The 243812-nt window shown below is 33.5% G+C and overlaps 1 pseudogene; it reads right to left on the bottom strand.

Moving 5' to 3' along the window:
- Positions 1–3806: 3806 nt before the first annotated feature.
- On the bottom strand, positions 3807–133107 carry LOC123644392 (annotated as a pseudogene).
- Between the last annotated feature and the right edge of the window lie 110705 nt (positions 133108–243812).

Genomic DNA, 243812 nt, shown 5'->3' with positions numbered 1-243812 from the left:
TGCTCTCCTCTGTGAAATCTCTGGTATGCTTAAGGATGCGGAGGCCAACCTTATGACACTTACGGTGAAAAGCGCTAAGGAAATATACCAAATAGTTCTCCACCTAGCGGTTATTTCAAAAGTTGTGCAACACACATCTTGGAAACATCGAGTTACTTTGGCCTAGCCTTCGATTGGTCTGGAGAAGGAGTCGCCATTCCTAGCTGATGAATCAAATGATTCTGAAAGGAACGGTGAAAAGTGCGGATCCTGTTTCAGTCTTTAGACTGAAACAGGATCCGCTCTATTCACCTCTCACACAAAGGCGCACTTCTCATGTCTGGTGCTAGTCCAACAAACCCAGGACTGACAGAGGCCCTGCACTTGCCAGCCCAGAAAAGTATCTCATCTCCAAGGAAGGATTCTTACGCTAACGGTTGAAAAAGGCTCCCGTTCTTGAAACAGTGGTGAAAGGATGGTGAAATAATACTGAAAACAATCCTGTCTTCCAAGGCTCCGGTGCCAGGTACTGGAAAGACCAAGTGACCTGGGCCTCAGCAGAGTTTTCTCTGTGAAAATATCATAGGCTTCAGGATGCAGAGACCGACCTCATGACTATTATGGTGCAAAACGCTATGGAAATCGCAAATAATTACCAACATACTGGTGATTGCAAAAGTGTCACCATGTAATCTGAAGCACGATTCACACTTTTCCCATCTCACGCAAGTATGCACTTCCCAACTCTGGAGGTAAACAAATCAAACACAGGGCTGACAGAAGCCCTGCACTTACACCCCACCCAGAAATCTCAACTAGGAGGAAGGATTCTTATGCTAATGGGTGAAACCTGCTCAGGTTTTGAAAATAGTGGTGAAAACACAGGGCAATAATACTTAAAAGAACACTTTCTTTCTAGTCTCTATTACCAACTACTGGAAATGCCAAGTTTCCTGGGCCTCAGCATGCTCTCGTCTGTGAAATCTCTGGTATGCTTAAGGATGCCGAGGCCAACCTTATGACACTTACGGTGAAAAGCGCTACGGAAAAATACCAAATATTTCTCCACCCAGTGGTTATTTCAAAAGTTGTGCCACACACCTCTTGGAAACATCGAGTGACTTTGGCCTAGCCTTCGATTGGTCTGGACAAGGAATCGCCATTCCTAGCTGATGAATCCAATGATTCTGAAAGGAAAGGCGCAAAGTGCGGATCCTGTTTCAGTCTTTGTACTGAAACAGGATCTGCACTCTTCACCTCTCACACAAAGGCGCACTTCTCATGTCTGGTGCTAGCCCAACAAACCCAGGACTGACAGAGGCCCTGCACCTGCAACTCCAGAAAACTATCTCAACTCCTAAGAAGGATTCTTACGCTAATGGTTGAAAAGTGCTCCCGTTCTTGAGACAGTGGTTAAAGGAGGGTGACATAATACTGAAAACAATCGTATCTTCAAAGGGTCTGGTGCCAGGTGTGGGAAATAGCAAGTTACCTGGTTCTCAGTAGAGTTTTCTCTGCGAAAAGCATCATAGGCTTCAGGATGCAGAGACCAACCTTATCACTATGACGGAGCAAACCCTATAGAAATGGCAAATAATTACCTACATACTGGTGATTTCAAAAGTGTCAATATGAAATCTGAAGCACAATCCACACTTTTCCCTTGTCGCGCAAATATACACTTATAAACTCTGGAGGTAAAGAAATCCAACACAAGGCTGAAAAAAGCCCTGCCCTTACACCCCACACAGAAATCTCAACTATGAGGAAGGATTCTTATGCTAATGTGTGAAACCTGCTGAGGTTCTGAAAATAATGGTAAAACCACAGTGGCATAATACTTAAAGGAACACTTTCTTTATAGTCTCCAGTAACAACTATTGGAAATGCCAAGTTTACTGGGCCTCAGCATGCTTTAGTCTTTAAAAGTATCGTATGATTTAGCATGCAGAGACCAACCTTATGACAATCATGGTGAAAAATTGTAAGGAAAAATACCAAATAGTTCTCAACCTAGCGGTTATTTCAAAAGTTGTGGCACAAACGTCTTGGAAAGATCCAGTTACTTTGGCCTAGGCTTCCACTGGTCTGGAGAAGAAATCGCCATTACTAGCTGATGAATCAAATGATTCTGAAAGGAAGGGTGAAAAGTGCGGATCCAGTTTCAATCTTTAGACTGAAATAGGATCCGCACTATTCACCTCTCACACAAAGGCGCACTTCTCATGTCTGGTGCTAGTCCAACAAACCCAGGACTGACAGAGGCCCTGCACTTGCCAGCCCAGAAAAATATCTCATCTCCATAGAAGGATTCTTACGCTAACGGTTGAAAAGTGCTCCCGTTCTTGAGACAGTGGTGAAAGGATGGTGAAATAATACTGAAAACTATTGTACCTTCAAAGTCTCTGGTGCCAGCTATGGGAAATACCAAGTTACCTGGGCTTCAGTAGAGTTTTCTGTGAGGAAAGCGTCATAGGCTTAAGGATGCAGAGACCGAACTTATCACTATGACGGTGAAAAACGCTATGAAAATGGCAAATAATTACCAACATACTGGTTATTTCAAAAATGTGCGGATGAAATCTGAAGCAGGATCCACACTGTTCCCATCTCAGGCAAATATGCACTTCCCAACTCTGGAGGTAATCAAATCAAACACTGGGCTGACAGAAGCCCAGCACTTACACCCCACACAGAAATCTCAACTACCAGGTGGGATTCTTATGCTAATGCGTGAAACCTGCTCTGGTTCTGAAAATAATGGTGAGACCACAGTGGAATAATACTTAAAAGAACACTGTCTTTATAGTCTCTAGTACCAACTATTGGAAATGCCAAGTTTACTGGGCCGCAGCATATTTTTGTCTGTGAAAACTGTAGTATGCTGAAGGATGCAGAGACCAACCTTATGACAATTATGGTGAAAAGTGATTCAGAAAAAATACCAAATAGTTCTCAACCTAGCGGTTATTTCAAAAGTTGTGCCACTCACCTCTTGGAAAGATCGAGTTACTTTGGCCTAGCCTTCCATTGGTCTGGAGAAGGAATCGCCATTCCTAGCTGATGAATCAAATGATTCTGAAAGGATCGGTGAAAAGTGCGGATCCTGTTTCAGTCTTTTTTTTTTTTTTTTTTTATTCCTGGGCCGCCTAGAGTCATGATGAAGAAGGACTTGCATCCTGATGCCCCATGAGGCCCTGTGACTGCTGTCGGCCTGGTGGGCGTTCCCAGCAGAGCACAGGGCTCGAGTGGCACTCCTTCCCCTTGCCAAGTTCTCTCAGTGGCCCAGCCAGCCTGAAGTTTCCCAGGGAACCAGCGGCATCTACCCTTTGGCACGGCTGATTCATATGCTCGGCGAATCTCGCTTGCTCGCAGGCAAATGTATTTGACCCCTCAGATCCTCTTGTGAAGTCAACTTGTACCTCAGTTATATTAGCAGAGAAAACTGAGAGCTCTGTGCAGACCCTAATTAAGGTGTAAGTTTTCCTGCTCGCTCCTTTGAGCTGTGTTTCCCAAAGTGTGCTCTGTGATAGCCTAGTTCTGCGGGAGATTAATAGGACCCAGGTGGAAATAGTATTGGCGGCTGAAACTAGTTCAGGAGACACCAGGTGAGGTGAATGTGAATTGTTTCTTGGCTGCAGGACTTCTCAGTGCCTTTATGCTGTTGTGCATTGGGAATCTCCAAGGCAGGAAGGGCGATGAACTGCAGTTTCTCCAAACTAACCTTATCTTAAAGCCATTCCTCAGTGGGAGGTCTGGGGGCATTACTACTCTGCTGAACACAGTTAGGGAAATGCTGGTCTAGAATTGTAGAAACCACAGTGCTCTCAGGTCTCTGCACACGGGGCCATACCATGTAATGTCAAGAGGCTTTGGGGAGTCAGGGAGGTAAGGCCCAAGGTCTCCCTTGCAGTTGTGGGGCTCTGCTCACCCTCCTGGCCAGTGTATTCACTGTCGATGATCCTGGCCAAACCGAAGTCAGCGATTTTGCAACACAAGGTCTCAGACACCAAGATGTTGGCTGCCCGTAGGTCGCGGTGGATAGAATTCATGTGCTCGATGCACCCCATCCCTTCGGCGATCTGGACTGACATGTCGATCAGTCACGGGAGGGACACTCTGCCACCGTCGTCTGTCTTCAGGAAGTCCAGCAGGCACCCTCTGGCCATGTACTCGGTGACAATATAGATGGGCTCCTTGGTGACCACGGCGTAGAGCCGGACAAGCCTCTCGTGCTGCAGAGTCTCATCAGGCTGGCCTCGCCCAGGAAAGCTTCCGGAGACATCGTTCCTGCCTTCAAGGTCTTGATGGCCACCTTCACATTGTTTCTGTAGTAGCCCATCCAGAATTCGCCAAACTGCCCCGATCTGAGTTTCCTGACCAGCCTGAGAGACTGCCGGGGGATCTCCCACTCGTCCTGGGCCCAGGGGTTTTGAGGAGCAAGCCTCAGGCAGGGCACGGTCAGCCTCTGGAACAAACCATCACCTTTCTTGCAGTAGTGCTGCACCAGGGCCTGGAGCGAGGGGAAGGTGAAACGAGGGGAGACGTAGTAGCCCCCTTCCTCCAGGGAGCGGATCTTATAGTGCTTGACTATTTCACCCTGGGCGGTGACATCCTTCACAAACGGGGAGAAGGCACCTTTGCTGGTTTCACTCTCTCTGATGAGACAGGAGCCAGCCTCTCACACAAAGGCGTGCTTCCCATGTCTGGCGCTAGTCCAACAAACCCAGGACTGACAGAGGCCCTGCACTTGCCAGCCCAGAAAAATATCTCATCTCCAAAGAAGGATTCTTATGCTAACGCTTGAAAAGTGCTCCCATTCTTGAAACAGTGGTGAAAGGATGGTGAAATAATACTGAAAACAATCGTATCTTCAAAGGCTCTGTTGCTAGGTATGGGAAATACCAAGTTACCTGGGCCTCAGTAGAGTTTTCTGTGCAAAAAGCATCATAGGCTTAAGGATGCAGAGACCAACCTTATCACTATTACGGTGAAAAACGCTATGGAAATGGCAAATAATTACTCACATACTGGATATTTCAAAAGTGTCAGAATGAAATCTGAAGCACGATCCATACTGTTCCCATCTCACGCAAATATGCACTTCCCAACTCTGGAGGTAAACAAATCAAACACAGGGCTGACAGAAGCCCTGCACTTACACCCCACCCAGAAATCTCAACTACCAGGAAGGATTCTTACACTAATGAGTGAAACCTGCTCAGGTTCTGAAAATAATGGTGAAACCACAGTGGAATAATACTTAAAAGAACACTGTCTTTATAGTCTCTAGTACCAAATATTGGAAATGCCAAGTTTACTGGGCCGCAGCATACTTTTGTCTGTTAAAACTATTGTATGCTTAAGGATGCAGAGACCAACCTTATGACAATTATGGTGAAAAGTGCTACGAAAAAATACCAAATATTTCTCCACCTAGCGGTTATTTCAAAAGTTGAGCCACACACCTCTTGGAAAGATCCAGTTACTTTGGCCTAGCCTTTGATTGGTCTGGAGAAGGAATCGCCATTCCTAGCTGATCAATCAAATGATTCTGAAAAGAACTGTGAAAAGTGGGGATCCTGTTTCAGTCTTTCAGTCAGACTGAAACAGGATCCGCACTATTCACCTCTCACACAAAGGCGCACTTCTCATGTCTGGCGCTAGTCCAACAAACCCAGGACTGACAGAGGCCCTGCACTTGCCACCCCGGAAAAATATCTCATCTCCAAAGAAGGATTCTTATGCTGATGGTTGAAAAGTGCTCCCGTTCTTGAAACAGTGGTGAAAGGATGGTGAAATAATACTGAATACAATCGTATCTTCAAAGGCTGAGGTGCCAGGTATGGGAGAAACCAAGTTACCTGGGCCTCAGTAGAGTTTTCTGTGCAAAAAGCATCATAGGCTTAAGGATGCAGAGACCAACCTTATCACTATGACGGTGAAAAGCGCTATGGAAATGGCAAATAATTACCCATACACTGGTTATTTCAAAAGTGTCAGGATGAAATCTGAAGCACGATCCACACTTTTCCCATCTCACGCACATATGCACTTACCAACTCTGGAGGTAAGCAAATCAAACACAGGGCTGACAGAAGCCCCACACTTATACCCCACACAGAAATCTCAACTAGGAGGAAGGATACTTATGCCAATGCGTGAAACCTGCTCTGCTTCTGAAACTAATGGTGAAACCACAGTGGAATAATACTTAAAAGAACACTGTCTTTATAGTCTCTAGTACCAACTATTGGAAATGCCAAGTTTATTGGGCCTCAGCATACTTTTGTCTGTGAAAACTATCATATGCCTAAGGATGCAGAGACCAACCTTATGAACATTATGGTGAAAAGTGCTACGAAAAAATACCAAATAGTTCTCAACCTAGCAGTTATTTCAAAAGTTGTGCCACACACCTCTTGGAAAGATCGAGTTACTTTGGCCTAGCCTTCCATTGCTCTGGGGAAGGAATCGCCATTCCTAGCTGATGAATCAAATGATTCCGAAAAGAATGGTGAAAAGTGCAGATCCTGTTTCAGTCTTCCTTCCTTCATGTAAGGAAGATATATTACAGAGAATTATCCTGGATTGCAAATGAGTGCAAGCAGAATTTTGAGAATAGGTAGAGAAATCTAATTACATTCATCTTTGAGTCAAAACATCTGTAGCTGTATCTCCTACTGAATATTTTCCATGTGTCTCAAATGCAAAATGTCCAAACTGAGCTAATTAATTTCACCCCTAAGTATGCCCTTCATGTTGTATCCTTTGTGAATTGCATCATCACCTAACTGGCTGTCCAAGTCAAAATCTTTTTTTAATGTTTTTTTTACGCATATTTATCTTTTTTTTTAATTTCAGCATATTATGGGGATACAAATTTTAGGTTACTTATATTGCCCTTGCCCACCCCCGAATCAGAGCTTCAAGAATGCCCATCCCCCAGACTAAGTGTTGTAGTCAAAGTGTCCTAAAATTTCTTTCATACAAAACCCTTCTTTTCTAAATCTATTGCCATTATCAGACTTTTATTAAATATGAAAAATTACAAATCTCTTCCACCCAATCTTCTTTTTTTTCTTTTTTTCTTTTTTTGAGACAGAGTCTCACTCTGTTGCCCAGGCTAGAGTGAGTACGGAGTGCCATGGCATCAGCCTAGCTCACAGCAACCTCAAACTCCTGGGCGATCCTACTGCCTCAGCCTCCTGAGTAACTGGGGCTATAGGCACGTGCCACCATGCCCAGCTAATTTTTTCTATATATATTTTTAGTTGGCCAGATAATTTCTTTCTATTTTTAGTAGAGATGGGGTCTCGCTCTTGCTCAGGCTGGTCTCGAACTCCTGACCTAGAGCTATCCGCCCGCCTGGGCCTCCCAGAGTGCTGGGATTACAGGCGTGAGCCACCGTGCCCAGCCAAATCGTCTTATCCCTCTATTATTCACCATTCAGCCTACTGCCAAAATCTGCTTAAAATCTAAATCTGTTTAGGTTATTCTATTATCAATAGATTGACCATATTAAATATCAAATATTTATTATTGTATACAACACAATTCTGTAAATAATTTTAAAATAATACAAACAATTGAATCATTAAATCATAACAACACAAATAAGAGATCATAGTATTAATTTTTGCTAGTGTCTTACCAACACAAAAATCCAAGGATTTCCCAGAAATGTCCGTCCAGTAGAGGAAGAAAACAGATTAATGTCTAACTGCTGAGTCTTTTCCTTCTCAGTTTTCAAGAACCTTTCTAGCCTCAACTCATCACAATATCCTCACAAATATTTACACTCCAGCCTGTACTTTATACCATACCCACAACATGCCATGTCCTTTTTTTATGAATTACTAAATTGGGCCTCCTTCAATTTGAGATATTCTTTTTGCTTCCCTACCACATTCTTAAATTTAATACCAAATTCAAAGACCATCTCCTTTTCTAAAGGTGTCTCAATGGTTTTTGGTAATGAACTATTCTCTCTTATTTCACCTTTATCATCATACTTGAGTGGATTAATGAAATGTGGTATATGTATACCATGGAGTACTATTCAGCTACAAGAAATAGTGACAATATAGCACCTCTTGTATCATCCTGAATAGAACTGGAACCCATTCTATTAAGTCAAGTATCCCATGAATGGAAAAATAAGCACCACATATACTCACCATCAAATTGGTTTTAACTGATCAACACCTAAGTGCACATACAGGAATAACATTCATAAGGTGTTGGGCAGATGGGAGAGGGGAGAAGGGGATGGGTATATACACACATAATGAGTGCAATGAGCACCGTCTGGGGGATGGACACGCTTGAAACTCTGACTGGGGGTGGGGGCAAGGGCAATATATATTACCTAAACTTTTGTACCCCCATAATATGCTGAAATAAAAGAAAGAAATTAGAATAATAAGTTTGCATTAGGTGTTATGCTATACTTGAGTTCTAGGTTAATGTTCTACTGCTCTTAAGGCTCATTCCTTTGTTTTTGACTTAATAGTTATCTTTGTTAGAATTTTCTTTAAAAGTCAAGAAATATGATTTAGACAAACTCATACATTTCCTATTTCTATGACTGGTAAGCTTTCAAAATATAAATCTCAGCGTAAATAGGTATTTATCAGTTCTAACAATATATGACATTATTTCATCTATTCTGGACCAGATACCAGCACCTACAGTTTTTTAAAATTCTATGGAAAGTGGTCCACACCTGAAGTTTTAACTACTATTTTGTCTTTATCATAATTATTAAAATTAATTGGCATTGGCTCTGTTGGCCTTTAAGTTCTTTCTGCAGGAAAAAAGGAAATTATTCTGTCTCTAATGTCTAAGGTATTTCTGTCTTATTATCATAGAAAAATGATTGTTTTTCTTTATAAAATGCCAAAGAAACCTTACATCATATGAAAACCAGTCATAGATTTTAACACATTGCTGCTAATATTCCCTCAAACAAAAGATGTGTATGATAGATAAAAAATATTTCCCTATTCCATAATAATTTCAAATGATGGTATCATATGAGGGTGATCTTCCAGTTCACTGAACAGTTTAATACTTTTTAAATATTGTTTTCCTAAAGAATAGTATTGTTATTATTTTATATATTATTATATCAAGGACATTTTATCAAAATTATATGTAGCTCATATAAAAATGCATGTGAGGGCTGAGTCTGTAGATTTCTCACATGACTTAAATAATGTATGTATAATTTGTTTATATCTACTGTGTTGTTTTTCAAAGTATAATATCAACAAAATAACAAAATAATTTAAATTACATACCTCATATGTGTTGTAGTTGGGATGAGGTTAGCTAATAACAGAAAAAAAATTATCATTGCATTTATTTTAAAATTGATTAACTTTTAATTTTTTTATAAGTAAGAACTATTTTTGAATAGTTTTAGCTCTTCTTTTATATCTAAGAATTTTCAAGGAAATTGTAAGAAAAAAATCACTTAAGATTGACAGATGATTTGTTGGAGTGAGGCAAAATATTTTGGCAGGTACAAGAATGAAAAGAAGTATATTAAAAGAAAACAAATTTACATATTTAATATGTAAATTTAAATACTAATTTACAATTCAAATGTTCTTTGGAGAATTAACTGTAGCATATATTTTCTATAAATAAGTAAAACCCTTAGATAAAAGACAAACCAATAAAAAATAACTTATTAAATAAGATGACCTTTGCTGCTATTTTATGTGAATGACAAATGTGTTATAGCAATTCTTTTAATATACACTTTTAACAATCATTAGCCCATGAAAACTCAATTTGTCTAAATTATTGTTATTAGTTTCATCCTTCCACTCATTAATTCTTCCTTCTACTACTCTCTTTATCCTAGCACTGGATCACAGCCACGGGCAAATACAAACATCAAGTTTGAGAACTATAATCAGAATTTTCTCTAGAACATACAGTCTCCAAATAACCTTTCATTCTGCCAAAATTTTACTTGCACTGTTCACATGAAATAAAATTTGTCTCTATTTTTTAGGTAGCTGTTGCTTTTAAATAGGAAATCAGAGGCAAATCAATATTGAGTTTGGTTCTAAAAATAAATCATGCCTGATCCAAAAAATATGTAAACAGGAGGGATGGAAAATTTGCTAAAATCACACCATTAAAGGAGAAAATATGCTCAGCCAGAATTGAACAAATATTGGGTCACTAAATATAAAATGTCTAATTGCAAATCAAGTGTTTAGTTTATTGTATCTCAATCAAGAAGCAGTACAGTTAATCAAAGTATGCTCCTAGGCTATTGACACACTTTTGCCATCTTAATAGTAGCTTGTTTATGACAGCAGTGAAGAAGCCTGGAGAGAGAGTGGTGATGAAATTGCAAAAGGCCTTTTCCACAGCTTGTTGAGAATTGCATATTTTTTCTTACAAGAAGTGGTCCAAAGCCCGGAAGAAGTGGTAGACAATTGTCGCTAGGTCTGGTGAATATAGTGGATGACAGAGAATTTCCAAGTCCAGCCTCTGTAGTTTGAGCAGCGTTGTTTGTGTGACATGTGGTCCAGTGTTGTCTGGAAAAAGGATTGGCCCGTCTCTATTGACCAATCTTGGCTGCCTAATCACAAGCATCCTCATCATTTCATCCAATTGGTTGCAGTAGACATCTGTAATAAATTGACCAGGTTCCATGAAGCTGTAGTGGATATTAACAGCACTGGACCAACACAGACCATTAGCTCTTACTGATGAATATTCGGTTTTGGACTGTGTTTCAGCACTTCATCTTTATCCAGCCATTTTGTCAGATGCTTGAAATTGTCAAAAAGAAACCATTTTTCATCACATGTAACAACACAGAATAGAAATGGTTTGACTTTATGTTGTGATAGCAAGGAAGGGCAACCTTCAAGATGATTTCTTTTCCAACACTAGTTTAATTCATGCGGCTCCCATCTATCCAGCTTATTTAACTTGCTCATTTGTTTCAAATGATCCAATATTGTTGGAATAGTAACATCAAACCGTGCTGCTAATTCACACATACGTTAAGATGGATTCTCTGCCACTACAGTTGTCAGCTCATCATTATCCACCTTGGTCTAAGGTCTCCCACATAGTTCATTTTCAAGATTAAAATCACCAGAACTGAACTTCTCAAACCATCAAATACTGTGCCTTCATCAGCCATATCCTTCCCAAACACTTCATTGATATTTGAGCCGTCTGTCCTGAGTTAGTCCCATGAAGTAACTCATATTCAAAAATAACAAGAATTTTTGACTTGTCCTCTGTTTCACAAAAATTACTCTTAAAAAAAACAAATTTGAAAGATAACCACAAGACACAATGTGAGTTTGAAAGACTGAGGATGTACCATCACAATAAAAATAAAACAACAAGTGTCAAGGTGAAATGTCAGAGATATCAAACTGTCAAATGTAGAACTTAAGGAAATCAGACATTTCATACTTAATAAACTAATAGCATACGGGTGCCCTGTAGCAATATAAAATTACAAGGCAAAGTGAGAAATAAAGCAGCATGTACAAGGGAAAGAGAGTCAGGAGAATGATTTTAAGTTTCTTTATATAGAGAGATACTTAATGATTATAGATGGAAAGTGATACCAAATGAATTGTGCATAAATATAGGTGCCTGTATCTTAGTGGTGCCTTGATGAGTATTTTGCTGACTGTGTCTCAACATTTACACTTTTTTTATCTTCCTGAGTTATAGAAAAGAGAGAGTCCTATATATTTAGAGTCCTTGCCTAGAAGCAATGCACAATCTTATGCGTAAGAAAACTTTCGAAATACAGAAACACAGAAATACTCAAGAGAGAACATGATCAAATTCTAAATTGTATAGCTCTTATTATAAATATTGTTTGAGCTTAGAGAAGAGCGACTTCCATATGGGAATTTGAGAGAGGCTCTGAACAGTTCCTGCAGTTTGAATGTTGGAAGGAAATGAAAAAAGATATCATAAAGAATTTGAGAGAATTGTCTTTGTTTTCTGTATTGAGTAACTTGTCATGTTTCTTTACATTAGTTTTCTATTGTTGCTATAACAAATTACCACATATTTAGCAGCTTAGAACAGAACATAATGACTTACTACTCACCCAGAAGTCTGGGTGAGCTCACCCACTTACTCTGCTTCATGTCTCTCAAGGCCAAAATTATGGCTCTGACCAGCCTAGGGTCTTCTCTGGAATCTGTAAGAGAGAATCCTTTTCAAATTTTTTCAGGGTTGGCTAAATACAGTTACTGCGGTTATAGAGCTGCTGTTTCTGTGACTTGTTCACTGTTGTCCAGGAGCCTCTCTCAAAACCTGAATGTCTCTTCTCACACTTGAATCTCTCTTACCTCCCATCCTGGCCTTAGCCTGAGAACACTCTGTACTTTTAAAGGGTGCATGTGATTATATGGGACCCAACTAAACAATCCAGGATATTCTCTCTATTTTAATTTGCATAACCTTGATTATACCTGCAAGGTCCCCTTTGCCATGTAACCTAAACTATTCATAGGCTGCAAGGATTAGGGCATGGATATCTTTAAAGGAACTTCACTATCATTTGAGAATGTGCTGATAGAATTATCAGTAACTTCATTGATTTGCTTGAGGAAATTTTCTCCCTGCCAGAATCTGTCAATCTAGTGTCATGTGGCCAAAAAGTGCCAGGAAATAAACACTGCAGAGAAGCAGCCCTCAAAAATGACTAAAGGAGTTGGTATACAAAAATCAAGTTTCCATATACTTCAGGCTGATACTTCTGACACATGTTTTTATATCATTTCCCAGAGTTATCCAGCAAGAGTAAAATCCAATTTCAACAGAAGTAACTTGTTTGAAGGTGTGTCCTTTTCTTTTCTTTTTTTTTTTTTTATTTCAGCTCTTCATGGGGGTACAAAAGCTCAGGTTATATACATTGACCATGTCCCGCCCATCCCCCTGAGTCAGAGCCTCAAGCGTGTCCATTCTCCAGACAGTGCTCCTGGCACTCACCATGTAGTCATACCTCCATCCCCTCCTCCCCCACCTCCCCGAGTCAGCACCTTCAAGCATGACCATTCCCCAGAGGGTGTGCAACGCACTCATCATGTAGGCATACACTCATCCCTTCCCCCCCCATCCCAGTCTGATATCCAATTGGTATCCTTCCCCGATGTGCGTTTAGGTGATGATCAGGGAAACCAATTTTCTGGTGAGTACATGTGATGCCTGTTTTTCCATTCTTGGGATACTTCACTTAATATAATGGGTTCCAATTCTCTCCAGGAGAACCAAAGAGATGTCGTATCATCATTATTTCTTATAGCTGAGTAATACTCCATGGTATACATATACCACAGTTTACTAATCCATTCGTGGATTGATGGGCACTTGGGTTGTTTCCACATCCTTGCCATTGTGAATTGTGCTGCTATAAACATTTGGATACAGGTGTCTGTTATAGAATGACTTTTGTTCTTCTGGGTAGATGCCCAGTAAAGGGATTGCTGGATCGAATGGTAGGTCTACTTGAATCTGTTTAAGGTATCTCCATAATGCTTTCCACAGGGGTTGCACTAGTTTGCAGTCCCACCAGCAGTGTATGAGTGTTCCTGTCTCTCCGCATCCATGCCAACATGTGTTGTTTTGGGACTTTTTGATAAAGGCCATTCTCACTGGAGTTAAGTGATATCTCATTGTGGTTTTGATTTGCATTTCCCTGATGATTAGGGATGTTGAGCATTTTTTCATATGTTTGTTGGCCATTCTTATATCTTCTTTTGAAAAATTTCTATTCATGTCGTTTGCCCACTTTTTGATAGGGTTGTTTGATTTTTTTCTTGCTGATTTTCGTGAGTTCTAAATAGATTCTTGTTATCGGGACCTTTATCTGATGTGTAGTATGCAAAAATTTTTCCCATTCTGTAGGCTGTCTGTTTATTTTCGTGACTGTTTCTTTGGCTGTGCAGAAGCTTTTTAATTTAATCAGGTCCCATTCATTTATTTTCGTTGTTGCTATGACTGCCTTAGGGGTTTTCTTCATAAATTCTTTGCCTAGACCAATGTCTGTAAGAGTCTTTCCTACATTTTCTTCTAGAATTCTAATCATTTCCCATTTAAGGTTTAAATCTGTGTCCTTTTCTTAACCTTCTTTTTTTCTTTTATTTCCCTCTTCTCTACCAGTGTTTCTTGGGAAACATTGTTTTATATTTTTTGTTCAGAATATCCTTTATCATTTGAAACAGTAACTCACAATAGAAACACATTTTAATAATTTGGAAAAAATCTCTTCACACTCATTTCTTTATGTAATACTTTTAACAACTTTGTGAGTTGGGAATTTTCTATAGGCCATTTTAAAGATGAATAAATTAAAATTACAGAGTTTAGGTAACTGAAGAAAATCATAGATTATAAGTGATATGTGAGAAACCTAACTCAGATTCACTGCCATCAACTCTGGTGCATTTTCTCTTATGCCATATACATAGAGGTATGCATGATAAATATCTTCAATTTTACCATATTGCATGCATGAAAATTTATTTACAGAGGGCTTATATAATTTTTCTAAGGTTACAAGGCTAGAAAGGAGTATAATAAGGACTAGAATTTGTGTTTTCTTATTCCAGATCATGTCCTTGTTAATATATTGCAAGACAATGATTTTTAAGCAAGCTGAAGCCAATTTATTGAAGGCCTTGAGTATTAGCCAAGAGGATTTAGAAATAATCTTATCTATTAATCCTTCTATTCCATAGGAGGTTTTTCAAAAGTATAATAATGAAAATGTTATTTTATATCAAGGCTTACTTTATTGCTTTTGGCTAAAGTTCTGGCAAATAGTGTTTTAAGAAAATTAATCTGCCTAAGGTATGCAAAATGATTTGGAGGATTATGAGATTGATGGCAGAAAATCTAAAGGACAGGTCATTTTAGCAGGTGATAAGGAATTTAAATACAGTAGCAGCAAAGAAGCTACAAAGGGATAAAATATCAAGGTCAGTTAGTAAAGAATTGATAGAAGGAAGAGAATGATTACATGAAAGATATGATATGATGTTATCATAGTAGTATATCTGTATTTTTCCTCTTTAAAATATGGAAAACTACTATGTTTTCCTATGATATGTATGTGTGTGTATTTCTATGATAGAAAGTGATAATGAAATCTTACTCAAAGTTTTTGAGTAATATAAGTTTCTACTACTCCATACTCACTGATTCTACTTCTGCACATGTAGTATACTAAATGAATCCCTAGTCCACTTTATCATATCCCTTTCTCTTTTTTGTACTCCATTCTCAATTAATAGCAGTAAAAAATGTAAAATTATCTGGACTCACTTCACATTATTTTTTCCATTTAAAACACTCTAATGGCTTCCCTTTACAATTTCGATAAAATCCCAATTCCGCATCATGGTGAAGAAATTCCCTTCATACTGTAATGTGTGCCCAAATATCTGACTATGTCTACTGTTCCTCCTGTCATCACATTTTAGCTTCATTGGCATTTTTTTCTTTCCCTTAAAGCTTGTTTCACCAATTATCATTACTTTTTTAAACCTTATATTACTTTGAATTGGAAAATTGTATTACATCTATGGAGTATAATGTAATGTGCCTGAAACAATCTTCCCAAAAAACTTTATGTGGCTTCTTCTACTAATAATTCAGATCTAAAATCCACTATTACCCCCTCAGTGAGGCCATCCCTGACCACTCAATTTGGAATAGCCCTTGGATTGCACTTATATCTATGAAAGTTAATTTTTGTTTGTTAATTGTTATTGCATACTTCTCACTGCTAGAACATGAGCTCCACCATATACAGTGGTCATTATGTTGTTAAGTACATAGTAAACACTCACTAAATAATTGTTAAATTAGTTGACTGCTTAATAGTAGGCACTAAACAATAAATGATAATATATTTTTAATATTTATCTCACAATAAAACTTTAGGTAGATATTTTAATACCTGAAGAACTTAGGTATAGTTTTTGTCTGATTTGTATGTAATCTTTGATGGAAGCTGGTATTCTGAAACCTAGGGAATAGTTCCTTCAATATCAAATTCTCTATTTTAAATATAATCATTATATTATAGACCTTGTCTAAAATTTTGTGATTTCCTAATATTTCATATTTAAATTGATATTAATAAAATATAGATATGAAAAAATACGTTTTCATTGAAATATGTTGATATTTATAATGTGTGATATATTTCTCCAATGATTCTAAATTGTGATAAGTAAAACAATGAAAGGAAATAAAAAGAAAAGGAAGAGGGAGATGGGAGAAAAGCAAGAAGAGAAAGAGGTGGAGGGAGAGGAGAAGGGAGGAGAGAAAGACAGAGGAGGGCAAGTAGGAGCACCAGATGTGGTAAAACAGGACTATTTCTAACATGGCATTCTCACTTTTAAATGAAAGAGCCATTGATTTAAAGACATCATTAATCAGTATAGTTTATATATTTTTAATATTTATCTCACAATAAAACTTTAGGTAGATATTTTAATACCTGAAGAACTTAGGTATAGTTTTTGTCTAATTTGTATGTAATCTTTGATGAAGGCTGATATTCTGAAACCTAGGGAATAGTTCCCTCAATATCAAATTCTATCAGAATTTTAGCAGAAATTTATTCTGAAAAGCACGTGTAAGTACAGTTCAAACTATTATAAAGATAAATGTGAAATAAACAACAAAGTGGCTCTTGTTTTATTGGAACTAAGGAGCTGAAATTAATTGTGATAGTAGTCACTTAGGTCATAGTGGCATATGAGTAGCACTGTGGAAAGGTCAGCTCGATAGTCTCCCTAATTAGCAGCATGACTTGCTAGCTTGTCTAGATCTGGTTTTGGTCATAGCTATTTTTTTTTAAAATACAGGATCTACTTATATTATAGTTTCACTTGACAAGATTCATCTACACATCTGCACACACCTTGAAAACACATGTCGCACATAGCCTTGTGAACTTATAACACATTGTTTTAGAGGTTCTAAAATGTATATTAATATTTATGTGTGCATTTATAAGTATGATGCCAAAGCAAAGGTCAGAGTAAAGAGTAGGAGCACCGACTACCTGATGGATTTGACAATACCGGTAATACCAGTGGCCTAATATTCTAGATAATTTTTAAGATGTAATAGCTTATTAGCTGATGGTACAATAAAATTACAACCAAGATCAAAATGTATATTGTTTATGTTGACTGTGTTCTTCATTGACTCTCAAATTAAAGGATAGAATTTTTGTGAATGAATATTTAAAAAGTATACTGTTGATATTTTTATTTAAATTTCATTTTTTCTGAAAACTGTTTTTCAGAAAATTAATTAAGGCTTATGTTTCTTATTTATGGTTTATGATTGAAGTTTCTCTCCATTTTTGTTTCAGTTTTATCTGAAAAAACTTATTTGAAAATATGAAGTCATGAAAAGCATCTGGACATTTCAAGTTTTATTAGTTTTTATTAAATATCTTGTTTCTGAAACGTTTGATATGAGTACCAAGCAGGTGGGCTCCAAATGCCCTCACACAGTAATTAATTCATTAATATAATAATTTAGCAAATATATTTTAGAACACTTGTCTGTATAGTGCATTGTGTGAGGTACTAGTGACAACATGGTGAAAAAGATGGATTGAGATTATGCTATCATGATATCAAAATGTCCATTTGCAAGCTGAGGGATTTTTTTTTTGGAAAATAATAAAGAATACAAAGAAATTACACACATAATCTGTGGCATGAGGACTTGATAACACAGTGCTGGATAGATTAAAACATCTGGTAATGAACAAAAACTAGTGATTTAACTGGGATTAGGTGTGTAAAATTCTGGCAATTTTGCTATTTTGTAGGTTCACATATGAATTAGTCTTAAAGGAAAATGTTCTCAGGCAAGCAATCTATTTATTTTTGTATTAGTTTCCTAAGGCTACCATAACAAAGTAGTACAAACTGGGTGGCTTAAAATTTAAAGTTTATTTTTTCACAGTTCTTGAGGCTGGAAATCAGAAATCAAGGTGCTAGCAGAGTTCCCCCCCCCCCAGAGGCTCTAAAGGAGCAATTGTCTATGCTTCTGACAATTGTAGGCAGTCCTTAGTATCCTGTTACTTAAATAACCTGCTATAGCTTAACTATTGTTAATAGATTTTATTTAGTTGATAAAGAGATAAGAGAGGAAAGAAAACAAAGACATTTTTATAAATCTATATAATTTTATATTTGCATAAAAATAGGCAAACAATACTCATAGCAATTAGAATCTACGTTTCTGTAACTGGTCATGTGGTCCTAGCCGGTATTTGAAACTACCCTCCTCTGCCCTCCATATTCTCTTTGTTTTCAGCAAGCGCCTCAGTTTGTCATGGTTTTTTCCCTGCTGAATTGACCTATACCTTCAGTCCTGAAGGTTCTGGGCCATTTAGAGTCCTGCCTGAATAGGGTTGTTGTAGTTCTCCATTGACTTTAATCACAGGGTATAGTAGTAATAAGAGATATTTTGAGGAATTTCTGTTATTCCAGACCTACTCCATTTTATCTCCATTGTGCAGTAATAGTTCAATTTTCCCTTGGTCATCTATCACCCCAGCTAGTATACAAACTCCTTTATTTGTCTCTTGATTCAGGAGTATGGGGATGCCAATGTGGCCGGTGGCAGTCTCAAATTCCAGCTCAATGGAATTATTATCGTGTCTCCTGGTGGAAGCAATTTTCTTTTCAAAACTAAAACCCATAGACCAACATAGCTCAAGGTCACAGGGGCAGAAAACAATTATTTTCTTAGGTGATTACTAGGGGTAATAAAAATTGGTGGTACTCCTGTTTCCACCCTTTAAGTCATGGGCCTGTGAATGTTGGCAATGGCAGAATTATCACTATGCATTAAATGCTGATTTAGAGCACATACAGCTTTGTGGAGAATAATGCCTCAGCATTGCAAGGTATTGCATTGCAATCTAGGTGACACTGTAACTGTGTCTCCAAAAGACTATTCCATTGTTTTATCAAGGTAGCTACTTCAGCATGATAGAGAACGTGGTGCAACTAGTGAAATTCATTAGTATGGGCCCCTGCCACACTTTATTTGCTGTGAAATGAATTCTGCAAACAGCAGCATTGGTGCACAAGACATTTCATAAGGACATAGATGGTAATTTTTCCAGTAGCATTGCATGCAGGAGGTAAATCCATATCCACAGTAAGTGTTTCTTCCAGTAAGAACAAAGTATTGCTCCTTCTCTGACAGAAATGGTCCAATGTAGTCTACCTGTCCCTAGATAGCTGGCTGATCACTCAGGGTAATGATGTCATAGCAGAAACTCTGTGTTGTTTTCTGTTGCTGTCAGATTGGACACTCTGTAGTGGCTGTACCCAAGTCAGCCATGCCATAATGTCCATGTTGCTGAGCCCATGCATAATTACCAACCCTCCTGTCATCGCTACTTCATGAGACCACTGGGCAATGGCAGGAGATGCTAGGGAAGGAGGCTAACTGATATCAACAGAAAAGGCCCATCTTGTGTTATCTTCAGAAGGCAAGCTATTTGTGGTTAGAGTTTTGTCTATTTTCTTTTTTCTATGCTTTTTCTTCACTCTCCCTCTCCTTTTTCCTTTTCCTCTCTCTTTCTTCTCTCTTTCTCTCCCTCCCTCTCTTCCTTCCTTCCATTTCCTTCCTCTTTCTGTCTTTCTTTCTGTCTTTTCTTTTTCTTCACTGTTCTACTCCCAGTATCTAGAACATTGTTTGTAACCTGGTCCTTAACTAATATTGGTTAAGTAAATAGACTAGATTATTCACTGAACTTTTTATTAATTTTTAATAGAAATATACTAATACAATTAGAGGTCATCAGTACAGCAGCGAGTAGCTGGTATCTTTTGTGGTTTGAGCTCTGATACATTGTGAAGATTCCCAGTAAAGCCTGAGTTCTGTGTTACAATAGATGCTAAGGCAATGAGCATATTGTATTCCATTATTACAAGGTGGAAAGGTTGTTCATTGAAGACTGAAGTTTATGTACTCCTTATTATACTGCATTCAGTGCTAGAAAACATTTTTTCATAGTCTGTTGTAGTATTTGAACATGGTTTCAAAGTATGCCCAATAACATGCCATTATTTGCTATATCTGACAAACAAAAAAAATCAGGTGTTAGGTAATATTCAAACTTTCACCATTGAAGTGTTCACTGTAATCTTCATAAACTATTTTAAATTAAACATCCAGGATATTTTGACCATGAAGTGAGAGGTTCAATTTATTCACAATTCTGAGGATGACATTTAGACATAGAATATAAAAACAAAAACAAAACCACTTTCATTAAAAGCCTACTTTGCCATTATCGGTGTCATAACTGAATGCTTTGAATTTATATTTTCAGAAACTTATGGGAGCTGTGCTCTACTTAGCAATTAATACATATCATTTTGTCAAAGCAAGATATTTTACTCAGTTCTCATTTCTTTATAAAATACACTGAAAAGTCTCAGTGAAAAAATCATAATTGTGAAGTGATCATATTTATTTTCATTATTATTATATTATTTTTAATTGAATGAATAACAATATAACATTGTTGCCAACAGACTATTTTCCTATGGCTAAAGAAAACATATACTAATATTTTAGGACAACCCATCCCTTGTATGCATAGAGATTGTACTCGGTAAAGACTAAACCTTTTTATGGTTTAAATCATGAGGCACAAAATAACTATTAAGTAAATTAAAATCCTTTCATCTGACTATCATTGAATAGAAAAAAAAGCAAAAGAAAATCTAAGCACATTTCATCTTAATATGAACTACTCATATACCAAGGGTTAATTTATAGTCTCTAAATTCATGCTTTTATCCAAATGCAAATTAAACAATCTTCTAGCATGCATATATAATAATAATAGCTTTTCCATATTAGATGCATTAATATTATATGAAGTCTAACTGTCATTTGATGGAGGAATTTTGCCGACAGCTTATTCTGCTTTCTCTGTTGGAATAATATTTTCATTAATATTATATCTGGCTTTACTAACTCTTCAGAAGTAGTTTGATTTGGATGTGTTTTTGCTACAAGTGGGAGAACTTTGAATGTTGTTTCTGTTCTGGGGCATTCTCTTGCCTTTAGCAACAAAATTAATCAATTTTGTATGGGTGAGCATTATTTTGTTTTTGCTCTGGAAAATACAGTATTTGTTTCCTGAAGTATTCTCTTTGCAGTATATGGAAAAAATTCATATCTTTGATGCTTCATGATGCTATTTGAAGATTAATGAAAGGTAACCTACTGGGTAATAGAATAAGTCCAATAAATTTTGTATTTCAGATTTTTATCTTCACACTTTCAGTATTTACTTTTTTGTTTGGTTCTGATTGCTGTTTCAAAACCATCACATTGAGAGATTCACTTTTATCACCACTCAAGATAAAAAGTTCTATGTTAAAACTTGGTTTACTCTTTAATTATTATTATCTTGTATTGTATTTACATTTATCATTATTTCATTCTTTCATAAACAATTTAAAAAATATTGACTTAACTTTTTGTAGCTCAGAAGTGTATATAAAAACTAAAATTTTAACAAACCTAGAAAAAAAAAGAAGTGATCTAAAGTAGAAAAAAACATGCAAACTAAATAGTAGAGGCAAACTTATGATTTTTATCCACATCACACGTGAATAAGTTTACATTAATGTTTAGTCAGGAAATTTTGGCATTTCAGTAAAAGTCATAATTCAAAATATGTTTTAAATTTGTGAAATATTTATTAATTTTTTTTTATTGCTTTTGTCTTTTGAAACTACCATATAGCCTGAGAACCATTCAATAGATGGAGTAACCACAAGTAATCTTAGACTAAATTTTTCAATGGCTGCCCTAGTTATGAACATTTTTATTTTAATACATCAAAGCTAGTACAATTTAATCATCTAAAAGTATTTATTGAAACACATTTGCACTAGGCATTGCACCAGGATCTTGCAATGCAAAGATAAGTGTCTTTCAGGCAGATGTGGTGAGTTGAACACTTACATTTATCTCCATGACCTTTTAAAATCACATCAAATTGGTCATAAAAAGGGCATATATTCATAATAAAAGACATTAGGGAGAGGAGGTAACACCAATTACAGTTTTCATGCTAGAAAATAGATGGGATAGAAGAAATGAATTAGGGGGCTTCTGAAAGCTCAAATAAAAACTAACAGGGAAATCAAGAAATCATCTGATTTATTCCATAGAAGTAAAAGAAGTCTTGTGAAGGAGACAAAAAAAGTACATTTGAATATGGCATTTGAAACCAAAAAAACAAAATTGGTTAAAAATCTGTATTGAAAGTAATTAGACCATAAAATGTCCTTCTTGTTCCTGCACAGATAACATCCCATTAATCTCTCCAACAGAGGAAAGATTCTCAAATCTCTAAAGGATTTGAGAATTTGGATTTGGACACACCAATTATGACTGTGGACAGGAGCACTGTATTGAATAATGATATACTCCACCCATCCGTCTTCTTCCACTAAACTAGAATATTGGCAAAAAAGTTTATACCTCAACTCTGGAGATGAGAAAATTTCTCTCTCAGAAAGTTAACTATCCTATGGGAAAAAATTAACCATAAAATCCATAAAGATCTCCACAATAAGGCAGTTGATGGATCCATTAGCATAAATTTTTACTGGTCCAGATATCCCAAATACTGAAACACTAAAACTTTAGTTAGCTTTCTACTGCCTCATTAAATATAAAAAATGTTCAATGAAGAGCAAATATTTGGAAAAAAGAATAAAAAAGGAGAAATTATATTTGAGGAAACTCAAAAATTTCAGTTTGTAGAAGAAAACTACATGGTGAGGAAAAATTAATATACTTGCTGTTTTGGTCTCACCAAACAAAGCTTAGAAAACAAGCCTTAAAAGATCAAACTATTTCCAAATAACTTAATTGTAATGCAGATTACGCTCAAGTATATTTACAGAAGTATAAAAAAATCCAGTTCTCAACAATATAAAACTCACAATGCTTAATATCCAATCAACAATTACCAGGCATACAGTGAAGCAGGCAAATATACCTAAATAATGGAAACAAAAATCAATGAACAAAATAAGATTGAGATGTGACCTAGATGATAGAATTAGTCAACAAGAACATTGAAAAGGTTATTATAACTGTAATGTAACTACATTAGTATAACTTTATTATAGTTATATTATTTTAATTCTTTTATAAAAATAAAGATTTGCATAAAAATTAGATGGAAGATATAAAAAACCCAAATTAATATTCTACAGATAAAGTGTATAATATCTGGGATGAGAAAAACACGCTGGATGAGAATACTAGCATATTAGATACTGCAGAAGAAAGAATAGTGAGCATGGACATAGCAATAGGGACTCTCAAAGCAAAACACAGGGAGAAAATGAAAGAAGTGAACAGATTATCATTAGTTAAGTGGTAACATCAATCAGTGTAATATTCATGTAACTGAAGTCTCTTAAAAAAAGGAGGTAGACTTTAAAAAAGTATTTGAAGAAATAATGGCTGAGAAATTTTCAATTTTAATTAAGACTATGTCTAAGAAGATCAGCAATTTTCACTCCAAAGAAACGTGAAGATGAATAAAAAGTGTTATTATGAAGTATTTAAAACTGATCTTAAAAGCACCCAGGGGCCAGGTGGGGAGACCTAAAGAGATACTAAGATAAGAATGACAGCAGACTTCTACTCAGAAACAATACAAAGCCAAAAGACAATGAAGCAACATCTTTAAATTACTAAAGGAAAAAAAAAAACAATCCTGCCAGTCTACAGTTAAATGTCTAGCAAAACTTTCTTCAAAAACAAAGATGAAATACAGACTTTACCAGGCTACAAAGGCTGAAAGAATAAGGATTAATCAATAGCAGACCAGCACTACAAGAAACGTTAAAGGAAGTCATCAAAGCAGAATAAAAGTTATACCAGACGGAAATATGTATCAAACAAAACAATGAAGAAAACTGGAAATTTATTTTTGTGTCAATTAAACTTCAATATGGCTGCATATGTAAAAAGTAAAGGTGTGAGAGTGTAAGTGCAACAGAAAGTGTGCATTAAACGGTGTTTAGCACCACAATTTGTTTTTTTTTTTTTTAGGTGGGTGCAAATAACTTTTATTAAGAAAGACTAAGGGGAAGGGAGAGAGGGAAGTAGGAAGAGGCTCTAGCTGCTGCTTTCTGTATTACTGTATTTATTTATTTTTATTTTTAGAATTTGTCTTAAAAACTGGAAACAGTGAAACTGTTTATTAACAGTGTAATGAGTAAGTAAACCAGGATATATTCATAAAATTAAACTACTTTTATGTAACATGTATGAATCTTAAAACACTGAACAAATGATGCTAGAAACAAAATATACATACACTTCCCTTTCATTTATATAAAGTCCAAAACTGCAAAACTTTATGGCTTTAGAAGTCAAAATAACGGTTACTTTCAAAGGTATTGATTAGAAGGGGTCACAATGGAGTTTCTGCATTGTTAAGTGTTCTACTTCATAATCCAGGTGAAGATTATAAGCTTGATTCACTGTGTGCTTATTATGTGTGCACTTAATATATTTTATTATGGTTAAATAGTTTAAAGGATTCTGTTAGAATTATCTGACTAAGATCAAGGGGGAATGAATGCATACTTTGTTGGGAATGGTAACATACTAAATCCTTATCTTCTCCAGTAGAATGTAAATAGATAACATTCTCAACTAATATATTTTTAAGAAAGCAATGATAATTTTTAGAAATATGTGTGCAAATATTTAAATAAATAGTTAAACAATTGCAATTTTTTTTACCTCTCTGAAACAGCAAAAAGGAAGGAGCATGGTGAAACATGCGACTCATATTTTTCAATATAATCTACCTAGGCCTGGCATGGTGTTTCATGCCTGTATTTCCTAGCATTTGGGGAGGCCAGGGCAGGAGGATCCCTTGAGGCCAGGAGTTTGACACCAGCCTGGACAACAAAGCAAGACCTCATCTCTAAAGAAGTAAATATAAAAATAAGCTGGGTGTGGTGGTGTGTGCCTGTAGTCCTAACTACGAAGGAGGCTGAAGCACAAGGATGGCTTGAGCCCAAGAGTTAAAGGCTGTAGTGAGCTATGATTGCACCACTGCACTCCAGCCTGGGTGACAGAGTGAGACTTTGTCTCTAAAAAAAAAAAAAAAGAAAAGAAATAAATTTAAACAAAAATAATCTAATTTCAAAAATCAGTAGTATGAGAAATTACACATTTTTAAAAATGAGTGCTTAGTTCTCAAAAACCTCAAGATGTATAGGGGAATAAATATGTTTTATATTTTTTCATAATATTCATTATATTATATATTTATTTATTAATTTTCTCCTCTCCATTGAGAACAAGCTACATTTGATCGGGAACTCTATCTTGTTCTTTTGTTTCATATAAAGAACCCAGAATGATATTTGGTGTACAGTGGCACTCTATAAATATTTGTGAAATGAATGCATAAATGATAGCTAACAGCATGTCAATTCAGGGAAAATTCATGTCACTGCAATGTAGAAGTATGGGTTATAGTAATTAAGAGGCAACAGTTAAGTTCAGAGATTTAGGTAGAGGACAACTGACGTGGGGCAATCTGAATGAACATGACCAAGGAGTCAATGATCTAACAATTATATGTGTTTTTGTTTTCTTGGGCAATCTTGACAACACTGGCCACACTGACTATGCTGGGCTTTTAGTAATCCTTTCATCTCTCTATTTATTCCATTATCTAAATACTCAATGACTCCTCAGATTTAATTTGCCCAAGAGGTTTTCAGAGACACAAAATAATTTCCAATTACATACCATTGGCACCACTAGATCACTTACAATTCACATTTCTTGATTCTTTAAATTATATCTATCATTCTACTCCCTTCACCACTTTTACATTTGCAGAACCAATGTGTGAGTCAGATATTGCTATTATGCTACAATTACCACATATTAAACTGCTGCTCTCTTTAGCAATTCAACTTTTTCGTTACTACTAAATGTGAATTATAATAACATTTGGGATTACATAATATAATTCTCAAGTGAGTAACATGACAACAGATATCCATATTCATTAATATAAGCAAAAGATAAGTGATTAAAAGTTGTTCATTAATGTTTCTTAGATGATATCTCCAAGGTCTATTAATTGTACTCGGGACTTAATTGTAGACAAAATCTGCTGTGGGGCAACTAAGGATCAGGAGAACCACTATTTTTACGTATGATATCTTCAGTACTGAACTTTGTGGGCAGTTACATTCCAAACCATATGACTGGAAATTCTAATTCCACATTTAAATTGCATTATGCCATTATAGATGAGGGAGATCAATGGAAAATATGATCATGTTTTAAAATATGCTGTGAATATAATATGCTACTCATCCTAGTATTTCCTAATTGCAGATACATTGTACTTCAGCATAATGGTTTTTTAGATATGATGAAAAATAGTTTTCTATGATTAAATGTGTCTGAAATTGAAACAATTATTACCCTCTCTCCTTGGTCAACTCCCTTTCTCTATTCTCTACCTTGCTAAGACTATCACATGTCGGTTCTTTAGGAACACAGATTAGTTCTTAATTGTTACTTCACCCACCCAGCATTGTTTTCCATAGAGGCTGTACTATTTTGCAATCCCACCAATAGTGTATAAGCATTCCTTTCTCTCTGCATCCACACCAGCATCTATTGTTTTTGGACATTTTAATAAAAGCCATTCTAACTGGGGTAAGGTGATATCTCATTGTGGTTTTAATTTGCATTTCCCTGATGATTAGTGACATTGAGCATTTTTTCATATGTTTCTTCGCCATTTGTCTATCTTCTGTTGAAAAGCTTCTGTTCATGTCTTTTGCCCACTTTTTAATGGGCTTGTTTTTTCCTTGCTGATTTGTTTGAGTTCTTTGTAGATTCTGGTTATTAGCCCTTTATCAGATGCATAGCTTGCGAATATTTTCTCCCATTCTTTAGATTGTCTATTGCTCTGTTGATAATAGCCTTAGCTGTACAGAAGCTTTCTAATTTAATCAAGTCCCATTTGTTTATTGTTGTTGCTGTGATAACCATTGGGATCTTCATCATAAATTATTTGTGTAGGCCAATATCGAGAAGATTTTTTCAAATATTTTCTTCTAGAATTCTTATGGTTTCATGCCTTGCATTTAAATATTGTATCCATCTTGAATTAATTTTTGTGAGTGGTGAGAGGTATGGCTCCTGTTTTATTCTGCATGTGACTCTCCAATTTTCTCAGCACCGTTGATTGAATAGGGCTTCTTTTTCCCAGTGTATATTGTTATCTGCTTTGTCAAAGATCAGTTGGCTGTATCTGGATGGTTTTATATCTGGGTTCTCTGTTCTGTTTCATTGGTCTACATCTCTATTTTTGTGCCAATGCCATGCTGATTTTGTTACAATAGCCTTGTTGTATATAGTTTGAGTCTGGTAATGTGATGTCTCCAGATTTGTTCTTTTTGTTTGAGATTGCTTTGGCTATTTGGCCTCTTTTCTGGTTCCAAATGAAGTATAGAATTATTTTTTCTAGATTTGTGAAATATGATGGCATATTGTTGGGGATTGCATTGAATCTGTACATCACTTTGGGTAGTACGAACATTTTAACAATGTTGATTACCAATCCATGAACATGACAGGTTTTTCCATATGTTTGTGTTGCCTGCAATTTCTTTCCTCAGTGTCTCATAGTTCCCTTTGTAGAGATCTTTCACTTTGTTGGTTAAATATATTCCTAGGTATTTTATTTTCTTTGTAGCTATTGTGAATGGCATTGAGTCTTTGATTTGACTCTCAACTCGACTGTTGATTGGTATATAGGAATGCTATTGATTTATGTATATTGAGTTTTGAAACCTGAAACTTTGCTTAATTTATTTATTAATTCCAGGAGTCTCTGGTGGACTATTTGTGGTTTTCTAGATATAAGAACATATTGTCAGCAAAAAGCAACAATTTGAACTCCTCTTTCCCGATTTGCATACCCTTTATTACTTTCTATTGCCTGTTTGGCTAGGACTTCCAGCACTATGCTGAATAGAAGTGGTGGCAATGGGCACAATCTTCTAGGTTTTTAAATGTAATTTAACTCTATTGTCATGTGATCATGCATAAATTGCATAGCAATCATTACAAGATAAAGATAATGATGAAGAAGGGTGAGAAAGAGGAGAAAGAGAAAAAAAGGGAGGAATGATGGCATAAAGAAGAGCAAGGACGGGAGGAAGAAAGGGAATGTGGAAAGAAGGAAGAGAGAGAAATACGGAAAATTAAGCAAAGAAAAAAAATTCAAATTCTGCCTTTCTGGGAGATAAAATCCAAAAAGCCCCAAACAACTCTTATTCAATTCCTTTTGGCTTTCTGTGTTATTTTCTATCTCCTGCTCCACTCTAAGCAAGAATTCCATGTATAAAAACTGCCTTTGCCAAAATGCCATTTACAATTGAATAAGTCAAGCGTACAGGATTGAGCCCAGAGCATTTTTTATTAGCATTTATTTTTTAGGATATTTGTGACTTTCACTTTCAAGGCATTTCTGGACCATGCAAGCTCTGTGTCAGCACTTTCTCTTTGTAGTATGCATAGTGCTGATTACTAACCTGAGGAAAACATTTTATTGAGGTTTCCTTATATCCAAATGATTAACTTTTTTAATACTATGAGAAATGTCACTGCCATTGACTCTCCCTCCACTTATTTTACATTGGTTAGTATGCATATAAATATGTCTCTTCTCAGTAATTCTATAATAATATTTGTAAGACTCTTGGGACAATGCATTTTGCATGTGAAAATAGTATTCATGTTTATTGCCCATCTTCTTCTATGTAGTTTTACAGTTTACGTGAAAGGTTTTTAAAGGTAATTCTTTCATAATACACTGCTCTGACTCAATAGGTATTATACTAATTGATCATTTTGTTTCAATTGCATTTCAATTGTTTTGAAACTCTATTGCTATAACAGTAGATTTATTTTTTCAGTTAAAAGTTGATACAAATGAATATTCATTTTGTAAAAATTGGTTAGAAACTGTAATCTATATAGCAGTTTTTGGAAAGATTGTTATAACAAAAATATGAATCCAAATGTTAAAATATATTTCCAATAACACTTCTCATTAACCCATTCAATTTCTCTTAATTTATGTGAAGCTATAGCTCATTTTGCATATTCCTACAAGTAGATGTCTTTAAATAACTGTTATATGCATTATGCTAAAATTGCAAACACACTATTTTATAAATTATAAAGATGTCTCTAATTATCACCCTCAACTTTCCTTCACTAGAATCACAAATACAAGAAATATTATTTTATAAATGGAGAAAGATATTTTTACTTATTAAATTACTAGAACAAATATTGATTGCAATGTTTATAGAGTATTTGAAACTTTATACAATGGTATATAAGCATTCTTGATGAAATAAGTATTTAAGTAGAAAGATATGGCATTTTGCCTAATTATATTTACCTGGTGAAATGGTGTTTATGAAACTTTAGACTTGTAATTATCTCTCTTCCGATGGATTGATGCCTATGTATCTATCCATCTGTCATCTATCTTAAAATAAAAACAGCCAGAAAATTTTAAAAGGCTCTTTTACTTTTGGTGGCTACCAAAAAATTGCATATTTTTTGAAATTCAATATTACAGGGCATATGTCAGTGGCCTTGTGCACTTTTTTGTGATTTGTGCATTTTTCTATGTGCCTATCATAACAAGATTTTTCATTAAAATGAAATGTAGCAATTTATTCCAAGAAAAGTAAAAATGTTTTCTTAACTTAAAGCTTCTTATAGGTATTCTGTATTCCATAACTATTGCTAGCATTATTCCAATATTAAGGTGTATGTATGGAAAAATAACTCATTGTGCATTGTATATGGTACAACTGAATTTACTAACAAATGTTTATTGAGAAACAGCTATGTGCTAAATACCAAGATATAAATATTGATTGAACACAATATTTACCATGAAGACAATCATGGACTAATGAGAAAAGTAAGCCAAAGAGGAAATGGTACTGCTGCATGATGCCAACTAAAATCAGAGTAACCATACATCCTAGTTTGTCAGGGACAGCTCTGATTTGGACCAATTGTCATTACTCAATCATCAACAGTTCTTCCTTTCAAACTAAAATTAGAAATTCCTATTGCACAACAATTTGTATGGTCAACTTAGCTGTAATTGAGTTTAAAATCAAAGCATTATGAAAAACTGGAAAGAGAATTAGAAATTCTGCTGCAAAGTGTATCATCTGGATGTTGCTTTTTTGTGTTGTTTATTTTGTCTTCTTTTGATTTACTGTTTGCCTTGAATTGATGTGGTGTTAGTGAGAAAAAACAACAACATTGAGTTGGGTCTTTGAGGAATACAAGGTACAAGCAAGAAAGATCAGGACAAGGTATAAAGCTGTGCCCAAGAGAGTAGAAATGAGCTGTGACATTTCTCACAACTCTTCAAGGAGTGGGTATGTTTGAAAAGTGCCAAATTCAACAGAGCTAGAACAATTAGCATGTATAGGAAGAAGTAGTGGAAAAGTGGACATCTAAGTTGAAGGCACATTGAGAGAGTAAGATACCTTCTGTGTTACTTTGAGCAATAAGAAGGCAATTAAGTTTGATATGAGCAAAATTATCATGATCCTTCATTTCTTTGTTTGTAATAATGTGTAACTCTGGCAATTATGATGTAGTTCAAAGTTGGACTGTAGGGAAAACTGACGTCCATGACCAGGCAATATAAGAGAAAAAGACTCATAAAACTTCAAGAAAGAGATAGTAATTATATGATCTCACAGTGGAAGTTATTCGGGGAAGAAAAATTTTAATGTAAAAGACATTTCTAATATAGAATTGATGGGATAAATCCTATGTCAGATGATTGTGTGTACGAAAAATTTGGAAAGTCATATAAGAGAAAAGAGATGAGAAATGGCTACTGTTTCTAGCTTGATAGTACTCCACAGTAGTGACCTGCAAGCTGGGTCATGTATGCACCAGAGATGCTCAAAATCTTTTCATAAATAATTTTAAGCCAATAAATTTCTATATCTACAAAATATATTTGCACTATATCCTAAAATGGATCTGCTTGAAAATACACTTTTGGTTCCCTTGTTCAGTTTTAGGAATAGTACATAGCTTATAGGGGAGTGAAATGATTAAATAAATTATGTGTAAAAGCATGGCGCACAGAGGCAGGCACATAATAAATAGCTTGTTACTGTTTACAAATTGGAAAACTTGCAGACAGGAAGAGATAAAAGGGATGCTGAAACTTCTACAAGTTATATCGCAACATGTGTACTGATGCATATATTAGTTAAATGGTTACTTGGTATCAAACATGCCCAATTCCAAGAAATTTCTAAACTCCTTTGCTTTAAATTCGTTGCCTTTTGTTGGAAATAGCTTGTATTTGCTAATTTTAAAATCCCAAATTGATAAAAATATCTACCAGTATTTAGTTCTTCAGTGTTTTTTTAAAGTTTATTGATTATATGCATCCCTCAAATCAGTAAACTGCAGGTATAGGCCTATTTCCTTAATAAGTATGTGTAGGTCAGTACTGCATCACTTGGTGAAAATCGAACTTGTTAGGGAAGATTATCTTGCTTTAGAATTGCTGTCCATGCTGCCTCCATGGACTGTCTATGCAGCTGCAAATCCAGTGGCATGAAAGGATAAAATATAATTATTGAGGACTACTATCTACATTGCTCAGGAAGATTAGTGTTTTAAATTAAAGGTACCGTAGTTTGTGCTTTTACAGTAATTTATGCTGCTAATGAACAACAAAAAACATGCTCTACTACTGATTGGATAATCGTTATGATCAAGATTTGGCCCCTGAAAAAATATTTTTATGTATATTTTATATATGTATATATATAACTGTATATGTATTTAAATTTTGATGATTATTGATAGTTTTATTGTTTCCATAAACATAGCTGAAACAATATTTGTTGATTTTAGTTTATTTTTAAAACTAATTTTTATTCACCTAGTCATCTCTTGAAATATAAGGTCAATGTTATGGGGCATAGAAGATGAATTTTCTTCTCATGGAACAAAGAAGACTTAACTTTCTTAAGCTTTTATATCAACAGATTTTTCTGGCACATACCAGGCAATTAAATACAGTAAAAACTCTTTTATTTGTGGGATATTTCAGTGAAAGAGTGGTAGAAAGGACTTATTGAAGTATTTGAGTTTTTGTTAGATAAATTGGGAAGTTTTAAGGGAGCAGCACTTTAACCTGGTTAGGATACTGTCAGTTAGCAGGGGTAATTTCATGATTATTTTAACAGATCTTATCTAGGAGGAGGGAAAAAGAGAATGAGGCAAAATTGTAACTGGAAAAGTGACTTTGTATAATGTTGTTCTGTAAGATTGCTTTTGTTCAATAGGAAAATCCTAAGACCTGGCTTTGAGTACCAAACCAGCTCATATCAAAATGAAGCCAGGCTAGTTTCTAGATGTCAGGGGCTGCTTGTCTCTTTTTCAAGAGAAAGCAAAACAACAAAAAATCATCATCATCATCATCATCATCATCATCATCCACTTCTTTCTGACCTAGGGGTTTGTGGGAGAGAGAGGAAGTGGGACTAAAGAGTGAAGAGGTCAGACATGTGGTTCCTAGTTTTCCCTTAGTGGGCTTGGCACATTCAGAGCAGCAGCCAGGCAGTTCTCACCTTGCTATGCTATTTGGTATTCAGAGCAGCAGCCAGGCAGTTCTCACCTTGCTATGCTATTTGGTGTCTCCAATATCTGGCTGAAAAGTTTACAAAACTGACAAGTTACTGTTACAAGAAATAGGTATCTCTGCACTGACCACTGGGTAATAGTTGTTCTGTGAGTCACAGCAGTTACAGGGGGAGATGAAGTGAGACAGGATTAGCCAGGGATTGCTAATAAATTCTGAGTTAACCTAAAATCAGATCACAAATCTCATTAGCCACAGATTCAGATTCCATCTATAGTTGTCAGCAGGGCACAAAATTCCATCTAGACAAGAAGCAGAATTCTGGAAACTAAATGAGATGCAAGATACTTCGCTCAAGAACACGATTTTTTCTTCCCTCCATGGGATCACATAAGTCTTATCACACTTACATGCATGCATGTGTGCTTGCGCGTGCGCGCGCGCGCGCGCACACACACACACACACAGACACTGAGCTTTTGGTTTACAGGGCACAAGTAACTACCTGAATGGACTACTTGTATTATCAGATTAGCCTACATTAAAAATTCAAGTCAAGATTGAATTAATTGCTACTCTTTTTACAAAAAGCTGAAGTTTAGAGGGAATGAAAAATAAGTGTAGAAAAAGTATATGTTCTGTACATCTGAGTTGTAGTGTGAGATTCCATTTTGACACAGAAAATGGACATACAATATTCAATAAATATTAGCTATTAGTATATTTATTATATATAAATTAGTTGTGAAATACGTAATTACATTGTTAGTCAATGCTTAGCTGAAAATAACTTTATCATATTAAGATTAAAAAGGAAAATCTTATTTTGGTATTTGTTTTTATATCAAATTGGTTATATAAAAAACACATTTTTATAAAATCAAATGAATTATGATTATATGGCAGAATATTACCAAGTATTTTTTAAAGTCACTGGACGTTCATCATGAATATTTCACTATATAGCCATGTGCCACATAATGACATTTCAGTCAACTTTGGACTGTATGCTCAATGGTGATCCCATAATATTATAACAGAGCCAAAAAATTCCTATTGTCTAGTGATGGCATAGCTGTCCTAAGGTCATACAGCAAAACATTACTCATGTGTTTGTGGTGATGCTGATGTAAACAAACCTACTGTGCTGCTAGGCATATAAAAGTATAGCACATCCAATTATGTATAGTATATAATACTTGATATTGTGTACTATATAAATGACTTTGTTACTGGTTTATTATTTACCAAAAATTTTTATCATTATTTTAGAGTATACTCCTACTTTTATTTTAAAAAGTGAACTGTAAAATAGCCTCGGGCAGGTCCTTCAGGAGATATTCCAGAAAAAGATATTGTTATCATAGGAGATGACAATTCTGTGCATTTTATTGCCGTTGAAGCCTTTCCAGAGGGACAAGAAGTGGAGGTGAAAGATAGTGATACTGATGATCCTGACATCCTGTAGGCATAGGCTTATGCGAATGTTTGTGTCTTAGTTTTTAGCAACAAAAAAGTTTAAACAATAAAAAAAATTAAAAATGCTTATAGGATAAGGATATAAAGAATGAAAACATTTTTGTAGAGCTGTACAATATGTTTGTGTTTTAAGCAAAGTGCTATTCTGATTCAAAATATTAAAGAAAAATTCAAAAGCAAAAAAGTTACAATAATTTAAGGTTAATTTGTTATTGAAAAAATAAAAAAAATTTAAATAAATTCAGTGGAGCCTGAGTGTACAGTGTTTATAAAGTAAACAGTAGTGTACAGCAGTGTCCTAGGCCTTTGCATTCACTTACCCCTCACTCATTGATCCACCCAAAGCAACTTCCAGTCCTGCAAGCTCTACTCATGGTAAGTGCTCCATACATATGTATCATTTTTTTTATCTTTTATACTGTATTGTATTGTACTTTTTCTATGTTCATATATATTTAGATACACAAATTGTTACCAATGTGTTGGAATTGCCAATACTATTTTGGAGAGTACCATACTATACAGGTTTGTAGCCTAGAAGCAATAGGCTATACCATATAGCCTAGTGTAGAAGGCTATACCATCTAGGCTTGTGTAAATACACTCTATGATGTTCAAACAATGAAATTGTCTAAGGATGTATTTCTCAGAACGTATCACCATCGTTAAGCAATACATGACTGTGCATATATATAAATATATATAGCATATATGTTATCATGTATTATTTTCTACTGAAATAATATATTTTACGTTATTGTAAATGTTTGAGAAAAAGTCAAAGGACTAATGTAGTGACTACATCTGAACCTACCAATTAGCTTAATAAATAAAATAAAATAAAAATATTTATACTACTGTGTGCTGTTACAAAACTCTTACACTTTACTAAATATCTATCTTTCTATCTATTTAGCCATCCATCCACCTGTCTGTTATTATTTTGGACATTTTAAAATTGTATAGATAATAGAGGTCTTGGTCTTTAATTTGTCTTTATCACTCAGCATTTTTTTTCAAAATGTATACATGTTGATTCATGAATCTCTGGATAATTATTTTTACTTGAAATAAAATATTTATTTTCATAATATTATTACTTTCTTACCCATTCTCTTGTATTTATATTGTCTCTGTGTTTTTACAGAATGGGAGAAAATATTTGCATGCTACACATCTGATAAAGGGCTGATAATTAGAATCTATATAGAACTCAGGGAAATTAACAAAAAAAATCAAACAACCCCATTAAAAAGTGGGCAAAGTACATGAACAGAAACTTTCAAAAGAAGAAAGACTAAGCGCCAAGAAACATGAAAAATTGCTCAACATCTTTAGTCATCAAGGACATGCAAATCAAAATCACAATGAGATACTACTTAACTCCAATGAGAATGGCTTTTATCGAAAAGTTCCAAGACAACAAATGTTCATGAGGATGCAGAGAGATAGGAACACTCACACACTGATGATGGGACTGCAAATTAGTATAACCTCTATGGAAAGTAATATGGAGATACCTCAAAGAACTAAAAGTAGAACTACCATTCGATCCAGCAATCCCACTACTGGGTATCAACCCAAAGGAAAAAAAGACATTCTTTAATAAAGGCATCCACACTCTAATGTTTGTAGCAGCACAATTCACAATTGCAAAGATGTGGAAACAACCCAAGCACCCATGAATACATGAGTGGATTAGTAAAATTTGGTATATGTATAAAATACCATGGAGTACTACTCAGCCATAAAAAAACATGGTTAACTAATACTTCTTTTATTATCTTGGACAGAGCCGGAGCCCATTCCTCTAAGTGAAGTACCACAAGAATGGAAAAACAAACACCACATGTACTCACCATTAAATTGGCACTAACTGGTCAACACTTACATGCACATATAGTGATAACTTTCATCGGGTGTCAGGCAGGTGGTAGGGAGAGGAAGGGATGGGTAAATTCATACCTAGTGAGTACGGTGTGCACTTTCTGGAGGATGGGCACGCTTGCAGCTCTGACTTGGGCAGTGCAATAGCAATATATGCAACCAGAGTGTTTTTACCCCTGTAATATTCTGAAATGAAATAAAAAATAATAAATAAATAAAATTTTTAAAAAATCACTGTGGTTTTCAATGATTTTATATATATTTATAACTACATTATAGATAATACATACATGTCTTCAAATTTACTAGAAATGGGTAAATTACCTTCCAAAGTGAAAGGCCTTTTATAATTTTGAATCTTGTCACTGTATTACAGTTTCTATTTCAGATGTTTAATATTAGCAAATGTTTACATTTTTTATTTTAATCTGATGATATCTTAGTGTCTTTCCTCTTAAAGACTTTACAGAAAGTTCCTTTACCGTGCCTGGAGATCAGGAAAAAAAAAAAAAACATAAAAGGATGCACTTCATCCAATTCTGTTTCATAGTTTTAAAGCAGATACTTTCATGGGCTATCTCTTTCTAGCTTTAATTCAAGCCAAACTATTTTCCCCACATTTATAAGCTCATGGCCAGTATCTGAAGCAACCTGTGTAGCTCAATACAGAATAAACAAGAACTTTGTTTTGATTTTTATTTGGGAGAAAGGTAAGATTATTTGTATTTTTGTCCCCAAAGAAATAAATATATAACAAACAAAATAGATCAAAATATTGTTGAAGCCTAAAAACGAAAGAAATACACATGCTTGAAATATTATATCCTAAGAGGAAAATGTTTCAAACACCTGTTAGCAGATTTTTACATTTCCTCATGAGTAACTACCTGTAATTCATCTTTAAAATAAGAAAAATTATGATATTAAATTTAGTTTCATTTGTTTTGCCACAATGTTTTTTAAAGAGCTTTATCAAAAATTCTTTGCGCTGAAAACAAGATAAATCATTACTGGATATGAATGAAAGCAGAATATGGTAACTAATTTTACTTAGGAAGGATGATTAAAAAGATTGTCTTCTTATGTTATTCATTTACTTCTCTTTTGATGCAAAGTTTTTGTCAAAAAGAAAAACTTAAGTTTCTCAGTGGAAGTAAACTCTGAAAATGGCATCCATAGTTCAATGATGCCTGGGTTTTGAAAAACTTTCAGGCAAACTCCCTAGATAAGCCTTTAGTGCTCTACATGATCTGACCTCTGTCTCATTCACATGTTCTTCCCTAATCATAAAATGCTCTAGTCACTTTCCATGCTCTTAAACTATTTTCCATTTTTCAACTATGCCATTATTTTCTCCAGTATAGGTCTTTTGCATATATTATAACCAACTCCTTTTTTTTTATTTGGATCTTTGGAAAAACATTACCTCCACATCAAATTTGTTCCTGCCCTCTACAGTCAAAGAAACAGACACTCTTTAACATATACCTTAGTTTATTTTGGTCATGGTATGACATGTTTCATTGATTCTACAATGATAATGATTGTACAATACACTTATTTTATGAAACACTGAGAAGGAAAACAGAAGAAAAGAAAAAAATCACTGCCAATTTATACTATAACACAATGCTATATTATCACTTAGACATTTTATTTTTGAAATAGTTTCTTTTGAATTGGTTATAGATTTTATTCACATATAATGATCCTATTCCATTCTTAGATATCAAGATGAAATTTATATTCCTTGTATACAATATCAGCAATGTAAATAGCTTAATGAAGGTGAGACAATACAAACAGCTATGACTAAGTCCATATGTGTGTGAAATGTGACAATCAAATTACAACAGCTGCCTGATAAACAGAAATTTAAAGGCAGCATCTCCTGTAAGACACACTCTGAATAAAGAGAATATGTAAATTTATTATCATATCTATTTTGTTCATTTTTTGTTTATTTTATATTGCTTTTCTCTCTCTCACATAATCCAATCAAAAGGAAGGACAGTGTCTTTTTTGTTATTTGCCTGGACTACCTAAAAATAATGGTGTAGACCATAGCAGAAAATTAATAAATATATTTAGATGAACTGATGTAAACATTCTTTCATTTCACTGAACCATGATAAAAGAACAAAAATATATGCAAACAAATCCTTGAAAATGTTTCTCATGTGCTTCTCAGGTAAATATAGTTAATCTCAGAAAGAAAACAGCATATTTAAGATAACAGTAACTGCTATAATATGTAACCCCTACACTATCCTTCGCTTAACAAAATAGAGGTTTTATTTCTCATTCACATGAACCTTAGTTGGGGGCCTCAATGTGAGTGAGTGGAGGACCCAGGTTATTGGAGGCTTTGCTAACTGCAGATGTAGCCTCCAGAGTCTCTTATCCACATACTGGAAAGGCAGAAAGAAAGACCACTCAGGATGTTGTATGGGCCATGCCCAGGAGAATTGTTGATCTGTTCTTCCCACATTCTAAATGCTAGAACTCATCACATAGCCCCATCTATAGAAAACACAGTCCCTGGCTGGGCTACACGTTCCTGGAACAACCAAAAAAAAGAGAATGCAAATATTTGGTGGTCAGCTAGCCATGTCTGTCACAAAAACATAATAGGTATCATTGAGTTTGTAAGTAAAATAATAGATATGCATAGCAAAGTGATACATATTGTTTCACATTTGATATAAATTTTACTATTTTACCTAAAACTGCTCTTTATGTGTACTCTGTTTCTATTATTATCATCAACTTTTATAAGTAAAGGTTAGGCCAATCTTTAAAAAATAATTGAATATTTTAAGATTTTGATTGCATATTTGATTTATTGATAGATCAGAGGTATTGTGATATAGATTATATTATCATATCAAAGGAGTAATTCACAGTCTGATTTTATCATAAAAAGTGACGTATTCTCTTTTTACTGTTCATGAAAGGGAAAACAAGGTGACAGAGAGCATTATGAAGAGTCAATCTTTTCAGTCAGGTGTTTTCGATTTCCTTATGTCTTACTGAGAAAGTGGGAATAGAGATGCTTTTGTTTTCCTCTAAAAACTTGTAACTGAATGCAAGACAGATCTAGCTGATTCCAATTCCCAAGGTTTTTTCATTAAAGTATGTTTCCGGAGATAGTTTCTTCCTGTTTATTCTCAAGCCATGTTTATACCTGTACTGTGGGGGGGGGGATGTGTGTGTGTAAGTGCATGTAATTCAACTGATGAAAATTTCCTCTTTTACACTGATTAGACATAACTTGAAATTATATGCGCTTATAAGTGGATATTTAATTTATTCCTTTCTTCTTTTCTTTCCCTTTCTTCTTCCCTCCCTCTCTTTCTTTCTTTCTTTCTCCTTCCCTCCTCCCTTCCTCCATCTCTCTCTCTCTTTCTCTCTCTCTGTCTCTCCCCTTTTCTCTTTCTCTTGTTCCATATTCCTTCCTTCCTTTCTCTGCCGTTCATCTTGCTCTCTAATTATTTCACTTGCTTTCAGCAATGTCAACTGATATTTATTAGATTTCAGATGTTGAATAGATTCTTCTGTGCTGAGAAAATTTAAAAAAATGTTTTGCCTGAGAAGTATACACAAAATCCAAAATCATAAGAAAAATACTATTCTATTCCAATCATCATTATTGTCATCCTGTGGTAGTTTACACTCTTCATTTTAATCTTTGATTTAGTAACTTAGCTCATTGTCTTTGTACTCACTCTGCTGTTTACTACCATCAGTGACTTCAACATTCACTTTTGCAATTTTTCTTGAGTCTCTGGCAAGATTTAAGATTCTCCTGTTAAAGTTCTTTAAGTGCCTCAATTCTAAATTCTTTTCATGGGCTATATCTCAACAACCCAATCTTTAAGACAATGTTCAGATAATTGTTACTGATCCCATTATGTGATTTTTCTATAATTTCCTAGTTCATAGGTGTTATGAGTATGTGTTATAGATTAAAAAATATGAAATCTTGAATTTTGAATACATGAACTGTTTTCCTTTTCTTACGAATATATCCTACTTTTCTACATATCTTTGATATGGCAATGAAATTGTGTGTGTGTGTTTGTTTGTTTTTTTTTTGATATGTAGCATTAGAAAATACTATGAGCAGAGTCGTAACTGTAAATGAACTGGGAGACCATGTCTATCATAGCAAGATTAGGGTTTGTGTGTATTATGGAAAAGAAGAGTGATCCAAGAGACAAAAAACTTATTATCTAGTGGAGATGGAGGACATTTACAAAAAATAAATATATTGCTAAATAGCATCTTTATATTTACTGTAGAAAATGTTAAAAAAATACATACACAACAAAGAAAGCAGATTTACATTGGGCTTTGTGTTAGAATGTTTATGTTACTATACTGGCTCTATCACCTCCAGTAGACCACATATGTTACTTGATGACATTAACACCTATCTCTTATATTTATTTGTGATGATAAATAAAAGAACACGTTCAATGCACTTAACACAGTGGCAAATAGTAAGTACTATATACATATTCGGTTTAATATATTCAATAATTTCAGATAAGCATATAAAATAATGATACATTGTATTTTTATATGTAAAATATGTTGTCATATTTTACAATAAAGGTTCAATGTGGCAGATTTTTTGTTTTTTAATATTTCTTTTAATGAAATCAATTACCCATAGCATTAATGACAAGATTACCATCTAGCGGTAACCAACAAAAATTACAGAAACCTTGTCCCTCAAAACTGGAAAGGCTATTAGAAATATAAAATTTGGTCATTGTATATACAAAGACTAGATTTGATATACATAATTTAAATATTTAAATTCAAGGTGTTTCTAAAGTGGAAACAGCAGACATTATGTGTTACCAATTCAATACAGCACAACTCTTCCATTCACAAAGCCCACACTTCATATAGGTTTGTCAAAATTACAAAATTACAAATGATTATAACAATCATTCTAGTATTTATTACGCAAATGATAATGAATACATGTGATCTTTTACATATAAGTTCTTAAAATAATGATGCAAAGAATATGATTATTTGATAAAATGAGTATGCTATTCTATAGGATTTATTATTATTTAAGATATTAAAAGATAAATGCCTACTGAAACATATTTGAAGAACTAAATAGCAGATAATCTTCTAAAAAAGTTGAATATAAAATGGAGTATGTATGTGAGCAAATATTTTAGAGTTGAGATAAGGCACACAGGCTGTGGATTTAGCCAGTTTCTTTGTAAATCGTAGTTCTAGCACCATCTTTAACTATAGGGTCTTAGGCAAGTTATTTACCTCAAGTTATTTAATTAGTTTTAAAAACTAACCCCTATATTCATGTATTTCTAAATCATAGATGTATACAAGGATAATCTGAGGTAATGCATGCACTATTTTTAGCAGCATAGAACAAGAACTCAATAATGTTACATTTCTATTATTTTTTCAGTATTATTGCCTATTCTGCAAATAATATAATTATAATAATCATTCTAGTATTTATTACACAAATGACAATGAAATGTGAGTTTTTACATACAAGCTCTTAAAATAATGATGCAAAGGATGTGATTATTTGATAAAATTAGTATGATATTATTTAGGATTTATAATTATTTAAAATATTACAAGTCATATTAAGGCCAAGCGCAGTGACTCAAGCCTGTAATCCCAGTACTTTGGGAGGCCAACACAGGATTGTTTGAAGTCTGGACTTTGAGATCGGCCTGGGAAACAGAGCAAGAATCCATCTCTAAAAACAAAATATTAGCCAGGTGCAGTGGTGTGTGCCTGTACTCCCAGCTACTTGAGAGGCTGAGGTTTGAGGGCTTCTTGAACCCCCTAGTTCAAGGCTGCAGTGAGTTAATACGGCACTACTATATTCCAACCTGGGTGACACAGGAAGCTGCTGTCTCTAAAAAAATCAAAACAAAAAAGTCGTAAGAATTACTTAAGATTTATTTATTCAATAATTTTTATTGTCAATTTTACTTTAAGATAACAATGGCAATATAAAAGGCAATACAATGTTTATTCACAGAAATCAAATGTGGTATTATATTTTAATTAAATAAAATATTCTTATAGCATAATTTTAAATCTATTAAGTAGGAACATGCTTGCATCATTAAATTTTACATTTTTATTTAAAATATTTGATTTATTCACAATTTTGGGTTATTAGAAAGGTAATTTTTTTTTAGTTTTTCTAGTTTTAAAGGAATTTTATTTTTATATTTTTAAACAGGCACTAAACTAATATAACTCAAAAAACACTAAAGGGTTTGATAAAAACATTGAAGCTACTTTTTACAAATAGAAAACTTATTCTGTAAGTAATAATGTCCATTAAATCTATTATAATTGACTATTGCACATCACTGTGAACATGTGATATGTGATGTCATATGTGATTGGCGTATGAAGATAGAATAGTCATATCTACTGAGCACAGTTCTACATTTTTTGTTTAATTATGAATATCGGATTGAAATTATGATGCTTTTTTCATCACTGAGACTTTTTTCTAAATTATATTCATTATGAACTAGTCTAAGTAAACCGTTAAGTATGCCATTACACATCTTATATTCTACCTAGATTGCTGTTTTTAAAATCCACTTCAGGTGGTAGAAACAAAAAAAAAAAAACTGTTTTGATTAAAAAAAACACAGTGAGAGAGAAAGATCTATACAACTGAGTATAATTATGGGCAAAGAAACTCAAAGTTTCAAAGAATATATACAGAATTAGAGTTAGTGGAAGCAGTAAAAAAAATCTCTCAGGTTTTCTTAAAGTGCCCATTATCCTAACAACACATTTGTCATGAGAAAACAATCTTTCACCCTAAAAACTATTTTCCAAAGCACAGTGCAAGGAGGTAGGAGACTGAGTTTTAGTTCCAGCTATAATATTAAATGATTGTTTGACTTTGGACAAATCGGTCAATTGTGATGAAATCTCTTAATCTTCCATTGCCACATATCAGATATATTCTAAATTATCTGTTAATTTTAAGATTTCTATAAATTATTACAAATAATATGTAGTTCTTTCTTTGATTTAACTAGATTCAATTAAAACAATAACATTTTATGGAGATTTTTTGTGTGTACACATTTGTAGAAAAATGCTGATGTAGATGGCAATTTTTGTGTTTAACACAGTATCCACAACTTACATTTGAAATTTCCATTAAATCAGAAACATTTGGAGCCTTTGCAACTCCCAAGGCAGAGGGACCTCAAGATTAACCCAATCAGATAAATTTCAGTTCAATCTAGTAGCCTGTGAACAAACTATCTTATTATGAATGGTCTCACACATGATTACAGAGCTAGGAAAAACTTATTTTAGCTTCAAAAAGGAAGAAATAAAATAAGAAAAGAGGAGAAAAAAAAGTCATAGCAAATAATTTCTTTTACTATAGAAAGCTTTTTACCTTCTAAGTATCTTGGGTTAGGAAAAACTTTGTCTTGGCTTCATAACACTCTGTGCACATCATGGTATTTATTCTTATTTTAGAACTTTATGCTCACAGGTTTAAGTCTTTTTACATTACTGTGGTTTGAATGTATATGTCCCTCCAAAATTTATATATTAGAACTTAAACCCAAGGGTAGTGGTATTAAGAGTTGGGGTCTTTGGGAGGTGACTAGGCCAGAAGGGCTCCACCCTCATAGATAGGATGAATGTTCTCACAGAAAGGTTTGAGAAAGCCAGGTAGCATATTTTGCCCTTTGCCATGTGAGAACACAGCAACAAGGTGCAATCTTTGAAGCAGAGAACCCTCACATAAATCAAATCTGTTGCTGACTTGATGTTGGACTGCCCAGCCTCAAGAATTAAGAGAAATAAATTCTTATTGTTTGTAAATTACCCAGTCTAAGTTATTTCTGTTACAGCATCAGGAATGAACGAAGACACATATTCACAAGATTGTGAACTCTTTTGAAAATAGATTCTTTATTCTGAGAAATCATACCAGTATCTTGGGCACAATTGAGGTTAAATGGTAAATGTTTAACTAAATACATTGACAAGGGAATGGATATATTGATTAATACTAGAGTGTTAAACTGCTATAATGCAAATCTTTATGAATTTCTTCACAGTTGCAATGCTTTTCATGGAATTGACGCATTCAGAATGATGTAAAAGAAATGTAAAACACTCAATGGTATTTATTGCCTATAAACATATATACATGTAATAAGTTACAAAAAAATACCTTTTGTGCAATGCACACAAATTTCAACATAATTCTTGGTTACATACAGTGATGAAGTAAAGAAGAGATTTGCTGCTGGGCATTAGATGATTTTGACTAGTTTTAAGAGCATGTTGACAGGAAGACATGTTTATTATTACCTGATTTACTAGTTCATAAAAAGATTTTAGGGAAAATATTTACATAGTATGTATCTATTATTAAAGTTTAGGAAATTTGAAATGGTATTCTACTTTTCTTTTGATAAACATTCTTTAGTGAACAAAGGCATTCTGAATAGGCCCATTGATCATTTTGCAAAACAGGCATTGTTTCAGCCAAATTACTAAGGATTTGGAGTTGGATAGGCAAGTCTGTACTGAATCTGCTCCTTTTGTCTTACATGTTCTCTTCTTATATATTCTGTTCATCCTTCTTATCCTGACCTCATAACAATTAAGATAAACTTAACAAGACAGATTTAACAAATTGAGGCTCAAAATATGTAAACAAAGAAAATTTGGGGAGACAATGAAAGGCTTTGCTTTATTGAATTTGAAATAAAAAAATTTTAATTGCTTAGAATGGATTATCAGTGTAGTTATCATTTATATAGTAACCATTCTCTTTATTAAAATATCTAATGGTTTAACTATAAAGAAATGATTTCTATCAAGGACTAGGATCCAAGTCCCATATTTACTTGATTTTGAAATTTAAGGATATTAAAATGGTCCTTTAATTTTCAAATAAATTCAGAAGTTTTCAGGCAAAAAATATTCCACTAAATATATTTAAAATGTATTTAAATATGTTGAATATGTTAGATACTAAACATTTAAAATATATATTTACTAAAGTGCATTTACAGGAATTCCCCATTATCTGCAGTTTTGCTGTTTGCGGTTTCAGTTACCCTAAGTCAACAGCAATTTGAAATAATATATGGAAAATTCCAAATATAAACAATTCATAAGTTTTAAATTGCACACCCTTTTGAGCAGCTTGATGAAATCTCATGCCCTCCTTCCCCTCATTCTGAGGAAGTGAATCATCCCTTTGTCCAGGATATCCACACTCTATATACCTCCTTAGTCACTTGGTACCTGTCTCTGTTATTAGATTTAAAAAAACATAGTTTATATAGGGTTCAGTACTATCCATGGTTTTAGGCATCAACTGGGGGTCTTGGAATGTATTCCTTGCAAAAAAGTGAGGACTACTGCAATGGTTTTTAATTTAATATGACTTATGTGATAGCAATGACTATTAAAATTTTAAATCATGATTGAGATAACTAGTGATTAAGGCTACTGCAAAGGAACACAATAAAAATGGTTTCATTGACTTCAGAAACTGACCTGAAAATAGGACAAAAGAAATGGTTTCACTGATCAACACCTAAGTGCACATATAGGAATATTTATTGGGCATTGGGCAGATGGGAGGGGGGAGGTGGGGATGGGGGTATACATACATAATGAGTGTGATGCGCACAGTCTGGGGGATGGACACACTTGAAGCTCTGACTCGGGGGAGAGGGGCAAGGGCAATATACGTAACCTAAACATTTGTACCCCCATAATATGCTGAAATTTAAAAAAAATTCAAAAAAAAAGAAAAAGAAAAAGAAAAAGAAATCAGCATTGAAAGCCATGAGAAATCTGCTTTCTGCCTGAGAAAGTGGTAACATGGGGTCATATTGCGCTGGGTCAGTGGCAGCATGCTGATTTATGATCATCACAGAATAAAGGGCAACATGGATGCACTTACACACACTGATTCTGACTTAGAGCTACCAGATGTTGCTGGCACTTCTTACCATGAGATTTGGTTCATTTAGTCAAAACGATTAGCACGAAAGCACATGCTAGAATGAATCTACTATCCTGTAAGCAAAGCTGAGGCAATGATGGAGCAAAATAGCTTATCCACAGCAAGTCAGCGGGAAGTTTTATTCTGTCACCTCTCTTCATTAATCTGTACACATGACTGCTTGAAGAGACAGTGAGTTGATTAGGTCTGCAGCACCATCAGCATGCAGACACTCATCACTACTTCTCATTTTCATATGACCCAGATGGTGTAGCTGCTTGACTGCAATTTTCCTTTATATGTGTTTTTAATAGGTTCCTTTTTTAGATATTGACTTTGCACACTCTTGTGGATATTTAAAGCCAAACTGAATTTACTTCTCTTTTAGTAATAACTTGAAGTAACCAGTAACCACATATTGAAAAAAAAAACTGTATATAATAAAAAAAAATGATTGTTGCTAATTTTCCTGTGCCTAAAGGAAACTCAACATGTCAAAAATTATTAGTTAACTGGTTTCTGCAATGTTTTAAGGAAATATAGTTGACATGCGATTCCCAGGATGCAGTAGATGAAATGGAAGCAACATGTCACTTCGAGGAAGAGTCAAAGAAGTAAAATTGACTCTTATACAGGATCTTAATATGATCAAATTAACCAGGTTTATAAGTGAAGACATAAAAGTGAGGAGAATTTTGTCAGTGAGGTTACACAGATAGTAAATGAAACCCTGGAGTTATGTTTCAGCTTTACTTTATTTTCCCAAATATATAATAGTATATCCTCTCCAGCATCACCCGAGAGACCCTAATCCTTAAAACACAGCTATAATCACCTTGAGTCCACTTTATGTGAAAAATTCATTACCTTCTCCATGAAGTCTGCAAATGGCCAAAGGTAAAGCCTAGAGAGTGTACCTCTCCAGGCAAATATTTTTCTGTGGGACCCTTGTTCATATAATCAAGTTAATTAAAAATATATTATAAAATTCATGGGCATGTACAAAGTATAGCTACTTATTGATGAAGATTTGGAATAATATTTAGAAAGAAATACTTTCATAATTGCTTATTGTCCATTCCGTGCATGTGAAACTTCTTCACACTGTTTAGATGCCATTTTTTTCTTATACATGTGCAGAAAATCCTTCCAGATTAACTTAATTTCTCCCATTATAAATAAAAGGGAACAATACTGTTACTATTCACAATTTCATGGCTGTCTGGAAATAATTTGTATTGAAACAAGGTAGAATATTTTTTTCACCTCTGCAGTTCCCTAATACCATTTATTTAATGGCAGTTACATCATTACTATGATGTTGTACCATTCATCATGCTGTCTGTGAATGATAACTTTCAATGACTGGCTCAAAGTTTATTACTGTGCTTCATTGAAGACAACCATAATTCAAGAAAATGTGAATAATAATTGTTTTCTGGTTATGTTACAATGCTATTCTTTTATAGCATTAACACAGAGTGACACATCTTACAACCATGAATTCTCTTCAAATCTTTGGGCTATAATTGTTATTACTGGAATTTAATCTCTTTTAATGTTGATGCTATACTAACTTTGCATATAAAATTAGGTGACAAGCTAATCTAAAAAGCAAGAAGAGCAGGTGCATTCAGTCTGTCTCTCACCCAACATGGTATATGATTGACTTAGGAGAAGACAGAATCACACATCAACTGGAGATGAGAGAGCATTGATTGGAAGGGTTCCTTATCATTGCAGAGCTCTCACAGGAAATAGATCCAGAAGCCCCTGAACTACTGCCTAAGGCATAGCATGAAGTATATAAAAGGCCTTAAGGTGACCATCCTAAGTGGTGGTCATGAGAATTTATCGTAAAAGATTTCCAACTACTTTGGGGCACCACAGTGACTACAATGGGCACCATAGTCACAATATTGACAGGCAAGGGTGTGTGCCATAGTTTAAACCCAAGGGTCAGCATTGTTAGCCTAGAGCACTGAATTTTTCTGGTATCTTACATGAGTGAAAGTCAATAAAAATAGTGGATAAACACCATTCTGGTGGCTCAATCATGAACAATGCCATGAAAGACATATCTCATTTGCAAATAACCAATTTTCCTCATCAGATTATTAGCCAGAACTAAAGTTCAAACTCCTTAATGGAAGTATGAGGAATCAAAAAATTTCAGAACATACAGAGTTTTAACAAAGGTATGGCAAAGCGGCACCCTGGACCCCCCACCCCACCCCCGCCCGAGCTATGGAGCCAAAGGTGATGGGCCCACCTGCTAATATCCTAAGACAACACTACCCAGGGGCTTAAATTTGTGCTAGCCATTGTTATATCTTGCATAAAATTTATGCTGTTGTTGAAAATTTTATCCCCATTCCTATTTTGTTTCTGGCTGTTGCTTTGATTTGCTTTAATTCCACTTTAGCATTGACCTAAATGTAAGATGTTATTTTGTTTAATACATAACTAATTATTGGGCACTTTGATACTAAGAATTTTATTTTTCTTTTACTTCTTTTTTTTTTTTTTTTTTTTTGAGACAGAGTCTTGCTCTGTCTCCCAGGCTAGAGGGCAATGTATCATCATAGCTCACTACAACCTCAAACTCCTGGGCTCAAGTGATCCTCCTGCCTCAGCCTCCCAAGTAGCTGGGACTACAGGCACATGTTACCACGTTTAGCTAGTTTTTCTACTTTTTGTGGAGATAGTGTCTTGCTCTTCTTGCTCAGGCTGGTCTCAAACTCCAGGCCTCAAACTATCTTCCTGCCTTGGCCTCCCAAAGTGCTAGGATTACAGATGTGAGCCACCATGCTTGGCCTGATACTAATAATTCTATACTCTGGGGAAACACCAAATACAAAGCAAACAAAACTCTCTCACTTTATAAAGCTTACTTTCTAGTGGGAGCAATATAAGGAGATAAAATGCATAGTGTATGCCTTAACCCGTTTTGTGTTGCTATGACAGAATACCACAGAATAGGTAATTTATAACAAAAATAAATTTATTGGCTTTCAGTTCTGAAGGCTGGGAAGTACAGGATCAAGGGTGGGTATCTGACATAAACCTTCTTGCTGAAAAATCATAAGGAAGAAGAGTGGAAGTGTTGGGAAATAAAGCTAAGAGACGTGAAAGGTTTCAGGAGTTTTGCAGGGCTTTGCCTTGAAGGAATCTGTGGGTGTGTTAGTTCACAGACTAGAAGCTGCTACCAACAAAGGGAGACATTGTCAGAATACGTTTACAAAGCAACGTTTCGAGGCTGCAAGCCATTGCCTAGAGCTTATTTGAACAGCAGAGCTCGGTTTAGACCCAAGGCTGAGAAGCTGATTGAAATGCCTGCCCAGCAGACAATGTGCAGCTGGAACTATCTTAAACTTCAAGGCCATTCCTGCTTCATTCCTGACCACATGTCTCTGTATCTAGAGAAATAGATTAGATTAGTATACAGATTCAGTGTTCCTACTTTATATATTTTTATCTTTAATTTGTATGCTCAGCTAGGTGTATTTCTAACTGAGGGCTTAACATGTTTATATTAGAAAAATTCTGTAACTGTATATTCCTGCAGACAGAATTAGATAAGGGTCCCTTGAAAACTTTAGGGAGCCTTGAAACCTCAATGAATGAGCTGTACACATAATTCTTTAACCAAGGACGACAACCATTTGCTGTAACAATGAATACTGATGTGGGATTTCACTCGGGGCCTCACAGCTCATGGGAATACTGGAGTATCCCTGACTCCCCCATCACTTTAAACTGCACTTTGTCTCTGTCTCTATTATTTCTCTGTCTCTATTATTTCCAAATCTCTTGTGATGATTCTGCCTGGGACCTGTTTTGCTAGGAGAGTAGCTAACTCCTGGCATGGAAGGGCAAAGTGACAGAGGGAGGGAGGGAGGGAAGGAGAAGAGGGAACAAGAGGCACTTGATTTTCACTTTCATAATGGCACTAATCCTGCCTACAGGGGTGAAGCCCCATGCCCTAATCACCTCTTAAATGTCCCATTTCTTAATATTATTAAAATGGCAATTAAATTTCAACATGAGTTTTGGAGGAGACAAACATTCAAGCCATGGCAACATACTAGGTACAGATGAGGCATCTTTATAAGAGAAAAATAAAAAGAATTATAAGATGGAAAGTTCTGTGGGTGAGAAAGATATAACATTAAGAAGGAAAGCTGGGAAAGATCTTTCTGAGGAGGTGACACGAGAGACTAAAGATTGGTGCACAGGCCATCAATATTGCTAAGTGTATTTCATTCAGGGAATTGCAAGAAAGCTGAGAATTAGAACAGAGTGTATGAGACAGAGAATAACAGAGGATGAAGCTTGTGAAGTAGGGACCACCTCAGAACATGCAACCTGTCCACTCATACAGAACTCCATGCTCAGAAAGGCCCTACATCTGTTTTAATTCTCTGCTTTTGCCATGTTAAAATTCTTAACAATTTGATTTTGAAGTTGCATTTTGTAAGTGAAGAGTGATGGGAAATGGAATATCCATGTGGACAGAGGAGATACATGTAACATGTGTCTACAGTTCTTTGAACCACATACACATATATCATTCACAATGCCCCATGAACTCAGATTTCCAGTGGATTTAATGAAATGTGGAAATTCAGCAAGACTAGAAGCAAATATAAGGACAGAAACATCTGTGCCTCAGTATATAGGGGACACTGATAACCCCGAGAAGACATACTTTCTGCTTACACTAGGATTTGCATCAAATGCAGATAAAAGACAATAATGTTCTAAAAAACAAAAGCAACCATAACATTCTATCATGCATTTCTTCCTTGTGATGATCATTGTATGTGTCCATGCCACAGGGTGCCCAGATATTTAGTTAAACATCACTCTTGTGTGTCTGTGAAGCTGTTTCTGGAGAAAAATAACATTTTGAATTGATAGACTGAATAAAGAAGATTTCCCTCTCTCATATCAGTGGGCCTCATCTAATTATTGGAAGGCCTCAGAAGAACAAAAAGGCCCAGTAAAAAAGAATAAAGAGAACTCACTCTCCTTGCCTGATGGTCTTGGACCTAGAATACTGGTCTTCTGTCTTCTTTCTGACTGACTTGGACTGGAACCAACCATCAGCTCTCCTTGTTCTCCAGCTCACTGAACTGCAGATGTTCAGGATTCTCAGCTTCTATAACCATGTGAACCAATTCCTGATAATGAACCTCTCTCTCTCTGGAAATATATATATGTAGCATATATATATATATATATATATATATATATATGTTTCAATTGTATTGCTGTAAATCCATATTAGTAATATATTTTATTTTATATTTTAATATCTAGTACAGTATGATTCTTCTTGTTTTTTTTTTTTTTTTTTTTTTTTTTTTAAGATTGACATGATTGTTTGGACCTTAAATTCTCAATATAAATTTTAAAGTAAATCTATGGAATCTCTCAATCTATTCTAACAAAAATGAAATACATATCTATGTACAAGCTATAAAATATCAATGATATTATTTCAGTGTCTCTACACATGATTTAATGCTCTTACTTTTGCATTAAAGTAGCAGTGAACAATATAAAGATGAATAGTAAAATGTATGCAACAATTAAAATGTTTAATTATGACTTACTTATAATGACTTACTAATTAACAAATAAAAACACGACAAGTTGAGAGACTGGCTGAGGAAGAAAAATAAAGTTTCAGATACAGGTATTTGTAATAACACAACCTTCCTGATTTTGATATAAGGTGCCTAATATTTTCATTTTACATGAGTCCACAAAATTAAACAGCTAGCCATGCTGAAAAGTAATTCTCAGGCCATGTGAACCTTTTAAGAAATTGCATTAAATTTCACTGTTATTTTGAGATCATTAGTAACATTAGAGTTTATTTTAGAAAAAAAATGGAATAATCCATTTAGTGCTTTAAGAAAACCCCCTGGTTGCTGAGAAGAGTTTTCATAGGGGCTAGAATGGAAGCAGGAGACCAATTAGGAGTCTCTTGTAGTAATTCAAGCATGGGATGATGGTGGCTGGTATTGTGTGTTCTGGGAAGTGGTCAGACATTGTCGAACCCTTGTTGATATTGTAGATAGTTCATATTATTGGCTATTCAACTGAAGTTGTCAAGAAAAAAGGGATCCAATAAAACATCAAGGATATTTTTCTTAGCAACTGAAAGCATGCAGGTGCAAAGTACTAAGAATTAGAAGCCTGCTAAAAGGGGATTTTATTTTTATATATTGTAGGGAGTGGGATGTCACCAACTCTTTTGTAAACATGTTAAGTTTATTCCTTAGACACCCAAGGGAAGATATCTAGTAAACAGGTGGAGGTTGAGACAGAATATGGGGGTAGAGGTCTAAACACGAGATACGTGTTTGTGAACAGTTAGTACTCAGATTATATTTAATGCCACTGGACTGGAGAAAATTGCCAAGAAGTCTGTATTTACAAGGAAAGAGATATAATGTCTAAGACCATATCACTTAGTGTTTAAAGGACAGACAGGTGAAAGCTAGAAGAAACAACTAGAAAGACAGAAAGGAAACCCTTATGTTGATGTCTCTGAAAATAATTGAAAAAAAAAGTGATTTATTTTTTTGTATGCTTCTTTTCACCTCAGGTGAAAACGTTTGAATTAATCACATTCATCAGTTAATGGCATATTATCATGATTGGTCCTTGCAAAGTCCTCTTGTTTAATGAATTAATTTATTTCTTTTATTTCATTACTTGTCCCCATTCCTCTGATGCAATAGTATGTCTATAAGGTATATGTTTGTGTATACACTTGCAAGGTATCTATTTATGATCTGTGTCCATGTATTTTTAACATGAACATTATGTAAATGATAAATTATATATTTCATTAAATTATTTACTTCTTTTAGTAAGCTTTGTCCTTTGAAGACATAGCCATCTTAATATTATATTTTGTCCATTGTTCTTAACTGCCTCATAATATTCTAACATTAGAGGTCAATATTATTGCAATAAAAGAAAGAGATAAACTCAATTCACCTGAAACCAAAGGTGAGGAGAGCAAGAGTTTTTAAGCCCTGGGGTGAGCTACTAGAAAAGTAAAGGAAGACATCACAGAAGAGGTTGATCAAGGCAATTAGGCTATCTGTGCCTGCTAATTGTCTCTTATGTAAGTTAGGCTCCTCCTGTCCCACAGAAACCGGAAGATCGACATCTGGTCACTATCTTCCTTGATAACTACACTTCAGAATGATCACTCCAGTTTCTTGAGAAAAAAAAAAAAATTGGGGGGGGTTGTACAACTGGTAAGAGTCTGAGAGAAGACTTATATGTTAAAATGGCATAGAAACAATTTACAATTGCAAGTTTTGAAAGTAAATAATCATAAGAAAAGCAGGGAAAGGGGACTATCATCAGGAAGAAATCTATTTAAAGTTTGGTCTAGCTAGGGGGAATATTACAGCTGTCGTGGTCAGAATCCACGACATTTTAGCTATTCATTTTTCAGAGATAAACATTCAGCTTGCTTCCAACTTTCTACTACTACAAATAATGTTGTGATAAACATACCTGATTGCTCACTCACACTCTCTGGAAGTGTGGAAGAGAATTCCTTCAACTTCACATCTCTAACACTTTCCATTATCCACGTTGCTATTTAAAAGTGACAGCTCATTATTTTTTTAATTTGTATTTACTTGATTACAAATTGCAGTTGCCATTGTGATAAATTTTCAGTTTCTTTTATCCCCTAGACTAACAGATTGGAGTTTTAGAAATAACAAATATCTTCTACATCCTGTTTTGTGTTTACGGTTTTTGTCTCTTATGTCTGTACTGCAAAAAAAATTCTTAACTAAGCTATAATGAAACACAAATACAGATAATAATATTTTCTTTGATGTGTTCCTTTCAGGCTTTTGCATGAAGCCCTTCCCCACATCTAGGTCACAAAAATGTTCTAATTTTCTTCTATTAGTTTTATAATATATCCTCTCATGTTTGGCTCTTTAATCTATCTAGATATTATTTTTGTGGTATTGTAGGAGAAACCAAATTTATTTTTCTCCGTATAGTATATCACTTATTCTATAATATTACTAAATATACCCTTTTTTCTCTTTGTTTTGTGTATTATATCAGGCTTGCAAAATTTCACAGATTTGTTGTTTAGCTCTGTAAGCTTTTACACATTTCTATTGTTTTTTCTTGATTTTCTTGATTTAAATTCATAGTTATAATACAATAATTTTTTCTGTATTTTAATATCTAGTGGGGTATGATTCCCCTTTATTCACATTTTAAGATTGACTTGGATATTTTTGGACCTTAAGTTCTGCATATACATTTTAAATTAAGTTTATAGAATCTCTCAAAAATTACACATAGAGTTATTCTCTCTGCTTGTCTTTCATGACCTTGACACTCTTCAAAAGAGTACTGATCAGTTATTTTGTAAAATATTCCTTAATTGGATTTGTCTAGTCTTTTCTTATAGCTGAAGTTAGGTTCTGCATTTTTGGCAAGAATACCAAAGAGATGGTGTTGTGTTCTCAGTGCATAATACTAAGAAGTTTATGATATTGAGATGTCTTATTACTGGTGCTATTTACCTGAATCATTTGGTTAAGCTGCTGTTTGCCAGATTTTGCCTGTGTAAATTTACTATGTTTCTCTTTGTAATTTATAAGCATCTTCTGGGAGATATTGGGAGAGTATGTAATTTTTGTTTCTCCTCAAACTTCTAGCTACTAGCTTTAGCTTCCAGTGGTAGATCTTGTCAACTACATTTATTACTGTGAAATGTTCCTAATGATGATTATTTCTTTATCTTGATAATTGTAGTATAGCCATATAATATACTATCATTAGGGAAGTGGGGGTAAAGTGTTTAAGGAAACTCTGTACAAATGTTGCACTTTAAGTCTAAAATTAGTTAAAAAATTAAAACAAATATAAAATTTAAAAACTAAGATTTTAGTCATGATTATATTGAATTCATAGGTTAATTCTTGGTTAATTTGAGAACAATTAACATCTTACATTTTAGTTTCTATCACCTTACACATTTGGTTATCTCATCCAATAGCATAATCCAACTACCTGTTATGAGTAAAGTGTTTGATGGATAAGAAATGATGAACTTTGTCAAATGCAACTTCTGTGTCAAAACAGATGGGAATTTAGATTGGAGAATTTTAGTTAATAATATGGAGCTTACTGGTGACCTTCCTAAGAGAAGTTTTAGTGGAGGAGTAGGACTAAAGCCTTATAAGAAAATGTTAAATAGAAAATGAAGTGGGGGATTAAAGGCAGCATGTATAGACAATTATTTTGAGAACATTTTGTATAAAGGAAAAGAGTTACAGGGAAGTAGCTGGAGAGATAAATGGATTTAAAGTTTTTGGTTTTGTTTTCAAATTTTTAGCAGAGAAAAAATGTAGCATGCTTGTAAACTGGTGGGGATCATCCAGCAGCGAGGGATAATTTAATAAGGAATATAAAGGAAATAAATAGTAGAGCAATATTTTTAAAAAGTCCAGAAAATACGAGAGTTCAAATTCTTGACGGTAAACACCTCGAATAATTATGATAGTTTATTGCAAAATTTAAGCTGGAAGATGAGAAGTGAGAACAAGAAAGCATTTGGGGACAGTGAAAAACTGATGAAATCAATTATGTTATAAATCCCATTAAAGTCTAAGGCATGTGGCAATAGGAGAATTAGAAAGAGGGAGATTTACATGTCTCTTAAGTTTTATTTACAGTTTTATTTCCCCAATCATATGAACTAAGCCAATGCCTAGGAATATAGAATCAAATTCAATTAGTTCTAGTTTTAAACAACTTATTTTCAAGATATAATCCTTTTACATTTCTTCTACAAAGTCAGAATTGTCAGTAGCTATATTATAGATAGAAAGAGAAAGATAGAAGATAAATAGAATTTGTAGATGATAGCTATTACATAGGAGACCACCTATAGTTAAAAGATTACAGGAAAAGTCCTACTTTTTCTTAACTTTCAATTTATTTCCTATATAGTGTTTTTTCTCTAGGTTTTCTATTGTGATAGTGAATATGCTTTATGTGGTTATAGATAATTATTACTTGACCAAGCTTTTTTCCTCTTGTATCCCAGAACAGAAAATTCAGTTTACACACACACACACACACACACACACACACACATTATAAGGTATAGTTTCTCAGATGTAAATTTCTCTGGGAGCAATTCTAAAACATGTTTTTACTGTGTGCTGGCATAATAGTATTTTCATCTCTCCAGCATTGCTATTATTGCCTTGCATTTTAATTATCTACTTAGACATCTCTTCATAGCTGTCTTACTCTTTTATGTGGCATGAATTGTACTTTAATATTTGTAATCTCAGCATTAGCCCAACGCTAAGCACATGGGAGGTATTGAGTATATATATTTGCTGGACAAATATATAAATAATATGCTTGAGTAGAAAAAGTAAACTCAAGAAATATCCTGAAGAAATACTCTGAAAATATGAAATGCGTTATACTTACAGAACATGAAAGTATGATAAACTAATGATGGTTTTTTGTCTTACTAAATTAATTAGCTGTATTAAAGCTTTGGGTAGTATCGATTTGCAATAGCCTTTATGAACTTTGCCAAGTCTTTCATAATTTAGAATCAGATGAAATTGGCAATCAGAGGTCTGTCAGGCACATAACAAATTAAAAATAATAACAACAACAAAGGAATTTTCAAAGTATGTAGTAGTGACCCATAATGTTTAAACAGTGCATCAAATCATGCTGTTATAATATAGTCATTTTGGTCTCTGCTAGTCCTTGTATTACTAAATTCCTGGTATGTCTAGTGATGTTTAAAGTTAACCTGGTTTCTCTGAAATTAGAATGTTTGTCCAAAAATAAGACAGAAAATAATTCAAAATGTCCATGAAGAAAAGAATGTGTGCCAGGGTAGGATAAAAGCTATATATAACATATATAGAGAGATAAATAGACATATATCTATATCATTGTTATTACTGCTTTAACTGTTCACTAATATATCTCCCCATGATCCTCCCATCCTTAGTGGTACAGACAGCATCTTATTATTTGTAACCACGGCATTTAGGATTATATTGGACATGTGGTAGGCACTGAATATGTACTTGATGGATGAATAAATTAATAAATAGCATACATGAATGGAAAGAGTGAACCCAAGAAATATGCAAAAATGCTAAAAATACTAAAAAGTGTGTTTTATTTGTAAAAATGGTAAGGCACGAGGAACTAATGATCTGTCTTTTGTCTACAGTTTGTTTTTATCAATGAAAGAATATAATCAACTTTATGGTTTCTTTCAGATCTTACATATGGGAATGGAAAGAAACTATAAGTCAAATTTATAGAAAGGGAAGTGGAAATTCAAGCAAAATGCTATGGGGGATATTTTAAAAATCTTTCTTTAGTATCATCTTTGAGCTTGGGAGAACCAAATTCCATGACAAGGGAAGAAATGTAGCTCACCTTATATATATATATATATATATATTTTTTTTTTTTTTGTCTTATTCACATGCTTCTATGCCAATAGGCATAGAAATCAAAGGGCCTGATAGAGCAAGGAATTGAAATAATCTCTGTGAACAAAGGATCATTTAAGAGTATGAAATTGGTACAAAAAAAAAAACCAACAGGGGATGAGTTAAGAATCCACCAGGGGAAGGAAAATAAGTTGTTTTAATAGCTAAAAGCACTTCCCTTTAAAGTGACTGCCAAGGGAAAAAGCCCATTAGTTTTGGAATTCTCTTCTTCCAACCACTCCTATGGAAACACCTGCCACATGGCTAAGGAGCAGCTGTCCACATGGGAATTGGCTGTTTGATTAGGTATCCTGTTTTAATTAAATCAATTTTTTTCCTCAGCTCTCTTTCCAAATTAACTTTTGGCAAAATAATAAAGGTTTATATTAAATGCAGGCTAAATTTCTCATTGATCTTTCTGAAAATAATGATAAACATTAGTAAATGTTTTCATTTTGTATGCTGAGAAAGACACACAGAAAGACAAAGAGAGACATGATTCTTAGAAGCAATGTATTATTTAAATTATCTCAAATTTACAATTGTGTGCATCAACAAATATTTTCACTAATGAAAATGGCAGAGCCGGCTAATGACTGTCATAAAGGAGTGGTCAATAAAGGCAGTAATAGATGCATAGATGTGTGATCAAAGTCAAAGAAAGGCATCTACTTCAGATATGGAGAATTTTGGTAGGGATAATACATCAAATCATTGACAGTATTAACACTAGACATCATTCTGAACAATACAACTGATATAGGAACCTATATAGAAAAGAATACCAGCATAGAATGATTCTCTTACTAGTTTGCCTTAATCAGAAATTTTGACTTATTTAAATAATGCTAATAACTCATATTCTGCCTGAGAATCTCAGCATTTAATACTTCATCTTTCTGGAATGCTCTTTCCCTATATATAAGCACAAAATCAATTTTTCATTGAGATATTCTGCTCAAATATCATTTGATAGAAGAGGACTTTACTAACTACTCTAAACTCCTTGCAAAAATTGTTTGTAAATTATAAATTACATATGTTTGCCTAAAAATCAATGGCAATATCCATAATTTCTATTGCTTTGGTCCTGCAATTAATATACTGGTCTGTTTTGATATGAAATTCCTTCTTTAGTCCTAGATACATAACTCAAGACATGTTTCTGTCTTTGAGTACTTTAAAATTTTTCATACATATCACTACTGTGTGCATAAATCATTTGACCATAACTATGCTAAGCTATATAATTTTTTAATTTCCATGGGTCTTTAGCACATTTCTTTCTACACTACTTTTGGCTTCCCTATTTAAGCTCACCAGCAACAGCCACTTTGAATATCGCTGTCATTTTTCTTCTTGAACTAGGCATCATTTAAGTTCAGTATATTTAACTTTGATATTAAAAACATGCTGAAATAACTAGAAATCATGATTGGAAAATATATGTGTATACTACATACAATATACTATGTTATATAAACATATTGTGTATATGTATACACATAACCTATTTTTAATGCATTTATTATATTATATATTTATGTAGCATAGTGAATATCTCTAAGTATCTATTGAATATCTCTTGAATAGTCCCCTTGGAATCTTTTGCCATCATGAATATATTTCTTTTCTTTATATTAATTAGCAATTAAGTTTTGTCCTCATATGACAATACTTCGTGACTCAGTCTTCAAGAATACTTCAGTCTTACTTTAGCCTTATAGTCTGAGTGACCTGTAAGTCACAATAACAAAATTATTAAAGTTAAATGAATTAAATAACTCAGTTCTCATTAGCTTATGCTATCATGATAAGCAATTCCCAAAGTTTGTTGACTTACACCCACAAAGTTTATTTCTCCTTGACATTATTGATACATGGTGGCTGCAGGTCTTCCCCTCTATGTGTCTTCTCAAATCTGGAAAGGAAGCAGAGTTTCCACAGTAGAGTGGAAGCAAAATTGTAAAACTATGTAAGGGCTCTTAATTTACTCAGAAGTGGCACACATGATTTTTCTTAATATTTTATTGGCCAAAGATAGTCACGTCACATGGTGAAGGCTGATATCCATAAAGCATAGAACAATCCTCTTACAGGGTTGAGTAGCCAATATACAGAAACAATAAAATCCATGACCACAAAAGTTACATCAAGTTAAAAAATAAATATAAATAATTGTCCTTCATGTGACAGATAAAAAAATTAACTCTAGTATTTCATTTATATACTAAACCAAAGCATTTTAAAAATAAACCATACTATCTTTTAAGTTATTATAAGAAAATAGTAAATATACAAGACTTAAAACTTCTTGAATTTTTCAGAATCTCATAAATTATAAAATTACTCTCAATAAAAAGATACATATAAAACCTTTTTGAAATGTACATAAAATCATATGTATGTAATATAACACATGTATTGTAGATACTTACATGTGTTAAATATAAATCTACTTGAATTAGATATTTAATTCTTTGTTTAGATACTTAAGTTTAATTACAAATGTTGAACTCTTAATATTGTTGTGCTCTAAATTCCTTAGAGAAAGAAAGTCTGAACAAAAGTCTTCTGAAAAAGAATCAAATCCATTCTTACCAAAAGGGCATTGTTCTGAATGTTTTCCATTTGTACTTTGAGATCCATTCCTCTCCACCCTACATCGATGGATTTTCTTGTCCTCTTAACTTCCAGTGGAGTTCAGCCAGTGGGAAACATTATTAAGAGATAAGAAGGTAGATATGAAGTTGGCTTATTTTATTCTGGAATCCTTTCCTATTGTGTGACCAGAGAATGCCTTCTTCCCTATCAGTCAGCAACTCCCATCAGCTTAACTTTTCCAAACAGTTTTTTTTACCTTCTATTGTAGAAGCCACTCTCCTCTTGCAAATTCTGGCATAGTGATGTCAATGCTTACTGGCCCTGGAGTCCCACATAATCTCCTGTTAGTAGTTTCCCTTCATTCTTTCCACATATTTGTATAATGATACTTTATTAAATATTCCTCAATCAGCACTTTTGACTATGCCTTCTGTTTCCTCACAGGATCCAAAATGATATATTCATTAACAATTGAATGATACATTACTTTTTTGTTTAATAGCTATACATGATTATAAAAAGAAGAAAAATAGAACCTATTATTGAAAATCTACTGTCTTCTTAATTTCCAGCTTTTACTTCAATGCCAGCAATGTTCACTAACAGATTCCATAGAGATTGTACAAAAATCTAAAAATCAGAATTGAAAAGTCCACAGTGGACTTTATATTACTCATTCTGTGGATAACATGTTCTTTCTTAGAGATGTGCTATAAAAATAAGTCACTAAAATCTCTTTGCTCATTATTGGAGGGGAAAGAAGGAGAAATCAGTGAGAAGGAAAGCAGTTTATACAGCACATAATATGTATTAGACACCGGGCTTGACACTTTTCAAATGCTGTTTTATTAGACTACACTTTTCATGGGGAAGTCTTTATTTAGTAAGTACAATCTATTTCTGAAATTGAGTGAAGATACAAAGAAAAAGGATTAATTTGTTTATTGATTTCACTTAGAGTAATAAAAAGACCTCTAAACCTTATGGGATATTCTTATTGAAGCTACACTAGAAATGGACCATCAGACACAATTATTGCTCTTATTCCTATTGACATACACCATCAAGAAGAGTAATTTAGGACACTCTCAAGGTCACTAAGAAAGTGAATGATTTCATTAAAGCTATCAAACTTATTTTAACCATTGTGTTTCCCATTATACTCTCACATACTCTTCTTTAAGAGAAATAAAACGGAAATTTGAGTTAACTCTAAATATGTTTACCAGCAGATGCTTCTCAGGAAATGTAACCAATACACAATAATTTTCCAAATATACAATAAAATGTGAAAGGCAAGTGCAAATATGAAAATGGAAAAAACTAATACAAGATATATATCATGGTTCATAGGATATTTCTCACTTTATTCATAAAATTTGAGAAAATTAAATTCAATGGCACATATTCTTATCCCATTATATGGTTTTTAACAATATTAGAGAAGGTATTAGACTAACGAAAATAGATTTCTTGACTAAACTTAAAGTCTGGATGAAACTCTAAATGAAGAGCAAAATAAATAAAAAAGTGTTCATTATTTAATGCATTTTTCACTTTCATGGACATTTGTGGGTTTTTTTTTTTTGTTGTGTTTTGTTTTGTTTTTTGAGACAGAGTCTCTCTCTGTTGCCAGGGCTAGAGTGCCGTGGCGTCAGCCTAACTCACTGCAACTTCAAACTCCTGGGCTCAAGCCATCCTCCTGCCCCAGCCTTTGTAGTAGCTGGGACCACAGGCTTGTGCCACCACGCCCTGCCATATTTTTTTTTCTATTTTTAGTAGAGATGCGGGGGCAAGGGGGGCGGCTCACTCTTGCTCAGGCTGGTCTGGAACTCCTGACACTCAAGCAAGCAATCCTCCTGCCTAGGCATCCCAGAGTGCTGGATTACAGGCATGAGCCACTGCTGGACATTTGTTTTTATTTTGCAAATTTGGCTTCTTTTATTTTTACTTCAAGTATCTTTTAAAATACAAATTTGACATTATTGAAAAATACCAAGGAAAATTTCATATACTCAGTGCTTACATTAAGAATTTCTTGGAGGGGGCCTGGCCAATTGGCTGGTATGGTTCTTTCTAGTAAGAACAGTTTTAAGACAAGAAATAGTTCCAGGATGATCTGTCTCCAGGGTTTATTTGTATTACAAAGTGGAAATTGTAAATCACAGAGATAGAATGTAACACTGGATGAGAGTGAACTTGCAGACAGGCCTCAGACCTAAGGTGACTGAATGACATTTGTGACTTATGGGTGAGTCCTTCATGACAAACTCACCTGTATGCATGTAAAGGTAACTAATGTTTAGGTATAATGTAATAAAACAAATGGAAATAAAAAAAATAATGAATTACACAAAATAAAAATATAGCTAAAGACAGACCTCAAAGTGCAGTTTAAAAATATCTTATCATCTTTGGACATGCAAACAAAAGAAATAAACCAAAATAAATATTGCCTTTGAAGTATAAAAATAAAATACAATTTTAGTTGTGGTGAAGTTATAATATTTTTAAAAATGTGTGTAAGGCTGGATGCAGTGGCTCATGCCTGTAATCCTAACACCCTGGGAGGCTGAGCCAGATGGATTTTTTGATGTCAGGAGTTCAAGATCAGCCTGAGCAAGAATGAGACCCCATCTCCACAAAAAATAGAAAAATTAGCCAATCTTGGTGGCATGTGCCTGTAATCCAAGCTACTTGGGAGGCTGAGGAGCCCAGGAGTTTGAGGTTAAGTGAGCTAGGGTGACACCACTGCACTTGAGGCAGAACAACAGAGCAAGTCTCTGTCTCAAAAAAAAAAAAAAAAAGTATGTAAACACAAATGACATATGGTAACTCATAAGAGCCAAATTGGTTTTTGCAAAGTCTTTTTCTTCCCCTTTAACTTGAGGTAAAGGGGTCACAGAGAGGGGCTGATCTTTTCTGTCACCTTGGATTCTAGAGAGGTTATGACATGAAAAAAATCCACAGGTGACCCAGTATGTACATATTGCATGGGTAAGAAAGATCCTCTTCTTTTTAAAGCCATTGCAATTCCAGGTTGTTTGTTCTACATCACAACTTAACCTAAGCTATGAAAATAATTTTCTGTCATAAAATATACCTACACTATATAGCATGGACAAAGGGGCAGTGCACTTATTGGAAAGGAAACTCTTATTTTATATTGGTAAGATGGCTATTCATAATAGAAAATATTAAAATATTTAGTAAAACTGTTCCCTGCGATAACTTGGAAGACACATAATCTCTCCAAATAATTTATAGCTTTAGATGAAGAAATGGTAAAAAATAAATGCTGGTAGCTTGAATTGTTTTCTATTGGCTTCTTTAGAAAAAAAAGTGCTGAAAGAGTTAACACAAAAAAAACTAGTGTATAATAATCAAAAATTAAAGTGACATTTAAAAATTAGAAATTCTATAACTAGTAGTTTTCAAGTTAAAACTAATTCTTGTTTTTAATCAATAGAAAATAAGAATGTCTTCAGGAGATAAGGACTTGTAACAACGTGGTCCTTAAGATACCTTTAACTTATTGATAAGGCATAGGTCAAAGATGTGATTATCAAATTATTTTTAAAAAAACCTCAGTATATTAATTTGCAAAACAATGAGTTTTCTAAAATTAGATAAAATTGCTCAAAGAGCAGGAGTGTGTCTCTCCCTTTTAATGTATGCATGCAAGTTGACCACAATTAGGCATAGAGAAAGGAGGTTTTAGGAAAAATTGTGTGGGTATGGCTATCAGTACAGGAAACAGAATGAAATTGCATAGAGAAAAAGCCAACTAAACTTTTGAGAGTTTTGTATTGATTGCTATAAAAACCTAAATCCTTTGCTAAAGATATTATTTGGAGAATGAAAAGGGGGTCTAATCAAGACTCCTCAATCCTAATGATAGGGGACCCTTGAAACATCTGCCCAGTTGCGTTTCAAAATTGCTACGAATCACTACAGTACATAATTTATATCGCCCATTATCTCCTCTCCAAATGTGAAGTTTATGGTAGTTATCCCTTTCCTGATCCTCAATTAGGGTTATTTGGCATTTAGAAGTAACCTACCTTTATAGTTCACAGGCCCCAGAGCAAAAGGAGTCACATCCAGATATAATTTAGAGATAATGAGGTCCTAGATGTAAGTTTACTGTAAAGATTTTATAGGATACTTAGCTTGCCTTTCTTCAGGAGTGGTTGAGCTTGTTTTACATGTGAAATGAAAAGAAATGAGTATCTGTGACCAGGGGAAACTGGGGTTAATTTCATTCTTGCTCAAAATATTTATTCAGCGCCACATAGTCATCAGCATTGATGTATAGTGTACCTCATTGGAGGAATCATAATACTCTTTTCATTTTAAGTAACACTTATCCATGTGACTTGCTTTGACCAATGAAGTATGAATTGAAGTAATGTTTGCCACTTACATGAAGAGATTTTAGAGCCATTATTTGATTCTTTCTTTCCATCTTTTCTTTCCCATAAGATCAGCAAAATCCTACCTGGGTTCAGTCATTTAGCTTGGATCTCTGACTCATGAAAACATGGACAGGTATTAAATTCAACCTGAGATAAATATGTAGCATGAGTTAAATCTTTTTTTGTAAGCCACTAATGTATTAAGATTATTTCTTACCACAGTATAACTTAGCTTATGCTTATTAACACAATGTGAAAAATCAATTAAATTCTTTAAAATATAAAAAAAATTAAATCCAGAAATTAAACTCAATGCAAATACCAATATTGTTTTTCTTGTCTTTAGTATTTAACTGTTAGTGCAAAATTAATTAATATGAATGACAAAGTTTTTTTTTAAATTCGTTCTAAATGAATTTTCACAAGATAATGTAAATTTTATATTTCCCAATATTTTAGCTTTTTACCATTTTTAAGTCATACTGACTTGGGCAATAAAAGAATATAGGAAGTAGCAATTCAGTGGCTTTCTAGTGTACAAATATCCAAAGAACTATTATATTATATAACTGATTTTATGGCAATAACAGCAAGACTCTGAGTAAATAATATCTATCCTCTCATTGTCTCTGGCAACAATAAAATCAATTTCAAATCTCCAAGATTTGACCCCCTAAATTTATAGCCATCATTTTCAGATTATTAGATAAATCAAGAAATTTTGTAGCTCTTAACAAGCACCATCTATTATCTTCATTGGAAACAACAGGGAATGATCCATTATGTTTTTCTAAACATAAAGAATGTTCAGTGGACATCCAGTCTGAATATCAGTAAAGACGATGTACTACCTCTTTTACTGCAATCATAAAACAAATTTATGTTCCTATGATCTGTTTAGGTTTGAACTTTCTAAAATTTTAGAAAATTTGAAAGTTTTTCATCAAACATGATTGAATACAGCTTAACATTAGTTAATAATACGTGCCATAAAATTTAACCCAGTGAAAACATTATGTGTGTGTGTGTGTGTGTGTGTGTTTACTATCGTTCTCTCACTTTTTCATTAATGTACTATAAGGCCAAATGTTCTTTACCATTGTTATTAAAATATCTGATTTTTTTCCCCAGCTGAGAAAGTAAATTTCATTTTATGTGCTCTCACCTTTTCTGAGTAGTTATACAAAAAATAAAGAAAAAAACATAGGATACCTTTAATATATTGCAAATAAAATATAAAATTCTGTATATGTTTTCTTATTCAGCACACAAATTGATAATGAAATTTCTATGGTCACAATGTATTGAAGGTCCTTAGAAATATTTTTAACATCCATGTTTTACATTGACACCTCTTCTGGGTTAAGCCCCCACAGTGTTTTCCAAAAGATGATTACACCTCTCTCATATGAATAAAGTGTTGGGGATGGCCGGTTAATCTGCTCTCCCTTTACTACACAATGATCATATCGTTAAAAAAATCTGGGTCAACCATAGAACCTATACTTCTAACTACAGTGATGGATGAAAAAATAGGCATGTGACCTGAACAAAACACTAAAAATTCACCCTGAGACCCTTGATATTTAGGCGGTCAATAAAGCATAGAAGCTTCAGTCTCTGTTGTGACTATAGAAGCCTGTAGCTAGATTTCTCACAAATTTGAGAAAGTTCAGCTAATAGAACAGAGTGAGTCCAACCCTCAGGAAGAAGAGAGATACGTAAAGAGAAGAGAGTATAACCTAATGTAAGCATCTAATTAGAGTTTGCCTAAGATGAGTACTACTTTGATTTTAAATTATTGTTATCTAAAATTGAAATAATGGATTTTGCAAATCTTTAAGACAGTATAAAAATAGTGGGAAATCTTTTATAATTTGATAAAATCTAATTATTAATATATTTTATCAAAATAATGTTATACTGAACAAGATAAAATTTTATGCTGTTTAAATCTTCTAATTGACATTTAATTGCCAAATTTAGTTGATCCATTACTCTTAGTAATATTATCATTTTTGCTTTATATATTGTGGATATGTTAAACATATCTACACTAATCTTCCTTGGGAATTTTCTTATTTTGGATTGATCCTGTCTGTATACTGGGATAAAGCCCACTTGGTCCTGGTGGATTATTTTTTATGTGCTACTGAAATTTGGCTTGCTAGAATTTTATTGAAGATTTTTGCATCTATAATCATAAGAGATATTGATCTATAGTTCTCCCTTTTTGTGTGTATGTGTCCTTTCTTGGCTTTCGTGTCAAGGTGATACCAGCTTCATAGAATGAGTTGGGGAGAATTCCTTCCTTCTCGATGTTATGAAATAATTTCTGCAGTATAGGTATCAATTCTTCTTTGTAGGTCTGATAAAATTAGGCTGTGAAACCATCTGGTCCAGGACGTTTTTTTTGGTTGGAAGATTTTTATTGCTGCTTCAATTTTTTTGCTTATAATTGGCCTATTCAGGAGTTCTATTTCTTCCTTATTGAGCCTTGGGAGGTTGCGCATTTCCAGGAATTTGTCCATTTCTTCAACGTGTTCAAGTTTATGTGCATAGAGATTTTTATAGTAATGACAGATGATATTTTGTATTTCTGTGGCTATCAGTTGTAATATCTCCTTTTTCGTTTCTGACTGAGCTTATTTGGGTCCTTTTTTTTCTATTTTTGGTTAATCTAGTGAGAGGTCTATCAATTTCGTTTATCTTTTCAAATGTCTACCTCTTCCTTTCATTAATATTCTGTATTATTTGTTTGTTTGTTTTCAATTTCATTTAGTTCTGTTGTGACATTAGTTATTTCTTTTCTTCTGCTGGGTTTGAAATTGATTTGCTCTTCCTTTTCTAGTTCCTTGAGATGATTCATCAGATTGTTGATTTGTGATCTGTCTTTTTGATGTAGGCATTTAAGGCTATGGATTTTCATCTTAGGGCTGCTTTTGCTGAATCTCATAGATTTTGATAACTTATGTCCCCTTTATCATTTACTTTTAGGAATCTTTTGATTTCCACCTTAATTTCCTCCTTGACCCAATAATTGTTCAGCAGTAGGTTGTTTAGTTCTCATGACTTTGTGTAGAATTGAGTGTTTCTGTTGGTAATTGATTTGTAATTTTATTCTTCTAAGGTCTGAGAAGATGTATTGTACAATTTCTATTTTTTTTTAATTTGTTGAGATATGTTTTCTGGCCTAGCTTGTGATCAGTCTTAGAGAATGTTTCATATGCTGATAAGAAGAATGTAAATTCAGTAGTTTTTGGGTAGAATGTTCTATAAATGTCTGTTAGTCACATTTGCTGTAGAGTCCCATTTAATTTCAGTGTTTCTTTATTTACTTTCTGCTTAGAGGATCTGTCCAGTTCTGTCAGTGGGGTGTTGAAATCCCCTGAAATTATGATTTGGCTGTTTATCATTTTGTTCAGATCTAGTAAGGTTTATTTTATGAATCTGGGTGCACCTGTGTTGGGTGCATCAATATTTAGGATCATTATGTCTTCTTGATGAATTGCTCCCTTTACCATTATTTAATGACCATATTTATCTTTCTTTACTATCATTGAATTGAAGTCTATGTTATCTGAAATGGGAATGGCTACACCTGCTCTCTTTTGATTTCCATTTGTATGAAATATTTTTTTCCCTTCCCTTCACCTTGAATGTGAGTGATTCCTTGTGGATTAGATGTGTTTCTTGAAGGCAGCAGATACTTGGCTTGTAATATTTTTTATATATTCAGCCAGCCTATGTCCTTTGAGTGAGGAAATCAAGCTGTTAATGTTTATTGAATTGATAAGTGTGATTCATTTCTGTTCATCCTGTTGGGTAGAAGCTTATCCTTTGTTTTACCTCTTGAGCCATTATTTTGTCTGGGTTCTGAACTTCAGCTTTTGGGTGATTTTACATGGGTGGGTTTCTATTGTGCTGATCCATGTATAATACAGATCTGAGTGCTTCCTACACAGCAGGTCTGGTCTTGACAAATTCTCTTAGTGTTTGCTTGTCTGGAAAAGTCTTTATTTCTCCTTCATTTATGAAACTTACTTTTGCAGAATAAAAAATTCTTGCCTGGTAGTTGTTCTGTTTGAGAAGACTGAGAATGGGGTCCCAATTCCTTCTGGCTTGTAAGGTCTCACTTCAGAAGTGTATAGTTATCCTAATGGGTTTTCTTTGTAAGTTAACTAATATTTTCACCTTCCACCTCACAGGAGTTCCTCCCTGGTGTTAACTTTAGCAAGTCTGATGACTATGTGTTGTGGTAATGCCTGTTTGCAATGAATCTCCCAGGTGTTCATTGAGCTTCTTGTACATGGATATCTAAATTTCTAGCAAGACCAGGGAAGTTTTCCTCAATTGTGGTCTCAAATAGGTTTTCCAACCCTTGTGTTTTTTCTTCTTCACCCTCAGGGATGCCTATAATTTTTATATTTGGCCTCTTTACATAATTTCATATTCCTTTTATGCTTTGTTCCTTCCTCTTATTTCTCTGTTGTTTATCTTTTACTGACTTGTTTAATTCAAACATATTGTCTTCAAGCTCTGAAATCCTTTCTTCTTTTTGCTCTAGTCTATTCTTAAGAGTTTCTACTGTTTTTCTATTTCCTTGAATGAATTTTTCATTTCCAGTTCTATTTGATTTTTTAATAATTCAATTTCTTTAGTGAATTTTTTACTCATTTTCTGAATTTTTTTGTAGTTTCTTTGTGTTGGTTTTCCTTTTTCTCTTGGATTTCATTGAGCTTGCTTATAATCCATATTTGGAAATCTTTATTTGTCATTTCAATATTCTGATTTGGGTTGCTTTCCATTGCTAGAGAGCTGTTGTTCACTTTTTGGGGGTGGACTTCCTCTCACATTCTTCATACATCTGGAGTTCTTTTGCTGATTCCTTCTCATCTGGAGCAGCTGTTGCTTCTTATTTTTTTTATTTTCTTTTGTTTATATAGGGCTTTTCCCCTTGACTCACTCATACAGGTGTGTTTATAGCATATGTTGGGTAAGAACATTTGGATTTACTTATGGGTGCTTTGATGGTGATCAAGGTTCTGGATGGATGCCTTGGTTCCAGATATCCTTGGTGTGGTGGTTTTCTCATTTGCCAGTTGTTTGTAGGCTGTAGGAGTGGTGAGCTATGTGAGTGGGCATATTCCGTGACTCTCTTTGATGAGGGAGGATGGAGGTCTTTGAAATCCTTTCTCTTTCCCCAGCCCCGTGGTCTTCTTAACAGTGTGAGTTGTAATGACAGGCCCAGTGGTGTTTGTGGGTAAGAATCAGCCACACCTTATATGACTGAGTCAGTAGATGCTGTAAAGAGTGTGCAAATTGACCTCCCTGTCAGTAGGTGGCACTTGCCAGTAGGAACAAGCTGCATTGTTGCTTTTGGGGTCTGTTACTAGCTTTAGTCCCTCAGGAGAAGCACTCAAATGCCCCAGGTGGTGAGTGGGGCCCTGGAACTTCAGGTGAGTCCTTATCCTCTACTACACCAGAGGTAGGTGGAGGAGTGTAGCTGGGCAGGGCTGGGTTGGGTTGGTTTGTTCTCAGGATCCACAAAATTGGCAAGGGATCCATTTCAGCAGGGGTAGAAGTCTGCTCCCCCAGCTTCTGGGCAAAACCACCAGGGAAGTTCACTTTGCTTAAAGCATAGTTTCAGAATTTATAGCTGTGAAATTTGGTAAAAAAAATATATTTTGACTACCTAATTTTTCTCTAGTAATTTTCTTTTCTTCTTATTCTTTATGTTCTGAAGCAAGTATGTTATGTTTAAAATGAAAATGATTTATCACATTTGTTTTTTTCTCCTCATTAAATTAAATTGTGAAGTAATAACATTGACATTGTTCCTTTTATTCTTTTCTCAAAATATTAGAATAATTCCATATATAATTGTTTCTTGAAATATGACTAGATCATATTAAAACACACACAAAATCGATCTTTAAGATTATTTACATATTAAAATTCTAATGACCCCAACAATTATACCACAATTAGAATTATGATCTAACCTAATATATATTATTCTGCATTTAATATTTGGAATATTTTTAGTAATATTTACAGAAATGATAGAATAAAGATATTGGACACACTTTCTTTTATATTTGTCTTGGATGTAAAGCCATTTTCCTGTTCAAAGTAATAATTTGAAAGACTTTAATAATGATCAGACATAAAAGTAACTCTTTTCATAAACATAATTAATAATCACATATTGGTTTTTGCCATAATGAATAAACATTTATACATTTAACTGATTGATATTCTTTCAACATAATAATTATTAATAAGGTATTTTTTATTCCAAGTTATTTCTAAACTCCTTTATTAAAATTGAAAGTGAATACATATGTTGATAACAATGACAATGGCATGTCTTTTTTTTCTTTTTTTTTTTACTAACATTACGGATGGCTAATGGATATAACAAAAATTTAAACATTAACATGGTCAATGATTGCCCATTAATTGAAAGCTCCCAGAAATAATGTTGAATTGAATATCCATCTGCAAATGTCAAAGGCAAAGTCATCACCACAATAATAAATTTAAGTCTAATAAAGAGGTGAGAAACTGAACTTCATATTCCCTAACATCAGTTCTATTTTATGCACCATTATACTTTTGCTTTTTGTTGCTTCTCTGAGAGCTTATGTTCTATTGGGCTTTTGTCTATTTCCATTTTTTCCTTTCTTCTGCTTCCTCAAGCAGCTCGTTTTTCGTTTGTTTATTATTTTACCTGTGATTATTTGCCAAATTCAGATCTTTTTAAATTATATTAAGACAATATAATATATTTTTACTAATTATTTTTACTAATTTTCCTAACTGTTGTTTGGTTACCATCATATACAATCATTTGAAGATACAATTAGTCAATCGCGCATGGTATTTCAGGCCTCTAGTTTGCCTATAAAAATGAGAATGATTTTTTCTTTATCTCCTGCAGTTAGTTTCATATAGCTATTCAAAACTTTTTTTAAATTTTAACTTGGGTATTTATTTAATATAATGAGTATTATCTGCTAAGTGTTTCTGAGAGAAATGGAGAAAAATTTGTAACAATGAACAATTCCATTTGCAGAACTTAATTTCTGTATAATATTTTGTCTTTGAAACTTTTGAACCAGTTTATATCCAGTCTCTTTATTCAGGTATGGCTCTCTTTCACAACAAGGAGAAATCTTCCACCTCCCAGAGAAATCCCTCCTCACTGCTATGTACCTTTCAAATTGACTGGGACTTCTCATGATAGCTGATTTTTAACATTTAATCTTCAGCAATAAAATGTGGATTGTTCTCAACTCATCTCCCACAATTTCCTGCCTCAGCCAACATGATTAATAGATAAATACGAATAGAATTTATATTAAAAGTTATGACACTGGTGTTTAATTTCTTCATCCAAAGTTTCCCCATAAGTGTTTGGCAGTTGTGTTACGGTATGCTAAGATATTGATTATCTCATTCATGGAAGCCAGAGTCTCTGCTAAAGTGTCTCTACTCAAAGACAATCTCAGTTTTTCCTACTGAACTATATAAATATTATGAGATTCTACATATGTCAAGATTTTCCAGATATTGGAAGAACTGTCTCGGATTATTGTCATCAGATTTCTCTAGAAGCTATATATTGCATGTTTCTATGGATATAGATTAAATTAAAGTCAGAATCAGTGTCATATATAGAAAGTTTTTTGCATTAGTTATTATCCTTATTGAACATTAAATATTTGACAATTTCCCAAGGATTAAAAAGTAGATATAATCAAATTTGGGCGTTATCCTTATAAAAATATTTACCAACATTAGATAATCCTCAGTATTTTGACTACTATTTCTGAAGATGTCAGAATTCTCAATCAGATAGTTAGCCCAATGAGAATATTCATAATCAATGATCTGATTGTCTCTGTTGATAAATGCTGGCTGGTTGAGGCATTAGGGTCACTAAATCAATCTCCTTGGCTACAGGGCCAGATTACTAGTTGCTATGAGATGTAGTTACACAGACATTAAACGTTCAGTATCATTATTCTTCTGAAATAAATAAATAAATAAGAACTAAGACTACTACTCCCATACTTACAAAAAAGAGCATTTTTAAATCATTTATCTTTAGTTTTGGGGTGACTCAGATTTTGAAAAATGTTTCCTTGTTATCACTAAAGTCAAATAAAATTATCCTTCTACAGGAAGATTTTTCAGGCCACATACTCCCAAGAGAGTCAAAATGTTTCAAAAAGTTAAAAATTAAACCTAACATGCTTCAAGCATTATTTGTTGTTTAGAACTAACTATATCTCACATTTTATGGGTGTAACTTTAGAATTATAATACTCATCATATTATAATTCTTCAACTTTATACTGAGTCATTATTGTATTATAAAAATTATAATAAGTTATATTGTCTAATTTCAAGGGAACTGGGAAAAGCTTAATGATCTAAAATTAAATGATTAAGGTTTAAAACAAAGCAGAGTCACTCAAATAGGAATTGAGAAAATTAGTGTTATTAGGCATTTGGGATGGCCTCATTAGCATTTTTAAAATCTGAATATGACTTTTTTTGCTGCTATGTTCAGAATTCATTGTATGACACACAAGCACAAAAAATAAGTGCATACTTCTATGAAAATTTTGGACAAGAATTAATTTTAATAGATGTTATTATATGTATACCTATTTAAAACACATTGAGTACCAAAGCAGATAATGATTCCAACTACATTTCATAAAAGATGTACAAACTCCCTCTGTGAATAGAAAATTAATTTATCAATTCCTGAAGAAGGACTGAAGAAAATAAAAGTATTGAGAAATTATATATAAAATACTAAAAACATGTTTAAGTCAGATTTATATATACATCTGCAAAATAGCCAATGATACATGGTTCATCACAAAATGTGTGAAAATCATTATGAATTTAAAATATTTTTTAAATTCCTTATTCTATTTTGAAAGTTGACTATATCTAGTTTTTATTCCAAACTTAAAAAATCATGTAGTGGATAGGGAAGAATGTCTAAAGCCTATTTTTTGTTGTATTGTTATGTTCATCAGTTTTCACAGATTTCCCTTCTGAGAAATCTTTTGTCCTCAGAATTTACCTTAGCTTCAGAAATTTTGTTACCGTTCAGTTCTATGACTCAGAATCTCAGTTTAACTGCTATTTACCTGAATAGGTAAGCAGTTTTCTAAATATTTGGAAAATAAAACTTTTTAATGTAATATTACTGGGCTTTTATTGTCCTGAGGAAAATGTGTTTAATGTGATGTATCTCCTTATAAAATAAATATTACTGACCCAAATGAAATAGCATATTAAAAGGTAATATCAAACTGAGAATTTGCATTAAAATCTGAAAAGCAGTATACAAATATGTGATTTTGCTGATCTTTATTGTAATCAATATTTATTGATTGTATAAAGATAAAAATACAATAATGTCTATGAAATTATCTAAAAAAGCACCTTGCTCATAATTCGTATATAATAAGCTTTTGTTGAATCTGTGGAAAATTTTGCCTAGAAATTAGAGGTAGAAAGTATACAGCATTTGTTTTCTTTTGACTAGGAGATAATTTAATTGATAAAGCAAAAGACATGGATAAATTTAAAATAATTGCTTAGCTAACCCATGCCATATGATCCAGACTGAAGTAAATTCTTTTTTGGAGTGATCATAGCACTTTTTTGTACACTCTTTCCATTATTTGCATCTAAATCATATATCTAATAGAAGGTAGATACATAGATATTTGATTTTGGAACCACTTTCTAAATACTTGGCATGAATTTAATACTCTATATACTCTGCATATGTTTGTTGTACAACTGCCCAGTAACAATGACAGTGATTGAAGAAAAATAAGAATAAGTGATAAGTTCTTAGTATAGGAGATTGAGCTGGGCTGTGGGGACTGAGTACCACTCGGGAGAACAGAATATCAGAGGATAAGTGTAAAAGCATCTAAAGAATAAAACAGCACGACAAAAGAAAGCAAACAGGTGTGCATGTGGCATGCTTGGGAAACTGATGACACAAATTTGGATGAAACTAAAACTATTGAATGGTTAACTGGGATAAGCATTTCTGTTTACAACACTGTAACACAAAGGGAAGACATTCAACTTACAATATTACAGATAAAATACATATGTATAGGGGTCTTATTTTTTCTGGTGAATGAATAGGGAAGGCACAGCCTAGACTTGGCAGACATGCTCACAATCACAGAAACTAAGCAATTGGATTCACTCATTAACTCCCAACCTTTCTTTTCTGGCACACATTAGAACATACAGTAATTATGTAATCCTAGAATGTTAAAATCTGACAGCTCTATTAAAAGTCTTTCTGGTATGGCATTTTTAAATGGTTCTGCTTCCCCATCTGGCAAAGGTCTCAGAATCTCTATAAAATATAACTATTCTCATATTGTTAAGTCATTTGCTTTTTGGTGAAAGTCATAGCAGGTACAGACACCATGCTGAGGACATCTGCATCTGAACATCCTAAAGCATCCCCGAACCCACTGCAGACTTTAATGCAAAATTACCTACCACATTAATTTGAATATGAGTGCACAGTATTGGTTTTCTTTCTCTTTTTATCTCTAAATAACTTCATCTGAGGGCCATTGCTTGCTGTCTTACAAAGTTAATGAAACATAATGTAAATATGTAAAAACTAAATTTATAAATAAAATTAAGGGTGAGATTAAGGGAGTCAAACTTCATAAGATTTCCCCATATTCACTTAGGTCACCTACTGTACAAAAGCAAATTTTATACAAGATGCTATGACATACGAAGGAATCTGGAAAGCTTAAAAATTGTAATTAACAGCATATGTTGAGTTGTAAGTTATTACATCTAAATGCCAAGCCCCTAGATAACTTCACCTTCTTTCTTACAAGCATGTGAATTATTGGAAAATTTCATATCCTAAAATCATTTTATATTGAGGGTATTTATTTTTTGTCCTCCTTCCAGACTAGAAAAATTCCCAAAATCATGAGCCTTCATACACTTTGTACCTCTCAATAGCACTTTTCACAGAACATTTAGTGACAGTTTCCCCACTAGACACTAAGTTCCATAAAAAAGGCTCATCATCCAGCTAAATCACAACTTTATCCCTACTGTAAGCCAATGTCAACATACAAGGGACAGACAGAAATATTTATTAAATGGATGCACCTGTTAAATTATTACAAAAATGCTGAGTGTTACAAAGAAGGAATATGGGCAATGGGCAAAGTTCATAAAGTTGGACCTCTAAGAAGTCACATTTAAACTGAGATTTGAAGTATGAATAGGGATTGTCTGTAAAGGGAGAGGAGATTATTGGAGTGTAGAGAGGGGTATTCTAGGCTGAAGAAGCTACTATACATTCAATAATTTCTGAATCCCTAAAGCCTACATGTGTGTTTATGGATTTGTATGTATGCATATATGTCTAAATACATAATTATACATATGAAAAATGCATGTGTATAAAATATGTTGTTTACATAATATATAGATGATGCTTAGGGTTATAAAAACCCCTTCTATTATTTCTTCATGCTGCCTCCTCCAGGATCTTCAGAAAACTATTTGGGAGCTATGAAAAACAATATGTCTTAAAGATAACTATAAAGACTTCTAGAATTAGATGGAGTCATAGAAGTTAAATTTGCACTAATCTGTTTTAGTGAATATTCTGTTCTGAAACTTTTCTGCCCTGCCTGACCTGCCAATAGTGTTTTCTTCCACTTCTTTAACTATTTCTTCTATGTCTTTTTAAAATTATTTTCTCATTTATTTTATTTTTATTGATTATAATATTTATACATACTTATTGAGTACATGTGATATTTTGTTACATGTATAGAATGTCTACTGAACAAGTCAGGGTATTTTAGGTATCTCTTGCCTCGGGTATTTATCATTTCTATGTGTTGGGAACATTTCAAGTCCTCTCTTCTATTAATTGCTATTTTGAAATATACAATACACTGTCATTAACTATAGTTACCCTACCCTGTTATTGAACATTATAACTTATTTCTTCTATTCAACTGTCTGTTTGTACCGATTAACCAACTTCTTTTCATCTGCCCCTCACACACAAACATCCTTCCTAGCCTGTAGTATCTATCACTCTACTCTCTACGTCCATGAGATCAACTTTTTTTAGCTCTCACACATGAGTGAGAACGTGTGATATTTGTCTTTCTGTGTCTGGCTTATTTCACTTAACATGATGACCTCCAGTTCCATCCATGTTTCTGCAAATGATAGGATTTCATTTTGGGGGGGGCGGTTTTTGGTCTAATGGTATTCCATTTTGTATATATCCCATACTTTCTTTATACATTTTTCCACTGATAGAAATTTAGGTTGATTCCATAGCTTTGCTGTTATGAATAGTGCTTCAATAAACATAGCAATGCAGCTATCCCATTGATATATTGATTTCTCTTCCTTTGGAGAAATATTCAGTAGTGAGTTTGCTGGATCATGTGGTAGTTCTACTTTTAGTTTTTTGAGAAATATTCACACTGATTTTCATAGTGCTTCTACTAATTTACATTTCACCAACAGTGAATAAGAGTTCCCTTTTCTCCTCATCCTTGCCAGCATGTGTTATTTTTCATCTTTTAATAATAGCCATTATAACTGGGGTAAGATGATGTCTCATTGTGATTTTATTTATATTTCTCTGATAATTAGTGATGTTGAACATTTTTTCAAATACCTATTGGCCATTTGTAGGTCTTCTTTTGAAAAAATGTCTATTTATGTCCTTTGCCTACTTTTTTATGGGATTATATATATATATACATATTTTTACTATTGAATTGTTTGAGTTCCTTGTATATTCTAGATGTTAGTCTTTTGTGGTATGAATAGTTTGCAAATTTTATATTTCATTCAGTAGATTGCCTGTTCCTTTTGTTGATTGTTTCCTTTGCTATGCAGATGCTTTTTAGCTTAATATAATCCCATTTTTCTATTTTTGTTTTTGTTGCCTTTTCTGTGTATCTATCCCTGGCCTGTCTTCTAGTCTGATCTCCTGAATGGGGACACTTCTGGAGAAATTTGGTACTATGTAAATATGCTGTGTCCCCTTTTTTCTCCTGTCTAAAAACCTCACCTCTTTCATTTCTTCGCATTCATTTCTACTGTTCCAACTATCAATTCTGAGACATGATCTTTATAAATATAAATCTATGATGTCATTTTAAAGCTTTAATTCTTAGTATCAAAACTGTCAGTAGGCATTTCTACCTCAATGAAATGTCATGGCATTAACACAAAATGGTAAATAATTAAAGACCCCGGGCAGCATATGTAGACTATAAGTAGAAAATGACTGCAGCTAGAATTCTGGGGATTATCAACATTTCCATTTAAGGAAAGTGGAGAATGAAAATGAACAAATAGAGAATAAGATGAAAAACCTGGAGAGTCATGTTATGGTAAGAAAGAGGGAAGATGGTCACTGGAAAGAGTAAGTGATGACATATAGTTTCAAATGCAGTCTGTCAATCAATCTATCTATCTCTATCATCTATCTATTTTTAAATTTATTTTCAATTTAATTTTTAACTTACAAATAATAATTGTACATATCCATGGAGTACATCATGAAGTTTTGATACATATAATGTGTAATGATCAGATAAATCAAGAATAATGTTCCTAATCTGTTAGTTTTAGCAAGTATGGCATTATTTGTGAACTTACGGAGCCCTTCTAAGCAAAGATAGGTAAGTGTGGCATCAGAATTTGTCAAGTTATGAAGTGAATGGATGAGGGGATATGGAACAGAAGCTAGATATACTCTTTTGGAAGCTTGGATTTAAGGATTTCATTGATATAATTATAAAAAAATACATCAAATTCAGACTCAGACCTCAGGAGGCTTTCCCAATAAGGGACATGTGAGTTGAGTCTTAAAGGATGTATTATGTTTTCAAGATGGCAAGGGTGACCAGAGTGTATTCTAGAGCAAAAAGACAAAAACATAAGACATCACTGAGAAATTATAGGATAGCAGAGCAGGACCAATTCTTCATGCAGGTAGAAATAAGGCTGGAAATAAAATAAAGGGTCAATTTGTAAATAGTCCTGTGTATCCTGCTAAGAAACTTTAAACTTAATTATAAAATGTTAATGCCAGTCAACATATAATATCAGTTAATTTATGTTAGACAATAATTTTGTACCTATGCTATTTTTTTCTTCCAAAAATATTATGTGATGTATGTTAATAATAGGAACTCTGAAAACAGACTACCTAGACAAGTTACTTAACCTCTGTGTCCCATTTTTTTCATCAGCAAAACTAAAATTGTATACTAGAACTGTGTTCATAACAAAACTGTATTCATAAGGTTGATGTAACATTCAATTCAGAAAAATGTATATAAAGCACTTAGAAGAGCATTTCTCTAATAGTAAGCACTCAAATGTTTACTCTTACAAGTATCACCATTTTACAAATTGCTTATATTAATTAATTAATTGACTTATGAAATTTATTTAGAGAGTAGCTGGAAGAGCATGGATAAAAGTAGCCCTAATTTCAAAGTCCATATTCTTACTATCTGAAAACCATGTGTGTGTGTGTGCATGTGTGTGCACCCATAAAGTATGTTTCCAAGGAAATACAGATTACTTAGTTTTGGACACAGTAATTACGAGGTGCCTCTATGATTACAAAGTAGTAAATAGGTAGGTATTTAGTTCTGCTATTTGAGACAATGATCTGGGTTATAAATATACACATAAAGATTTTTTCAGCATATAATTAGCATTGTTATTGAGGCTATTTTTTAGCCAAGATTGGTCAGAAATTTCACATAGCACTAATGAGCATTAGATAAGAAATGGAAGCTTATAAAGGACATTCATAGAGAGTCTAAGAAAAAGTGGCCCCAACCTTTGAGGTAGTCTTTTCTAATCTGAGTTTTGTCATGTCTCTAAATTCAACCACCCATTTATAGGAACTACAGATGACAGAGAATGCTATCAGCAAAATTCTGCCTGTGGGAAACGCTAATGACAAATTTTCCAATTACTTCTCCAAATTAATTGCCAGGGTTGGGATGGTGAGACAGAGAGACAGAAAGTTGGAGCAGAAAGCACATAGGTTAAAAGAACCTTAAAGACAGTAACTGATTACACACTACAAACCTTTTTTGGCTCCAGCTTCAAGCGAATATTTGAAGCTTTGTAATTTGCTAAGTGAATTTTTTAGGGGAAATAGAAATTTGAATACTGACTGAAGATGCTGATATTAAATAATTATTGTTAATTTATAAATGTCTGAGTGGTTTTGCTACTGTGTTTTATTTTTAAAAAACATTTATCTTTTAGACGTGCATGCTAATGAAATGTTCTCTGATACATGATCCATGGGACTTGCTTTAAAATAATAGTTGCAAGGAATGTGGGTGATATAATGAAATGAGATTGGTTGTGAGTTGATGACGGTTAAAGCTAAATGTTGGATACATGGAAATTAATTATACTACTGCTGATTTGTGTATATGTTTACATTTGTATAATGTATATTTCATATACATACATAACAATAGATCTATGTAATGTATGTGTAATGTAATATGTTTAAAGTAAAAACGTAAAGCAAACATCAAAGAAAAAGCCTTTCAGAGACATAAAAAAGTCTTACTCAAAATACAAACCAAGGAAGTGAAGTGCTTCAATAAGATGAGCAAAGCTATACAAGGGTTAAGTGAAATAAGTTAGGCTTAATTAAGTGAATGTGACAATATTGAAATGTTCAATGACATCCCTCATATTATTATTGTTAACACAATCTTCTCAATCACATGATCACACATTTTTGTCATAGTCTTCAATTTCCAATTCTTCCTCAAATCCCACATTCATTTCTTCCTCCCTTGAGGGGCTAACTCTTCTTTCTCATATCACACACATTTCAGAATGTGCTTTTCTTTCACGTACCATCTTAGTGCAAGAATTATCATTCCATTTGATTTCCCTAAAAGCTTATAACTGATCTTTTTCCTAAAGCCTTGTTCCCCTCTGGTATACCCTATAGCAACTTATCTACTCATAATAGCATCAGTTATTTAACTGCTGAAATTCAAATCCCTGTATTTCCTATTTTTGCTATTGATTCTGCTAAGAAAAAAAGATTTTTGCCATTCATATTATCATCCTCAAAAGTATAATGAGATATCATCTTACCCCAGTCAGGATGGTTATTACTAAATCAACAAAAAATCTAACAGTTGGGGAGGAGGAGGAGAAAAGGAAACACTTACACACTGTTGGTGGGAATATAAATTTGTGCGGCCTCTATGGAAAACTGTATGATATGAAGATTTCTCAAAGAACTGAAAATAGAACTACCATTTTATTCAGTAATCCCACTACTGAGTATCTATCCAAAGGAAAATAAAGAGATATATCAAAAAGACACCTGTACTCATATGTTTATTATAGCACTATTCACAATAGCGAAGATATGGAATCAACCTAAGTGCCCACCAATGGATGAATGAGTAAAGAAAATGTGGTATATATACATGACACACTACTATTCAGCCATAAAAAGAATGAAATCATGTCATCTGTAACAACGTGAATGGAACTGGAGGACATTATTTTAAGTGAAGTAAGCCAGATACAGAAAGACAGATATCACATGTTCCTACTCATATTGGTGCTAAAAAATGTGTTTACATGAATGGAGAGAGTGGAATGATAGATAATGGAAACTAGGAATGGGGGGGTGGTGGAAGGAGGGAGGATGATGAGAAATTAGTTAATGGGTACAATGTATGTTATCTGGGTGATGGATTCCCTAAAACCCCTGACTTGAGTACTGTGAAAGTGATGCATATAACAAAATTTCATGTGTACCCTATAAATTTGTACAAATAAAATAAGAAACTTCTGTGACATAGTTCTAAACTTATTTAACTTCACAAACATGCAAATAAAATACTTTATTGATTATGGTTCAAAATGTTTTCCCTTTGGATTTTGCTACAGAATAACTCAATTCATGAGTATGTGAAAGTCATCAGTCTATACACCAACAGATCTCTAACCCGTGGAACCATTTTTATCCCACTCTTAAAAAAATTAAGGCCTCCCTAATATCTACTTCTTGCTTTCATTCTAACACATATAAAAATTTCTGCTGTGATATGAGAAATCTAAGTAAAAAATATGTCTTTTTCTTTTTAGTTCAAAGACAACATAAATTTTAAAATGCTATTTAATACAAAAGGTAGTACTTTACTAGAAACTTCAATAAATTTCATCAAACATATTTGAATCAATTTAAACTTTTTTTGACTTTGTATTTATACTCTAAGGTAATTTCGTATGTATTACATATAGACTTTTGTGGGGTTTTTTGACAGTTTCTTGCTCCATTGCCCGGGCTAGAGTACAGTGGCATCATATTAGCTCACTGCAACCTCAAACTCTGGGACTCAAGCTATCCTCCTGCCTCAACCTCCCCAGTAGTAGTCTACGGGGACTACAGGTACGTGCCACTACACCCAGCTAATTTTTAAATTTTTTATACAGATAAGGTCTCGCTATGTTGCTAAGGCTGGTCTCAAACTCCCGGGCTCAAGTATAGCCCCCCAAAGTGCTGGGATTATAAGCATGAGCCACCATGCCCAGCCAGTAACAGAATATTCTGTACAGATTTTTCACCACCTCTGAGCCATGGAATTTTGACAGTCAGGCAGCCTAAATATATTGTTGTAGCAGTAACTGAAGGTGGTTTTTATCCATTATAGCTATTCTTTGATTCAATGACATCACATTCCTGAGTTTCTGAGTGTCTTATATCTTTCTGGCTATGTCACTTTCTATTTTACCTACTGCTCTCTGTCTCTTGGGAATACATTTAAATTTTTGAAACTGTTTCATATTCTGGGGAATGGAATTAATTCTGGATCCTGTATCAACCAGTTGAAGCGAGCATAACTGGTTTGCACATAGTATGTGTTCAATAAATTGTGGCTACTATTAGTGTTCGTTAGCATTTGTCCTTAATATGCACTTCTGAAAATGGTCAATGTTCTTTTAGACTTTTAATCTTTACAGGTATTGATTTTTGTTTTGTTTTCTATTGCTGTTTTAACAAATTACCACAAATTTAATGGCTTAAAACCACACAAATTTGTTCTCTTAGAGGTCTGGCAGTCAGAAGTCTGAAATGGGTTTTATGGAGCTAACATCAATGTGTTGGCAGGGCTGCATTCCTTTTCACAGGCTCAAGTGGGGAATCCATTCCCTTGTGTTTTCCATCTTCTAGAGATCACCTGTGTTCCTTGATTAATGGCCTCAGTACCCCCACCCATGGCCCCTTCCTCGAGCTAGCAGTGCAAGTTCTTCAAACCTCCCTCTGACTCTGGTACTGCTTCCTCCCTCTTTCAGTATAAGTGCCCTTATGATTACATTGTGCCCACCTGTCTAATCTAGTATAATCTTCCCAACTCAAAAATTTTAACTTAATCACATTTACAACATTCCTTTGGTATGCAAATAATGTATTCACGTGTTCTAAGGATTAGAATGTGGGCATTTCAGGGGGACACTATTATGCACGTTACACTAGTTTTTCACTTAATTTGAAATACTACTGACTACTACTAATTTGTCTTGTTAAAGTATCTAGATCACTATTTCTTAAGACTCTCTTTCTCTCTCTCTACCTGTATGTTCCAGTTTATCCAGTTCTCTGTACATACTACTTTCCTTATCACTGTAATGCCTTTCTCAGGTGGAAGCAATCTTGTGGCATGGTTAATTCTACTCAGTCGTTTAGTAGCTATTTGACATAATGCAAAAGCCAACTTTTCTAAGTCTCATTTTACTCATATGTAAAATAGAAAAAGTATTAGTAAGAAAATACATGTAAAATAATTATAGCACCTAACATGAGAAATGGTCAATAAAATTTAGCTATTAAAATTATTATTGTTATTATTAGAGGCTAGTAGGCAAATAGATCCCTCTATTGTTCAATTCCATTATACTTACTGTGCAAGGATATTAAACATTTCCTTGGCCCCAGGAGTATTATTGATTTTCTAGTTTAAAGCCATTTTATTTGAACCATAATCTTCTATGTCTTACAAATAAAAGAACATTTTATTTTTTCTTCAAGACAAAGTACTTAAATCAGTCTGTAATTATGCTGGTGTTAGAATTGAGTTAGGTAATTTTTCAAGCTCCATACAGAGTTATGTCTGGAACATATACATATAAATCCCACATCCACCACTCCCCAGTGGCAGAAGGTTTTATCATGATCATGATCATCATCTACAACCACATTTAAGTGTTATCCACATAACAACGTACATCTTTATATTCACAACCTGATATTCTCCAAAATACCAATGTGATAATATGGGCCACTAGATAACATTATTTCATTATGTTTATTACTCCATTATAGTGTCTATATTAACTTACATAGTAGTTCATTAAGCAAATATGTGGATTTTTCTTCAAGTAGTGAAAAAAAATGAAGTAAATTGGATGGTAGCTGAATAAGCGAAGAAATAGTTAAGGAAACTGGCAAAAGATGGATCACAATGTTAAGAAAAACAAACAAACAAAAATTACTATATACTGAGTATATACTGTATGTTGTTAGAGGAAAAGGTTTTATTTTGTATTTTTCATCCTTATCCTATTCATCCATCTGTCATTTCTTCTTCATCATGCCATTCCTTCCTCTCAGCCCTGAATGTGAAATTTCATCAAGATACACTAGCTATGTGACCTTGCCTAATTTATTTGAACATAGTAAGCCTAAGTATAAGATTAAAATTAGAAAATAAGAAAAGCTTATTTCAGAAGTATTCTTCTGAAAACTAAATGGGATACAGTATATATACAGTTTCCATCACAATTTCTGGCATTATCATCAATTAGTTTTATTCTCTCTTCTTATTTGAATTTGACCAATTTAATTTTGAAATGTTTTCTGGAAGTGATGTGAGTTTTAAGATTGTACTACTATGTAAAACAACTGTAAAAAGCAATAACAACAAATATGTCTTAAATCCTGATGATGTGCCAAGTAGTTTTCTAGTATAAGTACTTTATCTCATTTAGTCCTAAGAACATATCCATTGACATACAGCAACATACCAATTGAAATAAAGTGGTCATGGCTACATAGCTAATAAATACCAGAGATGAATTCTGATCTCGGATGGTCTGATCAAGAACTTTTAATTACCATGTGCCAAATGAACACTAAAATGTAAATCTAAAATTAATTTTCTTAAACTCTTAGTAGATATTATTTGTTGAGACTAATTCCAAGAATTCAGCATTAGAATTAATGCTAAGTTTTTTCATGCTTAATGTTTATATGAATTAATTTTTTAAAAGTAAAATGAAACACCTATAAAAATCCTACTAATACTATATTACCCATTACATTTCCAAAGTATATTTTTAAAATATTGAATCAAAGAGGATATACTCAAATTACTTACAAATGCAAAAGCTAATCTGAGTAAATATGGGAAATATTACATGGATCAATAACATTATGATTATTGGAACATGATATTTAAAAATTAATCGATTTTATTTTTCAGGGCAATTTTAGGTTCACATCCACATTCATAGGAAAATACAGAGATATCTCATAAGCCCTCTACCCCCCCTCAACTGGTATGGCCTCCTTCATTATTAACATCCCCCACTAGAGTGGTACATTTGTTACTACTGATGAAACTATATTGACACGTCATTATCACCCAAAGTCCATAGTGAAGTTTCACTCTTGGTGAAACATTCTGTGGATTTGCACAAATTAGTAATAAAATGGACCCATCATTAAAGTATCATGCAGAGTAGTTTCATAACCCCCCAAATTTTCTGTTCTCTGCCTATCCATCATTATCTCCCCTCAACTCCTGGCAAACACTAATCTTTTTACTATCTCCATAATTTTGATTTTTCTGGAATGTCATACAGTTGGAGTTATACAATAACTCCTGTTCAGATTGGCTTCTTTCCTTCTTCTTAGGATTTAATTTGCTCTTTTATTTTATTTTTTTATTTTCATAAGATGGAAGCTTAAATAATTGATTTTAGATTTCTCTTATTTTCTAATATTCAATGCTATAAACTTCACTCTACACACTGCTTTCACTGAGTTTCACACATTTTGAGAACTGGTATCTTTATTTTTATTTAGCTCAAAATATTTTTAATGTCTCTTGAGATTTTTCCTTTGACCCATGTGTTATTTAGAGGTATGTTATTAAATACCTTTTTACTGGGGGATTTCTCAGATATCTTTCTATTATTGATTTCTGATTTGATTCCCTATGAGAGCGGACATTGTATAATTTCCATTTTTAAGATGTGTTAAGGTATTTTTTCATGGCCCAGAATGTCATCTATCTTATTGAATGTTTCATGTGAGTTCAAGAAAAATGTGTATTCTGATGTTGTTGGATGGAGTAGTCAATAGATGCCCATTATATCTGGTTGACTGATGGTGGTGTTAAGTTCAATAACGCACTTACTGATTTTCTGCCTGTTGGACCTGTCCGTTTCTGATAGGAGCATTGAAGTATTTAGCTGTAACAGTAGATTCATATATTTCTCCTTGGATTTCTGTGAGTTTCTGCTTCAGGTATTTTGATGCTTTGTTGTTAGGCACAAACACATTAAAGATTGTTATGCCTTCTTTGAGAACTGATTTATTTATTGTTATGCAAGTCCTCTCTTTATCCTTGATAACTTTCCTTACTTTGAAGTGTGCTGTGTCTGAAATTAATATAGCAACTTCTGGTTTCTTTTCATTAGTGTTAACATGGTAGATCTCTCTATATCCATTTACTTTTAGTCTATATGTGTCTTTAATATAAAGTGGGATTTTTGTAGACAACATAAAGCTGGGCTTTTTTTTGATCCACTGTGACAATCTATGCCTTTTTATCGATGCATTTTTACCATTGATATTGAAAGTGATTATTGATGTAGCTGGATTAACATCTACTGTATTTGTTGCTCTTTTCTATTTACTACCCTTATTCTTTGTTCCTATTTTTATGTTTTCTGCTTTGTTTTGTGATTTTTACCGAGCATATCATATGGTTCTATTTTCTCTTCCTCTCTGTTAATTCAAGCATCACTGCCATATGTAAATCTGGTTCTTATGCTTGCTCTGTCTCTTAAAATTGTGGGTTTTTTTGTCTTTTACTATGTAATGTAATTTGTTTCTTGTTAGCTGGACATGATGGACTGCGTAAAAGGAACTGCTGTAAATAGGCCTTTAGTAATGTGATGGCAAGGTAGGGTACAAGGAGAGAAAGTTTTCTTTAACCCTATGCTTAGGTCTTTGTCTTTTTGTGACTCTAAGTTGTGAACCTCACATATGCTTCTCAGATTTTTATTTTCTCTTTCCCCCCACACACTTAGGAGGGATAGAGTGGCTAGGTTGGGCTGGATTTTTTACTGTTTCAAAAAATTTAGGGTGTGTTAGATCCAGAGCGGAGAGGGAGACACACGGGGCCTCAGGCATAGCAAACGTCTTGTGAGCAGCTGGGTGCAGATGGGTGGAGGCCAAAAAAAGCATCCACCATGAGGGAGCGGAAAGCTTTGGGCTTTATAGAGGGCTTTTCTGGGAGGAGTGAGCCACACCTCACAGAGATAGGGGAGGGGGGTAGATTCATCCATATGGGGGTGGGGGGCGGGGAATAGGAATGCCAGCTTCACTGCAGCTGTCAGTGCTCGAAGTTAGATTTACAACCTCTGGACTCTCTGGACTCCTGTGGCTTTTGCTTCACAGGCTTTATGATCACTATCTAAGTTTTCCATGAACTGCATTGCATCCTATACATACTTTTCAGGTTTCCACCCTAAGCCAACCTAACAGGGTGTACACGTGATTTTTATTACATGGGTGAATTGTATCATGCTGAAGTCAGCGCTTTTAGTGTACCTGTTACCAGAATAGTGTACGTTACACCCAATAGGTAGATTTTTATCCCACATTCCACTCCCACCCTATCCCCTTCTTTAGTTTACAATGTGCATTACACTACTTTATGACCATATGTATCTCTCATTTAGCTCCCACTTGTAAGTGAGAACATGTGGGTTTCTTTTTTCTTTTTTTATTCCTGAGATACTTCACTTAGGATAATGGTCTCCAGTTCCATCCAAGTTGCTGAAAAAGACATTATTTCATTCCTTTTTATGGCTAAGTAATATTTCATGGGGTATATTTATGTGTATACACACACACACACACACACACACCACATTTTCTTTATCCACTCATCAGTTGACGGACACTTAGGTTGGTTCCATATCTTTGCAATTGTAAAATATGCTGTGATAAACATTCAGGTACAGGTATCTTTTTGATAAAAATGACTTCTTTTCCTTTGGGTAGATACCCAGGTGGGATTGCTGGATTGAATGGTAGGTCTGTCTACTTTTAGTTCTTTGAGGAATCTCCATACTACTTTTCATAGAGGTTGTACTAGTTTACATTTCCTTCAACATTTTGGGTGTGTCCTCTTCTGCATGAAGCCTAGAGGGGGCTGAAGTTTTGAATTTTCCTTCCAAAAGGTCATGTAGGCTCTGATAAAATCTCAAAAGTTTAGGCTCTCCTGAAATAGTTTCTCTTGAGGCAGACCTTGTTAAGAAGAACACAATGTTTTAGAGAATTTGAAAATGGTTCCTTTACCTTCCTGTTGCTGGAAGCATGAGGAGATTTTTCTCTGAAATGCGCTGTGATAACCTGGTAGGGCTCTTAGAAATAAAACTTTCAAAAAATGTGGATTCTCCCAATGAATGGGTTTTTAATCTCTCAGACTCTTCCACAATGAGCCTCCTGCAATTCTGTTAAGTACGTTTTAGTTTTTCCTAACCTGATACTGGTTCCTATGAAGCTGCTTCTTGTAGGTCTCTGCTCTGATAAATTGTGAGCAATTTAATTATTTATTTTTAGTGTGTTGTAAATACCTCTACATGGGTAATACATCTGCATGTTTGCTGTACTTTAAAATGAATGAGATGGATACATGAATGTTACATGCTCAAGCAATTTTCAGTTATAAGTAATAAGTAATGATTACTCTTTAGTCAATAATATGCATATCTTACTTATTTTCATGGTCAAATGGCTAGATGATATGAAATCCTTTCCTCTTTGTCCCTTTTTATAGATCAGATTCAGGAGATCTTTGGGAGAATGACTAGACAGCAGATACTTGGTTACACAGAATCAGTCAAATAAACCAATGGATAAGACCTTATTCAACATGCAGACACATTTTTTACAGAATCTAGCAGTGCAAAATCTCATAAAATTTTACTTCAAGCCTACACAATTGAATCAACTAGGTAATTTTGAGCCAAATATTTGTACTCCCTACATCTTAAGATGTCAAAGGAATAGACTATAGGCTCTGGCTGTTTCCCGATTTTTAAAACATCTTATTTGGATCATATAAACAAGTAAAGCAAAAAATTACCCCAACACAGAATGGTTTTCTCTCTTACTATTAAAGCCCTCTCCTCATTTCTGCAACCTAAGTCTTCTCATACAATCCTGTCATTACTCACATATCAACATCAATTGAGTAAGAGAATAGATGGCATCATTTTTCATCTAAGGTGAAAAAGACATGCTTTACAGAAACTAATAGTTGTATGCACTTTGGTTATAAAATAACATAGCTGATATTTCAAGACATTTGTAGCTGGCTGGCTCATTCATTTTTGTTCATTATATTTTCTTTCTCTCATCTCTCTTACTATATTCTACTATTTCTCTCTCTCTCTCTGGCATACACACATACAATGTAAATAATACTACAGTCGGACATAAGTCATTTTAAATAATTGTTCTGCCATTCACTCTCTTTGAGACTATGCATAAGTTATTTAACAACACTGAGGCTCATTTTCCTCTTCTGTGAATTAATGATAAAAACACTCATCTCATATTGATGCTGTGAGTAAATAAGAAGGAAATATCTGTAAGTGGACACTATTAAGGCTTGGAAAATATTATATAAGAAATGAACTATTATATATGGTCACAGTTTCCAGATTATTAATCTTTCTTTTAATGGTAGAGAATATTTATATTCAGTAGGTCTATGATTTATACACATGTATTTAACTCTCCACAAAATATATTAACTACTGACAAAATATTGGACTATAAAATCTGGGAAAGGAAGAGTTAAGAAAGGGGAAAGGTTAACAAATATCTCACTCTACATCTGTTTGGGGATGACTAGCTGAGTGAAGGACCCTCAACAAATCTCCATGCACTGTCTTAAAGGCTCAAAAAAGTTCATTAATATGCTCACACCCACTGAGAAAATAGCAACAGAGGATGTGGATCTAGGTAGTCTTCCAACAAAACAGTTTTGAGATGGTAATGTTTTAGATATATTAAGTTACATAAAATATATGGTCATGATTAATTATATCTATTTCTTTTCTTTTTTTAAATAAAATTACATTCATATCTTGAACTTGTGATTCATCTTTCATTTCTACTGAACAGCATTGTGCTAGATACTTCACAATAGCATTTTGAGTTATGGAGGAACGTGATGCTTTCTACCTGTCTCATGGACCTTGGGAATTTGGCAATTAAAATCCTTCTCATATTAATTTTATATTACTACACAAGGAAATACCAAGGTCTTAGTGACTTAACCAATACCCATTTATGATCTTACATGGCTACATGTCACAATGCCAGGTGTGGTTGACTGGATTCTCTGCTAAGGGTCTCATACTCAAGGTATTGAGTAACTGGATCACTTATATGGAGGCTCTGGAGAAGAATCCACTTCAAGCTCATTCAGATTAATGACAGAATCCATCCTCCCGGGGTTCTATCTCAGTTCCAAGAAGACAAGTGCTGCTTCTTGCCATGCAGACTCCTATATCTTTAAAGCCAGCAAAGAGAAGTTGAATCCTTCCTGTATTTTGAATCACCTTTTCTTCCTCTGTGTCTGACCTCCTGCACCAGATTTGAAGGCTCATGTGATTATATCAGGTGCACCTGGAAAGACTCTCTTTGATTAACTCCAGGTCAACTTAGTAACCTAAATTACATTCTCAATATCTATTTTCCCATTTAATATAATCACAGGAGTGTTTATGAGCTGAACACGTGGAAAATGACAATGGAGAAAAGAATGTAAGTGCTACCTAAAAAGCAGATAGAATTTCTGATCAAATGAATGCATGTGAATGAAATGTCTCATGCTCAATAAGGTTGTATGTGAGGGTTCTGAAGGAAAAAGGAAGTGACTTTATTTTTAAGTGTTTAAATATATTTATTTCTTTTTAATTTTTAAATTAAAGATAAATTTCATGTATTTATTGTGTACAAAATGATATTTCAAGTATGTATATATTGTGGAATGACTAAATCTAGCTAATTATCATATGCATTACTTCACATAGTTATCACTTTTTGATGAAAACACTTTACACCCACTCTCTTAACGTTTTTTCAAGAATATGATACATTGTTAACTACATCCCCATGTTGTACAATAGATCTCTTGAACTGATTGCTCATATCCAGTTAAAGTTTAGTATCCTTTGACCAACATCTCCTCAGGCTCACTCACAACTTCCAAATACCCTAGGCTCCACTAACCACCATTCAACTCTCTACTTCCATGAGATCAGCTCTTTTAGACTTCACATATGAGTAAGAGAGTACAGTGGTCATCTTTCTGTGCCAAGTTTAATTTCATTTAACATAATGTCCTCCAGTTTTATCCATGTTTTCACAAACAACAGGACTTTTTATGGCTGAATAGTATTTCTTTCTCTATATGTACATTTCTTCATCCATTCATTTGTTGATCACTCCTTAGATTTATTCCATTCATTGGCTATTTTGATAATGCTGCTATAAGCATGGGCATGCAGATATTTCTTAGACATAGATTTCATTTCCTTTGGATATATACCCAGAGTGGGATTGTTAGATTATATGGTAGTTCAATTTTTGATTTTTGGAGAAACTTCCGTATTGTTTATCATAATGGCTGTTATAATTTAGGATGTAGCTTTCAGCAAAATCTATATATTTATCTACTTGGAATAGTTTATTTGAACAAAGTAAAACAGGATTATGATTAGAGACTATGTGGCATTAATTTACTTAGGTAAATGCATTGCATTATCTCTCTTTCCTTGCTAAAACAAAGGGCCTTAAAAAGAGTTTATTACCAATTAGGTATTCAGCAAATATGTATAGATTTAATTAATAGAAATTATCTATTTTTTAATTCAACATCTATTGTATTTAATATAGCATGTGATTTGAAGATCTAAATAATATCTTTTAGGTTTAAAGGACTAATTTTTTTCTGGTATCTCTCTTAGGATATTGAAGAATTTCATACAATATTGAAAATCACTAAAATATTGGGGAATGAAGTTTCCTAAAACTCTAAATTTCCAAAGTGGGTAAAATTTTCAAATTTTATTCTCAATCTACATATTATTCCGGTGCCAGATTCATATTATGAAACGGAAATTATTTTGAGTTTACTGGTCTAATCTCAGGGACTATTTTTATTGTTCCTCTATTACTGATTATCAGCTTCCTAGTCTGTTATTATCATTTTCTCACTAATGAAAGTATAATGAGCCCACTGTGACATATTTTGAATCATTTTATACTGTGAATTAGTTATATTCACCTGATATTGAAATTTGTTATTGCTATAGCATACATCTGGTAATCTTAAGAGCTTTTTAACAAATATATTTGGTACTTTGTTTAAGCTCATGGTAGAGTTGAACTCTTCTGGCTAATTATGCCATTGCTTTGGAAAATACATAGAGAAATAAATAAGCCAAAAAATCTTTTTTCCCAGAGATACATTTTTCAATTCCAGTAGAAGCCATAAGAACCAGTAATTTCACTTTGGCCCCCTCTTCCTACCACAGTGATTGTGGAAGCACATATTGAAAAGAAGTCTGTAGTTGCCTGTATCTCAGGGACAGGATGAGCAGACCCACGGTGGGCATGGAGCATAGGAAACAGCTGCTGAAGTTGTGGGAGGTTTTGCTACCACAGCAGAAGATAACCTATCCTGACACATTTGCATGCAAATGTTACTATGTCCCCCAAATAAAGGTTCTAGTGTTGAAGAAAAATATTTGTGTATTGCATAAATAATGATTTGTATATCAGATGGAAGTAAAGTATAATGAGAATAACCACAATAGAAGAATGAGAAATGAGAAATCCACTTAAAATTAGAAGTGGATATTAAATAGACCTGTGGGTATAAGGAAAAGAGATATTCATCAAGAGTCTAATTAACTCCTTCTGCTTTGCCTCTTTCCAAATTTGTCCTGTGGTAAATTACTTAATCTCATTGAGACATTTTTCTCTCAGTTGGGAAATAAATGTACTAACACATTGCTTTTCTGCATCAGGAGTTTTTTATAAGGATAGAAATATATATATATACATATATATACACACGTTTATAAAGGTATATATGTATATATATAATTTATAAAAGTTTATATGTGTATATGTATGTAAACAAAATTCTATAAACTGTAAAGTACTTATAGAAATGTGGTTACTATCATTTTGAATGTACCTTTTAAACTACCTTTCCAATTCTTGTCCATTAAGCTTTGCCAAGTCTTTTGAAGTAATTGTTACAATTTTGGCAGAATTTCTAAGGCAACCTTTCTGTCCTCATGAAACTCTTAGTTTAAAGAAGAGAAAAAACAAAATAGGGATGCAAATTTCTTTTTATAGGAAACATAAAGGTTCTATTCTGTTGGGAAGTTGTTTCTTCAGACTTTACATCTTAAATATCAAATTTTCTCCTCTAGAGGATGTATAAACTGAGGGTACAATCTACATCTCTAAGAGAAATTCATAAGTTGTACTTTTTCTTCTTCACACCTGGCGGTTGAACCTAACAAGTTTGAATAGCCTGCAAATTGAAGACTCACTCCTACCCATGGGTTAGCAGATCAAGGCAGCTTGTTCTTCCTTCTGGACAAATGTTGTACTTAAGGTAAAGGAGAGTGTTCCAGAATCAAAATTCTGTTTGTTTACTATATAGCTGAGTAGATCATTACTTAATTTTTTCATATGCAAAGTATTTATCATGAAAATATTTTAAAGGGATATGAAAATGAATATTGATTATTAAACTATTTAGTTTTAGAAAGAGATATATATGAATATATGATCTTCATTATTTCCCTTTTTCTATACAGTTTTAACAAATATTTTTCAAGGAAAGAGGATATGGCTAGCACTGCATAAGTGTTGGAAATATTATAAAATTGAAACAGATAAATTCATTGCCTTCATGAACTTCCATCCTAACTAAACAAGTAAACATATAATTTTGGAAAGGTAGTAATAAATAGTATGGGAAAAAGACAAAGCAGGTGAGTCGAATAGACAATGCTTGGAAAGGGAGCTGCAATTTTAATGAGGCCCATGAGGATTCCCTCAATAAGGTGACATTGAGAAGAGATCCAGAGGGAGTGAGAAAATATGATCCATGTAGGTACATGGAGAAAGAATATAATAAGCAAACGAAAAAAATGGGCAAAGGCCAAGAGGAAGTTTTGTGCATTACCTAGATTTTGAACAAACAGCAAGGAGCCCATAATGGCTGGAAATAAATGAGCATTCTTTGTAGTAGGAGAAGATGAATTTAGAGTTAGAACTACTGCTATAATGCAATGTCATTAGAAAAGTGACCTGAGATATTTGTCATTATAAGCACTGGGTAGCTTAAATTTTATTCATTATTTTATTCCAAGGTAGTGTTTACATATTCATTATGTAAATATGAACAAATAGAATATTTGGAAATGTTGAAATACATGAAATAATGACCTGTAAAAAATACTGACCTATAAACCCAGTGATAAGTACTATACACATGTTGTGTATTTCCCTATTGTAATTTGTATCTTTATGGATGTGATCCTCATGTATCTATGGGTTTGTGAGTAAAATACATAAAAAGTCCAGAGTGTATTCTCTCTATGATTTGCATTCATTTTTTTATGCTAAAAGTCAATCTAATAAGCTTCCTATTACATTCAATTAATTTTGACAACACGTTTTTTAATGCTCCATGGTATTAACAACTGTATGATTTGCATTTAAGATAGTTTAGACTATTCAGTGTACTAAATCATGTAAGTATAGGCACAAGCTTATCCATATATATGCACACATATACACAGGCACACAAACATACACTCTGGATATTTTTAATTATTTATTTAGCATAGATTAAAAGAAACCAAGTTTTGCCTCATGTAGTAAAACAATATTATGTTCCTGATTCTCTAGTCACTCTGTATAATTTGAATGCCTACCAACATTGATGAATATCCTAATTACCTTATAAATATCTACATTATGTCAAATCCTTCATGTGTTTTCTGTGTCTGATTTCCCTATCACTTCTCTTACATAATTAACTAGAAGTTGAATGGCTGGGTCATATAGTAAGTGTGTTTAACTTTTTAAGAAACTGCCATACTATTTTCCAAAGTATTTGTTTTATGTTACATTTCCAGCATCAGTGTTTAAGAGTTCCAGTTTCTCTACATCTTCACCAGCATAATGGCCTAGTTGGTCTTGTTAATTTTAGATATTCTACTGGCTATGTAGTTCCTTTATTACAATTTGTTACTTACTAGTGATGCTGAGCATGTTTACATGCGCTAATTTATTATGTGTGCATTTTAGTATGTAAAGTGACTTTAAAAATTATGACCAGAGGCTAAGTGCGGTGGCTCACACCTGTAATCCTAGCACTCTGGGAGGCCGAGGTGGGTGGATCGGTCAAGGTCGGGAGTTTGAGACCAGCCTGAGCAAGAGCAAGACCCTGTCTCTACTGAAAATAGAAAGAAATTATATGGACAGCTAAAATATATATAGAAAAAAATTAGCCGGGTGTGGTGGCTCATGCCTGTAGTCCCAGCTACTCGGGAGGCTAAGCCCAGGAGTTTGAGGTTGCTGTGAGCTAGGCTGACGCCATGGCACTCACTCTAGCCAGGGCAACAAAACAGCACTCTGTCTCAAAAAAAAAAAAAAATTGTGACCAGAGCATTGTTGAAGTCTCCAGCTATTATGGTGTTGCTGTTTATCATTTTGTTCAGATCAAGTACAGTTTGCTTTATGAATCTGGATGCACCTAATTTGGGTGCATACATATTTAGAATTCTTATGTCTTCTTGTTGAACTGTACCCTTTACCATTATATAGTGACCCTCTTTGTCTTTCATTACTTTTGTTGATTTAAAGACTAAGTTATCTGAAATCAAAACCACCACACCAGCCTTCTTTTGGCTTCTGTTTGCTTGAAATATTGTTTTCCACCCCTTCACCTTGAGTATGAACATATCCTTGCAGGTTAGATGTGTTTCCTGGAGACAGCAGATACTTGGCTTGTGTGTATTTATCCAGTCGCCAGCCTATGTCTCTTTAGTGGGGAGTTCAAGCCATTTACATTTATTGAGAGAACTGATAGGTGGGGCAAATTTCTGTTCATCCTGTTGGGTTGAACTTTGTTGCCTTGTTTTCTCTCTTGAGCCATTGTGGTATCTGGCCTTTGACCTTTAACTTTCGAGTGATTTTACATTCCTGAGTGTTTATTGTGCTGATCCCTGTGTAACACAGTTTTGAGTACTTCTTGAAGGGCTGGTCTTATTTTGGTGAATTCCCTCAAGTCTTTGCTTATCTGAGAATGTCTTTATTTCTCCTTCATGTACAAAACTTAGTGTTGCAGTGTACAAGATTTTAGGCTGGACATTATTCTGTTTGAAAGGAGTGAGCTGGGAAAACTGGATAGCCACATATAGAAGACTGAAACAGTATCTGCACCTTTCACCTCTCACAAAAATCAACTCATGGTGGATAACAGACTTAAACCTAAGGTGTGAAACTATTAGAATTCTAGAAGAAAACATTGGCAATACTCTTCTAGACATTGGCCTAGGCAAAGAATTTATGAAGAAGACCCCAAAGGCAATCACAGCAACAAAAAAATTAAATAAATGGGACCTGATCAAATTAAAAAGCTTCTGCACAGTCAAAGAAACTATCATGAGAGCAAACAGACAACCTACAGAATGGGGGAAAATATTCACATGCTACACATCCAATAAAGGGCTGATAACTAGAATCTATTTAGAACTCAGGAAAACCAGCAAGAAAAAATCAAACAACCCTATCAAAAAGTGGGCAAAGGACATGAATAGAAACTTTTCACAAGAAGAATAATGGCTAATAAACATATGAAAAAATGCTCAACATCTCTAAACATCAGGAAAATGCAAATCAAAACCACAATGAGATATCACTTTTCCCCAGTAAGAATGGCCTTTATCAAAAAGCCCCAAAACAATACATGTTGGCATGGATGCAGAGAGATAGGAACACTCATACACTGCTGTTGGGACTGCAAACTACTACAACCTCCGTGGAAAGCAATATGGAGATATCCCAAAGAGACATAAGTAGATCTACCATTTGATCCAGCAATCCCATTACTGGGCATCTACCCAAAAAAACAAAAGACATTCTATAAAAAAGGCATCTGTACTCGAATGTTTATAGCAGCACAATTTACAATTGCAAAGATGTGGAAACAATCCAAGTGCCCAGCAATACATGAGTGGATTAATAAAATGTGGTATATGTATACCATAGAGTACTATTCAGCTACAAGAAACAATCATGATATAGCACATCTTGTATTATCCTGGATAGAGCTGAAACCCATTCTACTAAGTGAAATAGTGCAAGAATGGAAAAATAAGCACCACATATACTCACCATAAAATTGGTTTTAACTGATGAACACCTAAGTGCACATATAGGAATAACATTCATAAGGTGTCGGGCAGATGGGAGGAGGATTAGGGGAGGAGTACATACATACATAATGAGTGCGATGTGCATCGGGATGGACATGCTTGAAGCTCTAACTCAGGGGAGGGGAGGGGGGCAAGGGCAACATACATAACCTAAACCTTTGTACCCCCATAATATGCTGAAATAAAAAATAAATAAATAAATAAAAATTGTGACCATTTCTTAAAAATGTTTGCTACTTTTAATAGGGTTATTATTAACTTTTCTTTTTTATGAGTCATACTTTTAATGCCATCTACAGGAAATATTTGCCTAGGGTACATTCATAATGATTTGATTTCCTCCTCTGCTTTCTTCTAGTAATTTTAGTTATATTTTAGGACTATGCTCATTTTGAGCTAATTTTACATATAATGTGAGGTATGGATTTCAGTTCATTTTTATTGGCATATGGATATCTGACTGTTCCAACACAGTAGTATATCTTATCTCCATTGAATTACTTTGCATCTTTATTGAAAATCAATTGAATATATGTGAGTGAGTCTATTCATATATAGTCTATTCTGGTCTATTGATCTATTCTTACGGGTTTACACCAATGCCATACTTTTTTGATTATTGTAGCTTCACGATGTCTAGAAGACAGATAGGATAAACTTTTAAACTTCTTTTCCTTTTTTCTTTTTTTTCTTTTCTATATGACACAGGGTCTTGCTCCATTGCCCAAACTGGAGTGCAGGTGCATGATCACAGTCCACTGTAAACTCAAACTCCTGGGCTCAATCAATCTTCCCACCTTGGCCTCCCAAAACATGCGTTTGCAGATGTGAGCCATTGTGCCTGGCCTTGTTTTTCTTTTTAAAGCCATTTTGGCTGTTCTAAGAACTTTACATTTTCACTCAAATCAACTTATCAGTGTCTTCCAACAAGGCTGCTATAACTATAGTTGAGTTGGGTTTTTAGATTAATTTTGAGGAATATCACAGTGTTTCTGGTATTTAATCCTTGGATTTATAAATACAGTTCATCTCTTCATTTATTTTTGTCTCTTTAATTTGCATCAGCTATGTTTTTGTAGTTTTCAATATATTTTTTTCACATTTCTAAGTTTCTTCCCAAAGAAAATTATACTTCTATTGCTATAATAAATGATACTTTTATTTTAATTCTGATTATTCATTTTGAATGTAGAAGTAAAATTGAACTTTGTGTATTGATTTTGTATCTTGTAACCAAATTAATTAATTAGCTCTAAAATATTTTTTATGTAGAATCGTAAGATCTTCTACACAAATGACAATGTCATTGGTGATAAAATATTACTTCTTCCTCTCTAATTTGGATGCCTTTTATATTGTTTCTTGCCTTATTACATAGACTAGAACTTCCATCATAATGATGAATGGAAGTGGTAAGAATAGACATTCTTGACTTTGTGCTGCTGTTAAAGGGAAAATATTTAGTTCATGATTAACTTTGATGTTAGCCAGAGGTTTCTCTGAAATGCCTTTTCTCAGATTGAGGAAATTCCCGACTATTCCTAGCTTACTAAGAGTATTCATTAAGGATGGATTTTGGATTTCTCAACTATTTTTTTCTGTAGCTATTAAAACTATTATTGTATTTTTTCCCTATAAGTTTGCTAAATATGGTGACATATTACTTTTCAGTGGTTAAAATAACCTTACTTTTTTGGCCCACTTTGTCACAATGTGTTAAAAGTTGATTTTCTCAAAGGACCAACCTTTGGTTTCATTGATTTCATCTATAGTATTTCTGGTTTTTTTTATTTTATAGTTTTTTTATCTTTATTAACATGTCCTACTTATCATAGGCTTTAAGTAATTTAACTTTATATGACTTGCTGTCATTTTCTTCATGTTTCTTGGACTTTGGCTTTCTTGAATTTCTTGGTTCTGATGGTTAATGGTTTTTAATAAAACATGGAAACATTCCCACCATATTTCTCAAATATTTTTCTGTCTCTCCTTTCTATTCTCCCTTGTAGACCCAAGTTATACATATATTTGATCATTTAAAGATGTCCTACAGCTCACTGATAATCTACTTATTGATTTTCAGACTCTTGTTTTTCTCTATATTTCATTTTAGATATTTTCTATTCCTTTGACTTCCTTTGACAATATGGTTTTACTTTTTGCTTTTTTTCCTGCAGTTTTGAATTTTCTGTCTATTTCATAGATTGTATCTTTTTATTTTTTTTTTATATTTCAGCATATCATGGGGATACAAAAGTTTAGGTTACGTATATTTTAAGATCTTGCATTTTGCATGTCTAGAAGTTTAATTTGACCTTTTTCACATTTTCTATATCTATTAATATGTTCAATCTTTCATCCACCTTTGTTGAACATATGGATTTTAATTATAATAAATCTTTCAATGTCTTTGTCTACTGAGTCTATAATATTATTTGAGATATGATTCTGTTGTTTATTCTCCTAATTAGTGGTCATGATTCTATGCTTTTTGACTGCCTCGTTAATTTTGACTAGAGGTCACATATTGTGAATTTTTGAATTTTACCTTTCCAGCTGGTAGATATTTATGTATTCATAAAAGTTTAATTGAACTTTGTTCTGAGACACAGATAAATTTCTTGATAATGGTTCATTTCTTCCAAAGCTTATTTTTAAGCTCGATATACAGGACCTAAGAACCTATCAATTTGTTGGTGATTTTTGCCACTACTGAGTCAATAACCTTCCAAATGATAAGAAGAAAAACTATTCTTTTCATGAGCAGCTGGTATTGTTTCTTCTGCCTTTTGGGGTGATGATTTACCTGGCCTTGTATTTTTTATTTTTATTTTTTTTACACTCAGATGCTTACCAGCCCTCAGCTAAAATATTGACAGAGTCTCTCTCCATCTCTTTCTATCTCTTTCTCTCTCTCTTTTTTCTAGTATATGTTCCTGAAAATTCTATATGCCTTATCAGAATAAGCTTTGTTTCCTGAACTAGGAAGATTTCTGGGCTCAACCTTGATTTTATCTTCCTGAACTGCAGCCTAACCGATGGCCAGGTAGTATGGTGGGAGATCATAAGACAAATCCCATATTTACTCTTTCCCAGGAAAATTCTTCTGCAATTTATAATATTTATTTTAATATTTTACCTATATATTTAACTCCTTTAAGCAGGAGAGTAAATCTAATCCCTATTATTCCATCTTCCCCTCAAGTAGAAATCTTTTTGTTTATAATTTTAAGAACAAAATTTAAAAGCATCAGCTGTTTTAGAATCTTTGCATTCATAAGGAAAATAACAGAGTAAATATCGATAATGTTCAATGCTTACCTTATCAATGATGTACTAATATTCCACATACGGTGTTATAATTAGTAGATGTTTTTATATATTACTATTTCACCAATGTCACTGGATTAAAAACAGATGTATACATGCAAGATGTAAAGGGCAAATAAAAATATTTTATGCTCTAAAAATATATCAGAAATTTAATCACCTGGTAAAGGTCAATATAAAATTAATTGAAACTACCAACAGATTTCTTTGAAAATATAAACCAATGTAGCAGATGCTAAAATTGGAAGCAACTTTGTTAAAATTTATCAAAGAAAATGGAAAGAAGAAAAGTTCACTTTAATTCCTCTGGGTAACATAAAAATACATTTTTACTGTCAGATTATTTGCAAGTTATATTTAAAGACACCATCTCTGTGAATATTTATGTACTGTGAACATGACTCCTCTTCTAGTAGTCAAAAATTTGTGTTCAGCTGTCACTCACAGAATCTGCTTCAAGAATTCCTGCTTTGAAAAAATCATTGAACATTTTAGCATCTTTCTTCAAGGACATCCTTTTACAGGATACCAAAGAGCACCCTGGAAAAATATACAAGATATGTCTTTATGTTCCTTTTTTGAGGAAAGTAACCTAAGAACCAACCAAGAAACTGTCAGTTATTATTTACATGTTATCTTCTGGAGGAAGGGTGGAGTAGGCTTTAGATTAGATAATATTTCATAACTATATATCTTATTTTTTAAATTACAAATAAATTATTTAGAATCAGAAAAATTAAATAAAATTTCTAATGTTATGGTTTGCTCTTGGGTTAAATACAGTTAGTTAATGTCCCTGAGATTTATATTTTTCATTTAAAATAAGTGGTGTACCTACCACACTGGGTTTCTCTGACAATTTCTTAAACATTTACTATTTTTCAAAAATTTTAGAGTGTTTTTTGATTTACAGAAAGGTTTCAGAGATACTATAGAGAGTTCATATATACCAAATGACCAGTTTCCCTATTATTGGAATTCTAAATTAGTATGGTTTGTTATAAATAATAAATCAATATTGATACATTATGATGAGTTAAAATCCATACTATATTCACATTCCCTTAGTTTCTTTCTAATGTCATTTTTATGTTAGGGGCTCTCATCTAGGATATCACATTATATTTAGTTTTTATGTTTCTTTAGATCTGGCTGTGATACTTTTTCAGACATTTGGGGTTTTTTGATAAACTTGACAGTGTTGAGGAAGACTAGTCATGTAATTGTAGAGTACCTGTTTTTTGGATACTTTCTCATGTTTAAACTAATTTTATGTGGTTTTTTTGAGAGAATATCAGAGACATTTTCATTCCATTCTATCAGATACATACTGTCAACATGACTTATCACTGCTGATGTTGATGTTGACAAGCTGGTTGAAACAGTGTTTTTTGGATTTCTTCATTGGAAAGTTATTATTTACCCATCTTTTCACACTGTGCTTTTTGAAAGAAAGTTACTATGTGCAGCCTACACTTAAGAATTGGGGATTATAAACCACCACTTTGAATGAGAGTATCTACATAAATTGTTTGGTATTCTTTTTTATAAGAGATTTCTCTTCTTTACATATATTTATTTACTCATTTATTTATATCACTATGGACTCATGGATATTTATTTTACACTTTGGGCTGTAACCCATTGTGACATTATTTATTTTCCCACTCAAACTACTATAGTTTTGATTATTGGGTACTCTTTTAGTTTGCTCCTATGTACCTTTGAAATACTTTCATCATTGTATGGGGTTTTGTTTGTTTGTTTTTTAAACCCTTTCTTATGTTCTAAAACTATAAGAATCTCCAGGCTCATCTTGTACATTTAATGACCCAGTCCTTGAATCACCAGTTTCTCCATGAATCCCTTACACCTTGTATTAGACAATAACATCAGAAATCAAGATCTGGATGCTAGGTGTTCTCATTGTGACAGGGGTGTCAATGTTTCCAGGCCTTATCAACTGACAAAGTCAGGAAATATATGTGTGAATACCAATACATGTATACATATTATCAATCATTTATCTAAATTTACATAAAGCTAAAGATGAGTTGATACCAGCGTCTCCAACTGTAATCTAATAGTCTCATCTTGCCGGTTTGTAATGTCCCACTGTAACTGTGAGAAACTTGGATTGTATAGTAATATCATGTTTAGTTTTAAAAGAAACTGCTAAACCATTTTCAAAAATGGACATGCCAAGTTCACAAAATGCTAAATTATTCAGTGCCAGTGTACATGTGTAGTAGTTACAGAATTGTTAACATATACCCTGTGGAGACAAAGTATGTCCTTGTAGAGTATAGTGTTTACATTCAGCTTATTTTGCCTTCAGTCTTACAGACTCTACTCATCTCTAAAGTTACTTATGTCAGCACCACTTATTTTTGCATTTCCATCAGGTAGCTTGGTCATACACTGGTAAATACAGTTAGATTCTTTTGTCACACTGTGAATTCCATCATAGGATCCCTTGACTTATTATTTTTTAATAATTTTCATATATCAACTTTCACACTCTATGCTATAAAAATGCTATAGATCTGACAAGAGCAAAGTACTATGAATCTATCATTACTGTCTCATACAGAATAATTGCAATGTCCTGAAAAATAAGTCTCTGAGCTTCATGGATTCAACCCGTGTCCAAACTCCTGACAACCACTGGTTTATTTGTAATTTCTATAGTTTTGTAAGTGCAGTGGAATCATTCAGTAGATAGTCTTTATAGAATGCTTTTTTCACTTAGAAATATGCATTTAAGATTAATCGTGTATGAATGGCTTGATAGATTGTTCATTTTTATTGCTGAATAATATTTCATTATGTGGGTATGTCACTATATACTTTTCCATTCCATATTGAAGGACATCTTGTTTATTTTCAGTTTATTGTGATGGTGAATAAAGGTTCTATAAATATCCATATGAAGATTTGTGTGTGGAGATAATTTTTCAAGTCAGTGGTTAAATAACTAGGATCAAAATGGCTCGATTTATAGTAAGTCTATAATCAGTTTTGAAAGTAACTGTCAAACCACTTCCCAAAGTGGATGTACGCAGTTTACATTCCCACCGGCAATGAATGAGAGTTTGAGTTGTTCTACATCATTGCAACAATTGATAGTTTGTTTATTTATTTATTTATATATTTTAGCCATTCTAATAGGTGTGTAATTATATTTCATTGCTTTAGTTTACATTTTCTAGTAACAAAAATGTTGCCCATCTTTTCATCTGTGTATCTTCTTAGGTGAGATATCTGTTCAGATCTTTTGCCTATGTTTTAATAGAGTCATTTTTTCCTTATTGTTAAGTTTTATGTGTTGTTTGTGCACTTTGAATACAAGGGTTTTTGGTTTTTTGTTTTGCAAATAATTTTCCTGACTGTGTCTAGTTGAGGAGCATGGCTCCTAGTTCAGAACTTATGTATGATTTTTCAGACCTAACCATAGGCAATTACAAAGGCCTTACCTGGAAGGCTCATGGGGTAAGCTGCCCTCACTAGAGAGCAGATGTGGTACACAGCCAATCCATTACAGTCTCTGAAGAGAATTGTAGTTAATAACTCACAGCTCACTGGCTGGTCATCCTCTTACCATATTCATATTCTTAGTCCTTCATCCCTAGACCGCTTTATCTGAGGTCTTGGGCAGAGAGGTCTTCTTCAAGGACCTGTGTCTGCTGAGACCTCCTTATAGAAGAGGGGGAAACCTTGAAGACACACTTTTTCCCACTCTGACTCAGTACACAGTACTTTTCCATTCCTAGTGCTTTCTGCTCATCCTCTGCCTGACCCCAGGGTTCACAGAATTGCCTGAGCCTTTGGTTTGGGTCTCCCTCAACGGGAGGATGATCACCACATCTGTGCTGACCCAGGACCTTCCACTGGTGTGCCTGTCCTTTGGGAAAGTTGGAACAGGAAGAGTTGGGGCTTTCTGTGGTTTTAGATTCTTGCTTATATCAACTCAGTAAGTGAATGAAAGGCTTCATTTTTAACTTGTTACTTTAATTGGCTACTCCAACACTTGGCAGCTCAGCAATCACTGCCAGCTCAGCTGAGCTCCTGACAGTTGTTCCTTCTCTTTATGATGTATTTCAGGGAGAAGTACTTATTAATGTTAACAAAGCCCAACTTATCAATTTCTTTCTCTTGGGATTGTGCTGTTTTTAGTGTTATATCTAAAACTCATCATCACCAAAATAAAGATCATATAAATTTTCTCCTATGTTTTATATTGTATGTTTCATAATTTTGAATTTGCCAGTTAGGTCCACGATCCATGTTGAGACAATTATTACACAATGAGTTCAGTCTTTGCCTAAGTTTTTCTTTTTTTTTTTTTTTTGAGACAGTCTCTCTCTGTCATCCTGGGTAGAGTGCAGTAGCGTCATCATAGCTCACTACAACCTCAAACTCCTGGGCTTAAGCATGCTCCCACCTCAGCCCCCCAAGTAGCTGGAGCTACAGGTGTGCACAACTACACTCAGGCAATTTTTCTATTTTTAGTAGAGACAGGATCTTTCTCTTGCTCAAGCTGGTCTCAAACTTGTAAACTCAAGAAATCCTCCCACCTCAGCCACCCAGAGTGCTAGGATTACAGGTGTGAGCCAATGAGCCTGGCCAGTTTTTGTTTTTGTTTTTGTTTTTCATATGAACATCCCATTGTTCCAACAAAATTTGTTATATAGTCTATTTTTTCTTTATTGAATTGAATTTTTGTAAAAAAGTATCTGATTTTATTTGTATTGGTCTATTGCTGGAAATCTATTTTTTCAATTTATCTATGTGTCTATTCTTCTGTCAACAATATTCTGTCTTGATTATTGTAACTGTGTAATAAATGTTGAAGTTTGGTAGTGTGAATGCTTTTATCTTTTTCAGCAGTATTGTGTTAGCTATTCTAGGACTTTTGTCTTTCTATATAAATTTTAAAATCAGTTTATTGACATCATCCTAATAGTTTGCTTGGATTTTGATGAGATTGAATTGAATGCATAGATTAAATTGGAAAGAATTGACATCTTACCAATATTGAATATTTCATTTCATGAATGTGAAATATTTTTCCATTGGTTTTGATATTCCTTGTTTCACTATATCTTGTAGTTTTCTGCATACAGATACTAGGCACATTCTGTTAGATGTATGTACTAAGGTAGAACTTCTCTACTTCTGTTTTCTGGAAAAGTTTTTAAAAATTGGTATAATTTCTTCCTTAAATGTTAGAATTCTCCAATAAAACCATGTGTCTCTGGTGCTCTTTTTGGGGGGAAAAAGTGTAATTATTTATTCAATTTTCTTAATATATATTGGACTACTCAGGATATTATTTTTCCATTTGTCAGTTTTGGCAACTTATGTCTTTTAGGAAATTTTTGAACTTTACCTAAGATTCAAAAAATTGTGGCTTTGAATTGTTTGTTGTATGTTGTATCATAATTTTAATGTCCATCAGTTGGTAGTTTTTTACTTCTGATATTGCTAATTTGTGTCATCTCTCTTTTGTTCTTGATTAGTCTGGCTAGAGGTTTTTAAAATTTTATTAATCTTTCAAAGAACAAGCTTTTGGTTTCATTTATTTTCCTTTTTTCAATTTTATTGATATTTTCTCTAATTTTTATTTTAACTTTCTTCTGTTTGCTGCAAGCTTAATTTAGTCTTATTTCTCTAGTTTCTTATGGTAGGAGTTTAAGTTTTATAAAGATTGTAGATCCTTAGTCTTTTCTAATGTATATATTTAGTTCAATGAATTTCCCCTAAGCAGTGCTTTTGTTTCATCATACAAATTTTGATAAATTTTATTTTTATCTTCCCACCAGTTTATGGCTGTAGTGGCTTCTGTTCCACGTAAATAGATGTTGACTGTGATTCTCTGGATTCAAGATATTGGATTGGCAGTTTTCCCTACAAATTCAGTTCTCTGTTGGGTAAAAGAAAATTAATCGATGTTAAGTTTTTCCACCTTTGTCTTGTTTTAAAGATAGGAGTGATGATGTCTGAGGTCTTTGAATATCAGAGCTGAAACTAGAAGTCCACAATTATATATTTTAAGAACATAAAATATCTCCATTATTCTTATTACAAAATAGGTAATAAATGTTATTTATACTTTCTTCTTTCAATAAAATGAAATTGGCATACAACCACTGAGTTCCAAGTACTCATCATGGTGTCCAAGATTCTATAAGGACACAGCTTGACATTTGTCTTCTAGGAAGTCTAACACTTCTACTCACCTCTTAGGTTATGCCACGTTGTTTTCGCAGCTGCTGAGAATTCACTCTTCATCTTTCCAGTTAGGGCTGATATACTCAGTGAGTGTTTGCACTCAGTAAGCCATTTTATCATTTCACTCAGCTATAGATGACAGCTACCAGAGCTACCAGTTAATAGTAGAAATAATAATCAGGAACAGCACAAATTAGAGTAAACTTCTAGTGATTGTTAGAGCACGGTTGAACAAGAAGCTTCAAATTTTATTTTACATTATTCAATGTTATGAAAAAGTTTCTCTTTCATGTTTATCTAAGCCCATTCTCTGAGTCATATGTTAGAGCACCTAATAATAGTTGCTTGTCTCTTGTGCGTCTGTAACTGGCTGTCCTATATATAGGAGTCATCATCTGGTACAATTATACTACTGACTGCTATGAAGTTCACAGAAATTTCAAAAGACTCTTGAAAAACCCATTATTATATGTTCTGTGTTAGAATGATCTTAAGTACTGAATTTTGTGTACTGGGTAACATTTGTTTTTCATAATTAATAGTTATTTCTTATATAATACATAAAGGCACATCAATGGACAACACACAGGGAAAAAAAGGTAAGACTCTTCCTCTACTTATGCTGACTTACAACGTTCAGACAAAAGAAAAAAAGCTTCAGAATTGATTTTTGGAATGACATGGGTATAAGACAGTTCACTCCACTGGCAAGTGTATTCAGCTCTATTTTTCCAAGAACTGAATTTAATTATGAGTTAAATATCCCACTTACCTGTCATTTCTCAGAACCCCTGAAACTGTCTCACTTTTTACATTTATGCTTTCAGTTAGAAAAAAGAACTTTCAATGTCAGGCAAAAAATAAGATTCAGCTTTAAATCCAGTTTTATTCTGCTATTTCTGAGATCCAAAGAAAATTTAAGTTAAACCTTATCATTAAGCTTTTCAGATCACTAGCTTAAAACATGCTCCCTATTTCTTTTGAGTTTCCTGTATAAATACTTCTAGCATCATCATTCATAATTGCATTTTATTGTTTAAAAATAGATATAACTTCTTCTGGACTTGGGACACCTTTTCCTGTGTATCTATGGAAAGTTACAGAGGGGAAAAGGTATATTTTAGGATGATTTTGTTTAAATAAAGTCATTAAAGAGATATTTTAACTTTAGTTTTGGTTCACCCTCGTCTTTTTGTTGGGGTGGTGTTCAAATTACAGCTTTATTATTTAGTAAATGTGTGACCTTGGTAAGCCACTTAAACTGTCATTGCTTCTATTCCTTCATCTGTATACTAAAAAAAAACAAAAAACAAAAAAACAAAAAAAATGAATATATACAAACAATACAGAGTTTTTATCAGATTAAATAAGTTAATATAAATACAATTCTCTGGGCGTACTAGATAAGAGCATGGATTTTTTAAAAAAAATAACCAAGAAAATAGCACAAGTTTAATTTCAGGAAGAGTTAGATTCCAAAGTATATTAACTTTCTACTTGTGGCTGTAGTTATTATTTTTCCTCCTACATTTAGAAAAGAAACCAGTTCTGATTTACATCTCATTTTCATTCTACTAAGTAGTGTCACTGTGGATTTACTCCTGTGTTTCCTTGTAGATGCCCAAATAATTACACCCATCTTTTATTCTCTCAGAGCTTACAATGCAAATGGTCTATTCCTTTGTCTGTGTTCCAAATCACATATGCTTCAGTCTCTCTCTCTCTCTTTCTCTTCTCTTTTTCTCCCTCTTCTTGACCCTTAACTTTTTCTTGTTTCTTCTCACTCAAGCTTCTTGAGTTGTCTCTGCTTGTTTGCTACCACTATTTTATTTCTTACCTTCACACTTCAACTGACTGTCATCTAGTTTGCATCCCAAAACACAAACTAATATTCTCCTCCAAGATCTCCATTGACATTTTCAATCTTTGTCCTATTTGAAATTTCTGCAGGACTTTTTACTGTTTGTTATTCATTTCATCTTAAAATGTTTTCTAATGTGACAACAAACTTACCTAGTTTCAAAGTATCCAAGATTCCATTTCAAGGGTGACTGTTTCCTTACCTTTCCTTTAAGTAATCAAGATACTCTTGGCTAGTTCTATGCTCCTTTTTGCACAGCCCACTCCCTTGGGTGATAGTAAGTAACTACATATGTAGCTCCAATGATTCCCAAACCTATACCCATAACTTCTAACCCATAGTATATTTATCTTAGATTCTTACCTTAGAAAGTGTCGATAAATAGTTGCATAAGTCAATTGTAGCATTATTTAATAACTATGTTTATAAACAAAACTGAGCTTCAATTACAAACCTGGATTTTGATTTCTACTTTATAGATTCCACATTTTGTTTCTCTTCAAGCAAGTAGTTATTATGATTGATTTACTTATAATATGATCTGGTGTGCAAACTTCCTCAGATTAAAAAAATTACTCTTGTATTCATCAATTTGTTTTGTTAGATGAGAAAGCAGATTAGGGTGCTACTCAAAATCTCATGTATTCCATTTACTGTGAATTTATTAGTGAAGTAACTGTTTTGCTATTACAGACTATTTAATTAAGGCCTTAAATATAATGTATTTCATATGTTATTCAGCGGGTATAAATCTCCTAAGTAGATTTTTTTATAGCAAGAAAAAAATATAAGAAATAGGTTAACAATAAATGCACTCTGAGAGAAATTAATTGGTTAGAAAAAAATTGGTTAGTTACAAAATAAAACTAGATAAGGAAATCACAGAAAGAAGACAAATAAAAAAAACGTGAGTGATTGATTAAGCTCTTGGTATATGTGTTGAGACTGGGAATTATCACAAACTTATTTCTTCAAGGATTATTCTTGTAATCACTCTTATATCTTTGCAGTGTTAGGTAAAAACAAAAAGTAAACAAAACAAAACTCATAGATTTGGGTGACATATATACCAGGTTTGAATCTCAGTTTTCTTATTAATTAATCATATGGTTGTGAGTAGGATACTTAATATCTTTTTGCTTAATTTTCCTCATTAATAAAATAAGAAAAATAATATTTTTAGGGCTAATGTGAAAATAAAATGAGACTATATAATTAAAGGACCTGAAGCATTGTAAATTTTAAGTAACTATTTTCTTCCCTACTATAGTAATAAAATTATGAAGCTCATGCTTTCTTAATTAAAATTTAGGACATGTGTTCTATTTTTTCTCTTAATTTTGAATGCATTCATATGGATTCCTAAAAGAAAGCTGTAATGTTATTTTTTTAGTAATTATTGCAAAGTGATTCTTTTTAGTTAATTATACACATTATTTATAGCTGTTAACTATTAAAGGTAGATTAGAATTAGCCAATCCCCACTAACCTCATTACCAGTCTAAAAGGAAAAAACCTCAGGCCCTATTCTGCCATATTATATGCATAATTCATAAGAAGATAAGCAGTAAATGTTTTATACCTACTTCTATCATACATGATGAATCTCAGCTGGTTCTGTTTTTTTTTTTTCTTCCTCTCTCTCTCTGTGGTGCCCCAAAAGCACTCTCCTTGAAAAATTCACCTGAGATACATGATAAAAGACTAGAAGTAGGATTAGGCTAGATAATTAACTGGGCAGACTCGGGTAATAAAAAATATATTTCAATCCAGTAACTCAACTCAGAGCCTGTTAAGGATCAAATTTAGTTAGGATCCTATTTCTTACTGTAAAGGGTGAGGGTTCCCTTGATTCTTACGCACTGACCATGAAGGAGTATGGAGATTCTAGAAACCATTTTAAATAATACAGCTGGAACTCTACTAATTTCATCAATGAGGGTCCTTAAATGGTTCCTTAAATTTATAGGTGCTCCATAATGTGAACAATGGGGATTTAGTATGTGTGCATGATGTTTTACAGCAGACAATTGGTCTTTTCTTAATGGAGGCAAAACCTGTAGTCAGGTCATGTGCATGATGCCCATGAGATAAGGGCTTAACTACTGGCTGTGTTCCCTAGATAAAGATGGACTCTCAATACCCCTACCACATAAACTCTTCATTTTAGCTCTTGCTCCACTTTATGTTGAAGTATACAATTTTTCACTTTTTGCTCAAAGCACTTGAAGTCTTAGGTCAAAAATAGAGTTTTCAGGTGACAAATGGACAGGAAGTAAGAGAGTTAAAAAAAGATTAAATACAATCAAGTGATTTCATTTTTTTCCCAGTGTATTCTCTCTTGTGTCTTATAGCAGTAGATAATTCTCAGTAGCAGCCTTGGCAAATAAGGATCAATAACAAATTTTTATGCTGTGTCTCAAAAAGTTTGAGCAATATGGCAGGCTGCTGTAATTGGAGAGAAGACAAAAAATAGAATGAAAAAAGTCATTGCAATTTTAATAGCAAGAGAATTATCATAAAGAAAGTAAATTATATCAATATTTTTTAAGACAATGAAGTCACTCAACTGCTTTAGTCGAATAAGATTTTGAAATTTGAAATATCCTATAGGCTAGGGTACCCTTGGTCATGTAATTTTATTAAGTCTACTGCTCTTCAAAACCAGAGGAAGTGGATGTTTTAATATAAAAGATTTAGAGGTTTAAATATTCTAGCATATAAGATAAATTTTAATTTTTATAAGCATAAAGTCACCTTTTAAACAGACATTTTAATTAAGGTAACATCATGTCACCAGCTATATTATGAGCTTTAAACTTTGTCATTCATGCAACCAACTTTTATTCAATGAACTGAAGAAATATTTGACTCTGGTTATCACACGATTTAAAATAGAACATATGAAAATATAAAATTCAATGTATTAACTGTTCAGGCTATGGACTCTACGGTTATCCATTGCCTTCTTATTCAACTTAAAGTTACATATCATATGAAATTTACTGGATCAACTTTTGTTCAAAAGGGTCCTCAACCAGTGAATACAGTTTTTAATAGAAATAATGGAAAACTGATTCATAAGTACTTAAATGTAGACCTTGAGTTGAATTTATCTAGTACTGGTGACTTTTTACTCATCTGTCTGAAATGCTATACATTCTTTCTCTTGTGATCAAAGCTAGGTGTTTCTTAATCAGCTGGCTGGGCATGGCTGCTGATTTTGACATTATAATCCAGCAGTTGTCTACTCAAGGCAAATTTATAACAGCCACTTTAACAAGGAGTTTGCAACATAGAAAAAGAGGTAGACATGCAAACATTTAAAATATAATGAAGAAAGTAGTACCATTGGGTAAAATCAGAAAAAAATACAGAAAAAATATTTATTTTAAAGGAGGGTTCTAGAAAATATTTATGAAAATTATGAAATTGAAGTTCAGTCCTTGAAGTTTGACTAGTATTTCTACAGGTAGAAATAGAGTATTGATAGGGAACTCTTGGCAAGGGAATAGAAAAAGCATAGGTGGAGAAGTCAAGTTAGTGTTATCTTTAATATATGTTGAGCAGGCCCATATGTAAATATAAATTTATAGGTGTTCCTTAAAGCAACATTTTTTTGCATGGTAAAAAAACTCATAAATTTTTTTTAAATATTAATATTTTATTTATAGTATTGCAATAATATTTTATTTATAATATTAAGAATTTAAAAAGTAAATTTTCCTCTATGATTTAGTATTAACCTATAAATCATTTTAATTTGTTAAACTAAGCTTAATTTAACTAAAACTCTTAAAGAACCTTTTACAATCTAGTTAATCTATTTTAATCATCCAGTTTATTTTTTTCCAGCTGAAATATCTTTTATATTTATTTTTTTTGAGTTTTTTTATTTCAAGATAAATAAATATTATTTCAGGGGGTACAAACATTTTGGTTACATGTTATGACTGTACCACACCCATACCATGATCTGAGGCATGCCTTTTCCCCCGCTACAACGTTCACTTCATCCATTAGTTGTGAGTTTACCCACTCCCCCAAGCCCCCAATCCTTGAAGAATATTACTACCCTGTGAGCACCATAGTGTTGATCAGTTAGTGCCAATTTCATGGCAAGTACATGTGGTGCCTATTCTTCCATTTTTGTCATACCTCACTTTGGAGAATGGCCTCAAGCTCTATCCAGGAAAATATAAGATATGCTAGATCACCATCATTTCTTATAATTGAGTAGTATTCCATTGTATACATATACCGTATTTTATTAATCCACTAATGGATTGACGGGCACTTGGGTTGTTTCCACATCCTTGCAATAGTAAATTGTGCTGCTATAAACATTCGGGTGCAGATGTCTTCATTATAGAATGTCTTTTGTTCTTCTGGGTAGATGCCTACTAGTGCTTTGCTGGATCAAATGGTATTTCTATTTTTAGCTCTTTGAAGTATCTCCAAATTATTTTCCACAGAGGTTGCACTAATTTGCAGTCCCACCTGCAGTGTAAGAGTGTTCCTCTCTCTCCACATCCTTGCCAGCATTTGTTGTTTGGGGATTTTTTGAACTGAATTTTCATTATAACATATTTTTATTTTTATATGCTTCAATTGTTGGATGACCAAAGCCTTCCCAAATACTTAAGTGTTAGCTTTATAAATATAGTGTATCAATATTCTTAAATATTGCAATAATATTTATATATTTGTGAAAGTTGAACTTAGCTCTATTTCATTTGTGTAATTAAAAACTTCACTAGAATCATAATTATATTACCTTTATGGATAAATTCACTTGAAGATTAGAAATAAACATAAAATATCAAAATGTTTTGATTTAGTTCATCGCCTAAATAATGATAGTCATGACACATTCTGAGCTTTCTCTCATATGTAGTACAAGAGAAGTCAATTGTGCATACTACTATATATTTCATTATAATTACTTTTGTACATTTTGAAGCAGTACCTGGCTAACTAAACATATTGGCTTTCATTAACTGTACAACATATCAGTATTTTAAGCTCTTGGATATTTTGTACTGTACTTATATAATGGAAAGAATTCATTACATATTTGATAATGTGTTCAACATTTTTATGCTCCATTTTCTTATTCAATTCTCAAAGTAAAATAACTCCTTAAATATTATTAAAATATATGAAGTAATGTGCCAAATCAATTTTTTGTGTCACTATACAGGTATTTAGAGTACGTACATCAGAAAGCAGTAAAAACATAAACTATACCTTTGTAAAGTCATACCCCTCACCTTAGAAGCATATATTTTTAAACAATCCATTCCATAGTTTTATATTTAGTTACGACTAAGCCAAAGGGACTTGTGCAATGGTTTTATACAGTGAGATTCCACTCAAAGTTTGTACTGGAAAATAATAAAATAAGGTAACCCTCTAGGAATGGTAATACTTTATGCAGCTGAAAACTAATTCCATCAGATATTTTTTCCTAAAAATTATACAAGTATATGGATGTTTATATTTCCAAACAACTAAATTCATGATAGTATGAAGCATCTCAGAAAGTTTATTTGATAAAATTATGACTATAGATTATTATAGTTGATAAGTTTATTGGTGTTAAATGATCTTTGTGTGTGTGTGCGTGTGTGTGTTTTTCTAATACCACTTGTATTCTGGCATCTCATATCTTGAGTCATAGTGGAAAATTTTCCTTAGGAAGTTTAAAATGTTTGAATACCATGATCTACATCATATGTGAGTTGCTTATTAATTTTATAAAAAGTGAGATGAGATCAGAAGATTTGCCCAAATCTATACAGATTATATTTATAGCTTCTCTCTTATCTGCAAATCTTGTCACTTTGTCATAAAGCAAATTGAATTGATCTGTCCTGTCTGGCTTTTCCCCAAAGTCACATTTGTTCATGTCTAGAATCTTTAGCCATGCTAGATAATCACAAACTTCTCATTTATCTAATGTCAAAAAATATTAATCATTTCCTCATTTGTATTTCACAGCATATATTCGACCACTTATGATGTGTTCTCTTAGATATGTCTGATTTTTTTTAACCCACCTAGCCATTTTCAAAGATTATAGTGCAATGACTGATTTCTGCTAATATTTGTGATACTAATATCAAACATTACCCTCTCCATACAGTATGTGTATCCTAACTTCTTCTTGGCTATTATTAATTATTCTGTAATTTATCAGTGGTTTTTGTTTGTTTGTTTGTTTGTTCGTTTTTTTTTTTACCTTTTGGAGAAAATTATATTTCCTTATCTAGTGTTTGGAGATTTGTTCTGTTACCCAAGGAGTTAAATTAATAAAAGACAATATATTACACATAAAAGAAAAATCAATATGATTAAATCTCTTAACCACTTTTCTTCTTTCTGGTTGTTAATCATTTTCTCTCCCATCAAAGGTAACAACACTCTGCTTATAGATGCATTTTAAAAAATACAGTTAAATTAATTACTTTTAATATCTTTCCTTTGATACTTTTCCTATCGATTTATATTTTTTTTCCAAAAATAAAGGAAAAAGGGGAATTGCAACAATTTATCAAGTTTTCCTCTCTTACAAATCATAACCAATGAACGGAAAGCCTCTTGTAAAAATAATGAAATAATGAAATTTCAAATTAGTGAGCAATGAGTAGATTATTTTTATCACAAATAAAAAAGTCAATTTTAAAGAACATATATGTTCATATGTCTCATTTTATAATTTTTAAAATGTCATATATGTATTTTTTGAAATTGTCCAAACAAAACTAAAGATTTTTATAAATTTAAACTGTGCATAAAAGGGTCATTTTTGTAAAATGTTTTATGTTGTAAGCATTTAAGAATTGAATCATGACATATGGGAATTTTAATGTTTTATTAGACTGTGCTAGTATAGAGTACAAAGACCAAACTTTCTTATTAAATTTTAAAAATCAGAGAAAATTTGGGTTATTTTAAATATATATAAAAGAATGAAAAATATTCAAACATTCTATGTGAATCAGCTAACTAAACTCAGTTTTCATATTGATTCGCTTCTCATTTCACCACTAAATCAAATTAAGTGATTTATTGTACAAATCCGTTATTAATGATTTTTAGCATATTAATGATATCCTCTTATGGTATTTATTTCTAAATAATGTGGCTGGTTTAGGAAGAGGCAACCTTATTATTTTTAAATGTCAATAAATTAAATAAAAATCCTTCATAATATAGTCAGCTACAAAACATGGTAAAGCACATACCAGTTTTATCTTAAACTCTTGGAACAGAATTGATAGCATACATTTGAAGTAATATGATAAAAGCTACATATAACCTTTTCATATGTAAAGAGAAAATAAGCTTAATTTGGCTATCTGATAATACCAATCATCAATAGTGTTGATTTCTAACTGTGAATAATCTACTTCCAAGACTTTTCTTACCCTGAAATTAGTATAATTTGGGGGCCTTAATTTTCAGTAAGAGATATTTTTTAAATTTTTTATTAAAATATAAGGATACCTACATATGCAAGAGTATGTAAACTTGATTTGTGCTTATGACAAAATACTTCAAGCAATGTATTTTATTAAAGTTAATATTTAAAACCCTTTATCTTTTATTGTTTACATACAGCTATATTACTGATAAAGCACTGACCAGGTTTTATATCAAATTTTTATGTTTATGCAAGAAGTGTTTCTACATAAAAAGTGATTTTAAATAAAAAATGTTGTACAATGGCTTGAGAATTGTCATGTGACAAGTCAATTTTCCTGTCTTTCCAGTAGTGATCATGTAAATGCTGCCTACATTTGATCAGGCATGGTGTTTTTTCAGCATCAAGTGAGATGAAGAATGGCTTAAATTTAGCATTATTTTATTTAAATAATATTCTTTTATTACATTCTATTAAAGCACACTTAATTTCTACTGTTCAATGTTTACTTGCATTTAGTTTACTCACCAAACTTGCTTTCTGCAATTGACAAATAATTCCTTTCTGAGTTCAACCTTTCATCGGTGTTCTCCCTTTCAACATACTCTCTTTTGTCTCTTCATTTGGGCTGAGCATTTTGGGGTCTATTTGTTATCAAAAAGATATATAACTTTTGCTGCTTCTTTATTTTTCATGGCAGTGCTGGATAGTTTATTTTTCTCCAGACTCTCTCTTTTTTCAGATGCATACTCATATGTCTGCATTCTGATTAAAGCTAGGTATTGATGTACTCTTGGCTTCATTTGGTAGTACATCACTAAAAGGGGGAGTGAGTTAGACTGAAAATGTTCCAAGAACATTTGATGAAACGTGCTGTGCCTTTAGATGCCTTCATATACAGCAACTTTGTTGGGACCAGTATTTTATATCACAATCTATGGAACACCCAGGCTTATAAAATGGAAATAATATTAATATTAACTAAATAAATACAAATAAGTCCCAATATTTTACAATATTCAAACATGTATTGTTTTCCTACTGTGTATTCCTGTACAAAAATTGCCCTGAATGAAATTGTTAAATCTTTTTGTTTTCTTTAATATTGATTGTTCTATTCATCAATTAGAGTCATGAATGGAAATTTGTAAAGATTAGGTAAGTCCTCACCTATTTATTGTTATTGTATTTCCATAGTAGTCATATTAGAAAGATGCTGAAAATTATCATTAAATCACACAGAATATACTTAGCATGGATTTGCTGTACCTTGAAAGATGTAGGAAATGCATATTGCTCTCTGTTCTGTGTGTGCATGTTTGTGTGTGTGTGTATATAGTGAGGAGAGGTTGAAGGTGGTGGTATGGCCCAAAATATAAGATTCATTTTCAACAAAGGTGCAAAGAGCACCCATTGGGAAAAAGTCAGTTTCTTCAATAAAAAGTACTGAGAAAATCAGATATCCGCATTCAGAAGAATAAAACTAAAGCCCTACCTTCACCGTATACTGCAATCAACTCTAAATGGATTAATGACTTGGCTATAAATCCCAAAATATAAAGATACTAGAAATGCTTCAAGACATTGGGGTAGGCAAGGATTTTTACATAAGAACCCAAAAGTACTAGCAAGAAGACCAAAAACAAGCAAATAAGAAGGAAAGAGGAGTTTCTTAATTTGCCAGCAAAGAGCAGGTTGGCAGACTCCCATCTCAAAGTACTAACATTGTGCTTCTGAACACAAGTGCAGAGATTTTAAAGGTTCTGATCAATCCCATCTTTGGCTAAGGCAATCTCATGACCTCCCTTGGATTCATCCCATCTTCACTTAAGACAACCTCATGACCTTCACCCAGACAATTCCCTAAAGCCATCTCCTGTGGCACAGAGAACAAAAGACACTCCTCTATGGCTCCTGACCACTACCCTGAGACAGGATGGAGGTCCTAGTTTTCCAAAAGGAGTGGGGGATGTTTTAAAGAGACATAAAACATCTTTTTGCCATTTTTTTTAAGCCATTTCTTCTGTTACAATTCCGTGTATAAGTGTTAAAATAAATTTGTGTATTTTTCCTCCTCTTAACCAATCTGCCTCATATCAGTGATTTTTTGGTGAACCTTAGTGTGGCAAGAACCTTGCTCCCTACAGTATTTCAAAAATAAATCTCACTTTACTAATTTTCTCCTCAAATTATAGTATCAAATTTTATTTTCTTTTCACAATGAGTTATTTTTTAAAGAATTATATAGATTAACTATCTCTAATTTATCTTTCCCATTTACTCTTCAATTACTCTAGTCAGATTTACACACCTCGAACTCCATAGACACTACTTTTAAACTCATCAATGACCTTCAAATTTCTAAATCCAGTCAATTTTCCTTACTTATCTTGCTTTACCTCCAGTCATATTTGACAAAGTTGATCCCTCCTCTGTCATTAAAACGTTTTTTTCATTTGTCTTTCAGAACTCTAAATGCCCCTGGCTTTTCTTTTTCTCAATCGATTTCCCTTTGAGTTGTTTTTGCTAAGTCCTCATTTGAACCACAAAGATCATGCCTCTTATTGTTGGAGTGACAATTATCTGTCTTTGATCTTTCTCTCTCTCTATGGACTCTCATTTCCTTGATCTCTCATCATCTTGGAGCTTTAAATAGCACTTATATTCTAACAACTTCCATGTTTATAACTTTACCTCGGTCCCTCTGAAATTTATATTCTGTATTCAAAGGGCTATTAAACAACACAGTTTGTATATCTAAAGGGAATCTCCATTTTTTCCTTTATTTTCATTTGTTTTTTAGAGACAGGATCTCACTCTGTCATCCAGGCTGGAGAGCTCAAGTGCAGTGGAATGATCAAAGTTCACCATCACCTCAAACTCTTGGGCTTAAATGATCCTTTTGCCTCAACCCCTGGAGTAGCTGGGACTACAGGCACATGCCACCATGCCTGGCCATTTTTTTTTTATTTTTTATTTTTTGTAGAGATGGGGGTCTCACTATGTTGCTCAGGCTGGTCTGCTACTCCTGGTCTCAAGTGATCCTCCTGTCTTGGCCTCCCAAATTGCTGGGATTATAGGTATGAGCTGCCCACTGTGCCTGGCCTCAATTTTTTCATTTCTAAAACCGCATTTCTGCTCTCTTCCCAACATGATCTTCCTGTAGTGCTCCTTATCACAGGAAACAGTAACTCCATCTTTCTAACTGACCTGAGCCACTGAGTGGAGCAGCATCCCTGTCACATCTTCCACACCAATTCATCACCCAAGTATCAATTATACTTTTTAAATTTAAAAATAAACTATTATCTTAAGTCACTAAGAATTGGGGTTTTAAATTTTTGCAATTATTAGGCAGAAATTTTCATGGATCTTTTGTGTTTAAATTTCTTGTGAGCAGAGACATTGACAGACTTGCTCTGGATTAACTTGTTAAAGTTGATTGTATGGAGAACATACTTGGAAGATAAAGATGGTGTGGCCTCAAAATGTATATTTGTTTCCTGTCCAGTTTGATAAAGATAATGTCTCCTTTGGGAAAATGGTTGGGCCCGGTTACTTGCATTACATTATAATAGATTGTTTTCTTAAATTTAAGGTTCTTCAGCTGTGAAACAAACCCACTATGTGTGCTGCATTCATCTAGGAATACCTGTACCACCCTTGTGGAATGGCACACACAGGAAGCTCATGCTGCTTGCTGTGTTGTGAGTAATAAAATCCACAAAGTAATAAAAAAAAAAGATCTCAGGACTCCCATACTCATTCTGTCAAAGGGAAAGCTAAGCATGGAGAGTGAATCACACAACAATAGCTGTTACTTCACAACCTTGTGTCAAAGGGTTATACATTAGCCAGCCCCCCACAGAAAGGCAAAAGGCCTCAGGCATCTCCAGATGACTGCCCTTACAAATTATTTCCTTTGCTGGCCTGGAAACCTTTCAAGATGTATATCATCCCATAGAACTAGAACATGCTAATTTTATCTTTAGGTCTGTAACCTTAAGTCTAGCTCCTAAAACTAAAGTCTTGTTATATTTCACACTGTTAATTCTTATCTTTCCAGGTACAAAATAAAGATGAGATCGATCATTCTTCTACTTACCCCACCACCCCAATCTTCCTACACGCATTTCCCCTTTAAGAAAATATATAAATATGAAACCTCCTGAAAACCTCTTTGCAGAACACTGGCCACAGACACCTCTGTGACTGCTGTTTTTCCTGGCCATGCCCACAAGCTCTGACTCAATAAATCTACAATGATTGAGACTCTTGCCTCAGTCATTCATTTTGTTTAAAAAAGAATTTCTCTCTGACCCAAGAGTCTCATGTTTTCTAAAAGTACAAAGGAAATAATACAGTTTCTGTTACATAAGAGGCACTCAGTGAAGGTTGACTGGCATATGACATCTATTTTGTTCATTGCTATATTATCCCTGGTTATAGGGACAAGTGCTCCCCAGATGTGTGTTGTATGAATGAGTGGTGATTATATATATTTCATGTTAAAGAAATTTTCCTTTATCTTTCTGTGCTTTATTTGGCCTAGGTATATGCCCAATCTTTTTTTTTCTTTTTAATCAATCACAAATGAAGAGATTTATTATCAGCAAAGGTGTATGGAGTTATTTTACGCTTTGTATTGAACCAGAGAAGACCCTGTTTAGCAAAAGCAATTTTAAGCAACAAAAACAAAATGGGAGGTATTAATTTGCCAGACTTCAAACTATACTACAAGGCTGTGATTATTAAAACTGCTTGGTACTGACACAAATGCAGGGACACAGACCAGTGGAACAGAACAGAAAATCCAAATATAAAACCACATGGCTATTAATTGTTTACAACTACATTTGTGGTAAAGAACATCTCCCCTACCACTGCCACTGATTAATCAACATTTTTATTATGAACAAAATTGCCATATGTAGCAGAGCCCTATTTATCAGTTTTCTGTATCATTTTTAAATGTTTATTTTTATATTATGTCACACTATGGGTTTTTTGATGAGCTTTAAACTGAATTTGTTCATTTAGTTAAAGAAAATGGAACTTTAGATCTTTTTAAGCTTCTGTTCAAAACCCCATTACAGCAGATGCCTTCTTGGCACCACCCTTATACTCTCAAATCCCTTTGCCATATGGGTCCTTTTGCTTCTTAGAGTTTGCCCCTGTTTCTTTGTGTGGAAGAACTACCCTCAGGCTGTCAGTACCTGCTGTACCTGTGTGTTTTGCACAAGTGACCAGGGATTTATGTCATAAGAGGCAGATAACTAAAGCCTGAGGGGTGAAGGATTACTAATACTCCAGGACCCTTGCTGCTGACCTGGACAACTCTAAGCTGTAACCTGCACTCTTCCCAGAGCATCCAGCGTGATTGAGCCAGGAGTACTCCTCCAGGAATTTTAGCTGATACTGCATCCTTGCTTGGCTCCTTTTCTTTTTGGACCTCTCTTTTGTTTTACCTCTACCAGTTTTTCTTGGGAACTAACAAATTACTTCCATACAAATCTCTCACTCTGTTGGCTTCCAGATAGCCCAACTTATATTTGCTAAATAATTCGAATGTGATAGTTTTGATATTAGATAAAATATAGCTCCAACCAAGGGAGTGTTTTACATTAATACAAGTTACAATTGACCCAGATTTCACTTTTTTTTCAATCAAGTGAAATCAGCCTACTAAGGTCCAGGTCTGTACTTGGGATATAACAGAGAACGCAATAGATAAAGTTTCTGTTTTCATAGAATTTCCATTCCAAATGGGAGAGGCATAAAAATAACTAAACACATGCATACATACATTTATGCTTCCATAAATAAATAAATACATGAATAAATGAGAAAGGCAGAAAAATAGCATAGTGATGAGTGCTATGCATAAAATTAAAGTAGAAAATCATAGGAAAGATATGGGATGATGCTTCAGATTTAGTAGTCAGAGGAGGTCTCTGAAAAGGGATAGGTTACATTGAAGTTGAGATCGATAATGACAGAGTGAATGAAAACATATGAAGATTAGGGATAAAAACATTTTAGCCAGAGAGGACAGAAGGTACAAGGACCCTAACACAGAAAAGGATTTTGCCAGAAAAAAAAATAAATTAAAAAAACGTGGTCAGAGAATTTAAAATTGGATGAGTAAAAAGGAAATTTAAAAAATGAGAGATAATCTGAGTCATTATTTATCAGGGACTTAAAAGTCACACCAAGTACTTTTTTGTGTATGGTAGAAAGACCTTGGATATTTGAGCAGAGAAGTAACTTGATCTGATTTTAATGAAAAAACATTCTAACCATTCTGTGGATAAAGGGTTCTAACATGGTATCTTAGGTTTTGTTCCCTGGAAACAGAAATAAAGGAAGCAGGATTAGACAAAGGGAGAAATTAAACTATGATACAGGTGCAACAGAGGCCTCAGACAATCCTACAAGGAGCTCAGGCGCTGGCCCTCTGGAGTTGAGCCAAAATGATTCAGGGTGTTTTGGCCTTGTACTCTCAAATCAAATAGTTACTAGATGAAACCTGCCTCCATAGGCAAGGTGCCTTACTTTGGCTAAAGGCAATGCCAAGAGAGGGACACAGATGTGAGCCGTCAACAACCAATGTTCCCATGAGCTGGGGAAAATAAGAGCCTTAACTAAAAGGGGAATCCTGATGGCAAACCAGAGTAGGAACTCCACATGAAAAGTTGGGAGATAGGGAGACTTGGTAGCAGCCTAGGTAGAAGGGTGCTGGTTACTGGCCAAGGGCAGCATTATGGGGTAGTGGAGAGACTTGTTAAATTTGAGATTTATTTTTAACCAAATTCTAACTAATTTGCTGATGGATTTGACAGAGTGGGTACAGAAAATACTTTTTACTTCTGAACAATTAAATAAATGGTGACTCAATGTAGTAATGGTGGAAACATTGGCAGAAAACACATTTGATGGGGGAAATCAAAATTTACTCTAGGATATGTTCAGTTGAGATGCCTATTATACATTCAATGTCAAGTATGTTGTACATTATGCAAATCTAGAACTTAGGCAAGTGGTTATAGATATAAATGGGGGAATCACCACGTACAAATTAAAATCGTGGGGCTGTGTGAAATTACCTGAGGCAGTGCCTGTCAAATGTTATTGATACACAGTAAAAAGCATTTTTCTTCTTAACCTATATTAATGCATAAATATTGAAACAAAAATTTCACAAAATTCCTTTCATTAAGGCAATATACATAACCAAAACATTTGTAACCCCATAATATGCTGAAATAAAAAAAATTGCTTGCATTGATTATGCAGAATTGAATATTTGAAAGGACACACAAAACTTCTCAGGTCATGCTCATTAAAGCTCTAATAAAATTAAAGAATTTAGTACAACAGGAGAAAGAATATATGAGCAAATCGTTGGTAATGAAGAGATTTTTAGGTTTAGATTCCCAAGGTCCTTCCCACATTGTACAGAGTGCACTTCATCTTTAATTTAAGAATCACTCAGACATGCATATGGCATCTTCGTTTTAGGGGAGCCCAGGAAAGTTTCCAGTGAGGTTTGTCATACCTCACTGGTCACATTACCAAACTAGATTGTATAAGAAGTTAAATCAAGTGTAAGCTACAAATTTATATATTGGTAAATAATGTAAATGAGCTGCCCTGGATGCTTTCAGGAATTCTTTGACCATTGAACACACATTAAATATTACTAGTTATTCATACTCATCCTTTTCTTGACCAAGAGGCAATACACAATTTCAGGCATCCTCAGAGATTAACATAGAGCTGTCCCAATCTGGCTATAAAATATCTCTTTCTTACACACTATGTGTAATGCTCATTGACATTTTCAACAAAATTCTATTTTTTAAAAGTAAAATCTGGTCAAAATCCATTAAATTAATTTCATGGATCTTTTTTTCAGGCCTCAGTTTGCAAAAACACTGACCTAGAGAGTGAGTGTAGAGGGAGAAATTAAGAGAACATAAGGCCCAGATCCTTCAAAACACAAATATTTATAATTTGGAAAGAGGAACAGGAAATATGAGAAACTATCGAGGAAAAGCTATGATAGGAAGAAATGCAAGAAGACTGTGATATCCTGGAAACTAAGAGAAGAAAAAAGTCTGAAAGGAGAAGTGACCAACTGAGTCAAATGTTGCTAAGAGACACAGGAACAGGAACTCAGAGCCTGAAAAGTGAGCATCAGCTTAGGTGAGAAAAATGTTGGAGATCTTGATGATAATGGAATGGACGCCTATTTGGAGTGGATTGAGGAGAGAATGATAGGTGAGAAATCAAGAACTAGGGCAAGGGACATTTTTAAAGGTATTTGTGCTAAACAGGAGCAAGATATGGGGCAATAATTGGATTGCATCATGAGGTCAAAACCATTATTTTTATGAGTTAAATTACAACATGCTTATGTGACAAAGGAAACAATCCAATAGAAAGGAAAAACATGATGATGTAAGAGATAGAAGGGAATATTGCAGGATAGAACTAGAGAAGGGAAGAGAGTGTGTTGCCTAGCAAACAACGTGAGGGCCTTTACCCTATGTGGGAACAAGGGCAATTCAGCCATTTTAATAGAAATCAGACAGAATATATGGCAACAGTGGATATATAATATAAAACATTATGGATGGTGTGCGAATTCTCTCATGACCCCTAATTTCATAGGAGTGTTCATTCTATGAGGAAGATACAGGGAGAAGGAGTATTAGATCTGAAGAAAGAGGTAAGAAATATTTATTTTGAGGGAGTGGGAGAGTTAACAGAGGAATATACTAACTTTACCCCAGTCCACTTGAGTTTTCTTAAAGTCAGTCCAGGTGACTGTGTGCTTTCTTATAGCCATTTTCAACTGTGTGGTTAAAGGCAGTGAGTTAGTAAAAGGCTGGTTGTAACTAGGGTTGAAAGTTTGCTGGGGAAGTATGGTTGAGTGAGAGAAAAGTAAGAGCTGACAGTATAAACATACAAGTAAATTGACATTTTTAATCTTGGTTGGACAAGGAGGCAAATGAGGGTAGTGGTGGAAAATGAAAACAATGATAGCATACAAATGTGATTAAATGATATACAGAGTGGGGTTTTAGAGCAAGTAAACTCTAAAGGCAGAGAGTTGAACTATTTTTTTGTTGTTTTTGTTTTTTTGGACATGGTCTTGCTCTATCGCCCTGGCTGGAGTGCAGTGGCATAATCATAGCTCCCGCCTCAGCCTCCTGAGTAGCTGAAAATACAGGCATATGTTACCATACCCTGCTAATTGATCTTTTCAAATATAGATTTTTGGAGATGTTATCATAGTTAGTGATGATAATAACAAGAATAGTATTATTTATGGGAGTTGGTAGGTGAGATTAGGTGAGGGAAAGATAGTTGTAAGTGAGAAAATTATAACATGATAGCTCAGAGTTCTAAAAGGATTACATAGATTTTGACATCACCATGAATGAAGACTAAAATTGGAACTTGCAAGACAAGCAGAAATGATTTTTATTTATACCAGTGGTACATCCTGACTTTTGTGGATCTGATGTGAGATTTTGGCAGCCTCTAGCATGTAAGCCTCCAGACTGCCCCCTGAAAATCTACTCTTATGTTATTAGCAGCTTAGATACTCAGTAGAGGATCTCTTTAGTCATTCTGCTTTCTGCTTTCCTGAAAATTACCAGTATCTCCTAATCTTTGCCATTCTAACTTCAAATAGCAAATTTATGTTTCTTCAACACTTATGTAGTATTTCTTTCTCACTTCCTTGTACTGAGAGGTGCCATTTTTCTAGTCCTCATTTAATGGAAAGAGCAGCATTTTTTTTTTTTAAAAAAAAAAGAAAGAGCATCATTTTATGACAGCTCTTTATACAGGATGTTCAGTCGTTCTCTGCATCCATAATACAAAAAGTTTCCTGTATGAAATGATCAAAGCACTTCTTGTTTTACAAAATTCTTATGGAACTCTGTTGACTATGACATAAAATTGAAACTCTTTGAATAGATATACAAGTTATGTGATTTTCCATCCCACTCTTTCACCCTTAATTTTATTATATCCTTTCTACTTTATTACTCTGATTCCCAGTGTGTGTGAGGGCCTTTCAATATTGACGATATAATCACTCTCTAACTCACCAGCCTGACTTACCGCTCCTTTCTTTTATACATTTGTCTCTCCTAAAACATCCCTTCACTTTGTTGATTAATTTCTACCTTTCTTTAAGACCCATTTCAAACATCTCATCAATTAAACCTACACAAATGTCTCTATTCTAATTTTTCTATATATACATAAAAGTTTATTAATATTCCTGCTTCTAAATTACTGACTTTCAACATTTTATGTCAATTTACACATTCGTCTTGTTCTTTAGCTTGCAAATTTATCAATGAAAGACTTTCTCCTGGTATTTGTTTGTTTTTCTGTTGCTTAATATCATCCCTAAAATATAGGAAGTGTTTGGTAAAATGATTACTGAATGTGTGAATGAGTTAATTAAATAATTATTGAATATTGAGCTTTACGACAAGGTCCTTATCTGGAAACCATAATATCATTGTATGCATAAACCTGAAAGAGGTAACATATATAAATTTTAGGTCTTCTTAAAAACGTATCTTTTGTCTTTATTTTTCAATAAGTGGTATCATATTCACCAAAAAAATGTATCTGCTCTCAAATACAGTTTTTATGGAGACACAGGCAGTTTAATAGCCATTCCTTTTACTAGATTGGATCATATGAAATTGCCATTTTTGTGATTACACATGTTTGAATATTAACAACTTTGTGTTTCAAATGACAGCTTTTAAATCTGCATGCACATTGTCTTTAGTAAGCTTATAAAGCACTATTTAAATTCTTTAGGAAACTTTAAGCATGCACATTTGATTTGTGTCAAATATCCTTTTGATAGGGGTGATATAAATATCCAATTGCTTTTTTGATCAAATTTTGCATAGTAAGGATCTTGCATTGAACAATGCTGAGGCAGCATAATATTGTTGTAATTGCATTGACATCATAACAGTTCCTTGGCAGCAATTGTGCTCTCAATAATGCAAATATAGTGCATAATTAAGGTAGAGGATACCACCATGATCAGCAGAACGCTTCCTCTGGAGCCTATACAACGCCCCTGTAATATTGCTATGAGAGCAATGATTGCATCCTGCACCTTCTGAGGACAACACATAATGGAAATATGTGAGAATCATAAATAATGGAAACTGACACGTGCAACAGCTGTGTATCTTGGTTTCTTCAGATGTTTATTCATAAAATACATATTGCTTTTGTCTGTCTGCCTGGATATTATGAATCATAGCACAAGAGAATAGATTGGAAAAGAAAGACAATTAAAAAACTTGCTATATTTGAAACTATTTTAAAATAGAAGCCATTTTTAGTTTTATCCACCATATGTCAATTTATAGTGCATAAAAATTGCAAAATATTTTATTAATGTTCTAAAAGCTTTCTTTAATACATTAATACTGCAAAGCAAATTCCTTCTCACACTCTGACCTAAGCCCTTGTATCCTTTAAACCATCTTATATTGGCAAAATATATGACAAAGATAAAAAGCAGCCCCTGACAGCAAAGAGCTGAGCTACTTGAATTTGAATAGCTAGGAGATAGTGTGCTCTTGTAGAATGTAAACAATTTCACAGAATGCCAAAAGCAGATATGATCATTCTATGACCATGATAGAGTAGCAAACAAACAAACAAAAATATTCCACAATAATATAATAATGACTGAGCACAAACAAAAATGAAAACGCTGCCCAAAGCAAAGAGATGATCACATATCCACACCAGCTTGTCCCTGCTAATATAACTGCTCTTTTTTTTATTGTATAAAGTTTATATTCACTTCATTTCTCCCATCTTTCTGATAAAAAATAATGAGATACTCAAGCAAAGGATTATCCCATGCCATTCTCTATGAAGAGCAATACTATATTTATTTGAACTCTCTCTAAAATGATATGACACAAGTCAAAATCCTTTAGTCCCCACTAACCCTCTTTCACGTAGTTCGTCATGATCTGCTGTCTCATGTGTTGCAATGAGTCTACACATTTGACTTCATTTTATTATAGGTGTGTTCTTGGTGGTCCTTGACTGGACAGAATTGATGAAATCCTTAAAAGATGCATGGAATTACTGTATCATAATGTGTCTAAATATATAATGTATCTAGAACTGTAATATAAATATTTGACAGTATTTTAAGTAATTCATAATTGGTAGAATTTTACTTATTCATTTAAATAATATGCTTTTTAAAAAATTTCATTCAATATGCAAAACTGAAAGTATTAGTTTTATGTAATTATGTGACCTTTTCAATCTTTAGATTATCTACTTAAGAAAATGTCCCTACATATTGACACATAATTGTTATTTCTATCTCCTCCAAACTTTTTAAAAAATATTTTAAAGGAGATTTATTTCTAAACGCACTTGTAAGCATTTTGAATGAACTTTACAAATGTGCATTTTATTACAGTGCAATGTAGAGAGGAGAGAGAATACACATCGAACTTTTCATAAATATTTGCCTCCCATTAGAAGCAGTAAATAGAAGGTTTTAACAATATTTTATCCTACCAATGATCACTCTGATATTTCTGAAAAATGAGCTTAGAGTTTGACTACATTATTTCCTGGGGTATTTAAAATGTTCAATATTAAATATTTGTGCACTGATTGAATAAAATATGTGAATAAAGCCCTTATAATCTAATAAAAGCACATTTTCTTAAAATGTTTATTCAAATATTTCTATTGTGAATTAACATCATGGACCATCTTGGTACATATTCTCAGATGGAATTTCTTTCTCATATTTTCTTAAATTTAATTTTAAGAAAATAATTAAGTGTATCAACCAGTCTTTAAAAGATTAAAATTATAAAAGGTAAAAATACTTTTAACTTCCCTGACCAGTCTCATGCAAAAATGTAGCTAGCTTATTGTCATTATCAATGTAACTTTTCAGACGTTGGTTTATACATTCATAGAAGTGCTTTGAACATGGCTTCCTGAATATTTCAGTCCTGAACACTTTAAATACTGCAATGTTGTAAACATGTATGCATTTTGATTCTATTATGTACCTTTTAATTTCCAATTGTAATTCTAAGTTCATAATTACTTATATGATCCCAATCTTAGAAAGTAATGGCCTTTGAAAGTACTTACAAATTACCAAATTCAATTTCTATGAATTAAAGTACTATATTAATATAATAATAGATAATATAATATAATAATTCTGTTCCCCATTTGAACAACTTCAAATTACTTTCCCACTGTCCTTGGAATAAAATCCAAATGTTTTCATGTGACCTCTGAGGCTCTGCATGAGCTATCTAATTATAAACAAGTAACCATGGATCATGATTTAAGTATAATATATGGGGCTCTATTTCTTGCTGCATAGAAAGGATCCTGCCACATGATATAAACCTAATAAATACCTTCACTGATTAAGTGTATGAAAAACTCCATTCTTGTGATTGTATTTTTAAAATGGAAATTCAAATATTTTGAGAAATAAAAACATTGAACAAGGAGAAATGAAGAAGTAGCTTAGAGATTTAACCAGAAATACCATTATAATAAACACAGCATAAAAATGAGGGGTAGCATCTTATGAATACTATTTTATTTTTAAGGCTACAATGTTGTACTTAAATTCTTTTACTGGGGAATATTTTGGCTCCCACAGTTGCAACCAGCTCAGGAATAACTGCAGTTCTCATTATCATTGTTAAATTTGCTAATGCAACTTTGATATTTTTTGTATAAATATTGAAATAAGAATTGGACTAAAGTAACCTATTTTTATAATTTTTTGGACATGGACAACAGTTTGAGAACCTTGAATAACAGTTTGATTATATATGAAATTTATGACTCTATATACAAAGAGAAATATTTTCATAAATATAGCTTCCAAAAAATACTCTCCCTTAATAAAAATCTTTTTTGTGACATTGAAAATTACATAACAGTTATTCCTCAGAATATTAATCTTTATAATATTAGCTACATAAGAAAAATGCTTGATTTTGTAAATGTAAACTATATGTATGTATATGTATATGTGTGTGGGTGTATTTTAATGGGAATATAGACTTCAAATTTCATCATAAATGCTAGAGTTTTTTACCTATTTCTCATAAAAAATGTTTTTAAATGCCCTATAGGAATACTTTTTTTGAAGCTTCAATATTTCAAAGTCTCCTGCTTCCCTAAATATTTATCCTAGCCTTCTGAAAATAAAATTAATAATTTTAAAAAGAAGCCTTAAAGTTTTCTAGTAGTTACCCTAAACTGACAAATCATAATAATGTTACACCACGTTAATTGTGTAAAGTTGTAAGACAGGATCATTACCATATACCTGTCTCACTATCACTTCTGCTGCAGGAAATTACAATTGCTTGAATCTGATTCTAACAGATCAAGCTAACACTCACAGCTTTAACTTTTCCTGCCACACATCTTTACCTTCTGCAATGACAAAATTTCTGATTTGAATAGCATATTCATTAAATATTTTAATCACCTAGTAAAATTGAACTGGATGCAAACTGAAGCATATCTGTGGCTTTTCCAACACACAGATAAAAACACAGATGTAAGCAAAACATCAATATATACTCTTTTACACACCATGTTTCTTTCATTAGACAATTTTGACTTTAATTAGTTGTGTATGGATCTTATTATCTAATTACAGTCTAATTTTGAAAAATAAAAACCATTGCTTAGGGTAACTCCAGTCTTAATCATGGAGAGTAATATACTGTTCTTTGAAATTCATTTGACAGCCTCTTCAAATTCAGAAATTGGCTTGCTAGAGACCTTCAAGGTCATGATCCTTCAAAGCACTGTTTGTCAAATTGCCCTGACACAACTCCTGCAGGAAAAACTAGTCTTTGATTATTAATGTGCAGTGGAAAAATGACATAGCCTTGCATACTGATCTTATATATCAAGAAAAAAAATGACAAAAGTTAAAAAGTGAAAATACCTTGAGTTAAACCTCATACATGTGATGATGCCAAAAAAGTATGATTAGATATGTGAATATTTATTTCTGAAAAAATAATTCTGAGTTTCTAAATTGCACTGCAAATGTGTTGGAAGGTAATATATGATATTCAAAGTCCTCAATATGAAACATATGGAATATCTGTATACAGATTCTTGCTTTCACATTTGAAAATAATAATCAGTAGTATTGACTTAAAACCAGTTAAATTAATAAATTTTAGTTCAGAGATTATAAAGAAAAGTTTCTCTTGCCATATACTGCATTATGTCATAAATCAAGAAAAATGCATTCATTTAATATTTACTCGACAGTTAAAACTATTTTCAAAGACTATGGAGAATAAGAAGTATAATCCCACAGAAGCCAGAAGCCTATATATTTTCTGTAGATGAGGGCTACATGTAGATATAGATATAGATGTGTGTATGTGTATATATATGTGCCTATAAACATATTATCTAATACATATAGTTAAGGAGTCTTATTTTCATAAAAATATTTTTATAAATTTTTCTTTGATAATTTTTTCATCAGGTACAGTTGTGCAATAATACATATCACCAAAAATATCCCATATATGTGTGTATGTATGTATGAATGAAAATACTACTAATAAAATTAATCCGTTTATAAGAGAAGAACAATGGCAAGTCATAAGTAGATCTTAATTGTGTATCAGGACATCTAAGAATAAAGACATAATTCTAAAAATTCCAGAAAATAAATAAAAATCATCTGATGTCTGATTTATCATCAGTAAAACTATACCAGAGGACATCAGAAAGTGCTTTCTCAGTCTTGAGGTAAGATAATTATGTTTCATCAATTTTATGTCCTTAAAATTTATCTTTCAAGGATTAATGTAGAATAAAATACATTTTCCAATATCCAAGAACTCAAACAGGTTCTCTCTCAGGCATCATTTCTTAGGAAATCATTCCAGGAAAAAATGGTGAATATCAAATGGAGGACAGCGTGGATATAAGATATTTCAGAATGTTAAAGTTGTAACCCAGAATTTTCATTCAAATAAATCAATTAATCATAATATTTCTGTATTAAGCCCATAAATCATTCATTCCAAATTTGAATAGAAAGAGAGTAGGCTCCAGAGAAATGTCTTTAAAAAGAACGTGCCGTATTTTAAATAGTAGATGAGATGAAAAAAGAGATGAAGGATGGATGATTTAATGATTAAAATGAGTAGAGGATAAGTACTTTAAAAACATATGTATAACTTACATGAAAGAAGGCTTTATTGTTGGTTGCTTTTTACTCCTCTGAATATTGCTTACCTAGTTCTTTTTCTCAATATCTAGGATTCTACCCATGATGATTTTTCCTCATCTTTGGTTTTTATTTTGCTGCAAAGAGCTAATTATTTTCTAAGCCATCTTTTCCCAAAATTATCACATTTTGATTAGACAAGAAACATTAAGAAACACTCACCGCCATGTTACCTCAATTGATATTTTGCATATGAATGAATTAGTAGATGCTCAGTAGATATCTGCTGCATGATTGAATTAATCAGACCATGAACACTTAGAATAATGTTGTTTCACTGGATATTCAAATCTGAATGACTAGTCAACAGAAAACCTGAGGAAAGAATGAATGAGGTTGTTTTTTGCTTTTGTTTTTGTTTTTAACTGACTTGATGCAAGGGGTGGAGCATGAAGGGAAATATGAGAAGGTGGCAAAGGTAATTATGCTTTGTATCAATAATTGATAGAATTTGGTATAAATAATAGAAGTAGAGAAGTCTAGAGGAGGAAGAGCTGATTTGGATAATTGGAGGTAAAGATTTTAAGTTCTCTTTAAGACATAATAGAGAGACCAACAGTCTATCTGTATATAAATATATATGCCATTTAATAAACAGTTGTGTTTTTCTCTAGCCTCTGGAAATATAGAAGATTCTTGCAAATGTTCCCTCCTTCATGTTTTTATGTAGCACCATGTGATTGAAGTACTGCTGCCGAGGCACTTCATACAATGTATTGATATTAATCTATTCTAAATTTCCTGAGAACAAGAGAATCCCTTTATACAGATCTACATTGAACTGAACAAACAGGTATAGAAAGAAATAAATATGGTTTTAGCCTGGAAATTCTTTTCAAATCAGAGTTTAAATCACATAATATATATCGAAATGTCTTTGATTGTGAGGCAAATTGATATTAACAAACTATAAGGAAGTATTCAGTATGGAGAATATTTAGTAACAAATCATGCTCTAAATAAAGCAAATGCATTTGAAATAAAACAAATATCAAAATATTTTACTAAATAGTTATCTTAAAAGTTTGATTTGCATATTTTCTTATAAAATAATATTAGAAAATATTAAAAATAGTTTATTTTGCCCTTTATAAAATATTGTCAAAGCTATACCTATGGGTTAAAATTTATAGAAAGAATGAGGACTCATTAGTTGATATCTCCTTAAATATTTTTTTGAAAAAATATGGTAGCAAGATAAAATGTTTCATTTTATATTTGGATTATCTCTTAAAATGAATATGAAGTTCATTTTGTGACAATATTCTTAGGATTCTCCACTGTCCAAGGATCTCTGTTAATTCCTTAGTATTCAAAATAAATCCAACTGAAGTCTTCATGACTACATCATTTTTGTTCATTTTCTCATCCTTGGATATTTATAAGAATGTCAGAAACTCTTTCATCTTGCTTTCAGTGATATTGGACAAATCACTTTCATAAGTTTCATTATACAAAATATTGTAAGATTTTAATTTTTTTGATTTTAATTATTTCATGTAATTGAAATATATTGTGAGATATTCCATATGCTGGACTTTTAGAAATATAGAGGTCTATGAAGTATTGACAAATGGAAAGAGTTGGACATATTCTAGTTTTAAGGGAGAGAGATATCAGAATATGACTAATTTTATAAATAGGTAGTTCTTTATCGAAACTTACGCTGTTCATGCGATTGTGTTTCCTCTGCAAATGGTTTGTTTAATAAATATGTGAATCTAAATGAAAAAATTTCTGGATATACACCAACGTATCCCCTCCACTTTCCTAACTATTATTCAGAATGCAAAGAGCATGTAAAATGCCTTTGATATATGTATGCTTAATATATATACAAATGTATAAGAGCAAGACTTTCCTCTCAAAGAGCCTATGGTCATTTTTGTGATTCACTGTGCACTACCTTTGTGCATTCATTCCTTCCCATCATTATCAGAATCTATCAGTATTGTTCCGAGCACTTATGAAAGGCTAATTTCCTACATCGTTTTATAAAGGGCCCAATAAAAACTCAACCTTTTATTTATGAATTTTTATTCAACTACCTAAACGTTAATTTGCTTTCAATTGCTAATGTAGTGTTTGTAAAATAAGTATTTACTTCAAATTATCTTTAACAATAGAAATAAATATGATGAAATGAAGAAAAAATGAGGAAAGTATGAATTAAACATGTTTATTGGTAACATAGAGGATAACTTTAACATATGCAAAACATTATATAATGTGCTTCATGGAATTTTTTCAGTTCGAACCAATTTTTATAAGTGGTTATAAGCACTGGGTAAATTTGCAGTTTTGCTATGCTCTGCACAGCATTATGCAATGCCTTGTGCTTTTTATTACAATCTATTTTGAATTGTTTTTAGTAAATGCAAAGGTGCAGTTTAACATTTATTAGAGCCACCACTTAAAAACAGCATCATATTGATCGAATGGTTTGAAATGAAAGTTTAATATCCAAGACTGTCATTAAACGAAGAAAAAAACCATAGAAAGTCAAATCAAAGTCCTAAAGTGGATACTTTTTGAATGAGAACAGAAGCTTACAAAGTGAATCATCAGCTAAAATACATATGATTGCTTGTGGGTATGTTTCATTGTTCAGTCGTAATCAATATGACAATCCATGTCAGATACTGTAATAGCAATAACTTTTAGAAGCCTTTGAACATTTATTGCTCTTCTTTCTTTCATGTCATTTGACTCAGGGTGTTTCAAATTTGATACAATTTGAGTAGAATGCAATGATTGTGTTTAAAATTGTTAGTGGAGGCAATTGAAGGAACTGTTCAATTTTCTACTTGACTTTACTGCTAGTATTATATGCCTTATAATAAAGCCAAAGGTAAATATACTTAGTAAAGGAAACTCCAATAACAATATATATGTTTTACTCTACCTTTTATTTTCTATTTGTAAAATATATATATTTATATATAGAAACACTTTTGTAGGAAAATACACACAGACATACACACAAATAAGCACATGTGAGCACAGGCACAACACAGGCAGGTACATACACATCCACTTGACAATTTCATAGCCTAAAAAAACCACAGAACATAGCTCCTAATCTCCTAGAATAATAAAAAACAAGTAGGTATGAGGCAAGTGTTATTAAAATCAAAACTGAAAGTTTGTTAATCAAAATTGTGAAGAATATACTATTTAAAGTCAGCTTTCAGAACTCTGGTTACTTGAGTTTTATTATATGGATTTTGATTTCCAATGTCTTTTTTAATGGAAACTATATTGTGATTTGAAGCAACTTGAAAATGTTGTAACTTATCTAAACTTTATAAAGGTGCAATAGTGACATAAATGAGACTGTCAAAACCAGACAAGATAGTGCCAGAGTTCAAATGGATTTTTTTTTAAATGTCCTGGAGATTCATGAGTATCCCTAATGAATATTAAGAAAACCAGGTTAGCCAAGACTTATTGTCCTTATTCCTATATTTATTTCATTTTCTTCATTTCTTATCCTCCCTCCTCTTTGCAGCATAAGTTGGGGAAATCAGATGAGGAGAACTATAGAAACCGGAACAGCAATGGATGAACAAAATCAAGGCTACTGAATTATGCAGTTTATCAGCCCTACGTACCTCTAAAATATAAGTATTGGAAATGTATTTTAATAAGAATAATTATGGATAGTCAAAATAAGAAAGCACTATGTTGTCTTTACCTCTCATACATCTTCTTTTATGTTCTGAATCCTCCATAATCCCTTCAACCTCCTCCTCCAAAAAATACAGGATCCTCTACAATGAGACCCAATATTCATCCTACGTTCATTTAGTCATTGTTTTATAAATGCTATTTTAATTGGAGGATCAAATTTGGTTTAGATGTTTTATTATTATCAGAACTATAAAATCGAGTTGGGATCATGATGATAGATGAGAAATTTACTAGCAGGAGAAGTTAAACGTGAAGGAAAGAAACTCATGTAGAGATGATAAAAAGGAGAGCAAGATGATATTCTAAATGAGTAAAGCATAAAATGTATACAATGAACTGAAATACCAGAAGGATTAGTAGGTTAGTATAGTCACAATCACTGGAAAATGTAATTCAAGATAGTTAATTTGCATGTATTTTTGCACATGACAACAGTAAGTTAGAGTTTTTTAAACAAATACATAGATTTTGCTTTCAAAAAATTACAACACAATAAAGAAAATTATCTAGTGTTTAGCATGTGCTTAGGTGCTAGAAACTGTCACAAATTTGGTCTTCAAAAAATAACTCTAAGACCTATGCACATGCATGAAGTTTATTGGGGAATGTCTCTTGGTAACCACACCTTTGAAAAGTTAAAGATGCAAAAGGAAAACAAAGTTGGTGTATTAGTCAGGGTTCTTCAGAGATAGAACCAGAACCAACAGGAGATAGATAGATAGGTAGATACATACATACATACATATACAGATTTATTATAAAGGTGTGAAGGTTGACAAGTCCCAAGATCTACAGTTGGCAAGCTGCAGACACAAGAGAACTGATAGTATAATTCCAGTCTAAGTGCTAGCAGGCTGGAGACAAAGAACTGATGCTTCAGTTTGAGTCCAAAGATATAAACAAAAGCAATATCCTAGTTGAAGGCAGTCAGGCAGGAAAAAAAATCTTCTTACTGGAGCGAAGGCCAGCCTTTTTGTTGTAGTCAGGGCTTTCTTTAAATCATCAGATGGATCCCACCCACGTTAGGGAGAACACTCTGCTTTACTCAATCTACTGATTTAAATGCTAATCTCATTCAAAAACATCCTCACAGATACACTCAGAATAATGTTTGACTAAAATATCTGAGCACAATTTTGACCGGTCAAGTGGATACATAAAATTAACCATCATACTTGGGCAGCATGACTGTCAAAACAAAAGCACTGGGCTTTCCACCAGGAAGCTCTGGATTTGGGATGGCCCTGCCAAGTTGTCCCAGTTGAAGCAAGTCTGTTTATACCTACTTCGTTCGTGTCACTGAATGAGGCTAGGAGGCTCCTTCAGCGATGGCAAATGGGCTAAGAAGTAGGTTGGCTCTGTTCAGCCAAAGGCATACTCCGGGAAGGGAGACTCAAGTGGAAGCTGTTAACCATCCATGCTGCCAGTAACTGGGACAATGAATGCTCCAATCCTGAGATTTGTAGTGACCTTGGCAACACATCACAGAGTCTACAAGATGTCTTCTATTAAATCCTAGATATCTTAAGAAAAGACTCTTAGAACTTAGCCCTTGACATTTTCAGAATCTAGAGTAGCAGACAGATGGATGAATCTCATAGAGGGGAAGACTCACATTCTAAAAAATTATATATTCCTGTGCTCTTGCAGACTATCTGGCATACTATATGAATATATTATAATTTATTAAATAAATAAATAAAATAGTCAATTAACCAGTGCCATAAACCATGAAATATAAAGTATTTCCTAATGGTTATGCATTTTTCAATAAATGAATAATTAATTAATGGGTGTTTCATAATTTTAGTGATTCAACACAAACTATTCACATATCATTTGCCAGACACTGTACAAAGTATTCAGAACTGAGAACTAAATCTACCTTAATGAGTGTTTACTTTCTCTCTCAGTCAAGGCTACATATTGCTCATGACCAAATGAACTTGTTCAAGAGGAAGATTATTCAAATGAATACATTTGATTTTATTTTACGTGTGATTCATCATGTATTTGGATATATTTTATCTGTACTTTTCTTGTGTGAGGCATGGAGCTTGCTTTTAATGGTTAATAACAATAACAATGATAATACCTAATATATAGTCATACTTCACTTTATTTTATGTTATTTTGTTGAAGAAATATAAAAGATAAATTAAGAATTGTGATGTAATACAAATAATATTCAAAACACATATTAAGAAACATAGATTTATAAGAATTTATAAATCAATCAATGCCAATTGAGGGCTGTATATTTTAGATGGCATCTAAGAAAATTTAAGAAGCCCATAAAAGTCTAATCGAAGATTTGATAGTAGATGAGGAAAGATATAAAAACCATGTGATAAATAAATGAGGAGAAAAAGTGTGAAATTTTTGCATATTTGAAAATAAGAGTAATCTGTTTAAAGATTTATTTTCTGCCAAAAATGATGCCTTCTTTAGAAACATTTTAATCTCTTATAAATGTAAGGTGACTGTATTGTTTTTCTCCATTTATACTCTTTAGGTAACTTCAGTTGAGTGAGTTAGCTTTGCACAGAGGGTAAATGGTTTTGCTTGCACTTAAACCCCCATCTGTATGAATCTAAAATTCATAGAGCATCTCTCTTAAAGGCTTTATAGTATTCACATTTGCTAAGGTTTGAATGTTTGTTCCCTCGTGTTGAAATTTGTCACTGTAACAATATTAACATGTGAGACCTTTAAAAGGTGATTAGGCCATGAGGGCTCTGCACTCAGGGGTGGGATTCATGCCAGTATAGAAGGGTAAGATAGGCCTTCTCTTGCCCCCTCTCTCTGCCTTTCCTCCATGTGATGCCTTTTGCCATGTGATAACTCTGCAAGAACGTTCTCACCAGATGCTGACGTCTCAGCCTCCAGAACTGTAAGCCAATAAATTTCTGTCCATTATAAATTACTCAGTCTATAGCATTCTGTTAGAGCAGCACAAAATGGACTAAGACAACATAACAAAATCACGCCATATTTCTGTATTTGATTAAAGTCTTGCTGTAAAACTAAGATATTCCAAAAAAAGAGCCAGGAATCTATTAAAATGATGATGATACTTTAAAATAACTAAAAGAGTAGAATGGGAATGTTTGTAACACAAAGAAATGATAAATGCTTTATGTGATGAATACTATAATTACCCTGATTTGATTAAAATATATTAATGCCTCTATCAAAACATCACATGTACCCTATAAATATATGCAACTATTAAGTATCCATAATAGTTAAAAATTTTTAAATATAAAAATGAGAACATTGGAAAGGAGTAAAAATATATATATATTTTTTAAAAACTCACATTGCCTAATTAGATTTTTAAATATTTACTATTAGTTATCATACTATTTACTTAGTAGGACAAAAGGAAATATCTGTATAATATGATGCACCACTAATATTACAGATACAGCTATATAAAGCTAGCATTGGAGTAAATTTATTCTAAAATAATCAAAACCTGAATATCTCCTTAAACATCTGTTTGCTTTTTTAAAGTACAGATAAGTGGTGGCAGAAAGATGTATGCAGGAGGTAGGAGTAAAAGGAGAAAGAAGATTGACAGAGAAGAGGGAGAGAGAGAAACAGAGAGAGACAGAGAGAGAACAGCAACAATTTTGACTACATTTTGTGTCATTTAATATTTTTCTAAAACTTGAATTCTATCATTTTCTGTGGTTGAATGTTTCATTTCCAGTTAATACTATTATAATTAACAAGAATTAAACATCTTTTTACATAAATATTTTGGTACAAAAATACATCTCAACATAGTCAAATTAGGATCAGCAAATTTATTTGTTTATACAATGAAAACTCTGCACATGGCCATTCTTGATGCAAAGCATAACATTTGGCCTGATTTATGGCTAAGCCACAAACCAGGATACATCATAGTGATTCAGTTTTTTTGTTTGTTTTTGGTTTGGTTCCACCAGATGAGTGCTTCTTTCTGTAGGAGCAAAATCTCTGTATGCCCCAATGCCTTCTTCTCTTAGAGAGGAAAAACAGTTGCTCTTTCGCTCTAGAAACATCAAGAAATTACTGCTTTATTCACAGTGCTCCTGAAGCAATCACTACTACCCAGAAGGGATTAGCTTAATCCAATGAAGGCTAACTTTGGTGCAGGATTTAAAACTAATCCCACATAAAATGGGAAGGGTTAGTTTCTCAAAGGAAATTTGGACTTCTGAGAAGGAAAATACATACCAGGGACCAAAAATCTACAGATGTTCTCTCGTAGCACCTTTAGTTCCAAAAAATAAATTCCTGCATCAGAATATTGGGGCAAATGGTATACATCTGTAGTTTCCAAAATTTAATTTATTCAAGAATATAGGGGGTGGGGGGAGGTTACAAACTGTATGTCCACTGGCATTTTCCTCAGAGATTTTGATTCAGTATATTCAGTTTGGGTCCCAAGAATCTATGCTTTAATAATTAATTAGCTCAGACTATTTTGATTTATGAATGAAAATATTTTTAAGGAAATTCATATCTATGTGGCAAAGTTTATCAGCAGATTTTATGATCCAGTTTAAGTTCTTAACATTTAATATGCTGCCACTATTGCTAAAACTCTGCCATATATTGTTTGTATATCATTTGTTCATTTACTCTTAGGTAGGCAAACTGCAAGGTTATGTAATATATAGATACAGAGACACAAAATTGAATTTTATTAATTTTATTTTAATTTTTAAATTTTTAAATATATTTTGAAGCCAATATATTTATTATTTTATGAATTAGGTATGTTTTAAATTTTTATTCATATACATATATGTATATATATATATATTTTAAAATTCCTTTATTAAAAATTGCTGGAATATTTTCCCCAGTATCTAATCTGAATTTTAATTATGTTTAAATCAGTCCTTTATGAATTATGAAATATATAAATATTCAAAGATTATACCCTTGCAATAAATAGCCTCCCCTTGAAGCAAGGACTAACAGCCAAATAGCAAATATCTAGGGCTTGCTGGATTAGCATTCTTCATGGACAATTTATAGGGTGAAAGGCAGAGATGTGGGTCTTCCATTGTCTAGGGCAATGCACACTGACATGTCAAATCCTATTGGCTGACTTTATTTATCTAACAGTTAGGATATGGTGTAAAGGACCTGGCTCTAGCCCTATTCTTCCTCTATGGCAGTGGGAATGGCGACATCCCTTTCATTGCTGTGTTCAGGGGGCAAGAATCCAAGTACTGCAGTTCCAGCTTTATGATGTAGCAAGCTACCTGCAAGGTACATATCATATTCGCTTTTATCTGGTTAGGGAAATACCTGCACAGCCTCAAAAATTGTAGGCATGGCCCTGAGGTAAACGCTTTGAACTTTTACAGAATGGATTGTCTCAAGCCCTGGGCTATAGCTGGTTTTCTTGGAGTTTTCCAGGAAGCTCACTCACTGTCAGGAGGGCAGCCTTGGCCAAATTAATCCTTATGTCTAAATGCTCTCCTTCCTTTCTTCTCCCTTCCCCAGCCTTTCCTTCCTTTATTTCCTAATGCCTCACATTACCTATTTTGTGCTCATATACAATATCTTCAGAATAGATTGATGTGTGAATGTTAAATGAAATATCATGAAAACAAAAAGTACATATAAGAAATTTAAAAATCCAGTAAGCTATATTTGATGATAAAAAGGTACATAACTTATACCCTTAAAAGTAAAAAAATATATATATTAAAGACATGAGAGTATTATAGGTTTTATATGAAAAAATATTATGAAGTCATTAGAATTTTTTGAGGACACTTTTTGCTGTTTATGAAAAAACAAATTGACAAAAATACAATGCAGTATTTAAAATACAGAATCAAACCTTTAAAATTACACTAATGTCCAATGATAAAGGTCTATTTAAGTACATTTTGACAGTTATTGTTGGAACGTTATGGATAAACAAAAGGATAAAATAAATTTCCCAAAGTACACAGATAATGGTGGAAGAATGACTCTAGAGCAGGAACTCACTAATGCTGAGCTAAAATAGCCATGTACAGTGATGATAACATATAGTCTCTAACTTTAACTCATGACTAACTAATGATGTATAAGCATAGACAATCCACAGCATGAAATGCACAAAACGATGTTGTATTTATTGGTCTGAGAGCCAAAGCAGGGGATCAACACACCCACATCTCCCTGTCTCAAAAGCCTTTACTGATACCCACTTCCCTACAGGTCCTATACTCTACTACCTATTTTTAAGCTAGTGCATGTGCATTTTTTCTTCAGTTAAATTCAATTAAATGATAAAGGCTACAGATTCCAGGATGATGCTTTCCAATCATTGCATATGATAATTCAACAACAACAAAACAAAAACATCATTGTCAGACACTGAATTAGTCATTTTTGGTGCTAAATGATTTCTAGAAGTCACTTTAGATGTTAAATTAATTAAGTCAACAGATAATTGTCAAACACCTACTATATGTTCTGTTCTAGGTGTTTGGGGTGTAGCAGTACACAACGGAGAACAAGTGTTTGTTTTCATAGAATTTATATCTTAATTGGGAGAGTAAAAAAAAAGGAGAAAGAGGAAGAGGGAGGAAGGAGGAGAAGAAGAAAAAAGAGGAGGAGGAGAAAGAAGGAGGAGAAGAAAAGGGAGGAGAAAGAGAAAAAATATTATGTATGTAAATTTTTAGTGGTGATAAATGCTAAAAAGAAAAAAAATAAAAGAATAAAAGAAAGTGTGGGGAATGGAAAATATATAACCATTAGTTACATGAATAACTTATGAAACATTCCAGGAAAAGGGCATAACATATTCACAGCAGAGGGATCATTGTGCCAGAGCTGCCCAAATGAGGGGGAGAGTGGTGCAATTGGAGGGGCAAGAAGAGGAGGGCAAGGTAGAGCCTTGCACTGCACAAAAAGAACTAAAATGCCAAAGTTCTTTAGAAAAGAATTGGAGGTTTCAGCAAAGAGAAACATAAGCTCATTGATATTTTTTAAAGAATGGCTTAAACAAGTGAAATAAAGTAAATATAAAGATGGGGCCAAGATGGAAAGAGGTGGAAGAATTGGGAAACACTCTCCAACCATAGTCATGGTAAGAAATGATGGTGGTAATAGGTATTAATCTGTGGTAATCAGAGTTGTTAGAATATTCAGATTCCAGATGTATTTGAAGGTAGAACTGCTGGCATCTATTGGTGCATCAAGGAGTGATGAGTAAGAGAGAGGTCAAGAGAAGTAAGTTTTAAGAAGTGAGCAACCAGAAGAATGAAGTGGATATCTACTGAAAAGGAAAAGACAGGGCTAGGAGTCCTTATGAAGAGCAGAATTTGCATGGGGGAAGGGCAGAAATAGAGTACTGTTTGTTAAATTTAAGCTTGAAATAACTATTAAACATCCATGTAAAGCAGTAGCCCCCAATCTTTTTGGCACTAGGAACAGGTTTCATATAAGACAATTTTTCCAGGGCTGGAGGAACTCACGTGGTGGTGCGCACAGCTGTAAATACAGATGAAGCTTAGATAACCCGCCCCCCACCCCCTGCTGTGCTGCCCTGTTCCTGAGTTTCATGGAAGACAGTTTTTCCATAGCCAGAGGGAGGGAGGGAGGTAATGAGCGGCTCTGGGGTTGGGGACCGCAGATGTAAAGACACTGAATCCATAATTGAATCGATGCCTCTAGACGTCAGAGAAGCTATCAGGATTGCAGGTATAAATTAGAGAGAGGTCAGAATACAGTAGTATTTATTAAAATCATTGACTACAAGAAATCTTCTTGAGAGTGTAGCAAGACGCTATCCAAGGGCTGAGCACAGAGCACAGTTTAGTGATCAGAAATCCAAAGAGGTGATCTTAGTCTTAGGGTAGTTGACAGAGAAGCAGAATTGAAAGAGAATAATGTCTTGGAAGAACTATGAGTGTATTTTTTAAAATTTTTTATTTTTTATTTTATTTCAGCATATTATGGGGGTACAAATGCTTAGGTTACATATACTGCCTTTGCCCCACCCGACTCAGAGCTCCAAGCGTGTCCATCCCCCATACGCCATTTGTAGCTCTGACTTGGGCGGTGCAGAGACAATTTACGTTAACCAAAGCGTTTGACCTCCCGTAATACTATAAAATTTAAAAAAAAATGTGGAAAAAAAAAAAAAAGAACTGTTAGTGTATTTCAGGAAGTCTGAAATACTCTGTAAATACGGCTCAAGTGAGCAGGGTGAGGGGAAGAAATGAATGTTCCGATTTTGCAGCATGATCGTCATTGAGGTTTCTGCCAAGTTGGAATTCAAAAGAATGTTTGGGACAACTCCCCCAAAGGAAAAACACTCTGTTCATGAGAGAAAAGAACAAGGGGAAATAGAAAGATGATGAGTAATAATTATTCTGTGGACAAAGAGAAATGGGGCTGCTGTTTGGGGTAAAATGCCAAAGACAAAAGTTCCTGGTAATGTAGAACTTATAAATGAGACATGTTAACAGTCCAGTTACTAAAGTGCGATATGTAGAATAAAAGAGAAGTATAGATAAAGCTCTATGGACGCATACATTTGCAAGCCTCAGTCAGGAAGCAACTAATTGAATAGTTTGTTCTTTAATAGTGCTTACAAATTTGTACATAAAACCTGGCACTTGACCGGTATTTCGAGGAATGAAAATTGAATTTTTGATTATTTTCCTAAAATACTCATATTTTAATGAATTGGAAAATTTTGAACAATCTGGTGAATGACTTCAATTCTCTTTAGACACTGAAGACTTCCATCAGATCTGTCCACTAAATCTATATGCTTAAGGAAGTGCTGACAGCAATATTACTTGGCTTGTAATTCTCTAAAAGTTGCCCTTGAGTATGTGCATTGGGACAATTGCCAGTTTTGCCTTTTTGGCAAAGAATAAATTTAATCCTCTGCTTTAATTTGTGGTTCAATACAAAAGGAATTCTAAAAGGCAATTCATCTTAGCTCTTAAAACCAGATTATTGGAAACGTATTGTTTAGACAAAGTAAATGACAGTGCATATAGAAATTAACACATTGAAAGAAAATTCTTTCTTTACTTTCATGTAAAATGAATGCATTACTCTTGTCCAAATGGATGTGCATTAATCAAATGATAAGAAGTCATTCATATATGCACAACTTTCACCCTTCCATAAAAATCACATATACAAGCCAAAGAAATTTGGCCTCTTATAAAATACCTTTACTATTTTTTTTTACTTTTTCAAAAGGTTTAATTTTTGTTTCATATTTGGTTTACATAATTATTAGTAAAATACACTTCAGCCTATCTCAAATGCATTTACATTTCAAACCTCCATATTGTTTAGAAGTGAACCAGTCAAAATTAATATTTTTAGTCATAAAAGAAGTTTCCACTTGCTTCAATGTTATTTCACATGTTGAGCTTCACTAGGAAACCTCAATTTGATTGCCAAGATAATTATACGAATCTACACACATCTTGCAGTGGATAAGATTTCTATTTCCTCCAAATTCACCCTCCAACATTTCATATTGACTTTTAATTATCACCTACTTAATAATTGTGAAATGATACCTTAATTTATATTGATTTTCATTTTCTTATGACTACTAAAGGTTAAATAAAATCACATATATTTATGGATCATTAATTCTTCCTTTTCTCTTAAATTCCTATTCCTATATTTACCTACTTTTGTCTATTAGTCATATTTGGCTATTTTTAATTTTAATCATAGTACTTTACTTAATTTGTAGAATTTCTTTATATATTTCACATATTATTCCTTTATACTTCATATCTAAGTGGTATATTTTCATATTTATGGTGTTCTTAATTTTAATGCAGTAAAATTTATTTTAACTATATATGTAAGGCATTTTATATATATAGTTTATAATTTTTGCTTCTAGTATAAGAAATAAATTCTTACTGTGAGGTCATAAACTCTGTTGTCTGTATTTCCATACACTGTTTTTGTTTTTGTTTAAAATGTTTTGCTTTTCCATTGTATTTCTTCTAGTATCAGTTTCTAGGAATATGGCAATTCCATCTAAACATTAAATATTATAGCTATAAGCATGTTTATTATATTATTTATTATCAATATTTACACATATTTCATTGCTAACATTATTGGATTGTGTTTCCTTTTCTTTTTCTTAATAAATTTCACCAGAAGTTAATTGTTTCTGGTTTTGAAGAACTAATTTTTGGCATTGCCAAATCTTTCTATGACTTTTGTGTCTAGTTCATTAATTTATTACTATTTTAATACTTTCCTTTTTTGGGATTTTTTTTTTGTTTGTTTTGTCTATAATGTTCTGAAATGGATATTTGCTTTTTAATGTGTAGCTCCTAATATTTTCTAATATTCATCTTAAGTATAAAAATGCATGACTTCATATGTATAAACATATATTCCTCTAATATCCTTCTAAATATAATTCATATCTCTCATATTAATACATAATAATTTTAATAATCATCACACCAAAATAGTTCTAGTTTCTTATATGGAATGCTTTTCAAAGAAATTTTTTATAGAGTTGAAATTTCTGATTTTCAAACATAAGGATGTATTTTTTGCTTTGATGTTGAATTGGATGATATTTGTACTCTCAAAGTATACACTTCAGAAATTTCAATCTTTGATTTTTTATAAGACATGGTTTATGGCTCAGTTTTAGTCAGCCTTTATATATGTTACATATGGACTTGAAAAAAATTAAATGTGAAATAAAATAAAATGAATTCTGCTTTTGTTGTGTTCACAGTTCCATATGTGTCATTTACATAAAATTTGTTAATTCTACTAGTCACATTTAATATACTTTTATATATTTAGTCTGCTTGTTCTACCTGTTAAGGAGGATAAACTTATATGTTAAAACTTATCTATAAACATCTCCCACTATGATTTTATATACTTTTCTGTGTAATTAAGGTTTATTTCTGACTCACCTTAACTTTGAGAGTATAGCATTCTCTGACTCCAGTATATTTTGATGACAATTTCCTATTAGATTTCTCCACTAGTATGTATATGGGCTTTTATATTTACTCCTCTTGATGTAAGGAAAAATAAAACATAAAAGTTGAATTTGTAGGGATTGATAAACATTTTCAAGGAAACAGCAGTTTTGGTGATGTCCTTATCTCAGCTGATTCAAATTTTTTCTGCAATAAGAGCCGGATAATTCTTCATCAAATTTTGGAAGCTTTTCAGAAGCTTAGTTCCGAATTTTGGTATATAGTCATTAACATTATGAATCATAACCTTGTAGATTTTTCCTGTTATTAATAATTTCAATCACTATTGATTATTAATTTTTTATGTTGCTCACTCATGTTTCCTTATAAATTTTAAAAGTTATCTCATAATGTAGGCATCATTGCACACCGTCTGGGGAATGGTCATGCTTGAAGGTGCTGACTCGGGGAGGTGGGGGGGAGGGGATGGAGGTATGACTACAGGGTGAGTGCCAGGCGCACTGTCTGGAGAATGGACACGCCTGAGGCTCTGACTCAGGGGGATGGGAGGGACACGGACAATGTATATAACCTGAGCCTTTGTACCCCCATGAAGAGCTGAAATAAAAAAAAAATTATCTCATAAGTATGAGTTTTTTATGTAGTCAATCTAAAACAATTATGGCTTTAAAAAGAAAAAATTATTATCAGTTGTGAATTTTTTGATTGTCTTCCATAAAAATAATATGATAAAATTAGTTACTCATAAGAAGGCAGTAAGGTAGCCAGTTACAAAAGCATTATTTAAAAATCAACAGCTTTCAAGTAGTTACCAAAACAGAAAGTACTGGCATAAAAGCAGACATATAGACCAATAGAACAGAATAGAGAACCCAGAAATAAACCCACACATCTAGAGTGAATTTGCCTTCAACAAAGATGCCAAGAACATACAGTGGGGAAAGTACAGTCTCTTCAATAAATGGTGCTGGCAAAACAGGACATCCATATGCAGAAGAATGAAACTAGACCATCATCTCTCGCCATATACAAAAATCAAATCAAAATGGATTAAAGACTTAAATCTAAGGCCTAAAATGATGAAACTACTAAAAGAAAACATTGGGGAAATGCTTCAGTACATTGGTCTGGGCAAGAACTCTTGAATAATACTGCAAAAGCACAGGCAACCAAAGCAAAATTGGACAAATCAGATCACATCAAGCAAAAAAGATTCTGCACAGCAAAGGAAACACTAAGAGGCAGAGACAACTCACAGAATGGGAGAAAATATTGGCAAACCACCCATCTGACAAAGGATTAATAATTAGAATATATATGAGCTTTGGCAACTCAATAGGAAAAAATCAAATAATCTGATTAAAATATAGGCAAAAGATCAGAATAGATATTTCTCAAAAGAAGACATACAAATGACCAACAGGCACATGAAAAAAATGCACAACACCAGTAGTCATCAGAGAACTACAAATCAAAACTACAATGAGGTATCATCTTACCTCATTTAAAGTGGCTTTTATCAAAAATATAGGCAATGAGGAAGGCTAGTAAAGATGTGGAGTAAGGGGAACTCTCAAACACTGGTGGTGAGGATGTAAATTAGTGCAACCACTATGGAGGACAGTATGGAGGTTCCTCAAAAACTAAAGAGAACTATAATATTACCTGGCAATCCCACTGCTAGGTATATATCCAATGGAGGGAAATTCAGTATATTGAAAAGATATCTGTACTGCCATGGTTATTGCAGCACTATTTACAATAGCCAAGACTTGATATCAAACTAAGTGCCCATCAATGGATGAATGGGTAAAGAAATTGTGGTACATGCACACAATGGAATATTATATAGCCATAAAAAGAATGAAATCCTTCCATTTGCAACGACATGTATAGAACTAGAGAATATTATGTTAGGTGAAATAAGCCACACACAGAAAGACAAATCTCATATTTTCTCACTCATATGTGGGAGGTAAATATTAAAAACAATTTATCTCATGGAGATACAGAGTAAAATGGTAATTATCAGAGGCTGGGAAGGGTAGCAGGGAGGGAGTGTTAAAGGGTACTGGTTAATGGGTACAGAAATATACTTAGATAGTTAAATAGAATGAACAATATTTGATAATACAAGAAAATGACTATAATCAACAAGTTAGGGTATACTTTAAAATAACTAAAAGGATGGAAATGGAATGTTTCTAACACAAACAAATGATAAATACTTGAGATGATGGATACCCCAATTACCCTGATTTGATTAATTCACATTGTATGCCTGTATGAGAACATCACATTTACCCTATAAATACGTATAACTATTATGTAACTATAATATTAATAATTAAAAATAAAAAATGTTAAAAATCAGCAGCTTTCAAATATTTTAATAATCATAAATACAATTATACTGAAAAAATACCATTCAGTAATATGACTGCTCTGTAGAAATTCTAAGTATATTATCACTTGACTTATGTAGGACCTATATAAAGATGTCTACATAATTGTGTTGAAGGATATGCATCTGGTTTAACAACTTTAAGAAATCAAGTTATGCCATATTTCTGAGTGTACTCAGTGACTGATGTGAAATTTTCAATTCTTCTCAATTAATTTGTAATTTTAATGGATTTTAATTCAAATCACAGAAGAGTTTTTCATTCTAATTAGACAGGTGAGAAATAGCAGAAGATGTCAGATTTGGAAAATTAAAAAAAATATATAAATTCATCTAGAACTAAAAGAAAAAGTAGATTACACTAAACAGAAAATATATAAAAATAACAATGTGGAAGCATTTATAAACAAGATATTTACCCATATTAATTACACAAAAGATGTGACTAAGATTATGTCAGTTGGTCAAATACTGATAAACACAACAAGCTAAAATTATGGACATCTCTAGAATAATATAATAATATTATATTATATTATATTATATTATATTATATTATTATATAATATAATAGTGGCACTGCAAAATACTGAGATAGGGAAAAATCATTAAATAAGGTGCTAGGACACTTGGCTATTTCGGAAAGTACAGATCCTTGTTTCTATTTACTTCAAACTAAATCCCAGCTTGAACATGGCAAAAATACATATAGTGATCTATATTTCTTTTTAGGCGTATAAAATTGTGTGTAAACATTAAAGAAAAAGAAGAAATAAACTCTAAAATCAAACCATCGAACCGTAAGTGTCAGATATCATTTAAAGACACTATGAGGGATATATAATATTTTTAATAAGGGGCATAGATATGTAACATCACAGAATTGAAGTGTGCGGTGTAACAGGCAGTGAAAATCCCAAAGTTATGAAAGATTTCATTGTTAAAGGATCCAGTATAACTTTAAACAACAGAGATGTTGAAGTGACGGGCAAAAGCTTTATCAAGAAATGTCAAGGAAAGGGTGATGCTAAAGAAGGTGAAATAAAAAGCAAGGATGAAGAAAAAATAAATAATAAGGGTTTTCTCTTCTAGAATATAAATTGTCAAAGCAGCATGAATATTGCTAAAAACATAAGCAAAAACTAATAACCACAGTATGGCAATGTCGGTAAGTTTAATTCAAATTGGTGTATTTTCAAATACTGCCACATATTGTTCATGAACACATTTCATTCAGTCCATTTTTAAGTGATTCATTTGAAAAGATATATTTTCAAATGCCACATATAACATTACCTGGAAGCAATGTATTCGAAGAATTACAGACATACTTATTAAAAAAAAAATCTTCTAGATAAACATAAGCCATTGCATCAGCAGCAAATGCCACAAACTGTTTTAATTGTAATACATGTGGCTGCCATAGATATTTAAGAGAATTATTTAATGGAATTGTTAAAATTGTTACATATATTCAGAGTGGCCACTGAATTCTGAATTTTTTACTCTCTGAAGTCAATGTCTAAAATCAACATTTTTAAAAATCAACAAAGTCTTTGATTTTCAAACTAATATGACTCATTTTTTGATTGATGGTGAGATGAATTTTAGCAATTTCTAGAAGGACACTCTAGTTACTTAAATCATAATTTGGGTTGGCTTTTTAAATTAGCAAATCTTGTACATCGACCACAAACATAAATGTTTTCCACAAGATGACTATGCTTTTTTAGATAAGTTTGAAATAAATTATAAAAGGAGTTTATAAATATTCTCTAAGCCACATGACAATAGGTAGTAAACTAAAATTATTACTTTTATTTTTCCGTCATTTTGGAGATATTATCTAGTTATCTCATACTTTCAAAAGAGCAGATTCTGAATATTCTTTCAGGTGATTTCTTGCATAAAAGTCACTTGAATTAGTTAGATTATGATATTAAGTTCACAGGCCAGTGCAATCAATGAAAGCTCTTAGTTGTTTTTTTTTTTAATTTTACAAATACGTTTCCAAATTTGTTGGAATAATTGGTGTTTTATTAAATCCCACTACTGGGTATCTACCCAAAGGAAAAAAAAGACATCTGTACTTGAACATTTATAGCAGCACAATTCACAATGGCAAAGATATGGAAACAGCCCAAGTGCCCAATACATGATTGGATTAATAAAATGTGGTACATGTATACTATGGAGTACTACTCAGCCATTTAAAAAATGGTGAACTACCTATTGTATTATCCTGGACGGAGTTGGAGCCCATTCTTCTAAGTGAAGTATCACAAGAATGGATAAACAAACACCACATGTAGTCACCATTTAACTGGTACTAATCAATCAACACTAATGTGCACATATGGGAGGTAACATTTATAGGGTGTAGAGCAGGTGGGAGGAGGGAGGAGAGCATGGATAAATTCACACCAGACAGATGCAGTGTGCATTGTCTGGGGGAAGGGCATGCTTGTAGCTCTGACTCGGGCACTACAAAGGTAATTTATGTAACCAAAGCATTTGTACTCCCATTAGACTCTGAAATTAAAAAAAAAAAAATTAAAAATCCAAACCTAAGAAACAAAATCACATTCTTAGCACCAACACTTTTGTTCATTTAACATTGATCAATATCAAGGCAAATATCTCCATTACTAAATATAATAACAAATACTCCATTATTTCCACTGAAGGAATCTGTTCTTCATTGCAAATTTCTGAAAATTAATTACATTTAATGTTATTTACTTTTCATTATGTGTATTTTAGTAGTATTTATTTTTTAAATAAAATTTTATTGCTTTGTTTTTATTGTATTTATCTATATTATGGTATGTGATGCTGGTTTAAAGAAAGTAAAGCTACAGTTTCATAGCAAGAATGATTAAAATTTTGGAAATGTGACTCAGAATATGTAGGGCAAAACAGTATTTTAGACACTCATTTTATGTATTGTCAATACATTTTTTCTCTTCTGTGTATTAAACCTTTCTAATTGACTCTTCTTGTTCAGCTCTAAACCTCAATATACTCAAATGTATCACATTTCCTTATCATTCATAGTAATTTATATTAATTCATAATTATATATTTTACACTGATATTTTTCCATCTTTTAAGAATTCTAAGATTTTTCATCAAATGGCAATTCATATAATAGGTCATTTTAAGCTTCTCATTTATACAAAGAAGGCTTTGAAAAATTATTCTTATCACCTTCTATTCTGGTAAGATCTCAAGTTTGAAAATACAATTGCTACCTTCCTATTTAAATGTAAAGAATGTATTGATTGTGTAATTATATTCTCTCAGAATGACATACAATTGAAAAGTTCTCTTTGGAAATGAAGAATGTTTTTATAATGGAAAAGAGATGGTAACAAGGTATAATGTTTAAGTAGAAATGAATACTCTGAATCTCTAATATTTAAAAATTCTAGAATAATCATTTTATATCTTAGCCTTTTCTTTATAAACTTAAGCAAATATTCAGATATAAGGACATGTGATCTGATTTCAAGGTACATTGGCACAAACAAGAAATAGTCCTTAAAATAAATTAGGTCTCCTGTGGATAACAAAAACCAAATACATTCTTAGTGATATGAGCTCTGTCACCTTAATAAATTAATAAATTTATACTGACATCTGCTGATGGATAGATCCATACTCTCCTCTGAAAATGGCCACCTACGTCAGGTATAAAAGCCCTAATTATACTGAACATTAAAGGTTTTTCTTTTATGATGTATTAAAAGTCTTATTTAGCTGATATTATTCTCTGAATCTATATTGCATACTTCATATTTTCACAACAGGTCTTGTCAAGTAAAGAAAATGACATATAGAAATAAGGGATAGATCTTTACTTCAAAAATATATGACAATTGGAACAGAGCTCAAGTTAATGAAATGTCTCAAAAATACCATGTTAATCATCAGATAAAAATCTGAGGATCAAAATTCAGAAATGCATATAGAGGCTGGACAAACAGAAATCAAGATCTTAAAAATAATTTCTGCCTGTATATATTAGCAGTAAGAATGGAAGTTGTTCAGAGACAATCATTTCCTTAAAGCACAGCCCCAAAACTAGGGTGTGAGGACCACAGAATGAATGGGGAAGAAAAAAAAATCAGATTTGTAGAGGTTGCCATTCACCCAGACAATACCCAGTGACAGCAGAATTAAATTAGTAGATTGAGTTGTGAATCAACGGTATAAAGTTTCAGATAAGTTCTTAAACACAGAAATTTATTTTCTCACAGTTCTGAAGCCTGTAAGTCTGAAATCAAGGTGTTGGCAGGTTTGGTTTCTCTTGAGTCCTCTCCCCTTGGTTTACAATGGCAATCTTCTCTCTGTATCTTTCTATGGTAATCCCTCCATGTATACACTCCCTGGTATCTATTTCTCTTTTTACAATGACACCCATGAGATTGGATTAAGGCCCACTTTCATGCTATCATTTTAATGTAATCACCCTTTAAAGGCCCTTTCTTCAAATGCAGTCACATTCTGAGGTAATGGACTTTAACATATAAATTTTGGTGGTGAAATAACATAGCTCATAACAGAGGTGTAAGCAGATGTATGCATTTTTTTCATTTTGTACATTTTTTGTTGACAATAATTTTATATATTTATGAGGTACAATGTAATAGTTCAATGCATGTATATATTGTGGAATGATCAAATCAGGTTAATTAGCATATAGATCATTTCAAATATTAATTTCTTTGTAATTAGAACACTTAAAATCTTCACTTTTAGCCATTTTGAAATATAAAATATATTATTATTAACTATAGTCACTGTGTTATGCAATAGAACTGCTGGAACTTATCCCTCCTATCTAACTGAAACTTTTACCCATTGACCAATATCTCCCGTTCCCCATTCATACTCCTCAACCACCACTGGAATGGTTTCATCCTACTCTCTACTTCCATGATTTCAATTTTTTTAGAGTTCACAAATAAGTGAGATCATAGGCTATTTGTCTTTCTCTGCCTGGCCTATTTCATTTAATATAATCTCCTTTAAGTTAATTCATATTATCACAAATAACAGAATTTCCTGTTTTTTAAGCTAAATAGTATTCCATTGTGTACATGCATTACATTTTTAATCCATTCATCGGTTGATGAATACCTAGGTTATTTCTATATCTTGACTATTGTGAATAGCACTGCAATGAATGTTGAAATGCAGATATCTCTTTGATATACTGATTTCAGTTCAAAGGCCAATACATAAAATACACAAGGAACTTAAACTACTCAATGCTAAGAAAACAAATAACCCTATTAAAAATGAATAATGGACTTGTGTAGATGTTTCTCAAAAGTAGACATACAAATGGCCAAAAGATGTATGAAAAAAATTATCACCATCTCTAATCATAAGATAAATGCAAATTAAAACCACAATAAGATATTACTTCATATCTTTTAGATGGGCTATTATCAAAAAGATAAAAGATAAGTTTTGGCAAGGATGTGGAGAAAAAGGAAGCCTTATATACTGTTGGTGGTATTGTAAATTAGTACAGTCATGTCAGAAAACAGTATTCAGGTTCCTCATAAAACTAAAAATTGAATTACCATATGATCCAGAAATCCTACTACTGGGTATATACTCAAAAAATTGAATCTACATGTCAAAGAGAAGTCTGCACTCCCATATTAACTGCAGCATTACTCACAATAGCCAAGATATGGAAACAACCTTGAGCATGTGGAGAAAATCTTGAAGAAAAGAAACAATTTGAACTAAAAGCAAATAATAGTTACCAATAAATAAAGTACAAGTCTCCTGAAGTGTAATAATATAATAAATATGTAATACTCAAATAACTCTTTGTGGCCATAGTTCATGCTATAATGATGGTCTGTATTCTTATTAGAAACAGGAAAACTAAATCTCTCATTTTCCATACATATTAGTAAAAACATCTTATTCATTGCATGAGCTCCTCCATATGACCATACTCAATGTGGCTAATGCTTTACCCAAAGTAATTTATCAAAGTATTTTCACAAATTTTTCATAAAAAAAGATGTTCTCCATTTAAGCAATTCTGGTGGCAACTATTAAAGTCATATTTATATGTTACATACACACACACAAACCTAGAACAATACATATATGCAATATCACATGTGATATGCAGGACTGTATATAAATGTTAAACAAGTCACATGTACTATTTAAAGTCATTAGGGGATGAAAGGATTTTATGATATATACTGTAGGATAAAAAGGAATTGTACTTCTACTTCATACTATTAGGCAAGTTGAAATGTAAGTGGATTGTTTACAGTTAAACATAACAAGCTTCACTAGAGAAGAATTTGAATAAAATATTGATGCATGTTTACCTATTTGCAGAGTATAAAGTTACTTTTTAAGTAAATAAAAATTTATTTCAGAATATTACAGTGTACAAAGGCATTGGTTACATAAATTGCCTTTGCATGGCACAGCCGGAGTCATAGCTGCAAGCATGCCCATCCCCCAAACAGCATGCAGGTGTGAAATTAACCATCCTCTCCTCCCCTTCCCATTGTTACTTCTATATGTGCACATAAGTGTTGAAGGATTAGTACCAATTTTATTTTGATGGTTGTTTATTCTTTCTACTTCCTTTTAAGTAGTTTAAAAACATTTTATTTGAACCAAATGTCCATAGTCTTAAATAATTAGAAAAAAAGAAAATTAAAACTGTTGAATATATATTATTTCAGACAGATATGAACACAAAAGTATGCATTCAATTCCTTTCTTATATAAGATAATATGACCCAATTTGTCTGTATTCTACTCATTAAATTTAATTTTAGATAACAATGAGAATGTGAATAGGTTTTCAAATGGTATATTTTAGATCTGAGTTATAATGGAATAAATAAAAATTGTATGTTTCTTGTCCTTGTGTTTTCCTATATAAAATAGTTCCTTGTACTCATAATTTCAATTAAAGTAAATTACTTATTTGATTATAGTGAACATTTTTATTCTGTTCCTATTTCACTAAGACAATTTCAATAAAAGTAAAAAACATGGTTTGATTTGCCAAGCATGAATCTAGCATATTATACAGACAATTTCTATGAAGTCATTATCAAAAGGAAGTAAAATTTGCTCAGTTTATTCATGATACTGTGTGTACTTTCATTACAATGTATGCTAATTTTATCTCTCAAGTATTTGGAGGTTAATGGTCCTGGGAGTACAAATGGGAAGTAATATTCTGACAGAGTTTCAAAAGCCTGGACACTATCATTATTTAGAACAAAATAATAATAATAAAAATTAATGCAGCTATTTAATATCTGTGGCTTTCAATACAAAGTTAATTTTATGATCAAAATTACAGTATGTCCAACTGGTTAGTGCCTTCTTCATGGTACTGCACATAAGAATTTTAGGCATCCTCTAAGATAAAAATAACAATAATTAATAAAAGTTATTTGTTATCAAAGCAAGAGTTACTTTCCAGCCATAGTTTAATCTGTTAAACTGTAAAGTTTATATATCATTATTCTATGTTTATTAATATTCAGTTTTAGTATAAATTGTTTCTGACCTACATTCAAGAGAATTCTTTAGATATAATAGCATTCCCTTTAAATAAAGAATAGTTTTAGAATGAATAATCTTGATAGTTTTCAGCCAAGAAATATTTATTTGGACAAGATCAAGATATGGTTCAAGATTACGTAGAAAGGATGTGAGAAGTCCAAACTGTATTGCTTTCTTACCATATGCTTTGGTTTCCTTAACAGGAAATATTCACATAAAATAATTTGTGTGGTTGTATATTTTAATTAATTGTGGGTACAAAAATATCTAAAAGTGGCATTGTTGTGCCAAATAACAAGTAGATGTTTTATTTCCTAAAAAACTAACAGACTGTTTTCAAAGTGGCTGTACCATATTACATTTGCACCATCAATATGTGAACATTTTAGTTGCTTTATAGCTTCAACCCTTCAAAACTTGGTATTGTCCCAATATTTAAGGCATTTTAGTGGATATAAGGTAGTATTTTTTAGTTATTTTATCAATCCAAACCTTACCTCCAAACAGCAAGGATTTTCTTGAACACTCTAGAGAGCTGAGGTCTCAGGGCAACCAACTGGACAAAGTGTCTAAGGGGAGACAGCACCTGGAGTGAGGGATGAGATATGAGCACAGGGTTACTCAAGAAAAATGCAGGAGGAGACCAGAAAGAGTTTAACACATTTGTCAAGTCCAAAATCCTAAAGACTACAAACGTAGTCTGAACCTAGTCAGAATAGGTAGTGCTGCCATTCTCTTGCCCCAGACCCTGCCACAGTCATAAAGCTGTCAATCATCAAATAATATATAACTGGCAACAGACCAGACCCTTTCCAAACTGAAACTTCTAATACATAAAACTAAGAACTGAACTGACTTTGGAAAAAACTCACTGGTAAACCATCACTGCTAGTACCACAAATTATTGCTAGAGGTATCTGAAGCCTTTGTTACACTAATATTAACAGAGCAGCAGTAAGTATCATCCTCAGGCCACCTTCTAATTATATTAACTCAAAGCCCCACAAAAAAAGGCCCGGCAGAAAGAAAGATGTACACAATTTGAGGCACTAAAAGTATTTGCATCACTCTCTAATATTCTACGTAACATGCCTGGTTTCCAAAAAGAGCAACCAAATCACGAGACATATAGAAAGGCAAGAAAACTTGAAAGAGTCCCAAGTAATAAAGCAATCATCAGAGCCATATTCAGATATGACATAAAAAGTAGAACAATTTGACCAGATTTTTAAAATAATTATGATTAAAAAATTAAAGGCTCTAATGGAAAACATAGACATTGTTCAAAAATATTTCAGCAAAGTGATTTCAGCAGAGAAAAGAAAATGATAAAACTAAAGAAAATTTTAGAAAGGAAAAGCATACTATTAATATATGTTTCCAATTCAATATTATAATAATTTATAAGTTATGATATACATCAAAAACTTTAGAAACTGATTTGAACTAATAGTTTACACTATTCTGTTTACTTATCATTGAAGTATGTTAGAAATGTAAAGATGCCTAATTAGAAAATAGCAAGGATAGGTAGAACAGAATATAATTTCTAATGAATATAGTCCTATGTACATAAGATTTTACTATTATAATTAAATCCTATTTTTTACATTTAGCTGTTGTTATATTTGATTCTGAACTATAATGTAAACATCCTAGTTTACCCCAAATCCTGGATATCACTAATAAAGGAAAATTTTAGCAACTAGTATGGCTAAACAAAGACTAAAACATATCCTGCTCTGATCCCTGCTGTTTTATGATTTTTATAGCCTTACTTATGCATAAATTTTGAGAAATAATTTAATTGTATTATAATAAGCTATATTAAATTTTTCTTGATAACTTTTTATTGAATTTTAGTTATTATTTAATACTGTAAAGTATAACTCCAACAACAAGTAGAATCCAAAGCATTTTGGTATGTGAAAGCCAAAAGGATATTAAACTTCCACTTAAACTTCATTGAAAAATAACACTTATGTCTTATTCCCTGTGCATATATTTATTTTAATTATTAATCTTTATCCTTAGCATATTATTCTATCAACACTTCGCAACTAAACTGCATCTTACATTATATAAAATTATTTATTTTTTAAATAGCATTAATTAGTCCTGACTCATACACTTATGAAATAACTGATGTTGTTGCTGTTTATTGATATTATATTTATTATTATTGTATTTGGCCTTTATAATAGAAGTGATTATATATTAATTATATTAAAAATAACTACATAGTTAGGCTTATTAAAAATCAAGCAATTCAATTAGGTTACTTATGCAAGTATGTACAATAACGTAAATTATTGCTGGGTCAAAAAAGAAATTAAAATTGAAATCAGAAAACATTTTAAACTTAATACTAAAAATATGATGTATTAAAACTCTTGGGAGCCAGCTAAAGCCTTACTTAGAGATTTTTCAACCTTAAATGCATCTATTATAAAAAGAAATACTAAAATCAATTATCTGTGTTCATTTCAAAAAGATAGAGAGTTACCACAAATTAATCATATCCAAGTGATATTTTAGGAAATGAAAAGGTAAAAATAGATTAATGAATGAGAATATTAAAATATATTAAATCAACAAAATTAAAACTACTGCTTTGAAAACCTTGATAAACTGCATGTTCTTCTAGAATGATTGATATTAACAAAAGAGAAAAAGCATACAATAATAATTCTAGAAATAAAACTAATTTCCTCACCATGGATCTTAGATAAATTTTAAAAAGATAAGGATGGCTATAATAATGAGTATCTGAACAATAATATATTTAGATATAATTGACAAATCTCTAGAATAATATAACTTACACATTATTCTAAAAAATGAAAAAGAAACAAGTCCTAGTCATTATGAGAACTGTATACACTTTATAGCAAAAATAAAGTATAAGAAAAGTACATTAGAGCCTAATTGTCTTTATAAAAATCTATGAAAACTTAAAATATTAATTAACCAAATGCAATGGTATATAAACAGAGAAAACACATCACCACATAATTAACTTTAAGAAAGCAAATCTTGTTTAACATTCAAATATCAATAAATAAAATTCACATCATTAACAGATTAAAAATGAAAAAAATCCGATTATCTTCCCAAAGATATTGAAAATACGTTTGCTAGAACTCAATACCCAATAATAATGATGATAAATGTTAGCAAACTAAGAAAAAGAGGGAAGTCTTTAGTAAGATAAAAAGTAAAATTCTAATCATTTTTGATTGCCCCTGGTGTCAATAAACTAAACTGTGGTAACTGAAATCCAGTTATATCACAACCCTGCAAAGTGAAGACAGTCTATAAGTATATCATGCTGGAAGTGAATGGATATTTTGAGTATAAATAATGTGAAAGATCTGACATAATTTCAAAGATAAAAACTTTAATGAAAGCTATAATTTATTTCATTTTAATCAGGAGCATATTTTATATGCCACAATAACCCTTTTGAATATTTAACATCAACTCACACATTTCTACTTTATCCTCTAATGGGTGAGGGCAATAAGGAAGGACAAAAGGTGTAGGAAGACCAGAAGAAGGATGGTGTTTAAAGTATGTTATTTTTAATACAAGGTTAAAATAATTCAGCCAAAGTGTGAAAAGTAGATGCTCAGATGCATATGGGAATTTATAAGTACCATTCCAAAAAAAAGGCATTCATTTTGATGACTCAATATATTCAGCATGATCAGAAATGAGAGTGTTCATCAGTTCACAGTGTGTTTAAACAGAAATCTTATTGAAGTTGAAATCATCAGATGAAAGCAAAAAATGAAAAGTTTTTCTCATTAGACCATGAAATGAAATACATTCAACATGAATATATAAAAGAATTCAAACTATAAAGAATAATTATTTGATAAATTATTCTCACTTGTGTATGGGCATATTGTATTATTTCAGTTTACTGAGCAGCTCCTATTTTATTTCAGAGCATATGAATAAACTTTTATAAACTCTAAATGTAAACTTGCCTTGCCAAAATAGAATTTTGAAAAAAAATAGCTCTGACCAAATAGTTACCTATTATTTAGTAACGATGAGCATGCTTTTATTGAAACCAGATAGGTTTCACAATTTGACTTAATATGCTTATATTAAATTTGTTTGTGATTTAACTATCACTATGAATTATAAATAGTAATTAGATAATTATGTTTTTTAAATAGTGCAATTTTTAAAAATATCTTGCATTTACAACTAGCTTGATGTCTTCCATCCATATCAGTGTCTTTGAAACTGATTACATTGACAGGTGGTGATGTTCTAATAAATGGCTTGGATTCACATTTCCCTATTGTAAAGCAATTCGATATATAAACCATATCTATTTTCTATGGATATATGCTAACTCTAACGGGGAATTTCTATAAACTGTTAAGAAATATTATTCACTTTCAAGGAACTCACAATCAATGGAAGCCTAAAGCATCCTCAACTGACTGTAATAAGGCTGAGACATAAGACATATGGCAATGTTCAGAGTTCATATTAATAAATACTTCAGATACTCTACTAAGAATTAATTCAAGAATTTATTTAGAACCTAGTACCCATGATGTAATTGTGCTAGGTGCTAAAAGTATGAAAGCATGAACCAACAAAACAAAATGACAACACCAAAGCAATGAAATCCTTGCCTGAGCCTCAAGTCTTTTATAGTATGCTAGGAGACCAGACAAGGATGCAAACAGCTAGAGCACAAGATGTTTATGTGATATGGGATTTCAGAATTAATTGATCAATTTGAGTTCTTAAGAATTAGGAAAAGAAACACAAGAAGCAGAACAAAAAAATCATAGGTTTTGTCCTTTGGCATCTTCAATATTAAATCCTAGCTTTTAAAATGTTTCCCTAATATATTTTACTCTCCTATAAAATGAGATTGTTATGAGAATTTTGTAAAATATATACATATGTATATACATTTTAATCTGCATGATATTTAAATTGGAAAAATATAGGAACTAAATTAGAATTATAATTTCTGGTGATGGAACCCAAGCTTTATTCATTTTTTAACTCCTCCCTCACCCCACCCTAGTGATTCCAATGCACAAAAACTACTGCTTAGTTTTTATTTGTAGATTTGATATTTTATACAGGTCAGAAAAGAAGATTAAGACATTGAGAGGTGATGATGGTCAATGTAAACTTTCATATTATTTTCATTATCCTTTTGTTTCCTTCTAAGTTGTCAATATATTCTCCATCTTCTCTTAAGTTCTAAGTTCATCTTACTTTAACCTTCTTTTCTTTAAAGTTGCTGGGATGGCTTGCCTGAGGGAAATTCTTTCTTACTGTTTTAACATAGAGAATAAAAAATGTAATGACATTAAAAATTAACTCACATTTATAATACAAGGGATTTCTTACTGCAACCAATAAGTCCAGTGATTTCAAGCATTAATTTTGTTCAGGTTATGTTGCTAGACTCAGTTTAAACACAAATGATGTTTTAACTGGGGCGAGATTTTTGAATTCAAGGAATATAATGACACATCAGTATACGCACATAGTATAAAATTTCTAGCACATAACAGGATTTTGTGTCAAATGAACCTTGAGTACCATGCCTCAGCAGTCTGAAACTGCTGGCTAATTTACAAGTAATATTTTTCCTTAATTTGGAAGGAAAAAGATGGATTTAAACTGTCATTTAAAGAGCATGATAATATGAAGCAGATGATTTCTTACCTGAAATAATTTATATGTTTTTGTAAATTAGATGAGATAAATACATGGTATATTCTTGAAAAACTGTATATATTTTTCTACTATTATTATAGAAACCTTTCATGTTTGCCACATAGTATTTCACTTAGGAACTAATATAAAAGATGCTCATTTTTCAGTCTATGTGAAAAAATTAAATGTACTGATTTGAGGACAACACTGATAATCATTTGGGGTATAAAAGAGGGGAAAAAGAAAATTCTGTTTTTCTCCAAGCAAGTTGTGGACAGGTGACATGTCCAGAGATTATGTAATGCAAGCATTTTTTCCCCCTAATTATATAGCTTCAGCAAAAGAAAGCTGAAAAACCAAAGGAGCTGGGATGTGAGCTCTATTTAGCTTCCTAGAGACTGGAGAATTGTTTGAGCCTTGTTGGAAAACTTTTATTATAAAGAAAGTTTGTCTCTGAGCCAGTCATCAGGGAAATGCAAATCAAAACCACAATGAGATATCACTTATCCCCAGTGAGAATGCCCTTTATCAAAACAATAAATGTTGGCATGGATACAGAGAGATAGGAACACTCATACACTGCTAGTGGGACTGCAAACTAGTACAACCTCTGTGGAAAGCAATATGGAGATACCTCAAAGAGCTACAAGTAGACCTACCATTTGATCCAGCAATCCCATTACTAGACATCTACCCCAAAGAACAAAAGATATTCTATAAAAAAGACATCTGCATTAGAATGTTTATAGCAGCACAATTCACAATTGCAAAGATGTGGAAACAACCCAAGTGTCCATTAATACATGAGCGGATTACTAAAATGTGATATATGTGTACCATGGAGTTCTACTCATAAAAAATAATGGTGATCTAGCACCTCTTGTATTATCCTGGATAGAGCTGGAACCCATTCTTCTAAGTGAAGTATCCCAAGAGTGGAAAAACAAGCACTACATATACTCACCATCAAATTGGTATTAACTGATCAACACTTAAGTGCACATACAGTAATAACATTCATGGGGTGTTGGGCAGATGGGAGAAGGGAGAAGAGATGGGAATATACACACAAAATGGGCGCAGAGTGCACCATCTGGGGGATGGACACACTTGAAGCTCTGACTCAAGTGGGGCAAGGCCAGTGTACATAAACTCAACATTTGTACCCCCATAATATGCTGAAATAAAAAGAAAAAAATCTGTTAATCATATATCACTCAAGACTTCTCCCATTGCTTATATGTAGCAATGTGAAAAAACTGACTCTCAAAATCTGTCATTCATTTACTTAATTGCTCAATTCCATAATACATGTATGGTATAGTATCATAATTGTTAACCTATAGCCCTGCGGGCTATGATAATAGTATTACTATTACTATTTGATAAATTTATAGCTTATTAATTCTTAGAAGCCCTTAACAGTTGGGCACATGAGATACAGATCCTTGATTAATTCCTGCGGTCTTGAAGTAAACTCACCCTTAAACAGAGTGAAAATTATACAAGTTTCACCTGTTGTAAGAGTCCCAACTCTACACAGCTGAGTAAACATACCTATAATAGAGGGTAAATAGGATTAACATTGAAGAATTTGTATTTTGACTTTAATTCCTTTGGATTTTAACTTGCAAGGATTTAATTTGGGTAATTTAATTTCTTCTTGAGAAATTTATAATGTGATGATATTTACTCAAATGTGTTGGCATTTTATTATTGAATATATGCATATTGCCCTCTGATCTCATTTCAGAACCTCTGGTGAGCTATATTAAGCAATGTGGATATAAGTAAATCTGGAAGGAAAATAGATTAGGGATTACATTTTCAGTTGAATTGTTTGAAACCATTTTGGAAACCTTTAATAACAAATTTCAAGCTGCTCAACAATGGTCCCAAAAGAACATTTGAAACAATAGTGACTGGTATGGGGTGATGGTACAGATTCTTGTGAAAAGATTAGTAGACTGTCGTGATGGACTACCAATTTGCTCAGGGTAGGAACACTTTTGTTTGACCAAAAGCACAACAATTACATGCAAAGTATAGAAAATATAGAGAAAATAATAGATGATTGCCACCATCAGTTTTATCTTTTTTCCAGTTCCACACTCAAAGATTTCCCTAGAATAGGTTGTGAATTATCTTACTGGAAATGTGAGAGAAAGAACATGGCATATTGTTTCATCTCATTCTGGGGACTCATACAGAGAACATTTTATAAATGCTTATTTATTTTTACAAATGTACACCAGTCAAGAATCCTGTTGCAAGAATCCCAACTTTTGGTCAAAATTTCCCCCACCTGCTCTCTAATTGCACAGAATGGTTGAAGTGCCTCTACTCAGGATTTCTATAGCACAAGATTCACACCTACTATTACTGTGGCATAAAACCAGGCAAGGATGATATTCCATGCATTTTAGAGTAGACAAGCTTGATTAGCATTTCTGGTTCTATGACTGGGTAGAATGACCAGTCAGAATCACTGGACACCAAAAGAGCTCTAGCAGTTACTTGGTCCCTCTTTGGAGTTATTAGGGAACAAATGTTTCTCCAAATGACTTCATTCAATCCATTAAGAATGATGAAACTATAACATGTTGAAAAGGCATATAAGATTGAACAAATAAAATGAAACTTCAGAAATTGCTAATATTATGTTACCATAAGGGTGAATCCTTAAAACAACGTTTTTTCTTGTTATTTGATATTTTATCTTCTCATTTTTCCCTCAATATTTCTTCTACTATTGAGTGAATCACAGGGACACAGAGTATCTGTTGATCACATTTTACATGAAGATATGTTGAAACTGAGGAGTCCTTCAAACAGCTTATGCATCTCTAACTGGAGTTCTCCCTCTTAAATTATATTAAATACTTCACTTGTGATTAGAACAGCATATAATAGAGAATGGAAATGTAATTTCAATGACCTCTGCTCCTGGTAGAAAAATGTGTGCATTTTTAAATCACATATATCAGTCTGATTTTGAGGATATATTAAGAAAATGATGTAATACGGTTCAGCTCAGATTAATTGTTGCATTTTTGTAGTGTAGGACTGTATAGTTGTTTCCTCTAAGTATGTATCCTAATATAAACAAATTTCTCTGCATTTTACAGTTATATAGCAATCATCAAATGGCATATGAAGATGAATAAAATAACCTTTGCTCTGCAATTCTCTACTGTGCAGTGGAGTAAACAGTCAGGTAATAATTACAGTAATTGTAATCATAGTAATTATAAATAATTATAATAAATGATCTTAGTATTACAGTGGATATATGAATAGAAAACCAAAACTTACAAGTGCTTATATAATATTAGAGCCACACCTATAATAATACTGGGATAGATCATACTCTTCTGAATCTATTTTAAACAATCCTGGAACAAGGCATTAAAAATAAAATAACAAATTAGCTATTTGCTCCAGGAAATACTTGCTCCTGGAAGATTATAAATCAAGAAGAATGGTGTCCTTATTAAGATTTACTTTAGGCACATCTCAAATCATGGTTGGGATGTGGCAAAGTCATAACATGTAACCAAAATGTTTGTACCCCCATAATTTCATGAAATAAAAAAAATTAAAGATTCACTTTGAGATTCCCTCCTACCTATGCCAACCAATAAAAGTGATTGTCATACAACTGGTCCATTTTCAACCAGTTCCCCACTTTGCAGACACAGATTAAAAATAAAACAAGTGAAGAGATTAAATCCTATAAACATCCTTACATAATTTTCATACCTTGAAATATGACAGGAGAGAAAAAATGGTTTAAATGATTCGAAGGTTAAAGACTTTATTCAGCTGATGTGCATCAGGGAGCAGCTGAAGACCAACTACAGTTAACCCCCTGAGCCAATGCAGTGCTGTGATTTTATAGAGTGAAGTGAGAAGAGAAATATCTGTCCTTGTGGTTTAGCTGAAGTGGCGCTTTTCCTCCGCTCTCACTGCTGTAAAACCTGTGGTTAAAAAGTTGGAAATTATTTTGGGTTTTCATGCCTATTGCTAGGGATTTTTGGTGCCATCCCATTCAGGCAACTGTCAGAACAATTATTTTGAGAACAGTTTTTGCAAGCTTTGTAATTTTTGGAGGTTTAGAGGGAGGGTAGACAGAAAAAGTCAGAAGGGAAAAGAGAAGACAAAAAATTATAAGAAGTAAAGATTAAAGAAGGAAAACATTGGGGGCTGTGTTTAATTCTTTTACAGGAATTACTACCTATCTTTTAAGGTAGCACTCTCCTTTTTTTCTTCCTTTTTTTATTGATGCATTATAGATATACATAGTTTCAAGGAATTTATGATAATTTAATATATTCATATAATTTGAAAATATCCAATTAGTATACTTGGTATATCCAGCACCTTAAATATTTGTCTTTTCTTTATGCTACAAACATTCAAATTATTCTCTTCTAGCTATTGTGAAATGTACAGTGGATTATTGTAAACTATAATCATTCTACTGATGTATCAGGTAATGTTCTCCTTTATAGCAGTAAGTCTAATAAATTTTGCTTGATTAATAGATTTTTCTTATATTTCTCTGGGGAGTTGACATATGAAAGAACAAAATATTTGAAGGATAAAGAATGGGAAAAGACAGATGAAAACTGGAAAAGTAGGTTATGTAAAAAATGGCATTTTCCTTGCATTTTTAAAGTATTTTTCAGGTTAAGAAAGTGGAGCTATTTGAATATGGATCATAAAAGATGTGGCAGTTGTAGGCTTCCATTGGGGCTGATATGGTATAGACTAACTTTTCCCTGCTACTCTCTAAATATAACCAACTATGCAAGCAATAATTCACATACAATCATAAAAGTACTCTGAAAGATGGGAAGTAGAAAGTGGAGGATGGCTAAGAACTTCTATACTTCAAGAACAGCACCATGGGAAATTTCTTGGGTTTTCTTTTATATCTGTCATATATTCTGGACTGGGCACTCCAGAGATCTGAAAGCCAGAAGCATTAACAAGTACAGGCATAAAGGGGGAAAAAAATAGAAAAAGAAAGGAAACAAAAAAATCCTGCTCTATCTGTCCAGAGGACTGGAAAAAAGGAAACCCAGGAGCAACTTAGTAGGAAAACCTATACTCAGTGGCTGCAGTAGGCTTCATCTGCCTCCAGCAATGGCTGAAGCAAAGTTCGAGGGACCAAATCCTCCCCAGTTCTACATCTGCTAGCAACAGCAGGCTGGATCTACCTGTAGCAGAGGCTATAGCAAACTCCAAGCAGGCCAACCCACCTCATGCCCCACGCCCCACATCCACCAGCAATAGTTGTCTGATTTGCTTATGGCAGTAGCCACAGTAAAAATCATGATGGCTAACCCACCTCACACCTGTCTGCAGCAGCAGACTCCTTCATCCATACCTCTAGCACCAGAAGGATCAGTGTCTCTTATCCCTTCATCCAGTAGCTGAATATGACACAGAGCTTGTGTCTCCTAATCCTCCAGACAATAGCAAAGAGCCACACAGACTTAGTAGTTCCTGAACTTCCATCCAGCAGCAGAATACAATCCAGTGCATGTGTCTCCTAGCTTCTACCCAAGGGCAGAGGCAAACAAGACCTTGTGTCGCCCAAACCTCAACCTGGCAACTGGATGTGGAGCAGACCTGGAGTCTTCAGAACCCTCTACTCAGTGGCAGAGAGCCTTCAGACCCTATAACTCCTGAACCTCCACCCTGAAGTAGAAGGTGACTCAAGTAGGTGTGCTACTCCCCTTGCACTACCAGCAGAGAAAAAGTGGGTAGCCTTGTGATACCCAGTGGCCATAAAAGAGACCAATGAAAACATTCTCCATAAAATAGGCCTGGCATCCCCCATCCCTCACCTGACAACTCTGAGAGGCCCAAGGAAAAATCTTCTGCTCCCAAAGAGGGCCCCAGCTGAGATCCAGTAGGAGCTTCTGTAGAGTCATAAGAACAAATTGGATTAGAATAGCATTACAAGAAACGAGAAAACCGAATTGTCATTGTAGCACACAGACTGGGCCAGAACATACATGCTAAACTTAAGGATAACCAAGTGCTAAAAGAGAAGATTTAAATAAGGTTGTCTCCTAATATAATATACAACATATACATGATATACCAAAAATTCATTTATCATATCAAGAACAAGGAAAGGCATAACTGAAACGAATACTAAGATGAATCAAATGTTGGAACTATCTGACAAAGATTTCTGATCAAACACTCTACAAGTGCTTTCACAAGTACTTACATATTTCCTTGGAAATTTTGAATAAAGAAATAAAAGTTATTAAAAAAAACCAAATGGAAATCATAGAACTGAAAAAGATTACAATAATAAAAGTGAAAAACTCATTGAATGAGCTTACTGGTAGAGTGAAGATGACAGAAGATGGAAGTACTGTAATTGAAATCAATGGAATTTATTCAATTTGAAAAGCAGAGAGAAAATACATCGAAAAAAAAAATGAAGTCCAAACAAATGAAATATTATGGAGTAGTTTTTCTGACCATAATAAAATCAAACTAGAGGTCAATAACCAAACAACAACAGGAAGTTGTTCGAATATTTAGAAATTAAACAATATACTTTCAAATCAATATGTGGGTCACATGGAAGTCTCAAACCAAATTTTTTAAAATGCACATATAACTGAATGAAAATAAAATATGTCATATCAAAATATGTGGAATGCAGCTAAAATTTATAACAATAAATGCTTACATTAGAATAGAGAAAAAGTTTCAAATCAATAGAGTAATTTCCTATCTCATGAACTAGATAAAAGGGAACATCATAAACCTGAAGCAAGCTAAAGGAATGGAATAGCGTATAAGATCAGAAACTAATAAAATTAAAAATAGAAAAATGATACGGAAAGTCATGATACAAACAAGAAATAGAGAAATAAATGGAAAAAAAAGAAGACAAAGAAAATACAAATCCCTAATATCAGGAATTAAACAGAAATATCATTATATAGACTTTAGCCATTAAAAGGATAAGCATATTATGAACAACTACACACTGACACATTAAAACCCTAGAAAATACCTACCAGTTCCTCAAAAGCCACAAACTACCCAAACCCAGTCAAAATTAAGTAGACAATTTGAATAGTCTTATAACCATAAAATGTTAAATTTATAAATTAAAAAACTCCTGGTAAGGAAATCTCCAGGCCCAAACTGGTTCATTGGGGAATTCCAGCAAAACTTAAGAAAGAATTAACACAAATATTATATAATCTCTGACAGAAAATACAAGAGGAAGGAATATTTCCCAACTCATTTTATGAGACCAGTATTACCCTGATGTCAAAACGAGACACATAAACACAAAAGGAAAATATAAGCCTGTATTTCTCATAACATTTCATGCAAATATCTTCAACAAAGTAATGACAAACTGAATCTAGTAAAATATAAAACTATGTAGCATGACCAAGTAGGATTTTTCCAGGTAGCAGTGTTGGTTCAACATTTAAAAATCAAGTAATATAATCCACCATGTAATCAGACCTAAAGGCAAAAAAAAAAAAAAAAAATCACATGATTATATCAAATAGAAAAGCACATATGAAACCAATTACATGTCAAAAATATATAAAAGAAACTGAAAACTTAACAGTAGAAAACAAACACTCCAACTACAAAATGGGCAAAAAAAATATGAACAGACATTTCACCAATAAGGGTATAAAGATGGCAAATAAGCACATGAAAATATAATTTTGTTACCTACTAGGTAACTGAAAATTAAAAGTACAAGGAGATATCACAATATATCTATCAGAATGGCTAAAATTAAAAAAAAATAGCAATAGAAAATGCTTGCTGTCGCGCCGCACTCACCTGCAAGGACGACGCAACAAACTGGAGTTCTTCCAACAGCAGTTTAATGAGGCATCTAGTCTAGTTACATGGCGAGAGACCCCGAACAGGAAGGACAGTGGGCTTATATGCCATTGCAGGTAGTCATGGCGGGAAGTGATTGGTAGAGGGCCCTGACAAGGCTCCCAGCAATGATTCTATTGGCTATGTGCTCACCCGTAATCAGAGACCACTCCCAACAGCTCCCCCTTTTGTTTTGCAACACAAGCTTTGGGGACTCCAACCTCAAGGTCCGGATCCAGGGGGTGGAGTCCCTGAAGCAGGTGCAAAGGCCACCGTCTCCCGTGCAATGAGCAGAGACTCTGGGAGGTGCAACGGCTGGTAAGGGGGTGACACGCCACAATCTGGTGCAATGGGGAAACCCCTCAGAGTGCATGGGCCATGTCACGCTGTGCGAGAGGAGAGGCGGTCTTGACCTTTGGAGCGTAACATTTGTAGCCAGATGCCAGGGGATTGACCACACTCGAGGGCGGCTAGGGCTTGGGTAACCACCACTCGGTCCCTGCGGCGCTGTGCACGAACGCGCAGGAACCTCCAGATCACGAAACCTGCTCCCAGGATCCCCATGAACCCTAGGGACCCCAGGCCAGCCCAGTCCCGAAGTCCTCGGACTATTGACTGAAATGTAGGAAAGAGACCATTGGTCACTGTCAAGTCCAGGCGTGTGGAGTTAATGTGGGTGATCTCCGATTGCAACTGCCGGGTCAAGGCGGTAAATTGACTAGACCAGTGTCCTGTCAACATAGCAGATAATTGACGAGACTTGTTGGCCGCGGCGGAAGCATTATCAAACGGTACCGCGGTAATGCATAGTCCTGTGAAACGCCATTCGCAGCCCAGCTGTGCCAGCTGCCATAAGGCATCTATTTGCTCCTGGACCAAGTCCACACGTTGGTTCAGTATCATGATACCACCCTTCAGATGCGCGTTGACGGCGGATTGTGTGTCCAGAGCTGTAGCCACAGATGCCGATAGGTTGTTCAGCGTCTGTGCTGTCTGAACAGAGCCTACCGCTGCAGCCGTAGCGGCTGCCAGTGCGGCAGTCACTGCCAATGTGGAAATTATAGCTGCAGTAACGCCAAAATCTCTTCGCTGTCGGAAAAGGGTCAAGAAGCTAGGAGCCTCCACCGGCCAAGGAATATGCCGAGGCATACGGGCAACAATTGCCATGGACTGGCTGGAGGCATTCCAGCAATGGGCATAGGAGCAGTTTGCCGTGGAGCAATTGAGAACACCAGGACCAGAGGAAGTAGCAGCCATCCAGATAAAAGGGGGCCAGAGGCAAACAGGTGTGGAGGGGAAAGACAGATTACGCTGCTGAATAGCGTGGACCGACGTCTCAAATGTTGAGGAGGAGTTCCATGTAAGATTGGCAAGGCCCAAAGAGGCATTAGTAGCGAACAGCCGGGGGAAGATCTGGGCATCATGGGTCACCGGCATCGGTCTCGGGAACACCGACAGGATGGCCCAGCGCCGGTCCGTCGTCACCGATGCGGCCAGCAGCAGAAAGGTCAGGAGCAGCAGCATCCCCGGCAGCGGACGCCCCATCATCTGCATCCTCCACATCCGCCAACCGCTGCACTCGCCGTGTTAAGCGTGCCGGGACCCACACTGGATCAGGAGTGTCCTGCGGGAAAACACAGACAGCTCCCCTGGACCGGCTCACAACCGGATCCGGGCCTTTCCATTTGTTAAGCAGGACATCCTTCCACAAGACCTGCTCTGATAAAGGGGAACCGGGGTTGGCGTGGCGGTCCGCAGCAGAGCGCCCCTGATCATCCAGCAAAAGAAAATTTAAAGTGAACAAGGTGAGAGAGAGCACAGGCTTAGGGGTACGTAAGCCCAAAGGGCTCGTCCCCGTCTCCCCCTTTTGTTTTTTGAGATAGGCCTTTAAGGTGCCATGGGCACGCTCTATGATACCCTGGGCCTGGGGGTTGTAGGGAAGGCCCGTGCGGTGCTCCACGCCTAATCACTGGGGGTCATGGCATGCGCACTTAGCCGTTCCAGTAGGCCACGGGTGTAAGCGGCATTGCACCCATAAGCCTTGACAGCTGCAACCAAAGCTTTTAGTTGCTTGTAATCTAGGTGTTCGTGAAAGCGATGTTGATTAGCGTCCTCAAAGACGGGGAAAGCAAACTCCCTCTGTATCTTCTTTCTAGCTCGGGGAGGCACAAACGAGGTTCCGCCCTCCATATTTAGAGGGGCGGATCCCGCAACGGGAAAAGGAGGGGCAGTAGCGTACGGGGGCGGGCGATTACGCTCCGCCTCATATCTAGCCGCCGCCTCCTCCAGCTCCGCCTTCTCCTGCGGAGACAGCCCCTCCTCCGCCTCGCGAGAACGCGAACGGGAAGAAGAGCGAGACGATGAAGAAGAACAGGAAGAAGAAGGACGAGAGGAAGAAGAGGAAGCCGACATGTGGAGGGAGGCCATTTTGAGAGCCACCTCCTCCATGTCCCTTTCAGGCGGCAGGCGTCCCCACCGTTCCTGTTTACCCGCGGACTTATGTTTCCTTTCCGGCCTTTTCCTCGGCCGCCCCGGCCGAGCCGGACCCACTTTGCCTCTCTCAGACATACTATCTTGATAATCACTGAGTACTTGCTGACCTTCCCGGACCGGACCGCTGCAACGGTCGTCCTCTAAACAGGAGCACACCAGTGCCCACACAGGGAGAACCTCTCGGGCACGGCGAAGGTCCTGCTCTAGCTTATCCCAACTCGGAATCGTTAAAGACCCCGAGTGGAGAAACCATGGGGCCACCCGGTCCACGTCCTGCACAAAATGGCGCAGGACACGGTCAGGGATAACTAGGAGAGTTCCCCATGGGGTAGGTCACAAGCACCCGGTGCCGACGTCAGAAGAGGGCAGGGGTCCAAAATAAAGCCGCCCCAGCTGCTGTGGTTCTGAACTCACCTCCAAAGAGGTCGTCTCCGCCGGTGCGAGAAGTTCCCAGGTTTCGGCACCACTTGTCGCGCCGCACTCGCCTGCAAGGACGACGCAACAAACTGGAGTTCTTCCAACAGCAGTTTAATGAGGCATCTAGTCTAGTTACATGGCAAGAGACCCCCGAACAGGAAGGACAGTGGGCTTATATACCATTGCAGGTAGTCGTGGCGGGAAGTGATTGGTAGAGGGCCCTGACAAGGCTCCCAGCAATGATTCTATTGGCTATGTGCTCACCCGTAATCAGAGACCGCTCCCAACAGCTTGCAAGAATGTGGACTAATGGGATCAGTCATACATTGTTAGTACATATAAAAAATGGTACTGTCTCTCTGTAAAGCAATCTGACAGCTGCTTATTAATAAAAAAATGTAATTCCCACACACTCCACTAATTACACTTATGTACATTTATCCCAGAAAAATGGAAAATTATGTTCATGATAAAACCTATAAGTACATAAATGTTCATAGCAGCTACAAATAACATTCAATTTATGTATGGTTAAACCAATTCGGTTATATCCACATCCTGAGATACTATGCAGCAATAAAAAGGAACAAACTATTGACACCTGCTATGATTTGGATGACTCTCTAGAGAACTATACTGTATCATTCCACTAATATAACATTCTTGAAATGACAAAATTATTGAAATGAAGAACATATTAATTATCTGTGGTGGAATTTGGTGTGTTATAAAAGGGCTACAGGAGGGATCCTTGTGGTAATGGAACTTTCCTGTGCCTTCACTCCTGTAATCTATATGAGCCTACACATGTGATAAAATCATGTAGAACTAAAAACACAGAGACACATACGAATAAATAAAAGTTGAGAAGCCTGAATAAGATTGGTAGATTGTATCAATGGAATATACTGGTTGTGATGGTATGTACTATAGTTTTGCAAGATATTACCATTTGGGAAACTGAGAAAGGAGTACACAGAATCTCTTTGTGTTATTTCTTCTGTGCATGCACATACAAATATTACAAAGTTAAAAAGTATATTTAAAAAAATCTGTGCCAGTATAAAGTGAAATGCTCTGCATAAGTAATGTGTAGAAAGCCTAAATAATTAAAAATAATAGTTTCAGATTAGATTAGTATGGTAGATTGTGTCTGTTGAATTAGGAGCTATGAAGAATCTGAGCCTTTGCCCTACTTGCAAAGATACAAGACATCTTGATTGGAAACATAGACAGTTTATTACTTATATGGCAGATGTGCCAGTCAGAATAAAATCAGCCTAGATCCCCAATCTTCAATCCCCTTGGGATATTACAGAAAGTGCCAAATGTTACCTATACATGCAGTGGGATACATTAGAGAAGTGGAACTTTGAAATTGGAATCTGATTCTTATCATGGGTAGGGCTGTTGGTTTCCTGTCCATTCTTCCTACTGAAGAGAGAATGGGACCTTACTATCTTTAGTCTTGAATCATCTTTGAGGAGAGGAGGGTAACTTCATTATTCTGGAATGGCATTGGAGAGGGGAAAATTATTTCATTCCTATACTGGCCAGAAAATAAATCTACTTATAGACCCAAAGGGAGACACTATTTCTAGCTTCCAAGGATGTCTGCTATGCAGATTTCCTTTAAGAAGTGATCCTTGGCCTTTGCTCAGAAAACCCACACAGCAACATCACATGCTCATGAAGATTTGCTCCCCAACACAATACATACTATTAAAAAGCATAAATGCCCTGTAGGAGAGTTTAAATTTCATCCTATCATCCATCCTTCCTCACCCAGATTCACTCCATCAGGTAATCATTTATTGAAGTATTTATTCTTCAGATATTTTAGGCATTTTTGGACAAAATTAAAAATGTTTGTGGATTTATAGAACGAAGATTATAGTTGACGATAAAGGGAGATAAATAAGTACAACATAGAAATAAGGATTATTATAGACATATATACAGAATGTTAAAATCAGTAATTAGAAGAATATTTAATTTTTAAGAAGAGAGAAATGAGAAGGAAGAGACTGAAGACAAGAACGTCAGTTATAAGACAGTTACAATAATCTAGTCTCAGGCCAAGGTGTGCCTGAAAAATGAAGGTCTTAGCGAGAAAAGGAAGTATTCAAGGAATATTTTTAAAAGAATATTTGAAAAAGCTTCTGTTCAGCCTCCTCCACTAATTGACAGCTGTGGTTGCCTAGAGACTGAGACCACTTAATGAATTTCCATTGTTCAGTAATCATGCCTGATTGTATCTCAGACAGATTACAGATAGGTTCGGTATTCAGGAATAGAAATACATAATAAGCAGAGGTACCAGGTGCCCACAACTCAAATTTCTTTTCTAGGGCTTGGGAAAAAGTCTTTGAAAAAGAACTGGAAACATACTAAAGTGATGGGTAATGAAGAAATTTAGCCACTTGGTAGCAAAGTAGTCACTCCCTTATCAGAGGGAGATACTTTCTCAAATTGCCAGTGGATGCCTGAAACTGTGGATAATACCAAACTCATTATATAATGATTTTTCCTATAAATACATATCTATAATAAAGGTTAATTTGTAAATTAAGCACAGTAAGAGATTAACAGCAATAACTCATAAAATAGAATAATTATGACAGTACACCATAATAAAAGTTATGTGAATGTAGTCTCTCAAAATATCTTATGGTACTGTACTCACCCTTCCTCTTCTTGTGATAACGTGAAATGATAAAATGTCTATGTGATGAGATGAAGTGAGGTGAATGACGTGGGCATTGTGACATAGTTCTAAGGATATGTCAGATGGAGGATCATTTGCTGTGGGTGATCCTGGTTAATCGAGTAATAATAATATTGATGACTGGATGTCAAGAGCAGATGATGTTGATAGCTAATAGTGTACACAACGTCGTTACCCTGGAGAAAGGTATGATTCAGGTCCTGGGAGGGATGGAGCGGGACAGTGCCAGATTTCATCATGCTACTCCAAACAGTGCTGCAATTTAATACTTATGAATTGTTTATTTATGGAAGTTTCCATTTAATATTTTCAAATCTTGCTTGACCGTGGATAAAAACTGTGGAAAGTCAAACTTCAGATAAAAATGGGCCCTACTATGTTGGCTTTACCATTCTTATCAGAATTATTTTTGATAAAATACTTAATAAGAATAAGATGATTCAGAGAAGCTGAGCGTGTTAACATGTGCATATGCTTTCTTCAGGTGAACATGTATGTTTCAAAATAGCTAGAAGAGAAGATTTGAAATGTCCCCAACACAAAAACATGATAAATATGAGGTGATAAATATTCTAAATACCCCGATTTGATCATGACACATTGTATGCATATATAAAAATATCACATGGAAATATGTAAAATTGTTATGTATCAATAAAAATAATAAAAAGAGTAGTTACCTGGATAGCAACCTAGTCATGTGACAAGCTATTATAAATGCTTAAGGGTAAACTATAAGATTGCTTCCAACCAAGTACAAAACTTTTATCAAAATGTAGTTTCTCGCCACTCTAGGAATTTAATTAGAACATAATAGAAAATCCAGACATCTGTACTATGAGGCATGGAAGTGTTCTGTCTTGGAAATGGTCACAGGCAATCTAGCTTGAACACTGGCTTTGATAAACTAGTAAAGGGGTCATTACTGGTCAGATGCACTACTGTGCGTGATTGATGGACTCAAATATAATTTTAATACAACTTTTTTCTGTTGCCATAAACTATGTTTATAATATTTAATAGCTCTATAAAATAGAATGTTTTGAAGTATCTTAAGGAATTTCTGCATTGTCTAATATTTAAGTTGTTTCTAATTTTTCATCTTATAACTAAGAGTGAAATGAGTATCTTGGTGCTTAAAGATGTTGGATATCAGGGCTTATTTCACAAAGAGAGAACTTTGGTATTTAAAATTATGTACAAATATTTCAATGTGACATTTTGAAAATTATTGGCATTTATTTCTCCTGCTTTATTCATTGCATTTCAGGATATTTTCTATTTTATGAAAATACTTATCTACCCCAAGAACATATTAAAGGGGGAGATAAAATTAATATGTGGTGATACGCCTCATAAAATCTCCTTTAGCTTATAGAAACAATAAATGCCCAGACAACAAGCACATGGATTGTTGCTTTGTGGCAGGGGTTGGAAAACTCTTTCTATAAAGGGATATGTTGTAAAAGTATTTAGGCTGTGTGGGACATACAGTCTCTATGGCAACTAACTACTCATCCTGTTGTAGCATGAAACCAACTATAGGCAATATGCAAATTGTATACCTGTATTCCAATTAAACTTTTTTATACATTCATTTAATTAAATGTTTTAATGTACACTTTTATGCCTAATGCTGAGGTTTAAAAAATGAAGTATCACAAGAATGGATAAACAAACACTACATGCACTTACTACTAAATTGGAACTAATTGATCAACACTGATGTGCACACATGGTAGTAAAATTCAATGAAATCAAGCAGGTGGGAGGGGGCGAGGGGATGGGTAAATTCACAACTACCAGGTACAATGCACACTATATGGGTGATGGATATATCTATAATTTTGTCTCAAACTGCAGAAAAGCAATTCATGTAACCAAAACATTTGTACCCCCATTATAATCTGAAAAAAAATTGGATAGTTGTTAATCTGTACTTTTTTGTTAATCTTTTCCTATAATTTAATTTTTTCATTTTTATTCTTATTCATTTTACATGCAATTTAATAATTCTCCTACTAATCAACTATATTTAAAAAATGAAGTCTCATATAGTCTAGTTTAGGAAAAAACTGTGACATGTAAAACATTTTCTTAATTTATGAGCCATATACTTACACATCACTGAAAACAGGCAGGGGCTGGAGTTGGTGTGAATTTGAAGAAAAATTTTGATTAATGATGTTATTATGTGTATTTTCTTTGTTTTTGTTTTCTGCTTTTATTTTTTAGAAGATATGCTAGAATATTAAGTTATTTTTATAAGCATCAGAAAGCGTTGGGAACAAAAGTAGTGAGAAATTGTGATATAAAACACCTTGCCCACCCTGTTGCAGATCTGTACTTAGTGCTTATGAAAAGTTTACATAAGCTAGGATTTACATAAGCTAGGCGTCTATTCACCTCTGCAGCGTGTATCCTCTGTAAGTAACATTCTATTACTATCTCCTTGCTACAGAAACCTGAGAAAAACTATTACCTTTTTATCTGAATTTGCAATCAATAGTCTTCTTCAGGCTTTTTTATTTTGGGTGCTGGATATACCAACTTATATGAATTCAGCCTATTGCTCTGAAGATGTGATATTGAGTTCATTTTTATTCCCTCTCAAAGTTAATGGGAGAAAAATTATGTAAATAGGTGTGGAAAAGTCTTGAGAAATCTCTGAAGTCATTATTTACAAGATAAAATTCAAAAGAACCAAAGGTACCCAGCATGAATTCCCATCTACTCTTACTCGATTCAGGAAATGCAATGAGAAAGTGTGCTTCTGTACAACTCTGGAGTGAGTAAAGTTGAAGTTGGGTGTGGTTCTCAAGTACCCTTGTAATTCATGATCATTTATCTAAAGATAGTGCCCTTGTTCGTATAATGGTAGCTGTGTTGGTAGAGTATAAATTAATATCTGTGGATCTCTCTCTCAGAGGTAAAATTCAGGGGGTTTCTGTTTTCTATGAGCAGAACATATATTCAATAAATATTTATTGTTGCCAGAAATATCCATGGCGATTTTATATATTAGATTGTGCTGCCCAATTCTTTCAATAAAAGTAGGATTTATTTATTTATTTTTGTCAGAATGATCAGAATTTGAACCTGGCTCTAACAGCCACAATTACCTTAATTTTCCCCTCAGATTCTCTAAACTTTAGACAGGCTTCTTCCTAAATCTAGGTACCTCATTTCCCTTTGCCTACAGCATTTACTTTAGAAAACTTGCCATTGTGAAGTCTTTCTTGTCTTTTGAAATGTAAATTAAAAAAAAAGCCTCTTGACAGTTTTATAATCCAGGACTTCCCCACCCACGCCCCAGGGTCTGGGGGACTTCTCTTTGAAAGATAATGGTCAAGGAAGATGGCACGCCTATTTCCCAGTCTCTGTGGAAGAGTAGGAGCCTAACTTTTGTTGGCTCCTTGCTCTACGTTATAAAACTACCTCCTGCCATGAAAATGAGAGAAAGTTCAGTTTTTCTTTGGGTAAGGCCAATTAGCAAGCACAGATGGCCTATGATTTACTCACTCAAGCTCTTAAAACTCTTTCCACTCTTTGTTTCATGGTGCTGAGTTTCCAGGCGTGGTCTGTGCTTTCTCCCCTGTTGCTGGCAATTGTATCAGAATAAAATCAATTTCTGTTTGCTCATTTTGTCTGGTGTGATTTTTCTTCAAAGGCTCCAATATATACTTGCTCTGTTTTATGTGCTGCTAAACCTTTTTGTGTCTTGGTTTCCTTGTTTGAAGAAAGAGAACAATCTATCTTACAGAACTGTTGAGATTATTCAATGAAATAATATTTGTCAGCATATGACACAGACACATATTACACAATGAATAATTATTATTTTCTTTGCACTTATCCTTCATCAAGAGAATATACTTCAAGTGCGCACTCACTGATTTTTCTGGTGTTGACCTTAGCTTTCAACACATTTTACCATATCAACTGCCTGGAGGAATGTGTATGTCCCTTACCTGCATCTTGGCTTCCTTAATCACTAATTTGCATGTATCTTTCTCTCTACTTTGATGATAATGAGATTTGAAATCTAATCCCTAGAGTGTCTACTATAAGAAAGAATTGCCCAAGTGAGACACAACCCAAGGCTTCAAAAATTTTACATATAATCGTGGTTGATGACAAGCATGAAAACAAATAAAAATAATGTAATGCAGAATTAAGTGAGAGCTATAATAGAAGTATCAGTACAGGGTGATAAAATGAAAACTGTCCCCTTACTACCTTTGAAATGTAAACAAACTTTGGCTTTAGGAAATATTTCTGGTCCATTATTTAAATTAAAAATAATGAGCCTAATCAGAGCGGTTGTTTAGTTCTAGTGTCTGGGTTTCCCATAGAAGAGAAACCTGTCTAGCATCCAGGACAACTGAATATTGCTCCTCAAATGTTGCCTGACCCTCTTCTGTCCTCTAGTGGTAATCTGTAGAATTACATCACACTTAGTTCAAGGTTGACCCATCCTTTGTTGAAAACAATTGTTCAAAATCCTGCATGCTGAGATGCATTGTATAAGCAAAAGAACTTCATGAAACATAATTCATGTTCTCTGAAAATAAAACAAAAAAATTACTGTCACCACAGACAGGCTCCACATTTAGCCTTGGTTCTATGTTGGCTTCACCAGTTAGTTGCCATGTTTATCTGCAGGGAAGTAGTGATATAAATAATATAACATGACGAAAAAAAGAATAAAAGAGAAGTAAACTTTACAGAATATTTACTATGTGTCAGTAACTCTGTTAAATGGTTAGCATGCATTCTTTCATTTAATCCTCATAATAAACTATAAGGTAGATATGACAGACACATGATAGATAAAAAACCTGAGGTTTAGGGTGGTTAAGTGTCTTTTGTTCAAGATCACACAATTACCAAGTGAAATATTTGAGATCTCACCCAGCTGTCTGACTCCAGAGCCCTTACATTTACCCATTATACATTCTTCTTTACCTATCAGACTCACTACAAATAGAATCCCCCGGGTATCAGTGGATTTCAGCCAGAGTCCAAATGTCATCATTCTTTTGGTGCTTATTTTCCTCTAATTGCCACATTTCTCTCCTATATATTTCCAAGATTATTTTTAAAATGTCTAAAGAGGTTAATGCCACTTCTTCCCTTTTCATTCATACTTCAGTCCACCTTGGCTTCTGGCTCCAAACCTGTCTACTGAATATGCTTTTCTTAAGGTTACTAATGACCTGCATCAGGTACCACAAAACAACAATGTCGTATGTAGATTCCCAAAGATATTTACTTAAACTCTCAAGAACATTATACCCAATATACTACTCCCTGCTTTTTTTAAAAAAAAAAATGTTCTTCTTTTGATTTCTATTACATCAGTTTTTGAAGTTTATTTGTTGTTTTTATTCCTCCTCCTCCTCCTTCTTTAGCTATGTCTTCATCTTCATCTCTGTGGATGCTTTTAAATTTATTTTTTAAACTCATATCCTCTATTTGATTTCAGGATAAACAATGTTTTCTTCAACTTCACATTTTGGCTCTAAATTCACTCTGAGAGATTAAAAAGGAAAAATACACTTATCCCTTTTACAGCCACACTTGTATTTCTAACTAAGAATCTTTTTATGAATCCCTAATCTCATTCCTGTGTAATTAATCGTCATGTCCTCTTTCATGTCTCAAGTTTATCTGAAGAAAATATAACCTAAATATTTGTCTTGGTTCTGCACACCATATAACAACATCCTCATCCATATCTATTATGCCACATTTTGTCTTATCTCAGTAATCACCACATATTTATCTACTCTGCTCTTCAAACTGAAAATGTTGAAGACACGCTTAATCTTCACTTGTTTTTCCCCTAATCCCAAAGATACAATCCATTAGGAATTCTGTCTTTGCTCTCTTCTCCAAATTCCATTCCAAGCATAGCCCAGGACAATGACATCAATCTCCATGACTCCTGCAGCAGCTGCCCAGCCCTCTCACCTGCTCCATTTTAGCTTAAGTCTACCCTAGTCCTTTAAAATAACCTTCTTCCTGTTTTAATACTACTTTCTTCGCATACCTACTCAACGTCATTTCATAATTTCTTACTTCACTTGCAATGCAACCCAAACACTACCTTGCCTAGCATAATTTGGCCTCCAGCCACGTTCTCCTCTACTCTTCACCTTGTACAAACTCAGCTACTCTCATCTCCTTCCCTTTCCTCACACACACCGCATTCCTATTTCCGACCCTTGGTTCCCGGATCCTTATATGCCAGCTAGGAGAAAAAGAGCATCACGTATATTGGTTGCTGTTTTAGGACTTATACCATACGCTGTATAATTTTCCTTTCTCAAAACGGTGTCCCCATTCAGCTACCGATACCCAGCTGATCAACACATTTACTCTTCCTGCTTTGCTATATAATTTTCCCATATGACTTATCATCTCCAACATAATATATAAGTTTCTTGATAACTATATTGCATTTTTTTAAACTTCTCTCCAGTAGCATGTAGACTTCATTAGGTCAGGGATCTTTGTTCTGTTCATTTCTGTGACCACCTGTAGCAGGGCCTTTTATATTAAAAAAGCTTCAAAATTACTTGATGGATGAATGACAAAATGGACGTGTCATTTTAAGAAATCTATATCGTGTGAAAAAAAGTACCAACATGTGAACATATTTTGGCATACCCATTCAAAACCTGTTCACTTTTAATCAAATTCTTTTGTTGACTCTGTTGAAAATGAATTTATATTATCTGACATAAAAAACAACAGTCATTATTTTATTTGACAAGATACATGTGACAGATATATTTATTGCTCATTTGTTATGCTTTCTAACATCTTTTGAAAAGCAAGATTATAAAGAAAACTCAGATATAACTCAAGTACAGGAAGCTAATCTATACAGTCAACATATTATTTTTCACTCATTTTCATGTTATTACATGAGCACATTATAAAAAGCATAGGAGAAAAATGCCCTTATTATAAAATAAGAATAGTGAGAGCATATATTTCTGCTCACCATTGTAACTCAATCCTCAAATATGCAGGTACTAAATTCACCCAATTTGATTGTTTTAGAAATGCTAAAACACAAAGATTTAATTTATCAAAGTGTTTCTTAGAATCTAGCCAGTTGCAAGAAGAGTCAAGATTACTGATGTTTTAGAATCTGTATTTTACTTGACAGTTCAGATATATTTAAGTGTAATTCAATAAACTCACTTTATTTTAGCAACCAGGAAATGAAAACACATCATAGGAAGGCTCTGTATTTTAAAAAGAATAAAATGTATTCACAACCTTAGAAGTGAGATACTTTTTAATTTAATCTCTTATTCTAATAATGTAATATTATTGTTGTATGAATTCTGAAATCAATATAAAATGCATAGTGTTATTGTGTTTTCTTTACTTTCGTGTTCTAGGCTAGCTGATTAGATGTTCTTAAAAAGGATTTGGAGAATATAATTGAAAAGGTGAAAGTATATACACATTTTCCTGAACACATTATTTTTATTGTGGTATCATTAACTCTTGTCCCTTTAAATATTTTTTACATTTATTTCCAAATATTTTTCTGGTCCTGTTGCCACTTTATTACATTACTGTCTTGAGATCCCTTGTATAACCCAACCATTTAGGAGAAAAATAAATACATATAATTCATTTTGAATAATCTTATTGTGCTTTTAATTTAAAGAGAACATTTTTGTCCTGTTTTATTTCCTGCTGTTTTAAAATAACTCTTTATGGACTAAGGGAATAGACCAATACTTGTACATTATTTCAATAATTTATTGTATTCAGATATAACATATATGTATAGAATTCAGAAACAGTAAGTACACAGTACAATTATTTTTGCAAAGTGAATATACCTTTGCCTCTGCCACCTAAATCAAGACATAGAATGTTGCTTTCCACACATTTTCTTGCTTTCCAATTCCATGGATTATATTTGTCTTTTTATAACTTTATGAAAATAAATCATTCAATAATGGACACACTTGAAGCTCTGACTCGAGTGGGGCAAATGTAACCTAAACATGTTTACCCCCATAATATGCTGAAATAAAATAAATAAATAAAACACACAAAACAAAAGAGTCTTTTTGTTTTGCTTATTTTATACATTATTATGGTAAAACAAATCAATGTCATAGTGTGTAGCCATAACTAATTTGTTTTAATTGTGCTATAGTAATTCATTGTAAAAATATATCAAAAATTTTATCATGCTTCTCTTGATTGATATCTAAGTTGTTTCTGTTTTCTGACTATTGATAACATTGCTGCTATGAACATAACTGTACATAACTTTTGGTGAACTTACCAATACATTTCTGTTGGGTATATACCTATAAAGAGAAATGTTAGGCCATAAGGCATGGATGTATTCACCAGTAGTAGAAACTATCAAATAATTTTCCAAAATTTTTTATCAATGTATGCAGTACATATTGGTTCCAATTAATTCACATGATGGCCAGCAAAAAATATGAATTTGTATTCTTTTGTTGACTAAATATTTGAGAGCCTTTTCATACGACCATTTACTATTTGGATACTTTCTTCAGTGAAGTGTCTTTATTATTACTAAGACTTTTGCTCACTTTTCTATTGGGTTGTTTGATTTTATAGATTGAATTGAAGAGTTCTTCTAGTCTTTATACATTCTATTGGATAAATGTGAGCATATATGTGTATATATCTAAATGTTTACATATTTAATACACAGGTATATATGTGTGTGTGTGTGTGTGTGTGTGTGTGTGTGATTTTTCCCACTCTTTTTCTTGTTTTTAAGAAACAAGAAAATTTTTAAGAAAATTTTAAATTTAATTGAATATATATATTTTTTCTTATCCAAAAACAATGGTTTTAAGAACCACACTTTTCCAGGATCCATTTTAAGACACCACATTGCATTTCATTATCATGGATCCTTAGTATCCCCTAGTCTGGGACAGTTTCAGATTTTCCATATTTTTCATGAATCTTGATAATTTTATGAATATTGTTCAGATATTTGTAGAACAGTCCTCAATTTGGGATTATCTGATTTTTTTTTTCCAATGAGATTGTGGTTATAAATTTTTGGAAGAATATCATAGAAGTGAGCTGCCCTTCCCACATAGCATAGCATTAGGAATTCACAAAAACATTACATCACTGGGAAAGTTAACTGGATAACTGGGTTAGGTACTGTTTGCCAGGTTGTTCCAGGTTGTAGTTAGTACTTTTTCCCCCTTTATACTATATTCTTTGTAAGTAAATCATTAAGTCTAGCCCATATTTAAGGGAAAGTATATAAAATTATAGCTCCTGAACTCAAATATATATATAATTTATTTATATATAAATATTTGAAATTCTACTCTAAGATTTTTCCTTCTTCCTCATTTATTTATTTATTCAATCACGTATTTGTATCATTATACACTCATCAATACTTATTTTCTCCTTTGGATTATCATCAAATACTATGATTATTAATTTTATCTCAAATTGTTCTAGTTTTGGAGCTCTTTAAGTCTGGCTCTTCAGTCCTTTTGACGTGCCTCCATTATTAATATTTTAGTATTCTCCTTCTTTCTGCCACTATACAATGCTTTTACTTTCCCTACCCCAGGTCTAGGATCACTTATTTTTCCAAGGATTCCTATATTATATTTTCTTAATGGAGATTGGTATTCAGAAACCAGGATATGGGTTGTGCTAACAGTTATTGGTGTGTCACTGCTGACAGGGACCCTCAGTGGACAGACCCAGAAAATATATGTATATAAACTCACTTATGCTTATTTATTTATAATCATACAAATAATAACATCTATAGAACATATCAGATATAATATACAATTCTATAAATAAATAGTCATATGTTTACTGATATATCTATCTACCTACCTATGTCAGTATGTGTATATAGTAAGGTAAATGAGATTTCATACTGATATTTCTGCCTCTATTCTAATCAAAACCACAAGGTCCTTCTATCATTTTCCTTCGCTTACCTCTTAATCTATGAGAAACCTGACTTGTTATCTACTATTAATTTACTTATTTGTTCAACCTCTCAGTAAAAACAACTCTCGTATGTTAAAGTTGTTTCAGAATTATTAATACTAATGAAGGATTTTCTGAAGTCTATTTTAGTAAGTTTTCTTGATGTCTTCAGTTTTCTGATGGGTTGAAATGTTATGGCTTGGTAGATTATCTGACTTATTTTGGTTTTTAGAGTGAAAAGTACAATGGTGATCTCTTGCAATAGTTCCATATCTGAACTGGAAATACCTATTTTCTATTTTTTGTAGATGACTAACATAATTTTCAGCCATTTTCCTTTATCATATACATTTAAGGGTACTTGCTTAAGTAACATTGTCTTTTTCCAGTTTTAATAAGCATTAGGTTTTTTAATTATTAAAATAAAAAATTATATTTTTATTATTAGGATGATATCTTCTTTGAGCATGGTTATGTATATGTATCTTATGTATATTTTCTAGTTATCTTTGTGTTACCTTTAGTACAACTTCAGTGTAATCAGAGAATGTATTCTAGATGATTTCAATCTTTAGATTTATTTTTAATTCTGGTCCAATTTGCGACGAGTTTTTTAAGTGTTTTATGTTCTTGAAAAGTGTTTACTGGATAGTTGTGGTAAAAGCTTTGTATGTATTTATAAGACAAATTTTATTAGTAATGTTGGCTCATTCATATTTTTGCTGATATTTTGTCTGTACTTTCTGTGTACCTCTGATAGAAGAATATTTAAATCACCTTATATAGGAATTTCCTTTATTTTTTTCTTTCCTTCTTTTCCTCTATTCCTTTTTTGTTTGTTTTTCTGTTTTATTGTTTTTTTGCTTTATAGACTTTGAAAGTGTGCTGTTAAATACAGAAACTTTAAAATAGATGGATGTTTTTCAACAATATGATCTTTTTTATCTCTAGTAATTAAATTTCTTTAATATCTCTTATGTGTTATAATATAGACACATAAATTTTATTTTAGATGGTCAATTTCAATTATTTTACCTTCAAACTTTCTGCATAACAAATCCTTTATATTGATTATACACAGCCAACCTTTGGGTGTTATTTATTTTGTAGTCTAATTATAGTTAGAGCATTTCATGCATTTATACTTACTATAATCTGCCATTTGCGAAGTGCTTTTAATTTGTTCCACCTGCTCTGTACACATGCTTTATTTCTTGAATTTTTTAATTAATTATTTTCAGCTTTCCATTTTTCCTTGTGTTTAGTAATTTTCTAGAAATTAACACTTTCATCCTTGCTTTAGCAATGACTAATACTAATTGATGATTTTATACTCTTGTCATTACAGAAAACATCAGAAACTCAGAATAGTTCAACTACATTTATCTCTAATCTGATTCTGCTCCTTTCCAACAAACACTTTGTACTCTGCAATCCTCAGCCCATTCCATCAGATTCCTTGAGGATGGTACCATCTTCGAGTTCAATGTTACTGTGTTTACTATATAAACATATATGTACAAACTACTTCAAGCTGATTAATGTATTGCTACTTCTGGCGATACAAGATTTTTTAAAGTTATACTTTATTTTTAATCAAAGTAGCAAAACAAAACAAAAAATATTTTCACAAATGAGTCTAACATTTATTATTTCATATTCCATATTAGAATATTGAGTTACATATTTATTATGAGAGATCATTTTTAACATCACATTTTACTAAGTTATGTTTTTCTAAGAACAATCAGCTCCTATTTTTTTCCATTTTATGTTACATCAGTACTGGTCTCTCTATGTATCCCAGCATTCAAATTTAGTGCCTACAATTTTCAATACCTGGCGTACAAGGTAATGTTTAATTCCTATATAATTAACTCTCATTTACTACTCAAACATTTCTTCTTTAATTTGTTCTGCATAATCCATTGTCTAAAAATTGAATTAGGTTTTGTAGGATGTATGAAAAAAACTTCCTAAATTATTTGCTTGTTTTTGTTTTGCCTCTTTAATAGACAAATATATTTTTCGAAAATGCTGATTAATACAATATGTGCTCACCTTGGTTAAACTCTACAAATAAAACCTTCCTCAATGTCATAAAATAAAACACAAGCATCACATTACATTTAATATCTTCCACAACCTGGCCCTTGTTTATTTTTCTAGCCTCATATTGTGCCACTCTCCCTTTTTCATTTATTTTAGAGCCAAACTATGGCTAATTTTATAGGCTTTGTCCAATCATTGATGAGTGTCAAAAAAGGAAAGAAGGAAAGAAGGAAGGAAGGAAGGCAAAAGAGAGGAAAAATAGATTATTTCATGAATTACAGTCAATATAATATATTGAAGCAGGTGTTTTGAGAAAATATATATAAGTGTTTTGAAATTGAACACCTGGAAAAATACTATAGACAAGGTTCAAATGAAAAAAAAACTAGAATATTTGAGCAAAACATATTTTCAAATTTTAAAAAACAGTCTCTGTGAAGTGTAGTGATCAGTCATTAGGATTATTAAATGGTCGTGTTATTGCATTTATTCTTACTGAACAGTCATACTATTTATTCTCTGTATAATTCTTTTCTAAAGAGGAGACAGCTTTACCAATCCATATTAAAAACTGAAGTTCTCCTATTGAGTCTAACATCTGACCATTGCTGGGGGAAAACTTGGCTATAAATTAGCAAATATTTATTGTCTGTTAGAGAAAAAATTTCCAAACGGAAATTTTACCTTTGCTGTGATATAAATAGTAGATTCAGTGACACTCTACTGCAGCTCAATGAAAGGGCATGGAATTAATTTTAGAGAAATTAGTTAAAAGGCTTAATTTTTACAAAGGTCAGCATGATTGTAACCTAGCAATTATTCAATATTATTATGATGCTGTGAAACAAATCTTGCGAAAGTATTCCATCGTTCTACTTTGAAGTAAAATACCAGTCTATTTGTCTGAAATTGAAATGACCTCATATTATGTGGTATATTATGTGTTCATTATAAAAATTTCAAATAGAACAGAAAAATTTTCAAGAAAAAAAATGAAATTGCTTGAGTGCCCATTTCTAAACACTTAATATTTTGGAACACACACACATGCGTGGAGAGGCCTCGGAGAGAACCCTAGGACTCCACACTCCCTGACAACGCTGTCACCCAAGCTGCCAGAGCCGCCTTCCCCCATACTACAGCAGGCCTCCCGCTGATCAGGGAGCTGCTTGGAGACCGCGCAGCAGCATGGCACTGGAAAGCGACAACATTGGAACCTCCTGGTTTCTGATCCCTCGTTGTTGCAACTGGTGCCATTCTGAGCTTTCAGCCTCAGAGCACCCAGTCTACACAGAGGTTGGCTCCACTGCAGCTACCTCCACATTGGCCCTGCTTAGCCAGGGAGGGAGTGGGGAGAACAGGCGCTCTCACATGCATCTGGGTGCTGTGTGCATGACCCCAGTCCCGCCACCGCCACCAAGGGATCGGAGCAGGATAGGAATAGAGCAGGCTCCCGTGGCCCAGCATCTGCCACTGTCTTCTAGATGGCACCGCTGCAGCCACCTAAGCAGCATCACAGCGGCTGCTGCAGTCAGACTTGGGCAGAGGGAGAGCTGTGGACCAGTGGGCTGCTCCACCACCAGCAGTGATCCCACCACCCGCCCAGACACCAGCCAAGATACTGCAACCTGCCCAGTTGGCATGACCCCACTATAGATCACACACTGGAGACCCCACCCATGCCACGCACTGCCTGTGTACAATGGCACTGCTCCCTGCACACCGCTGCAGACCCTCACACTGCCACAGACCTGCTCACCGAGAGCCGCCCCTGCTGCGTACCACCACTGCCCCTGGACCTGAGCCCAGCAAACACTCAGACCTGATACTCAGGCCATCATGCAAATAGCCTCACTTAGCTGCCATGGTGTACTACTCAGGTATAAAAAGCAATGAAATAATGCTTTCTGCAGCAACTTCGGTGGAACTGGAGAACATTATCCTAAGCAAAGGATCCTAGGAATGGAAAAACAAACACCATATGCTTTCATTAATAAATGAGATCTAAGTGATCACTATACATGGTCATATAGTGGTGTAAAGGGCATTGGAAACTAAGAAGAGGGAAGGTGCGATGAGGTTGAGAGATAAAAATGTACTTACCAACTACTGTTCACTGTTCTAGTGACAGACACTCTAAAAGGCCTGACTTCAGCATTATTGAATTCATCTGTTTAACAAAATCATTTGTACCCCCTTAGTATTTTGAAACAAATTTTAAAAAATGAAACTGTAAATATATGTGAAACTAAAAGAGTAGAAAGCTTCCTAGAGATTTAGGAATATTAGGAATAGAAAATCAAAATTTCTTAAGAAAAGAATGTGGAACAATTAATTAGAAGTACAGTGTATTATTTCTCTAAATAGAAGGTCACATGTTCTATTCCAACATTGGGAATGTAGCTTGTTTCCCCAGAACTTTATGAATCAATGGGAATCAAAGGGAAGGAAGGAAAAGAAGGAAGAATGGAAACTAAGAAATTAAGCATCAACAACAAAACATTGCTGAAGAATTTTCAGTGTCTGTAAGAAGACTCAAAAAGGCTAAAGAAGCCCTTTATAGTTACTAAAACATCTTTCTAAATTAAGTGGATTTTTCAGGGGAAAATATCAGGTTATACTTTTCCCGCTGCTGAGCGTAACCCTCACTCTATTATAAACTCAAATGCCTGAATGAGATTATTTTAGACATTATATATTAAAATAAATAAATAGAAGTAGTCCCATTCATTTGTTCACTCATTTGCTCATTCATTCATCTAAAATTATTTATTGAAAGTCAGATCATTCAGGCTTCTGTACACCATTTTAAGGGCTTTAGCTCTACCACTGCATATGGATTTTACTATGCTAAGGAATTTGTTGGGTGCTGTGCTCTGTCCTTGTCGGGAAACTATAATAGTCTTTGAATCCACTCAGTAATATAGTTTGTCAGTATTTAAAATAGATCTTTAAAGTGCATTTGAAGTGCGTACAGGAAGAGAGAAGGTAGGTGGACAGTGACAAAGAAAACAAGAACTTACACAATGGTTGTTGACAACATTTCCATGGACTGATAATATATGCATGATTGACAGAAAAAACAATTTACAATATTGCACTTTGGTTAAGAATTGATTCCAGACACAGACTGTGTTTAAGTCTCCCACTTACTAGCTATGATATCGTGCGCAATTAATTAACATCTCTGAGCCCCAAATTTCTGATCTCCAAAATTGGGGTAGGAATACTATTTAATTTGCTTCACTGTTAGGAAATTTGTATGAGTCATTATTTGTAAAAGATCTTGAAGCCATTCACTGAACATGCTAAGTATAAAATAGACAGATCTTAAATAAACTTTGAATTCTAAGAAAAGATACATAAGTATTATATAAAAGAATAAGACTGCTTGCGTAGCTTGAAAAATTGTTAAAGATGACTCCTTTATATTCTGAACATTTTACTTGGTTCATACTTTGTTTACTTTGAATGATTAAGTAAATACTACAATTTTTCAGCTGCCTCCTTGTGATATAAATAGCTTTCATAAACATGATCACAAAAACGATCTTATTTTTATCAGTATTTTCCATTGATGTAGCATAATTTCCTCATTTAAATATGTTTAGACATGTTTTATATAGAACAATGCTGATATAGGTTTGTGGAAAAATAGTAAAATATTATTTTTATTTAAGAATTTTTTAGATGTTAAAATAATCATTTGGATTTAGTCTTGTATATAAAAGATAAAAATATGGAAATATATAAAATATAAAATTATTGCACAAAAAATACATTAACTCAAAATGACACCTAATTACTGTGATGTTTTTTCTTTTCAAAAATTGTATGATGTTAACGTTATGATCAAGTTATTTCCTTTCTTTTCAGGGATTTAACACCACAGTCAGGATATTACATTTTTTGTTGCATTTTGGTAGAAACCGTCTCTTTATCAAGAAGTTATATATCATTATAAATTTCATAATATTCCCTTGCTATTTTTGAATTGATATGTCTAAATTTAGCATCTCTTTCATAGGTTAAGTTCTTTATTATCTTTATAATCCAATGTTAGTTTGTTTCAACAAATTCTTCCAATATCTCTTATTGATTTTGAAGTGATTCACAGATCATCTGAGGGATATTGCTATTTGCTTTATTCTTAAATCATATATAAAGAAGTAGTCCTCTTTAAATAAAGTTAAAGATTTGATAGTTTCTGGAAATATGTAACTTCCTATATTTAAATTTTACTTAACATCATTCTGATAACATAAAGTAATTTTATTCTGAACAAAATTGTACACGCACAGCTGAATTTTTTCTATGCATATTTATTTTCATTATATTAGCAGAGATATATCAATTTTCCTTATCCCCAGTGACACTGTCATTTACAGTTCTTTACTTATCCAGAAATGTAGCCCAAGAGTATCTCAGAAAACAATGACATTCATAGATTCTTTGAACTACGTTGAGATAATGCCAGATTATCAACGAATTCTGCTAATGGGGTCCCTAAGTTCTAAAATGATATAGTTAATGTGTTCAATAACAAGATTTATATGAAAATCAGTCTACATCAGGTAGAATAACTTGACCTTTCAAGATCGTTTAATGATATCCAGTCTGAAAAATAAATTACCTTAGATGAAATATTAACAGTTTCTAAGATATTTCGAATAAATACAGTGCTGCTTTTGTTATGGCTACATAACTCCTAACAGACTAGCCTTCCTGCAGATAATAACTACAAACTCTAAACAATTTTTTAGACAGAATAATCTGAGGGAATTGCATGGTGAATAAGAGGAGGCACTGTCAATGCTTTGAAATAGAGAATTGGATATCAGAAATACATTTTTATGGCATTTATCCTGAGAACAGGCCACAGCTAGTGTACATAGTAAAACAATAAAAGGTATACAAAAAAAACAAGTAGACATTTTTCAAAGGAAAATATACAAATGTCCAACAAACATACAAAAAACGTTCAACATCACTAATCATCATGGAATGCAAATTAAAGCCAGAATAAGATGCCACTTGTCCCCTTTCAGAATGGCCGCTGTTAAAAAGTCAAAAAAAACCCAACAGTTATTGGCACAGATGCGGCCAAAAGGGAAGGCTTATACACATTAGTAGGAACGTAAGTTAGCACAACATCTATGGAAAATAGTATGAAGATTCCTCAAAGAACTATAAGTAGACCTACTGTTCAATCCAGCAATCCCACTACTGGGTATCTAACCGAAGGGAAAACAAGTAGACACTAACAAAAGGACACCTATACTCAAATATTTATTGCAGCACAATTCACAATTGCAAAGATATGGAATCACTGTAAGTGCTCATCAATTGATGAGTGGATAACAAAAATGTGGTATACTACTCAGCCATAAAAAAGAATGAAATAATGTTTTTTGCAGCAACTTGGATGGAATTGAAAGCCATTATCCTAAGTGAAGTATGTCAGAAGCAGAAAAACAACCACCACATGTTCTCACTTATAACTGGAAGCTAAACGATGGGCACACATGGTCCTACAGAGTGGTATAATGGAATTTGGAGACTCAGAAGCGGGGGTGAGGGAGGTGGGGGATCAAATATTACCTATCAGATACAACAGACATTAGTCAGGTGATGGTTATACTAAAAGCCCTTATTGCACCAGTATACAATTTACCTATGTAACAAAAAACCACTTATATACCTATTTGTATTGAAATAAAATAATAAATAATAAAGAAAGATTTTACTAAGAAAAGAAAAATATTTTGAAAAATTAACCAGGGTGATATGATTGATGAGTATTAGATGATATATATGTTGATTAGTTTGCTTGTGGTAATCATTTTACAGTGTATATGTATATCAAAACTTCACATTTAAATCTTAAATGTACACAATTTTTATTTGTCAATTATATCTCAGTAAAGCTGGGGGGAAAGGAAATAAAATAAAAAACACAGTAATAAAAATGGCAAAATAATTGAACAGACATTTCAAAAACGAAGATAACAAATGACTAATAATCCCATGAAATGATATTCAATATTGTTAGTCTTCAGGAAAATGAAAGTTAAAACCACATCCCAAAATATGCTAGAAAAATTCCTTGAATGAAAATCTGAAAAGCAATAAAGAATGGTAAAGAAAGGCCACAATTCATAGTTTTCTGTGGCCATCCTGCCGAAGTGTGGTGGACCACTACGTGAAATTTGGTTTAGATATCAAGACCCATGATGCTATACAGACACACACACACACACACACACACACACACAGAGAGAGTCACTCAAACACTCATACACTCCAAGAGCATATGAAAAAGTTTAGAGCAGGCTTTCTACGCTGATCCAAAATTTCCTTAACAGAGAAAGGAACGGAGACTAATGAGATTTTATGTTACATGAGGGGCAACAGTGAGAGTTCCTGCATGCAGCCAGGGGCTTGTGTGGTTTCAATCTCTTGCTCAGTGCCAAAAGAGAGAACACCTGAGAATTCTTATCCTCTTGCCCAAATGTGGGGCATAGAGGAAGAGGGAGAGGTGAGGCTTAAAAAGTGTTAGCACTCAAACATCAATATAAGCAGTTAAACTCTGATTGCAGAATGAATATGTCAAATTAAGGGATTAAAGTATAAAAATAATATCAACATATTCCTAGGCTGTAATTGTCTTAAAGCATTAGTCATACTTCTGTCTTCATTGATTAATTTCTCCCTACCTTGCAAAAGGACCTTATGAACATTATTAAGCTAAATTTACAATTTTGTTTCCTTCAAAAAGCAGGCACAGTGTGGGTTTCCTTCTTCTGTGCTTCTGTTGCACCTATATGATTCTTTATTTTAGCACTTATCTCACTCTGCTGTAATTATTTGTTTGCATTTGTCTCTTTCACTAAATAATGAAACCATTAAAGTAGTGCCTATTTCTTAATCAATCCTAAATTCTTGGCGTCTAGCAAAACTCTTGAGATACATTAGATTTCGGTAAATAATTGTTAAATGAATGAAACTCAAATTTCCTAAATCAATGTCACCAGCTATATTGGCACAATTTGCACAACAATGTTGACAGAATGACTTGCTTTAGTTATCTGTAGAGCTTTCACAGCTGTTATACACACATTGAATCATCTTTAAGTTTAGCAATCTCCATGTACATTTACAAATCATTAAAGAATTTGTCATGGTATCTATGAACTGCCCAGGTGAATGATAAATTTACAATTACTAATTGATTTCTAATTTAGTCTGAGTCAACATAAAAAGAAAAAGGACTGTAACATTTCCTCAGCAGGCTTAGAAAGTCACATTTAATCTTCTGTATTGGAATTCAGAGAATCTCTACCTCTAGAAAACTATATGGGGAAAAAATGGTCACTAATATCTGGAGAATCCCTATTTTGTAGAAAAGACAAATAACTCTTTTTGAAAACTTTAAAATGTATTATTAATTAATTTAATTAACCTGATTTAAATAGCACCCTGTACCTGCCATGCTAATTAAAAACTAAAAATGTGGTATGCACAAATTTCTTTTAGAATATATAGTAATTTTAATCAATTTTGTCTTTTTTTGATTCTGGCTAAGCTCAGTATATTTTTAATCTTTGTACTGGAGCCACTACCAGACTGTGTATCATATTTTGTTGGTTATCTGACATAGTGGCAACCTAATTAGTAAGGCTGAGAATTATAAATTTTGTATATTTTTTATCTTAAGGAACCTAGATAAACTGAACAATAATCTAAAAATAGCCTGCAGCATTTTAGGACTATGTATGGTAAACAATGGATGTGAGTTTTTGTGATCTGGGAAAGCTTGGACCTGAGGGCTTGTTTATAAAAAATGCATATGAGAAAAATAAATCAGTTTCTTCTGATGATTCATAGAGATGGCAACACTTATTGTTTGGGGCCTTTTTGATAAAGGCCATTCTCACTGGAGATAAGCGATATCTCACTGTGGTTTTGATTTGCATTTCCCTGATGATTAGAGATGTTGAGCATTTTTTCATATATTTGTTGGCCATTAGTCTATCTTCTTTTGAAAAGTTTCTGTTCAAGTCCTTTGCCCACTTTTTAATGTTTTGTTGTTTTTTTTTTAACTTTTTCTTGCTGATTTTTCTGGGTTCTATAGAGATTCTAGTTATCAGCCCTTTATCGGATGTACAGCTTGTGAATATTTTATCCCATTCTGTAGATTGTCTATTTGCTCTTGTGATAGTTTTCTTGGCTGTGTGCAATATTTTTAATTTGATCAGGCCCAATTATTAGCCATATATGATAAACCCACAGCCAACATCATACTGAATGGGGAAAAATTGAAAGCATTCCCATTTAGAACTGGAAGCAGACAAGGTTGCCCTCTATCACCATTTCTGTTCAACATAGTGCTGGAAGTCCTAGCCAGAGCAATCAGACAAGAGCTGGAAATCACGGGAATCACAATGGAGCAGAAGAGGCCAAACTATCACTCTTTACTGATGGTATGATCTTATATTTAGAAAACTCCAAAGATTCTGCCATGAGACTACTGGAATTGATAAATAAATTCAGCAAAGTCTTAGATTACAAAATCAATGTACAGAAATCAGTAGCATTCCTATACGCCACCAACCGTCAAACTGAGAACAAAATCAAAGACTCAGTACGCTTCACAATAGCAATAAAGAAAATAAAATACCTAGGAATATATTTAACTGAGGAGGTAAAAGACCTCTACAGGGAGAACTATAAAACACTGAGGAATGAAATTTCAAAAGACATAAACAGGTGGAAAACCATACCATGCTCATGGTCAGCAGAATCAACATTGTTAAAATGTCTATACTACCCAAAATGATCTACAAATTCAATGTAATCCCTATGAAAATAGCAACATCATTTTTGGCATATCTAGAAAAAATAATTCTACATTTTGTATATAACCAGAGAAGACCCCGTATAGCAAAAGCAACCTTAAGCAAAAAGAACAAATTGGAAGGCATCAATTTACCAGACTTCAAGCTATACTATAAGGCTATAGTAACTAAAATAGCATGGTACTGGCACAAGAACAGAGACATAGACCAATGGAACAGAACAGAGAACCCCGATATAAAACCATCCTCATATAGCCATCTAATCTTTGCCAAAGTAAACAAAAACATACACTGGGGGAAAGAATCCTTATTCAACAGATGATGCTGGGAAAAACTGGATAGCCACATGTAGAAGACTGAAACAGAATCCGTACCTTTCACCTCTCACAAAAATCAACTCAGGATGAATAACAGACTTAAACCTAACACATGAAACTGTAAGAATTCTAGAGGAAAATGTTGAAAAAAACTCTTATAGACATTGGCCTAGGCAAAGAATTTATGAAGAAGACCCCCAAGGCAATCACAGCAACAATGAAAAATAAATAAATAGGTTTTGCTTCTGACAACTTTGGCTGATACTAGATGAAGAATGATATACAAGTGGTAAGGAACTAGTGGCAAATGAACCAATCCAGGGTAATAGGATAGACAGACATGTAAACAATTTCAGAAGAGTAATATAGCAAACGTCTATTATTAGAGAGATTATCATGGGGACAAAGTGGAAATCTGGCTAACTGTTCCCAAAATCTAATTGATCAACAAATTTCTATTATTCAGTTAATTCAATAAACTCATGCTCATAATTCAAGTTTGTAAAGGAAAATACATTTTCATGATTATGAACCTAGGCATATGTAATTTCATTCTTCTGTTCAATTTTACTTTCCCCATATACAATTGCTGTCATTAAGTAAATATTGTCAGAAGATATGTAACACAGAATTTCATCACTGAAGAGATGAAAAATTACATGGATTAAGAAGTCTTTAATTTTATTGATGTTTCAAATGACTGAATTTTTAAGCTAATTAATTTAGCTTTTTTTCTTACAAAAAGTTATTCTAACTTTTATTACATTTATTTAATGCATTTACGGCACTTGGCATAGCTTAAAATAAAGAATATACTATTGCTGATCAGACTGATAAACCTGCTTTTGCCTTTCATATAATTTTTAGAGGATGTTAATTATCTAGCTTGTTGCAAAAATACTTAATGAGTCCTCATGTGAAGTAGAAATCATAAGTAGCTTCCCTTTGTGCCTTAATACAGACTTGATTAGTAGCTCTAGGGTAATTATGTTCTAAAGTACTAAAGCAAGGATATTGGGAAGAGTTACATTCTAGATTGTAACTAAAAAATATTAAACATGATAAATAATTTTTAAAATATAGTTTATTAGGAATACTGTAATTTTGTCAAACCAAGTAAATAGGCTTGAACTATATTAATTATAAATACATTTTCTTTTGATTTTGAAAATAATGTGATTAACATGAGGGCTTATGTGTACTTATCTTTTATGTGTGCATATGTATGATGAATTTTCGTTAAGTTAGTTAGTGCAATTTATGAAGAGATACAAACTGGTAGTATGTATCAAGCAACTGAAAGACACCTTTTGCCATTCATTATATACAGGCAAATACCACTCTTCAAGGTCTAATTTATCAAGAGCCTGAAATGCCAATGCATGTCGATCATCAATTGTCAGCCTTCTCCAACATTCCTAGTTAAAATCAATAGTTTCATTTTTTTATATACTGTTTCTCTTGTTTCATAACGTATTTTGAAGACGAACCCCTCTCAATTATATTCAAACTGTTAAGAGTACAGGAGTATGATTATTTTTCTGCAGAGAAGATACATATATTTTTTAAAAATATAGTAAAACCAATTGTAAAGATTAAGTATGAACCTCTACTCTAGACTGTGTGACTTATCAGTGGGAACTTACCCTGAATTTTAATTGTTAAGTTTAGATATTGAATGGCCACAAACTATGCATAAGTGATATTTACATTTTGAGATATCATTTAATTCCAGTGAGAATAGCTTTCATCAAAAAGGCCCAAAACAATAAATAGTGTGGATGCGGAGAGAAAGGAAAACTCACGCACTGCTGGTGGGACTGCAAACTAGTACAACCTCTATGGAATATAATATGGAGATAACTCAAAGAGCTACAAGTAGAACTACCATTTCATCAAGCAAGATACTGGGCATCTACCCAAAGGAAAAAAAAAGACATTCTATAAAAAAGACATCTGCATTAGAATATTTACAACAGCACAATTCACAATTGCAAAGATGTGGAAAAAACCCAAGTGCCCATCAATACATGAGTGCATTAATAAAATGTATTATATGTATACCATGGAGTTCTACTCCACCACAATAAACAGTGGTGATCTGGCAATCTCTTGTATTATCCTGGATGGAGCTGGAGCCCATTCTACTAAGAGAAGTATCAAAAGAATGGACAAACAAGCACCACATGTACTCACCATCAAATTGGTACTAATTGATCAACACTTATGTGCACATAGGTAGTAACATTCATCAGGTGGGAGGGGGATGGGTATATTCATACCTAATAGGTGTAGTGTACACTGTCTGGGGGATGGATACACTTGTAGCTCTGACTCAGGTGGGGAAAAGGCAATATATGTAAACTAAACGTTTGTACCCTGGAAATATTCTGAAATTAAAAAAAAGAACTAACAAGATGAACATTATGAACATCATATGCCCAGCTCCCAGCTGAGAAAAATAAAGCCATATGGTACCTTCCTCTTTATTTACTTTGTAATTTAATTTAGATAAATACTAGACCCTCTTCTGTATTTCACGTCTTATGTCTTTTATATTTTTCTCTTTCTTTTATCTGTGTAGTATTCTACATATTTCTTTTCACTTCTATTTTTCAGTTCACTAATTTCACTAATTTTAGCTTCGCCTATGTCTATTCTACTATAAAAACTATAGCAGCACACCCCTAGTTTGGGGTATAAGATTGCCACCAGACTCATCAGGCACAATTAGTTATTGATGCCATACTACACTTATGTAGATTTACATATGGTTACAAGACTGGTACAGAATCTTCATCTTATCAGGAGACTCCAAAACTATACAGATAAACAGCTTTTTTGGCCTCCTCACCTACATAAGTTGTGTACACAAGAAATGAAGCAGGCATAATATCCAGATGATATTCTTGTTGGGAAAGGATTTATATTCACATATGTCAGTAACCAGGCTACAGGCAGTATAGATCATCTTAATCTAATCAGAGATTGAATAGATTTCAACCAGGTTTTCAAATCCCTGAGAAGACTGATCTATTTAAGCTTTACTGTTACTCTTAGAATTAACTCCCTCAGAGTTATGCCATATTTCATGAGCTCTTTGCCCTGTGATTATTATATTTATGGGTCTCATATGGCTGTATGTTGCTTTTCCTAGTTTTCACTTAGTGTCTATTTATCTGAATCCATTAAGATGTTATCTGTGGAAAATTATTTGAGTACTAATAAAGCTGTTTCTTCAACAAGCCATTTATGTTAATTATTTGCAGATCCATGGACACTAATGACCTACAATTACTCAAAAAGATTTTTCAAAGCAGAGAGATATTCCAAAATGGGTAGCACATAACAATGGAGTGGAAATTTACACTGAATTCTCAGGGGAGAGATTTTTTTTTTTCCATTTCTCTTCAGCATTAAGGCCAAGATACATAAATTTTCTTGCTGTCCTTTCTATGGATGGGGTTTATTTCAAGCTTACCTTATAATTAAGTTGTAGATCTTTGTAATACTATCCTTATGTGTCTCCTAGTAGAACCTCTCACTTCAGTTGGCCTAGGTTTCATCTCTTATCACCTCCTCATCTTCAAATTGTGTTTCTATACAACAGAATGTCGCTACATTGAAATAACTGTTCTCAGGGAAAAAGTCCACATTAAAGTCTGATTTTATCTTTGGATCAAGGATTTTGTTCTTTTATTTCTTTCCTTTTTTTTTTTTTTTTTTTTTGCTGTCTGAGTATTTCTTATTTCTAGCTACCTTAAATATCCATTTTAAAAGTCTTCCTACCCTCTACCCTGTCTTCCCTGTGTTCTCTAGGGATCTAGTATGTTATACAACTAGAAACATAAATCCAGGCACTTGATATTGCATACTTTTATTTCATCTGTCTAATATGTATTTGGCACACATTATAAGCTAAGAATATACAGGGTATGAAAATAAATGAATGAAACACTAAGGTACTGCATTGTAGAAAAAAAATGCAAATAAATGAGTGAGAACAAAGTTTCAGAAAAAAATGCGAAGATTTAAAATGGTCAACACTTAGCATTTAGAGTATTTCCTCAAGAAAAAAAAAAGCATTTAAAATTCTGTACAGTGATTTTCTCATCAAAGCTTCTTCAGTGTACTGAAGTGCTGTATGCGTTTCATGCTTGTGGCCCCTGCTGAAAGAAACAACTTAAGTGGTTATTTACATTAAACTTTCATATTTTGATCCCTAGGATCACACCTATTTTTTAGTATCCAGAATACAAGAAATTCAACAAGTGAACAACTGATCCATCTATAAACTCACTAGTAGTTTATGATCTTTAATGAACTTTCCCAAGAAATAAGAAAATACTTACATAAAAAACTCAGATATTTGAACACAGGAATTTGAATTGGAGCAAATCAGTTAGTAGATTACCATAATGGCAAAGTCATATGGAGAGACGCAGATCCAGAGAGAATTACCTGGGTGCCTTTAATATTGGAGTGGTAAAATAGGACTTAGCCAGCTTCTACTCATGAAAGTAGAATAAAATGGGAAAATTCCTGTCTAAGAGCTCAAGTTTCTTAACTGGTTTTCTTGCCTTGTGCTAGAGTGTAGTTTTCAGAAGTCCATGTTGGTTTGGCTACTACTGTTTTTCCTGCATTAAATATAAAGCAAATGGCCTTATTAAACATATGAATAAGATAAAGATCAGCAATTTGAAAATTTAGAAGTATAAAAAATGTAAGAAATATCTACACTGTCAATCAACTTGAGCAACTATCATTAAGGTTCTAATACTAGTTCCTCTGATTGAGGTGTTTATTACCTCATATTTAAGACAATAAATGACTTAGGTTAATCAGAATTCCTGAATCTATATGCAAATAAGTAGTCCACACTGCCACTCAGTGATTGGTTATCTTTATCACACTAAATGTTATTTTCTAAGTGTCTTTCCTTGTCATTCATGCTAAAACGTAAAACTTAAAATGTACTATCCCCTTTAGACAATATATGGTTTTCTTTTTGTGTTAACATGTTGGTAGTATAAAAATACAGGAGTAGTCTCAACCAACAGAGAGCCATATATATGAGATTATGTTTTTCCTTTCATTGTTTTTCACAATTTTTCTTTGTCCACTTGTATTATTTTTCCTCATTCCATGGAGATGACACATATATGGAAAAATTTTTGCAATATGTGTAATCTCAAGTAAATTTTTACATCTTAATAAACTATCAAGTAGCCTGAAAGATTATGTGGAAAAGTATTAGGTTTGTTTTGTTACTGTTTTGGTTTTGTTTTTATAACACAGTAGGTTTGTCAACAAATTTATTAACAAGATAATTTGCTAAGCCTCAGAATTGTCAACTGTCTACTTCCAAAAAGTCCACAAGAAAAACCTGTTGAACAAACAAAACTATTTATTAAACCTATGGATGTCATAAAGATCACCACCTCAAAAATCTTTCAAGGTTTTATGTCCAAGGGCTGTGATTTTATGGTGAAATTTGAAGAAGAGAGAGTTGGTTGAGTTTGGACATAGATTAGAGCATAATAATTTTGGATTAGTGGGCATAGCCAAGTGTGGTCTTGAAAATATCTTGATGAGCAATCTGTTAACTTTGGTAAATAAACTAGATTAGTTGATTCATTATCTTATCTTACAGGAATAAATATTTCCTAATGCAAGAGGTTAAGCCATATTTGCCTAGTCTCAGTTCATTTTTTAGTATGGGGAAAGGAAATTACACCTGTTTCCAGTACTGTTTAACATGGAGAAAGGAAAATACGTTTGGTCTCAATATTGCTTAACATTATTATGTTAATTTCAGTACTAAGTATCTTTACCTTCTTTGCCCTTGCCTCAAGGGACCAGAAAAACTACTTTATTTCATAACTCTTTGCTTTTTTCTCTGTTTTCCTTTGTCCTGCTGCAAAATTGTTGTAAAGTCCAATCTACTCTTGGAATTTTCCCCTAATTAACTCAACTATAAATCATATTTCTTCTTATTAAGTTTCCCCTTAGCGTTTGCTAATGTATTTCATACTGCAACATTTTATTCATACTTAGCTCCGCTCAAGTAATTTATGTGAACTCTCTGACACAATGGGCAATTTTGGCACCACAATATAATTTCATTCAGTTCCATTGTTCCCAATAGCCCCTCATTATCCTCTGATTCAGTTTCCCTTCAGCAACTATTTACGTTGCTTTTATTATATTTCTGTTGTAATGTGGCATATATTTAGCTCCCCTCAGTGAAAGAATAGGAAATTTACACACAAATTCTAGATTTACCCATGTTTTATCCCTCCACACTGAGATGCCCCATTTACACCCACAGTTATCAAAACAAACTGTGCCTAAAATTTTAATTACAATACACAAAGTGAACACATCATGAGGATAATTCCACTAAACTATTTTTTTTCTGCAAAATAAGATGGGTGAAAAAAAATTAAATCTACTCTAAAATACAAAAAAAAATAAGGTGGGTGATTTTTACTTTCTGGAATAGAAATTAGATTTGTTTTTGTTTTTTCCTCAATTTCTTTTAAAATAAGGAAGCTATTTTAAATTATTATATCTTCAAAACAGAGTAGATACTTTTTTCTTAGTAAAAATAAAGTCTTATGTTCTAAAAGAGAAGTAATATAAAATTAATCTTATGCTTAATATTTAGAATTTTAGAAAACATATATATTTGTCTGATATTTTCCTTTTTTCACACCCCCTCCACACTTGTATGATTACTATAGAAACCTAATGAACACTTTTGTTTATTTTCTCTTTTTAATGAGTAGATTTTTATGTACCTGGATGCTCATTTAAAAAGTAGGTACATAATATGTTTTTCTCTTTATCAAAAATCTAAATTAAATCTATCTTTACTCCTTGGACTCAAATAAATTTTTCTCTTTTCTGTGAAATAGTGACCACAAATGGGGAAAAAACTATCTCCTATTGTGTCTATTCTTTATTGATGTGGATCAAAATTTATTTATAATTTTAATTTTAGGTTAAGTATTATTTTGTTAAAATTTAATTTACAATTAAAAGTAATGGCAGCATACATTTGATCAAGACAGTGTAAATATATTGCAAATGGTTACAAATATTTACTACACACAAAATATAAAATTTTATAAGAAATGCATCTTCTATGGAGATGGTGATTTTTTTAAAAAATTATTTAAAATTTATATTTATGGATATAATTTATTAATAGAAGTACAAAACTTTTATCAACAAACTACATATATAATTTTTAATTTTATAAATATAATTTTTGGATAAATATGTTCACATACATAATAAATAGAAATAGACTTTTGTTATGTAATCAACTCCTTCAGTTTATGAGGCAAGTTTTCTTCAGTATCAAATCTATCACCAAAATCAGAGCTACTTTTCATTTAGAAAAGTCTTGGCTTTATTTTTTTTTTAGTGTATTTACATTTTTTTATTTGAGCATATTACAGCACTACAAGTGTTTAGGTTACATATATTGCCTTTGCCCCCCACCCCCAGTCAGAGCTTCAAGGATGTCCATCCCCCAGATGGTGCCCATTGCACCCATTAGGTGTGAAGATACCCATTCCCTCCTCCCCTCTCCCATCTGTCTGACACTCGATGAATGTTACTACTCTATGTGCACATAAGTGTTGTTCAGTTAATACTAGCTTGCTGTTGAGTACATGTGGTGCTTGTTTTTCCACTTTTGGGATACTTCACTTACAATGGGCTCCAGCTCTATCCTGGATAATACAAGAGGTGCTAGATCACCATTATTTTTTTGTGGCAGAGTAGGACTCCATGGTATACATATACCACATTTTATTAATCCACTCATGTATTGATGGGCACTTGGGTTGTTTCACATCTTTGCAATTGTGAATTGTGCTGCTATAAACATTCCAGTGAAGATATCTTTTTTATAGAATGTCTTTTTTTTCCTTTGGGTAGATGCCCAGTAATGGGATTGCTGGATCAAATGGTAGTTCTGCTTGTAGCTCTTTGAGGTATCTCCATATTACTTTCCATAGAGGTTGTACTAGTTTGCAGTCCCACCAGGAGTGTATGAGTGTTCCTATCTCTCTACATCCACAGCAACATTTATTGTTTGGGACCTTTTTGATAAAAGCCTTTCTCACTGGAGTTAAATGATATCTCATTGTGGTTTTGATTTGCATTTCCCTGATGATTAGAGATGTTGAGCATTTTTTCATGTTTTTTGGCCATTAGTCTGTGTTCTTTTGAAAAGTTTCTATTAATGCCATTTGCCTACTTTTTAATGAGGTTGATTTTTTTGTTGCTGATTTTCCTGAGTTCTATATAGATTCTAGGTATCAGCCCTTATCAGGTGTGTAGCATGCGAATATTTTCTCCCATTCTGTAAGTTGTCTGTTTGCTCTCGTCATAGTTCCCTTTGGCTTTCTTTTTAATTCAAATAAATATGTTAATGTTGATTCCTTGTGACAAACATCACAATTCTGAAAATCAGATTTTCAGATAGATAAAAGTTGGAGGCTTCCAAAGCACTTATGCAATAAAGGTTGTGGTTTTAGATATTTATTACGCACCAAACCCTATAAAAGGAAAGCAGATCAGGATTGAACAGGGGGAGAAGTGCAAGTCCCCCAAAGCCTCACTCAACCTCGTGTGAGTTATAGATTAAAACGTTAATAACAAAACTCTTCACAATGTTCCATCTCGGTCTAAAATGACAGAAGTTTGTATCCTCCGTGCTCAAAGCATGTAAGCTACCAGACCCTGGCCTTGGAAGAGGCAGTTCTCTGGATTTGAAGCAGCCCTGTGGAAGGCTTTCTGTGACCTCACTTCCTACAGCTGGTTACCAAGGACTTCTTTGAATTGGGAATTGAGTGGTGAACTTCTGTGTTTACCAAAGCCTGCTTTTTGTGCTTGTCATATTTATTAGGGTGGGATCTGAACTTATTGTAGCCAGTTTTCCCAAAAGTCCCTTTATACCATGAAGAGTCTGCAGGTCAGCTCCCTGTTCTCTACATTGGACTTCTCTGATGCTTTCTGCTTAACTGGTTTCTGAGGCTTTGCTTTTCCTTCTCTGTCATTCCATCTCTTTCCCCTCTTTGTGCAGAGCTCCAGGAACCAAATGAGCCTTGAAATCTCATCTGCCACCTCCTCATGACACTGAGCTTCCTATAGTGTTGGCCTATATTTGTGGTGAGATTAGAGTTCTGGGCCCAACCATTCATTTAGGTGAACAAGGCCTGGGTCCAGGCATTACCTAAGATAGGGCTCCTGTGCAATGAGATTTTCATTCTGGCTGTTCATAAAGCTACATATATTTTACAAAAATATTTACTTTAAGATGATAGTTTTAAACACAATGCTCAATTGAGGGAGATGTGAATGATCTGATTGTTCCTACTTCTGTGCACAAAAGTGTTAAATTTTATAATATTCAGAAAATTGTATCTTTTTTCTTTTTTTCTACCGAGGAAGATCAACTACCACCCCCCCAACTCTATGTGAGTAGTAGTAGAAATACCACTTTAAAAATAGAAAAAAAAAAAATAGCGTCCTTAAATAAATAAACATTTTTTTCCTAGCATGTTCCAATGAATTTTTTTTCATTGGGCTAAAATCCTAAAGAAACTGACTCTGAACACCTGATTATAATTTTAAATCATTATCGTCCTTTGAAATCTTAAATTCTAGAAAGGTAATATGTCATAATGCAGCTTTTAAAACCACATTAAAATATTTCTTGTGCTGCCAATATTTCTCTTACCTGGGAAAATAATATAAAATGAAAGTTGTATTATTAAGATTTTTCTTCCTGTTTTAAAGTTGTTCTATATTTATGTGGTAAGAAACCTTACCAAAGCAAATAATTTATTTCATCCATATTCAAACTGTCCTCCAACTTTTTCCTCAAATGGCAGTCCCAAACATCTCACACACACTCTCTTTTTTGCTAAAGTGGTTCCACATGGCAGCACAAAATACAGATTTTACTTTAAAAGAAAGCAATAGAGTATTGGCATCAGCCAATTGTTGATGTCAAGAGAGAAAATGTAATAAAAGTTTGCCTATTACTGAAGGAACCTAAAGGTGATTTGTGAATCCCATCCACTATCCAAAAAACATATAAATCCCAGTGCCATTATCAGCAACAGCAAACAAGTTTCAAAGATTAGGTTAAGTCAGCGCTTGAGCCCACGAGGCTTAAAAAGAGTTCTAGGATGAACTAAAAGTAAGTGTAGAAAACCTGCTGCGGGGAAAAGAAAAACCCACACAATTATTTATGTTTACCTTAAAACAATGTTAAACATAATAAATGTATCACCAAATATAATTTTATTTACTAGGTAAGATAATTCAGAATTCACTTAAAAACATTTTACAAGAAAACAACTGCTGATATTTAAAAGAACAATATCTGTGTTTGTGTGTATGTGTGTGTGTATATACATAATTCAAATAATCAGTAAATGACAGTATATTGGATAAACAAAATATGCCCAGTACCTGCCTGGTACATAACCTCTGTGATACCTTATGGGGTTTGCCATATGCAAAAGTCCTGTTAGGAAATAAATGTTTGTGTCTCTCCAAAATTTATATGTTGAAATTTTAACCTCAAATGTAATGGTATTAGGAGGTGGGGCCTTTGCAAAATAATTAGATCATAGGGATAGAGCCCTCATGGATAAGATTAATGCCCTTATAAGAAGAGATACCAGAGCTTGCTCCCTCTCTCTGGTCTTTATCAAGGAGAATGCAATGAGAAGACAGAGGTCTGCAAACTAGAAAGAATGCTCTTACCAAACACAGGGTCTATTAGCACCTTGATCTTGGACACCCTAGCTTTCAGTATCATGACAAATAAATGTGTTTTGTTTAAACCACCTTATGGCAGCCTGACCTAAGAAAATCCCCTTATGAAGTATTTATATATGATGGTGGATAGATCTACAAAAGAATTATGACCACGGGAGACTGGACCAGGAATTGGCATTTAACCCAATGTGGACATCCTTAACCTGACCAACAGCATGTCATACAACATATTGAAATAGTTCTACACAGTATGGTCACTGTACAAGCAGATGGTGATGGTTATAGGAGAGGGGGAACGTACCTTCATTCTTAAAATAACTTCCAAGTGATTTCAGTGTACATTCAAGTTGAAAATCATTGAAAGATTGCTAATTTATCAAAAGATATTTAAGAGCAAAAATATGGTATCTTCATTTTAGAATCTTATTTTGATTTTCTAGTCCTGGAGTATTTATTTGCAGATTGCAGTAAATAAAAGAAAAGTAATATAAAGACATTGTCTTCAAGAAATGTCTAGTGGAGAGCATAAAGGGCAAACACAAAATTATATTTAAAAATTTAAAGTGTTTACTAGAAATAAGAGTATAATTTTTGTGATAAGGGGGAAATAAATTAATCTGCCATGTTAAATGAAGGAAAGTTTCCTAAAAAAGTGCATTTCAGATAAATTATCAACGATATATAGGTTTTTGCCAGACAGGGAAAAAAAGAGAGCATACGACCAAGTTTGTGTAAATGCAACTTATGAATTGATATACAATGATTTGCTATGTTTGATTCAGAAGTTGTAAATGGCAGAAAGGAAAAGAAAAAAAACGAAAGGAATGAAAAGGAAAGAAGGGAAGCAAAGGAAAAAGGAACAACAAAGGTGGTAAATACTTGATATAAATGCATAATTTTTGTACTGAAAGAACTTTGTGATTCTCAATTTTCTCATTTATGAAATAGTGATTGTAGCCATTGAAGCAAAAATTTATTGTGAGAACTCACTGAACACCAAGAATAGAGCCTTTCATATAGTAGTTTCCCAACAAACAAGTTTCTTTTCCTTTTCTCTGTCAAAAAAAAAAAAATGAAAAAAAGATAAAGATACAAAGAAATATCTATGTGAATTAACACTTAATCATTAAAGATAGTTTGGAAGAGCTGTGAAAGAAATGACTCAATAGAATGTTTTGCTATATCTTATGCTACAAAACTATTATTACTACTTTCATACAAGGATGGCAAAAACTATTAATGTGTAAGGCAGAAGTAAATTTTAAGATGCCTAAATTAGTCCTGTGTTAAAGAATAAGTAGTTTCTTCAATGTTTTCAAAAGTATGATTTTTCTTGGAAGTGAATATAACTTTATTTTGAACTTCGAGTTTGATTATAAAATCAGAGATAGGTTTAGCTAAGCCCAAAGAGTCATATAAATAAATATAAATGCATTGCATTCAAATGGCAGCACATCTTCTAATATCATGATTTTTAAAGGAAATACTTTCAATATTTATATCAATATTGAATATTGCTAGAATATTCACATAACTTTGAAAATTGACATTGGTTCTGTAGAAGAGATTAATTCGAGTAAATTCAGTGTATGTTTACTGACTACCTACTATGTGGCAGGTACTTTAATGCCTAATGTACTTTAATATATAGATGTAGGTATGACTAGGGAATAGATATTATCTCAAGAAATTAATATACATTAAGAGAAAATAGAAGATTTCATGAATAACATAAATGCCAGAAATATCTAAATGCTATAAACTTTCTAAATCCTATGAATAATCTGTGATGTTGCAAAATTGAAATCTAACTACACAAATCATGAAATTTAACAAGATTAATTAATTTTAATTGAATTGTTTGAAACTGAAGAGCATAGTACACATTTTCCCATTTTCTGTATTAAGAATTAAATAAAACACAAGTAACCTTTCACAATATTTTTAAAGTAAAGTTTAAACTACTTAATATTTTACCTAACATTATAATCTAGATTTTTAGTTCAAAATGTAAAAACAAGAAATTTAAAGAGAGAGGGAAACAGATAACTAAAATGCTGTGGAACCATAAAAGGTAAGCACGTATGTTCTTTTGCTATCTTGGTTAGTAACAGGCTGCACTGGGGAGCAAATGACATTCTTTGAACTGGATTTTAAATGATAAAGGATAAAGGAAAGGAAGAAGGTAAAATATCTTAGGCAGAGAAAATAAGAGGATTGAATCAAAGCCATGGACTTGCATGCCATGATCTGAGAATGGTGAGAAGTTCTTCATTATTAGGACAGAGGACAGAAGTGGCAAGAGGTAAAGGTAGGAATATAAATTAGGCCAAATATTAAAGAGTTTTAAATACCAGATTAAGGAGTTTATACACAATTCTCTACGTAACAGAGTACACCAGAGGTTTGCAGGTATAGGAACAGCATGGTTAGATTTCTGATAGAGAAGTATAACGTTGCCAAAAGTGAAAAAGATGGGTGTAGGCTGGGCAAGAACAGTTAACATGCTTATAGCAACATTTCAGGTGTGAAATTAGGAGGGACTAATCTAACAAGGTGGCAGTGGAAAAGAGAAAAAGTTACCTGCAGGGGACTGAGTGAAAGGGACCTCCAGGAAAAACAAAGTCTCTAATAATGCTTAAAAACAAGTTAATGAATAATAATTGATATGTTTCATGGCCTTTTATTTTAAGAAGTGTAAAAGATATTTTGCTCAACCATCTACCCAAAATAATTTTTTTCTAAAATAGCAAGACAGCCACCTGTTCTTTATTTCTTATCTACCTGTACCTCTCTATTGCCAAGGAAATTATGCAATCATCTCTTCTTCTCCTTTAACTTCCATGATGTACAATGCATCACTTTCTAGTTTTTTTATTGTTTCTTTGACTTTTATGAGCTTATATGCCATCTATGCACTATGTCTCTATGTCTCTTGGTTCTCTTCAAATTTTTGTTCAGTGTGCTAATTATAATGGGCATTGACATGAAGATCACCTGAGGTCATCCTTTAGTAAAATTCAAAATATATACAAAAAATGGCAGAATAAACATTCTAGTAAAGTAGCCACTAGATATAATAAATGTAATCATATAAGAAATAATTCAAATGTGAAGTTGCTTCAGGAAAAGAGTAGTAACAGTTATATAGTGAGTTTTACTCTATGTACTCCTTTAGATTGGATCAACATAAAAAATTATATTCACAGTAATAAGAATATGGGACATTTCGAGATGGGAAATTTTCTGAGATGAACTGGTTTAATGAAGATAGACAAAGTAGATGTAACATTTGAGATTATAGTCTGATACACTATATTTGACAGTAAGTTTGTTAATTTATTATGGATAAGAAGGCAGACATTTCAGAGTTAAATCAAGGTGCGTAGGCTCCCACTGGACCCCCAAACCATTCAGCACTAGTGTTGATGTTATTTCCAGACAAAAGATGATGCAACGACCTCTGTGTAGAACACTCCCATTCAAGGACCACTTGAAAAGGAGCTCCTTCTCCAGGGTTGAATAAATCTTAATTAGAATGTATGGTTCTGAGAATATGAGCTATTTTATAAACTTGCTTGTATTTACAGTCAGTCCTCTGCATCTGAGGATTGAAAATATTCAGAACTTCAAAACACAAATGGAATGGATCATGCAGAGGAAAGAGCCTCAGAGCTTGAAGATAATGGCTATGTTCTAAACAAATCAGATGAAGAAAAAGAACACAGAAGCCAGAGACAACAGCAGAACATACAACAAATGTGGGATTATGTAAAGAAGCCAAATAGAAGAATTATAAGCATTCTGGAGAGAAAAGAAGAAAATACACAAGGGCTGGAAAATATATTTCTTGGAATACTGGAGGAAAATATGTCCGGCCTGGCCAGAAACTTAGATATCCAGACACAAGAAGCACACAGAACTCCTGGGAGACTCAAGGTGAAGTGGCAAACACCACATCACATAACTATCAGACTGGCCAAAATAAACACAAAAGAGGCAATCCTTTGAGAAGTAAGATGAAAACAACAGATAACCTACAAAGGAAAACCTATCTGACTAAATGCAGACTTATCAAATGAAACCCTACAAGCCAGAAGGGACTGAGGAGCCATCCTCAATCTTCTTAAATGGAACAATGACCAACCTAGAATTCTTAATCCGACAAAACTGAGCTTCATCTATGAGGGAGAAATAAAGACTGTCCCAGACAAGCATTCACTGATGGAATTTGCAAAGGCCAGACCTGCTCTGCAGGAAGTACTCAGACCTGCATTACACACTGAACAGCACAATAGACACTCACTAAATTAAAAACACTCAAGAGTTAAAGTGCAGAACCCGTATTCCACAATGGCTTGAGAGATAAAACAAAACAATAGAACTTACCCAACAATATGAACAGAAATCTAGCCCAAATATCAATCCTCTCAATAAATGGAAATGCCTTGAATTGTCCTTTGAAGAGACATAGACTGCCTGAGTGGATAAAAAAAACATTATAAGCCAAGTATCTGCTGTATCCAGGAAACACATCTAACCCACAAAGACACTTTCAGACTCAAGGTCAAGGATTGGAAAACAAACTTTTAGGGAAATGGAAACCAAAAGAGAACAGCGGTAGCGAGTCTGATTTCAGACAGCATAAATTTTAAAATAGCAAAAGTAAAGAAAGACAAAGATGGTCACTATAAAATGGTGAAAGGAAAAATCCAACAAGAAGACTTAACAATTGTTAATATCTATGCACCCAACAGAGGACCACCCAGATATATAAAGCAAATCCTGTGTGAACTAAATAGCATGATAAACAGTAATGCCATAGTAGCAGGGGAATTCAACACCCCACTGTCTGAAATGGACAGATCCTCCAAACAAAAAATAAGCAAAGAAATAATGGACTTAAAAAGAGCTCTAGAATAAATGGGTCTAACAGACATCTACATTACTCTTTTCCTTTCACAATCTGTTTTACTTATATGACCACTTCCAGATTTTCTTTACTCTTTTCCTTTTGCAATTGTGCCTTTTCACAATCAAGGCAGTTTATATGTCAGGACTGCTGTTGTGAATCAATTTTTAATGATTTAATTTAACAATAATGTAAACTCCTCTTATGTACTGTGTGTGGGGATGGGAAAAGAGTAATTAAAAAGTATCAAATGTGTCACAGGTTCTATAACTCATGGTTAGTTTTTTCTATCTGTGCTTTATTTACTAACAATTTAATCTTTCACAAGATCATGGATAATTCAAATATTGAAAATTATTATTAAAAACCTTTTTATATTTATAATAATTTCATATTTACAGAAAGGTTGTGAAGACAGTACAAAGAGTTTCTGTTGACCCTTCACCCAGCTTCTCCTAATGTTGCCATTTTATATAACTATGGCACAATGTATCAAAATTAAGAAACTAATGTGGCATAATGCTATTAACAAAAAATACATACTTTATTCAAATTTCATCAGTTTTGCCACTAGTGTCTCTTTTGTTCTAGTTCTGTATTCAATGCAGAATACTACTTTGCCATTTACTCATTGTGTCTTCTTAGCCTCCTCCAATCTGTGACAATTTTTCAGTATTTTCTTTTTTTTTTTTTTGTTTTTTATTTACTGAAAATCCATTATCTTTTAAAAGTTGATATAAGCCTATAGCTAAAGTCTGTCTGTACTATCTTCAATAAACTATTGATGTAAGGGAAAATGTTTTTGAAAATCTAATCAATGTTTCTCCTGACCTAGGATACCATTTATCTTTACTTTCTTTTTTATATAGTCAAATTTTAATACTTTAGTTTCTATGTCTATTTGCTAGGTAATAAAATAATGGTAATGGATCAATGTTACTTTTAATCACTTCATTTTGTTATGTCAGTAACATCACCTACCTCACTAAAATAGTCTCCCCTGCCTCAGCAAATTAGCATCCCAACTGTATGCCCAGGGGAAAAACAAAAGAGCATCAGTGCTCAAGAGAAATAGTGTTGGAGAATATGGAGACATAAAGGGAGATTGCAGGAGCAGTCACATAAAGACATATTTTCTTTTCATTTTCACTGATTTGTACTGATTTTCTTGCACACACTTTAAGCTTAATAATTTTTTTCATATCAGTCTTCCTTGAATAGGAATGGTAATAGGCATTTATTTAATACTTTAAATGGGATTTTTTCTAAGTATTTTGTATTTTGCACATATTCTACCTTACAAAACCTCTCCCCAAACCTCCTGTATAAATGAGGAAACTTAGTTTCAGAAAAAGTTCAGAAATCTAGTCCAATCCAAGAAGTAGAACTAGTATACATATTGAGGTCAGTCTGTGATGGAAATCTATTCTAGGTTGCTTTTCTAAATTACAGTGCTGTAATTTTCCCTATTTACATATTTAGAAGCAGGGTGGATTGAGTCCATGCTATTAAATATATCCTCATATTGAGAATCTGGTGGTTTTTCCTCCACTCCTGAATTCAAATTTAGTTTTCCCCTATTTTATTCATTTAAAAAAATTCTCATCCCCCTCACTACCAACTTTTACATCAACACAAATATATGTACAGATATATACAGACATTGCTGGCTTTGAGGTGGGCAGGATGTTCACACTGTCCATCTTCTCAATCTCCTAGAATTCTCATTTTGTCATATAACATTCATTGCCTTTGTTCCTGTGATTGTTTGGAACGGGTGATGTTACAGATGCTACAGGGCAGCAGAATTGTTACTTTACAAATCCTCCTTTATCTTGTATATTTGCTTTCTTACAAAAGCAGAATTTTAAAATGATAACAACACAACATAAACCTGTTCCTTCTTCAATATGAGAATTGACAGTTTATGAAATAAAGAAATTTTTTTAAGAGGAAAAAATATGAGGTTATACTATCAGCAAAACAGCTATTAAAAGAATATACTTCTGTATAAAATATAATTTTAAATTATGTGTTTTAAGTAAATTCTGAGTTTTAAACAGTTTTAAAATTATATACCTTGTATGTAATAAAAATGTTAGTGCCAATTTGCCGGCAAGAACATGTGGAGGCTATTCCTCCCATCTTGTGATACCTCACTGCGGATAATGGGCTCAAGCTCAATGTGCTTACATGGTAGTAATATTCTCCAGGGATTAGGGGGGTGGGGGGGCAAACTCACAACTAATGGTCACGGTGTACATTGTAGAGGGGAAGGGCATGCCTCTAAACTTCACTTGGCTGAGGCAAAGACAAGACAACGTAACCAAAACATTTGTATCCTCAATATATCCTGAAATTAAAAAAAAAAAAGAATTCCAATAAATAAATAAATAAAAATGTGACAATTCAGTACAGAATACAATTTTAGTTTTTGAAAATTGTGTTGTAAAGGTTGCAATTATAAACAATTCTTCTACAAGGTAAACAAAAAAATGTTTTCCAATTAGCAGAGCTGTGAAAAAGAAAAAGACTTCCAGTGTAATTTGAAAAACCTCAAAGCATCTTCAAAATATTATTGTGAATTTTATTCATTTTACCACAATCTTAATAAATTTTTCTTTGTACGAAATTCTTCATAGTACTTTAAAAATCTTTATTTTATAATTTAAAAATTATTGTAACATTTTCTAGTCTCAAGTATAGATTAATAGAAGCTACATGTTAAAAAGCATTAAGTTTATCTGCATATCTATGTATGTGAATAAATACGTGTGGATGTCATTCTTTTTCACTATGGTATATACATATACAAGCACAAATACATTGACAGAAAAAAAACACATTTCTTCAAGTACAATCCAAAGAGTAGCTATACTTTATTAGAAGATTGAGTTGCTAGTATTTTCAAGATGACATTTATAGAATTGGAATGATTGAACACATAAAGTACATTTCCTGGAGAAATATACTTAATATTAAAATTCTCAAAAAAAAATTCTTTATGAGATTTTACATGTCAAATTGCCCATATTTCCAGTTTTTCCATAAAGTAATACTAATTGGCTAAGTGAAAATAAAATATATATTCAAACATTGTTGAGTAACTTTTGTAAATGAATATAAACTGCAGTTCTTATGTTTCAAATCAAGTATAATTTAGGCTAAAACATACCTGATATTAAATTTAAAAACATATATTACCTCTAAAAATAAAACCAAAGCAATTTTAAAATGTATCAACAACATCACATATAAAACATTTTAAATTCCAAAGTCTACTTCGGTAACTCTTTATTCTAAAAGTAGCCCACAAGTTCTTGGGTTTTTTCATAAATTAGAATTTAATATTACTCAGTAAGCTTATGATTATTAAAGTAAATAAAATTTGATTTTTGTATTTCAGGTTTTTTAAATAGACATGACTAATTATTCTTAAAGAAAACCCCAAGAATGTATACAAATATTTGCCTCTATTTATTAATATTGCTGAAGCCATGTTAATATTGCATAAAGAATATAAAGGAAGACATTATTTTAAAAAACATAAAAACATAAGAACAATGAGATGGCATTGGATAAGGGAGGGCTGTGTAATTTGAAACCTGCAAAGTAAAAGAATAAGTGGTAATTGCCGTAGGTGATTAGAGAAGCTAAATTCTAAGCCAGGAGCTAAATTCTAAGCCAGCTGTTGGGGAAACAGAAACATCATGCTGATTCATGTGATAACATCAGGGCAAGTTTCAGGAATTAGAGACCAAGTTATCTCTGAAGGCTGTAGAAAACAAAATAATCAATTGAAAATCTTTTTAAGGAGTACTTAAAACAACTGCTCCTCCTCCACCAGTCTAAGAAGATGGTACCTCTCTGGGGAGGTTAATCCAGATGAGGTCTGAAATGGAAAACCACCTGAAGCTAGGAATGAGCTGCCTTAGTGGAAATGGAATCACATCTGCAAATCTAATGAGGAAATCTCCAACTCCTTTCCATTTCTCTTACTCTGAATGCTGGGAATGACACCAGACTCACACTAGATATTAAATTATTTTTCTACTGGAAAACTAATAGTCACAAAAATAAATCTGTACATATATTGGCATTTGTAGGTTTCTCAAAATATGGCCACATCTGTTCCTGATCATAACAAATGAAGCCTATGAGATGGTGAGTCCAGTTCATAAACACAGAACTTACAGTCAGCACATTAGTGACTCAATCTTGAGTATGAGTAGAAATCCAAAGATCACTAGGTATTTGAGGAAATCTTCTAACATAACAGTAAAACAATAACAAATCATAAAACAAAAACATAAAGAATGAATTTTGTAGGAAGCAATAATTTAACTCAGAGCAATAAGAAATATACTGCCCTTATGAAAAATGAGCAAGAGGCTATAAACCAGTTCATAAATCAACTACGTCTGAAGCTGATGAAAAACTAATGAAAAAAGTAACCATAAAAGTGTTAGATTTAACACATGGAGATTATAGAAAGCAGATAGTATAATATGACAGAGAAAGATGAACTGGGACAGAAAGGAATGGTAAAAGAAACAGAGACAACATATAGACAGATCTTTAAAATTGCTAGGCAAGAAGTGGGGTTAAGCAGTAATATAATTACCTCTGGAAGAGATAATACTTATTAAAAGAATATCAAACACATATGTGTGTGTGTACTAAAGTATATGTAAGCTTCAAAAACAATTTTTGATTTTACCCTTAACACAATAAAATAAAATTAGAACAACACAATTTTTCCTCTTTACAACAGACTGAAAGTTAAAAAAAAATTAGAAAAGAAAGAAAGAAAGAAGAAAGAAAGAAAGAGAAAAGAAAGAAACATACAAACATAACCAATGTCACACAATTAGGTGGTGTCATGGGAATGCAATTTGAATTCAAGTTTTCATATATAACAGTTTTAAAATATTTCCAGATAGTACTTTTACATCTCCACCATTGAAATAATTGTGTTTTTATTTACTTCCCCCTTTGACTCTGTTATTTTTAGCTGCTGTGTATGAAATACAGAAGTGATGCTGGCTAGTTTGAGGGTTACATTTTTATAAACTGGCAGCTTTGACTTTCTGTGTCTGAAAAACTTACTTTTGTAACACAGCCACTATAGTTTAGGAAGCAAAGACACTTGGAGAGGACCTCTGTAGGTATGTCATCCACGATTCTCAGCCAAGGTGTAAATAAGTTGCCTACATCAATCACTTGATATAAAAGTGAGGGAACATTCTAGATTACTCCAACTCCTACTACTCCTTGACAGCAATCATGAAAAGAAAAACAAGAGGGAAAATCATCTAGCAGAGTGCAGTAAATTCTCAGAAACATGACAGATAGTAATAAAACCATTGTTGTTGTTTCAAGCTACTCAGTGTTGGGGAAATGTATTATTAAGCAATATACATATTTTTAATTTATTTCAGAATATTATGGGGGTAAAAATGTTTGGGTTACATGAATTGCTTTTGTACTGCTGGAGCCAAAGGTACAAGTATGTCCATCATCCACATAATGTACATTGTAACCATTAGGGATGATTTCACCCATTCTGTTACCCCCCGTCCCACCAGTGTAATTTCCACTGAGTTTTACTTCCATCTGTGCACACAAGTGCTGATCGGTTAGTTCCAATTTAATAGTGAGTACATATGGTGCTTGTATTTCCATTCTTTAGATACTTCACTTAGAAGAATGGTCTCATAACCACACACAGCTAGTACCCACACTGCACTCTCCCCCCTGATCTACTTTTCCAGGCTCCCTTGCCTGCCAAGACTAATTCAGAATTCTCCCATCCTTGCCCTTGAGCAACATGATCAAGACCTGGTGGTGTGGGATCTGGCCTCCAGGCCCATCCTTGTGCCCCCAAAGATCAATTCCTGACCATGCCAGGGAGAGGTGTGCTGGTCTCAAGTTGCCCACACAGTGCCCATGCAGGTTTGATGTCCCTCTGCCTCAGGGCATGCTCCCCTCTGATGGAGCCACTGGACAAGGAGCACCAGGGAGGGCTGGCAGGCAGGAAATTCACAGTCCAACCACCACTCAGTCCACTGCAGGACCCAAGAGGAAAGGTCTGAGCTCCACTTTCTTTGGAAGCCTCAGTGTGATGGCTCAATTGTCTTTCTCAGCAGCTGCAGGTGGGGAAGGGGAAGGTGAGAAAAACAGTCTGCATGGAGGAAAGCTACCACTCTGGTCATGTCTGTCCCTCACTCCGGGAGGCCACCTTCCCAGAATGTGCAGGCAACTAGAGTCATGCAGATCACCCAGGACACAATGGACTCCTGTGGGTCCCACACTCTGGACAAGAGTTGAGAAATATTTGTGTGGGAGTAAGCAAGATGAAATCTGAGGAGTTGAAGCCCTTTGGGAAGGACAAAGGGGCATGGTGGGTAGAGAAGCAATACGATACCTGACATCCTGGCTTGGGTCTGTGGGGATGGGAGATACTCCAGGGGGGCTGGGAACCTGGTGTCCTATTTAGAAGAGGCTCTCAGCTCACTGGCAGTGGTAGCCGTTGGGCTCATGTGGGTAGAAATTCTCTCCAGCAGCTCCGCAACTTGCCAACTGTCAGAGATGGGAGGGAAGGAGAAATAAACTGCTCCACCTACCCTTCTCTCTGGACCTCAATCCTAATCCTCTCAGTAGTTGATCTCTGCCAATACCTTACCCACTTCTTCCCATGGAGTCTCCTGAAAGTTCTGGCACCCTTCCCTCAGATCCAAACCCTATCTCTGTTGTCTGTTTGTTTTTCTCTTTCATCTAAAACTTTTCCTTTTTACTGAGATGCTCTGGCAGCTGGTGTCTCTGGTCAGCCATCTTGCTCCTATCTGACTAAGTAATATATTTTGTTTTTTAAAAGTGGGATGTCCTAATACCAAAACCTAAATCATGCAACATTGGCATGGCAATTGGACTTAGAACAGAAGCTCCAAGGAAAGTGTCCTTGATGCCTACAGTCTCAAGTAAGCTGTAGGTGGGGGTTCAAAAGAAAGTGAGCAAAATATTACTAGAACCAGAAGAGAAGTAGGACCATGTTAAGTAGTAGCAGTAATACAGATGATAGGAAGTAAACCTAATAAATGTAATAATCTATCTCAGGAGAGTTTCTTGCATAGTAAAAACAGATCATCTGGCTTCTGTCTTATAAATAATCAAGTAAACAAAGAAACAAATAAACAAAATACCAAACACAGAAGATAGAGAGATGGGTAAAATTGTACAAATGCTAAATATAAGGAAGACTATGTGCTTCCCATATGACAGAACATAGTCTTACTAGACTTAACCTTCAAACAGATAACAATGGAAAATGTTGAACAAAAACAACAAACAAATAAACAACAACAATTATAAAAGAACTATGATGAAGGCACAGGAGAGTGAGAAATGCAGGTCTATATTGGAAGGGACTTCATATTTGAAAGTAGAGACTGGTTCAGGCTGTGATGATGAGAATGAACATTCAAAGATCCCTGTGGGAGCACAGTAAACATGTATTAGAATCCATATGAATGCACATTGGCTTTGGCAGTCTTCCAGAATAGAAATTGAGAAGAAAGCATTATCTAAATATTGATCTCTCTTAGCTTGTTGCACAAATTGAATTGTTAATTCCATATTGATCATGGCTTGTGTTATGGGGATAATATTTTATTAATACTCATAATCTACACTCAATTTCCACTATCTATCAGCTTTCTCATGGTCCACACTAGACTAGTTGATTCTGGAAGTATGAACACACATGCACCAAATATATACTTAACTAATTACAAAATTTTCTGAAGTACCTAGGTATTCTATATTGTTATAAATTAACAACTTGAGTAGTCTTGGAAATTCTCAAGTTTCCTACCTAGAAGGCTCAATTAAAATAAGACCAAAAGGTTTCTCATTTCAGCTAAGAAAAACAAAGCTTAGAAGTCATCACTCCCTTCCTTATGACAAACAACAGCTGAACATTTGAAAGCCAATGACTTTTTATGTACTCATAGGGGAACTAAGATCACAGGACAAACCATCACAGTGAACAAAACATATATTCAGTAAATGGTTGGTATCCAAAATATATAAAAAAAATTTAAAATTCAAAAATACAATAAAACTCAGACCAATTAAAAATGGACAAAAGATGTGAATATCAAATCAAATATGCAAAATATAGCAAAAATCTATAAAAAGATATTCAAATCATATGTCATTAGGGAATTAAAAATTAAAGCAAAAATGAGATAGCACTTCAGATTTATTACACACGGTTAAAATTCAAAACCCTGACAACACCAAATGCTGGTGAAGGTGTGGAGCAACAGAAACTATCATTCATTGCTAGTAGAATGTGAAATGGTACAGCAGCTTTGGGAACTTAGCAGTTTCTCACAAAAATAAACATTGTGTCACCATATGATCCAGTAATCATGCTTCTACAAATCATGCTCCAATTTATTTGAATATTTATGCCTACACAAAAATCTGAACATGAATTTTTAATGGCAATTTTATTAATGATTGCCACAAACTGGAAGCAATCAGGATGGCCCTCAATAGGTGAATAAATATTGCTACATATAATGGAATATTATTTAGCCACAAAAATAAATAAGCTATCAAGCCCTGAATAGACAGGGAGGAATCTCATATGCATAATGATAATGTTAAATAAAAGAAGCCAGTTTGAAATAGCTACAAACTGGATTATTCCAATATATGATATTCTGAAAGAGTAAAACCTATAGAGGGAATAAAAAGATCAGTGGTTGCCAGAGCTCAGGGTGAGGAATGGGGATAGCCATGAATATGTAGAGCATATAGAATTTTTAGGGTGATGAAAATATTCTGTATAATACTATAATCCTGGGTACATGACATTATACATTTGTTAAAACCTATAGAACTTTACAGCACAAAGAATGAACCTTAATATATTCAAATAATAAAATATTTTAGGAAGTAGGGATCCCAGGATGGAAAGGTGATGGTGACAAGACACTGTAGTTGTATTATGAACGTACAAAACAATCTCAAAGAAATGAGTAAGGAAGAAAAGTTGCTTATGTAGTAACTTTGGAAATGCATAGAGTCTGTGAGGCAAAGGGAAAGGCAACTACACATCAACACTGTATTCTTGATAAAGTTGTGCCCCACAGGGGCTATAGGTTAACAATCATGATTCTGTCATACATGTATTATGGAATTGAACAATTAAGTAAATGAATGACAGATTTTAAGAGTCAGTTTTCTCACATTGCTACATATTAGCAATGGGAGAAGTTTCAAGTGATACATGATTAATGGATTTGAGCTGGAGACATCAGTAAGGATTAACGTATACTTTAATATAAATACACATGATTACATATAGATATGTCTATTTACCTGAGTTAGTATAGACCTATATGTTTCTTTTATCTGTTAATTTAGTGAGTCTGAAAGAAAAGATACCTTAGTAGAAATGAGCACATGTAGCATTAAGATCTTATTTTCTAATACCATTCTCCAATCAAAAGAGAAATGGTTTATTTTAGGACTGAGGCAGGAAATATACAATATGAGCTTGTAGCATTTATAGTTCCCCAAAGTAATAAAGTACTAAAGCAAACACATACACACACATGCACACACACACATGTGCATGCATATTAGTGGAAGTCAAAGGGGTAGAGGAGTCAAGTGGGAGAGCTCCCAGTGGCCAAAGCTGGAATAATTGGAAGAACAAAAATGCAATATTAGATTATAACCCAAAATATAAAATAACTATTCAGGAGTCCATGCTTGAATACATGAGTAAATGAAGGAGAAGAGACAAACCTCCTATGGAGAATAATTTCAAATAATTTATTTAGATGCTTTGGCTTCGAATAGGGAATACATAACTTCCTGCCTCTTAAGTATCAGCTGTTCATAGTGACTTCTTTTCCTAAGAATACAATATGAAAAGAGGGTAGAAAAAGTAATTTTAGAGTGGAAAACCTGACAAATACTACATAAGCCAGGAGAACTAAGTTAACATCAGTAGTCATGATGTCATGATGTTGATAGTATGTACCCTTGATATTATTTGATGAAAAAAACCTTTTACCTCACTGATCTTCCTTTGAAAAACACTAACACAAGTGGAATCATGAAAAATAAATCACATGTCCCCAGTAGACAGACATCCTGCAGTATAGTTGACTAGTACTCCTCAAAATGGTTGAGGTTTTAAAAAAGAATCAGAGAAGCTGTCAGTGCCAAGAGGAGCACAAGGAGACATGATCATTAAATGTAATGTGGTATTTTCCCTGTAGGAAACTCAAAATAATGGCCATAAAGGTGCTCGCAGAGTTCAAAACAGTAATGCAAAAGCAAGCTGAGAACGTCAACAAAAAATGGAAGTTATAAAAAGGTATCAAATGGACATCATAAATCTGAAGAATGCCATAACTGAACTTAAAAATTCAATAGATGGATTCAACAACAGATTAGATCATGCAGAAGAATCATTGACCTTGAAGGCAGATGGAAGAAGAAGAAGGAGGAGGCAGGGAGGGGAAGAGGAGGAAGGAGAAGAAGAAGGAGAAGAAGAAAAAGGAGAAGGAGAAGAAGGAGAAGGAGGAGAAGAAGCAGCAGCAGCAGAAGGAGAAGGAGGAGGAAGGGGAAGAAGAAGGAGAAGAAAAAGGAGAAGGAGAAGAAGAAGGAGGAAAAAGAGTGAAGATAGCTTAAGAGACATATGAAACACCACCAAGTGGAATAATTTATGAATTCCTGGTATGTTGGAAGGAGAGTAAGGAGAGAAAGGGACAGAAAATGTATTAAAACAAAAAATGCCAGAAAAGTACTTAAGTATGGGAAAAGAATAAGAAAGTGGATACAAGAAGCACATAATATACAAAATAAGATGAATCCAAAAAGACTCATACCACAACATATCATAGTCAAATTGTCAAAAGGTAAAGACAAAGAGAGAGTGTTAAAAATAGCAAGGGAAAAGTGAATAATCACTTATAGGGGAACCCCATAAGACTATTAGTGGAAATCTCAACATAAACCTTTCAAGCAAGAAGAGAATGAAATGATATAATCAAAATTCTGAAAGAAGAAGACAGCCAACCAAGAATATTATACCCAGCAATTCTTTCTTTAAAAAATTAAGGGATGATAAACACAGTCCCAGACAAATAATAGTTTAGAGAGTTTAGCACCACTAGACCTGCATTACATAACACACTAACGAAAGTTATTTAAGCTGAAAGAAGAGTATGATAATCAATAACATAAAATCATGTAACAGTATAAAATGAACTGGCAAAAGTAAGTACATTGACAAATCCAAAATAATCTCATACTGCAATGGTGGTAGGTAAATCAGTGATATCTCTGGTATAAAGGTCAAAGACAAAACTATTAAAAATAACTAAAGTCACAATAATTTCCTGAGGAATAAGTATTATAAAAAATATGTAAATTATGACAGCAGAGACATAAAATGCGAGAGGAAGGGGTCAAAGTGGAGACTTTGTGTGTGAGATGAAAATAAAGCTATTATCAGCTTAAATTGATTTAGATGTTTTACATAAACATCAGGGTAACCACAAAACAAATGCACATATTAGACACACAAGAGGATTTTATAATGCACAAAAGCAGATAAAGAAAAACTTGAAAAGATAGGAAAAGGATACTAGAAAATAAGCCTGTTGCTGTTGCCTTAAAAGTGTACCCTAAGTTTTAAAATATTAAAAGCATATCTAGGAAAATAAAAGCATGGACTACAGAAAAAGAAATTTCAAAGCATGTAAAATTCATATGATCAGGCATGATTTTAAAGGAAAGTCTTTGAAATTCATACCTTTTGCATAAGTTAAGAAGCAGAAAGTGTGGAATGTTCTTTAGCAAATAAGTAGTAAAAAGAAAGGGAAAAAAGGAAAAAATTGGATTCTTTTAAGATAAAGGTAAACCACAAGTTAGAGCATTCTCAGTATCTTTCCCTAACACCAAAACAAATGGGAAGAACAAACAATTCTAAAATACCTGAATTTGTTTTACTGACAGAGGAAAGTACAATAAACCAGTAATCTTTAAAACACACAAGTAACATAAAAAGGAAAAAGAATAATGTCAACAATTCTACAGGGTCTAGAGGAAAAAACATCATGAAATCAAATAGCACACATATCAATGGAGGAAAATATATCCTCTCCAAAACAGCTGTGAAGCAGAAGCCAGCTGTAACCAAATACTCCAAACATAATCATCTCACATAAACACTTGAGATATGAATATCCACCTTTATTCAAAAATACAAAATCTATGAACAGAATGGACAGAAAATGAAAAAGAAGAAATAAAAGTGGATTGATTAAATGCAGGAGAGAAATGGAACAAAATACTCAAAAACATACAAAAGTGAAAAATACATTTCTGGGAGCCAAAGGGTGAATAAGCTCAAATAAAAAAAAAATTAATAAAGAACACTCAATTTTCTCGACAGGCGGCCAAAATGGTGGAGTAGAAACAGCCTGCAAAAATCACTCTCACGGGGAGGATCAAAAGTGTCAAATAAATATCCACCTTTGGATTGATCGTCTGAGTGAGAGCACTGGGAATCTGTGGAGAGGAGGCGGGAGTGAAGCGTAGAAGACAGAAGTGGGATGAGCTGCTCAACAGGGCAGGAGGGAATTAGGGAAGGGGCCCACACTTGTGAAAGGAAGAGAGGAGAAAATCCCCGGCTCCACAATTCCCCAGAGCTGCAACCATGGGAGGGGCCCCTTCACCACAGCAGACCTCTGGACTGATACAGAGACCTGACTGGAGCCTGTTCAGCTGCACTGCTCTGGAGGGAGACAAGGGGCAACTGGCTTGTGAGCCCTAGGTGTGGCAGGTGGAGCCATTGTAGCATTCCAACCACAAAATGCTACTTTAGCCCAGGGGCCAGTTCTGTGACAGCTGCCTCCCCCTTGCTCCTGCCAGACAGGAAGAGACCTAGAGTTAGATTGGAGTATGTGACATACGAATGGGTAGTAAAGAAAAGGGCACATGAATATAAATGAAGGTTTTACAAGATATCTGATAAAAGAAGATATAGAGGGAGACAGAGAAATAAAACAGTAAGTAGACATATGGCAGGTTATTTCTTTGTTTATTTATTTTTAAAGATGAAAGTAACTAGAGTAATGGTTTTCAAAGTCTGGTGCCTGGGCCAGTAGCATAAATCTCACCTGAGAACCTGCTATCAATACAGATTCTTGGGATTCATACCAAACTTACTGAATTAGACATTCTGCTGTATTTTGGATTAATCTAGTTTAGAATTATCTATCAATACCAATTCCGTTAAGACTATTTGTAAAGTACTAGATACTGTGTATTTAATACAGCTTTTCTTATTTGAATGATATTTTAAGCTAACAATTAATGTCAGAGAAGTTTATCAGTACATAAATATTCTAACCATCAAATGGATAAAGAATGATGGGATTAGAATTTCACCATTTTGCAACCCCCTAATGAAACCCATGACATAAGCAGTGATCATCCAAGTTAGTAAAGGAATATTCAGACCACAAAAGTGAGATAAATAAAGATCCTGGGCTTCTTGATAGAAATAGACAGCACCATCTATAAAGTATTCAATAAAATCTAGAAAGAAATATATTACTTATTGCTTCATAATAAATCCCTTCAAAACTTAGTGGCTTAAAATTACAATATTTAAGTCTCGCGAATTTATGAGTTGTGATATCAGACAGAGCACTACATGTACTCTGTGTTTCTGCTCCAAAACATCTGGGACCTTAGCAGGAAGATTTGAAGGTTGAAGCTGAAATTATCGAAAAGCTTATTCATTCACGGGTCTAGTGGTTGATATTGGCTGTCAACTGAGTACCTAGGTGGGCTGTCAACCAGAATACCTACATGCTGGCATCCCCATGCATCTTGTGCTTCCACAAAATATAGTGACAGTGACTAGGTTCCAACATCAACATTCAGGGGAAAAGAGTGAGAGAGTCAGGTCAAAACTGCATCATTTTTTAAATAGCCATGGAAGATATATAGCATCACTTCTTCCACACTGCATTGGTCAGAGCAGTCACACATTTTTGCCCAGATCAAATGAGAGAACCATAAATCACACCTCACAGAGGGATTACAAAACACTGTAAAATGAGTATCTGGGATGGTATAAATATATAGGTGTGGCCAGTTTTGGAAAATTTAATTTGCTACAATGGTGAAACTCTAATAAGACAAATGAGATTTCTCAATATTGTCCACAAATAAATTTGGATAAAAAATAAAAGATGAGGGGACCTTCCAAATCAATTGTGACTTAAGAGATGTATCAAATAATTATAATGCATGGACCTTCTCTGGATCTTGATTAAAACAATCTATACAAAAAGCTGCTAGAGAAATTTGAGCAAAGACAATATTTGATGATATTAAGAAATTGTTACTTTTGTTAGTAATGGCTTTGTCACTCTGTTTTTTCTTTTAATTTTTAAAAGTCTATCATTTAGGGTTATTTACTAGAGTATTAATGAATAACAGAATTTTTTGGTACGGGATTTGATTAAAAATAATTTGTGACAGTGAGTGTATCAATGAGATTAAATTGTGGGGATATCAGTGTGATTAAATTGAACCGTGATTTGATAATTGATAATTTTTGAATTTGGGTAATAGGTACCCAAGAATGCAATATATTATCCTATATCCTATGTTATACTATCATATATTACTCATATTAATACACTAACTGGTATGTACTTTTGTCAATATGTTTGAAATTTTCCACTATAAAAAGTTTAACAAATGAGATAAAATTTAGGGTTTGTTTGAGAGAATTTGGATTAATAAAAATAATAAATTTTGCCACCTTGGAAAGTTTATGAATTCTTAAATATTGACCAGAATTAAAGAACAGACAAGTGACAATTGCTTTCAGAAGTCTAATCATCACTGAGTATTTATGTTCCTGAAAAAATGAATTTCTGAGAGGATGTCAATATCAATTATGAAATATTTGTGATTATAAATTTCTGTTTTTGTTGTAAAATAACTATGATATAAGAAGTATCTTGGCTTGATCAGAGGCAATAAATTGTAAAATCTTTTACATATCAAATCATTAATTACTTTTAAAAATGGGTACACCTATTTAATATCTATACTATGCTATGCATGTGAGTTTTTATAAATTAAATTTAAATCAATATTTATTATAAGATTATATTGATAATTTATTTTTTCTATACACATAATACACATAGAGAAAATCATTGACCACAGCAGTCCCCCTCACTCATGGTTTCACTTTCCATGCTTTCAGTTAACCTCCATCAGCTGTGGTCTGAAAATATTAAGTGAAAAATTCCTGAAATAAATAGTTCATAAGTTTTAAACCATCCGCTGTTCTGAGTAGCATGATGAAATCTCATGCCATGCCCTTTTGTCCCCTGGAAACATGAATAATCCCTTTCTCCAGTGCATCCATCTACCTCCACCTGCCTGTTAGTAGGCAGCTCGGTGATCAATGACCAAATCAACTGTCATGGTCTCCCTATGGTTTTATTCAAGTAACCCTTAGTTTACTTAATAATGGCCCCAAAGTTCAAGAGCAGTGATGCTGGCAATTTGGTTAAGCCAAAGAGTAGCCTTAAAGTGCTTACTTTAAGTGAAAAGGTGAAAGTTCTCAATAAGGAAAGAAAAAGATCATATGCTCATATCACTAAGATCTACAGTAAGAACAAATCTATCCATAACATTGTGAAGAAGGAATAAGAAATTCAGGCTAGTTTTGCTGTAACACCTCAAACTTTATCATACGTATGTACATATAGGAAAAAATATAGTACACATAGAGCTCAGTACTATCTGAAGTTTCAGGAATCCACTAGAGATCTTGGAACATATACCCACAGGTAAGGGGGGACTCTTGTACATTGTATTAGACATTATGAGCTTTCTAAGAGCCATGAACCAATTCTAGCATAAATATACATCCTCTCATCAGCCCCCACACTCTCCTTCCCAATAAAATATGACTAAATGAGCAAGATTAAACATACTGTGTGAGACAAAAGGGTTGAATGGAGTCTTAATATACTCCCAAGTATTAGCAAACAAAATAAGGATAGCTAACGGAGGTTGAATATTTTTTAAGTGGCACCAAGTTAAATAATCAAATGCCTCACATAATATAATCTTTGAAGCAATCTTGCAAGGAAGACACTACCATAATCCTTATTTTGTGCATAAGGAAACAATCTCGGTGAGGGTTAGCGAGTTGCTCAAAGAGACCAGACTATGGAAGTAGTAGAGCCAGAACTGAATGCAGCTCTGGGTGAGCTTAATAAGTGTTTTGTCTCCCTGTCTGGCTTGATCACCATCATAGGCAATGTGCCTAGCACTGTGCATAGCTATAGCAGCATTCCATATTTTATAGATGAATGTATTTCTGAATATATTGAATAATTTTCTGAGTATAGTATAATAACTATCTAATACATTTGCTGACAAATCATTCTTATTAATTTGTAGTTTCTTTCTGGAGGTCATTATATGTCCCATATTAAAAGGGAAAGGCATGTAAACTGTTACCTGCTCAAAGACATTACTCCACTAGCCTTCCTTAGTTACGAAACTGCAAGCCTTATTGTTACAAATGTTTTCTTTTTTTAGTTGGCTCTCTTGCCTCTAGATGATGATAAATAAGAAAACATCCAAAATGGGGATTGAGAGAAGAGATGAAAACAATCCTCAACACTAGTTATTATATTGGATAATAGAAACCAGACTCTCTAGAATTTTCATTCTATAAACAAATATATGCATAATGAGCTCCAGAATTTTTTTTTTTTTTTTTGAGACAGGATCTTGCTCTGTTGCCCAAGCTAGCGTGCAGTGGCATTATCAAACCTCAAAATCCTGGGATCAAGCAATAATCCTGCCTCAGCCTCCTGAGCAGTTAGGACTACATTCATGGACCACCACCCCCAGCTCTTTTTTTATTTTTTGTAGACATGAGGTCTCCCTGTGTTGCACAGGCTGGTCTTAAACTCCTGGCCTTAAGCAATCCTTCCACCTCAGCCTCCCAAAGTGCTAGGATTGCAGACGTGAACAACTATACCCAGCCTGAGCTCCAGAATCTTAAGAATGAGGGATTTAGAGATGGTAAAATTAGAATATGAGCTATTAATACATTACTGGGTGGCAAGTCCCAAGTAGGGAATTAGATATGGGAAAATATATAGCTAGGGTCATGGGGCCAGAAAGGAGAGAGATGGAATAAATGCAACAGCAAAGGGGATATAATGGTCCCCCTGCTGCTGTTGATGATGATGATGATGATGATGAATTTCTATACTTCATAAATTTCACCAAGGCTGGCCTTATAACAAAAAATAAAGTTGATTGATGCCAAGAAGTTCTCTGAGATTTTTTACTCACTGGTTTAATGCTGTAACCTATACCAAGAATCATCATGAAAAATGAAGTTAAGTATAGGCTATTATCATCAATCATATCTGAACACTGTCATGATTCACTGTATGTTGATTTGCTGAACTTCCTTTTACCCTTGGGTGCTTCGGGAGTTCTCTTCCTCATTTAATCCCATGATGAGATAATTGTGTAACAACGGAAGAGCAAAGCCATTCAGAATTGAAGAGGGTTGCAACTTGCCATTGCCATTTATCCATGATGTGTAGTTGAAAAACCTTTCAATATATTTGAATCTTGGATATCATATGACAAATAGAATACTGCATATGATTATTTGAAAGAAAGATTGCAATTTTAATTGAGAAAATGCTTTCTACATTGTAAAACATTACACATACACTTACACACGTAAACACACAAACTGGTAGTATTATCATTGACCATTATATCCAAATAATTTTATATCTTACACTTTGGTATGTTTTATTCAGACTAAATATTTTCTTATACTGATTTTATAAAATGTACATCAGATTACAATTGTTTACTCCTTTCAGTTATACACCTGTATTTTAGTCATTCTTAAATTCAAAAGACAAAAATCTTTCCAACTTGTTTGGAAACTATTTGCTCATGCCCACTTAAACGGAAATTAACCAAGTACCACCAGAATGCATGCTCACTAGGTCAGATCAAAATCAGATGCCTTGACTTCCTCACACCTAACATAAATACAACTCTCTATTTAAAACAAAAACAAAAAATCTAAACATCTAAACGATTGTACCATTAAACACACAAACACCTCAAAAAAGTGAAAATAGACATTATTTTTCTTCCTTAACAATAAACAGTTGATTCATGTTTCCCTAAGTACAGTGAAAATCTAAAAATGACCACCTCAGTGAACACCAGTCTAAGGAGAAAGCCCTCCCGCAATAGGCAGAAGAATTCAGGGTGGAAAAATCCAGACATATTAAAAATGTTGTATTCTAGCCTTCATTGAGTGATTTGTGTACCTTTCTGATCTTGGCTCTATTAAATACAGTGCCCTGGGCTCTTCCACTTCTTAAAACAAACAAGCAAACAAAAATGAGAAATCTCCAACTGTCTCTGCTACTCTTTCCAATCTCTATTGTGCTTCAGCTAATGTAAAATATGCTTTGGTATATAATTTTGCTATAAAATAGTTACTCAGTGAAATAACATAGATTCATTTTAATGAGATCTTTGAAACAGATGGGGCTATGTTAGCTGCCCTCAAAACTTTTGCTTGAACAATTCACTTCGTAATCAATGATGTGGTAAAAAATTATTTTAAAAAGGATAGGAACTGAATACATTTTCAAGATGTCACATGAAAATCCATAAAACTTAAGATAGCCATGAAGCAAGAATTTCTAGACACGTATTTGCTTTGCAGTGGACATATTAAAGCACCATGAGTAATTTTCTACATTTCATCATGTTACTTACCCCATGTAGTTTCATTAAGGGGGTAAACAATTGGATAAATGCAATAAAAATAGAGGAAGTGGTCTTTTAAAAAATTTCCTTTTATGTCTGCCCCTCTGATTTTCTTTCATCACCAAATAGTTCTCCTTTCATTTTTGTTGACCTTATGTATGTTTTCCTTGCTAATGTTGAATGTTTTTCTCTTCTATTTATTTTTTCCTCTACTCAAATAAGGAAAACTGACTCTTGTTACTGTTAGATTACCTAACACATTTTTAGTTTATTAACAATTTCCTTAGAGCCTATGTTATGTGCCAATTATATTTGTCTGTATATGAATGTTAACTTATATTACATTTAAAAAAAATCTGAAGGTAGAAATAGTACCAGATATATTTTGTAGTACACAGTGCCTAGCATATTCTTGAATGAATAAGTGAATTAATAGCTATTAATAGATAATTTACCCAATGATTGGAATGCCTTTGGTAGCACGAACATTTGACAATATTAAGCCTTCCAATTCATGAACATGATATATCTTTCCATTATTTTGTATATTCTTCAATTTCTTTTATCAATATCTTACAGCTTTCAATTTACAGATCTTTCACCTCTTTGTTTAAATTTATTCCTAAGTATTTTATTGGTTTGAGGCTATTTTTAAATGGGATTACACCAAAATATTTTTTTACTGCAGAAAAATAAGATTTATAATCTTGAATAGGAATATTTTATAAACAATAATATGAATGGTTGTAATTTGTTAAACACTTATTAATAGAGCATCAGGAACTCCCTGAGAATTGTTACCTCATTTAGTGATCCTTCACTATCCACTTATAAATAACCACATAATTTATTTCAAAAGGATTTTGCTCATATTTGTATTTAATCATACTTATTTCTTATGCAACTATTTGTCCAAAATGCTTTTCCAATTCAGGACCACAGTTTTTTACACTGATGAGAATATAGACATTTTGAAGCTTTACAATATACTTGTGAGCCAAGAGACCTAGGTGAGCCATTTAAAATAAATGAGCCCCAGTTTATTATCTGCACGGGGGATAAAAATCTCTGTCGTGCCTACCTACTTTATGGGGTTGATATGAAGATTTAGGGATTATAATTCATGTGAAGTCCCTAGTGTAACATTTTGCACATAGTAAATTCACAATAATTTATGGTCAAATCCTTTTATTCTATAGCCCCAATTTTATTTTCTTTCTGCTCTATCAATGCTGCTACCAAATCTATATTTTAAGTTCCTTCAGTGTGTGAGATATTGTTTCTATTAGTATTGCCCACCTATAACCTCAGGTATTTCTCTTCGTCCATTTTCCTACTGCCATTTTGTGGTCTACATCCACCTAATAACTCACCCACTCTTCCTCTGGGGTCCTACTTCTAGAATTTATCGTTATCAATCTTTTACTGCTCTTGGAGATATTCAATGGTGATACCATATAATTCTCCAGGCTTAAACCCTTCTGTGACTCTCTATTGTCTTCAAGAAAAAGTGACATTTCCTTAATGTGGTCCATAAGATCATTCATGATGTTGTTTCTTTCCCCTTATCTCACCACAGCCCTCCAAATCACCTCAACAATTTTATTTTCTCCCATTCTTTATAAACTTTGTTATTCTTTTTGCCAAAAAAACCTCTCATTCTCTCTAAGGTTCAAAGTAAGTAATTCCTCTGCTTTGAGTCCTTTCTAAATTCCATGAAGAGAATGGACTACTTGAGTTTTATGCATAGTAGGATCCATTATAAACTTCCTCCACAATATTTTGCTTTTTGAGGTCTCAGAACTCATTTAGATATGAACACAATGGCTTGTTTTTTTTTTTTTCCTCAAAGTCCACCCACAATTATGGCATTCCAAAATTGATTGCTATATAATGTATCTCTTAAAAATAGTTTAGCCCTGTATCATACTTTGCAGTTATTTTGGTTGTAAGAGCAGTCTAATTATGCTTCTAAGTTTCAGATTTTACTTCAAAACTCCAACTTAATTTCTGTTTTAAACTTCTTTTCTCTTTCCCACAATGTTCTTAGACTTATAGCACAGGCAGCTTAAAGAGAAGAAGTTCTAGGGTTGGCTTTCACGTTTGTTCTCTCTCTCTCCTGCTGTGTACAAATCCCTCCAAGATTTATTGAAACAGTGATAGGAAATATGAGGAACTGTCTTTGTGTTTTGGAATCTACCGTATCTTCTCTCCAGAATGCCCCTCACCCCCTTACCTGTTCCAGTAATACAGGGAAAGCACCACAAGGCCAAATGTCTGACTTTGGGGAAAAAAAAAGCTGCTTTCTTTTATGCAGATGCTAACAAAAATGTGAGTATTTCTTTTGGTGCTCACTTTTCATCCAAAAAGAAAAGATGAAGTAACATCCTCCTCTATAGATGCCCTTTGGTCAGCTGATGTCAGTTATCTAGGGCCCATAACTAGTACACTTTAATACAATTAAGGCAATCTCCCATCAAAATAATAGTTTTTACTGCCACTTAATTATCATACATAAAGGATCATGATGGTGTCAGTTGACAAATGGTTGCCTCCTGGAAATTTTTACAAAGTGGAAGTGGTAGCAGCCTTCAAAACCCAGGTCTTATTTGAAGTGTCAATCTTTTGTACATGCATATGGAAATCACTTAATGTTAATATTCACTGCTCTTCTTTTCTCCATGTTTCTGGAATTCTAGAATTGAATTGACCATAAGCTCAGTCTATTGACATGGCATTCATTCTTTCTTTTTAGCAGATTTTTTCATATACCCTTCCTTTTGGTATGTAATTGCTTAGAAATGTGAAACCTGCTTTTAGATAAGGGTTCTCCCTTATCCATTGGAGAATGTATCAGCTGGAAATAATCTTTAGCAGATTCCTAAAGTAAAGTCATTTTTAATGTTATACTTTTGTTCTGGGTCCCTTAGGTCCCAGTGAAAGCCAGTTCTCCCCTATGCTTTCAAAGATTGTATAATTTAGGTTTCCAAATTCTACAGCTATGGGCAAAGATCCTAAGTTTTCTAACAAACCAACCCAAGGCCACTTGACCATATAGAAGAAGGAGGGAAGGCTCCAGAACGTACGGACAAGCTATTAAATCTAAGAATAGCCCCTAAAAACACCCCTCTTTGGTCACAAGTATTGCAAAGAATTTCACTCAGCTGTTTTAGCACTGCCTGAAATCCAGAACCTCACAACCTAGTACTCTGTGACACACAAACCATTGACTATAATAAACCTGAATTTTGAGCTGAAAAACAAAATCAGCAAATAACTGTTGCATTTTCTAGTGTCTAAAAGTTCTAAATATAGAATATCTCTCTTTTTGCTCTTGTATTCTAAATCATTCCTCTGGTTTTCCCATTTACTAACCAATCTCAGTGCACACATGTATATTTTAATGACCACACTTAAACAGTTCCAGGTCAAGCAGAGCAGTTAACAAACTTAAGATCCATGCTTTTGATGGCACTCATATGTTTCTATTACATCCAATTCCTGTATAAAAATAGCAATTCACCTGTGTAAAAATAACCTCTCACCTGTGGACAAGGTCTCCTTTGTTAGAGTCACTGGCCAAGTCTATAACAGTTAAGACAAGAGCACAACTCTAAAAATAGGAAGTGTGGCACAGTACTGGCCTTGCAAACTACAAAGGTAAAAAAACCTACATTGTCTACTTTTATTAAACAATTGCTAAAGCTTAAACCCACCCAATGAAGGTCTCCCTAAAAGTTTCCATTCTTTGTTACTGAATCGATTGCTTGGTGGTTTTTTAAAGTCTTCAGCCCACTACATCACATACTAATACTCCCCTGAATTAAATTTACTGCCTTCTGCCCTGGAACTAAAGATCTTGCACAGAGCATTTGGGAGCTCACATTCTCTGCTGGCTGAAATGTAGCAGATCCCAAAGACAAAGAAGCAAGTAGGTCACTGCTTCCTTCTGCAGGACAGTGAAGAAACCAGGAAGTGATGAGGAAGTGCTCTTAACCTAAGTCATCCAACTAAAGAAGATTGTCATTAGTATCATTTATAACAAGTATTACAGGTATTTGCTTCAAGGTAAGTATGCAATAAATAGGATCTTCTATTATTATTATTACTATTAGTCTTTTATAATTTATTTCTCAGCCTAGTCTATGATTTGTTTATGACCTGTCTATGATTTGTTTTCCATACCTTTTGTCCCTATAATCCTCTCTGGTCTTTCCAAAACCTTCTATGCTGAAGTAAGGAGAGAAACTCCTACCTAATCAACTTCATGCAGAAAAGCAGTGTGAATCAATCTAAGGAAGAAAACTAAAATATACCCATTACTACTTAATGCAAACTTTCACCCCAGATACAATAAGCAACATATTCTTTCTTTTATGCTCAGGACAGTATAGGCTAATATAAATAATACAAATCAATAACCTTAAGAAACAATACAGTGGAAACAATGTGCACACTAATAGAATAATTATGATAAATGAGGTAAGCATACTGCAATGTAAGATTGAAGCATGCAGCTGTGGTACTTAACAGAGAGACACAGGGTGTTTGTGGTTAGGGAAAGCTGCTTGGAGGAAGGAGCCTAGAACATTTGATTTCCATGTAATTCTACCTCATTTCCTGCATATCTGTGAACTGAATGTAATTTTTAAGTAACATAGTTAAAACAGAAACATAGATTTCTTCTGTTTTTCTTTCATGTGTTTTCTTTTTGTATTAGTCACAAAAAGAAAAGAACATACGTTTGACAAAGTAAAATCAATAACTCTAAAAATTAACTTTTTTCCAATAACATAATTGGCATACATATAAACAATGCATCTTTTAGTATAAAAGAGAAAAATATATTTTGTATAAATAACTATTAAATGAAGGCAGTCAAGATTGCTAAGAGAAATGCTTGGTGGCTTTGAGAATAAAGTAGAGTGGATTCCCTTGGATCCATTCCTCATTTAGATACAGAAAGTGTGTAAATAAGAGGCCTGCTTCAGAGATGATGAGTGTTGCTTTTCTTTTACTTTTTTTTTCACTTTTAGTAAAGTCTGGATAATTTGCATTCACCCAACAAAATATAACTCTTTTATTTATGGATAAGTAATATTTGAATTTTATCAATATTTTATTTCTCCCATATTTACAGGAAAACATTGTCTATCAAAGAGATTTAGGAATAGTTTACAAAAATATGTGCTGTATATATTACTTCAGAATTCAAAAACTGGGGAAAGTGTATCATTATTTTTTAATTTAAGTGCAAATTCCTTAAGTATAAATTTTGAATTGAGTGAAACTACTTTTGTACCTCACTGGAGAAATGTTTTAATCCCAAGTAAACTCTCACTCAAGAAAACTGTCAGTTTGGATATTTGTAACTGATTACACAGAAAATAATGCCCCATTGAACTTTCTGGCCAAAGAACATTTGCAAGGTTTTAGTAAAATGTTAAGTACAGCTAACTACCTAATACATAACACTGAGTAAATGTACACATTAATCTGCTTGAGAAAAAATACCACTAACAGAATCAACAAAGCCCAGTAATTTGTTTAAAAATAAGTGTCTTTTTTGTGTTCAATTAATGGGGGTACATTTACTATCTTTCTCATTCTATATAATTATAGCAGATGGGAACGTTTTTCCTTAGATTGAGAACTTGGCATTTTACTTGTTTAATTTGGCTCAAGATACAACATTTATAGCATTGCATTCCAGGGAGTGATTTTCTAAAAGATTCCCTATTGAATCCAAATGTAATTATGTTAAATATTCCACCCAGAAATTACAACACTAACCCTAAAGGTTATTCCTTGGGTATAAAATGAAAACAGGCTTTTAAATTATATTTTCTAAATCACTGAGCAGAATTCTGTAAATTACTACTTCAGGGTAATAAATGAATTAAAATTTGAATATGAATACAATTAGTTTTAACTAAGACTCAAAATGGTTTTTAAGCTTATCAATTAATCATGATTTTTCCTGTTGTATATTGATAAATGTCAAGGCTGTCTCTATACAACTGGCAAGCAAAAAGCCTGCAGTAGATGTAGGAAGAGAAGGGTGAGACCATTTGGAATATCTCAGTCAAGGATCTCTCTGCTTTTGCTCTTTTGTAATATTTCTACTTGCTGAAGGGGACTGGGCCACATACACCACTAGTACAAATAATTAAACCAATGCTGATTTTTAGAAGAATTACCAGAGTTTATGGAGAGAGACAAAGTCAGTTCTTTTTTGTCTCAGCAGAAACTTCCCAGAGGACCAGAAAACCATAACAAATGAACAGCTTGCTCTGCCATGTTTGGAATCAATACTTAAGCTACAAAAATTCGCAAAGCTCATTCAATACAACTTAACATCAGGAGAAGAGGTAACCATAGGAACTAAGCCAGTGACCTACTGAGTTTGGCTAATATTGGTCATTCTGTGGAACACATATCAACTGTAGGAAAAACAAAACATAAAAGAGGGGGAACACAATATCAAGATAGAATAACCGAAAAGTGCAGAGCTTGGGAAAGGTCCAGGTGTTCAGCCTGAAGTTAAACATACACAAATTACGTATGAGCTTAGTGAAAGTAGTACTCCACCTTAGATAAAAGAGTGAAAGGGATAAAAGAATGCTTATATTAATGCTGGTTTACTGTGTTTTATATGCAGATCTTAAATAGGATGAATATAACGGGGAAAGAAAGTCAATATATAAAGAAAAGTAGGGATCACCTTTATGAGGAGAAACATATACAAAATGGAGGAAGAGCAGAAGCTTTCTTGCCTTTGAACTACAAAATTCATGTAATACTTTTACTATACTGGATAGTTTTAAAATCTTTACTACAGTGAACATTTTCTTTCATATAGAAATATGACACCATAAGATAGTTCCTACATCAACATGATCACTTGCAGCTGAACATGAAAACCTCTGAATAGAAGGTGAGCTAATGGTTACAGGTCTTTGGGGTGGGTTATGAATAAGTTCTAAAATTAGATGGTGATGGTAACACAAATCTACAAATATACTAAATATCTCTGAATCTTACACTTAAAATATGAATTAGTTCTTAATAAAGTTGTCAAAAAAAGGGAACCCAGGTGATTCTAATGGTCCAGATTAATCAAAGGGATATCTCACTTGCTCTGAATCACGTGAGTTCTGTGTCCTCTTGCTTCACTCCCATATATTCAGTGGGCCAGGTCCTTGGAGTAAGATAATCTGTGTGAAGGTGCATCCTTTGCCATATTGGCCACAGGTTTCGTGAAAGAATGAAATTTTCCATATAATTTAATGAACTGGAGTTCACACAAAATTGATCTTTAGTAATAATTATTAGGAAGTTAGAAGCTAGTATGTTTTCATCTGGATCTTCTAATGAAACCATCACTATTGAGTGATGATTAGTAAGGCAGAATTACATTTTACTTATTAAGGTCTTTGGTTGGGCATCTAACAATCCAAAATAGAATGATTTTATTTTCCTATTTCAGTTCCTTTTACACTATTTACCAGTTGGATCTGTGACAAGATGGCAAAATTCCTTTTCATCCACTGCCATAGAAGGACCGTATCTCACCTTGACAATTTAAAGAAGCCTGATTCTCTCAACTGACTCTCTTTTCAGTTAGGAGATTGTTTTAAATGGATTATTTGTTAATTGCACCATGTTTTATTTTTTCACAGTTAATGCCATTAAGGTGCATCAATTATTTCTGAGATAACATTCCTAAACTTTGAGAGCAGAAATTACTTTGAGATATATATCTGAGAGTCAAAATGCTTGACCTTTAAATTCTAATTGATGTCCTAAAGATAGGAAAGACTTTAAAAAATATTTTTCTCTAATTTTTGAATTTTCTAAAAATATAACATATTGCTTTATTTTAAAAAAATCCACCCACCCAACTAATCTATGATGTGAGATTCTGAGTAATTCTTATTATGATACTTTCTACCTTATAAAACAAATCCAATAAATTTTACTTAAGTAAAAAGAAACCAAAAAAAAAAAAAAAACCTACTGAAATTATGTCTTCATAAAGCACTATGTTGGGGGGTACTTTGCTTATAAAGATTTTAATCTTGTACTCTTAAAATGTTAATATTAATTTGTCATAATTATGTATTATGGAACAACGAATTACTATAATTTGCAATGTTCTTTTGAAAATGAGGAGACTCAGGTATATTGGCAGGTGAACTTGTTTTACTTAAATTTATTATAAAATGCTAAACACATGTGTCACAGATAGCATAAAATATATTTTAAAGTCTACCAGAATTAACTCCTAATATTTAGGACTATAATTCTCTGCTTCTGGTGGTAAAGCTCTCAATCCTCACAGAATTAAATGCTAGCAGTTGCCTTGGAAAACTTACCTATATGGCTATCTCCCAGTAGTTAAGTAAACACCCCCTGTGAACAGGACACAATTTTACTAAATCTGGTCTTCCCTTTTGTTTTAATCATTATATTCCAAACCTGCAATATGAAAAACAAGAACATTCTACTTTCAGTGACCATATTTAAGGGCCAATATATTTCTCTGCGGGATCTATTTGGTTTCTTTGTACTTTAAATCTAGTAGTTTTGACTTTAGAATTGTGGTCTTGCCATTAGGATATTGTGGAATGGTAAAATAACAGGACAATTCTTTCCCATAAATAATTAAAAGATTTGGAATATTTTAAGTCCATTAATCATAATGCCACATAAAGAGACATGACTTGACATGACATGATCCATAACGTAAAGTTGTTCAGCAATTTGAAAATTTTCAAATAAGTGGAAAATGAGAATCTGGAGAATAATGAAATATTACTAAAATTAAAATCTTAGGAAAATGAAAATAGTGATATCTTTTCCCTCAATTGTCCTCTGTAAAACTTAGCATTTCCCATGTCCTTCTCTGTATTCAAGCCTTCTTTTTTCTCTCCTTTTCTATTAACTTTTATTTCAGGTATCACTTTTTTCCCCTTGAAACTTTATTTGACTCTTAAAACTTAATCCATTACTTTCTCCTCTGTATTGTGAAACATATTATCTGTAAAAGTTTAAGGGTGGTTAACATACTCTGCTTTGTATTATATATGATCATTAAACTACTTGTATTAGTATAAAAATCTCACCTTTCCTATTCATTTGTATATAAATAGAAAACATACTGTATCTATATGGAGGGGACTTCAAAGAATTCATGGAAAATGGAATTACAAGATGAAATTAAAAATATAAACTTATTTCTCAACATAAGCTTCATCAAGTTCAAGACACTTTCGTAAGAGATGATAACAGACATTTAGTTCAGCCCTACAGGACTGAGGTTCCTGGGAATATAACCATATCAATTCAGTCTTTTTTACATTATTAACTGAAGAAGAAAAATGAGATTCCTTTACAAAGTTTTTAAGATTAAGAAACAAGAAGTCAGAAGATACCAAATCAGGACTGTAGGGTGGATGCCTAATGATTTTCCTTTGAAGTTCTCCCAAAATTTTTCTTGTCTGATGAAGGAAATTAGCAGAAGCACTGTTGAGGTGGAGAAGGACTCTCTGGTGAATCTTTCCTGGGCATTTTTTCTGCTAAAGAGTTGGCTAACTCTCACAAAACACTCTCATAACAAGCAGTTGTTACTGTTCTTTAGCCCTCCAGAAAGTAACAAGCAAAATGCCTTGAGTATCCCAAAAAACTGTTGCCATGACTTTGCTCTTGACTAGTCTACTTTTACTATAACTGGACTACTTCCACCTCTTGGTAGCTACTGGTTGGTTTGTGCTTTGTCTTCAGCACCATACTGGTAAAGCCATGTTTCAACTCCTGTTACACTTCTTCAAAGAAATGCTTCAGGTTCTTGATCCCAATTGTTTAAAATTTCCATTGAAAGCTCTGCTTTTATCTGCAGTTGATCTGGGCACAATGGTTTTAGCACCCAACATTAATTTTTCAGTCAGAATTGTGTAAGTTGAGCCATTTTATATGCATATGTTTTGACTACTGTTTCTACTATTGATAATTAGTCCTCTTCAATTACAATGGTAAAAAGATGACTTTTTTTTTTTTTTGCAAATTGATGTGGATGATGTGCTGCTATGGGATTCATCTTCAATACCACCATATATCTTCTTAAAATGAGTCATCCATTTCATAACTGTTGATTCCTTTGGGGACTTATCCTCATAAACATTTTGTAAATCATCAGTTATTTCACCTTTTTCCCCCCAAGCTTCACCATAAATTTGATGTTTGTTCTTGCTTCAATTATGGCAGAATTTATGTTGCTTTGATAGGGGCTCTTTTCAAACTGATGTCTTACCTTTATTAGTGTCTTGAATTAGATCCTGTTCAGACATGCTATAATAAGTTGGTACAAGTTTATTTGGGTGCAAAAAAATTGAAAACCATGTGTAGTGTTTTTTTAATAATACACATTTTCCATGAACTTTTTAAAGATTCCTCATGTGTGTGCATGTGTGTGTGTGTGTGTGTGTGTGTGTGTAACTTTAGAACTCAGCACATGTTAAGTACTGACTCAAAGTAATAATACTTTGAGTCATGGTGTTCTATGAGCTTCCACTTAACAAACCACACATATTTTAAAACAAGCAGCAATTTATAATAGAAAAGCTTAAGGTAGACCTCTTCAAATACAGGTTGCTATAAGTGATAAGACATATGAAAAATTAAATTTTAATTATAATAAAGAGTCCTATAACCCAGTTGTTTAGGAACCAAAATAAAACTTACAATTAATTTTAGTTTGTAACTTATTTTGAAATTTAATTTGAAATTAAATATTTACAAAATTATGTAAGAAAGCCTTATTACTTGAGTAATTATGTTCAGGATTGAATGACATTTTTTTCTTTTTGGAGTTGTGATAATTTCATGGAAGTGACTCTTCTGCCACTCCAATATTAAACAATTCAAAAGAAATATCACAAAATTAAAATTTTGTTTGTGATACTAAGTGTGCCTCTCAAGAAATAACTGGATATGTATAAACATTTCCCCTTGGAATTATATAACATATGTAATCATATATTATATATAAATTTACATATAATATAATGAACAAAACACCTTGGGTTAAATTTTAAAAAATAAGTCAGCAT

This window comes from Lemur catta, chromosome 9, assembly GCF_020740605.2.
Source record: "Lemur catta isolate mLemCat1 chromosome 9, mLemCat1.pri, whole genome shotgun sequence".
Classification (NCBI taxonomy): Eukaryota; Metazoa; Chordata; class Mammalia; order Primates; family Lemuridae; genus Lemur; species Lemur catta.
Note: the sequence above shows the minus strand (reverse complement) of the source record. Positions and strands in the feature narration are given on the sequence as shown.